This window comes from Plectropomus leopardus, chromosome 23 (assembly GCF_026936395.1).
Source record: "Plectropomus leopardus strain MGB_pleo_1.0 chromosome 23, ASM2693639v1, whole genome shotgun sequence".
In the NCBI taxonomy this organism is placed as follows: domain Eukaryota; kingdom Metazoa; phylum Chordata; class Actinopteri; order Perciformes; family Serranidae; genus Plectropomus; species Plectropomus leopardus.
Genome location: NC_142198.1, coordinates 2,373,114 through 2,605,525, shown reverse-complemented (window position 1 = coordinate 2,605,525; position 232,412 = coordinate 2,373,114). Strand labels below are relative to the sequence as shown.

Below are 232,412 nucleotides of genomic sequence, written 5' to 3'. Positions count from 1 at the left end.
ATTACAAAAATTAAATGTGTTATCTTAGCATCACTACTTTTATCACAAAATGCCAACTCAACCGTCATACTCAATCATATATTTGTATAATAAGAAAAGCATTAAAAATAGAGGAAAATGTCCAGAGGTTATAATTAAAATGATGTACCTATATATTTAAAATTAGGTTACAGAAAAAAGATATCTAACATTATCTTCTTTTTTTTTCCCATTTGGCACTTTTTCCGGGTTAATTCTTGATCCTGATACTTTTCTTTGTAACATTTTGGTAATTTTTCTTTGCTGACTATCTTCTTCCTATGTTTTTTCAAAGATATCAAGCCAATTTTCTCAAGTTAATAGTCAATAGTCAAGGGTTAATAATCTGAGTTGGCCAGTGATGGTAATTTAGGCTACTTGTGCATTGCCTATTAATAAGATTTTTTAGTATGTCACATATTAACATCTTGTTCCGGTTATGTTTTAAAAAGAATAAGTTTTAAAATGATAGCTTTATGTGTTGTTAGACAGTGCATAACAGTGACATGGAAGTCAGACTTCCCTCTCTTGACAGCTAAATGGTTTCCTGAAATCCTTCCTTCCATTGCTCAACGATATCCCCAGTCCGGGTCAGGAGGTGTCCTCCCCTGCTGATCACAGACTGAGACAAGCCCTGCTTTCCCTTCCGGAGACGTCTCACGGTTTGCCAGAACATCCTTGGGGCCAAGTGGTACCTGTCTGCTGCTTCAGGAGACCCCTGGACCAGTAAAGCCCGAAAGACCTCCTTCTTCAGCCTGACAGCCTGTTTCACCGCTGGTGTCCACCAGCAGGTCCTCTGGTTGCCGCCACGACAGGCCCCAAGGACCTTCTGACCACAGCTTCCAGCAGCCGCCTCTGCAATGGAGGTTTTGAACAAGGACCACTGGGATTCCATGTTCCACATTGAGGAACTCCTGAACCCTGCTGTCAGGTCACAAACGCTTGCAATGCAATTAACAGTAACATATATCTCTCTATTACTTAACCAAATGCTTTAGTTTCCTGAATTTAACAATGTAGCCATGTTTTCCAGATATTATCATTATTTGGGGTTTTGCATAGTTGTCCTATATGTGTGTTTTGGGTGGTAGGATTGGATTGAAAGCTCAAAGTAGACCTTGATTTGAGATTATTTGTCACACATACTGATCCCAAGGTGGTACAGCAGATGGCAGCACTGTCACATAACTAATTTATAAGGCGATACCTGTAAGCAGAGGCGTTGAAGAGATAGATACACAGGCAGACAAACAGAAAAGTTGGGACATAAGCATGGTCAACACTGTTTGACTTCTTTTCTTTTAAAAATAATAATTATAATAGATAAGACTTATATAATGCTTTTCTAGGTTCTCAAAGACGCTTTACATAAAATGCAAAAAGAAAAACAAATACAGATGCAAAATAGTGAATATAAAATACATAAACAGGACAGATACAAATGCAATCAGAATACAAAAGCAAAATTTGGAGGATACAGCAGTTTCAGATTTGGGGAGGCAGTGGGATACAGGTATAGTAAGCTTGTTTTTTAGAGGTGGGTTTTGAGTTTCAGTAAGTGTTTGGGGAACTGAGGACAATAATTGTTGAAGATTTGAAAGTGAAGTTCTTCCCCATTTTTGCTTGATTCAGTTGCTGAACAGTCCGGGGTCTTTGTTGTCATATTTTGAACTTCATAATATTCCACAAATGTTCAATAGGAGTCAGGTCTGGAATGCAGCAGGTCAGTCTAGTAGCTGCACTCTTTTGCTACAAAGACATGCTGTTTGAACAGGTGCAGAATCTGTCTCACTAGGCGGGTCAAAATGTTGCACATATTGCAAGAAACAGATTTTTAAAAATATTTTAAAAAATAAATGAATAAAAAAGCTAAGGGAAAAATGTCAAAGGAAAAAGAAAAAAAGCGTGGAAAAACATATTTATGAATACATATTTTGAATTATGTTACAGAATGATTTTATTTCTTTTAGCACTTTTTTCCCTATGTTTTGTTTGCTTTTTTTGGATTATTATGGATCATTATTTTATCAGGTTATTTTCTTGTAATCTTTTAACAAATTTTCCACCAATTTTCTTTTTTATTAATTTCTTGCTAATTTATTGGTCATTTCTTTTCGTTGCTCATTGCCTTCTGGTGTTTTTAAGATAAAGCCAATTTGTTCAGGTTTTAAAGGATTAAAAATGGGCTATTTGTAATTTGTAATTCCTGATTACTCTGATTATAACATGGGCTGGTGTCATTCATAAAAAGGAGAAAATGTCAGGACACCTTGAGTGGGGGAAGGGTGGCAGAGTGAGAAGGAGACTGTCTCGCTCCCTCCCTCCTCCTCCTCCTTCTCCTCCTCCTCTCCCTCTCTCTCTCCAGCATACACACACACACACACACTCCCAGCCTGCTTCACACCATCTCTGGCCATCAGCAGCAACTGACGGCTGCATCCTTTGCTGTAGCAACGAGCCCTCTCCATCCTCCTCTGCGTCGTCTGCATCTGACATCCAGACCGCAGGAGCCTTTTGTGTCTCCAAGGGGGCCATTGTGATCCCTCTCCCTTTTTTTGGAGGAAAAGCAGCACCATGGACATGATGGGCAACAAAGAGCGACGAGGCGTGAATTTCAAAGGCTTACTGAAGAGGAACTGGCTTCTGATTGCCACGGTTTTATCAGTGCTGCTCGGTATGTGGAAGCCGATAAATGTCTGCTCATGTCTGCTGAGAGAATGCTTTCATCCTCATTGCTGTTTCTATGTCCATCCCTCCCTCTGTGTGTTTTAGCATTCAGTCTTGCTCTCAGCTGCTGTCACTGTTGAAATAAATCAAGCTCTTTTGCAGCAGCTGCCCAGTGCCTGACTGAACTGCAACAGTCAACGCCAGATGTGTGTTGAGGATAATCATTCTGTTGAATCATAATTATCTTTCACAAAAGAAGAATGGATGGGTGCTGATCGAGGTGTTGCAGGAGACACAGCCTCTGTCCTCAAGAGGCAGAGAGCAGTGTCTGGACGTGTCTCATTCAAACGTGACCAGACTGAAGTGACAACTGATGCTGGGTCTGTGAGGAGTCCCAGCACCGAGGCAACACAGAGTGTATATTCAGTGCAAGGTGCATGTTCTCTGTCAGACCCCTGCTACGCAGGTAGCAGCATCTGCTCGCATAACAAAACACCTTTTGTTTGTGCGCATATTAGTTTCTATAAAACCTAAGCAAATTGGTTTGATTTCATTCAAAAACATGAAAAGGCAATGAGCAACGAAAAGGGAAAATGACCCCAAAAGTAGCAAAAAAAAGCCCTGTAAAAAGTACAAGAAAATTTACCTAAAAACATGAAAAAAAAGACAAATTTAAAAAAGTAATATAAAAAAATCAAATTGGCTTAATTTCTTTCTTAACATGAAAAGAAGGCAACGAGCTACGTAAAAGTAGCAGAAAATTTGTAAAATGTACAAGAAAATTACTTAAACCCAACATGAATAAAAGAAAAATAAAGTTAAAAAAAAAACATGGCAAACAAGACTTGGTGAAAAGTGCTTAAAAATCATATAATTCTGTAACAAAACTTACATATGAAATTATGATCATTTAAAAAAAATCCCCCCAGCTTTTTTTTCCTCCTATACATTTTTCCTAGTTTTTAAAAATATAATTTTCTTAACTTTCTAATTCCTTGTAGTTTGTGGAATATTAACATGGCTTGATTTCTTTAAAAAATATGGGAAGAAGGCAATTAGTTAATAAAGAAGAAATTACCCAAAAAATAGCAAGAAATTAGTAAAGTACAAGAAAATTACCTGAAAATGTCATAATAAATAAATATAAAAAAGAAAAAGAAAGTAAAAACAAACACACAAACAAACAAACAAACAAGGCAAACAAGACTTGGCGAAAAGTGCTTAAAATCATAGAATTCAACAAGATAAATCTAGATATGTAATAAGATAGATTTTTTTCCCCTAACTTTGTTTCTTTTTCTACCAGACACATTTTCCCTACACAATTTTCCAAAATCTACTAATTTCATGCAGTTTGTGGAACATTTCTTACCAAGTTGCCCATTGTCTTTTTACCATTTTTTGAAAGAAATCACACCAATAAAGGCATCCGAAAGCAGTACAAGAAAAGTGATGATCTAGCATAGCATAGCTTAGCATAAATAGTGAACACACGGGGAAACAGCTAGCCTGGCTCTGTCCAAAGGTCAAAAACATCACCCTTAAAGCTCAATGTTTAACAAACACTTGACTGTTTAGTATGACTTTATAATAGGAGTAGGAATCATATACTAAAGTAATGCTTAACTCATAATGATTTTATCCAGAAATTATTGCCGGAGGGAGCATGAGATCCTGTTGCTCACCAAATGAGTCACTGTGAGATAAGTTCACAACAGATCAGGCATATGGGCGTGAAGTTATGTCATTTTGCATTTTTGTTTGAGAATTGTATTTATAGAGAGATTAGGTGTCTCAGTCAGTGAGCCTAAAAGGTGTTGATAAGTGTATTTTTATCTTCGAACAGTGCCAGGCCAAGTGTTCTCCCCCGCTTACAGTCTTCATGCCAAGCAAAGCTAACCACATCCTTTTTCCAGCTGTGTACTAAGACGTACAGTTGACTGTTATCTCACTCTCAGAGAGTTACTTAAAGGTCCAGTGTGTAAGATTTAGTGGCATCTAGTGGTGAGGTTGCAGAACTGAAACTTGTCAGTGAACTTCTCCCATGTGCTAAGTGTGTAGAGTGAACCTCGGTGGCAACGTGATAACGGCGGTGGCCTTGTCCAGTGCCAGTGCTTGGTTTGTCTGTTCTGGGGCTAATGTCGAACAACATGGTGGACTCAATTAAAAAGGACCTGCATCATGTGTAGATATAAACCAGTCCCTTCTGGATTTTGCAGGCTGGTTTTGTGATTGTTGGAGCCTAAAATGCATGATTTCACAGCAACTTGTCTAAAAAATTGTGATACATGTTGCAAAATTGCAGGGGTAAGTGTCTTGGATTCAGAGCGTATTGTTGGGAAGAAGCCCTGCAGCAGTGGTTAACATCCCACACTGAGCTGTTAATCTCACACTGACATGAAATGGCCCGATTGTCATTAAACATGTAAATTACCGTTAGGTAATGTTAGCCATGTGATGCTAACAGTTAGCCCTGTCACTGTGTGTGTGACTCTTTCCCAGGCACAGAAGTCCAGTCCTGAAGCAGTAGACTCGTGATGAACACAGACAGGGGCTGAGCGAATCAATACCCTGCACACATGCTCCTCAACAAGATTTTACCCATTTTATTTTTTGCAGTATAGCTGCTGTGATTGGACCAAATTGCACGGTCACACAAAATTCACTGGGATTGGCTGAATTATTTTTTTATTGTTGAGAATGCAAAATCTTGGAGGGATTGATAAACGACTCATTCTATGGTAACAAAAACACAACAATTCTTAGTTTCAGGTGATTATAGGCTAAACTTATGAAAACATAGTTATAAATATTATATTACATTTTTGCCTATAGATGCCCCTAAATCCTACATACTGGACCTGTAAATATTCTGTCCAAAGGTAATTAAACACATCACATACTTTTACAATTTCAGTATTTTGCCGTTTGTCTGTGCATTTTCTCAATTTGTGGTTTGTAAAAGTCCTAGTTTCATTTCTAAAAAGCAGTAGCAGTTACTTTTTTTTTATCTCATACTGCAAAAATGTTTGCTCTGTAGATGATCTTTTGTCCTTTTTAAAAAAGGGAGAAATTTGTATTGTTTGGTTTCATAACAGCGCCCCCTTCTGCAACCCATATTAGCTTTCTAACTAACGTCTCCTCCTTCTACAAACACGGACACGTGTCTAACAACTAATGTTAGCAGGGAAAGGTACCCTGCTAACATTAGTTGGCAGGCTATGTAACTAATTCAGTCAGCTGTAGCACATAAAACAGCCTAAAGTATGCTATCGTCAACAACAGTCAGTTTTGATGCTAATGCAGTCTTTTTTCTTCCACTCCTCTAGCGTAGCTTGTAAGATACAATTATCAGTACAGATTTGTTGACATTGTGTCTCTGTGCCCTAGTATTTTGGATATGGGCCCTGATATATTCTCCAAAATATATTAATGATTAATTATAAAATCACACTTCTTGTCTACAAAAGGGAAGATTAATTTCAGCTGGACTTCATATCTGGCTTTCTGAAACCTGCTGGTTCTGTGTTGTATGTGACTTTATGTCAGTTGGTGTGTGGCACAGATGAGTGAGATTAAATACAGTGTGTTTCAATAAAAGCACAACCAGCTATGGTAATGACCTGAGAACACAGTATATGAACAAACCTTCTGGATTAGATGTAACTATTTTGGATGAATATTTTCAACCTTGTTTAAGCATTTGACGGCTCTGTTTCATAAGTTTTGCTTTATACTGGTGTTGGGTGAGTTGATGTTATGTGAAAATAAAAGTATAAAATGAACAGCAGTAGCATGCATCAGCACCAACAGGGGCTGAATTACCAAACAGGCAAAATGGGCAATGATGAGGGATTATCTGTATCTGTAGTCTGACTGTACTCAGAATGGGCTAGTTTTAAACTGGAATTTAGTGGGATCTAACCAGAAGTTGTTATTTTAAACCAGAAATCAAATGAGTTGATCATATCTGCCTCATAAATTAGTTTTTCCTCCATTACTAGTACAGATATTAATACATTTTACTTTATGATATTTGTACTTGTAAAAAGCCTATTATCTGTACTGGATATTCATTTCATCTGAGTATGAAGCTCTGGGCATGCAAATAATTGATTATTTGATTGTTGCAATTTGCACTGCTCAAGTGGAATATATTGCGGCCAAGTGTTTTAGAGGGCCAAACATATATTACCTCAAGACAGCAATAGTTCAATGATATTAAATGGTGCAGGACCAGAAGATAAATAAAGTTTTAGATCCAAAAGTATTACCGTTCTCTGAGGCAGAAACATTTCAAATATGTTTGTTTGTCTTTATCAATTACAATACCAACTTTACAGGCTTCATTTAGTAATGATTCTTCTATTATGAAATTTTGAATTTTGAATTTTCAGAATGTATTTTTCAGGGTATATTTTTGACAAACCAAGTAATAATCCTCATTGAAGTCTGTAGAGTATCAGGCATTTTATAATGGGTCATCACTCTGTATATTGTCAGTAATTCTGTGCCCTTCTTTTTATAGATGTCTTCTTGTTGGTTAGGTGAAGAGCAGTTTTTATTAAGCAGCAGCAATAAAGACTGTTGTCCCTAGCTGTTGTTTTACCTCGATGATCTCATTTTCCAACAAGCCTTCAAGATTGCTAAATGTCACATAATCTGCAGCTCTGCTCTCCTCTCTGCTATGTTCACATTTTGTATTATGTCATTAATACTTTCCTCATTAATGATGTATTATTTCAACCACCCACAACCCATGTGTTGCCCTGTGCACTGCTTCGTGCCAGAGGAAAGGTAGGACCCTAAGAGTCCATAGCTACACCAGCAGCACTGTAAGTGACCCAAGTCAAACAAATGAGAAAGATTAGTTTTGCTTAACAATTTGAAGTATGTATTGTGTTGTACAGTGTGAGATGCCTTTAGTAGAAAGCAAGGCAGACATTTGGACCACAGGGTGCCACTAGAGGAAACATTATAAATACATATTCACCAACAACTAGAACACCTAAGTTCACTGAAATTGAACATCATACAGGACACTGGGTAAGTGGGCTAATTCAATAAAAACACAACTTGGTATGGTAATGATTACCCGTGCATACCAGCGCACCAGGACCTGTGAACGCACAACATCACGGGAACTCTCTGGCTACGAAATACTTTGGATGGCTATTTTCAACTTGCCTCTAATAATTGATTCAGTATTAGAAAGATCTCTTTTTTAATTGATATTTTTCTTCATAGCTTTTGGTTAGCTGATGTTATCTTATGATGTAAATAAAACTAAAAGGATAAAATGGGCACCCCCACACCCCAGGGGGCAGAGAGTCCCAGGTTCAGAGCAAATCAATACTTTTTGGTAATTTGAAGTGGAATATATTGGGGCCATAGTTTCTGAGGGCCAAACATATTTATATTGTATTTATTACAAGGACAGGAGCAGTTTAATGTCTGTTCAAAATGTATATAGCAGTGTCAGTGACACTGTGTGCCTTTCATTTTATCGATGTTGTACTATTCCTTAGATGCAAGGCAGAGGTTATTTCCAGTGGCAATAAAGTCTGTTGTCCCTGGCTGTTCTTTTACCTTGATGACCTCATTTTGGAACTAGCTTTCGAGATTGCTAAATGGCCCATAATCTGGGGGAAAAGTAAGGCACAAAGGGGCAAAGGGTTTGTATTAGTCCCTTAATTACTTAGAGGTGTGTATCTGGTGTAGCAAGAATTCAACAATTTAGAATATTGTCTGTCTATTCCCGTTGAAAGCCCAGTGTGTATGCATCTGTCGCACTACTATATGGCTGTTTGGCGAATTGGACAAGCAAGCAGTTTCTGATGAGTAATACAGTAAGAACAGTGATGTCACTGCAGCAAATATCGTAGCAATATAACTATCTTACTATAGAATATGAATTAACTCTGATCTTGTGTTGTTTCTTTGGTTGCCATGGACACAAAGATACCCATAGCACCGAGTGAAAATAAAAGTTCAACTATTAAGTCAGACAGCAGAGAGCTGTACATAGAGCAGCATTCCCAGCCTATTCTCATTCTGAACTTGTAAAGTACCATTGCTTTGACAGTGCTTTTGGCTCCCCATGCCAAAAGACACCTTTCACGTGCCCTGGACAGCATCAATTGAGAAGAGAGCTGGACACTTTTTTATTATACAGCGTTGGACAGCCGGACAGCCGGATGGCCAGATGGCACCTGCCACGTCAGCCTCATAAGCAAACAGGCAGCATTACTTAAGAATGCAGCCAGACGTAACCTGTCGTGTGCCCATGATACGCCACAGAGCTGCCGGTTATGAGATAATATAAGGCAGCACAAGGATGCCTACAGAACGGGCAGAAGGGGTGATGGATGGCTCCAGCGAGCCCTGGACTTTCATGCAGGAGTCCTGTGTTCATTTCCTATATGAATGTGATATTTATTTTCTACATTTTACCATGTGCCTCCTTCCCCTAATCCTAATGTGCCCTGTTGGTAACTCTTTGGTACCATTTTGGTAACTTTTTAAAAAAAAGTTTTATAATTTACCAAATCTCTCTTCTTGAATATCTTAATTGTGGGTGTTAAAGCAGTGGAATAATCCCACATACAGCGTGAGACACACAAAGTTAGTCATGAAAACTAACCAATAAATGCTAGGTATTTCCCACCTCTAACCAGATCCAACTTTTTCACTGGAACAAAAATGAAAATTCTCAACTCTATGTAAAATAAAAAATGTAAAATCTAATTTGCCTAAGCTGTAGGAACTCTGCTGTAGATGGCAGCAGTAAGATGTCCTCGCTGCAGATCCAAACTGCTGCTGCAGTTGGTGGTGCATGTGGTGGAAACGTTGTGGTGGTGCATGTGGTGAAAATGTTCTTTCAGGCCAGTTATATCAGGTATAGGTCATGTTTTGATAGATCAGTGTAGTCGTGGCATCCCCAAGTTTGCTGTGTCATCGCATTGTTTTACAGGTGTCTTTAATGGCGGTCTGTTAGGTGAGATAACGCAGACGTTGGATTGGAGTGCATTACTAAAATCATTGGACGGAGTACATGACATTTATAGAGTGACAATATAATGTGTGTCGTGCCTCATGAATTTTGTACAGGTGAAATTCACTGACCTGTGAAATAATGTGATCATGACTGTTGCTATTGCAGAGAAAATTCATTTAAGTCACATTCGTGATACCATTTTCAGTGTTCTGTGTATAAAGTTGCATTGTGCTTGTCTGTCCTGCATGAGTCATGTCCTGTAATTATGGTGCCATTTTTGTTGTCTGCGTTTTGATCCAATGTCTCATTTTTTTCTTTGATCTTATTTCATTTTGCTTTGACTAAGAATTCTTTCTGATGATATTCTGTCTTTCTCCTGATCAGGGATCAGTTTGGGCGTGGTGGTCAGAGAGTATGCCTCCCTCTCCCATCTCCACAAGCAGTATTTTGGCTTCCCAGGAGAGATCCTAATGCGAATGCTGAAGCTTGTCATCCTTCCACTCATCATTTCAAGCATGATAACAGGTAACCCCAGCATGATTATTTCTGAATTTTACCCAAAATGCCATAAGTATCTGCGGAAGGTCACTGACAGAGTGACACCATGTCACAAGTTGGGATGGGAACGTGTTGCTCATTCACACACTGGTGGCAGAGGCTACCATACAAGGTGCCACCTGCTACTCAGTAACCATTCATAAACTCTAAAAATAGCCTACACAGACACAGGTGTATTTTCAGAGATTACCATGTAACTTTATAGCTTTGCTCGCTAATCCTTACTTGTCCTTATTTGTTCTGTCTATCTCAACACAGCCTCACATGAAATTCTTGCCCCAGTTGAAAAATTTCAACTCACATGAAGATGCAAAATCTGTGTTTTCACATCAATCCCGTCATGTCCGTTGCACCATCTGGTGTGAATTTGCGTCTGTCTGCATCTTTGCATTGACTTTGAATGTAAACACGCCACATGAACGTACTGTTATAGCTTTAAACCTAATAAACCAACGGACTGTTTTTAATAGGCTTCAGATTGAGTGTATTGTGCATTTTGTTCCGTTGTTTGTCCATGATAGCAGTTCCTGAACTGGTTGTTGATGACATGAGGATTAGTTTTTTCCATCTGCATTTCCCCGGAGTTTTCTACATCCGCACACCTCACTCATAATAAATAAAGGGTGGCCTGTTTTGGTAGTATCAGGCCTGGGGCCCTCTTTTTCCTGCTCAAACAAGTATCTAAAGGTTGTTGCTCTCTCCATTGCAATATGCTGCTCAAGGGTAATGTTGATGGTAGACATTTTTGAGTCTTCAAATGTTACAAACATAAAAAACGGGGAACAGACTAAATTGTCTCAAAATTGCAATCACCTTTATGTTAATTGTATACTCTGCCTGTCGTGGGCCTTTGCTAGCAGAGCCTTCCCTTCTGATAACTACTCCCCAATTTTGCCACCATTGTGTCTTGATCTCTGAACACGCTCTCTGTATCAACCTGTTCCTGACACATCATAGCGTTGAGACTCCTCAACTCCTCTTTCAACGCCATAAGAAGTAGCAGTATTTAAGGACTGATTTCAATTTCATTTTCTTTCTTATACTATGTTTCAGAAAATGATGACAAATAAATCTGTCATCTGATGTTTCTTATCCTCCGCTCACGATAACCTCACCTTAGTGCAGATGCAGATACACATTAACTTGAGTACAGGCTACAAAGGCATACAACATTATTTTTTATCTTTCATCGAGGGTGACAGAAACATATGAATAACAATGAATATGTGTTTCATTAATCAGATTATACTTTTTTTAATACATTCAACAAAGTAAAAAAAAGTAAATATTTTCCACCCTAGTTTACCTAATCCTTTGAAATTGGCTTGATTTCCTTCAAAAACATGGGAAGAAAGCAATAAGCAACAAAAAAGAGGTGACCCAAAAATTTGATAAAATCAGCCAAAAGTACAAGGCAATGACTTGAAATTTGGAGTTATCAATTTAGATTTCAATTACACATTGTGCTTCTGTCGACAGGTGTTGCAGCCCTGGACTCTGAGGTATCAGGAAAGATCGGTCTGCGAGCTGTCATTTATTACTTCTCAACAACTATCATTGCAGTTATTCTCGGTGAGTTGGTTATTTTATTCACTTCTGTAGTTCTCAGTAGTTGGTGGTTGATGTGTAACCTGCTGATGAGTTAAGCAGTCATCACAGCATACTGAGCAGTGTTATCCTCTGCAGGGATTATTTTGGTGATGACTATCAAACCAGGAGTGTCTCAGACAGCTGAGCACATTGACAGAGCCGGGACCACGCCCAATGTCACAACAGTTGACACACTTTTGGACCTCCTAAGGTGACCTCTCAGTCGTGATTCAGTTTCTTCATCACCATAAAGTGTCCACTCATTCACATGTTGAAGTGACAAAGACTCCAACCTTAGGTCTTTCAGTTATAGTTTAAAACTGAAATACTTTACTTGTGGAGATCCATCAATAATCATTTGTCACCTCTGTTCTTCCTTTATGCTTTAAACAAGCTGGTTCGTACAATGTGTCATTCAACCACATCAAAACGGAAAAGTGTTAATACTTGTTCTTAATATCTAAGTTTGGATGAAAAGCCTGCCACTATCACCTCCTCCTGGCTGAATCCCAATGCCTTACCATCTCTCTGTCTTTTGCATGTCCTTGTAGTACCAGAAGTCATGGTGTTATGTTATGTTGTGTTATGTTCCACAAATGGAAAGTTGTCTCATGACTTAAAGAGAGAGCTTCAGTTAGAATTTAGAACCTTTTCCTAACTTTACACCTTAATGCACTCGACCACACACTCTGTAAAAGTGTGTGTGATCATGTCTGTTTCAGAAAGTCATGTAAACTCAAGAAGTTACACCAACTCGTAACAGTAAATGGTCAATGGACCTGCACTCGTGTAGTACTTTTCTAGTTGTTTTCTAGACCACTTAAAGCACTCTCACATTTCACAATTCACATTCACCCATTCACACACACATTAATATACTGATGGCTGAGGCAATTGTCCAAGGTGCCACCTGCCACTCAGTTTTTCAAACACTCACATGTGCTCTCACACTGATTGAACAGCCATGGGTGCAATTTGGGGTTCAGTATCTTGCCCAAAGATACTTCAACATGTGGACTGGAGGAGCCTGGTATCGAACTGTTAACACTACGATTGGTAGACGACCCGCTCTTCCTCCTCAGCCAAAGCTGCCCCTGAGTATTACATCAACTCAGAGAGTAACATCAATTCAAAAAGTTATGTCAACTTAAAAAGCTGCATCAACTTAGAAAATTACATCAACTCAAAAAGTTTCCTCAGCTTGAAGTATGACATCAGCTCATAATGTTACATTAACTCAAAAAGTTACAGCAACTTGAAATGTTAAGTCTACTCATAGGGTGACCTCATGGAGATTTGTTTTAGCTTTAAGAGAGGGACTTTCAGATGCTAGATGATTGATACTATGATTGATACTATGATTGATACTACTGATTGATACTGTTCTCAAAATACTTCAGACTGTAATTCTGTTAGTCACACATCCTACCTTTAGATTCTTGAATTAAAGACTAATGCTTTTGTTTGAGAAAATGTACAACATGTTCTGAAAAAACCAAAGCCCGCACAACTTTTCTGACAGAATCCTGGCACCCCTGAGTAAGGCATGGACAAATATATGTTTTAGCAGTTTAAGTTGGGCGCAGCTTCTTTGTGAATATGAAAATCATTATTTCCGGTATTTTGAATAAAAGTTGGTGCAATGACCCATACGTCAGAGAATGACTGTTGTTAACATTAAGTAACATTTAACATGTTAACAGCAGTTAATATTATGTATTTTACATTCACCCACCATTTTTTCCCCCCAATCAACAGAAACATGTTTCCTGAAAATTTGGTGCAGGCTTGCTTTCAGCAGGTAAGAGACTTTCTTTTTGTGTTTAATGTGCCCTTTGAACGTACATCAAAGTATGGTGAGTTTTTAGTGACCATCTGAACATAACTCTAACGTTGTTAAATGTGACTGATTACCCTTCAGTACAAGACCAAGCGTAAAGAGCTAGAGCCTCCGAAAGTGATATCCAACACCACCACTATTCCACCTCTCTCAACTACCATCATGTCTGTGGTGGAGGTAAGCATGTACATCACTTAGTTCTCTTTCTTTTAAGTACCTTCATGTGTCTTTTGTTGGGAACAACCATTATCACAGCCATTGGGGTTTGAATGTTTACATGACAACAGTGTGTCCTTGTTGCTCCATCTGCTGCACTTGACGTTTCATGTTTCTGCACCTGGCAACCAGTGTCTGATCTAAATGCATCAGAAGACCCAATAATGAGTCATAAGTAGCCATGGGTCACTGGGCTGTGATCCTGTAGAGAACATTTGCACAGCTTATCAATGGGTCTTTAGAGTGAGCTGATGAGGTTGTGAGAGCAGCTTCCTGGCCTGCTCTTGGTTAGCTGGATGAATCACCTCCTTGTTTCCTCTCTCGGCAGAATATAACCAAGGACTATAAAATCGTTGGGACATATTCGGATGGAATAAACGTATTGGGGCTTATAGTTTTTTGTGTTGCTTTTGGCCTGGTCATTGGGAAGATGGGCGAAAAAGGCCGTATCCTCCTGGAATTTTTTGATGCCCTAAATGAAGCAACCATGAAACTGGTCCAGATCATTATGTGGTATGTATGAAAGACTACAATAACATTTTTAAGCTTTATGGTGAACTGTTGATCATGCTTTTAGTTTGTACAACTTGGACATCTATACAAATGCACTTTCTTGACTTTGTAAGAATGAATCTTGAGACTTGACCATGTCCCCTACCTATATTTTAAGAGCAAGTCTGGTTAAACCCGCCTGATGCTGTCATGTTTGCTGCCATGTTTTTCCCAGCCCAGTTACCAGAAGGAAAAGTTGGTATTGTACTTGTATATATATATATATATATATATATATATATATACCATATCAAGGTATCTTAAGCAACGCAGTATGTGAGCTGACTTGCTCTTGGTCTGGAGGTAAAGGTTACCTGTGAACAACAAACATGGTTGGGATTGAGCAGCTCATTGCTGTGTTTTCAGCTTGTTTGATGTGCAATGCCAACATTTATTCTGGCAATTTGCTTGGTTTTTCCTGAGTCAAATATAGAGCGACATCTTCGCTTTAGACTGAGAAAAAAGGCTTGAACGAGTAGTTTAACAAAACAAATCTTATATGTGTGCCCAAAAACCACCAGAACAACGTATCACTCAGCAGCAAGAGAAGAGAGCCGACAGGCACGCTGTACCATAGTGAAACAATGGTTTTGCTGGCGACGCTTATCTAGAGACGCATTTTAGTGTGATCGGCCCTTTAGATGGAGTTATTTGGGTTGGGCTGCAAAGTCCATGTGCTAAACAATAAGTGTTTTTTTTAAAAAAAAGCCGACAGTTTCATCTTGAGTTGAAATATTTTTTGTCAAATAGTGCAGGGCCAAACAGAAAACCTGTTGCATCTGGGGGGTGAGATGAAGACCAGTCAAATACTTAAATAGAATATCTGTTCTTGTAAGTATTATGCTTAATAACAAAGTCAGATCACAGGCTGTCTCTCTTTCCATGGTGCTGTTTCTCATGATTTTTTTCCCTTGACCTGTGTGAGCAAAGCTGGTCTCTTCTCTTGCCTTTTCATGTGTCGTTGTTTCTTAAGTAGCAATGATGTGTAGACGATGAAGAGACCTCCGCTGACACTGACTTGGTTGCATAAGAATCAATTTATTACAACAAAGTTCAGCATCCACCAGGCACCATGGTCTGCCTGGGAGAAGATTCAGGACCAATGTGAATCTCTGTCTTACAACTCATGCATGTGTCTTATATAGGTACAAGCATCTACACATTAAGGGGCCACAGTCCATGTCATTTAAGCCTAGTATCAATATTCTACTCATCTGACTCCGAGACGTAATCATCCCTAGACCTCTGACCTCAAGATAAGACCCATACAAACAAAGCATAATACACCTCACATGCTCACACTCTGCACCTGGCAACAGCTGTCAAGGTGTTGATGTGCAAATTGGAAACTTTTAACATTCTTAGGTTATACCCCATTATATATGACATTCAAGCTAAAGTTTAGTAAAGTTTAGGATGTCTGTGGCTTTAATTCCATGTAAATCTGCCACGTTTGTATTTTGTCAAGTAAATTTTAGTCGTGCTTCCCAGTGACCACTCGCAGGTCTGCAGTATTGCAGAAAAAAAATGCCTTGTAGTCAACTATTAATCCTTCATGGGTTTTTTTATTGAATTTTTGAACCATGGAGGTTTTATATTTGTAAAACTTTTCTTGAGCTGAGAAAAGTGATTTAAAAATCTGTGATGTCATCATGATGAAAAGTCTATGAACCGAGCGTGAACTGGCAGGCAGGGCCAGCAGTAGACACACTACTGCACATATTCTTCGGGTGACATGAAGTAATGTAATGAAACTCTCATTGGACTGAATAGGTGCCATCTAGCGATCTGGTATACAAATCTAACAATACACTCATGAGCTTCTCCGACACTTGCTATTACTAACTGTTAGCGTGTCAGGCTAACAAACATATTGGCACCACTGTCTCTCTTTCTGTCTCATCACTCTGATTTTTGTAGCTACAACTAAAAATTTAGATTTAGCAGATAGCAAATGGAGAAACTTCTCAAAAGATTAGGAATTTAGGCGCAAATTTAAAAAAAAAGAAAAAAAGGCAAATTTCTTTTCTTTTCCTTGATATGGAATGTATGAATACAGCACCAGAATAAACTGATGTTGATCCATGTTTCAAAGGGTTAACCAACCGTTTTAAACCAAAAGATATACATTTAACCGTCATAGAAGACTTACAAAAAAAACAGCCAATAGTCATGTTTGAAAAGCTAGAACCAGTCATATTTTTTTGTATTAAAATGACTTGCACAATTAAGCAATTATTTAAATTGTTGCAGATTATTTTTCTGCTAATTGAATTAATCACTTCAGCAAACATTTCAGCTGTAGTCCAAATGCTCAATATTTGCTATAACCTTCAATTCTGTACCCCAGATGACTCGATCTTGATGTGTTTTTCAGCTACATGCCAGTAGGGATCCTGTTCCTAATTGCTGCTAAGATCATCGAGGTGGAAGACTGGGAGATCTTCAGGAAGATGGGTCTTTATATGGTGACAGTGCTGAGTGGGTAAGCTGTCCCATTACTCTGTATCCGCCTGTTCCAGAATGCTGGGATTTATGGTTGACATTTGGGGCGATTCTCCCTCCAGTGGTACAGTAAAAGCTGAGCTCTGTGTAGGCACTGATAAGGGCCAAGGACATTTAAAACTGCTCAACCTGCAGATGCAGTAATCAAAGCTTCGCCCATGCCACTAAATCTCAGTGACACCATTAAAGAGCGTACAGTAAATCCCATCCAGTTAGGTCACAGGGCTGCTCCAATGCTTCCAGAGTTTCTGTGACGACATGCGGCCGCAATGTTCTCATTCTGTCTGAACGTTCTGAATGCAACTTTTTCATGCATTATTGCTTTACAACTATGAATCACAGTGATTATAGTTAAGAGTTTTTGCCACAATCAACAGCTTTCTAAGTCTCATAGTAATCTTCTCTATTTCATACATTTCATTCACACGATCTTTCCAGTTATGATTATTTAGGACATCAATTTTAACCAGTTTCTTGTTATTTGTTAAATTATTGCTACCCTTATCATTAAAAACAAACGGAAGTATTTCATATCAATTTCTTGTGGTATTTTCTCTTCAAGTAAACTCAGTCACTCACTAATGATTTGCCAAAGTAGTGCAATGTTTAGCTGTAAAATGAAAAAGCTGGTGACCTGGCTATGTTAAATATAGTTAAACTAAGAAACGCTTACCAACTTTTTCATTTTACAGCTAAACAGTACACTGAAATATGTTTATGGAACATTCGAGGAAAGAATCTTGATTCATACTTCATCTGGTTGTTCTTGTTTACATGCAGGAAGTCATTAAAGGATTAATAGATGGTAAATGGACAGCACTTGTAAAGCGCTTTTTGACCTCAAAGATCTTTCACTCTACATGTCACATTCACCCATTCACACACATATTCACACACTGGTAGCCGAGGCTACTGTAGAAGGTGCCACCTGCTACTCAGCACCATTCACACGCACTCCTATGACGCAGCATCAGGAGCAATTAGGGGTTCAGTATCTTGCCCAAGGACACTTCGACATGTTGACTGGAGGAGCCCAGGATCAAACCCGTCTACCTCTGAGCCACAGCCACCCCAATAATATAGTAGACAGAGGAGTATGATTTTTTTCCACAGATTATCTGTCTCATTTAGTACTGACAACTTCCACAAATATGACAAGTTTTTTGTTTTTTTCTTTTAAAAATTGCCATCTACAACTTTAAGTGTTGTTGTTCAGAACAGAACCCAAAAGTATCAAATTTTCCGAAGGTCAAATATTGTGCTCTTAATACAGAATTCATCATATATATTGTATATTATTCTGTAATATTTGTTTTGTCCCTCAGTCTAGCTATCCACGCCACTGTGTGTCTGCCGCTGATTTTCTTTGTCATTGTGAGGAAGAACCCGTACACATTCACACTGGGAATGGCTCAAGCTCTGGTCACAGCACTCATGATCTCCTCCAGGTCAGAATCCACTGAGCTCAGATCGTATTTGGTGTAATTTAACACCAATTCCACTAGTGCAGAAAAGGCCTTAAAGGCAAAATACAGTTATATTTTGTATTTAATGTTAGGGCTGTGGACGATTTACACAACCGCTGCATTGTGTGCTCATCACTTTCTTGTCTCCCAGCTCTGCCACTTTGCCTGTCACCTTCCGATGTGCCGAGGAGAACAATCGCATCGACAAACGGATCACCCGTTTCGTCCTTCCAGTGGGCGCCACCATTAACATGGACGGCACGGCGCTCTACGAGGCAGTGGCCGCCATCTTCATCGCCCAGCTGAATGACTACACTCTGGATGTGGGTCAGATTGTTACTATCAGGTACATCATGGCCAGCTCCTCTAAGTGTAGGCTATAAATGCATTCAAATTACAACTTGTGATACTATAAAATACAACTTAACCAAGGCAGTAATCTCTTACTGGCTCCAAACACACCTAAAAACATTAACATGGAAGAAAAAATACAAACAACAAACATACAAAAATAATAAATGTCTGTAAAATTACCAGCCAAGTGCTGAATCATGAAACCATAAAACTGTAAACTGAAAAAGTGAAATGAAAAAGTGTTCAATTCATAGTAATATTTTGTAAAGCACTGAACCAAACAGAAGTGTTAATTTTAAAGTAAGAATATGTTGAAAAGTTCTGTTAAAAATAACAACATAACAGTGTTAAAATAAGGATTTTGTCAGGTTGGTTTTTTATACAGAAAGAAATTGTATTTCATTTTACAATTTTTTATGTTAAACTTTTCAGATTAATATGTGGCCTACAACTGGATTTTAAAATGGCTTTTATATTATTTGAATGTTCCTTAAAACTTGAACTTTCCTATTGATGATCACTCTAAAAAAATAACTAACAAAATGTTTTTGGCATAAATATTTATCTTTGTGTTTCAGTATAACAGCAACAGTTGCCAGTATCGGAGCAGCAGGAGTCCCTAACGCTGGGCTTGTCACCATGGTGATAGTCTTAACAGCTGTTGGATTACCTGCAAGTGATGTCACTTTGATAGTCGCTGTGGATTGGCTGCTGTGAGTTTACCTGTTGACTTCTTCTATTCTGCCTAATTTCTAACTTAAAGGGAAAATTCAGATTTTTCTAAGTATAAGGCACTTATACATTAGACGGTATATTACATAACGTAGATGTTACTCAGCAGGCCCCCAATTTGGAAAAAGGAGGCTCAAGCTCAAAATTGTAGCTAAGCAGTGTATGTTTTCACCAGTTTTCCCTACTGTCAGACAGTGATTTTCAAGAGGAAAATTAAGTAATTACGCTTTCTTCATAGCCAGACTCCACTGACAAAAACCATTTACCATCACTGGACACAGGAGCTGCTGGTCTACTGCTGCCTCCATCAGTTATTTTGTTTGTGTTAGTGTACAACTATGGCGTTTAACCCTCTGAAATCTGAGCAAATTGGTTTGATTTCTTACGAAAACATTGGGAGAAGGCAATTAGAGACCTAACAAGAAATTAAAATAAAATAGAAAATTAAGATAAAAAAAAATAACAAAGAAATTAGAAAATCACCTGAAAAAGTGCTTGAAAAGTTTAATTCTGTGACATATTTATATATCATTATCATCATTATCATTCTGTATATAGTTTTCCATAACCTTTTTAAAAATTACAATTTTCTAATTCTAGTGATTGCTTGGAATTTGTGTAGGTGTACTATTTCTTATTAAGTTGCTCATTGCCTTTTTTCCACGTTTTTGGAAGAACTCAAACCAATTTGCTCAGGGTTCAAAGATTTGAATACTTATGAAAGGCACCTGAAAGCAGTAAAATAAAAATGAACTCGAACCATGTTTCAAAGGGTTAGTTTTGATTCACCATAATTGCACGATAACACTAACCAAAAACTGAAGGAAGCTGCAGTAGACCAGCAGTAGGAATATAACGGCAGTAAAAAATTGATTAAAGATATGTGAGATTCAAATTAGTGAGATGAAAAATGAACCATGATACTCTTTTTGAACAGCAGAAAATTGTATCCTGAACTCAGTATCGTGAATCGTATCAAATCATGACTTGAGTGAATCATTACATCCCTAATCAGCAGCTTCTGTGTTCAGTGAGCTAAAATTACTGTTTTTGTTAATGGAGTCTGGTGACTTCGCAATGGCATAGACGAGAAACTGAAGTCGTTGACAGTTTCCCTATCAAGGACTGTCTAATGGAAAGGTAAAGCAGTGAAAATACTCTAAATATAAGATACAGTTAAAATTTTAGGTGGCTAAAATACATTTTGTGGCTACCCTTATCCACAGCAGCAGTGGTATTAGGTAATTACAACAGTCCTTATTCCCAAACTAGCTATAGTTAAACTTATCATCACATGATCAAAAAAAGACCTGACACTGGACAATATTATCATACATACTACCAAACAATCATTACTGTGTATGTATATATGACAACAATACCACAGAAAACAACAAATGATTTGATAGTTAAGTAGAAGAAGCATAGAATTATGTTATCGATTGCTACAGACTATTTTACAAAAAAAGGAAAAAAAGAAAAGACAACCATGGCACAGGTGGGCTTTGCCTTTTTGATGACATAAATCACAAGCTTTTCTTTGAACACAGGTACATTTTTGAGGTGGCAATCGGAATCACTCACAAGCATTCCCTTTCCAGCCAACACTTTTTTTGGCCCCCACCTCATGGGCCCCTGTCCAACAGCACTGCCCACACTGTCTATACTTACACCCCTGCACAGCAGTGCCTTTATTAGCTTAGGAGTCAGACTCCAGCCTGCTTCTCCAAACTGAAGATACGCAAACTGACATCTACTGTATGTAATATACTGGCTATGGATAAGTACCTCATATAACCCCACCTAAAAAATGCAAACTATCCCTTTAACAGCAATGTTGTAGATTGACATGAGTGGTGTGTCTTAGGGACCGGTTCCGCACAATGATCAACGTTCTCGGTGATGCTTACGGCGCCGGTATTGTCCAGAAGCTATCCAAAAGGGAACTGGAGAGGATGGATCTGACATCGGACGTGGATGTCGCCAACCCCTTTGCCCTGGAAGCCACTTTAGATGATGAAGAGTGTGAGAAGAAATCCTACGTCAACGGAGGCTTCACCGTCGACAAGACGGATGCAATCTCCTTCACTGAAACCTCTCAGTTTTAGCCTCTGGCTGGCTCATAGGAGCAGAGAAAGTGCCACGCTGCTATGGATGTCAAACGGAAAACCTTCCATCATGTATCAGTGCCATGACGAGAGAGGAAAACTATCCAACCAGACCCATTCGAGCTCAGACATCAGCAATAGCAGCCTCCATTAAGCTTACCCGAGACGATCACCCTCCATGTCGGACATTTACAACCACGACTAGATTAAAGTGCTTCCTTCTTACTCTCAAGTTGTGCCAAGATTTTAAAAGTCAGTTTTCTTTTAAAGAAGAGTGTGTTCTTTCTCGCAAAGACTCACTCGAAAGAAGAGCTTTTTGTGTGTGTGCACGAGGACATTCTTTTTGGATGAATCAGAAGTGTGCGTATGTATTATGCAAAAAAGAAATGATCAATTGTACACAGAAACAAAACAGTAATCTGAATTTGAAATTTATCTCTTCGCTTCTTGGTTAGACAACAATTCTCTAAAATGTCTGAATGACCTTTTTTGTGTGGCTGTCGTTGTATGTCTATGTCCCATAATGCACTGCTTGTATATCTATCTGGATATTTAAACTGTACCAAACATATAAGGAGGTTTTTCATCAAGGTGCATGAAGCAATATGTTAAAGAAATGCTAACCGCGGGCTAATTTTTTACGGAGATTTTGCAGAGACTGTAGATGGTTAACAAAGGCTTATGAAGTCACTGAACACTGTGAAATTTGCAGACATATTTTCAGAACCAAATCACTAACATTCATGGATTTATTGCAAAGTATAATGATCAAATATAATGTCTGTATTAAGGTAACATGGGGAAACATTACAGTACGAGATACCCCAAACTGTTACTTCTCAGACAAGATTATTTTAAGTGTCACCTTATGGATTTATGTGTCAGTGATCAGATAATCAGAATGTCTTTTTAACACAATGTCAGTGCTATATTGTCACTGTGGTATAAGGTCAAAATAGGCTTTTAAAGCAATGCTCTCTTAAGACAAAGGCATAAGGTATGCATGTTGCAGGCATTTTTGTATAAACAAAACATGAAAACCGTTGGGTACAATTGGTCAGTAAGTAAAAAAAACTCCTATGCTTTCTTACTGAGAAATAGATGAAAATGGATACCAACCTTATGTCTGCTGACAGATTTTAAGGCTGTGTCTATATTTATACAGCAACCAGCAACCTCCATGGCTGAGAAATAAAGCCGATGCAAAAGTGCTAAAAGCTGCAGTTCCTCTAATGGCCACTTGAGGCTTCAAAACAGAGTCAATCCCCATTAACCTCCATTGTTATAATGCCCAACTTTACAGCATAAATAAACACTTTTACAGCATGACACGAAAAACAGTTTTAGTCTCTATAGCTAATTTCAACAATCATGACAACAGTACGGGGGATGAGTTTTTTTGTAACTAAAAACTTTATAGTTTATTAAGGCCCAAAGTTAAACATATTTTATCAGCAAGGGCGCTAGAGTGACAGGCTGTCTGTAAGGTGTCGCTTCAGTCTATGATTTAAAAACGAATGGTACAATGCAACCACTGAACGTTTTCTCTACGTTCCAAAGTCAGTTTTCAAGTCAGTTTTATTTATAGAGCCCATTATCACAAAACATGGTTTGCCTCAGAGGGCTTTACAGTGTACGACATCCCTCTGCCCTTAGACCCTCACATCACCCAAGGAAAAACTCCCGAAAAAGAACCCCTGAATGGGGAAAAAAAAAGGAAGAAAGCTCAGTTCCAAGAATGTTCTTCCTAAAATTCAGGCAACATTCTCTATAAATATAATTTTTGGTTAATATATAACATTACATTACATTTTCATCTTAAAAAAGGTCTGTAAATAAGCACTGAGACTCGAGTAAGTGAGATCCCACACATGCGGAAGCAGTGTTGCCAGATTGGAAATATTAGACTATTGTACAAGGGCCTAAACAATGATCGTATTTTGAGATAATTACCATACGCCAGTCACAATCACGAGAACGAGTAGGTTAATTTTCCCAGCATGCTGATTGACGTGATTGGCTGTAAAGAGATCATGTGAGAAGTGATGCCTAAACACAATGAAATAAAACAATGAATTAAAATGAAACATGTAAACTGAACTAAATGCTTACTGTAAGTGTCACAATTGTCAAATTATTGTGCATTATGGCAATTTTGGAATTATTGATCGTACATCGTACAGAGGGCAAAATCATCGTACAAATCTGATAATTATTGTATATTTGCCAACACTACACGGGAGAGATGAGAGACAACAGCAGGAGAAATAAGTGAGTCCCCCAGTTAAATACTAACAAATCGACCTCTGGTTAACACCACAAAATGACCAAACCCTTGACAAAGTTTGCTTGTCTTCGTGCGGATTTAACAACAGAGAGTTGGTCATCAGTACATGTGGTAATCTGCTCACCATCACTGGTGTAACCATTCAGTCTACACATGCTATTTGTGTTACCTTTGCAACTAGCTAGAGAGCAAAAAGCAAAAACTTTGAGAGTTTGACAGCTTGAGATTATCCAATTAGGTGATAGAGATAAAAGTCGTAACACTTGTCCATGGCAGCGTTGACAAGATGGTGTCCAAGTCTAAAAACTGTTGGGAACTGCTGCCACAGGAAATTAAGACAGTAGGAGAACTGCTGTAACAGCTAACTAGCAAAACTATTAAAGTGTCAAGATACTACACTCCTTGTTTTAATGCTTCAGTATGCTTTTGCTACTCCCAGCCTCAACCCAATCTCAGAATAAATGTTGGCATTGTACATTTCTGCAAACCACAGAAATGTAAACTTGTATGTTATCATGTCGCAGATTTGTGACACTGTGGCTATGTTCAGTCACAAAAAACACTTGGTTATGGTTAAGAAAAGATCATGTTTTAGTTTAAAATACCTATTTTTGGTGGCACAATCATGCCTGGAAATGCTGCTCATGTCTCGCTAATGAACAACAAATTTTATTTTTTGTTGGCAGTGGTCAACAAATTACAAGCCTAGATGCCTTGTTAGCTTCTCTCTAGCTAAATGTGGGTGTAGACAGTTGTGGCTAAAAAGCACCACAGATGCTATTCAAAATGTGAACCACCACTGACATCTGTTGGGATTTAAATGTGGTTGTGATTGGCTAGTCAGACCACTAGAACACTTTGGGCTCTGGGAAATTATGATGGGCATGTTATTATTTTCTGATATTACATAGATCCAAGTCAAAAAATTCACTGACAGAAAAAAAAAATCATTAGTTGCAGTCAAAATGCAGTTATGACATTGGCCGAGGTTGGTGCTACAGGAAAGGAAAAGTTTTGCCTACAACAGAAGAGTTCATGTTTTTTTGGATCAACACGCTTAGTTAATTTTACACAAATACAATCATTACATTTTGATGACCAACGGGCCTTGCCTTCCTTACAAAGTCAATGTCAGTTAATGCTTTGACGCATATGCCACTAATGATACAAATGTCTGTACTTACTATGTGCTCCCTGGCTGCACTGTTATTTGTGATGCTGCTCACAGCGTGTAATGCTTGTGGTTAACCCTTTTTTACATGTATGTCCATGTCTGGAACTAAGCACTGTGTATTTGACTCCATACAGCAGCTGCATACCATGATGCCTGCACATGCACATACTGTACAGTACTTATGATCGGAATAAATGGTGTGGGGTTTTTGGTGGAGTCAACTTGACAAAGACATGACATGGGACAACGACAGGATCGCTTAAAGTTTTCTGTTGTGCCAAACTGTGTTGGTCCCCCAATCATGTTCCCAGTGTGGTTATCAATGTCATTGTTTCTAAGCAGTCCTTTTTTGCTTGGTTTCCTTCCACTATGCCCAGAGTCTGAGCCAAACACCTTTCCAATCTCCTGGCAGGACAACACAATAATCTATCCCACTGCAACTCACTGCGTAAGTTTTCCATGCAAAGTTAAGTAGAGCTACAGTTATAGCACGATTAGGCCATTTAATTAGACTACTGTCCTTGTCCTAGTATACAAGCACCAGAGGAGAACTGAGAACTGATTTATTGTAATTCTGACTTGGCCATTGGAGGTGGAGATATGCCCCCTTTCAGCTAGCTGCTATTGGACCTTCTTCCGGTTGACCTATTACGTCACATACTAAACAAGTTAGCAAGCGGCAGACAGGTTGCATGTCAAATGGTGAAAACATGGATAACTTTTCGGCACTGTACATTTCAGACGTACTCTTCGCTTTACTTTTTGCCTTTGTCTTGTTTTCTTCCCTTCTTCTTCGTCATTTGTTTTCCCCGGCTTTCTTTTATGAATTTGTACTGTTCCACTTGTGGGGTTGGAGACGATGGAGCATGCAGAGAATTCCTGAAAGAGTAAATCGATCCCCAACTGCAATATCTAGGTGTTGTTAGTCAGACTTCTAGAAATTCAACTCACATACAATTTCTGTTGACTTACATGTTCACATGTATTTTAAAAGTCCAGTTTTAGTCGGGCTGACTTAATAATTTGACTTTTTCTAGCATCATGTAAACGAACTGACAGACACTCATGTTATCCAGCACATGCTAATCAAGGTATGTATTCTAGAAAGGCAGACACAGCAGATCTACATTTACATTTGACACAAGACAACTAAGCTTCTACTTAGTAATTTATTGCTCAGATTGTGGTAGAATTAAAACTGAGTAGTTTGCAGCGCAACATCATGCTGTACGATGTGTTTCGTCCAAAGCTGGAATTTGGAAAATTCCCCGGTAGTTGCTCATTTAAGTGATCCAGCTTGGATAAAACAACATGAGAAACACCTGGGAGATTTTCTTTATTTTGTGTAAAGTATACTGCTCCCACAACTGCAGCTAATGTGTCAATACTTAACTAATAGCAATGTAGGCGTAGAACTAGGCAACTGTAAATGCTACTCATAGAAATTCCTTGCCAGGTAGACATTCAAATAATCAATGGTCCGGTATGGAAAAATCACATAAGAAACACTTGTGAAATTTTCTCTGCTTGGTGTTAAATACTATTTCCAAAGCAACAACTGATGTGTCAATGCTTTGCAATGATAGCAACTACCTAGCATAGAAAAAAATAGCAACTGCAAAAGCTTTTCTATCTGTCAGCTGTATCCTTAATCAAGTATCATGCCAATGTTTTGATAGAGAACATGGAATGTTGAAATATCAAACTTTTACTATTTTTAGAATAACACAGTTGTTTAGTGCAGTAACTGTGTTTACGGTGTGTTGTCAGGTTTAGAATGATTTCACATGACTACATTCTTGGGGATCTTGCCTAAGTTTCTGACTTTTATGTTGAGGGTCTTTCCATGACTTTTTTCCCCAAGAGGTCAAATTTTCCAAATCCATTGTGTCTGGAGTGCAGTCTAAGTCTCAGTGTCTCGATTTTAGTTGTCCCTACACTGCCAAAAAGGGCCATATTTGAAACAAAACATGGGTGAATGAAGGTGCTTGTTTGTAACTGACCGGAGATGATGTGCAGATGAGCCCTCACAAATCAGGTTGTATTCTACATTTCAAAAGCACACTGGCATCAACCGACCCTTTCTCTGTACAGACAACTACTTGAGTACCTACAGTATGTGAATCAACATGTACGTTATATGTAACTGCAAGCAAATAAAAGAAAGTTGCTCAATTGTTTGTCTGATTGTGTTCTTTTTAATTTAGTAGTTACCACCTATATCTGACATGATAAGGATAATGAGATACTTCACGGTCATTTAACACACATTATCTTCCAAGTATCACGCAGGTATTCGGATAGTTAAGTAAAAGTTGTTAAAACAAGAACTACTCTGCCACTGTAAAGTAGGAATTTACAGCACATTTTCTACTGTTGCACCAGTTTTCCAGAAATTAAGGTCATTGTCTTGGAAAACCACAGAAATAGTTGCACTATTAGAGCATGTAACTTTTGATTCTAGAAGATGGATCCATTGACTGGTTCAAGTATCTTAGTTCTTCTGAATCTATCCGTTGCACCATGAGGACCTTTTGTCTGAGTTGGCTTATCAATAAAGCATGACAGTTCATTTTTGAATTCGGAAAGAGTTTGATATAAAAACTTCACATGAATGTTCTTTGTGAAGACCAACCACACAACAGCCCATTCTCATTCCCAGGTTGTCCAACAGGCTCTAGTCCCAAGTCATCACATATTGTTGCTTTACAATAGACATCTGTGTCTACATATTATGTTCTAGGTATCCATCTGAATTTGTTGTTGATGTTTCAGGATGCTGCTACTGTGATGTCAACACAAGCACATGGTGTGTTTACGGTTCATGTGGTCATGTTTAGGCAACAAAAGCACATGGCAACCAACACCAGGACATCCACAAATGCACACGCTGGCATGGATGGTTAGGATCAGTAAGAGGCACATGGTGAGGTCATAGACTGTATATAAAGATGGACGACCCCCCCCCCCCATGCTGAAGAAAGGTAAAAATATTCGAGATACGAGCCTTGCCATCTTGCGAGGTTGATGTCATTGAGAGCCTGCATCTGCGCAGTAGAGATATACGCGGGAGAGACTTCCCGCCCAAACACCCGTCCAACCAGTCTTGAGCAGCCCCATTGAATATGAGTGCACAGATTGGCTATCACACCTGTCAATCATGGCAGAAAAGCCCCCTTTTTTTATAATTCACTCACTATAATTCACTATAATTCAACTCCCTAAAACCAAACTTATCATGAAAAAAACACTTGAACAAACATCAGGGTGATGAAAACCACATTTTCTTTTTTTTTTTTGCCTTAGTCGATGTGAGGGTCTGAGGGCTGGGATGTCGTATGCTGTAAAGCCCTCTGAGGCAAACTGTGTTATGTCATAATGGGCTTTATCAATAAAATTGAATTGAACTGAATTGAAAGCGTTTTAGGCCTGCCGTCAGTAGGAACTGGCTCCCTACGGCATGATGCAGCAGGAGCTATAAGAAGTGTTATTGCATCGCATAACTCTTCAAAAGTTGAGCCGATCATTGAAAGTTTTGAGTCCACAATTCCTCTGTGAAATCGTGGATTATCACCTCCCAGAAATCCTTCTTTTGTTGCCGCTCCCACATTTAAGGGGCTTGCCTTTCCATTATCGCTTGCATAGCATACCTACGTGGCCTTCGACTGAAAATATAACGGCTAGTGCGGTAGCTGCAAAAGACATAAAGCTGCTAATGTTTTGAACATCCATTGCCATACTTCTTGGAATGTAATCGCCAGAGAAGTCCCATGACTTAACGGAAACGCAGTCATCTCGCAATTGTGTTTTATCGAAAATAGCAATTAAGCTTTGCACAAATCTGTAATGGTAACCTGCCTACTGTGTGTGGGAACAGCAGTATCTAGTAGTGCCAAACTGTCTGTTGTGTACCGCATTATTTAAAGACTTTTGTTAAATCTGCACTGCCACTGAGGCCTATAGATTGTACACGAAAATAGAGATCTGTTTCAGCAGCTATTCTGCACTAGATCTCAATGTTCCTGATATAGCCAATGCTTAATGCCGCAGTCATAGAGAGCAGCTATTATTCTGATATATGGCAGTAGTTCACACAGAGCTGCATTGCCATAGACACAGTTTGCTTTTAATGGCTTCCTTGTGATTTACTTGAGGACTCGACAATGTCAGCTTGATAGATTAACAGAACAGGGATTTGTGACATTAGACTCATACTACTGCCTGCTGGCTGTGTTCTAACTGAGATATAACAATGAGTTTAAATTCTAAAAGCTTTATTTTAACAAAAAAACTGTTAATTTGTCAGTCATTAATACGGGCTGTGTGGGCTTTGTCAAACCACTGCAATGAAATACCTCTGTGCACACACACGGGGAGAGACATCATGGGAGTTCATATCTGAAGTTTTCATTGGCCAGGTGGTTTCTTTTCCTGCACAGGAGGAAAAGAAGTCTTGTTTCTGCACTTAAGAGAAAAAGTTTTAAACTGTAACATTTTTGTGAAATCAAATCCCGGTTTGATATTTTACTGGTTGGCTTTTTTTCTGCAAGATTTTAGTTCATCCTTACCAACTGGTCTTCACTAAGCCCGGTGCGAAGTGCAATGTTGGTCTTTGAGACCAGTCCTCAGAATGGACTTTAGGTTCATTGCACCCACAAAACTTGAGCTCAGTCAAAACTATGCCCGGTTTGGGTGATGGGCATTCATGTGAGTGCCAACGCCACTGTGCTATTGGCTAGCAATGAATGGGCTGTTAGGATACAACATTATGCTGCCTTCATGTGCTCCTCGGAAATATTATACTCACCATATTTGGGAGTTATGAGCACATGAACAGCCCTCCACAGTTGTAATTACCAGTGGGAAGTTGGGAAATTTCGATGATATCTGAGTTGTGACATTTGCATGTCTTTTCAGGGAGGCATAAATGGTGGAAACCATGGAAACAGTGTCAACAATTGACAACAAAAAAATTTATATTTGGTTATTTTGTTCCTACTTTAGTTCCTCCTCCTAATTTACTTCCAGTAGTTGCACATTTTGGTATATGCATCTATTAGCAAACCTTGAACTATAAAACATGTCAGGTGAGTATACTAACATTGACAACAGCGTTAACTAAGCTGTCTGTCAAGAAATCTTTAATGTCTCCCAGGGGGCAATTTATTGTGCAGCCAACAGAAGTACATTAGTGCATACAATAAATACAATAAAACAATGCATTTAAAATCACATTGAATAATTTAAAAAAGCAGCATTGACAATCCCCCACTGTCTAATGTGTAGCTAATCATTTGACTGTAGCTTACAAGTCGTGGTTGTACGGTGTGCTGTTAGCAGTGTTATTAAAGAGTAAAGGACTACAGTAGCATCTGAATAATATGCTCCTGCTTAATGTGCTGCAGCTAACCAGCCATTTAACTAATGTTAGCTATCTAGCCTGATAACTGATGTCAGCAGTGCACTTTTCATTGGTGAACATTTGTTTTTTGATTGCTTGTTCAACAAGCTGAGGTGAAGGACAAGACGTAAGATTTACGCCCGGTTTTAAGAAGAAGACTTAATCCTAGATGATGCAATGGTGAATCTATGACGTCGGACTTATTAGCCAACTTAGACAGACTTAGTGTAAAACCAAGTGTAAACCCTGTTGTTGCAATCGGCCCATTGTATTTCTGAAAAAGTAACTGCTTAAAGAATGTTTGCTGTCCCCAGAGTTTGTAGTGACAAACTGCAATTGCTATTACCACCTTAACAGGTGTTGTTGATCTAACCAGGACTAAAACAGACAGACATAAGATAACTTTTTTTGAATAATAACTTATTCATGTAATAAGTCCATTACATATATTACATCTAAAGAATTGTGACAGATGTGTCTGCAGATTCTGAAATGCATCACGTGTTCCTTTTATTTTTCTCAGTTTTTATAACAAAATTGCTCAATTCATTTGACAAATCTATCTATCTTTTTTTTAATTCTTTTTTTGCCTTTATTGTATATTTGTAGGCATATAGACATTAAGGCTATTATGAGAATCAAGCTGACGTGGCAAACACCTTTTCTGCGATTTCATTAGAATGCTTCAAGGGGACAGTATTTCTAAAGTGAAAAGTAAAACTCATGGAGGCAGAGAGCAGGTTCACTTCACCTTTCTAGAGCCTGAATGGGTCATCATGGTGGACCTGGAGAGATAGATCTCCTGGCTAAAACTTCATCAACCTCAGAGTGTGTGGCCCCCTAAAACACAATAACAGTCACATTCTTTTACATTGTGCTCTCCTTAATTTATCATCAGTATATTCCTAGAGCTATTCATCCAAGTTGCAAACGTGTTAAAACTCCTGGGCACAAGTTTGCCCTAAAAAAACTACATTAGGATAAATTGGAAAATTAGGACGCTTCTTACTAAAATATGACATATATATTTCTGAGATAGGAGAAACTGAAAATAAAATAATAATTGAAATGTAAGCCTTTTTAAAATGAAAGCTGCAGTTAGTGTAAATTTATTTGAGTCTTAAAAACAAGATTAAGTGCTATTATTATATTTTTTTATAATGGATAAAAAAAATTTAAAAAGAAAGCAAAAAACTATTCTTATTCGGATAACCACACACGGCAACAGTCGAGTTAATCGGAGAGTGGCCAGCAAGGGCAAAAGAAGCCCATTTCCTAATAGACTACTATCAATAACTGCATATTGCAGCAAAATTGACTCAAAGACATGTAGTGGGCTGTATAAATGACAACAAGTCTAACACCCTACTCAAACACATACTGATGTTGCGATATCTAACATAAAGCCTGATGATACGTATTACTTACATAGACAAGGCGCCGCACAGCTCTTGGCGTGGTAAGGAGTCCACGAACACGCTCTTGGACCTCTTCCCATTCTCTGTGAGAACTGGAGTGACACCTGAATTTCGTAACAACAGACAGGGAATTTCTGCTTCAGTGACATTTTCATTAGTCATCATTACTTGCTTTAGCAATGAACATTCAAGTGTCATCTGCATAGCTGTCAAACTCAAAGTCAGATGAGAAGCCTGCTCTTATTACAGAGAAAATGTCAGTACATGATGTGTTTAGCACAGCTTAGCACTAAGACTTGGAAGTAAAGGGAAACTGAGAGCTTATCTCCATCGAAAGTTCCAAAAGCCCCAAATGGGCCAGCTGAAAAATTACAAGGATGAATTTTGTTCCCAGTCTTGTGATGTACATGATTAGACTATGAATGTCAATATTTAAAACTAGAAACAGAACCTGCTGTGCCTGGCCTGTTCCCTGTAAGAGCGCCATAGCTCTGAGGGGTCATGACCTTGGTGATAGTCAAGGGGGTCATGTGCTTCTGAAGAGCTGGAGTCTTCTGACATCCCTCCAACCTGTCAATGGAAGCAGAACAGAGTTACTGTGTCTATATATTTAGACAAGTGATTTAAGTTACAGATTTTTCTCAACTGATGTATTTCAAATTATGCCCTGTGTATACAGATGTTACTTATGTAAACTTTGTACAAAAAAACAGTAAGTAGTACATGGATCTAGCTTTTCTGTAGTGTTAGGTAATGCATTTTTATTTTTAATTGTGGATTATTCACGAGTCACAGTTTCTAGTCCTTTATTTGATTCAGACTAGTCTAAAGCATTTGATAAAGTTCACCACTCGTTACTTTTAAAGTAACTCTTCTGAATGGGTTTTGATTCTCTCTGTTTTCTGTGGTTTGAAAACTACCCCTCTGATAGATTACAAGGGGTGATGTCCATTCAGATTTTTCAATTATTAAGGGTGTTCTACAGGGTTCAGTGTTAGTTCCAATATTGTTTTCAATTTACATAAATGATAATGTCCCCAATTCATGATTCTGTAAATTTCATATTTGTGTCAGATGACACAGTTTTATATGGTTCCGCAACATAACATCATGCTTCCACATGATGTTTAAGGTTGTGCAACCATGTGCTTTTGTTGACATCAAGGCGTTTGTTGCGAAACATCAACAGTGTTATATGTAGACGTGGAAGTCCACTGACAAAGTGGCAATATGTGACGACTTCAGATAAGAATGTGTTAGATAAAGCCCATAACTCCCTTTACACAAGGCCAAAGAAAAGGAAAATCGATTTTTCATACCAAACCATTGGATATGGATTTTCTTCTGCCAGGTAGAGAATATCTCACTGAAACAGTAGGAAGAAGCAAAAATGCTTTTGAGTCACAGATTTGCATTTCTTGGCTGATAAAAAACCTGACTGTAAGTAAATTTCCATCATGACAAATACAGCTTGTTACAGTCTGATCAACAGAGCAGTATAACAATATGAGTATATTTAACTACCCCTTATGAAAGTTGTTTGACAATGTAATATATGTTTGGTAGAATCAAAGCAGCTTCATTTGAGGATTTATACCTGATGACGAGCTGGTCATAGGTGAGGAGGAGTTGGTAAACACTGCAGAGCGGTGGGGCGAGGCAGACCGACTGGCTCCAGGCCACGAGGCCAGCAGCTGCACACAAGAGAGGGATGACACAGTGAGTACATCTACAGGATGTACACAACCGGGGCTGCGGCTGACTTGGCACAGAGGCTGGACAGTTTCATTGTGATAAGAAAATAGGACACCTGCCTTGCCTTTGGACAACCCCCTTTCACATATGCATGAGACTGTTATCATCTCTATCAACATCATCATAGAGAGCAATTACTAATTTCACACCTACCATTATTGTAATATGACATGCATCTGTTTCTATTATTCTGTGCCCCCTCCCCCTCTCTCTCCCCCTCTCCCCTCTCTTTCTCTTTCCTTTTTGCCATGATTGTACTTCACTTGCTATTTACGACATCTATTGCTCGTCTGTCCGTCCTGGAAGAGGGATCCCTCACTATCCTCTACCGCTCTTCCTGAGGTTTCTTCCTGTTTTTTTTCCCCGTTACAGGGGTTCTTTTTGGGGAGTTTTTCCTTGGGTGATGTGAGGGTCTAAGGGCAGAGGGATGTCGTACACTGTAAAGCCCTCTGAGGCAAACCATGTTTTGTGATAATGGGCTATATAAATAAAACTGACTTGACTTGACTTGACTTGACTTGACACAACTAGTGGGCGTTCCTGTCAGCAAATATAAAATGTTTCCTGAATTGGGTTATTGACCAGGGTAAGATAATAAATAGCAATGGTGAGAAGCAAAAAAGGAATTTTCTCTCCACAAAACAAAGTTGTGTAATACTATTTTAAATACATACTTCCTGATTTTAGTATCAGTGTACAAAACCAGCCCCTTCTTGCTCTGAACTCATAATTGCTCTGAACACTTTCGCATTTTTAAATGGGATTTCAATTATTGCCAAAAATAAGCTCTGTGATGAAAACAAGTTTATGGCACTTATATATTTTGTTCAGTGTGATAATCTTCACAGATGAACACCACTTATGTGTGTTTTGAAGCATAAATAAAATCACCAAAAGCAAAAAGCTATTGTTAGTTGTTAACAAACCACACTGTGGTCGCCGACTGATTTGTTCAACTTCTGATTTGATTTAGCTTGCTTAATTTTCTGCAAAACTCTCTCCTGTTAGAGTGACCTGATCTAGCTAATGATCATGACTATGTCATACTAGTCTCACTGGTAGTTTCTGTGTCTGGTGTGATGATGTCAAATGTCCCCAACAAACACTGTAGTCAGATTTAGCCACTTGTTCGCAGTCACTTTTTTTAAGACGCATAAAACCTTAAAAATGCAAAAATTAGACGTATTTTATGTTGCAGAACATAATGTATAAATGTCTTTAGCCTGAGTTAACCACAGACCTTATTTAAGGCATTTTACCAAAAATGCAGAGACATTGAGACAAGGGAACCGGAAGTGCAAAAATGCAGATTTTTGCTGGACTTGAGCGTTTTAGGACTCATCACTCTATCACTCTATCTGTATTAGATATATGCTGAAGGGTCCCCTCAGTGCTGTAGAGAAACCTGCTGTGTGGAAACATACCTAACTTAGCTCTTCTCTGCCATCTGCTGGCAGGAAATAATAACCACTTTATAAAATTCTCTTTGTACTTCTGGGAAGAAGTTGTGCTGTGCTGTCCTTACAGGCTGGGAGGTGCCGGTGGTGTTCCAGGGGGCCGGATCTGGAGCTGCAGAGTCTAGACTGAGCCACTGCAGCCGCTGCGCGTCTCCAGCTCTCAGAGGGGACAGGGACCGGGGTCTGGGGGTGTATGATGGTGACCTGGCGCTGCATCCTCTGCCATCTGGTCTCCTTCCAAGGCTGTGAGGCTGTTTCTTCTGAGGAGAGGAGCTCCTGGGTCTGCTGGAGGGCTTCCTGTTCCTCCTCATCGCTGGCCTCTGGAAGCAAGAGAGTGCATGTCTCAAAATGATTGTCACCGTTACATAAGAGCAGGACTTTCTAGCTGGTAAAGCTGCTGCTAGAACTGTGGGCGTTTAATTTTATGTCAAATACTCATTTTGAGTTGCAGGTGGAGGAAACTGTCCAGCCATGCTTTCTGCAGAGAACATTTCCAAAATAAAACAGTTTTGTCCATCAGAGATTTTCTGACTTTTTGTCTTTGCCTCACTTGACTGCATACATATAGAAAAAGGACCACATCACAGCTGTTGTGATGGTATCCTTGCACTGGCTTTCTTTCATTTTTGCAATCAGTTCAGTATGTTTATAAATTACTTTTACAGCTTATTTTTATTGACTTTGAAAGATCTCATAAATTGGTGGCCTGATTGTGGTCTTCGATCAGGGATGTGGACTTCAGTCAACTTATGTGGACTTAGACTCAACTTACTTAAACTCCAGTCACTAGTTCAATTACTTTCAATTCAACAAACTCAAAAAAGACTCACTATTCTACTTGGACTTCAACAACATTGGGCCTCATGCAGCAACATTCTCTTAATTTTCCGGTAAGAGGAAAATTAGTGAGCTGTGCTCAATGATGAATCCCACTGATCATCTATTAGCACAGGCAATGCCCCCCTAAACACCATATAAGGGCAGGTTTTGTGCCGTGTGCAAAGACAATGACACATGAACACCAGAGAGACTCATGAAAAAAGGCTGCAAGAAGAAGAACTTCTGCAGGAGTGAAACTGACGCACTGGTAAATAAACTTAAACAAAGTAAATGTGATTTCAGGTAAATGTATTAAGTATTAAAAGTAAAAGTACACATGCAAAAAGGTTTAAATAAATGAAATAAATTAAAATAATTAAAATAATGAAAGGAAAAGCAGCAAGTCCTCAGACATACAGTTTATATGAGAAGCTGAAAAAATAACTTACAATAACTGTTTCAGCTGCACTTGTATATCTTCAGATTTTTGGTTTGTCGCAAAAATCTTAAATTGTAAAGAAGTTATTTAATCATAGTAGTGGAGTAAAAAGTACAATATTTCCCTCTTAAGTGTAGTGGAGTAAAAGTGCAAAGTGGCATTAGACTGAAATACTAAAGTAATGTAAATGTAACCTCAGATTTGTACTTAAGTACAGTACTTAACTAAATGTACTTAGTTACATTCCAGGTCTGGTCAGCAGAGGGACACACAGTAACTGAAATTACAGTCATTGGGATCAATGCACCAAGTATAGAAGTATTTCTTTAGCCCTGAAATGTAATACTTCCTTTTTTTCCCTTTGTATTGTGTTCTATATACTTCTTGTGTTTTATTGGATTAATGGTAACTGGTTGGTTACTTTTTCTGCTCTTTGTTGTCATTTCACCTTTAACTTTCGTTGTGTTTTTTTGTAAAATGTTAATTTAGGTTTTTGTTTGTTTTTTCTCAGTTTGTGTTTCTGTTTTCAAGTTGAGGGAGGGTCAGTTTGTATAAGCCTCTGGCTTCTTGGTTTTAATTGTATGCAACTAAACTCAACTCAGCTCAACTCAACTCAACTCAACTCAAGTAAACCAAACTAAGTACAAACCTTGTGTTTGGTATAAAATGCTACATAAATAAAGTTATTAATATCATTGCTAAAATGGAGCTGCATTTTGAATTCACGGAGCTTCTAAAAGAGAGTGGAAATGGACTAAAACCATGTGTTGGGGCTGAAGCTGAACCGGTCCAGTTCATGTGGTCACCTCAGATATAGCATGATGCTGTTTGGTTTGTTATACATCTCCATACATTTTGAATCAGAAGTGTTACCATGGGCACATTGGGGTAAATGTTGATATCTGCATCAGCTGGGCACTCCATGATGGTTGTTTTGGTGGAAAACTCCAACCTGGGAGCGATGCCCTGGGAAAAACAGAGGAGAGGAAATATTTGTAATCTAATCACATGAAATGGTTAAGATCAGACTTAAAGTTAGTCAAAACTTATTTTATATTTCCGTGATACTGTGGCCAAGACAATATGATCATATCCTTTGATGCAATCCATTAAAAGTCAGAAGTTGATCGTTCTAAATTGCTATTGCTCTTCTAGTCTGAATGCATCCATGGCCCTCTTCTTAGCTGCTCTAGTAATGCCCAACCGAGTGAGGACTGCAGAGTGAGCATCCTGCAAAGCCTCTGCAGCGGACCTCTACGGGCTCATAGAAGGTTCTCCAGCCTCTGTCTTTGCATTGCTCCACCAGTTGCCGGTACTTGGCGCGTTTCCTCTCATTGGCTTCCTCAATACGCTCTTCCCAGGGCGCTGTAAGTTCCAGCATGATCAGGTGTTTTAAGTTTGAAGTTTGCCTGCATGATGTTTGACCAGGTGATCCTGCGCTGCAGTGTGCTCTCCCACCTTGTCTACACTCCCTGCTGCCGGATTCCTACTGCTCTGCTCACTTGCTCTTCCTCCACGCCGGCTCACACCTCCTCCTGGAGTAGATGGTGTGTCCTCTTGCCCTAAGCCCTGCCGACCTGGATTTTTGGGAAGTAACCCAAACCCGCTCTTCCTGTTGCCAGGGTGCACACCAGTGCCTTCTGCCTCAGGCGTGACTCTGCCACCTCCACTGCCTTCTCTGAACTCCATTTCCTTCCTGTCCTCACCACGATGCCATCGATGACACCTTGCTGTACCTGGAGTCCCTGTTCTTTAGGGCTTCTCATGTACAAGCCACCATGAACTCTTCATTGAGGCCACTGAAGGGTAGCTGCAGGGTGTTGCTTTTCCTGTACAGTGCTGCGCTGGTAAGGCTGTGTAGAAGGCTGAGCCACTTCTGGAGAAAGCCACTGATCTTCCTCTCAAGGGACTCAACTGTTGTCAGTGGGACTGCATAGACCAGCAAAGGCCACAGGACTTTGGGCAGGATGGAATGCTGGTAGATCCAGGCTTTAAATCTACCAAGAAGACCAGACTTGTCGACCTTAGAGAACCAACTTCCAAGCTCTTGGTTGGACTCCTGGATAGCTGCAAAGTCTCTCAGGCTTGAGTCAAAGAGCTTCCCTAAACTCTTGACTGATCGCTCTGTGATGGATGGAATGACAGTTCTTGAGACTGAGAGATGGAATCTGTCAGTCACCTTCCCCCTTTTCAGCACCATGGACTTGGAGGGCTTAAAACTCATCGTTGCCCAGGTGATGAGTCTCACGGGAAGGATCCACCTGCCTCCTGGGCTTGATGTTGTTGTGACAGTGAGGTCGTCCATGTAGGCTCCTATATTTTTTGTGCACATGTATGTATTTTGTATTTTTTACAGAATGTGCTTTCAAAACCAGGCTATAAAAAATATAATATATTTATATGATTTTTTGCTTCCATTGAGTTAATTTTTTAACCAACATAAGCCCTAATCATAATTATCAAATATTCAATAATTTTCATAATTTTAGCCCTTTAAATGCCAGCTTGTTATGTCATGATGCTACTGTGTTTTTAGATGAAAATCAAATGTAAAAATAAATGATTCTCACTAAACTACATGCAAAGTATATTTATTATTATTGTTGTTATTATTATTATTATTATTATTATTATTATTATTATTATTATTATCATCACAGCCTGGGATATTTCAGTTATTAGCAGCATCATTGATTGTGACAGTGCACCTAGTGGAAATAGCATGTTTTTTCTCCATATGCCAAATATGGTAAATAAAAAAATTAAAAAAATGTTTTTTAAAAGATGTGATTCAGTGGAAAATAGTAAAAATGACAAATTCCGTGTCAAACCCAGAATGACAGCCAAAAATAATATAATGCATGTTTTTATGCTTTGATGGCTGTGGGATCAAAAATTGCAGTTTGAATGGGTTTCAATTGAGCATTTTTTGACCTTAACCTTAGTCTTGCTGTAATAATTTAGTTTCCACAGTGTATTTTAGACTTATTGTAGGAGCTGAGCTGATAATTCTCAGATTAAACAAAAATACACAATCTGGACAAAAGGGTTAAAGTAAAAGGGTTAAGTAAAAGTTTCTGAAAAGTATTTTTGCTAACTTCACTGCGTGCCCCATCATTTTACTGTGATGATCTAGCCTAATGTTACTCAGACATAACTTGGGCTGGACTGATCTTGGATGACCCATCCACTGCAATTTTTTCATGTCAGAGTTAGTTCAGAGTAAAATGGACTGCAGCATAAAAAACAATGTGTTAATGATGTATCAGTGTGAACAGGCTACACACCGAAACTTTATGCTGTATGCTGAAAATAGACAACATTGTTGTACTCATTGAGGCAATGTGTTTAAGGGTTGGACCTACTGGGAAGTGAGGAGCTCGGGTCATCAGAACCTCTCGATCCACTCCAGAGAAGGAGGGAACCAGTTTGGGCTCTGGGAATAAGAAGCGTCGAGCGTCTTCTTCAAAGCAGGCCAGAGTGCCCCCCCCTGCAGACACAAGCACACCTCCATCACACTCTGACAGAGGTCACTCTCACTCAATACACATATTGCCAGCAAAGTAGGCTATAAAACAGGTGAGAGTACAGGCAGCCTCCTTAGCATCTGGGGACAGTGGTTGCCAGGGAGCTACCCCCCTCTCGTAAAAATACAACTTCATTCTTGTAATATTACAACTTTTTCTCATAAAATTACGACTTTCTTCTTGTAATATTAAGACTTTATTGTCGTAATGTTATGATTTTATTCCGACAATAGTTTTTTCTCAAAATATTAAGATTTTTTTCCTCATAATGTTACACACACAAACTTTGTTCTGAGAATTTCATGAATTTATTCTTGAAATCTAACCTTATTTTTCTTTTTAATCCTCAGTAAAAAAAAAAAAAAAAAAATGAAAATGAAAAATCTCACCTGGAGGAATCAGCTGCACCAGTTCAACTGTGACTGTCTCATCTGAGGAGAAAAGGTGTCAACATAAGACAGATCCTCGGTATCATGTAGGTGAAAAAGACAGTGTCTCCACAGCTGTAAACTGGCATCTATTCCCTGTTATCTGGACAGCTGTATGACAGGGCACTAACAGCTCCTATAGCCTCATATACTGATAACATATTTTCATTTCATTTAAAACCTCAGCGAACTTGCTGGATTTCTTTAAATAGAATTAAAAACAAAAAAAAACAAAGGAAGAAAACAAGAACGACTAAAGATGACGACAGAAAATACCTAAAAAAGTTATTTAAATAAATAAATAAAAAAAACTGAAAATGAACAAAAAAAGGAAGGAATTAAAGTTACAAAAAAACAAGGATTTTTAAAAAAAAATCTTACAAGTTATAATAATTCTGTAACAGAATTTTAAGTATGTAATCATGATAATTGAAACTATAGTTTTCTGAAACCTCTTTCCCTGGCTCTTTGAAAATAATTCTCGTGAATTTCGTGATATTTTGTTGTCAAGTTGCGCATTGCCTTTTCCTCCATGTTTTTAAAAGAAATTAAACCATTTTGTTTAGGATCCCAAGGTTTTAATACTTGTGAAAAGCGTCTGAGCCGATCCAAGCTTGAGAAAAAGCTTAAAAGAAAAGTAGAAAAGTAGAAAAGTAGATCTTAAGACCCAGAGAAAAAAATAATAAATGTTACCATACAGGAGAGTGGTAACAATCCTTTCATCTAACTCTCAGCAAGAAGGTTAATATGCATAATTTCCAAAATTACAAATTATTTCTTTAATACTTTTAATACTCTTTCACATTTCTGGTATAAACACTTTTTTTAGAACGAGCTGATGTTGTGCTCTGGAAATGTATAACACCAATATATGTTAATTCATTCTTAATAAAGTCCAGAACTTTCCTCTGTTGTGCATCAATGCTCCACACAGTGAAATGGGATGATGCCAGCCTGATGCTTTATTACAGTGTGGAAAAATACTGTGGGAAAGAATTGACCTGCAATTACTTTGACACATTAATATTTTAATGTTAGGTGCAAAAATGTATCCTTTAACCTTGAAAATATGACAAAATAATATTAACTGAAGGTCGATTAGCTTTTTCCATAGCTTTTTTTTTTTTATGGGGGATCTCATAGTTCAAGAAATTCAATTTTATGAACAGTTTATTTTAAAAACTCGGGCTGTCTGCGCTAAGTGCAGTGCAATTAAGGTTCATACATAAAGCTGTTTTTCTTTTTATGGCGTTAATTGACAGCCAACATTCCTGCCTTTAAAAGACTGTACCGGTCTGGGCTGAGTTTTAAGCTACAGTGATGCTACCTGAGGAATCCAGTGGTACCAACCACATCATCCTAGCTTCTTAGGAAGTGTTAGTTAGGTTAAATTTTGGCGATGGAAAAACAGCAGTTCCCTTGACCTCTGACCTCAAAATATCTGAATGAAAATGGGTTCTGTGGGTACCCATGAGTCTCCTCTTTACAGACATGCCCACTTTATGCTTGTCCCATGCAGTTTGTCTGCTGTCAGTTTATTCCTAATCAAGACAATCTGGTAAGAATTGCTTCACCTTGTTAATATGGATTTTAACCCTTTGAAACTTAAGTAATTGTAAAACAAAAAATAAATAAATAAATAAATAAAGACCTTATTTAGCAACAAAAATAAATAAATAAAAATCAAAACAAACAAGAAAAATACTTGAAAAAAATGACGTGAAAAATAATAAGGATTCTGTAATATAATTTTAAATATATATAATTATAATAATTATGAATATAGTCATTGTGAACTTAATTATCCCACAAGGGGAAACGTATGCATTTATACTTGTTTTATTTTAATTTAAATTTCTGGATATTTTCACTAACTTTTTAAAAAATTATTTCCCAAATCTACTAATTCTTGCATTTTGCGGGACATTTCTTGCCAAGTTTCCTACTGCCTTTTGTTAATCAAATGTGAATATCTGTAAACCATTGAGAGTTTATTTTTTACCCATGTTACCAAATGAAATAAAACAAATTGACTCAGGGTTCAAAGGTTTAAATAATTATGAAAGGTGTCTTAACACAGCACAAGCAAATTTATGTTAATCCAGGTTACAAAGGGATAAAAACTGTTTTGAAATGCCAAATATAGAAATGAAAACGTGAATACTGAATGTAATTAGTTGTGATTAAACGTGAAATTCTGTGATTAATTGTGATTTAGAAACTTAATTGTCTGACAAACCTGATGAAAACAAAAGGAGCAAACTACACCTACTTTCAGATATCACTTCATCACTTCTAATGGTCTTCATCAGCATAAGGAGTTTGCTCAGAGTTGGTTTTCATGGAGGTGCAGATGGAAATTCACGTAATGGACTTCCCATACTATGCAGATGAAGACCATGAGACTTGATTGAAAGCTCCAAAAACAGTTTGTGAGTAGATCTTGAGTTACATTTTTGTTGTCAAATGCTCATTCTTAAGGGCTGTTCACACGACAGCTGCTCTTGCATGAAACTTTAAACTTTTGTTGCAGTTTGGCCTTTTGTTCACACAACAATGGCGTTTTGGGGGCCTGAAAACACAAACTTTTGAAAGCGTACAATCTTTTGAAAATGCCATCCCTTCAGTCGTCATGTAAAGTGGCAATGTGTGGATCCTGTAAGAACCGTTATATAACATTTCACTCATTTAACATTTAAAAAGAAAAAATCTTTTGCACTGACTTTTTTTCTTGGATCTATTAAAATCGATTCATATGTCATTATTCTGCATTCAGAGAGTAATTTATGAAGGTCCATGCATATCTGACAAAAATTAAGGATTGAATGGGTGAATGTGTGAGAAAGAAGTAGGAATAGGTGTATGCGACCACATCAGTTTTTTATCTAATACAATGTCTGACACAAACTGTATACAACCAAAGAACTTACACTCAAGCATGACAGCAATGTCTCCAGGGTCAACTGCATACCTGAAAATCTGAACAGAAACAAAGTATTCAAGATTTTGCAAATATGTTACATTTGTGTGTTTCATATGTATCGTATCAGTGTTTCTGAAGTGGCTTAGTATATGAGCTGGCTTCGTCATCAGGAGGTGGAGGGGTTGTAGCTGTGTTCCAAACCACTCACTCACTCACTCACTATTCCCTGCAGTGTGTATTACACTGTGAACTATATAGGGCATACCAAATGAGATTTCGGATTCTATTTTCTCAACGTCATTGCGTCAACTGATGCACAAGATATTCCTGTGACGCAGTGGGCATGCTCAGTACCATATAAACAAGCCGAGCACTCAGGAGGTCAGATGAACTGAGGTTATACACATGTTCCATGTTTTTATATTAAATCCCTCCAAAATAGTTAAAAATTCCAATGAAGTGGAAGTTGGGTTTTGTCAGCTATGATCCTGTGTTCTGATTGTGAACTGTAACAGCCCTCCATCTATTTAGTTCACAAACTACTGAGCTCGCTCAAACAAGCTAAGTAGCTGTAGTTACCTCGCAAACTACTGGCCAACACGCCTTTCTGGAAAAACTGTTGAATTTACGTGGAGAAAATGGTTCCTGTTGTTGTTGTTCAGCTGCTGCTAACACAACTGCTTCCCCTCAGGCACAGATGGAGGCGAAAGCAAACTCACCTTAGGCCTCTAAGGCGTCTTTTGTTGATTCGCCAGTGCCGTCAGCTGGTAAATAGACCAACCAACATAACATGCTAGCTAACAACCTTTCAACCTTTTAACCTCTGAAAATACACAACCACACTGCATTGTGGTATATGGAGTAAACTGTAGGGTACATGGTATGTACCATAGACTGTATATATATATATATATATATATATATATATATATATATGTACATATATAAAGATAGACAACACACCCCCACTTACCCCCACTATGCTGAAGTAAGGTTCAAATATCCAGGATACGCAGCAAATGAATTTAACCACTGAGAATTCAAACACTACTACAAAATGGCAAACACACTATATAGTGCACAATTTCTGTGATAGGGAACGGTTTCCAACACAGCAAGAGTCTCTACTGTGTATAGTTCCTCCAAAAAATGACATTACTGTTTCCTGCTGGGATATAGCCATGAAAAGTGACAACAAACCATCATTGCATTTTCTGCCAGGAAAGTGGCAAAAAAGCAATTGTTTTTTATGGAGAAAGTACTACGATTCCTACTGGAATAAAGTGACAAAATGCAGCAATTTTTTAACAAGCCATTGTTGTGTTGTCTGCCATAATAGTGTCATGAAAAGCAGTTGTCACTGCATTTCCAGGTGGGATTGTCCCCCAAAACTGGATATCTTAACCCCAAACATGATTTTCTTTGTTTTCCTAACCATAACCAAGTGGTTTCAAACCTAACATGTCAACTTAAGTGTTGCTGACATGTTAAATTTCAACAGATCACATTGTAATGAAATGTACTTAAAGATGTCAGCATTTATTCTGGCAAAAGGGTTGTCATTTTTCAGACAATATTAATGTACTGCATCTATGCTAGTTCTTATTGATGAGGGCTGTACAGTCATGTCAAGTGTATTCAATGCATTCAGTACAGGCATGGCTCAGCTAACTTTGTGAAAGATGAGAATAACTTAATCTAACTTATCACACATATAATGAATTACGCTTGATAATGAGTAAAGACCTGCCTTTTCAAAGGTCATCTTCTCATGGAACAGCAGAGGAAACACAGCAGGGAGACACTCAGACTGGCGGTACTGTCCCATGAAGCACATGCTGAGGTAGATGTCATCCTTAGCTGGCAGATGGACTCCAGGACAAGAAACCTGAGAGAAGTGATGGGCCACATTATGTATTAGTGTTATGACATAGAGTTGCGGGTAAAATCTGTACCTAAGAGATTTTACACTTTATGCTCATTTAAAGAACACTGAAGATCACTGTCAATATTTTCTCCTGCTTCTAGTTAATTATTTATTTATATAGTCATTTCCCCTTGAAGTCACCCTAAATTTGAAAAAAAAAAAAAAAAACAACAAAAGAAAACAGTCATAATCATGTGCAGGCACTATACAGGGGAGTCATGGTGGGTGAAAAGTGGGACTAATTACCAAGAACCCGAATAGGAAGGAGCCCTTGCAAAAAAACTAAATGACAAGTTTGATTTTGTTTTCATTTTTCAATTTCTAACTAAACTCTCAGAATAAATTAACTGAAGCTAGGCTTGGGTAGTATCACAGCACCACTGTGTACCAGGGTATTTAAAAATCCCGAAGGTATGTTTTTCAATACCGTCATAAATAAAGGTGCTCCTCTTTCTATCAAACTCATTGTATGTAGTGCACAGCATGCACCAGGAGAGCTCAGTCTCAGGTCTCTACTGGTGAACAGGCAGCTGGTCTGAAAGACACAGTGACACCTAGTGGTGGAGGGTAAAGTTACAGGACTGTAACCAGCCAGCAGGCAGAGAGAGACCATGGAGAATTAAGCCTCATCAGTCTTCAGTAACCAAAAGAAAATTGAATTCAGAAGGCGTACAGTTGTATTTCTCTGTTTAATAAAGAAAACAGCTGTGAGAATATTACTTTTCTTCACATTTTATGGGTTTCTATTATGTAGTTATCGGTCTGAAAAAATTAAAGTAAGTAGTACACTCATCGAGAAAAGGGTGGGGGGGTTGGGGTTAGGTGTGAACATTTGAAACGTTACATACCGTCAAAGCATGGTTGAGAGACTGAACTTTGTATAAAAAACTAGTGGAAGCTAGAGGCACAATATAGTTTACACCCCCTCAAACTGGAATTTCTGAGCACCATCACACACTATCATGTTTTTCAGGGTTCCAAAGAAGAAAAGAACAAATGGACATGGAAAGAAGCCAACTGGCTTAAAAAATAATAATAATCTAAAGATGTTTGAGAAACATGGATCAAGAGATGAAGGGTAGGGGGGCACAGAGACTGCCCAGAGGTCCCAGAATTTGGTGCTACGCCCCTGGCGCTATGCACTGGACAAACTAACCCACATTACAATACAGGAATGATGCTACTTTTGTTTTTGTCTACTGTCTTTATCCCTTTAACATGGTATTGTATCTGCATGGTGGACAATTTTTTTGTGATCAAATTGCTTTACTAAAACATGGTAAAACTCAATTTCATTTCATACAGATGTTTTTATATGACACATTTCAGTATTTTGATTATACTGCAAATCTATTCAATTGTTTGTTTTTTCTTCCATTCATTTTTAACAAATTTTGTTGCTAGATTTATTTGTAATTTTTATACTTATTTTGCTCATTTGCTTATTTTATAAAGTTACTTTTTTCAGATTTTTATAATATAACATTGACAGTTTGTTTTTACCATGTATTGTATGCAGATTTTTTCTTTATTAGATTCATTTTCATTTGTATCTATTTTGTTGTTTGCCTATTTAGGCCTATTTTTATATGTTTAATGTACGAAGTTACTGTCTTTAATATTACAATGACTTTTTTATTGCATTATAAATTTTTATAATGCATTATACAAGAAAAATGTTTTTTTTTCTTAACAAATTGATGCCTTTTGTTAGCAAATTCTGCAGTCTATAATGTTGTATAATTTTTGTAATGGCATTTCTTTTTCAGTGTAAAAGGGTTTTTAACATGGTCATCACCTGGTGAGGATGACAACTTTTAGCCTCAGACATAACGCCACCACTTATCCACCACTGCACACACTATCCAGCTTTTCCGTAGACCCCTTGTGAGTGGTGAGTCAGAGAACAGGTGAACCTAAAAGTTGTATTTGAATTCATTAAACAGATATTTAAAAACTACATGCCGAATTGTAGCCCGACTCTCAATTCCTTATACCACAATGTTAAATCGATGCTAATAAACGTGTTTCTTTGCCGGTATGTAGGAAATAATAACTTAAAAGTTTAAAGTTAAAAGTTTTCTAATGTAGTCTGGTGTTTGATGCACCGTTCTCCACTCGCAGAACCCAGTGTACATGCAGAGGACAGGTGAAGAACGAGTAAAGAAAATGATTAAATCTTACCGCTCTGAACTTTATTTCAACCAATACTTTAAGAGCTTTTCGGGACATTGGAGTTTTTTTTATCAAAGGTGTATTAACCGACGGACGTTAGCTTCAACATAACACGGCAGCGTTCTCTACTCCGGGTTAGCGTAACCTTACCCGTTACCATCGATACTACAACTTCCGGGTTTAGTTGCTACAGCAACAAGGTGTTTCACTGTAAAGTCTTGTTGTTTCCGGACATTATAGTTGTTTTACCCATGGAACTTTCCTCTTTTGCTGTTACCCACCGCCTTTGCTTAATTTATCTGGTCACGTGATTTCGCGAGGTTTAAGCTTTATTGCTTGTCCCTCCAAGCTGTGGCACTGCAGCATCAATACAGTGAAACATTAGCATCGGATAGCCCTAATATCATTTAATTCTAATTTCTATCAATCCCCAAATCTATTATAGTTCAATTTATTTAGATGACCTAATATGGCAGTACATGTCTATGGTGTTAAACGGTAATGGTTTGCTGTGCTTAGTGTGAGCAGGGCCAGATTAAGGCTTTCTGGGGCCCTGGGCCAAAAGAAAAGCCGTGGGCCCCTAATGTTCAACCTTTTCCGCTGTGTATGTGTCGCTTACTAATTATTAATTAGTTTTAGGTAATTATAGACTATAAGCATAATATCAAATAAAAAATAGAAATAGAAAAACCAAACCAATAGAAAACCCCATGAGTCCTAAAACCCAGACATCTGAGATGATCATAGATCATCATAGATGTCTAACCATCATTACGCCAAACCACACTGAACATTATCTGTACCTCCTCAACTTCTTCACAGACTGTAACAAAGTTGTAATTTTTATGTTGTGATTGTACTTTCAAAAACACGGTGATATACCGAAAAACTTCAGGGCCAGTAACAATCATGTTCATTTGTTGACTTTATCTTTGCTCTAACAATTCAGCACCAGTCCTCCAGCTCTAGCTATTGAGCTACAAAAAAAAGGAATTAAAATTCAAGTATAAATCATTTTCTGTAAGAACAACTTTAGTCTGCCAAAAACTGTAGCAAAACTGAAATTTTCATGAGCTGTGTTACTGAATTCTTACCCATTACAGGATTACAGGAGGCACAACGTAAAACTTCCAATAAATAGCTGGTTAAAAAAAAAAAGAAAAGAAAGGCTCCTCAAAATTTCAAAGTAACAGATGCTAAGTGAACAGAAACATGTCTCTATTGAGCACAGCCTGAGCATCAATATATTCAAACTCTCCCATAACAACATCTGAGCTTTGACTGAAGTTGTCCATTTGAACTATGTTGATGCTCTCTTCTCAGTTTGGTCCGGTGTGTCGGGGTCAGAGTCAGAGTCCGAAATGTCCTCCTCTTTTTCCTGAGTACTTTTTCCATCCTTGTCCACAGCCACAGCACCTTTCCTCTGAGGCAGGACGGTGAAGAAGGCATCCTTCCAGCTGCCCTTCTCCAGGTACGCCAGGATGATCTCAAACACTAACCCAGGGATCAGAGCACACTTTAAAAACCAAATAGAAGCAGTAGGAGCAAAAGGGTCGAAACAGGTATTGACTAACCTCTACACGCAACAGCAATAACTAAGAATGGTAGGTTGAACCTTTGCTAAGCACACCACCCTGAGTTACAGCTGCTATACCTGTCAAACGTTTTCATTGTTCCCAGCGGTGCACATATTATGAATGACACAATTTGTCTTAACCTCAGGCCAAAGTGGACAAGAGCAGAGCTTCATATTTTTTAATAGCTGATTGTCAATTTTGCCAATTAAAAAGATGACTGTCATGGGCATATTTTATCAGTTGTAGTTAACTAGCAGAAAAACTGTGAAACTTCATCTCTGGCTGACCTTTTATATCTTCAGCTAACTCATAGGAAAACTAAAACCTGGAAATTGATTTTAAATACATCCGGCAACATACATGAAGACTAACTTGGTGCAGTGTAATGATGTAAACCAGACTGGAGCTAAAACTACAGGGTCCCATGTGAAAAGTTAATATCATGATATGTTTATAATCCACTCAGGCTCTGCTGTATTGCAGGATAAAATTAGTTATACAAAGAGCAAGAACACAATTATTTGTATCTGTTAAACCAAATTATGTGTATCTATTTAACCCACTACATTATCTGTTCGACCAACTAAAGTATGTGTTTAACAAACTACATTATCTGTCCAGTCAACTAATTGTCTGTATCTGTTCAACCAACTCAATTAAACTCAATTACACCATTATAAAATATATACACATATACACCATTATAAAAATATGACTATTTTTTTGTCTCCCTAACATAACCTCATGTAGAGTTTTATTTCAGATATATATTTAAAAAGTTACTTCTAACTTATAACACCACAAAATAATGTTATAACTATAGGTAGTATGCTGGATTTTCAGCTAACATAAAAGAAGCGAAACACAATGCTTTGTCCATACTTTACACTTTGGATGTGTCTTTTTGGTTTCAGAATGGCTAAAAGAAAACATATGGCTTTACAAGGTCTTCATATACAGAGAGAGTATCGTTAATGTAAACGGATAGAAATCTGAAGCTTGAAGACCTGCTGTGCTGTATGGTTTCTCAGCTAAAATCAGACCAAATTGCTCACCAAGTTGCAACTACCACTTATGAGGTAGGTTTAAACTAATAATATCAGTCTCATATTTCGGTCTAACACTAGTCTTTACCGTGGTTGACTGCCAGAACCTTCCGACTGTTCATCTTGACAAAACTGCTCAGAGGAAGCTGAGCATGGTCGATCCCCAGCTCCTTCGCTTTCTCAAAGGTGATCCCCTGCAAACAAAACCCAGACAGAAAACTGACCAAGACAGAAAACGGACCTTGAATTAGCGAACAAGGGTTCAACCAGCAGGGTGCTGCAGCTGTGAAGCCACACAGACCTTATGGTGGTTGTGGTCCACCAGGCCTCCTATCACGTAGGCCTTTTTGGGGTCTAGTTCTTCCAGCACATTGGGAGAGTCCGACGTCAGGTACACCAGCTCCTCCTTCACCACAACCTCACTGTAGTGCTCTGTTTTAATGGTGATGTCCTGCACATGCATAAACACAGTTATGAAACACTGCAGTGGGAGACAGACTGTACTATGATATCAAACACAAGTCAAACTGAGATGGAGAGAACATTTCTACAAAGACATGCAAATATTTGTAATTGCAAGGAACACCACAATCTAAAAAAGTGGTTCTTAAACCTTTACTCTCCCCCCTCCACCAACCCATTTTTTTATCATTCATTATACAGCAAGTAGTTCTAACCAAGCTATCTAATTGGTCCACAAATCTCTAATTTTAATGGTAGGTTTATTTTAACAGTGAGAGTGAATATCAGAAAAAAAAATCCAGAAAAATCACATTATATGAAAGTTATAAATTAATTTGCATTTTATTGAGAGAAATAAATATTTGATCCCCTACCATCCAACAAGACTTCTGGCTCCAACAGACCAGTTATATGCCCATGAGACACACAGGTTAGTCCTCTTGCTTCAAGAAAGCACTCCTAATCTCAACTCGTTACCCAAATAAAGGACACCCGTCCACAAATTCAATCAGTAAATCAGATTCCAACCTCTCCACCATGGGCAAGACCAAAGAGCTGTCTAAGGACTCCAGAGATAAGATTGTGGACCTGCATACATACGACCAAGGCAACAAAGGAGTGGCTCAAGAAGAAACACATTAAGGTCATGGGGTGGCCTAGCCATACTCCAGACCGTAACCCTATAGAAAATTTGTGGAGGGAGCTGAAGCTTTGAGTTGCCAAGGTACAGCCTCATAACCTTGAGGATTTGGAGAGGATCTGCAAAGAGGAATGGACCAAAATCCCTCCCCAGATGTGTGCAAACCTGGTGACCAGCTACAAGAGACGTCTGACCTCTGTGCTTGCCAACGAGGGTTTCTTCACCAAGTACTAGGTCAAGTTTTGCTAGGGGATCAAATACTTATTTCACTCAATCAAATGCAAATCAACCTATAACTTTAATATAATGCAATTTTCTGGATTTTTACATCATAAGTGTAGATCATAGCGTAGATAAATTCTGCCAGCAGTAAAAGCACTTTTGCTTTGCGCCGCTGGTCTTCACAAGTTTGTTTTATGGTCATATGGCCAGATGGAATTAAAAAAGACTATATCTCTGGTTTTAATGGATCAATTTTGATTTGTTGTCTTCTTAACTGTCCACCTTGAGTCAGACAAGGCTAAATAGGAGTGTTCTCATAAATCGGTTTACATGTGTAGGAGCTCTTCAACATTACACATTCAGCGCATGATGGCAGCATGACTGGTGTATGTTCACTTGTGCGTGACAGAATAACCCAAAAACACACACAGCCTGCTTGAAAGTTCTTCTCCCAAACAAAAGCCAGACTGCAAAGAGATGCTCGGCTGTGAAAACTCAAATGTGTGTCCGTGTCACTCAGCGTCGTGCTTACCTTCCAGTTGACCCATCCTTTGTCCTTTTCATCCATGCTCTGTTTCAGCTGTCCACCCAGGCTCGTCAGATAAAACTGGAAAAGGTGAGAGCAGTGTTGAAACATAACAGAGGATTGCTTCTACCGTTCAGTGCCAGTCACTGCTCACTCACCTGCACTGGATGTGAAGCTCGTCTGTTCTCAGCGTAGCACCGCTGGATCTGTTTGTGGAGCTTGCCAACATCCTGAAGGCACGACAACATGATTGGTCAGAAAAGCCACTACAAACAAGCAAGCAAAACTTTACATATTATATTTCATTCCAGCTGGAAGCACAATGTACTGCACAAAGTGCGAGGTACAAGTTACAGGCACAAAACAAAGTCCTCAACTGACCATGTATACAAATCAATCAATTAAAAATAAAAATAAAAATTCATAAAATAATAATTAAGATAAAGAGCGAAGAGATAAAAGATTTGAAGACATGTGAGCCAGTACTGACACATTTTTTAAATTAAAGTTTAATTAAATAATATTACCAAAAGTGGACCATTAAAAGAGATTAATTATTAAAAATAAAGCTAAAAATAGAATAAAATAAGATAAAAAAAACAATAAAAGATGATAATACACAAGAAAAATCCCCCCAAAATAAGTCCAAATAAAAGATAAACCAATAATACAGTAAAAGTAAAAATGTACCTAAGTTAAAAACAAAATGAAACAAGTAAAATAAAACAAAATAAAATAAAGTAACTTATACTTAATATTTAGGGCCCACTTTGATATTACACACATAATGTGCTTTCGAAAATCAAGCTCAAAAGAATATCATACATTACTATAATTTCCTACTTTAATTGAGTTATTTTTTTAACCAACATCAGTCCTAATCATGAATATCAAATATTCATTCATTTTCAGAATATTAACTCTTTGAATGATTGACTGTGACAGTGCACCTGCTGGAAATAGCATATATTTTCAACATATGCTGAATATGATAAAAAGACATAATCAGGTGGAAAATAGTAAAAATGACTAATTCCAAGGCAAAATCCCAGAATGACACCCAAAAATAATACAATGCATGTTTTTATGCTTTGATGGCTGTGGGATCAAAAATGTACGGATTAACGGATTAAACAAAAATACACAATTTCGCCAAAATGTATGCCATGTGCATGAACAGCGAATGTGCGTGTAAAATGCACCAAACAGTCCCTAAAGGTTAAAGTAGTCAAACCAGACCACTGGAATCATTTTTATTTGCATCTATTTATTTTGTTTATTTATTCATTTTAATATGTTTATTGAATGAAGTTACTTTATTCTCAGATTTCTAGTTAGACTTTTGCACTTTTCACAATGCATTATACTAGGAAAATGTTTTTTTTCTTCATAAATTGATGTTTTTTGTTAACATAATCTACAATATGTAATTTTCTATCACTTTTTGCAAAGGTATTTCTTAGTGTGTTTTTTTAAGGGGTTAAAAACTGATACTGTTGTCCTACTCCTAATGTCATCAGGCAACATGTTCCAGTAGCCTGGAGCATAATGACAGTTCATGTCTCAACATACATGTACTGGGTATCCCTCCACTGAGCAGTTTACCTTGATTAGCATGAGGTTATCGAAGCTGCAGTCCACCACCAGCCTCAGTGAGCTGGGCGTCACCTCTCTGCGTGGACGTTTCCGGAAATTCAGAGCCTCTCCTCCCTCCTCCTCCTGGTGATTGTGCCTCTGCAGCCGGCGCTGCTGCTTTCTCTCCTTCCGTCTCTGCCTGCAGCAGAAAGCACACGTCAGATACTGTTCATGTGATCCAGTCATTGTTGGTTTTGCTCAATGCATGAAATTTGTCAAAATCAAATTTGTCATGAAAAGTTTGCTAAAAAAAAAATACAGAATATCACTGAACTTATCCTTTCAATTAATTACTGCTGTATGACTCAAATTTAGGCCACAGCTGCATACTCAGCATCCCTGTCATAATTCACAGCGTGACATCAGCAAAACTGATCAGTTGTATCCATTGATAACAGTACAACTATCAGTGTTAACCCTTTGAAACCTGACCAAATTGACTTGATTTCTTTAACAAACAGGGAAAGAAGCAAATTAACAAAAGGCCCTAATATTACAAAAATGAGTAAAAAAAAAAAAAAAAAGCACAATAAAATTATCTGAAAATAAAGTTTAAAAATGACCATAATAGTGCAAAGACATATTTTTATTATTATGTAATGTAGAAATATAGTTTTCTGGTCATATTTGTCCTTGTTTTTCCCTTTACACGCAATTAAGTCATTTTCTTGCCAACTATATTACTATTTGGATTTTTTTGTGAAATTTGCAATTTCTTTTCCCACGTTTACAAAAGAAATTAAACCAATTTACTAAAAGGATTAAAGCAGCGGACTTACTTCCGGAGCTCCCTCTCTTCTTCCCATTTCTGCTGCTTCAGGAGCTTCTTTCTTTGCCTTTTGGACACAGTTTGCTTCTCTGCTGCAGTTTCCCCATCAGCGCTGCCTGTCTTCTCATTGCTCTTACTATCTCCATTCTCCTCTTCCCTCTGGGCTGAAACTTCGCTCTTCACGCTGTCATCAGCCATGTGTGAGCAGCTCAGAGGACTGCTGTCTGTCTGCTGTTTTCTAGCAGCTAGCTGCTGCTGTTAGCTCGTTAGCTGCTGTCAGCAGAGAGCTGACCGGCAGCATTTAGTATCACACTTCTTCACTTTATAATGTCGCTGACAACGAGCCCCTTCTCAGAGTGACTCCGCATCCGGAAATACAACCACTGACAGTCAAACAAACCGAGAAAAATAAACTCTACAACTAAATAAGCTGATCAAACTAGCCACACACTTTCACATGTATGTTATCAGGTTGTGTTGGCGCATATGTGACGTCATTGTAATGCGCCAGATGCGTTCAAATGCTACCGAAGAGTGTTAGTTAGATGTTGAAAGCGAATTTCAAAAGAGCAAATAAAGCCGCTTGTTTTTAAAGTAAAACAACAAAAATAAATTTCCATTCCTAACATTTTTACCCTTACATTTTAATTTCTTTCTTTAGGAGGACAAACTATACGAATTTCAATGGAGGCAACGTGAAGTGAAGGCAGCATCAAGTGGAGAAACCTTTTCCTTTTTTTTCTTTTTCAATTTAAACAAAATCTCATGTAAAAACATCATGGCTTTAAGATCTATCTTCAATAGATCAAGTGCATATAGAGCAGATAGAAAAAAAAGATCAATCACAACAAGAGTTTGAAGTATTATAGTATAGTATAGTATAGTATAGTATAGTATAGTATAGTATAGTATAGTATAGTATAGTATAGTATAGTATAGTATAGTATAGTATAGTATAGTATAGTATAGTATAGTATAGTACAGTACAGTACAGTGTGATATAGTATAGTATAGTATAGTATAGTATAGTATAGTATAGTATAGTATAGTATAGTATAGTATAGTATAGTATAGTATAGTATAGTATAGTATAGTATAGTATAGTATAGTGTAATGTCGTGTAATATAGCGTGGAATGCATATATATATATATAATTATTACATTATATTATATTTCTGTATTACACAATAGTATCAAGACCACTGGATGACAATTATGGAGGATATTTCTGGCCATAATTCAAATTAAAAGTCCAAATAGAAAATGAAAAGGAATAAGAAATTAAATTAAATTAAATATATGTTCAATTTACCACACTGCTAGGAATTATCAGGCCACTATTAATCCTAAAAAGAAAAAAAGGAAATTAAAAAATCTAATTAAAATGTGAAATGATCATCATAGAAAGGTTCAAAGTGAAAACTTAAATTGTAAAGATGAAACTGAAAGTAACAATAGAAAATAGTTTAAGAGAGAGAGAGAGAGAAAGAGAGAGAGAGAGAGACACATTATGTGCCTGTGTGTGTATACAGTTAGAGCCCTGCAACATGATCCTGCATCCATCCACCTCTATACCCTCCTAAGCCAGAGTCTATATGGGCCCCCAGCCAGCAGAGGAGCCTTTAACACTGACTGTTTATTTAGCACACATTCCAGCATCAACAGTGCTAAGCCAGTTTTTCAGCCTTGCAAACATGCCAATAAATTGTCAGTGCTGAATGGGATTACTAGAAGATAAATTGATAAATGTATTTTACTATTATTTTTTGGTCAAATGTTTGAAAGCGTCAAGCCTCAAGAAAGTGTTTATTTCATTTACAGACCAACAAATAACTGTCTCATCCTCATTGATTTAATTAAAGGAATAGTTCCACATATTGGGAAATACACTTTTAAATAAATACGCTTTTAAACACACTTTATTTCCAAAAGTGACATGAAAAGATTATTATCAATCTTATGTCTGTGCACTACACTGAGATATACTGACAATCAAATGAGTATTTGTTTGTTTTTTCAGCATTTCTTTTCCTTACACAAATCATGACATAGCCTGGCTCATTTTGTGTAAAATAAGTTTTGAGAAAAAAATCTGTGTTACAAAGTGTTACAACAACAAATAAAAATGTATGATTCACACACAGATATGCATTAAAAAACATTAGGGTGAATGTCAAACTGCATTTAATGAACTAAAAGTGAATTATGCCTGTTCAGTAAAAAAACTAGTTAATTACATTTTCACACATTTTACATTAGCGTTCAATAAAACTTCCCTTGCTGTATTCACAGTTTTGAACCAACACTATATATTTGCTAAACATATCAAAATGAGAAAGCTAAACAAGCCTCATTTCAGCATTACTTTCTTTTTGGAGAATTTATTGCTTCATTTCTACATTTGAACCTAGCTTTCCCTGCAGCACATTCACCATTTCATTCTTAATAAAAGTCCCCTCGCTCCAAAAGTCAAAAACATCCTCAATTTTTTTTTGTCCGTAACTCATCGACTTTCAATTACCTTTATAATATTTTCTGTCTGTCAAAAAAGTTCATAGTTTCAAAGCTGCAGGATGGTCTGGCCTCTCACTCCCATCGTATTTAAGCGTCCTTGTGCAAAACTCAGTGAGGCATCAGAACATCAAGCCTTCCTTGCGACCTGTATAAAAAAGTAGTTACACTTACAGTATTTCATTTCTTAACCTGTAATAAAAAGGCTGCCCTTTAAAATGTGATTTGGCATTTTGACAACATTACAAGACTCAAAATAAACAAAGTTCATATTCTTCTGAAATATACGAAAGAAGGTATCTGGATTGGTAACATTTTAAAGTTAATGTTACCACACATGTTTTTTTAACAGCTTCTGTCCTGTAGACAACAGGGTCATTCTGAGACGGAAAACATGCAGTGTTTCACTCCTTATATTTCTGCCTGTCTCAAAATAAAAGGTTGCATCACCTAGCCGACTCACTGTGGAAGCATCACAATGAGAATGAGAATCAGAGCTCAATTCCAATTGAAATTGAAATGCTAAAGTCAGTGTGGTAACATGGTCACAATTACAATGTTAATATGATAATATTATGCAGGTTTAATATTTACCATGTTCACTCTTTGTGTAGCATGTTAGCAGGCAAACAGTTGCTAATTAGGACTAAACACATAGTACAGCTGAGGCTAATCTTGTTAGTAATGCAGGTATGTGTCAAAACACCAAAAAACAACTTCAGTGTGACCTGATGATGGCTCTAGAGGAAAAAACCTTCTCCCTGTAATGTGAAAATGTAGGATCAAATATGAGCTGGGCTGGGAAGGGGGCCTAGGACATGCCCAGTCACCTGATCACACAGCCTCTCAATCCACAGCACCTCCCTGCCTCTTGCACGTACAAAATAAATGGGAACGGTTGGTGAGAAGGCGGAGACAGGGGGCTTAGATATACTACCAGGATCAGCCAATGGCAAAATGCAGTTGCATTAGCAGGTTTCAACCTTTAGAGGGCAGTCACTATGCATATTTATAACACAATAAATAGAATTTTAATACTTTGCACTCAATTGTCGAGAGTTCGACCTAGGGGGCCATGATTGTAAAGTTGTGCACCCTGAAAGTAACAGCAACATTTCTCCACATTACACTCTAAAAGATCATTTAAAAAAGGTATGAATTTTTCGAAGTCACTTTTTAATCACATTTAGAGCAATATTTGTGAACTTTGTCAGATTTATTCTTTCATGAGAAATATGTTCAAGATAATGTCACCACTAAATAAAAACGTTTAAAATTAAATCCATATGTTAAATGTTTTGCCGTAAGGAGAGAAGCCCACAGCTCGGGAGAGGTGGAGACGGCCTCGCTGTATCAGCTGAATTCAACCAGAGCTAACCGGCTAACCCAGAAAGAGCTGTCACAGCAGGCGACAGTGTTGGGTCAAACCCGGAAAGTTGAGGTTTATGCTGCGACTCAACATATCAGATGTCTATATATCAGTCATCTTATTATTATCATCATCTGAATTATCCTAATAACCATGATCTACATCTCCAGCTGTGTAGAGATGTTCACCGTTTGTATCTTCAGAGGAACTGTACTTAGAGTGCTAATGTATGGAAAAAGCTTGTCAGTGAAAGTGTGTTTGAAAGTGTAAATGTGTTTTCCAGTGTATGGATCAGAAAATGACAGCTTTCCTCTTCTCCAGTCCAGACACATTCTGATCCTTTGGAGTGGCCTCGTCACAGAGAGAACCATATCTGTAACTGATGGAGAGTATGCTGTATATTTACCACCCCGGAACCATATTTCCCAGTATCCCCTCAGAATCTCTCCTTTTCTTGGGACAGACTCTGCTGCCACACCCACAGACCAGTCTGTACCAGTTTTAACACACTCAAGTTCAACATCCCAGGTCTGAATCCCTGAGTTAAACCCCTCGGAGCCCAGGACTGTGGTGTAGTGTTCAAATCTTTCTGGATTTTTCGGAAGCTGTTTCTCTCTCTCAGTCTTTACACATCTCACACTGGTCAGATCTTCAGACACGATGAGTTCTGGATGCGCAGTGTTTGGGTCCAGGATCACAGGAGTGTAGGAGACTATGTCCTTCATCTTGTTCCAGATGTTGAAGGTCAGGTTGCCCAGGTGTTTGGCCACATCTATCAGAGCTCCTGGACCCAGCTGTGGCTCCTCCAGCAGGGGGCGCTGCTGGACTCTGTCCACTGCAGCCGTGTAGTTGTGCAGAAATGAGATGTCTTCAGCTCTCAGTTCCTCCTCGGTGGCTTTCACTGTGTCTGAAAGAGCTGCTGTCTCTCTGTTCAGAGCATCCAGCTTGTCCTTTATCATCTCATTCTTCTGCACTCCTTCCTCCCACAGTGCAGTGATCCTGGCCTCCTCTTCCTCCTCTAGAAACTGGTGAAGCCTCTCAAACTGCTCCTTAATCTGCCTCTCAGTCGTTTGGGCCTGAGTTATTAAGTGTTCTGCTGTTTTTTCCCAGACAACTTTAAATTGATTCAGGTGCTCCAGTTTGTCCTGCAAGGGTTTCAGAGTGCTCTTGAGCCATTCCTTGTAATCTTGCGCAATTTCATCGATGGGTCTGAAGCTGTGGTTTGCATGCACTGTTGAGTCTCGGCAGACGATACACACTGGCTGCATATGGTCCAGACAGAAGAGTTTCAGTTTCTCTGAGTGCAGACTACACAGAGACTCAGACCTCTCAGATCTCTCAGTCTCTTCTAGAAACAGCTTCTGAGTGAATGCTTCACACAGGTTCTTTAATGCCAAGTTACATGGTGGGTCACTCTTTGAAGACCTTCTTTTACAAAGTGGACACTCATTATACGGTTTCTCTGACCACCACTTTAGCAGACAGTCTTTGCAGAAGCTGTGGCTACACGACAGCAAAACAGGATTTTTAAAGATTTCTGTACAGATTGGACAAGAAAAATCCATCTCAGCCTGGTTTGCCTGAGCAGCCATTTCTGAGTGAAACTGAAACCAAACCAGATGGAATCTTCAAATGTCGTCTCTCAAGAGTCGTCGCTTCTCTGAAACTCTGTCAGCAACCAGTGGAAGCATTGCGGTAGTTGAAGATGTATTCCAGCATTCTCAGTAACCCTATGAACTTCTTAATGCTTCTCTCTCAGTGGATGTCAAAGGTTTTGTATCCTGTTATCTGTCTGCGTGTGTGTCTCCATCCTCAGTGAACAAACCTAGTTTCTTGGTTTATAGCTTGATAGTCAGGTTGTACCGCCTCCCAGGATGTGTTCCATGAAGGCACATTCTGATGTGGGTGTGTTGCCACTGGTTCAATGTGCAATAGTTAAGATATAAACCAGCAAATCCAGTTTAACAGCTTGTCGAACAACAAAATAGTGCATGGTGGTTTGGACTCTGACTGAACAACTGTTGTCAAGGCAGTCCTAATTTTTTCATCTTTCTGTCAGATTTCAGAAACCAAGCCTCAAGCATCAAATTAAAAACAGAGGTATTATAAAATAAAACAGCTACATGAGAATAGTGCTAGATCTACAACCCCAGTTTAAAAAAAAATTGGGTGTTCGTTTTGTAAAACATAAATATAAGCAGAATGATTGATTTACAAATTTATTTATTCTTTCCTATTCACTTGTCAAAAGTATAAAGACAGGATATTTGATGTCCAAACTAATAAACTTTAATGGAGTTTTTAGTGTAAATATTCACTCATTTTGAATTTGACACCTGTCAAATGTTTCAAAAAAAGTTAGGATGGGGGCAATAGAGGACTGGAAAAGTTGTGGAATTCTCTAAAAACACTAATGACAGTAACAACTTGTAAGCAATGACAGTGTCCTTTGAAAGGGACATCCTCGAAAGACTTGGTTGTTCTCGAGCAAGGACAACTTGAGGTTCACCACTTTGGGAACAGTTTCAGAACATTTCACAATGCACACTTGCAATACATGTAGGATTTAAACAAATTCAATCCATAATATCATGAAAACATGCATACAATCTGAAGAAATCTCTGTAAAGGGCAAAGCTGAAAATTAATACTGAATGCCTTTGACCTTTGATCCTTCATGTGGCATTGCATTTAAAACCAACTTGACTGTATGAAGGATATTACTCCATGGGCTCAGAAAAATTTTGGAAAACCATTGTCAGTGAATACATTCATTGCTGCATCTACAAAGTTCAGACTCTACCATGCACTATAGGTAGACTTACATGTGTATAGATTTCTTAACTAAGTAGAAAATTTCAGTGGAAAATCTGATTAATATCTTAATAATTATGAATAATTACGAATGAACCACTGCTCTTATCTTTGTATAGCATGGAATGAAATACGGCATGTGTAAAGGTCAGTGGAAGACTAATAAAAGTAAAGTTTTACTTACGCTGCATGTGCCTGTGGCTCACAATGTAGGTAGCTCGTGCATTAACAACAATCAACAAGTGAAAAACATTAGAGAAGTCTGCAAAAGGGTTTCATGTTTATTACATTTTCACACATTTTACATTCACGTTTGATGAAACATCCCTTGCGATATTCATGACACAATTTTGAACCGGCACTGTACATTTGCTAAACACATCAAAATGACAAAGCTAAACAGAGCCTCATATCAGCATTACTTTCAACTTTGGAGAAGATATTTCAGCCCTTCATTTCCACATCTAAACCCAGCTTTCCCTGCTGCACGTTCACCATTTCATTCCAAATAAAAGTCCCATTGTTCCAAAGCCAAAAACGTCCTCATTTTTTCTCTCTGTGACATATCAACTTTCATTTACCTTCACAATATTTTCTCTGTCAAGAAAGTTCAAAGTTTCAAAGCAGTAGGATGGTCTGGCTTTAAAAATAGTATTTACACATACACATTTCATTTCTCTAATTTGACTTTCTTTTGTAAATGTACATAATCCTAACAGTGTTTACAAGTTGATAGACTGTAATCGGGTCAGTCATGGACCAACATTTAAAACCAAAACAGTGACTGTGGTATAACATCTAAATTTAACCATTTCAGCAGCTCAGGAGGCAGCAAACTCCCAATTTCAAAGTTAAACACCAATACCACCTTAAGAATTCACATGGCTTATTCATTAGAATATAAAACAATAGCTTTCAACATGAACACCTCTAAGTAAGACATTTTGCATTCACTGTGCTCTTTTTATAAATGGGGTGGCATTCTTTTATAGACAAAACAATCAAGTGTTGGCCTGGATTTTCGAGTGTCGTCGTGTAAACAGTAGCGGAACAAGAAGTTGATTCAAAATGAAAGGATGGACTGGCCAGCAGATCCACAGTCTGAACCATTTTAAGTACAAAACAAGAGGTCAGCATCAAAGTAACCACTTAGAAACAGTGATGCACATAGAAAAACATGATAGATGGGGCAAAAAGTACATCAGTCTGCAGATCACTCAGTAGAGGTATCCTTGAGGTCCCTCTCTGCCTGCTCAGTGCCTACTAGACAGCATTATGTGGCTAAACTGCTCTGCTTGGAAAACTATAACCTTATTCTTTCTATTTCATTCAGCATATTGATGAAGTATTTTTTTCCAGGTACATAAAAACACATGGTGGCAAATGTTGATCTTCATGCATTTTAAAGCAACAATAGCGACACTGCATAAAATCCAACACACAGGTGACCGTAAAAAAATGTTAAGCTGTACAGATATTATGCTAAATACAGTCAGCGTAAAAATGATTATGCAATAATGTGTTGTAAAATGACATAGATTACAAAACCACAAAAAAACGACAATCTGACAATTGCCAGAGTTAAACGCTGTTTTGTCAGACCCATCGGCGTGTAATGTTGACACCAAGGAAATTAGATTGAATTATTATCAAATTAAGTGAATCTTAATACAACTAAGTGTTTAAAACAAGAAATACACATCTCGTACACGTTAGAAAAGGTGGAACAGGATGTCAGTGAGCCCTTTATAGAAGAGCCCCAGATCCATCCTCTCCAGCCAATGTAATAAAACAAATGTAGCAGAATGAAGAAACCCAGAGTAGCCCAGCATCCACTCAGAGCTCAGCCCTGTGGGGAACCAAGAAAACAAAAAAAAACAGTAAGTTTCTATGGACAGAGTAACAACTGAAATCCAAACTCATTTTAGCACCAAAGTTTCTACATGTGAAATGTCACATTAGGGTCACATTGACCCACCAGGAAACCTTGTGTGCTAAGACAACTTATCTGAGGTGTCTGTGGTCACATCACAGTATACATGATATATATCCAATATATATACTCTGTAGAGACCTCTAATCAAACAGCCTAACAGCACTTTGGACCCCCCGGACTCATTTCCAAGACCCTAAACAACAAACAAGATTAGTGCTATACAGAAGTTTATTAATGACAAAATTAATCTAAATAACCCCTGAGATTTATGACTGCTGTGAGCTCAGTTTTTTTTCAGTTTATTATCAACAATCTATAAAGGTGTGTTTATCTAAATCATGCTTGTTGACATTTTAATGGCCTATATTTGTGGCTCTGGCACAGGATGATGCCCCTGTTGTTAACCCTGCATACAACACTCACATTGGCTGGGCTGTTCTTTCAGCTGGGGAGCTAGCTGTCAATTAGTGAAAGTAAATAAAAAGTATAACTTTTATATTTATTACATTTTAATCTAATTGTTATATTGTTATATATTTTTTTCATACTCATATAGCGCTTTTCAGAAGGCAGTGTGGTAAAGCCAGCTCCAAGATGAAAAGGTAATGCTGCCGAGTTTTCGTTGTTAATCTTGTATCAAAGTTTTTAGCAACTTGCAGACAACACCAGAGCTACACTATTTGAACTACTGAAAGAATTGGAGATGTGAGCAGCCCTTAACAGTATAGTACAGAATAATAATGAGAAGGGCAATAAGGCAGGGTTTGCTTCACTGTGTCTTTATTTACATGTATTAACGTGCCTGTTTGGAAAAGGCTGATTGCTTGGCCTCCAGTATTGCTGTTTGCAGCTTTCTCAAGAAGGGCTCATCCAAACAATTTCATACTGGTCACTGTGCTTTCTTGGGTCCACAACAATACAGCTACTATAATAAAGCTGCGCCCATTAGCAATGCTAGAGTATACCCATCCTTTGCTAATAGCTAGCAATTTGAGACCAGGCTTCCAAAAGTTACACTGCGGATGACATGTTTGAGTTTGCTACAGTGTTACATCTCTGGTCTCTCTTTCTCCATCTGTTCTTGAATGTACTGCAGACGGTGATGAAGAGAAAGCTTGCACAGGACTCATCTCTAGAGAAAGCTCATATGAGAAGGATTCACACAGGTTCCTTAAATCCAAGTTACATGATCAAGACAGAGTCAAGTCTCAAGATAAAACTCACGAGTCCCAAGTCCTAAACGTTAGTTTTAAGTCCTACAGTTTTTCTAATGTGCTCCTCACAAAATGTAATGCCATTTCAACAATAAATTAGTAATACGTCAATTTTCCAAAAATGCTTCTTAAAATGTTTCTTTGTTGAAACAAGTTTGTTAAAATAACTGGGACTGAATTTAATCACAAAAAAAGTTCTGAAATTGCACTGTCAAAGCACAATCAACCAGTACCACAACAGAATGAAGTTAGCATGTTTCTGTCGTTTCTTGTTGTATGAAACGCATCTCATACTGGAAAAAGGTTGTAACTTTCTCTTCAAAAAATGCCTTACCTTGCTTTGGGGGACGGTATTAAATATTGGGCTAGCTAGAAAAAAATGCCCAGAGAAATGTACATAAAATTATCATAATTATATATTTGGAATTATTTTAATAGAATTATTATGATTTTAAAGATGTTTTTCAGGTAAATTCCCTTCTTTCTTTGCTTTTTATCCTTCTTTTGTTTAGCTAATTTTCAAGTTATTTTCTTGTACGTTTTTCTAATTTCTTATCAATTTCTGGCTCATTTTTTAAAAAAGTTGCTCAATTCCTTCTTACCTTGTTTATTTTATTGAGAAATCATGCCAGTTTACCCAGATTTAAAAGGGTTAACACAGCTGAGCTCTGCGGTATGTGGGTCTCATTCTCAGATAAGAAGGGGAACTCCAAATGTCCCGCTGCTATGTTGCATGTTGTGTTTATGTAATTGCTGATCAGGGGGCATGTGAACCTGGCTTCTCACTCTCTCTGTCTTTAAATGCCTGTTCCTATAAAAAGCCGGCTGACCCCGCTGCGACTCTGACCTGCCAGGCAGACTCTTGATGTCCGGCAGCAGCTGTTATGTGTACACATAACAAACGCCTGACCTTTCACTCCTGCACACGCTATGTCCACTGTACATATTCAGACACCTAGCTAATAAAGAATCTTTTGCCGATATAATCCTCCGTATCTGGGCAGCGATATCAGAATTCACAGTGCATGAGAGCCAGCACCTGCTGAGGTGCTCATTTGCAAACTTTACAATCACATGGTATCTATTCCTCTTGCGTGCATGATGAATCCTAAGACATGACTGCTTGCATGCTTAATGCCCTTATCCACCTGGCATGACACTAGAAAATTCAGAAATAGACTGAGTTGTTTTAAAGGGTAGAGTTAAATTACCACATGGAGAGTGTGCCACTATTTTACTATGTGCTTAGAGGCTTCTTTGGGGTTAGATGAGGACTCCTATGGAGACACAATGTGGTCAAAATAAATAAGACACTGTAAAATGAGTGATCATATAAAAAAAAAAATTCAGAGATAAGATGAACTTAATCACAATGACACTGAAAAATAATACATTTTTAAATACTATTTTCATCTTTTTTTCCTAGTGATGGAGTTAATTTTTTAAATTAGCACTTTTAATTTGTATCGTTTGCAATGTATTTTAAAACCTTTTAAAACCTTTATGTAACGATGAAAATTAGTCCCAACTGCTCTGTAGACCTGACACATATATATATATATATACATATATACATACACACACAAAATTAAAAAATACACACACACATATATATATATATATATATATATATGTGTGTGTGTGTGTGTATTGTGTGTGTATGTATGTATGTATGTATGTATATATATATATATATAATGTATTTATTCACATTTTCTTTTTCTAAAGATTTTCTTGAGTCTGTTTTTTTGGATAATGCCACTTTTTGTTTTTTGAGTCACAAAGTCTTTAAGTGTCCATCAAGACAAGCAGGGAAGAGCTTAACGGTTATCGTGACATAAATGTATCCTAATAAAATAAAGACTCCAAAAGAAAAAAGTCCTCTCATCATCCTCCCAGTGTGCACATCAGACTCTCTTGAAATTAAATTCCATTTTGAACCTTAAAGGAGCATCAATATTAGTTTCTCTTTCTTTAATTGTTTTATTTGAATTTGTGTGTTCCTTTTTCAACTGTCTTTTTAGTCATGTGTCATTTTTCAGCAAAGCACGTTCTATTGCAAATTTATTTTTTTCATGCACTCGTTAATTCTGAGATTTGGGGCTATTAACGCCAGATTAACTATTGACACCAGATTATGGAGCAGCTTCTCTCCTCAGGCTGTGAGACTCCTCAACCCCTCCTTCAACAACAACAGTTGTAGCAGGATTTAGGGACAAATGTAATTTAATTTTTTCTTAAACTACGTTTTTTTTCTTTTAATGACAAATAAATCTTGTACCTTGTATTTTTGCTTCCATAACATATCTTATTTCAGAAAAGTGGGCAAAAACTTCCAAAGTACACATTCCTTTTTCTTTTTCTTTTTCTGGAAATGTATTCAAAAAGTGCATATTTAACTAGACATAGCCTCATTTGCCTGTTTAAACATAAAATTTCAGAAAACTTGTAATACAAAAAAATATTTTCTTAATATAAGATATAACCTTGGGAAGTTTCATGGTGAATCTATCAATAAAACTGTTTACAGATGAGGAATTTTACAATAATTATCAGTACAGGTCAAATCTCCACCTCAGTAGAAAACTTACATATTGAACTCTCCTGTTTTATTCATATCTATATTCAAAAAGCTTTCGCAGAGAGGTTTGTTCATATAGCTTTTATAGTCGGATTTATATTTTTATTCCTAAAGTCATGGTAAAAATGATGTTTTATGCCTGTCAACAGTATTCTTGGATTTAGTAATAAAATAGATATTCAAAATTACCACTGTAAAAATCTTTGACCAACACTGTTTTTCAGAGAAAAATACATAAGTATAACAACTACTACTTTTGAAATCAGGACTATTCATAGTATTTTTGTTTTAAAAATGGAGTATTACTAGTTTTACTTAACCTTTGAAACCTGGATAATCATCAGTTTTCATGTGCAAGGTTCAGGCCCCCATCACAGACTTTCTGATCATTTGAAATTTGTGCAAATTGGTTTGATTTCTTTCTAAAACATTGGGGAAAAGGCAATGACCAAATTGGCAAAAAATCCCAAAAGTTGCAATAAAAGAATTAAAAGGATACGAGATGATTACCTCACAATTAGTTTTCACAAAAAATGCCCAAAGAACTTTATTTATGATTAGAATAATTTTATATTTACAATTATGTTACAGAAAAAATATATGTTATATAAATTAATACAGCGATTTTTTTCAGCACTTTTTTTGCAGGGGCGGGTTGTACCTCTTTTCATATTTTCAGGTAATTACCTTTTTCATATGTTCATGAAATTTCTTTTTTTTTTCTTTGGGCCATAGCTTGTTAAGTTGATGTTGCCATCTCCCTGTGTTTTCAGAAGAAATCAAACCATTTTACTCAGGCTTCAAATGGTTAAATAACAGAAATTTTTACTTTTTCTACAGGTGATTCCTCATAGTAGCAGGTGGTGAGAATGTTTTTTGACAGTTGTTTCCACGGTTTAGAATGATCTTTCAATCTCAAGCAATAGTGTATTAGAATTAGAAGAAAGAGTAGTACTGTTGTAACACTTTTACACTTGTACTGTCTCCATCTTTGGAACATGTGCAGATATTTGATAACTTCTGCATCATACTTTGATATGTGGAGACAAAAAAAAACCCAAGAGTGTCGCTATTAGAATAAAAGCGAATTTCGTCTGTTTCCTTTGATTATATTCTTAGAAAAGTCCATCTATGCTTTTAAAAGACCTAAAAGTGTCTCATACATCATCGAAATGCACTTTTTAAAAGTTCCAATAACAAACAATAAAGTTTTTCTATACACACATGACACAATGCATCATTCCGATTCACTCAGTTTGTACACAGATGAGATTAACAGTCAGAAGTACTCACCTGTCCGGGTAAGCTGCCCTTCATCTGTGCTCCACCACAAAGCTCATGGTGGTCCCATCAAATGAGGGCGGAGCGATGATCCGGGGCCCCTGCTGGGAGGTGATGCTGATGACCGGCTGCTTGATGCCAGAGAAGCCCTGCAGCGGCCTGTTTGCAGCGACCTGCGGTTGAGCGCCGGAGGCCGCCTGCGGAGACTTTCCAGTGGCCATGTAGAAGGGACTCTCCATGTACATGCTCTCCGCCTGCTGCGACAAGGCTTTCTCTCTGCTCTCCGCCTCCGCCTGCACTGACATCTGCGACTGCACCAGCGTCCGGGCCGGGATCACGGACGGTGTCGGCATGAAGCCTGGGTAGATCATGTAGGTGTGTCCATATGCTCCTGGACTGAGAGCCAAAGGTGAGATCGGCATGGGCACCGGGGTCACAGGAGGTTGCGGCATGGGCACGTCCACGTACTGGCCTGTTTCGGGGTCAAAGAGGCGCTTGGTGGCTGGCTGCATGGGAGTGTCCACCAGGTAGTAGTTTCCAGTGGTGGGATCCAGCAGCATCTTCCTCTGGGTGGCCTGGAAGGGGTCCAGGGTGGGAGCAGGGGTGATTGCCGGCGAGAAGCAGTACACCTGAGGCTGATTGGCGGTCATGCCCAATGGCAATGAGTGGTAAATGGTGGCAGAAGGGATCTCTGGTGAACGGGTTTCCATTACAATACTGGAGCGTTTTGGAGACTGGTTGTGGTCTTCCAAGCTTCTGGCGCTGGACAACAAGTGTGCAGAAGGGGCGGTTGGTTGTGTTGGGGTGTTAAATGTGTACACAGATTTTTTCTCGGCAGATGAGGCTTGTTTGTTGCTGCTGGCATGAGACTTTACCGGAATGGTTAGGTAGTTCTCATTGTCAGCTGAGGCGCTCAGGTGCTCATGCGTGGCCCTTTCTACCTCCTTTAATTCAGCTCCTTCATTTCCACTTAGCTTCGCCTGGCTGATTTTTAAGGACACGGGCAGTTTGGGGGACTTTGGGACAAAGTTCTTGGTGCTGAAAGGTGGCTGTGAGGTGACATTTGGTTGGGGCATCTTTGCCGTTGTGGTGGCCTTCAGGTTGGAGCTGAGGTAGGACATGTTTTTGCTCCCTGTGGTACTGGTGGTTGACATTGACCGAGTAACCAGCCTGTCATCATGGCTGCCAGCAGTCTGTAAGCCCACAGTGGGCTCTCTGTCCTCTCGCCTCAGTAGGTTGTCAGTGCCAGGGGACGCCACTACTGCTGGTGGCGTCTTGTCATTGTTGGGATAGGAGTCTCTTCTGCCTGTCTTGTCCAGGTTGGACCCTCTCACTCTGTCCTCCTCAGGTCCTCCGTGCTCCTCGCTGGCTATCAGTGAAAGCACATGGCTGTCTGTCAGGAGCTGCGGCTCATCCCTCCTTTTCCATTCATTCCTTTCAAACGTGTACAGCTGCTCCATGGTTTTCACAGCCGCCTGCAGTTTCTCCAGCGCCCCTTGGTTCGTCATCTTCGACTCTGCTTTCTTATCTGTGATTTCTAATATTTTCTCCTGCTTTTTCGAAGCTGCTCTGCTTTCAGATCTCAACCCAATGTCTCCATCTGAGTTATTTGAGTTGGGTGCTCTCCCTGCTGCCTTTTGCACTGGAGCACTTTTAGCGCCCTCTGGAGACGATCTGTCCACTTCAAACGATTCCCTTTTAGTTAACTCAGTGAGATTCCCAGCTTGCTTTCCGTTACTGTTTGTATTCACAGACTGACATTTGATCACTATAGGTGACACAGAATGAGGATTTCTATGGGACATTTGCTTCTTTTGCTCTGAGTGGCTGTCAGCGGATAAAAAGTTGGATTTATTTTCGTTGTTATCCAGAGAAACAAAGTGATAGGAACTTTTCACCAATTTACGCACGTCTCTTACTTGGTGTATGGGCGTCTGCAGCTTTCCTTTATTATCTCTGATATCTCTAACCATGAAATGCGGCACTTTGTCTGACGACTCACCCTTCAGAGCTGCAGCCAGCGCCTGGCATTTGAAGTCATCTGTTCGGACGGCTGCGTTACAGCCTATATTAGGAGCGCGCAGCTTGGAGACGCCAAAAGGCTCCGTCTTATTGTCTCTCGCGTTCCTTAAATTGATTTTAATTTCCGGAGATTTGGATGTAGCCACGCTCCTGGAGTCTGCAATGTATAAGGTGTCAGAGCGCAGTTGAATCCCTCCTCCGTCGCCATGTGCAGAATAATTGCTCTTCTGCAGCTGCTCTCCGGCTTCGCCGTCACTGGGCAGCAGTTGGATACTTGGCACAAACAAATGTGACATTTTAGTGGGTTTGCCGCTGCCCGCTGACTGCTGATCCCCCTCTCCCTCTTTGTCGTTAGCTGAAGGCGACTTCTCTGGAGTTTTATCGTTTTTATGATCCTTTTGAAACTCTAGCTCCTCGTCCTTCCAGCATCTGAACGCGCTATTTTGGCTCCGAAGCAGTGTGCTTTTAGACGCTTCCAATGCGCCTTTTTTAGTATCGATTCCAGCTTCAATCGCAGGTTCCAAATTAGTTCCTGGTGCGGGAGCGGCTGCGTCTTGTCTCCGTAAATCGCTCTTGCTATCACATGAGCCGCTGTCCACGATGTCCCCTAATTCATCCACGCACATTATAACGAAGTCAGAGCTGCTCTCAGAAAACTTGGAGCTCTGTCTCTGCACCTGCTTGATGCCCTTCTCCCTGTGGCTGTCGCTGTCCTGGTGCGCGGCGCACAGGGAAGGCGGCTCACTTATCTCCCCTCTTTCCATCTTGCGCTCCTGCTCGAACTGCATCTTCTTCGAAATGACATTTTTGATGAGGCTCGAGGCGAATATGGCTTTCTTGTGTGTGTCTTCCATGGTTTTGCAGGGCAGCTTGCTGGCCCCACTCCTCTGGGCGCCTGGCAAACTGTCGGTAACCTCATCTGTGGAACGTGATCCTGCCGCGTTTTGTGCAAAGTTAGTGTGCCTTTCTCCCCCAGACATTCCTGATTTGACATTGCAACGAAAATTCAGTGTCTCTGTGAGTCGGATCACACCGCTGTGGCCCTGACTGAATTTCCCCATCAGCTCTATTTGCTGTGCGCTGTGGGGGGTGCCGTTCAGAGTGAAGATCTTGCTGGTGGGCGGTTTGATGCTTGCCAGTGCAATTCCTTTATAACCTCTATTGTCTATATTTTTGGCAAATGAGTTTTGGTGTGAGACGACACTTTGGTCCAGTCCCTGGGACACATTCATGTTGCCATATTTCAGGTCGACAAACGTGGACCACCTGTTGATCCCCTTTCCATGCTCTGACGCAGAGGACTCACTGGAGGTGCTGAAATTAATTGCATCAAAATAAGGATAAGCCAAACTCTTGAATGCTTTGGCTGTCAGGTTGCGCACCTCCTTGTCAGCGTCGTCCAGGTCGCTGACAGCGCTGGACGCACCGCTGGAATACTCGGTGACCTCTTTTCCCCTCAATTTGTGGCCAAAGTGTAAGCGTCCGGGCGCAGCTATGAAACACTTCGCCCTGTCACACAACGTCTCTGCCTTCCCATCAACTCCCCTAAACACATAGCGGCTCATGTCCCCGGAGCGCCTGGCATGATAAAGGATATTCCCCTGTTCTTGGATGCTGCCAGGGTCATTTATAGCTCGAGAAGTGGTTCTGATTGACAGGTGGATCTGTCCCCCACTGTTGCCACTGCGCTGCTGCTGCTGCTGTTGCTGCTGGGGCTTTGACACACTCTCATCTGAGCTGGTGAACTTGGCCGCATCGCACAGATCACTTTCAAGCAGAGTGCTGACTGCTGCTGCGCCCTGCGCGCGAGGCTCGCGGCCGCCGCCCCCCCTCTGCCCCACCGCTCCATCAGCGTCAAAAGACGCGTAATCGACAAATGAATAAACCCTGTTGTCATCCTCAATGTCCCAGCTGGTGGAGGAGCCCACCCCAAGGTCGTAGTCCTCCCCGTGATCCGACAGCTCCGAGATCTGGATCTCGTGCGTGGTAATGTAATGGGACTCGTCCTCCGTTACGCACGGGATGCAGTCGTCGGAAAGCACCAAACTAACATCATCATCATCCTCATAATTATCCGACTCACTTCTCCCGCTCAGATAATTATCACTGCAGTGTAATTCATCTTCTCTTGGTGCGTTTTCTTCTTTGGACACCTCGGCGCGCGTCATGGCGCGCTCGCTTTTGTCTCCCGCTTTGGGGCAATCCTCTGATTTTGCGTTAAGATCTGATGAGGAGGGATCAGAGGGACCCTCCTTGACAACCTCTGTACATTTCACATCTCTTGGCTCCTCTTTCTTCTCAGCTTCCATGTTGCTTTTAATCGCCGGCTCATGGTTTGGTTCCGTTGGGCGCAGATTTCCGGCGCCGCTGTTGCTAATGAGGACAGACATTTGGTTTCTTTCACCAAAGGGACAGCCTTTCTCCGGGTTTACTCCGCTCGTGCTCACATCAACTATCCCCAAATCAACGTAATTGCTTTCGTCTTGCTTCCCCGGGGCATCCTCCTCTCCGCGCGCCGGTTTACGGAGCAGATCTTTGACCCCCCGGAGAGGCGCCGGTGTCTCCACACAGCTTTGCCCTGTCTTCATAGCTGAACCGGCAGGTTTAAGTTTACATCTGGTGTGTGAGAGAAACGGCAGAGAGAAGGAGCCTCCCAGGATTCCTCAGTGCTCCGGGCAGAGACGGCGCTCCGTGTCCGGTTGGACAGACAGTCTGATGACAGCGGAGCGCTCCACACATTCCACCTCACCGCGATATGAAGCCTAAAGCCCACAATCTAAAAAGGACCAGAGACATTACCAACTACTGTCTAGGCCACAGGCTTCTCAAGTTGGGGTCCACGGACCAACAGGGGCCGTTGAGAGGACTCATCTGTAAAAGAAATTAATTTATTTAATATGATTATTAATACCCATTCTTAATGACTGCCCCCAAATAAACAACTAATTAATTATACTAATGTGTGTGTGTGTGTGTGTGTGTGTGTGTGTGTGTGTGTGTTAAGTTTACACTTTAAAGTCTAATTAAATCAGTCTGTCTAAGTTTTTAGCAACTTCAGTAAATCAAGTTTACTGAGCTATATATCAGAATTCTGCTGGGTGCAAACTAGTCAGTTATATTTGTATTTTTCTAAACATGTTAACAAAATAGATTTCCTCTAACTTCATCACTGGCTAAATTCTCTTTGTGATGATCAAGTTCAGTCAGACTAACTTGGTTTGCTGAAGTTGTTGACAGTTAAGAACTTTTCTTAACTTGTCATTTTTAAGTTGCAACAACTTCAAATTTTGAGTGAATTTAGCAATTAGACAAAAAGTGAACATAAATTAAGATTAATAATTATATTTACTTTCCTTTCAAGGCAATCGGTTTCCAAGATTAGTTTTAATAAAATCAACTTGTCAGATTTTACAGTATATGTGAAATAATTATAGTAGCCTAATCCACATTTGCCTCATTATAAATTGATTATTACCAAATTATGTCATAAGTCATAACTAATGAGGTACATAAATCAACTTATTTTACTTACGTATAGGTAATATCTTATCATTAAATAAAAACAGTTTTTTTTTATTTCTTACTATAATTAAAAGGGAAACACTTTATACAAGTACCATTAATAACTGCTAAATTGATTATTAATTCATAAATACTATGTGGTGCAGAGGCATAGTAGCTTAGTGATAACCGTATGGTTTTTTTTTTTATTATTGTTAGTTTGTTTTTTAATAAACAAGCACCATTTTTTTGTATGCACCCTGCAGCCAAAAACTTTTTTCTTTCCAGAAAAATTATGAATTTGGATGTAAAAAAAAAGTTATTTATTGGTAATCATTGTAACCAGTGTTTCTGCTTTGACTACAGTGCAAGTTAAGTTGTTTGGTTTTTTTTGTACAAAATGTAATCACACTCTTGAAACATCTTTTTAAAAGTCCATTATGCAATTATCCAAACCTGTTTTCTTTTCAAATCAGCTTGTTTCAAGTTCCTAAAATAAAGTTTAATTTTTTTCTTGATTTGTAGTGCAACAACTTAATTTGTATTTCCTGTTTTTAAGGACGCAGGAACACATTTTAAGTTGAAATATTTTGATAAAAAATAAGAGATGAGTCTGAAAGAAGCCTGTCTCTACCTGTTGCACCAGCAGACGTCCACTCCATGCAGACAGACGGCTCACTGGCTGTTTTTTAAAAACACATACCAGGTTCAAATATAGGCACGGAGGCAAAATGTGCAAAGTGCAGCTATGTTAGACGGGAAGGAATGTTTGCAAGGTTTTGAGACACCTCACATGAAGGCTGCCTGGCAGATAAACACCCAAGTGACAACAACTCAGCAACAACACACCCCTATGAGGAGAGAGCCAGCGAGCACGTCTGACTGCTGGAGCTCTCAGGGGGTTAGTCTGTGTCAGTGGGGGGCAGTCTGGGGGCCAGGGACCTCCAGGGGCCTTTCAAAGATGCCAGGGTGTCCAAAGCAAAAGTAGGTCAAATCATTTTCCCGTCATATTTATTGTGAAAGGAATATTTACTAACAGTGTGTTTGGTTCAAATGAATTTTGACATGTTACATTTGTACATTTGATATTCAGTATATATGTTCAAACTAGGGCTGTCAACATTTTTCAATAATGAATCATTGCAGAATTTCAATAGTTAATCACAATTAATTGTTTTTTAAATAAAGTAAAGAAAGAAAAGAAAGGTGAAGCAGATTGTCTTGAGTAGAAATCAAATGACAGCAGACAAGTTGCATGGGACTAGCATAAAGAGGGTGTGCTTCTGTAAAGGAGAGACTCGTGGTGACTCACAGAACCAGTTTTCATACACATATCCTGAGGTCAGAGGTCAAGGGACCCCTCTGAAATGCCCATGCAGTTTTTTCTTGCCAAAATTTTGCCTAAATTTGTATCATTATTTACCCCGCTTCCTGAGAAGCTAGCATGATATTAGTTGTTATCACTGGATTCCTCAGGTTTTCTAGTTCCAGGACGTAGTGATTCAAAAAATGTAATCAGGATTAAAATTATTTGGGAATCCAACATTTTGCTATCCAGGATCAACCAGTCTCTCTTCTTACTTTAGAACCAGCTTTACATTGCAGCACTGGATCAGATCATCAGATACTAACATTTCAAGAAATCTGGATCACCAGTTCTCCAAATGTGAATTCATTTAACAGTGTGGGCTACTGGTTTAGTAAAGAACAGGTAGAACAGCCAGCGTGAGGCGACTGTAAGTGTTTCCTTAGAAGAGACAGAAAACAGGAGGGGAGGCGGGGGGCACTGTTAGAAACTACTTTAAATTAAACCAGTGACCACATCTGGAAGATTTTCATTTACATTAATGTCTGTCAGGTCATTATCTATCACTAATGAGGTTAACACAATGCTGACTGAGCCTGTGGCCCTCTGATGAAAGCCCGAGTATTCACAGTATTAGGAACTGGATGTCTGATATACCAGGAAATAAATTTACCAGCCTGGTTTCAGCACTCAGTCTGCCAGTACACACACTGCAAGTACTGCTTATTGCCACGGGAGTCACCAAAGAAAACCAAACAGAGATCTTTGTTACTGTAAGTTTAAATCCTTTTTGTTTAAAATTGACAACTATATGTGGCCTTACAGAACAGCTGAGGTGACACAGAAACAAAACAATGCGCTAAAAGAGGCTAAAAAGCTCTGCAGAGCTACATAATTGGTGATATTTCTCTTTGGCTGTTCTATGATACAGTCATATGAGCCACAGTTATATAAAATAATAAAAATGAGTGAGTGTCAGTGTCAGTGGGATGAGATATTTCAGTGTGTGGAAGCCCCCCAGCAGCTCTCAGTCCTGCAGCGTCAGGGAGTCCAGTGTAATTGGAATGAATAACAGGGAGTGCTGCTGGCTGGCAGGCAGGGAGCCTGAACTCAGCACCGGGCTATGAGAGGAGTACTGATGTCTTCTGTTGGTGGGCAACAAACTCTCCCCGTCACCTCCTGCCAGCAGTGTCATACAGTCGGCACAGAGATGGAAACAGGAGAGCGGTCTGAGCTTTGCTGGCTGTAACTCTGCTCTGCTTGTGTCAAACACTGGGATACAACTATCCAACGCATATCCTATAGCAACATGAGCTGATAGTAATACTAAGAGGAATCATGCACAGAATGTGTAGGTCATCTGAGAATTTCTATCTGCAGCTCTCCTGTGCTCCAGCATAGTGTGAGTCTGACTGTGGTCTAGCTGTCTCCATTTTCAAATTATTATCAGCTGGACAATTAAAATGAGAAAAAGGTTAAAAGTGAAAGAAAATCTAATCTAGACACACATCTGAAGACAAATGTGTGAATTAACACATTTTATATATATGTATTTATAAAAACACAGCCTTCAGGTTTTTGCACTCAAAGCCAAAGCAAATGTTTGCATTCTAGATTTACACCATGTATCTTCATAGTTCACAAGGCAAAGGAAAAAATGTGATTAACCCTTTGAAACTTGAGCAAATGGGCTTGATTTCTTTTGAAACAAAACGGCCCCAAAATTAGTAAGAAATTAGGTAAAAGTTACAAGAAAATTATAAATTACCTGAACACAAAAGGAGAAAAAAAGACACACAAAAAGAAAGTGCCAAAAATACATTTTCTTTGTCTGTGACACATTTTTAATATGTAAGAATAAGAATACAAATAGTTTTCTACATTTTTTATGGCATTTTTCCCTTTTTTTTACTCCACCCACAATTAATTATTATTATTATTTTCATGACACATTTTATTTTATTTGTTTATTATTGCAGTTTGACAGATATTTGAGACAGTGCTGATCGCCTTTTCCCCATGTTTGTAAAAGAAATCAAACCAGTTTACTCAGCACATCAAAGCTGATGTCCATCCAGGGTCTACATGGTTAAAGCATCTTTTTGTTGCTTAAACTGACGATAAAAGCTGTATTATGTGTGAGAGAATAAAACCAGAAATGGGACAGTCAGCTGCTCTGTTAATATAGACTTTTGATTTGTTTGGGACTAATTCATGTCCAGAGTTGTCACTTTGGACAAGTTTTTGGTCACAGGTTTGCTGAAATTCCAACTGTCTGTTGGCCTAAATCATTGGAGAACCTCAGTTGTTGCTCCAAACATTGCCTGGAGCCGAATTACTGAAAACCCAGCCGCACAAACAGGATATATTTAGCGGACTATTTTAGAGCGAGGGCTGGTGACTGCAGGTCTTGAGGAGATACAGTTACTTCTGGAGTCCACATTAAAAGAGCAGGTGGTGGTTAATTAGTCAAGACGGATTAAGAAGGCGACATAAGTGGTTAATAAGGAGAATGCACTGATAAATAGCCAACAGCCAACACATCTACTACTGTAATGAGTTCAGCCTGTGTGACAGTCCACAGTATCTCCATAGCAGCAAAGACGATTTAGTAATAAGGCTTAGGTCATATAGTGTGTAATACAGTATTTGGAGCTCTGAGTAGTCATGAAATATCTTGTAAAAGTGATCTGTGTCTCACAGCACAGAGAGATGTCTTCTTCAGCAGCTCAAACAGACTCATCAGACAGTGTTATGTAACGCCGTAAGTCATAATTAAAGGCGCGCTCCTCTAATTTTACACATCAAGATCAGTTTACTCATCACAAGGAGTACTACTAAATAGTTGCATAATGTCTTCAGAGGACATTACCCAAAAATGAGCAAGAAATCATTAAAATGTACAAGAAAATTATTAAAAAATTTAAATAAGTGATTATGATCATTTTTCCCTAGCTCTGTCTTTTTTCCCTAGACATTTTTCCCTAGCTTTTTTAACAGACATTTTTCCCTAGCTTTTTTAACAGACATTTTTCCCTAGCTTTTTTCTTTTTTTCCCTGAGACATTTTCTCTAGCTTTTTTCCCTTGAAATGTTTCCCTAGCTTTTTAAAGATAATTTTCTACATGTACTAATTTCTTGCGATTTGTCAAACATTTCTCACTAAGTTGCTCATTGCCTTTTTTCCCACTTTTTTTTTAACAAAATTGCATCAATTTGCTCTGGATTCAAAGGTTTAACCTCAACTTATTACAAAGACTTGTGCTTGCTGTCATGGACCTCTGTCAGCGTTGTGACTCGGCAGCAGTTACAGAGAGGTCACAGCACACAGCCTGCACCCTCCTGTGAGGTTCTTGAGTGCAGCGAAGCATTTGATACAGAAAATGAGGTGTAATTTCAGAGAGGATATGATGCTAACAACCAGCCGAGGCTTGTGAGAGCTCAGAGCCACACTTATCTGTTCTCCACCTGTCACTGGCCTGTCATCAGCACGCAGATAATAAAAGCTAAGACGTGTTCATATTCATTATGTGCTCCTCACTCTAAACTCCACTCTAAGCTGCCATTATCAAGGTCTGTCTGTGTAAACCCTGTGAAGCACTAGACGCTGCCTATTCATCACTCCTGCCTTTCTCTTAACCCTTTGAGCCTGGACTGACATCAGATTTCCTGTGCTGCATTCAGATGCCTTTCACAAGAATTTTCGGAAATTCTGCTTTTGAAATGTGAGCAAACTGGTTTGATTTCTTTCAAAAACATTAGAAAAAGGCAATAAGCAACTGGGCATGAAATGTCTAAAAACTGGAAAATAAAAGAGAGAGAGAGACAGAGAATCAATACAAACGTATCAGATAAATAGGGAAAAATATCAAGAAATCCATATTTATAATGATTTATTTAAATTAGGAAAAAAACAGAAAAAAAATTAATCCTTTGAAGACACTTTTGAAGACACAGACACTGTTCAGATCCCTTCATGAGTATTTTAACTTTGAACCCGGAGCAAATTGGATTGCTTTCATTTGAAAACATGGGAAAACAACTTAGCAATAACGGTTCTACAAATGGACAGAAACTAGTAGCTGGGGTGAAATTTCCAAAAAACTAAATTTATAATAATTAAAATTATATATTTAAAAATATGTCACCAAATGTTAATTATTTAGCCACTTTTTTTTTTCTTTTTTTTTTTTTTTTCTTTTTTTTAATTTACTTTATTCTTTCGTTTTGGTGTGAGGGGGTTGCTAATTTTTTTGGAACCTGCCTGGTGCTCCTCTTTTTACACGTTTTGCTCAGTTTTGGGACATTTCTTCTCAAGTTGTTCACTGCACCCTTCTCATGTTTTGAAAAGAAATAAAGCCAATCTGCTTAGGTTTCCAAGGTTTAAAATTATTTATATATGTATATATTTCATTGATTATTGCTTTTTCTCATGTTTTTACAGAAGCCTAGCAGATTTTGCTCTGGTTTGAAAGGGTTAATCTATCATCTGTACAGTTAACCAGGGGTCTCTCTCTGCCCTGACCCTCCATGCCCTTTGACCCTGGAAATGTTTCCTGCTGCCCAAACCGAGAGATGACTCAGAATACACACAAGCATGTTCCGTGTTGTGAGCGATTCTAACCGTGTTTGCGGAGCAGCCTGAGGTCGGCTGTCGTGTGACGTCTCTTCTAAACACAGAGAAGCTGCAGGAGAGGCAGAGAAAAACTGTTTGCAAATCTAAACTGTCAGAGTTTTATGACCTGTTTGACCTTTATTCTGATTTCTGCAGCTCGAGTTTCAGCTTTTACCACTAGAGGGCAGTGTATGCTGCTTCAATGAGCATCACCTGTGACTAAATGTGTATGCAAATCCTTAAAAGAATAGTTTGAGAAATATGCAAGCTTTATAGTTTCTAATTTTTAAAATCATAAAGCACATCATAAGAACAAAAGTATGATACAGACACTAGAAAAAGTAAATAGAATGAAGACCTGCACAGTTACAAGAATTACAACATAAATCTCCAAAACTCTCCAGAAAGCTAGAACAGCCTGCAGGGGGATCTTAGAGGAGCTCAAAATATTGATACTTTTAAACAGGGATTAAAAACCTATCTTTTTATCCTGGCTTTTATGTAGTGTCTTACTATTTTATGTTTTTATTTTGTTTTTTTTTTAGATATTTTTTTGGGGTGTTTTCTGCCTTATTTGATAGGAAAGCTTAGAATGAGAGTGGGAGAGAGAAAGAGCGGAGGTGACACGCAGCAAGGCGCCGAGGCCAGAATTGAACCTGCAGCCGCTGCAGCAAGGACACAGCCTCTGTACACGGGGTGCTTGCTATCCACCCAAACACTTTATATTATTATTTTAATGGTTTTTTACTTGTTCTTTTTTGAAGATCCAATTTTGCTTGTTTTATATGTTGTTCTTGTTTTTGTTTTGTTTTGTTTTGTTTTTCAATCAAACTATAAAGCACTTTGAATTGCATTCGATTTGTTTAAAAGGTGCTATATTAATAAAGTTTGATTGATTGATACTCACACGGCACAAAACCTGTCCATAAATAGTGTTTAGGGGGTGTTACCTGTGCTAACAGGTGACTTATGATCAGTGGGATCACTGAGCACACCTGGTCAGAGCAGATTTGATTGGTTCAGAGCATTTGGTGCATCTGGAGTTGACATCCTTATTTATTTTGTCTTATCCAAAAATGAAGAGAAATTTAAGGGAATGTTGCTCCATTGTCTTTAAAGTCAGTAACATGTAAGTATTCAACTGCATTGCATTAAGAATCTACACGTTCACCATAAAGTTCAGTCTGAGGTTATGTGACTGGCTGTTTGACTCGCTCCTGCTGCTAACATGAACACTCCCCACCTGCACTGTGTGTCTCATTGTTCTCTCACACTCAGCTCACAGTCTTCTGTTTTTTGGGGGGCTGGGACTCCTTGACGTCATACTCACACGTGGAATGTTCACTTCCTCCGGACTGTAAAGTCATGAGTGCAACAGTCAGCCTGAGGAAGCTCTACAAACACACATGTTGCAGCATTTCTCTGCTCTTGTCTTGCAGCAGCATGAAGTAAGAGGCTGGTCTGTGTTCACAGGAGCCACAAACAAAATGATTCTCTTCAAACTCACACTGGGACTATGAGCAGCGCCGCTTACCTGCAACAACCTAAAGGAGAAAGAGAATGTGAGTATTGTGGGAGTTTCGAGTAGTGTGTGAGGCTCGCTGTGGGAGGAATGTTCTCTCTCTGCAGGGCGTGTTAAGGAATGTCAGGCTCATCATGTACAAAGCTTCACTTCTGAGCATTAACAGCTAAATACTATAAAGTAGGCTTAGAGGCAAAATGTATCTGACAGATTAGTGCTTATTTTGCAACTTTATATCCAAGATGAACTCACAGAAGACATGCACTGAGTTTATAACTACCCAGGATTACACACTGAGCTGCTTTTTTGTTTTTTAATCTGCTGTAATACAAGAAAATCAGCATTTTTGTAAGTTAAATCTTTATTTTCACGCGTGTGCAATGAAATCATATTATTATGCTCCGCTATAGAGTCTGAATTACAAGCAACAGCATAGATTAACCCTTTAAAGCCCTTTAAAACCTTTGAAATATGGGAAGAATGCAGTCAGCAACTTGAGAGGAAATGACCCAGAATTTAGCAAAACATTTGTAAAAAGAAAAAGGGCAGAAGAAAATGCACTAAAAATATTTGTATACACACCTATCCAACTATCTCTCTCTCTCTCTCTCTCTCTCTCTCTCTATATATATATATATATATATATATATATATATATATATATATATACATATAACATGATATTTATGTTTATAAAGAGCTGAACTTAACAACTGACTTTGACACGTGGTGGATGTTGAATGGTGGATGATAGATGATGGATGTTTGATGGTGGATGTTGGATCGTGGATGATAGATGGTCGATGGTGGATGTTGGATGTTGGATTGTGGATGGTAGATCATGGATGGTGGATGTTGGATGATGGATGGTGGATGGTAGATGATGGATGGTAGATGTTTGATGGTGGATGTTTGATGGTAAATGATGGATGGGGGATGTTGGATGATGGATGTTGAATATTGGATGTGTGATGTTGGATGCCAAGATGCCTGCCAAGCTGTAGACTACTCTTCATCACCGACAAACAGCTAAGCTGTTTGTTTTTAGTGAGTCATTGCTGTGTTTCCAGCAGCTTTCTAGTCACCTAATGTGGGTGTATTTTAGTGGTCTGAGGCTGTGTTTCCACCAGGGGTAGTACCACAAAACTGGTCATTTGAATGTGGCAGGTATACTTTTTTTATATAGTCCAAACACTTTTTGGCTGATAGGTGAGTATACTATAAATGCCCAGAAAAAGAGGTGGGTACACTGACCTGCATACGTCTGTCTACTACACCACTAATGCTCCAAAAACCAGGTGGTTGTTGTTGTTGTTGTTTTTTTAAACTGTTTTGTTTTTTTGAGCCTGAACAAAACACATGTTAACCACAGCGATGTTAAAACATAAAGTTTCAATGGTTCTGCTATATGATAACATGTAAATGTGATAAATCTGTGGTCTGCAGAAACGCATCTTGCCAAAAACTTCCCTGGCAATTAGCAAGCAAAGTTGTAATCTATTAGAACAATCCAGCAAATGTGCTTTCCATCTGTGTTCCCTGTAATTTAATTTACTTAAAATAGTTCCAGTTTGTTGACTGAGGAGAATATAATAATCAAATGGCATCAGCATCAGCAGTTGGACAGTAAACAGATCCTCTTGACACTCTGGGCACAGGTGGAACTAATGACATTAACGACAGCTCTGTTCCACTTCCTGTCAGTGTGCCGGCCGATCAGGATGCCTGTGATGATCACTGCTTACAGCTGTGTGAGGCAGATGTCCAGACTGTGGCAGGCTGAGAATGTTTTTTTTCTCCTTCAGGTTCAGCTTCAGGCTCGCCTACATTTTCTCGTATAACCTGTTCCAGTTCTGTGGACACACATGGATCCTGGCTAACACCATAGCCAGGTTTCTCACATTTGGGAAAGGTAAGCTTCATCACAGATTTAGTTAAGAAAAAGGCTGCAAAGTTTTGCAACATCGATTCGAATGTTGAGCTTTCTGGGTTCTTTGTGAAATACTGGATCTCAAAGTCATTGTTGGTATTAATTCAGGAGAGAAGAACTAAGAGACAAAACATTGTGTTTTCAGTAAAGTTTATTGCTACCTTTGAAATCTGAAAAGTTGGCTTGATTTCTTTTAAAAAACATGGGAAAAGGGCAATGAGAAATGTAAGAAGAAACGACCCAAAAAAAGTAACAAGTACAAAAAACACCTAACACCAAACACCATGGACTATCACCTCCCAGAAATCCCTCATACGTGTCCGCTCCCACGTATAAGGGGCTCATCTTTCCATTATGGGTCCATAACACGCCTACGTGGTCTTGGATTGGAAATAATGACGGCTAGTGTGGTGACTGCAATAGATATAAAGCTGCTAATGTTTTGAACATCCATCGCGATGGTTACTGGGATGTTATCATCAGAGGAGATGTCACAGAACATCACTCAGTGGAATCGCTCAAATTTTGTGCAAATCTTTAGTGGAATGGGCAAAGGACGTCATTCCCAGTAGAACATTACACTTTAACAAGCAGATGATCAGAGTTATTCCTTTCACCCATCAGTGGTTTTAATGTTTTGGCTAATTGGTGTAAGTTGGTGTAATAAATTTAGGTTTGTGCTCTTACAGATGCCCTGGCAGACACATTTTACTCCGTTGGCTTTGTGATGAGTCTGTGCCAGCTGCTGTCCATCCTGGAACTCTTCCACATCGCAGATGGGATTGAGAAAGCTCGACTCCTCCCTCGCTTCGTCCAAGTATGAATCACTCTCATTATTAATCCTGCAGATGCTGTAAAATGCTCAAATGTGTATTTTCATCCTTCTGAAGCAGTGGTAGATTGTGCAAGCGGACTGTTTTTCAGGTGATGGAGAAGAACCTCCTGCTGATCATGGTCATCATGCTGGAGGAGATCCAGAGCAAACCAGTGGTGTGTGCACAGTTCTTCTTGTGGAACATTCTGGACCTCCTGCGGTGTGTACATGACAGCTTGTCTCTTTATTTCACTTGGTGAACTATCCTTTTGCAATTTTACAGGAGCACCATCTTCATTTCTGTCAGTTTTTTATGTGATGTTCACAAATAAACATAAAATGTTTGTTTTTGCCAAAGCGGGCATGGTGCCTGATGATGATCATGTAGTGATAGTGCTGGACAAAGTACACAACTTAAGTACTTGAGTCACAGTATAGATACTCCTGGTCAGATATTATTCCAATATAAGTCAAAGTTGCTGAGTCAAATTATTAGTACTTGGAGTACTTGCTTTTAAAGATACAGGACATGCTGTAATATTACACATACTCACATCACTGCACACAAAATGCACTTCAAAAAAATATTATACATTATATTATTTCCCACTTTCATTAAGTTTATGTTTTAACCACCATCACCCCTAATCACAGATATCAAATATTAATTAAATATTATCATTATTATTACTATTTTAGAATTTTAAGCCTTTAAATGCCATGTTTTGTGTCATGATGCCACCACATTTTTTAGATCTTAAAAAAAGTATTATTTTCAATATACTACATGCAAAATAGATTTTTTGTTGACAGTCTGGGATATGTCAATGATTACACCTAGTGGAAATAGCATGTATTTTCTCCATATGCCAAATATGGTAAAAATTAGGTCATCTGGTGAAAAATAGTCAAAATGACAAATTCCAAGTCAAAACCCAGAATGACACCCAGAAATAATACAATATATGTTTTTATGCTTTGATGGCTGTGGGATCAGAAATGTCAGTTTGAATGGGTTTCAGTGGAGCATTTTTTACACTTTGCATTTCCGAATGTAACAATTTAGTTTACTGTGTATTTTAGACTTATTGTAGGAGCTGAGCTGGGAATTCTAAAATCAAACAAAAATACACAATCCAATCTTGCAACAATTGATGCCATATGCATGAACATAAGCCAAAATTATCACACAAAAAAAACCCCAAAAAATTGAAAGTGCGTAAAATGCACCAAACACTTCCTATGGGTATCTTCATTGTTGTTGTTTTCTTACTTTTACATATGTACAATGTTAATATCATCACTTAGAAACTTTGTAACAGGCATGTATATATAGTGGTGCAGTGGTATCATAGATTAAAAGTAAATATCAGCCAAGATACAGAGAGAGCTGCCAAGTGTAATGATGCACTGAGTCATGTCCTTCTATGATTAATGGAAGCTTTTCCTGCTGATTCAGCCAGCTGTCAGTTATGCCATTATGCCCTCAGCTAACATGTTGATGTGTGGTGTTTGATGACAGGTACCCACATGAGCTGCTGTGTGTTCTGGACACGCCGTCCATCGCTATGCTGTGGACTCGCTACACACTCTGGATCCCCTTATACATCCTGTCAGCAGCCACTGAAGGTGACCTCATCCCTGACTCACTCCATCTTTACTATGATGAAAAATCTTTTTTTAAAAAACCTATAAAGAACAAAGCAGCTGCAAAAAATCAAAATCACTCAGAATAAATTAAAATGACTTAGATGTTTACCAAAAATAGTTAACAATTAATTTTCTGTTAATCAGCTAATTGTTTCAGATGCGCTTGTATAAACTGTTGGGTAATCTAATTTACAACAAAACATCATATTTGAAAAACTTTTCTCGTGCTTTTTATGCAAAAGTATTCATTTGCTGAGAAACCAGTGACAAATTTCCACTGATGTGGACATTAAAGTCAGTCTAATCTAATCTACACTAATCTAATCTATTTAAGGCTTTCTGATAAATGTAGTGCTGTAGAAGTGTTGCATGGCATGAAAAAAACAAACTCAAGTAAAGTACAACAACCTCAAGTCTGTACTAAAGTACAGCACTTAAGTAATTATACTTACTCATAACATTTTACCACTGAAAAACCCTTAAAGGCTGCTGGAAACACAGCAATGACTCACATCAGCACAGGCAGTTTTGTTGTTTGTTGGTGTTGAACAGAGTTCTGCAGCTTGGCATGTGTCTATAGATTTAGACGAGAGTGGCCCTACTAAAAACACAAAAGTCTTTCCTTTGCATTTTCAAAAAAATCTGTTATGATATGATAACATTGTGGAAACGATCCTCATGTCAAAGGATCCACAAATACAACCGAAAATGCTGTAGTATGCATGCCCAGCCAGTAGTTGGCGGTGTAACTTTGTAATGAGACACCATAGAAAACACCACACGCCTGCATGAAGCGTGGCCGTGATGTCACCGTACTTACATGATCCGTGCATCGCCAGTTTAGACAGCGACACAAGGGGTGGCGTTTTCAAATGATTACACTCTGGAACCAGGTTTAGATGGTTTGCATTTTCAGGCCCCCACAATACTGTTGTGCCAAACCCCAACAAAAGTTTAACGTTTTATGTAAGTTGCCGTGTAAACCTTAGGAGAAGATTATGATTCGTATGAAATGCACAAATGTAACACATTTGTGGTTTGCAGAAACACACTAACACACATCTGGCAGCTGGACTGGCTTGCATCAGTCTGCAGCAGCCTACATTTAGGCTCCTGGATGGGCAGTTACAGTAGCTGACCTGACACAGGCTGAACAATAGGAGCTGCTGTAATGTGTCAGAGACTGGTACTGTAGAAGGGAAGTCACGCAAGCACACAGGAAATGAGTTTGCAAAGCAGAGGTGATGATAAAATGTCAGGAAGTCTGTGAGAAAAGAACATTCTAGCTTCTGCTCTGTGTGTGTGTGTGTGTGTGTGTGTGTTGGATATATCAGTAACACACAGGCAGTGCAGTCTGATAGTTTCTCACCACATGCCCAGTGTGTCCTGATCCAGTGTGACTGTTCTTTATTGGACTGCAGCTGAATATTTGATCATGATTTCAAGAATCCTTTGAAAAATGAGCATGTTGCATGTGTTGATTTTTTTTTCCTCAGGTGTCACCATATACCAGGCCCTGCCGTATGTTAAGCCAGCAGCAGCAAACTCATCCTCTCTCAACTCCACGGTGTCCACACACGTTCACCTGCCTTTAATGCTGATGCTCTCGCTTCCGATTCTGGCTCTCGGTAAGATCACTTAGTCAGTGTTAACACCAAATGCAAACACAGATGGATACCAAGAGCGTAATATGTAGACGCTGAAGTCCACTGCAAAACGGCAACATGTGACAACTTGGGATGAAAACGCGTTGGTTCAACGCAGCCACAGCTGCTGCTCTTTAGTTCATTAAGCTGAATATCCGACAAACTCGGATCCAGCTGCGCCTCATCCGATGTTGGCGGCTGAGGCTCATGTGGACCTTCTATTGTAGTATGAATGGAACCACGTATGCGTCCATGTGACCGCTACAAGTCCTCAGCTGTCCGCAAAAGTTCAGTGTGGACAGTAGTGATGTAACGATGCATCGCGAGGCAGTTAAAAATTGATAAAACGTGAGATTCAAGTCGTCAAGATGAAAACTGAACTGCGATACTTTGTTTGAACAGCAGAGGGCGTAATCTGCTTCTGATTTCGCTAGCCTGACGTGCAAAGTCACTACACGTTCAACGTCCTAAGTCATTGTCAGAGACTAGAGACAGCTCGCCATCGTAAATAAGACAATAAGACGAAGCAAAGTTTCTACGTCAGGCGATATTGAAGAAGATGTGCCCTCCAGTTTTAAATCGGAAGTGCAGTGGCATTTGAGCTTCCATAAAGTCAGAAAGTAATAAAAAGGTGAGAAGATAACAGAAAAGCCAAAAACAGTCTGCAAATATTGTAAGAGGGTGTTGAAATACACAAATAGTACAACTAACATGATGCAGCATGTGAGCCAGTATCATGGTGAGGAGCTCCAGTCCGCCCCGCCTACACACGTTACTCCTTAACCACAACTACACGGCCAAAGTACAAGAGCCAAAGAGAGAGCCCAGCTTATCATCCATGAGTCGGAAACGACCAACTTAGTTCTACAAACTCGCCCTCTCCGCTTTCCCCTTTTAGTAGAAGCAAACCTCAGCAGCCACCTCTGTCCCAGTGAAAGTGTTTTTTTTAACAGCAGGGGACACAGGGGAATGTCCAGAAATGCATTCATTGCATAGCCTGTGTTTTGCTTTTATACCCTACCTCAGAAATAAAAAGGGGAGAACAGAAAGACGCAGTATTTTGTATAACTTTTGTGTAAAATAATACAATATTTTTCAGTCATAATTTTTCTGTAATCTCATTTTGTATTTAAAAAAAAAAAAAATGTGAGAAAATCGTATCGTGAACTCAGTATCGTGAATCGCCTTGAATCGTGAGTTGAGTAAATCGTTACATCCTGAGTGGACAGTATGTCTGAGCTTTAGCAGTAATATTGGGATTAACAGCTGAATTTAAGATGTAAAAAGTGTCTATCCGGACTTGACTAAGACTTCACTGGTAAATGACAGAGGTTACTGGTTAGTCAGACTGGAGTCAGACACAGCCAGAAATCTGCTGGGTTTTTCAACCGAGTCAGAGCTTGTCATGCCTCAACACGTAGCAACTCCAAACAAAGAGCCGACAGGCTGTTCACTACCACCCACACATGGAAGTGCACTATTCAATTTTTACCTGGTGAACTACACGTACAGCAGGTAGTATTCTGTAATGGCCATCCTTTTGCAGCTCTTAGATTTGTGCTAAATACAACCCCAATTCCAAAAAAAGGTTGGGACCCTGTACAGAGCATAAATAAAAACACAAAGCAGTGATTTCCAAAACCTTTTTGGTCTATATCCCAGTGAAGACAGAAAAAAGACAAGATATTTAATGTTCAAACTGGTAAACCTTATCTTTTTCATATTCACTCTTTTTAAATATGATACATGCAAAACATTCCACAATGTTGGGACAGGGGCATGATTACCTGTTCCCCTTTCCCAACTTATTTGGAACGTGTTAACAGGCATTAAATTCAGAATAAGTGTATATTGTATATATATATTGTAAATTACACATTTACAAGTATTTAGACCTTTGAACACTGCAAATTGGTGCAATTTCTTCCAAAACCATAATAAAAAAGGTAAGTAACCTATATATTTATAACTAATTATCATAAATACATATTCAAAATACATAATTACTACAATATTTCTTTTTTATTTACTTTTTTTTAAAAGTAATTCTCTTTTACCTTTAAGTAATTTATTGATAATTTTGGGGTCATTTATTCTTTTGCTGGTCATTACCTTCTTTCCATGTTTTTGAAAGAAATCAAGCAAATGAGCTCAGGTTTCAAAGGGTTAAATATCTTGTCTTTGTACCTCATTCAAGTCAATGTTGGTCAAAAAGGATTTGCAAATGATTGCATTCTGTTATTACTTACGTTTATACAAAGTCACACTTTTTTGGAATTGTGGCTGTACAAAAAATGATTGTACAAAAACAGTGCACAAACTGTTGTGAGTTTTCTGACTAACTGTCTAACAGAGTTGTGTTTGTTATAGGGGCCTCTGTGACTGTGTGGCAACTGCTGAAGGAGAGACAACACCACCTGGACAAATGGAACAAGAAGATGAAGAGGAAATGACACTTGACAACTGAATGATGGGAGGGTTCTTCTTTCAGGAGCTCTGAAGTCATTTTTTTTGTCGAAAGGAAATGGGGATTCTTTCTTTTTTATTTTAGGGAGTTAGATGTCATCAGGATGTGGGATCATTGTAAAAAAAAAAAAAAAGCCAGAAAATTAAATTCAACAACATTATGTATTTCCTGTGTTTGATGAAGTTTGAATGGGAACACTGATAGCCATCACTGAGTCATGTCCAGTGGTCAGAGGCCGCACACACGCAGCTTGACTGTGTTAAAGCTTCAGTCATGTTTTTGCAGAAAACCTCTGTGTTTGTTGCCACAGTAACAGTCTGTTGTGGCTCCTCTGGGCTACCATCCATATGCTCGGGTCCACACAGCTTTCTTCTTGAACTCAGCGGAGGACTTCAGGGCCAACAGGGCAGCTGGAACAACAAGCATGGGATAAACCAATCAGAACAATCAAACAACAAGTTTCACTTCTGCCAAGAATGCTGTTTTCTCCTGTGAGTGTGTGACACAGATGGAGAGACAAGCACTGCTTTAAGGCTCTCTGCTAACAACTGCCAATACTCATGTTTACATGTTCAGATTTTATTATGTCGCCATAACAATACCAACATCAGTGTTCCCTCGCCTGTGGAGTTTTGGAGTTTTTTTTTTTTTTAAACCAGATCTATTTACATCCAGTTTGTCACCAAAACACATTTACTGCCTCCAGAATCACATACTGTGTCCAACGTGCCCAACTTGTGAAGTATATTCTTCACATTTTTTGTGTGAATAAATAGTAGAATGTATCTTTTCAGTAGCACTGAGCTGTAATTACAACATCACTTCCTTAGGAGTAACCATGATAACCTGAGCCAACCTCATCTGTATCAGCATCTGCAAAACCTGAGATGAACCCTCTGGAGTTTTTACTTCTTCCTTGTGTGTAGGAGAAATGTTACTGTCACTAAAATATGAATTTCAGGCAAACTTGTGCAGGCATCTTTGTTGCTACATATTGCTTCAATTACTGGAAAAGATAGGCACCGTAGGCGCTTTAAATAACTGAACGATATATATGTACCAACAATAATCTTAAGCTCCAAAAGGACCAAAAGGTCCAGCTCCAAAAACAGAAAACCTAGTTGTGACAGTAGATGTTTTAATTGTGGCAGGCTGCCACAAATGAATTAATGTGTGGAGAATCCTGCAAAACACAAATTTATTTAAAAAGCCAACTTTGTGACGGATAAAGAACTGATCTGATCAGACCCGATCGATTGATGAGAGGAGCAGCTGCTTTAAGTGAATGCAAACTTTTAAACCCAGCAGAATCAACGGGTACATTTCAACAAAGGTCTCCTTTCAACAGTTGTACAGATTTCTCTTTTACAATGATGGTCTATGGGGAAACACGAGGTGTAAAACTACAGCTGGAAACTGGGACAAATAGGCCCCTTTACAGTTTAATGATATACAGTATGTATGGGTGCACACCATAGACTGTATAGAAAGATGGACGACGTGATTGCTTCCTCAAATTGGGGCTTTAATAGAGTGTATGCACGTGATGTCACAGCACACGGAAGTCACTGCGGGTACGCCAACTGAGTGGCAGCGTTAGCTTTAATGACGTGAAAAGACGAAAATCACACCTAAAGGTGGAAGAGCTGGTGTGCGATTGACTGTACAAATAGATTCAACAAGCAGTCGGAACAATCTTTTAACAGACAAAAAGAGAAGCAAATGGATCACTGCGATTCACAGTAACAATTAGAATCCAGGCGCCAAAACAACGGCTTTGTGGGCCCATTTCATATTATCTGTACTAAGTATCAAAAGTAATTTTCTGGCAATAAATGTACTTAAGTATCAAAAGTACAAGTAAATTATACATATATTTTCATGTGTCAATACACTGTATACTGTAAATTGACTTAACAGCTGGTTATTTTATTTGATATTTCGCATTTTTCTGCTTATCAGTTTTGCTTTGTTTTTAAATCTTGTGGCTGATTATATAAATTCTTTTTAAAATATGTGCGTGTCAAGGCTTTTGTGTGCCTTCAGGTTTTGCACTGTGTTTTTTCCTGGTGTTGAAATCAGGTAAATATAGATGTCAGGATACCTGATCCCTAACCACATGTCAATGTCCGTGGATGACTGGTTCTACGGTAAGTCGCAAGGGTCATTGTCGAGTTCAGCTGTTCTTAATTTGAGCAGAAAATAGTTTTACTCCCAGTTTTGTTGTTTTCACTGCTAAACTCTAACAGGTGTTTTTGCCACTCAGTCTGACTGAGGGGGGCGTGTTCTGAGGGGGAAATGACGTCAACACATACCCTCTATATCTTGATCATACTATATCCACCGCTCTTAGTACATCCATAGTCTTAATCCACAGCCCTGTGTAAAGCTTCACAGACTGTAACTGAGGTCAATCTCAACATCACTGTTAGTCTCTGAGTGCGGGAGAGAGAAAAGACTTCAAACACTGTCTGAGTATGGGAACAGCACTTAATGACATCACGTTACCTGGACAGACTTTTATGAGGATAGAGAAGCGTGAGGTAAAATTTTATCCTGAGTCATTTCTTTACCTTTGGCTGTGCTCATGGTCGAGGCTGACAGACTCTGCTTAGGACCCTCTGTGATGCTGAAAAGCCAGTCTATGAACTGACACACACACACACACACACACACACACACACACACACACACACACACACACACACACACACACACACACACACACACAGAGGTTGTCATCATCTTGTTCCTCTCTAAACCAAACTCAACAGTTATTTCTAAAAGTAAACGTGAGTCTGTGAGCCACACTGACCTTGTCTCTTTGGCTGCTCCATGGTTGTTTGTCCAGCAGCAGGCTCAGGCTGTGGGGCATTCCCAGCAGGCACTGCGGCAGGGCACGCTCAGTGAATGACTCCTCTCCATACAGACTGTGTCGCAGAGTTTGGGGCTTGGAGTCAGGTTGCCATGGGAACCACTGGGTTCTGATGCCAAGGAGGAGCGGCATGAAGTGGTCGCCCCAGGAAACTACAGCAGCAGCAAACACCTGGAACAGGAAGTCTGTGGCCTGCACACAAAATAAAGCAAATCTGTGTCAGAATATTAAATACTGTGTGTGGAGTTTCACCAGGTTTCAAGAACTTTACACACTCAACACTTAACTGTGATAAACGTTCATTTATCATCACAACATTTATTATAACTTAAAAGTAGTAAAGTTGGCACATGTGAGGAAGAGTCAGCATGGTTAGTTACACATCAGTATCCATCTACAGCTCCACTTTACCAACAAACAACTTCAGTTTTTCATTTTTAATGAAAACGAAGTAATAAAAATTAGGCAGCTAGTGCTGGGTGCTGATTCAATATACCGGTAATCATTTTCAAGCTTCAACATAATATGGTGATATATTGAAATCTACCCATCTCTCTGTCTTTGTCTCTCTCTATATATACATATATCTGTATCTATATATACTGTATATATACATATATGTAATGTGATACACTGAACAAGGTTTATATTTAAGATAAAGATCTCAGATGTTTTTATGCACTGAATAGATGGAATTTTCTCATATTTAATGCATCAAACTGAACATTAAAGAGTGCTTTTATTGTAACCATCCCAGGTCACCTTTGTAGTAATGATGCTGTTTAATCAGCCACGCCTGTCAGGTGGATGGACTATCCTAGAAAAGGAAAGGCGCTCACTAACATGGATTAAACAAATCTGCATTCAAAATTTGTAAGAAATATAGAGTTAGTGTAGTTAGAGTTAGTAGTGTATATGAAAAGTACTAGATATTTAACTTAACCTTTTAAAAATGGGAGCCAAACAAAAGTGTTGTGCTTAAATTTTTTATCAGTATATAAATGACAGAAAAAAAGGAATAGAATTATAGGTCCCCTTTAAGTGTAAAACCTGTTTGCACACATCCAACTAATTTCGGTGGACACGCCCAGCAAGCCTGGAGCTGCGTTCCAAAGCAGCTCTGAAATGACAGCTATTCTAAACTCTCACCTCATCTGTGGCATGTGACAACAAAACACTGACGGCTCCACAAATACAGCGCAGTTTGCCAGTGGCCAGAAACCTACCAGTCTAGTGTCTCCACATGAGACGGAAGTTGCTCCATAGGCAACATTTCGGATGTGTCCCATCAGCTCCAGGAGCCACTCCATTCGTTTCAAAACACCTAGGACAAAAACAACCCATCTCAACACGTGGACTCACTCACACTTAAATCAGCAGACTGTGACACACATGGAATGTACTGCATGCGAGGGAAAAACACAAAGAAGCATTAACATGAGGCAAACTACAGTATATGTTAACTTGCCAATAAACGGATCATTAAAACCATTCTGTGTGGAATTTGGAAATACACTTTGGTGACACAAGTAGCTGCAGTGGAATAAGCCAAAGTTTTTATTTATGATAGCTTAAAGCAGGGATACTCAACTTACTTTGCTTGGGGGGGCACTTTTGCAAAATGACAGGAGACCAGGGGCCAGTCACAGCAACCCTAATACATGTTTTTAGGATTTGGGGACATTTCTAGGATTTTAGAATGTTTTGGGGGATTTTAAGACATTTCTAGCAATTTTAGAACATTTCAAGGATTTTAGCATGTTTTTAAAATTTTAGGAAATTTCTAAGATTTTGAGATGTTTCTAGGATTTGGAGAAATATCTAGATGTGTACGACAATTCAAGGATTTCAGCTCCTTTGTAGGATTTTAGGAAATTTCTATGATTTTGGGACATGTTTATAATTTTAGGATATTATCAGGATTTTAAGACATTTTCAGGGATTTATGACTTTATATTTTTGGGACATACTAGAATTTTAGGATAATAGGATAATTTTAGGATTTTAGGATGTTTAATTTTTATATTCATTGTCTTTCGGGGGGTGCAGGGGATCCTCTACTAGCACTTTTTTGATAAATAAGCTTTTCATGCAATTTTATGCACTCTGGCCTCCTACACCTCATGTATACTAAAAGTACAAAAACAATTCCCCATGTTCATTTTTATTGTTAATTAGAAAATGGTTGGGGGGCACCTGCCACCCTGTCAAGGGCCAGATTTGGCCCATGGGTCGGCGGTTGAGGATCACTGGCTTAAAGGATAGTTTTTTTCTTGCACAGAATTTATTTGCAACTAGATTTTCATCAGTGCATCATCACTTTTCCTTTAATTATGTAAATGCAGCAGAAAAGGCTTTCTCGCTTCAATAGCTGGCTCGCTTGTGGCCTGACCTGTGTTGGGGTTGGTGACCAGGCGACACTGGTAAAAAGACTGCAGGAGGAGCCAGCCGACTCTGCGGCTCTGCCAACCACGAAGTACACCAGCGATGATGTCATTGAGACCCAGGAGGGGAACTCTGCCCTGGGAGGTCAAGTAAGCCAGGGCAAAGCAGGTCTTCTCCATCTGAGTCTAAACAGTACAGAGTACACAGCTTTACTTACTTTACCTGTAGCTGTTTAAAACCACTATGTGTAGAATTAATTTTGATTAAAATTAATTTTGTACCTCTGTGACTCGTGCGATCCGGTCAATCTCTGCGTCAGACATCTCAGACAGACACTTGATGATTCCCACATACAAATCCACCTCATTATCCTGAAACAAATTAATTTCTCATCAGCAGGAAACCATTATGGTGACAGGAGGATACTGTTGGTGAATGACCTGGTACATTGGTTCCCAACTGGTTCATTAACAAGGTCCAGAATCCTTCTCAGTTATCGGTTTAAGGTCCACCCATTACAAATGACCACATATTTAATTATATTTCATAAAAAGTAAAGGTGTTTGCTTACAACTTAAAGATATAAAAAATACTGCAAGAATAAACAGAAACGTAATTTCAGAACTCTGTGTGGTAAATTCACTGTACTTCCCGATAAAGTGAATGTTTTTTGTTAAAAAACTTGACACGTTCTCAAGTTACTTCCAGTATATTCAGAGAAGACCTTCAACCCAATTTTGGACCATGATCCACCAGTTGAAAACCACTGGTTTAGTACAACTGCAGCTCATTACCATTACTAAAACAAACCATGTTTATAATTTTAAAATGTTAACTGCATGTGAGGTGTTGTACAGCAGTTGCATTTTAAAGCAGTTAAAGTGTCTGTTGAAGTATAACAAGCTTAAAGAAGTTGAAATGTTCTCACGTTAAGACCTGTAGGCAGTTAAATAGCTCCTCAGCAAACACTGAACTTAGTCAAAATGTCAAAAGGTAAAAGCTGAAGGCAGAAAAACTATCGACCGAAGAGTTAAAGCCGCTGGAATGTCAGCAAATATCTGGGCTAAAGAAGTTGAAATATCTGTTGACAGGTAAATACTATCTTCATTAAAAATGAATGCCTTTGGTGAATGTAGTTCAGCTGTCAGTTAAGGTTTAGGAGATGAAAGCAGGTGAAGCTGTAGTGCCAGATAATTGCATAAGCATTGTAAGAAGTTAAAGTGTTACAGTATCAGCAGTTGAAATGTCAGTTTCAGTGTTCAAACGGTCAGTTGAAGAGAAACTAACTTGTGTCAGTGAATGTGTAGAAGCTCAACAATGGGACTTGCCAACTGTTGAAGCAAAAGTACTAGACGTAGTTGAGGGGTGAACATTGTTAGTATGTAAACAGTGATAGTACATCCTTGCAAGACTAACAGTGTTTTCACACTGAAAGCAAAGTGAGCTTCTCACACGCTGCATTTACATACAAAGTCAATGGAAAGATGCGAATAGACACAAATGCATGTGATGTTAGACGTATGATGCAGACACGTGAAATTTGTGCAATCTGTGCAATTTTCAGAAATGTTTAAAGATTTCAACTTGGCAAGAAATTTGTGTGGTACTGTGTCGCGAAAGCCTATCAGCATTGAGATTTGGTTGAGATTTTCTTGAGGTAACGGAGAATCTGAAATGCCTGTTGCCACCAAAATCTCTACCACTCAACATCAGTAGGGAGGGATGGATGGACAGATGGATGGACGGATGGATGGGTGGATAGATTGATGAATGGACGGAAGGCCAACGGATGGGAGGATGGAAAGATGGATGGGTTGAAGAACAAACAGATGAAGGGATGAACAGACAGATGGTAGATGGACGGATGTATTTAAGAGTGGAATGACAGATGGACGGACAGACGATGGTTGGGTGGGTGGATGGGAAGATGGATGGTTAGAAGGGTTGAACGACAGACGGATGGATGGAGCCATCTGGTGAAAGATACAGAAGTATCCGCTGCTGTACCACCAGACTACAGAGCAGTTTCGGCCCCAGGCTAAGAAACTCCTCAACTCCTCCTTCAACTCCAAAAGATTTAGAAAGACCAAAGAGAAATGACTAATACATCTACCTTGAACCTTGTATGGAAGGATTGTAGGGTGAAAGGACAGACAGAGGGACATATGGATGGATGGATGGAACGGTGGATGGATGGATGGACAACAGATGAACACATGGATGGGTAGATGGATGGATGGAAGAGTTGAAGGACAGAGGGACAGACGCACGGACAGACAGTTAGATGGATGGGCGGATGGATTGTTAGAACACTGAAAGGACACACAGATGGACAGACGGATGGATGAATAAACGATCTGAGGAAAGATACAGAAGTATCTGCTGCCGTACCACCAGACTACAGAGCAGCTGCGTTCTCCAGGCTGAGACTCCTCAACTCCTCCTTCAACTCCACAAGATTTAGAAGGACCAAGGAGACATGACTAATACATCTACCTTGTACCTTGTATGGAGAAATGGAAGGATGAAAGAATGGACTGAGGAACGGACAGAGGGATGGAGGGTGAGAGGACAAACAGTCGGACAGAGGGAGGGAGGGAGGAATGGATGGATAGAGTGATGGATGGATGGACAAATGAACGGAGGAAGGTATGGATGGATGGATGGATGGACAGACGGATGGATGGACGGATGGATAAACATGCTTAACTGATCCCAAGCTGGTTAAGTCTTTTGTTAGAGCAGCAGGTTATTAAGACACTGCACAGAAGCAGTAAAAACACAGTGACACATGTATCACATATCACACTAGAAGAGGCTTAAGGCTTGAGACATGAATTAGCTATTTTGTTGACTTGCTTATTAGTAAAATGTTCTGAGTACTTTAAGTTTGTCTTTAACGTGGAAGGTAAACAGGAGGAGTGAGGTGGCTCTTGTGAAGACAATCAGGACTGATGTTGTGCTGGTTCAAACTAGTTCAGAACACACAGCCTCCAAGTTTTCCATTTTCAAATCACTTCACTCCAGCTATCAGCTGTACCTTACTGCAAACTGACCTGCTTGTTAGTCTTTCCACAGTTAGTTAGCACAACTGTAATTACAGTTGATAAGAATGAATATTCACCAGCTGTGAAAAACTTTAAAATAGACTCCAGTGGCCAAACCCACACGACTAACATGAGGCAAAAAATCCTTCTCATTAGGTTTGAAAACAGCATGAGATGAGAATATCAGTAGATCTGTAAAGCTTGAAGCGATTTCAGTTGAAGCTAAAAGGTAGTTGAAGTGTCAGCTGGTGTGTGAACAGTGACGGCAGTTCAAATGTCAGCTATAGAACAGAAGTGGAATGTGGTGTCAGTGAGTGGTTTCTGGGAGTACCTGGATGTGGTTGGGCAGCAGGGTGAAGATCTTGTCGGTGGTGGAGCAGAGGATGCTCCAGCAGTTGTTGGGGGGGTTTGGCAGAGCCATGGCCTGAGCGAGGCCCTGCAGCAGAGAGCGGCACAGGGACAGACGCTGGGGTCGCAGCTCTTCCTGGAACTGCTGCAGGCCCAGACTTTCCATGTACACCTGGAGCTTGTCCTCGGCGACATGTTTCATCCACAGGCCCAGGCTCTCATACAGGTGAGCCCGAGTCTGGAGCTGGAAGACAAATACTCCGCTCATTTTTCACTGTATTACAACCTGAGTACTTTAACTACTGACTTACTTGTATTTGTAGAGCTGGGTAAAAAAACTATCCAAAACTGAGGTCAAACATCTTGTTTTCTTGGCTTTGTTGTACATTGACCGATGTACCACAAAGAAGGGAAAAAAGGAAAAAAGAAAGAATAATAAAAACTAAAATAAAATAATAATAATAATAATAATAATGAAGGAAGGTACATACCAGAATAATTAGAAGACAACAAATGGAGAAGGTTCAAATATATTCAAAAGCAACACACTCTAAATACCTATTAAGACAATGATCAAGAAAGATAAATGCTAACAGAGAATAATGATGTCAACACTGAAAAAATCTGAAAATATAGACACACGTATACCTAAAGAAAGGGGACCATGTGTATAAAATTATTTAGGTCAGGAAACACCATAGCCTTTTATTGTGTTCCATCATAAACAAGCCTTTATAATAAAGCTTTAAAAGAAGAGTGCCTTGGTTTAGTCCCCCTTTTTTTCATTTATCTTCATTTTTTCACCAAAGAGCACCTTCTTATTGCTTTAATGCTTCACCTGCCTATACAACGACAAAGCCCTCCTACTTTGTCTCCATCTTGTTTTCTTATTTTTTTCTTAAATTAAAATTTGTATATTATAGGGCTGAGTCCCTGCAGCAGCCGGGGTTCCATTCGGATCGGCAGCCCTTTGCTGCGTGTCCCCCTCCCCTTCTGTCTCCCAACCTTCCCATCTAATACAGACAACATGTACTGTACGCGCAGCAAATGTCACAAAAGCATATGTCATTAGAGTTATGAATTTGAAGCCTAAAATATATTTACAATGTATACATAAATATATTATTGATATTTATTCAAGTTGGGTTGTATTTATAGAGGGATCAGCACTTTTAAATTTTCAAACATCTATTTATCAATTTTATAGAACAGTATGAGAATTAAAAAAAAAAATGGCAACAGTAAATGCACAAACAACAAAAAAATAGCCAAAAAACAAGAACTGCTTGAGCAGAGAAAGACAAATCAAACAGAAAAAGAGAAAAAACAAGACATTGGTGGTAAAACAGAGCAGAAATAAAAAGATACATATGTTATCATAGGAGGTTATTGGCATAGGACAAACTGACACAGTTTACCTGTTCAACCATTAAATATTCAATTCAGTTTTCCAGTTATATACATGGTGAAAGCAGAGTTTTGCTCTCATGCAGCACAAACCTGGAATAACCTCCCAGATGATGTTCAACAGCCCTGACTCTGACCACTTTTAGGTCAAAGCTAAAAACATTCCTTTTTTCACACTTCCTACTCCACCACCCACTAATGACTACAAACTTATTTTAAACTTGATTTTAAATCATTTATATTATCTTTTTATCTTTGCACCTCTCGTCTGCACTTAAACTATTTTTTTGGTGTTTATTTAAATTTAAAAAAAATAATTTTACCTTTTATATCTTATCTCTTTACTCTTTTATTGTAAATCTTTATCGTTTGTTTTTATATGTAATTGCTCTGTAAAGCACTTTTGCTTGTATAAAATATGCTATAAAATGTGAATAGACTGTACAGTGCTTTGGCATTCACACACTGGTGGCCGAAGCTACCTCAAATTGTGCCACCTGCTATTCAGTAACCATTAACAGGCACTCACACTCCGACTACGCAGCATCAGAGCAATTTGGGGTTCAGTATCTTGCCCAAGGATACTTTGACATGTTGGCTGGAGGAGCTGGGGATCAGACCGCTGACCCTCTGATTAATGGACGAGCCGCTCTACCTCTGAGCCACAGCTGCCTATACTAACAAAGCTGCCTTGCCTTGATTTTTAATGCTGTGGACACATTTTGTTAACTACTCAGAAAGCATCGATACAGCCCCAAACCTTACATGAGAGGAACTTACACTGAGACTGTGCACAAGTGGCGGTGACATCCAGGAGCCCAAGAAGAGAGAGGCGCTCTGAGAGGACTGAGCCTGACTCGCTGCCAGCACCACACACTGATGCTGCACATCCTCCCCTGTTAGAGAGACAAGCTGTTGAACTTGATGCTGGGACTCTGCAAGCCTCCAGGTACAAAGACACAAATGTGGGAGGTCCTTACCAAAGCTGAGCCTCATCAGAGGAGACAAGACAGCGCTCCAGTTGATGGGAGGGTACTGGAAACTCGCTCCCACTGATGCCAGTGGGGTCAGAGCGGTCTTTACCAGGGCTGGAGGAGCAAATTCTGGACCTGGATCCACAGGGAGAGAATAATCCCAAAGCAAAAGTGCCTTTATGTTCCTATTTGAGGTATATTACTGAAAATAAAGTTCTAAACTGTGCCTCATCAGATGAATTAAAGGCAAGATGAGATATAAAAACTGATCTGGGCTTTAACTAAAACAGTAACACACACCTTTTTTTCCAGCCTCTGTGATGAAGTCAACAATGGATCTGATGACGCTTTTGTCTGACAGGTAACTGAAATCCTGAGGAACTGAGGAGAGGACATGGAGAGAAATGAACAGACAGACGGATTATGCCAAACAGCATGTCACTAGGTGGGTTTCCATTACAGATTTGCACAAAACTTAAGTGATATTTTCAAAATGTCGATAAAACACAATTGCGAGATGACTGTGTTAGCACTGAGTGATGTTCTGCGTCTTCCTCTGGTGATAACATTCCAGTGTGGCTCAGTGGGAGCTGCTGCTCCTACCTGCTGTGTGACTGTGACTGGTGGACATGTGGGCCAAATGTAGATGACCAATCAGACAAGCACTGTTGGACTGCAGACCAATGGCTCCTGAGAATGTAATGATCTGCAAAAAAAACATAAATAAAGCGTGTGTACACTGCGAAGGACAGATCAGTGTAAATAGAACTATTAAAACAGTCTCAAATGTACTCTGCAAATGTCATGTTTGCTGTGTTCATGTGATGTCAGAGGGTCGTACTTTCCGAGTTGGGAAGTTTTTCTTTCAACTTGGTTGTATTTATGAGCTTTGAGGTGATAAAGTGAGAACATGGAAGCTACGAAGAAGACGGGTTACAATTTAATGCTAAGAGCATTTAAACAAGAGGCTGATAGCTTCCACTTTATTTACATTTTTATATATTACATTTTTTATATATATTTGATTTTTATACTTAATTTATGTCACACTACATGGACAGCAGTTAACATTTATACCATATTACATATTGAATATGTTAACTAACAATAAAAAAAAAGGTCACCTATTAACAGGCATGCAGGGTATAAGACTGTGATCTACCTCCCAGCAGGTGTTAAGATGTCATATTTAACCCTGATGGGAGAGACTGCAGAACACACTGACAGAGAGTGACGGACAGCTGATCAGCTGTGTCTGACCACCGTTACATTCACAGACGCTCACTAATGGTATGTGTGGCTTTAATATGTGCATAGAAACAGCTTCTTTCTCCATGATGCACCTCTGAGCAAACACATTTCCTTATATGGTGAAATGGGAGTGTGGCAGTGTGCTGATCGCAGACAGAGGGCACCAACATAATGCACCAGGACAGAACAATGTCAGCCGGTGTGAATGGGTCAGAAATCCAATGATGATTTTGCGAGTGCACTTATTTTATGCTGAGAGTAAGAACATTGTTACAACACAGTAAATGAGGCCCAATGACTTTTGCTCGCCATGTTTATGCATTTATGACGTCAAGTTGTCAACTTACAAAATAATGTTGTTATCAGTGTTGGTATACTCACACGCTTTATAATTCAAAGTTTGCTTGCAACAGCTAACAGATGCAGATACTAAAATGTGCAACTACTACCAGTAAATGATAGTTACTAGGAACAAAATAACTAAATATACATTTTTTTCCCATCAATTCTTGACACTGTTCCCATGATTTCCACCATTTCTGCTGCCCTGTAACATCACGGAAATGTCACAACTCGGCAACTCAGGTATCATCAAAATTTCCCAATTTCCTACTAGTAATTTTAAAAAAACTTTATTTCTGAGGAGGATGTGAAGGCAGCATTAGTATATTACAATATCTTAACAGCAAGCAAAGATGCTTCATTTAGTAAAACAATACTCAGCATACCTGTGTGATGGCTCTGATGACCTCATTGAGCCTGCTCTGCTGCTGCGAGGAGAGCTCCACCTCTCTGGTTTGCTGTATCACAAGACAAAAAACTCAGTGAGACTTACTATGACATCACAACACTTATGGCTTCATCAAAGAAAAAAAAGCATTACTGGAAATAGAAAAACTTCCCTTCGACATTTGAAATTTGGCAACGTTCACATAACAAGCACAATAACCTACTACCAGGAAATACTTAAAAATTGTTCAACGATGGAGTGGAGGCTTATAATTTAAGGGAAAAAATATTATTAACATTATTTCAGAACTTACATATATTGGTGCAGTTTGAATGTGGAGCACAGTTCTCCCAGCTCAAAACACTTATCAAAATCCACCTGTTCCAAACTGCTTTAATGTCCAGTTAGAGATGTATAAACTGTAATGTTGTGTGAATTTTATTATGTAGTTTATTTTTTGATCTTTCTTAACTTTTGTAAAGTGTCTGGGTTTCCTGAAAAGCACTCTGTAAATAAAATTTATTCACATTATTATGAAAATAAAGTCTAAAAACATGATTTTCATGAGGTACAGGGATGAAGAAGGGGTTTGACGATCACCAACTGTTTAAAGAGGTTACTATTTATTTATTTGGTTGCTAAATATTTAATTTTTCCTAGTTTATCTTCCTCCTTTTTCAATAAATAATAATGAAAAATTAAAGATTGTAAAATTAGAAATATGAAAATGAAACATTTTTGTCATATTTGCAAAAAAACTACTGACTGAAGCTTTCATAATATAAATGGGCATGTTTTTGTTTTATGATACATTCTTCAAATGGACTTTTTTTTATTGTGGAACATTTCTATATGGTTCTTTCTCTGTGACTGTTTTGGACTAAAGAGCATTCAGTAACTCTTTGGCCGAGCCTCTGTGGACATTCTGTACTGTTTACCTCAGAAACCGAAACAAACATTTCAGTGATTCCAGCAGATAAACTGGTTCCTTACTTGAAAGAGGTAACTCTCAGATCCGACTAAAGCCACCAGACCGTTTGCAGCAGCCAGCCGCTGCATGGTGGGACAACCCTGAAACACACAGACAGATCCTCTACTCAACATTTACCAGACTGGAAAAAAACGCATTTTACAGCAGCCTGGTATCACCACAATTTAACTCTTTGAAACCTGGATCAACATTACTTTTCTTGTGCTTTGCTTGGTTAGACACCCTTCACAATTATTTTAACATTTGAACAACTCTAACCATTGATTTCTTCTTAAAACACATGGCAAGAAATATCCTGCAAATTACAAGATTTACAGTATCATTATTCATTTTTTTAAGATTTAAGATTTTGTTTCAGGTCATATCAATGTTTGTATTTTCTTTTAAATAAATAATTTATTTAATGCAAATAATGTATTTATTTAAAATTTTGTTACACACACACACACACACACACACACACACACACACACACACACACACACACACACACACACATACGCGTCACTCTCTCTACAGGAAAGGTTATCAGCATTGGCCTTTCACACTATGTAACAATTGGCGTACTAGTCTGTATTTACAAAACATTGCAATCAACCTTTTGGCGTGCAGGGAACACATATGTATCTATTATTTGTTCACTCTTGTGGTCTTTTGGAAACAGTCCTACAATTTAAAAAAAAAAGCTCATTGGAATGTTTTTGGAGATAGTCTTAGCTTTAGCTTTTTACAATTTTCTTGCTAATTTTTCGGGTCTTCTTAAGCTGCTAGTTCTGTCTTAACATGCTTTTTTGTTTTTTAAAAAAACATCAAGCCAATTTGCTTGAGTTTCAAAAGGTTAAGCTCGTACATTATTCAATATCTGTTCTTCTTGTGAATTCTGTGAAATGTTTTATAAAAACAGTATGTAACACAGCTGTAAATAGGAACATGTGGATGAAGTACCTCGGCCAGTAAAATTTTGATCCAAGCTGCCAGCAGACGAGGATGGATGTCCTCCGCTTTACCGTGGCCGGACATGGACAGGCCATGGACCACCAACCCTAGAGCCAGGGAGAAACCTGGAGTCTGCCAGAAACATTACAGAAGCAAAGAAAACTGGAGTTAGACTACAGTACAATTTAGAATTATGCTGGCCCCAAATATTTACTTACAAAATACATCAGTAGCTGTCTAGAGCAACATGTGACCCCAACCAGGAAAGGCTTGGCCCTGTTTAAACCTGGTATAAACCCTCTGAAACCAGGATTGACGTCAGATTTCCTGTGATATGTTCAGATGCCTTTACACACTATTTGATGCTTTAAAACATCAGCAACTTGGTTTTACTTTTCTCAGTATTATGTTGAAAAAAGGCAATGACCAACTTGGCAAGAAATGTCCCACAAATTGCAAAGAAATTAGCAAAATGTAACAAGAAAATTACCTACAAAAATAATATCTTTAAAAAAGGGGAGAGGATTATTAGAAAATCACCCAAAAAATAGGAATCAATATCCTGAAAACAATATATTTTAATAATTTTATATTTAAAATAATCTTAAAGAAAAAACAAAACTAAAACATTTTTAAAGTTTCAGCACTATTTCAGTTTTTTGTTATTTTTATTTATTTATTTATTTTTTCAGGTAATTTTCTTGTAATCTTTTTTGCTAACCTCTGGGCCATGTTTAACGAAGTTCATTGTTGTCTTCTCATCATGTTTTTGAAAGCAATTACACCATTTTGTTCAGGTTTTTAAAGGTTAATATGTGTCTCAGGGATCCAATCAAAAGTTGACAAATCCAAATACAAGTGTAAACAACCACCAAGACACACTGTGATCGATCACTCAGTGCAAACTGTTAATATGTCCTGATGTGTCCCCGACAGGGTTTGTGAAATCAATATAGAATGTGGTGCTTGTCTAGGCGACAGCGCACTACTTGCCCTTTTTATGTGGAGTTGATCAAAGTGTTGCGTGACCGTCCATCATTTGGAGACGTGTTGAATTCAGCTGACTGCAGTGACATTTCCAGTTGTACAAACACAACTGCTGAAGGGACTAGGAAGCGCTTGGCGTACAGTATGTAATTCAAATCTCTAAGAAGCCTAATTCTTTATGTAAGTCATGAGAGATTTTCTGAGAAGTTGGTATGGCGACATCATTATCACTATGCATGAAGCGGCTGAAACCATCTCACTGACAAAGGAGTCTTTGCTGCTGACCTGTTGGCTCTCCTCAGTCATTGAGCGCAGACTGCTCATCACCTCCTCAGCCTTGGCAGCATCTATGAGACCTCCGCTGAAGGCTGACACGCCCACACACGCCACAGAGTACGCCAACACCTGCATAGGTAGACATAACAAGACAGAAACATTCCTTTAAATACCATTCCACTATTACAAATCAATTTCTAAAAGAGGTTCAGTTTATTTGATCCATGCTATTTAGCCTCACCCTGTATGCTTTACATTTATTATCTACAGTCACTAGGTTTTAGTTACAGATTTGTGCAAAACGTATGCAATATCATTATTTCCAATCCAAGGCCACGTAGGCGCGTTATGGAGCCATAATGGAAAGGAAAGCCCCTCATATGTGGGAGCGGCCATGTGTGAGGGATTTCTGGGAGGTGACAGTCCATTCTAGTTTCCATTAATCCTGCAAAAAACTGCAAAATTTAAATCGCGAATATGAAATATGCCTAATGGAAACACTAAAAAAAAACAATTAAAAATTAAAAAAAAACAATTGCAAATGCAAAAAAAGTTTTCATGCTCGCATGAGGTGGTATTTCAGGTGATTTGAAAAAGCCATATATCACAAAACTGCAATGGAAACCCTAAATTATGTTTTATCGACATTTAAAAAATATTACTTTAGTTTTGTGCTAATCTGTAATGGAAACCCACCTACTGACATGTTTCCATTAGCAGCATTTTACATCAGCAATTTCAATTTGCATAATTCGAGGGTTAATGGAAACCTGCCTACAGTCAGTTCAGAAACCACATTTTCTGCATGTTTTAGAATAGATGTTGACTACTGTTGCCTCATTATAGCTGTAGAAACATTATGAGACACTAACATCAAAATCTCATATTTAGTGATGAGCAAGCATCCTATGCTATTACATTTCAGTGTAGCTCTGATATACTCTAAATGGCATTTTTTAATATTCAAGTAGTTATTAGGGCTTCAAAAAATATATATAATGAAATAGCAAAATTTAACCCAAAATGAAAAATATATTCCCCAGAACTGAGAGAAGGGACACTGCAAACTCTGTTCCTGTCAGTAACAGGTATACAGTATGAATGAACAGATTCCCCCAAAGAATGTCTGTAATATTTGTGAGAGCTCTGAATTTGTATCATGTTGTGTATGGCTATGTACCTCCTGCTGCATGCGTCCCAGCCCACTGCTGTCCTGCAGATTGGACAGCAGCTTGTCTAGTGTTTGGGTGACGTGGACATGTTGGTGTGTCTGTCCGCTGCTGCAGAGAGCTGCGAGCACAAGACCCAGACCCAATACACAGCCGGTGCTGAGAGAGAGAGCACAGAGGAGAGGTTCATGAGACCATGAGCTGGCATCAGTCAGCTCACTGCACTGTAAAGATGCACATTGTAGATTCTATTTTAGCAGGAAATTATATTTCAAAATAAGAGGGCATTGAAAATTCACTGCATTTAAAACTATTCTGACAATACTGACTCATGCTCACAAGCACTAATTGGAAACCATTAATATAAACCATACAGCATATTGTTATTCCACACTGGTTAGTACTTAACATGTCTAAGGACTCAGCACTGACTTGTATTCCAGGTCTGGATTGAAGGAGCAGCTTTGGAGAGCCTCCAGAGAACTGAGGAGGACATCTGTGTCCTTCTCAACAGAGACATCACTGGAGAACAGAGACAGACACACATGTGGATCAGCTCAACACTATAAGATGGCTTACAGCAGTGAAACTCAACTTATGGCCCAAGGGCCAAATCTGGCCCCTGATAGGGTGCCAGGTGGTCCCCCAACCATTTTATAATTAACAATAAAAATAAAATGATTCACACTGGGAATAGTTTTTGTACTTTTAGTATCCATAAGGTGCCAGAGTTATAAAACAGCATCAAAATAGAGCTTGTTGATCAAAAAAAGTGCCAGTGGAGGATCCCCCACACCCCCTGACAGAGGTCCTCACTAAGACCCTATTGTCCTGAAATCCCCAAAACATTCTCAAATCCAAAAAACACCCTAAAATCCTACAAGCATCCTAAATTTCCAGAGATGTCCAAAACTCCGAGCAATGTCCTAAAATCCTATATATTCCAGAAATGTCTTAAAAACATATAAACTTCCTGTAATCCTAAAAACGTCGTTGAAATGTCCTTAATACAAGAAAGGTCCTAAAATTCTATAAATGTCCTAAATTATTAGAGACATCCAATAATCATGGAGACATCCAGAAATCATAGAAATGTCCTAAAATCCTCAAAATGTCAAAAAATCTGAGAAATGCCCAAAAATCCCCAAATTATCCCAAAATCTTTGCAACATCGTAAAATTTCAGAAATTTCCTTGAATCCTAGAAATGTCCTAAAACCCTACAGACATCCAAAAATCTGAGCCTAAAAAAATTACTTAAAATCCAAACAACATACTAAAAGTCCAAGACATCCTAATATCCAAAAAACATCTTAAAATCCTAGAAATGTCCTGAAAACCTAGAATTTTTCCAGAAATCCTAAAAGTCCTAAAATCCTACACACATCCTAAAATGCCCTTAAATAAAACAAACATCCTAAAAACCTAGAAATTTCCTGAAATGTCCTGAAATCCTTGAAATGTTCTAAAATCCAAAAGATGCCCCAAAATCCAACAAATGTTCTAAAATGTTTGGAATTTCATAAAATTCTAATAACGTCCTAAAAATCTCAGAAATGTCCTAAAATCCTACGACTGTTCTAAAGTTGTACAAATGTCCTGAAAACCTAGAAATTTCCTGAAATAATGGAAATGTCCTAAAATCCAAAAGCTGTCCTAAAATGTAACGAATGTCCTAAAATCCAAAAGCTGTCCTAAAATGTAACGAATGTCCTAAAATCCTAGAAACATGTATGGGGCCTTTGCAACTGGCCCCTGGCCTCCTGTCCTTTTACAAAAGTGGCCCCTAGTTGAGCATCACTGGCTGACATCATATTGGGTCATTGCTGCAGACATAGAGACTGTACCTGAGGCGTTGGTGGTGCAGGCTGGACAGCACCATACCCAGCGCTAGGCCTGAGTGGAACTGGACAGCCTGGGAGTCGTCAGCGGTGGGGGAGCCCGGCAGGCTGGCCTGCAGCACTGACAGGACCTGAACCACACCGTCCCTCTGCCACACCACCAGCACCGGGACCAGCAGGGACAGGGCCACGCTGGCACAGGAGCGAGCTATGGCACTGGCTGTGTTCTCACCAGAGTAGGAACGCTGTGAGGAGGAGGAGGAGGAGGAGGAGGAGGTGGAGGAGGAGAGGGAGGGGGTCAGGTGTGTTTGATGTGTTCTCTAGCTGAAAATGTGTGCAGACTGACGGCAGCCAGATACACACACAGCAGGGGACTGATGACATTATGCATGAGTGAGGAGAAGGTGCTGCTGTGCTGTGTTTGAACGGTGTGATGGTATTCTCAGCACAGCAGTTAGAAAACAGCAGAGAAACAAGGACACCTGCAGGAGCTGAAAGCTCAGTGCACGACTTCACAGTTTTCTGGCGGCTGTTACTGTAGATTAAGACACAAAAACAGAAAGCAGAAACCTGGTATGAAACGTACATGTAGGAACCATGGGAAGACTTGTCCTCTGGCCTTGTAGCTGCTGCTGCTGATGCTGAGCAGGGTGTTGAGGACCATGGCCAACCAGCTGGCTGTGGGCACAAACTCTGGACCCGCCTACAGGGACAGGTCACCAAGGAAGACTTTACAGAGCTTTGTCATTCATACATCAACTTAACTCTTGTATGAGCAACTTTATTTTTTTAATCATTTTGGCTGTGTTCATGCATACTGCATACATTTTGGCCAGATTGTGTATTTTTGTTTAATCTGTGAATTTCTGTGAATTTTTTCAGCACCTACAATACGTCTAAAATACACTGTAGAAACTAAATTGTTACATTCAGACTGTTAAGGTCAAAAAATGCCCCATTGAAACTCATTTAAACTGACATTTTTGATTTCACAGCCATCAAAACATAAATACATGCACTGTATTATTTCTGGATGTCATTCTGGGCTTTTGACTTGGAATTTGTCTTTTTTACTATTCTCTACCTGATGACATCATTTTTACCATATTTGGCATATGGAGAAAATACATGCTATTTCCACTAGTGCAGTGTCACCATCAATGTTGCTCCTAATCACTGACATGTCCCAAACAGATTTTCTTTTTAATCCAAAAACACTGGCATCATGACAAAAACCTGACATTCAAAGGATTAAAATTCTGAAAAATTAATTAAGATTCGATATTTCTGATTACGACTGATGTTGGTGAAAAAATAAATTAACTCAATGAAAGTAGAACATCATATAAATATATAAATATTTTTTATAGCCTGATTTTAAAAAGCACATTTTGTGTGCAGAGCAGTGTGAGTGTGAATATTTGACACTGCAAAAAAACAATAATGTATAAAAATCAATGTTGATGCTAATCATTAACACATCCTAGGCTGTGATAATAATTTTTTTTGATGTTTTACAACACAATGTCAGAAATACACAATTCATAAAAACCTACTTTACATATCTGATCATTTCAAAGACTTTTTAAAGATTGATTTAAGACAATTTAATACCAATTAGGGTATTAAATTATTTTTAGATAAATGTATTAAATTAGGGATTGACAGGAAGCCTGATTTTTACAAATCAATATAAATTCGAAAGAAATAAGCTTAATAAAAATACCACATACTGTAACTTTTATAAGGAGCAGCCCCACACAGTCATAAAGTAACATGTAACACAGAAACATGTTGAATTACCGTGAGGCTGCCGTCGCTGTCAGCAGGCAGGTTGCTCTCATATTTGGCCAGGACAGCAGCCAGGCCGCTCAGAGCCAGGATGGAGTTCCCCTGAACAACAGGACTGTCCCTGAAACACACGAACGACACGCTGCTGTCACGACTGACATCTCTAAGTGGACCCACTACATGAAGTTGAGACCACGCTTTTGCCATCAGGATCCCTCGACTCTGTGCAGAATCAGCAACTTCTTTTAAATCACTTCTTAAAACTCACTTTTACAGACTTGCTTTTATGTTTTTCATATTTATTTACTTATTTATTTTTTCAGTTTTATCTCTTACTCTATTTATTTTGCTGCTCTTACTCTATTCATCTGCACCCCATCCTTCTTATGTCCTGCTCTTACCATCTTTTCAAGTTTAAATTTATTTACTTTCATCTTTCTCTTATTCATCTGTTTTCAACATCTTATCTTAGTTTTTTTCCCCACTGAAATGATATGTCTGGCTATATAACTTATTATTTTTATTGCCTTTTATGCATTTATTCTTATGTTTTTCAAAACCTTTTTTAAAATTTCATACTTTAACTGCCTTTTTGTGATCTGCCTGTTTTAGTCCTTTAATTTGCTTTATTCTTGTTAACTTTTGAATGTGCAGTTTGTGCTTGTCCTTTTGACTGTAGAGCTTTCTCTGATTGTTGTTTATTTTTATTATTCCCCTTCCTGTTCCTGCCTTTGTAAACAATTGTTTTTAAAAGGTTCTATATAAATAAAGTAAGTATTATTATTATTATGACAGATCTCTTCGACAGCTGTGTTTTCTATGAAACCACATGCAGTGAAGCTGGAGACTCACTTTGTGGCAGCTTTGATGACATCTGTCAGCTGATCTCGGGCCCTGAGAGGGATAACAGGAGAGAGATGGAGAGGTGAGGAAGAAAGGATGAAAGAAAAAGAGAGAAACAAGAGTATAAAAGGAAGAGCCTTCTTCTGATAATGTAGTGATGTATGAACAACAGCATGTATTCACACACACACACACAAACACTTTAAAACCTGGTTTCTTGTGCTGCGTTCAGATGCCTCTCACAAGCTATTTAACCCATTGAAACCTAAGCAAATTCGTTTGATTTCTTCCAAAAACATGGAAAAAAGGCAATGTGAAACTTGGCAAAAAATGTCCCACAAATGGCAGAACATTAAATTAAAAGGTGTCAAAGAAACAACCTGAAAATTAATTTTAAATTGAGGAAAGAATTATTCGAAAATTACCAAAAGCAGGAGGAAAACATCTTGAAAAACAGATTTATAATCATCATAGTTGTTTATATAAAATTATCTTACAGAAAAAAAACCCAACATTTTTTAAATTTACTGTAATTTTTGGTTCATTTTTTGTGTGTTTTGTTTTAAACTTTTGTTTTTGTTGTCGCTTATTTTCAGGTAATTTTTTGTACCTTTTTACTAATTTTTTGTAATTTTTTAGCCCATGTGTAGCAAAGAAGCCCATTGCCTTATCCCAATGTTTCTGAAAGAAACAATTTTGCTCAAGTTTCAAAGGGTTAATGCCAACTGTGGATTGCTGATTGCTGATATTCAGATCAAGGTGTTCGATGTGCGTGAAGCAGCATTCAGACACCACTCCTACTTTACATCTATATTCATAAGTATAACCGGCATGTTGGGCACAGAAGAAGTTGTAGGGTACGGGACCGAGGTACAGGGGGTGTAAGTGACTCTCACCACAGCCAGGCACAGTGCTGTTTGTACTGGAGCTCCTCTGGGTTCTCTTTGCCTTGTTTCTGCTGCATCTGCAAATCAGCACGGCGACCCTGAACACACACACACACACACACACACACACACACACACACACACACACACACACACACACACACACACACACACAAAACAACACACATTTAATTTTACAATGCAGGACATCTGATTCATGCTGTCAAAGTCAAGGAAAGACTGCTACAGATTCTCTTCCTTATTGCCAAAAACATGATAACTGTGAACTGGAAGGCTATAAAACCACCAATGAGACAATGAAGGCAGAGACTCAGGCAGGTCTACATGATGGGACACATGACTGCTGGTCTACAAATAAAAATGGACATTTTTGCTCAAAGGTGGAGCTGTGTTATAATATATCCAGGTGATTAAGAGATATAGGTTGTTGTAAAAGAACAAAAAAATGTCTCATTATAATTGATCCTGCTTTGTAATAATTATTATCATGGAATTATCATGTATGTATTATTATTATTCTTATTATATATAAAGTCCTACATCAGGGAATGTTCCTTTTTGTTAAAATTGAAAGTAAAAAGTCAAAGAAAGACATGATGTTGCTTCATAAGGACAAATTTTTCAAGGTCAATATGATGGCAAAATGCTGAAATTACAGTAAAAAATGGGACTAAACTATTTGGAATAGATGTAATGGAAAGTTGCTGCATTAGAATTATTGTTATTGCTTACTTATTTTCACCAGAAATTATAATGTAATGATTCGTTGTTATGTAGTAAGGTTATATGGTATTTTGACATGCAAACAACTTGATTCATGATTACATTTTTTCAGACATTACTCAGAAGAACAAGACTGCTATTCCAGAGACATTTGAATTCCAGACATGCCAACATTAGTATAAAATCATTTAAATCAAATTGAAAAGCTTTTTTCTACATCTGTGTGTACTGCCTACTGCAGTCATTTGACCCTGGTTTGAATGTTGATCATACGCATTGTTACTGTATTAAAAAGACAGATGTTAGTAGATGTTAGCGGGGTTTTTGTGCAGTGGGAATGAGGCTTAAGTCTCTAGTTCGCTCATTCTATGGTCCAAATGGATGAGGAAGCAGCGCAGACCATCCAGGCTCCAAGTGCCACTAAGCAATTTTCATAGAAATGGACAGGGTTGCACCTTCAATGCTGTTTCTAATCCTCTTAATACATCACGTTTACTTCTAGTGGACTTTCTGTTATGAGGACAGGTGTTCAGTCTGTTTGTCATTCCCTCTGTCCTGATAAGACTGAAACCAGTCTGCTTTTCAAAATGTGTCCCCCGCATCTTAACAATGCCTGATGAATGTTTCCTCTCTACAACGACATGTACCACTGTTTAATAATTCAATTAATATGTCATCAATCTATCAGTTCCCAGAAGCACAAACCTGTAGGGTGGCGTGGAAAGCTCGGCTCATGAAACCTCTCCAGGCCTGAGGCAGGAGGAGCGCACGGTGCCACTCAGACGGCTGGATGTTCACCTGCACATCAAAAACAGCAGGCAGGGAATATTTGGGAGCTGTTTGAAATGATTAAATACCAGAGAGTAGCACGAGAGGCAGAGGAAGGACAGGTTAGGATGTACCTCGTGAATGAGGGCTGCCAGGGTCTGCTGGTAGCTGCGACTGCGGCTGATGAGGAAGCGATCAATTGGTCTGCCTTCACGATCTGTCTGCACGGGCAGCTCATAACACAGGAGCAGTCCAGCTACAACACACACACACATACAGAGAGAGAACGAGCTACAACAGCATTGTGGTTGCAAACACACTGATTATGTGCAAATAGTACAGCAGGTACTTTGACAATTTAAAACTTTTGCTTTTAATTTGATTATATGGCCAGTTGGGACCAAAGGCATACTACAACACAACATATGACATATTATAAATTAATGAAGTTGCTAACATAACATGTTAGCAAACAAGCACCTGTTTATACATCCAGCAGACACATTAGCATTTATTGCGAATCATTTTTGTGTCCACCTGATGAATGTCAGAGTAAATATATTCACACTTTTAAGCTCTGTTTTGGTCTCCACCAACTCGAAAAAATAAAAAATAAAATCTGTCTGTTTAGCTGCTAAATGCTCTAATGAAAAAAACTGCTGCTGTAGCTGGAAACCAGGTTGATGAGACTGTGATTCCTGACATCATTTCTTTGTCAAATATGTAAGGAGCTGGTAGCTACGGATGGAAACAACATGACACCAGTGACCGGTTGAATTAAGTATTTTAATTCAAAATTTACCCTAAAAAATGCCCTTAAGGTTTCCTTAAAAAAATATGTTGTCAGAAACTGGCTCAGTGAATGTGACAAGGAGGGAGTCCATACAAGAGATTTAGTAAAAACAATTCTAATATATTATACTTAGACATACAAAAACAGACAACCAAACCAAAACCAACAGTGCAGGGTGGATGTCTGCTGGAGGAAAAGAGAGTGAGGCAGCACCTGGGCCAGCTTTTATAGCTGGGAATGCCCAGGTTAGCTTAATCATCCTAACGACCCCCCAATGTTGGTAAGCTGCCTAACGCGGCCATGACAGCCTCCAAGACAGTGAGAGGGGCATAACACCCCCACCTCTCACAATCAAGGTCCCACCTTGATATCTAAAGAACAAATTAGAGTCCAGAATAACACAGTTCAAAATAACATTGGCCCACATCTAATTTCTCATTGTAAAAATTACTTCCTGAGCATTGACACACACATGCACCACAGTGTTTCCTCTTCCATTATTTGGAGGGGCGCCCCACCCCCCCAACAGGTCCCCTGCCCCCCTGAAAAGTCCAATCTATTTTATTTTTATATTTATTAACTTTATTTTATCTTATGTATAGCACCAATTCATCACAGAAGTCAATCACGGTTGCTTTTCATATAGAAGAGGTCTAGACCTTGCTTTGTTATTTATTTATTTATTTATTTTTGGTAAAAAAGATTATTTTAAGAGCTTTTATTTGAAAGGACAGATATTTAAAAGTGGGAGAGAGAGGGGATTACATGCAGCAAAGGTCAATTCACAGATGCACACAGCTTCTGTGTTCAGTTACACAATTACACATTATAGTGGTGTAATATAACATAAAAGGAAACAAAAAAGACAGCTGAACTGTGTTGCTGTGAACTCACCTGTGATCATTATGTTGTAGGTCAAAACGCACAAACTGACTTTGTCTAATTTTAAGTGTAAAGCATTTTGTAATGTTGGTTTTGATAAGTGTTATATAAATAAACCTTATCATTATTACTTATTAAACCATCTCCATAACTACTTATCCTTGCCAGAAAAATGTTTACTGTGTTTTCCAACACTCATTTCCGAAAAGCAAGGAAACACAATGTTTGGGGGGTTGGATGTGCTCACCTGCCAGTCCTGGCTTCAGCCCAGGCTGCTTGTTGTTCTCATAGGTCTTCAGAGTGAATAAAGGGATTCCTGCCACGGTCTTCCCCTGGTCCGATCGCAGGTTCCCCCCCCTCAGAGCAGAGAAGTACACCCCCCGGGGCATCTGGCTCATCTCCTGCTTCACCAGAGAGGTCAGGAGGAGCTGGAAGGCTGATAGGAAAGAGACAAAATAAAAGTCCATCTAGCATGATCCCTCTCTGGCTTCCCAACACAAACAGTGGCTGGGTTTCAGTTTTGCGCAAAACTTAAGTGATATTTTCAAAATTTCAACAAAACTCTCACTAATCCGGTACTGTTACACTCAAGGGATGTTTGGATCAAAGTGCATAAAATGTTCAGATTTAGACATAGTTTACAAAGATAGTCATCACTGTGGCACAACCCTGAGCTATGTATCGGGGAAAAATCTGTGTACTGGAAACAGTGGCATTCCAGAGGTTTAAGTGTTATAGGTGATTTATTTGAAAATGATGTGTTTTTATCTTGCGATAACCTTAAGGAAAGATTCAAACTGGTGGGAAAGGATAATTTCTGGAAATATTTGCAACGGAGGAGTTGCATTACATCTAAACCATACAGTGTTGCTGACAATATGCAAAGGAAAATGCAAAGCCTCCCAATTCTATAAGATTGCCATCTCCTCTACTTGTCATGACTCCGATCAAATTAAAATAATCTGGCAGAGGGACTTTGGAATTGAGATTGAATATGATAAGTGGAAAAAACTGTGGCTGATTGTGGAAAATATGTGAGAGAGGCTAGAGGGAAACTTATTCAATACAAGATATTTCATAGCTATTACTATACACCCTCTAAACTTTATGGAATGAAATTGTTGAATGATAATCTGAGTTGGAAATGTAAAACTGCAGCAGGAACTTTTCTTCACTGCATTTGGGAATGTGTTTTGGTCAGACCCCTCTGGACTCAGATTATAAATATTTTAAGCAACTGGTTTGGATCAGAAATCCCTTGAGCCCAGAGCTCTGTGTATTGGGAATCAAATCTCAAATACCTGACTTCTCCAACGGTAAGTTTTCTGTAATCACTGTATGCAACAGCCCGTCGAATCATTCTGAGACACTGGAAAACCCCACAGACTCCACAGGTGAAAGACTGGGTCGATGCTATGATTTAAACTGCGTGTGAATGTATGCTTAGCAGATTATATGGCAATTAGGGGAGGGGAGGGGGCACCATGGGACAGGTTTTGGGGACACTTAAAGCTAGTAAATAATCCTAACTACAATATTGGTTGCCATCTGAATGGGTTTCTGTAATGGCTGAACATTTCTGTAACATTTTATCATGGCTTTCTGTATTGCTGATTCAGTCTTTACTGCCCCATCTGTTTATGTTCACTGGACTTGCAATGTGAGGTCTGCCTCTATGTACGATCTCGGTCCCTTCCTCCGTCCACACATACTGAGCCATGTTTTGCAGAAAGTCATGTGACTTTGTTATACTTCTTCTTCTTCTTTTGGTTTAGTGGGGGTTGGCATCCATAAAGTCACATTAATGCCACTGGGCTTTACACATCATATGAGCTATAAAAGCAAAAGAAGGTGTTTTCATTGCTTTTTTGCGAAATATGGCTTTTTTGAATAAGCCTGAAATACCACCTTACTCGAGCATAAATACTTTTTTGCACTAAAAGGGAGGGTTTCTTTTTAGACTGATGTGTTTCCATTAGGCGTATTTGTATTCCCAGTTTCCATTTGCGTAATTTGAGGGTTAATGGAAACCTGCCCACTGCCTGTTGTGTGTGATGGGGTGGAGTGTCTGACTCGGCAGGGAGTGAGTGTGCGTTACCTGGTAGAACAGAGCCAGGGGTGAGAGCCATCAGCTTCACATAAGATGACCCTGGGATGGACAGATCCTTCTCCTCTTCATTCTCCTTCTCTTCTTCATCCTGCTCATCTGTGGGGGGGCTTATTGCTGGTCTAGCCTGCAGAGATGTGAGACTTGTTGGCACCTTTAGGGTGAAAAGGTTGTGGCTAAGAGCTGTGGACAAACTAACTAAATTGACCATAAATCTATGGCCCATCATATCATAATCTATTATTTCAGTGACAATTTCATAAGCAGTTAATTGATTAGATCAGGTGATTTATATCTAAACAAATCTTTTTATTAAGTTAATTTTAGATTTTAAATTGATTTGACTTGTACTCACAGATTATTCTGAGGTTTTCTTTATTGATAAATCATATGTTGAACTGTTAGACTGTATAAGAAAGATGGATGAAACGACAGCTCCCTAAAAGTGAAGCCAAAAATCTCCATCGCCCCCTGGTGGCTGGCTGCAGTATATGTCATAAAGCCCACCCTTGAATGTTAGTGAAAGGGACATAGGCCCAACTAAAAACTCTAAATACACGTCAAATAAAACTTTCCCAAAGATGGTGTCTGCATGGAGGATTATTCAGAGCAGTGTGGTTAATTAAAATCTTTAAAAGTTTTATCTATTCTAATTTTCTATTTGGACTTTTAATTTGAATTATGACCAAAAATATCCTCCATATGTCTTTAATTTTAGTGAGTTGGCTTCGAAGGATGTCACCAGCAAGATGGCAGCGGCCACATCTGGGATATTTTGGTGTCATGTTTTTAGCCATGTTGTAGCCTGTAGCTTCTAGTGTATAGCGTCATGCTAACCAGCTAGCAGATAACAAAAGCTTTCGATACCTTAACGCAGCTCACACACAAGGAGCTACAGGCTACAACATGGCTAAAAACATGATACTGGTGATGTTTTTTTAAAACAACTTGGCTTGTTGGGGCTTCAGGACACTTAGATTACTTCGGAGGAGCATTATGAAGACAGTTTGTGGATTTATTATGTATTTTTTAATGTTTGAATCTGTCACCATTTGCTTTAGTTGTCTGGGAGATGACTGCAATGCCTTTTCCCTGTGATAGATAGAAAATGACTACATTTTCATTTTTGGGTGAACCATCCTTTTAAACTTTTTTAAAAATTCCTTAAAACCTTATGTTTTTGTGAAAAAACTTTTTACTGTGATACTTCATTCAGATGTTAAGCTTTCCACATCATATACATTTTCCACATAATAATCTGCATTAACTTATCTATTCAATGTGTAATGTAAAGCTATAGAGCTGAGAGCATTAGGAGAGTGGAGCAGGACTCTTACCGCCTCAGGAAGATGATTGATCGTGTGGACTGTTTCAGGAAAATCCGCCAACGCCTTGTAGCCACAGCTGGCCACCTCTGGATCCTGTTACAGCACACGCGCGCACCCACACACAAACACAAACACAAACACACACACACACACACACACACACACACACACACACACACACACACACACACACACACAGAGTTCTTACAGTGTTGTACATGCACAGATGCCTCACCATTTGAAATATGAGCTCACTGTAGGGGATGTAGACACTAGTGTTATATAGATGACTATTTCATTGAGGTTTAAAGCTAACTTTTGGGTCCACAAAAGCAGAAACCTAAAAAATGCTACAAAGCTACATAAAGCTGAATAATTAATAATTCTGCAAGTGACCCATTTGATGTTATACATCATGAATTTAATCCATTGGTAACATGAAAATAAAAATATAATAATAATAATAGAGCAGCTTAACCCTTTAAGTCCTCTCCAAGATAAAAACAATGGAAAAAAAATCCATTTGTGACATACCTACCAATTTTTTTTTCACCATATATTTAGTGGATAACATTAAATGTATCGTTTTACAATAATGAATGATAGTGATGATTTTTTTATTTCTACGCAAACAGTCAGTTTTAATTTCATTAGCTTAGTTTCTCTGTCTTTACCATAGAAGGCCAAATCGACAGTTTTGTGGAGCATGTTTTTAGGAAATTATTTGACCCTTATTAGACTTTTATTTTTTGTATAAAGTTACACAACTGTTCATTAAAACCTCTGACTTTATGACATTTCAAATAAATATGTCTTCCTATGAAAGTCCAACCACACAAAGCCCCCATGTTTGGGGGATTTTTTTCTATTACTAAGTTTCTGTTGGAGGTGGACTGAAAACACAGACTGTTTAAAGTCACAGCGACATCCAGTGGATGCTATATGCATAACACACCCAAACTGACTGGAGATAGCTCAGTAAGGTTGAGTTGAATTCAACACGTTTTTCATTAAGATATTGTGACTTAAAATGTGCTCTACCAAACGGTTCGGCGGGATATTAAAGGGTTAAGAGTGCATGAGGTGTTCAGTTGAGCAGCTGCTGTCCCCAAACGTGCAGCTCATTTACGAACATTGACTCAGTCAGTCTGTTTTATTCTGAAAGGAACGACTTTAAATTATTCATCAAACTGTCACAATTCTGTAAATGATGGCAAAAATAAGATAAGATATGTTGAGTACACAGACCTTGCTCACAGCATAGTTCCAGAGAAAGCTGACCACCTCCTCATTCAGTTTCTGGAAAAACACAGATAAAAAAATAAGCTGCAAATAGTGGAAAGTCTGTTACTACATTAATAAAAACGTATTGTTTTATTTTTTTAAAAAAAGAGAGAGATAGAGAGAGAGAGAGAGAGAGATTTAAGGCTCACAAAGGTTAAGCTGTAATTTCTGTGGTCCTCATTGTTAGCTGAAGGATTAATAACTTATTTCCTTCTTTTTTATTGTTATTATCATAATACTCCTTTTGGATCCTTGAAGGAACATTCATCCCTGATTATTTCTCATACAATATTTGTGTTCAGATTTACAGCACCAAAGCACTGCAGCATTGTATGGTGACACCATCACTGAGAGATGCACTCACTGGTTACAGCACACGACAGCAGGGGTGGAAAGTAACTAAGTACATTTACTCAAGTGCTGTTGTTAAATACAAATATGAGATAACTGAGCTAAGTATTTTCTTTTTGTGCAACTTTATAACCAAAAGTATGAAGTTGCACGAAAAGAAAACATTACACTACATTTCAGAGGTAAATATGGTACTTTTAACTTCACTACATTTACCTGAAAACTTTGGTCACTAAACAAATAAGATTAGATTTTTTGCTTACAAAATTAACAAGAGTTTGAAAATATACTCTTTTGTAAAAAAAAAAATAAAACCTGGATTGCTAAATCAGTTTATACAAGTACAGCTGCAACAATTAGTTTAGTAATTAACCCAGATTTCTTTTACTCTTCTTTTTTAAATGATGAAACATTTGTTTGTTTTTTCCTTTATAATTGTTCACTTTATAATTTATAAATTTATTTATAATTTCGGGGTGTTTTCAATTTTTAAAGTAATTTTGAGGTTTTGGGGGATTTCTTTTTTATTCCTTTTGTTTTAAGAATGTTGAGTTTTGGTGGCATATTTTGTTTTGCTTTTTAATAATTTCAGGCTTTGTTGTTTTTTTTTTTTTTGACCTCAGCCTTGGCCCTTTGCTGCATGGCATCCCCTCTCCCTTCCACACTTGGTCTGTCCTATCCATTAAAGGCTCCTTTGAGTTTTTTTTTTTTTATTCATTTTGAGTTTTGGGGTGTTTTTTTCTGACAAGTTTGAGGGTTCTTTTTTTGGGGGGGGGATTTAACTTATAAAAATACATTTGTAGTTTTTTTTCCTCTTTCTCTACTTACTCTACTTTAAGTAACATTTCATTCACTAACATGCACTTGCAGCCAAAACAAAGAACAGAGAAGCTTAGATAAACACACACACACACACACACACACACACACACACACACACACACACACACACACACACACACACACACACACACACACACACACAGAGCTTCATCCTCTGCTCAGGACTCCATTGTTTGTTGAATTTGTGCACAAACGGAAGTGCTCAACAATGGTTTGTGGGAGTTGCGTGCTGGAACTACATAGCTTCATTTCGGGGATACCACCTTCTGGACAACCACAGAGACAGATAGACAGAAAACCCCCAGAGCTAAGCTCAGAAGCTTTATGAAGGCGATCAGATACCTCGTAGTCCTCTGACTTGACCTTGAGCTGAGGAACCAGAGCCAGGAGGTCAGCTATGACTCTGACCATCAGAGGACGAGAGTCACAGCTCAGCTCAGGCCCCAGATTCTTCCATGTGGACACAATGTCCACTACCTGCAAAACGAGACTCAGGATACTCAGTGGTCACGTTTGCTATACATACAGAAAACACTGTCTGTGTGTGTGTGTGTGTTTGTGTGACCTCTGCGCGGCACAGCTCCTGTAGTCCCTGCAGGGCGAGAGCAGCAGGGGTCGCCATGTCTGGTCTGCTGCACTGGTTCAGGGTGAGTGTGATGGCAGCCAGCATGTCCCCTCCATGCTGGTAAGGCCTGATACACACACACAAACACAAACAAACAAACAAACAAACAAACAAACAAACACACACACACACACACACACACACACACACACACACACGGGAATTCTGGGATACATGTTGGATGACAATCTTCTATATTACAACATTACAACACAACATCTGGGTAGCTGGGATAGAAGATGTAGCAGATGAAGCAGAGAGTACAGTACGCGTACGTTTAGCTGTAACTGTATTACTTTTAACTATAATTCTTTTATGTTTAACTGTAACTGCAATTTTATTAATTTTAACTATCTTTTTACTTTTAACTGTAATTTTATTACTTTATATTTTCACTTTTAACTGTAATTTTATTACTTTAACTATATTTTTATCTGCTCACTATAATTTCATTAATTTAACTGTATTTCTTTATTTTAACTAATTTTTCTTACATTTTTTCCACTTTAACTGTAATTTAATAATTTATTCAAATTTACTGTAATTTTATTACTTTCATTTAGTATTTACCTACTTGTCATACTTTTTCTATTCTTCTGTTTGCATGCTGGTATGTTTACACCAGGGATTTGCGATGAATGGCATTTTTATCCTTTCTATGTGCTGAACATTTAGTGTAATTGACAATAAAGTTGACTTTGACTTTATATTGATTTTTCCATTATTTGTCTCACAGATCACCCGCATCTGGATGAGACAGAATAGTCTTGCCCAGCTCTATCCAGAATTTGACCCAACATGTCAATGGTGCAGCTGAAACCCAGCAGCTCGTATTCATTCATTTGGAGCACGCCCAAATGTGAGGCTATTGTGTGAAGACAGAGGTCTTTCAAACACCCGTACATGTGTGACAAGACCAGAGAGCCAGAGCCAAGTCTAGCAGAGTTTGGCGCTGCTCAGAGAGATTGAGTCTTTCTTAAACTCAGGCCCACGCTGTTGCTTTCTTGTCACTTTTAACAAGACGTCCCATTTTGTATAACTGGAAAGCTATGCACAGCAGCTGGTTTGAGGAGATAATGGCTCATCTGAAGATGGAAAAATCTCAGATATATCATTCATTATTTCCAAAAAGTATGGCAACCGTTTCTGGATTATTATAACAATGTCCATACCACAAGAAATAGAACTTGAAAAAGTGTGTCACTGTAGGAAAGATGGTCCTTTTAGAATGTCCCTGCAGTAAAAAGATGCATTTTTTTAAGAATTGGTGCACATGACAAGAGAAAACAGATTTATTTAGCATGTGAGTTTGCTTTTTTGCTTCATTTATTATTATCTATGATTTTTAGTATTTGATTTTATTTTTATTTTCTTTATTGTGATAATTTTCTTGTTGGCATACTGTATGTATATATACTAATGTTTGAAAAACCAAATAAAAATATCTGTATGGAGACACTGGGCCTTATGCAAGAAACTATATACATGAACAAAATTTCTCTTAATTTTGCTAGTATCCACAATTTGTTCATGTTTTGTTAGTACCCATTTTTGCTAGGTGAGATGAAATTCTACGAGTGCTGTGTCCAGTGCACTCGTACCACAATAAGAGAGTATAATTCAATCAAATTTAGATGATGTTTTAGAGCAATTATTATGACTGGGTTATTACATTTCAGGGCTATTATTATGAGATAACTACTTTACAAATTAAGATTTTTTCACACAAACCAAAAATATGAAAATATACTAGTACAGCTGAAAAAATTAGTCAATTAATTAGGATATTTAAAGGCAACTATATCTTTCATTGTGTAAGACATTTTTAATGCAAAAAACATTGAATGGTTCCAGCTTCTCAAATAAACTGTATGTTTATATGAGATGATCAACTCTATTAAACTCTATTACAGAATTGCTGTCTTTTCTTTTAATTTTAATTACTTTGATTTATTACATTTATTTAAACCTTATGCATGTGTGATTTTACTTTTATTACTTCCTGAAATTATATTAACTTAAAGTTTATTTAACAATAGGCCTACATCAGTTTCACTCCTGCAGAAATTCTTTTTCTTTCAGGCTTTTTTGATGTCATGTCTTTGCACACAGCACAAAACCTGCCCTTATATGGTGTTTAGGGGGCGTTACCTGTGCTCACAGGTGACTTAGGATTAGTGGGATTCATTGTTCAGCACAGTTAGTCAGAGCAGATTTGGATGGTTAAGAACATTTGGTGCATCTGCGGTTGACTTGTGTTATATTTTCTGTTACCAGAAAATTTAAGGAAAATATAATAGAAATTTAAGAGAATGTTGCTGCATGAGGCCCAATGTCCTTCCTTCAAGACTGAAGGTGATATCATCTCCACTACTAGTATTTGTGAATTGCTTATTTGTCAAGGCAGTGAGCTTGTAAATAAAAGGTGCCACATTTTAATTTGTATTAAATGTAATGCAAATGACCAAAGACTTCCCTTAACTCTTCCCTGCTGTATTCAGGCCACTCTCACATCACAGCCTGTACTCTATGTGTGTGTGTGTGTGTGTGTGTGTGTGTGTGTGTGTGTGTTGTATTTGTTGTTGGGTTAGTGTTAGGGTTAGGGTTTTTTGGTGTGTGTGTGTTGTGTTGTATTTGTTGTTGGGTTAGTGTTATGGTTAGGGTTTTTTGGTGTGTGTGTGTGTGTGTGTGTGTGTGTGTGTGTGTGTGTGTGTGTGTGTGTGTGTGTGTGTGTGTGTGTGTGTGTGTGTGTGTGTGTGTGTGTGTGTGTGTGTGTGTGTGTGTGTGTGTGTGTGTGCGATGGTCTGACCTCTCCCTGCAGATGTCCCTGAGGCAGGCAGCCCGGGCCAGGATCTGCTCCCACTGGGCATCTCTCCCCACCACCACCCTGCTGTCCTGCTGGCCCAGCAGACGCTGCAGCTCCGGGAAGATTCGGTCCTGAAGGAAGGAAACAGTCTTTAGTAAGAAGCCGACAAGAAGACAATGCAGGAAATAAAACAAGGAAGGTCTGAATAGATTTCTTATCAGAGACCTGTTTCCTCCAGAGAACAGTCATGAGGCGCATTGCCACCGCTCTCAGCTTGGGGGCGCTGGCCAGCATGTGCAGAGTCTGCAGCACTGTGGGGACACAGAGCTGGGACAGTAAAGCACAAGGGGTGAGTTAACCCTTTGAAGCCTGGAACAACATTAGTTTTTATGTGCTGCATTCACACACCTTTAGCATGTATTTAGACCTTAGAAAACTGAGCCAACTGATCTGGCATCTTTTGAGAACATGGCTAAAAAGGCACTAAGCAGCTTGGTAAGAGATGTCCTGCAAACTGCAAGAAAATTGGGAAAAGTTGAAAATAACTAAAAATGAGTTGTTTTTTTTCAAAAACAAAAAGAGCAAAAGGGAGGAATAAGGAGAGAAGTTAATATTTGTTTTAAAATAGGGTAAAAAATGTCCAGAAAACTATATTCATAATCATTATTATAAAAATTATATATATATATAACATAAATATTTTTGCTTTACTTTGTTTGTTTTTTAAACCTTTATTCTTTTCTTTTTTTGGTACTTAATTTCAGGGTATTTTCTTGTAACTCATGCATTCTTCCCATGTTTTTTGAAAGAAATCAAGCCAGTTTGCTCAGATTTTTTAATATTCAGAATATGGAATGACTCTCTAATAAGAATGGTCCTCAAAAATAATGAAGTGACATAATGGAGGTATACATAGCAGAGGTTTATATTTCATGATGTGTACAGCAGGACAGAGGAGGCCTGAGGTGTTCAGTACCTTGTGAGTGCCGAGGTTCGGCAGGCAGTTGAGCAGAGCGTGAGTCACGCCTGGATTCTTTTCCCTCCCCAGTTTAAACATCAGAACAGGAAAAAGGGAAGGAACCTGCATACACACGTGAGTTTGGATAAAGGAAACAGCCCAGTCAAACACTGGGCCTCATGCAGCAACGTTCTTTAAAATCTCTCTTATATTTTCCCTAAATCTTCTGATAAGAGAAAATATAAGAGAAGTCAACTCCAAATGCACCAAGCGCTCTTAACCATCCAAATCTGCTCTGACCAGCTGTGCTCAGTGAAGTCCCACTGATCATAAGTCACCTGTTAGCACAGGTAACAGGTTTGGTGATGTGTGCAAAGAGTCTGGCACATGAACAAGTCAGGAGACATGATATCAAAAAAGGCTGTAAGAACAAGAACTTCTGCCATACTGTTAAAAAAACTTAAAATAATATGATTTCAGCGAAATGTATTGAAGACTTAAAAGTAAAAGTACACATGCAAAAAGGTTTAAATAAATCTAATAAATAAAAACAATTAAAATAATGAAAAGAAAATGCGGCACATCCTCAGACATACAGTTTATATGAGAAGCTGCAGCCATTCATTTTTATTTTTATTTTTATTTTTATTTTTTTGCATTAAAAATGACTTACACAAAGAAAGAAGTAGTTGCCAATTAATCTTCCAATCAATCGACTGACTGTTTCAGCTGCACTTGTATATCTTCATATTTTTGGTTTGTGTGAAAAAATCTTAATTTGTAAAGAAGTTTATTTAATAATAGTGGAGTAAAAAGTACAATATTTCCCTCTGAAGTGTAGTGGAGTAGAAGTGAAAAGTGGCATGAGATTAAAATTCTCAAGTAACATCAAAGTAACCTCAGATTTTTATGTACGTACAGTACTGAGTAAATGTACTTGATTACATTCCAGCTCTGGTCAGCAGAGGGACACACAGGAACTGAAATTACAGTATTTGGGATAAATTCACAAAGTGCAGTAGAATCTCTTTGTGACACCGGAGCCATGAAATTTAATAATCTAGCCTGGTCAAATCTAGTCAAATACTATAAAACATCATCTAAATTTCCTTAAATTATATTCATGCATTTTTTAAATGTTCCTCAAATGTAAAGCTTATTTTCCTTGTGCTGGACAACAATTTACGGACTATTAAAGCAACTTATTTTTCTCTAATCTCGGTACGAGTGCTCTGGACCACTCGCAAAAATTTTCTCTTAACTCAGAGAAAAGCAAAAATAAGAAAACATTGGTGAATCCCCAAAATCAATCGGAACTAAAAAAATAAGATAAACTTTGTTTGTGTATGGTTTCTTCCATGAGACCCAAAGAAAACTCTCAGACTGACGCATTTTGGATCCTATGAGCATGAGCATGAGCACATGTTGTTAAAAAAAAAACAAATTCAGGTTATTACCAGAAAGTTACCCTTTTTTTGGCTTGGCAGCTGTGTGTTCCTGTAAAAGAATATCAAACTCCTTTTAAAGGGTTAAAAGAACCTGGATCACCATCACTTATTTAGTGCTGCAATCAGACAGTTCTCACAAGATAACTGACCTTTTATTAACTGAGCAAATTGGTTTGACTTCCTGGAAAAAAAGGAAATAACCATCTTGGTAAGAAATGTCCCACGAGCTGCAAGAAACTTTACCTAAAATTTGATTTAAAAAAGGGGGAGACACACACACACAAAAAGACTGTATTTGTGTAACATCATTTTTTACCATAATGAAGAAAAATTTAAATATTTTCTGAACTAACCCCCCCACTCTTTTTTTTTTTGCAGGTTGGGGGACTTGCCAAGTTGCTCATTATGTTATTTTTCTATGATTTTCAAAGAAATCAAACCAGTTTTCTCGAGTTTTGTAGGTTTAAATGGTAGTAAAGCCGTCTAAATGCAGCACAAGAACACAGATGGCGGCGCACACGGACGCAGCGGCTCACGGCTCTCCCCTTCGGTGCTCTTTTTTGTACTTTATTCTGGTATTCTCCAATCTCGTTATACACTGTATAATGACAACAAAGAGCATTCTGATTCTGATTCTGATGTCACTCCACATGTTAAAGGGTTAACTTAGGAAATCCCTTATCTTTGGTCTGATATTGAGGAGAGGTGTCTAAGGTGTTTGGTGACAGCTTCCACAAGAGTGGAGAATATTGGGGAATGACTGATGAAGAAAAAGCTTTTAAAAAAACAAACAATATTTGGGAGAGACTGGGAATGTGGGATGCAGAGAAGAATATGTGATGTCCCTGCAGAATGTCATCACCATGCTCACGGACATCTGAGTCCCAGCTCATTTCCATCAGATAAAGCCTGATGGACACACAGTTAAAGAGTGGACTGAAGGACAGCGCAGGGTTAACTGTTGATCATTCCCTTTAGTGCTGAGGTCACAAAAAGGGACTGGCACGGTCCTTGGATGCTTGTAGTCAACAGCTCTGCAGTGTAACACCCTGTCATTTACATAAAACACTCACTGCTGCCCTGCACCTTGGCCGTTGCTTAGCAACCCCTTCACCTGCCTGAGAGGAGGAGGTAGAGGCAGAGAGGAAATGGAGATTTTCGTTCAAGTTTCATCCCTGAAAGCTATGGTGTTGACCTTAAACCCCAAACTCCTTCTAACAAATTATTATTATAATAAATTTTGATGGATAAATCCATACAAAGCTGCATTTTCTCATCACTCATCTTTTGAATCAAAGCTGCAAGATCTTCGGAGTGTTTTTTGATACTGCGGGGATGGAAATCCAACTGATTCAAATAGGCCAATAACATTCTAACAGTGCATCAAACGACTGGAGCAAGTGGCACTCTGGGAGTAATTAGAGCAGCGGGGGGACGCTTGCAGCGTCTAACGAGCACCAGTAATGAGGAGCCGATAACACCATGTGATATTTCACACCATCTTCTGGAGCTGGTGACTCCATTTACAGTCCCAGAGGGTCAGAGGAGGTGTGTTACTTTAAAGCTCTCTCTGCATACAGCTGCAGGAGAGCCAGCAGCCGGAGGCACCCACTGACAATGACTGTCAGAGTCCAAAAGATCTAAAAACATCAGCATATTTTAGATGAAATCATAAAAAAGGCAATAAAAATTCAAGGATGTAATCCATACACACTACCAGAGGCAAGTCATCTTTACTACGCTGCTTTCACTACTCACTGATGATCATTTTCACAACCGCTCGCACTGCTGCACTCTAAAATCTGTTAAGCTGATCTAACTAAAAAAAAACCTAAAAAAAAACCCCATTACTGTTATGATTAAGTTATGTTTACTTTATTAGAAAACATAACTATACAGTATGATTTACTTACAAATAAAAAAGTTAATTCTTACATGCAACTGTAACAAAAACTGATAAGTATAGTTAAGTTTAACTTAGTTTAATTTAGTTTCATTGCCAACCCTAAACACATCCATGAATAATTACATGATCAGGCTCCTCAGGTGCTCAGTGACCTGGTGGTTCGTCCCAGAGTCTCAGGCTCAGTAACACGCGGAGCATCCAGAGGGAATTGTAAGGGGCGTTTTACAGAAATCCTCACTTGGACAATCAGCTTTCTCAGTTCAGGTAATCAACGTGTGGAATTCTTCACCTGCTAATTACAAACTAGATCATTTTAAACTCAACCTGAAACAGGAATCAGTCGTCTGGTCATGAATGAGCTGGTGATTTGTGTTTATGATGTTTATTGTTTTGTATTACGGTTGGTGTTTTAAAAATTGTGTCAAATCATGTTTGTACAGTACTTTATGAGTTGTTGAGTCTTATGCAAAATACATAAAGACCATCTAGAGATGGGCATTGCAAATTAGCTTATGCTATAAATGCTGTGGTATGTGGCATCTGTTTAATGCTATATACTTGTCCCTATATAACAAAAAATGAACTAAATTAAGAAATACATTTATTCATTTTATTTAATTTTATTTTATTTTAGTCTAGTTTAGTTCAGTTTAGTTTAGTTTTATTAGATTTAATTTAGTTTGATTTAGTTTAGCTTAGCTTCATTAGGTTTAGTTTAGTTTAGCTTTCTTTGGTTAGGTTTGGTTTAGTTTAGTTTAGCTTTCTTTGGTTTGGTTCAGCTTCATTAGATTTATTTTAGTTTCATTTAGTTTAGTATAGCTTCATTAGGTTTAGTTTAGTTTAGTTTATTTAGTTTAGTTTAATAAATTCAAATACATAAGAAAAATAATTATAAGAATAATAACTTTTTGAAATACAGTAGTGACAAACCAAAGCAAGTTTTGCTGACAGAAAAGGTTTAGGCTGAAGCCTCAACTTTTTGTACCGACCCTGATATGCATATTCTATGTATAAAGAAGACCAGTTAAATATATATATACACACTAGCTTTCATAACTCGTTTTTAAATGTGCTAGTCAACTTATTTTTTATTTTATTTTAATAAGTCTTTTATGTGTTTTACACATTTTCATTTCCTTTTCAAACCTGGTCGACAAATTAACTCTTTTTTTTTTGTTATAGGTCTGCACTCGTTCTAATCTTTTTTTGTAAACGTACAAGTTCCTCCAGTCTGAAGAAGTTCTGGTTACAGTCTGGAACGCAACTTATTTTCAACTTTATACATCGATTGTGCCATTTTGGAGTCCACCAAATGTCTAAATTTGACAGCATGTGAGTTTATCAATTATTTGTCGGCTGGTTCTTGATAAATAGCTCTATTTAGGTAATGCAGGTAATGTATGAAACTATAAAATAATGATACAATAAATGCAAATAATTTCGATTGAGGGTGTCTTTTGTTTTGTGCAATACTGCCATAGACTTTCACGTTTTTGTCCTTGCATGATTTATGTGTTACAAATTTGTGTTCTCACTCACACTCTGGGGGGAAATCATTGCGTTGCCAGGGGAGTTTTTATCAGAACAAAAGGCAGGAGTAGCAGTCCTTGTTCAGCCTTGAGATGAAATGTGAATATTTTGGTTTAAAAAAGCACTTAATTAAAAATATTCCAATGCTTTATGAGAAGCTGGAGAGAAAGAGCTTTTGCGGAGAGCATGGTGATCTAAGCCATGTGGATTATCTACCTGGCAGGGGTCGGCTGCAGCGATGGCCTGGCTGGCGTTCAGAGCCAGCTGGCAGACGTCTTCCTGACCCGTGATGATGAGATGGGTCACAATGAGGGCGAGGGAGCAGAGCCTGCTCTGGCTGGATGACAGGGCCAAGCCGACCGACATCAGCCAATCAGCCGCCGCCGCCGCATCATCTGCCACTTTACGCAGCGTGGAGAGAGCCACGCTGAGCTCGTTGTACCAGGAGCTGAGAGGAAGGGCCAGCGATGGAGCAGGCTGAGCAGAGGAGAGAGTTACAGACAGGAAATCAGTTTATCTGTCAAAGGCTAAAATCTGTGATTCAAGTGTGGACGCTGTCACAGTTTTTTATTTAAAGCTGCCCTCTGTTAGAAGCAGCCTCTCTGCTACCTGTTGGGGTTTGTCTGTCTCCCTGCTGATGCGGCGAAGCAGGCTGTGGGCTAAGTCCTGGTTGAGACTGTGTGTCCTCCGCTCAGCCAGCGGCTCAGTGAGGCTGGAGCAGGATAGCAGCTGCAGCACAGGAAGAAGCAGGACTGGACTCAACCAGGGGGACAGCTCAGGCTGCTCAGGGACTAAAGCCAGCGCTGTGGCAATGACACAGAGAGAGAGAGAGAGAGAGAGCGAGAAAACTAAATCCATGAAGGCTAAAGAATCCACAGAACAAATGAGGCTGTAAAGTGAGATAAAGGAGACAAGGACAAAGAATGAAATAATCAACAGAACAGCAGAGAGGGACTTAAACATACCACCACTGGAAATTATGTAGTAAGGATGGATTTTGGTAGCTTTAGCTACGCTGAAAAAAGTGAATTGTTAACCCTTTGAAACCTAAGTAAATATGTTTAATTGCTTCCAAAAACATGATGAGAAGGCAGTGAGAAATTTAACAAGACATGGCCAGAAAAATAGCAAAACATCGATAAAAATAGAAGTTACAGGAAACTGACCTGAAAATAAGCACAAAAAAGGAAAAAAAAAAAAAAAAGGAAAAAAAGAAAATGATAAAATGAATTTTTACCTATTGTTTTGATAATTTTCTAATAATCCTCCCGGTTTTAAAAACATATTTTACAAATGAGGCATTGAAACAAAATTTTGTGTTGCAATTTGTTATATTCCAAATTCTAAATCTTGACAGAAATGTCTTCGTTGTTGTTGTAAATGCATATCCGTTCCAAATATCAGTTATCGGTCTTATTAAGTACTAATAACTAGTATTGATATCAGCCCTGACAACCAAATATCAGTCAACTCTTAATTATTATATCTGTCTCATTGCATTCATGGAATGTGATAGATTTTCAAAACAGCAGCAAAATGCGCCTGACCACACCTCATTTTAACACCCACATACCCATGGGCACACAGATGGGTGCGAGGACATCTGTTGTGCACTGTGTGCCACTTTGCGCTGGGTGTAAGATGAGGTCCCTTAGACTGTGCTGAGTACTGGGTGTCTCACAATGCTGCCCAAGAGATTACAATAGAGTGATTTCAGATGGTTTTACCCAGAGTGAGCAGGCTGCTCTGCTGAACTGCAGGGACCTCCAGCAGCAGCAGGGCCACGCCCAGCAGCAGCTCATCCAATGGCAGCTCCTTTAGACAGAAATAATACAGGGTTAGAAACAGCACAAATAATGCTGATACACACACTATGATGTCTTTTGGTGTGTCAGATACTGATGACCCTGTCCAAAGTAATCCAGTTTAAAGGAAATCATGATACAAAGTTTGACTGGAGGATGAAGGCAGCAGTAAAACCCAGCTAGTTTCACCTGTTGACAGGCAGGCAGGAGCTGCTGCATTAAGCCCAGCAGAGGTCTGCAGTCTCCATTCAACCTAAGGCAGCGCTGGCAGGCACAAAGCAGCTGCAGGAGCAACACAACTCTCTCAGATCTCCAGCGCTCCTCACAGGCTGGGACCAGACCCCGAAGCAGAGCGTCGATAAATCCACACAGCTCCAGCACCGCCTCCACACTGTCCACCTGCCATCATAGAGACAGCATCTCCTTATACACTTATTTTTTAACTGAACATGTAGTAGACCACATTTCTCTCATAACATGGGTGGGTGCCAACCCACTTGTGTAGGCTCACTATTGGAATAGCGCTGTGTTACTGTGTTGTCAAAATGGTGCTGTAGGAAAATACTGCACCATTGTGACTTTAGACCAGTGGTTCCCAACAGGGTCCAGATTTCTCCTTCATCATAAGTTCAAGGTCCACATATTTTAAATAACCACAGATTCAATTTTATTTATTTTTTTTAAATGTAAACAACATATTGGCTTAACCCTTTGGCCTGTTTTCTTTCAAAAACACAGGAAGAAGACAATAAGCATGGCATAAGAAATTACCCCAAAATGGAAATAAGCAAAATGTAAAGAAAATGACCTCATTTTTTTTTTAGAAAAGATTTTTTGAAAAAAAAGGCAAACAAGATTTTTTGAAAAGTGCTTAAGAATGATCATAATTCTGTAACATAATTTTAAATATGTAATTATTATAATAATAATAACAATAAATACAGTTCTTACCCAGCTTTTCTAATACATTTCCCTAGCTCTCTAAATCTACTCATTTCTGGGTGTGTGCCATTTACTGACTAAAACCAGTGTGTCACCTGCATGTGTGGCACCAGCTGACAGAGGCAGTGCAGCAGGCTGTCAGACACTGACGAGGTCTGCGTCTGGTCCTTGTTTTGGAGGGCTGACCCAGCTCCTGGATGTTCAGGCAGCAGCACCCTGAGGAGACTGTGGCGCAGGAGGGCGTGCTGGGGTAGCCTCTGAGGTTCACAGTACAGGTAGCGCAGGAATGGGGCCAGCATGGTGATGTAGGACGGTTCATTTCTGCAGTATAAACAGTGTTTAGTCAGTTAATGAGCACACTAAACTTTTCAAAAATACAATCCAGAGACACCACATAGTGTTGCTACTTCTCAGATCGATCTCAGTTAGTTCATCATTATGGTGAATCCTCCATGCATGCTAACGTTTGTTACAGAGTTCCACAAGGTTCTGTGTTTGGACCAATTCTATTCACTTTATGTATGCTTCCCTTAGGCAACATAAGTAGAAATCACTCCAAAAACGTCTGTTGTTATGCAGATGATACACAATTATATCTATCAGTCAAGCCAGAGGAAACGAATCAAATAACTAACTTACACACGTATCAACCCTTTCAAACCTGGTTTGATTTCTTTCAAAAAGATGGAAAGTCAAAATAATATTTTGAATATTTATTTTTTCAATTAAATGCTGAAACATACGGATGGAAGGAGTGGGTTATTGTTACTTTTGCTTTTGTTGTGTCATAGGGACTTCTCTTTGTTTCCAGGCTTGATTTTCGTTATTGTTATGAACATTGCAGAGATGATGCAGTGCTTTTGTCAAGTCTGTGCTGAATGTGTTTTTTGTGGATTTATTTTCTCTCATCTATTTGTGCTAATGTCCTTAAAATGAGAAAAACTTTAATAACAAAAAACATAACAAGAAATTACCCAAAAATAAGCAAATAAGTTCCCTGAAGTAGAAAAAAAAGTAAAAAAAAAAAAAAACAAAAACAAAAACAAATACAACGAAAGGATCTGAAACAGTGCTAAAAATTAAAAAGAAAAAAATTGTATTATTATTTTGAATATTTTTCTAACAATTATGTCTTTGTGCTATGCTAAGTTGCTCATTGCCTTTTTTCCCATGATTCTGATGAAATTAAACCAGTTTGCTAAGGTTGAAAAGATTAAAATGCTTTAAATGCTGACAAGCATGTCTTAACCCTTTGAAACCTGGCTTGATTTTTTTCAAAAACATGGAAAGACAGCAATGAGAATATTGACAACAAATCACCCAAAAATTAGCAAATGAGTTACCAAAAGCAGAGAAAAAGAAAATAAAATAAATACAAACAAGCAAATTATCTGAAAAAATACTTGGGAAAAAGTAATAGCATTTTAAATATAAAGTTATAATAGCTATAAATATAGTGTCCTGGACATTTCTCTAGTTTTGTGATAATTTTGTTATAATTAAATCTCATATTTTTTAAGCAAGTGTTCTTTTTCTCAATATTTTTTTTCAATATTCTTTTGATAATTTCCTGCTATCTGCGGTACATTTCTGGCCAAGTTGCTCACTCCTTTTTTTGAAAGAAATCAAACCAATCTGATATGATTTGAAAGACTTAAATGCATGTGAAGGTGTCTAAACACAGCACAAAAAAAGTGATTAAAAACCTGGATGAGCCCAGTTTTCTGACATTTAGTCTGGAAACCTGGAGCAACATCATTTTTCTTGTGCTGCTTTCAGACGCCTTTCACAAGTATATACACCTTTGAATCCAAAGCAGATCGGTGCTATTTATTTCAATAACTTGGAGAAAAAGGCAATAAGCAACTTTGTAAGAAATGTTGGAAAGAAACTGGAACAACTTAGGAATTCTATTATTTTATTCTTTAAAAATCTGGAGCAAAATGTCTTGAGAGATAAAAGCTAGGGGAAAACTACTATATTTAATGCTATTTTATTTTATTCTAATTTTTATTTTATGTATTTATTTTAATATTAATGATTAGCCTGCATATTTAAAATTATGTTATTATAATTTCTAAGCACATTTTCCATATAATTTCCTTCTCATTTTTTTTCTTTTTCTTTCTTTGTCTTTTTTTCCCCTTTCTTTTTTTTTTTTTATAATTTTCAGGTAATTTTCTTGTACTTTTTACTAATTTCTTGCTGATTTTGGGCTCATTTCTTCTTTTGTTGCTCATTGGCTTCTTTCCATGTTTTTTTTTAAAGAAAGCCAATTTGCAGATAGGACTGAAGTTATTGTACTCTGCTCCAAACACTTCAGAAACTCTCTATCTAAAGATATAGTTTCTGTAGATGGCATTGCCCTGGGCCCCAGCACAACCGTAACATTTAATCAAGATTTGTCCGATAACTCCCATATAAGACAAACTTCAAGGACCGTGTTCTTTCACCTGTTTTAACCTGATTCACCTGATTTAAAGCCTGTGAAGATGATAACACTGTTTGTGCCATGGTGTGTGTCTGTATGTATTTGTCATTACTGCATGATAACAGCTGACAGTGGTGTGATGAGTTATTTGGGTGTGCACCACAGATGGCTTTAAAATTCATTTAGTGACAGAAGGAGCGATTGGATGGAGGGTTCAAGGCCTCTGAAGCAGCCATGCTAACCTGTCAGCAGCCTGCCAGATGAAGTCATCAATCTCCAGCAGCAGAGCCGGCCAGCAGTCCACTCGGTTCTCCAGCGCAGTGATGTATGGGTGGGGGCTGCTCCTGCAAAACAACAGCACAGAGCAAAGGCCACGTTCACATCACAGAGCACACATGTGACACAGATGGTAGCAGATTTGCTGGATGAAAAGTTGAGGAATGACCAAGGTAATCACAATGCATCCTGTGGGGGGCTGAATCTCTGGACCAAAATGAATGGCAATCCAACCAAGAATTGTGGAGAGATTTCACAGCTTGGCGCCAATCCATCTAGTAGCTGTTGACATACTGTAGAAGATCCAGCATAGTGGTTATTAAAGTAAAACAGGGCAACCAGTGTCAAAACCAGTGCCATAGTGACTATTGAGGTTCCTGAGGTCTGGACTTCTGCAACTTCTCCCGCTCATTTATTGGTTGACTTTTTTTAATTGAAGTTATTTTTGTAGTTTAAGGAACTTCTCTTAAGTGCCTATGTGAAATCAAGTAATGGGACAGCTGCAAAATAAAAGTGATTCAGTCAAAATCTAACCTGATCTCCCAGTAAGGATGCACAGTGTGCGTCTGCAAGAATGGTAAGTGACACAAGAGGGTTGAAACAAATAATGTTAATATGAGTGAGTAACATCAAGCATTTATATGAAAGATGTGCTGTTAATTGAGGCCTGCATAGTGTAGCTACATAAAACCAAGTTCCCAAAAAGCTGGGATGTTGTGTAAAACAGGAAAATAAACAAAATGCAATGATGTGCAAATCTTTATTACCTATATGCAATTGAATACAGTCCAAAGACAAGATAATTTATATTCAAACTGATAAACTTTATTATTATTTTTGTAAATATACACTCATTCTGAATTTGATGCGTGAAACACATTCTAAAAAAGTTGGGACAGAGTCTATTTACTACTGTGTGACATCACCCTTCAACAACACTCAGTAAGTGTAGAATTGGCTGTTCAATACAAGTAATGAAATGTTTTGTTTTCCATACAAACTTTAAGTGTGAAAGGGCTCCGCGGGATACTGAGCATGACAGTGGCATTCACTTAGGCTAATATGGTAAAACAACAATGGGTCGTAAATCTGCAATATTTTTTGCTGACACTATATATCAAGCAAAAGCCAGAGACTATATTGTATTAAATTGCTGCAAGCTGTAAATTAACCATTTCTTAGCAGAGGGTTTCTCCTCTCTCCATCTCTGTGCCGCTGCCTGCATGTCCGCAGCTCTCTGTACTACAGAGTAGCATGAAAGTCAAGAGCACTTACTCTTAAGCAAAATCTGGGGACCAAAACATAAATGGTAAATAGACTGCATAGCGCTTTTCTAGTCTTTTGACTACTCAAAGCACTTTCACACTACATGTCACGTTCATCCATTAACACACACATTCACACACCGGTGGCCGAGGCTACCGTACATGGTGCCACCGGCTACTTAGTAACTATCCACACACACATAGACTTCAACATGTTGACTGGAGGAGTTGGGGATCAAATCGTTGATCTTCTGATTAGAGGACAACCCGCTCTATCTCTGAGCCACAGCTGTCCCCAGAAGGACACTGCACAGCACACAAACAAGCAAAAATGAAAATAAAAAAACCCCTGCTCAACTTGAAGCAATCTCAGTCACCTAAGGGATCTCTGACTGATGATTCCAATCTTCCCCTTTCAAGGCACAGCCCTACATTCAATGCCCTATCCAGTTCTCTTTATTCATCCATGAGTTCAACTTCTGCCCAGTGAGCACAAGCTAATACACCCACAGTGGCTAACATCCAACACCAAGCCGTTAAACAGCCCCAACAAACTCGCACTGACACAGAAACGGCTCAATCCTGTCATTAAACCTGTTAATAGCCGAAAGGAAACATTAGCAAGTTTACTGTGCTGAGATGCTACCAAAATGTTCGAAAATATTGCTCTGCTACATGTCCCTCCATTCACATTATGGGTATTAAATGTCATACTCTGTTGGTATTGGTATCACTTTAAGGATAATGGTTTTGGCACTTGTATGGTAATTCTTGAAATGCTACCAATGCTTTGTATTAATCAAAGTTACACTATTATAGTGTGGCAACAATGGAAGAAAAGAAAGATGTGATACTATCGATAGCTGATATGATCCATTAAATATGCCTAAAATCAGCCCGATACGATCCTTAGGCATAGGGGCATCTCTAATATTTACATTATATTGTCATGATGTTTATGATTGTTTGCAGTGAAATAGTTAAAACTCAGAAGTTTGCCAAGTTGTGCCATTCTCTACCCGCCATTACAATGCCATTACTCTTGAATTTGGGAATCCATTAAGTCTAGACAAAACATTGGGGTAAAATCCAAGGTGAAGTGTGTGTATTGTTAGGACTCCAGCCACAGACAGAGCAGAGGTTAACACAACAGGGTCTGTGTGCATGTGGGGGGCACCACTATCAGGTCCACTTAACCAACACCTTCCATCAATCAGCACATATCTAAGTGTGGGAAGGAAGTTCACTTGTCTGTGCGTGTGACAGCCTGCAAGGTGGACCACTCAGCGGCTGAATGCTCCTCCACCTCCTCCTTCCCACTCCTCACATATCGTAATCTGTCTGAACATCTCTGTCCCCCCTCCTCAGGTTCCCTGTGGCTGTCTCCGCACCCTCAGCTTCAATACAGCCCCCATACATCAGTCTCACGACACTCTCTACCTTTCAGCTGCCACACAAAGGAGGAGGCAGGAAGCGAAGGCAGAGACCTTCCTCCTCTAAGTTCAACTCCAAGTTCCCGGCTGAATCAGATTGCTGGCAGACTAATGGGCCAGGTAAGATCTGTCTGCTGGAACGTTCTGCTTCCTGAGGATCTCTGTTGAGCCCTGGGTTTGAGACCTGATTTACTACCTGAAAGCACCACATAACGTCACTAAAACATGACCTGCCACGAATCTCTGACAACAATCTTTAATCTTTAAGCAGTCTTGAACAAGTAATATATGACAACTTTCTTACAAATTACATCTCAACAGTTTGCTATCTGGCAAAAGTCCAAACAGCTACAGATCATCAGAAAGTGTAGCCCTCTATAGAGCGTTAGAGGAATTAGTCCTACAACGTTAAAAACTAGGTAGCATTTCAGGACTCCTAGTTCCATCGTCTCAGCATCATTGGGTTTTTTGAATGGGTTTTTGGTAAGATGCCTATAAACCTTTGTTTGCCACAGAGATCATTTTCTGCAGTTATCCCAAATCCAATGAAAAAAAAACCCATACGTTTCGTTAGCCAACTAATCAATTAATCGGTCGATAGAAAAATAATCAGCAATTATTTTGAGGCTTCGAGTTCTGCATTTTGGCCGGGATTTTTGGAGGTAGAAGTGACCATATGTTGAAGGAGAGCATGGAGGGCTAAATTTGCCAACAAAGAATGCATTTAAACAAAATGTACTTGCCAGGAAAACTGAATACCCAACTTCATTAGAAGGTCTTTTAGTAAAACCAAACAATGAACAAGAATTTTTTAGGCATACGCTGTTGAATGAGTCTTTTAACCCTTAGGACCCGCTTTAATATTACATACATTCCTATCACTCTGAGCACAAAATGCACTTTTCAAAATCAAGCTTTAAAAAATATTATAAATTAATATGATTCTCTATTTTTATGAAGTTATTTTTTTTAATAAGCATCAGTCCTAATCATAAATATAAAATATTCATTGACTTTAACCCATCAAATGCCAGGTTTTTACACAAAAATTAATAATTTCAATACATTATATGCTAAGTAGATTATTTTTGCTGATGACAGTCTGGCATATGTTAATGATTAACAGCAACATTGATTGTCACACTGCACCTAGTGGAAATAGCATGTAATTTCTCCATATGCTAAATATGGTAAAAATGAAATCATCAGATGGAAAATGGTAAAAGTGACAAATACCATGGCAAAATTCCAGAATGACACCCAGAAATAATACAATGCATGTTTTTATGCTTTGACGTCTGTGGGATCATACATTGCTGTTTGAATGGAGCATTTTTTGTATGAATGTTCCAATTTAGTTTTCACAGTGTGTTTTAGACGTATTGTAGGAGCTGAGCTGGAAAATTCATGATTAAACAAAAATACACAGTCTTGCCAAAAGGTATGCCATATGCATGAGCACGGCCAAAATTATCAAAAAATAAAGAATGAAAAGCGCCTAAAATGCACCAAACAGTCCCTAAGCTTAAACGATCAAAATCACTATCCTTCTCAAAAATCCAATATCAGTCAGGCTGCTGCAATGTCTTTATCCTCTTTTGACAAATTGAGCTTGTGTTAGTGGCCTTTTCTCTGTCTGTTTAGCTATGAAATCCACTGCTGCTTGTGCATACTGCCCAGATTTATTGTAAGGAAACAAAAGACAGGTGCTTGGACATGCAGAAGGGCACCGTAAAAGGCCTGTAGGCTGAATAACTATTGCATTATCAGTCCACAGTGTAACTGTAATTCAGACTCATGCTACAATCTAAATGCGCTTCCTATGCTGTCCCCTGTACCTGAGCAGGCAGAGCAGATACATTGAGTATGTGGGAAAGCCCGCAGGGGACAGAAGACAGTCAGGACAGACCGCAGCACTACAGCCAGACTACCGTCACATGAGAAATGAGCTGGAGGCCTGAATCTTCCCTGATCCTGCTGGGGGCTGCAGTGGCTCAGAGTCTCTGTGGCAGATTGCACGGGGCAGCGGCGAGCAGACGGTCAACAATGGGCACCAGTGTGCATCCTCCATTAATCCTGCAGCATTTACAGTTACCCAGCAGTGCCAGGCCCAGCGACCAATGGAGGGCCAGACTGCCAGGCCAACGGCGCCACCCTGCTGCCCTCTACACATTCATCTTCCCACCAGGGAGGTGCAGGCTGCCAGACAGACGAAGACGGACACAGACAGCAGTGACAGCGATGAAGACAGAATGAGAAAGAAAAGGACAATGGGAAGGAGGAGAAGACTGTCGGAGAGAGAGAAAGAAGGGATAGAGATGTGGCGAAAGAGGGGTTAAGAGGGAGCTAAGATAAAAAAAGGAGGAGGTGTGGAGGTAGAGAGAAAAAATATAGAGTAGGAGGGAGGAAGGGAAACATGGAGAAAAAGAAAAAAGGACAAAGCAGCACAGTCTTTTTATCACCCGCTGTAACTGATTAAGGAGGCCCCAGGATCCTGGCAGAGGTGCAGATGGAAGGAGGGAGAGAAGGAGAAGGAGAAGGAGGAGGAGGAGGAGGAGGAGGAGGAGAAGCCCTTCTTTATGTCTGACTTCTGATATTCAAGCAGTTAGACTGACTTGTACCACAGAGAACTAATCCTTATCTGAATAGTCATTGTTTCTTCAGCAAATTGGTTTGATTTCTGTGAAAAACATGGGAGGAAGGCAATGAGCAACAAAAGAAGAAATGACCCAGAAATTAGTGAGAAATTAATACAAAAGCGCACGCACACACACACACACACACACACACACACACACACACACACACACACACACACACACACACACACACACACGACAAGGAAATTATTTGGAAAAAGTGCTCAAAAAAATGTAATAATTTTGTCCCAGTAAGAATGATAATTATACATATAGTTCTTCCTTTTTTTTTTTTTTTTTACAAAAAACATTTTCCCTCAGCGTTTTGAAAATGGGCATTTTTTTACCACGTTGCTAAATGCCTTTTTCACATTTTGAAAAAAAAAAATGCATCAGTTGGTTTAAATATTCATAAAAGGAGTCTGAAAGCAGCACAAGGAAAGTGATGTGGCACTGGGTTTCAAAGGGTTAACAAAAGCCCCTAAGTCAGTTTGACTTTCATTTCCATTTGGTTAAAATATTGGTCCAAGTAACTACTGTGTTTTTGTAAAGTGGTGACATTGAAAAAAAAAAAAAAGAAGAAACATAAGCAGTCTCTCTTTTTCTAAAATTTGTTTCATTTTTTTTGAGTGTGTCCCTTTAAATAATTCTGTGTCCCCTCTCTAAATTAAAATGTTTTTGCGAGTCTGTGAACGGAGTGCAGGCAGACCTTTTCTCTTTTTTGTCAGCCATTCAGTGTTGTGAACTCATAAACCTCCTTAAATGTTTTTTTTTTAATTATGTTTATAAATTTAAAAAAAAATACACACAAAATTCTCCATATTACTGACACATCACAAACCATTAATACAGGTGCGCATGCACCAATGTGCATGCAGCCTGTTGCCGTCGCCCACAATTTCTCCCCAGGATCAATAAAGTATTTCTTATTCTGATTGATGAAAATGCCACAAACAGATGCCACAAAACAAGTAAAAAAAAAACGAAAAAATAAACAGCACAACAAAACAAACAGAAAACAGAAACAAAGACACTATTACTAAAGAACATAAACAAAAACAGTCAACATGATTATCAGTCTTCCAAACATGGCCTTGATATAGTCCATAGAGGGTGGACCTCTTAATAAGATCTTTTTTCCTCAACAGCAGTTTGTGAAGAGGCAGGATTGATAACTGATTTGGTGATCCGGTCAGAGCTGATCAGATCAGATCAATAAATGAGAGAAGCAGATAGCCATCTGCCATGATTAAAACATCTGCTGCCACAAACAAATTTTCTATTTTTGGGGCTGGACTGTTCATTAGGAGCGACTTGGAATATATATACCATCTGGTCATGTATTGCACCACACTGTTGGAGCACAAAGTGTGCTCTGGGCACAGATGGAGCAGAAGAAAGTGAAACTTAAGTGTTCATTGCACTGGCTTGGAAAGTTTACATTCACCTCCAGCAGCTGCTCTTCTGATTCATCAGTGTGATCTGATCGTCTCTGAACAAATCGACAGTTTAATTATTCACCACAACGAAAAAAAACTGCTGCTGAGAAAAAAAAATCAATCTGTATCAATGAATCAGTGAATCAGTTTCACTACAAATCCAATCTCCAGGTGTGAGAGCACTAGGGGGACCAGGTGTCCTGCTTCCTGCTCAGCAATTTTATCCATTGTTCCACGTCCCACTTATTGAGACAATGTCCTGCATTTTGACTGACTGGTTTTGAAAAGTCAAACCACTGCAGGACAGAAGCTTTTCTAAAACTTGGCTTTTCTTCAGCAGATGCTGTGAAGAAGCAGGGGGGCCTGTCACCACAGAGCTGTTTGATGTCAATCAAACTGCGCGTATGTGGGTCAAGTGCTGCTGAGCCCGTCATTGTCTTGGCCCAACAGAGAAAACAGCAAATCAACACAGCGTCAAAAGCGATGCAGATTTTGGTGAAATATGATGGAAACTAGCACTAAGACAATGACATGCAGCTAAAACAAAGATGGGGAAACTACCTCACACTGGGTGAAGCCAGCTTAACGCAATTCTCAGACACTTTTTTGCCAAATTTGAGTTATTTTTCCAATGTCTGAGCATTGGTGACATGTCCTACACTGTCCCATACTAAGCTGGTTTCCATTAACTCTCAGATTGTAATTGCAAATATAAAATTGGCTAATGGAAACATGTCAATTTTGAAAAAACTTGCATTCATCTCAAAAAAAGTTTTTTCATTCCAATGAGGTGGTATTTCAAGCGATTCAAAACAGCCACATTTTGCAAAACTGCAATGGCAACACTTCTGTCTTTTCTAGGTCACATGATGCTATGGCTATGTGCTTGTCAGTAGGAACTTGCTTCCTCATGATGCAGCAGGAGCTGCAAGAGGTGTTATTGCATCACATAACTCTTCAAAAGTTTAGCAGATCATCCAGAAAACACAGCCATCTCACAACTGTGTTTTATCGACATTTCGAAAGTATCACTTCAGTGTTGTGCAAATCTGTAATGGAAACCCACATACTGTCCCACATTTGTTCTGTGGGGATCTGGTCACCTTCATCTATATGTTGGACTTTGTAAGGCGTGAGCAGGACTGATCACCCGTCTCAAATCTGAGAAAATACATACCCCTGATGATGTCATCATAGCTACCTGTGTTGTTTGATTATACAACTCAGCAGTTACAAACACTGATAGAGATGTTCATTTATTTCAGGTACTGTGTATGACAGAGACTGACCTGATGGAATAAGGACAGGTGAAGTGTGTGTCTCTGTCTCTCTGGTCTGCCTGCATCTGAAGGAGCCGTCCAATCACCTTTATCAGCCCCTGGACGTTTCTGTTCACAGTGCAAGCCGGAAAACAAGACACAGAGGGAATTTCAAGAAAAGGCTCAAAACACAATGACAGAAGATCCTTTTTTAAAGAAAATAAGCTTGGTTGCTTTCTTACTGAGAGTGAGAGGATGAGATCACTATTGACTGAGCTGTGTGTTAATTGCAGAGCTGCTGTCAGTGAAAATAACACTTAAAAGGTAAAATAACTGCCGTAAATGAGGTAAAAGCTGAAGCTAAATCACTTTCTCTATCCTCTTATTCAGTTCATCCCATTTACTGTTTCCATCCTGCAAGACCTTTATTTTGAAGCCTTCTCGGCATAAACAGGATACGATGGCACAAATGTTTGAGGATACTGGAGGGAAAGTTCCCAAATGTTTGTACTCAAATGTCAAACTATTTCTTGCTAAATTAACACTTTAACAGGAATTGTAACTGCAGGGTTGATATTTTTTGCCCAGTTTGATTTCGCATTGATGTTTTATCTGATGCATTTCAGTATTTAGATTATACTCTTATTGTTTTCAATTCAATATAATTATGTTACACTGACTATTCATTTCCTTGCCATCCGTTTTGTACAGATTTTGTTTCTAGATGTTTCTTAATTACTTTAGTTTTCTTTATTTTCTTTTTTTAATTATTTTTTATTGTTTGAAGGTACATTTATTTCAGATTTCTATAATATAGCATTGGCCATTGCACTTTGCACAATGTTATATACTGGGATTTCCTATAATGTCTCCCTCTCTCTTCTTCTCTTCTCCTCTCTCTTTCTCTTTCCTCTTTGTCATTATTGTAATTCATGTGTTATTTACAACATCTATTGCACATCTGTCCATCCAGGAAGAGAGATGTCATATGCTGTAAAGCCCTCTGAGGCAAGCCGTGTTTTGTGATAATGGGCTTTATAAATAAAATTGGCTTTACTTATTATTTGAAATCAAACTTGGGTTTCACAAATAAAAAAAGTCCATTGATGCCTAATACATATTAGTTAATGCTAGAAATTGACTTGCATATTTACTTCCTTTATGGGCTATCTGAAAAGACAAAAAAGCCTGAAAAGTTGAGGTCAGGAGCCAGAAAGACATGTTTAACAAAACAATATTTAAAGATCTGCAGGAACCCCGGCGACAAGAGGCTAAAGCTCTGTAGAGCTGAGGGGAAATGTAGACTTTGGGATGAATCTTGTGTGGATTTGTCACTAGGAGACTCTTTCATATTACACATAAAATATTGATAAGTTCAGATATACATTCATTATTTGTCATGTAAAAAGGCACGTGTGTGTCCCAACAACCATTGGCAAAAAGGTCATTTGAAATGCTGATTCAACATTTTCCATATGAGACGAGTCACATTATGTTATTTAGAAAAGGTCACTTTGCAGTTAGACTCTGATGGTGGGGACATTAAAAAAAATTAATGGATCTCAGTGAGCAGCGGGGACACGGACAATGTGCCAGCGTCCTGTTACTGAAGGTGAATTATGCTTCTGCACAGAGGTGCTGTGTTACCTAAAGAACATGCTCCGTGTAAAGTTCAAGTACACCATGTACTGTGTGGTGGTTTGCGCTCTTCATTCTGTTGGCTATTGTTTCATTTACCCCTAAAAAAGCCATATGATTAATATTTAGTCAACTTCCTTCTTCTTATTTCAATCATTTTTTAGTTTTTTTTATTCCATTTTAGTGAGCTCTCATTTTGTCATTAATATTATTCAGAGACTTAGGCCTCATTTAGACAAGAATGGCCTTACTAAAAACAGAAAAGTCTTTCCTTTGCGTTTTAAAAAAAATCTGCATTCATGTTGTAACATTGTGAAAACGATCTTTGTGTATTATGCATGCAAGGCCATTAGTTGGTGGTGTAAATTTGTAATGACCAATGATCATAGAAGAACACTACACGCCTGCACATGAAGAAGTTCTTCTGCAGAGCACACAAGATGATGCTGAGCGCACGTATGAGAACCAACAGCGTTAATAAACTAAACTGTAGAATCAGCAGCACAAATGCAGCTGGGTAGTCCGCCATTGGTATTATTGTCCTCATACTCGCACATGGCTATTTGTCTGAAACGTGATGTGTGAAGTGCGGCCGTGACATCACCGTTCTCACAGGATCCATGCACTGGATCAACAAATCACACTCTCAACCTGGTTTCAAAAGCTTGTGTTTTCAGGCCCCAAAATTCTGTTGTTGTGTGAACGAAAGGCCAAACTGCAACAAAAGTTAAGTTAAGTTTCATGCGTAATCGTTGCCGTGGAAACAGCCCCTTACTCACAGATGTTGTTTCATAAGGTCTGGTTTAAGGTGTCTTGATAATTATCTTTGCAGAAAGGTTCGAGAATAAACAAATACAAATATGTTCAATCAAACACTATAATGTTGGATTCAGAAAAGTTGTACTTTAACCCTTGTAGTTGTCTTTAGAACACTCAGGGCTCTGCTGATGAATCCAGCACATTGAGTTTGCCTGTAGGCACGATGCTGCCACTCAGACCAGGTCAGTATTTTCATACGTACCTGGCAGAGGGCAGGAGGTTGAGGACACTGTTGAGGACGTGTTGCAGGTCCGCGTGGCCTTGATCCACCAACAGCACCACGGCATCGCAGCAGGCTGAACGCACCTGAGCACAGTCACTGCAGCACTGCTGCCACAGAGCCTCCAACGCTGGACCCTGACACACAACAACACACAAACAAGGTCACATTAAATACGACTTTACTGTCCAAAAGCAGAAAAAGGGCCCTCACCTGGTGGACTTCTTCAGAGTTGTTGATAAAGAATTTGCAGTCCTTCATACTTTATAGTCCATATTCAAAGCAGGAAACATTAAATTTCAATCGACTGGGTTCTCATTACAAATACGTGACTGACGCAAAACATTGTGGTGTCAAAGGCCCAGTGACATTGGGACTTTAACCATTTGAAAGCTGGAGCGACATCACTTTTTTTATGCTGCATTCAGATACCTTTCACAAGTAATTCAATCTTTAAACCATAAGCACATTGGCTGATTTCTTCCTCGAAAACATGAAAAAATGGTAAGAAGGAGCTTGGTAAGAAATGTTCCGCATATTGCAAGATTTAGTAGATTTACAGAAATCATTTTTAAAAAAGCTAAGGGAAAAAAAATCCAGAAAACTATGTTTATAATCATTATAGCATAATATCTTAAATTATGTTTCAGAAACACTATTATGTTTTAGCAAATTTTCCCAGTCATTTCCTTGTTTGTGTGTGTATAGAACATGGAGTTTTAATTGTCATACTGACTTTACACCTCCTTTTACTACAGTTTCAATTTCTCTGTCACGGACATGAGGAAATGCAAATATATCTGTTTTACTCAACTTTTCCTTTTTTTGTTTCAAAATAAAAGCCCTCTGACAACACTGCTGCTTTATAGTGTACCGCACCACCGGCCCATCCTCTGAATTTCTATCTGAATTCTCTGAGCTTATATCAAGTTTAATGCTTATATCAGACAAAATTAATATCGTAGGGGATTTTAACATTCACATGGATATTATACTTTTGCTTTCTCCACGCTTTTGGATTCAATTGGCTTCAGTCAGTGTGTACATAAACCCACCCATTGCAACAACCACACCCTCGATCTAGTCCTTGCATACGGCATCGATATTGAAGATTTATTAGTCTTTCCTGAGAATCCTGCTTTGTCAGACCATTATTGAATAACTTTCAATTTTTTATTACTCGACTACAAGCCTCTCAGTAAGAGTTACCACTCTAGATGTCTATCTGATTCAGCAGTGGCTAAATTTAAGAAACTAATTCCTTCTGCACTGACATCATTACTATGTCTTACAGAGACTGAGAATACTCTTACTAACTTAAGTCATTCTCAAATTGACTGTCTCATCGATAATGCTACTGGCTCACTGCGATCAGCTCTCGACTCTGTTGCACCCATCAAGAAGAAAATAATGAAACAAAGAAAATTAGCTCCATGGTTTAAACTCAAGATACGCAAATCGAAACAAACATTGTGAAAATTTGAAAGACACTGGTGTTCAACTAACTTGGAATAGTCCCGTTTAGTCTGGCTAGACAGTTTTAAAGTCTATAAGAAGGCCCTCCACCATGCCAGGGCAAACTATTACTCATCATTAATTGAGGAAAACAAAAACAATCCCAGGTTTCTTTTCAACACTGTAGCCAGGCTGACTCAGAGTCACAGCTCCATAGAGCCTTGTATTCCTTTGGCCCTAAGCAGTGATGACTTTATGACTTTCTTTATTAATAAAATTATAACTATTCGAGATAAAATCCATCACCTCTTGCCCTTACCTGACCCGACCCCGGACACAGATAGCCTGGATATGGCAGCAAGGCCTGAAATTTATTTGGACCGTTTCTCCCCCATTGACCTTCATCGACTCTACACTTGGATTTCTGCATCTAAGCCATCAACATGCCTGCTAGACCCCAACTAAGCTCCTTAAGGAAGTTTTGCCCTTATTAGACAACTCTTTATTAGATATAATCCATGCGTTCTTGCCCCCAGACACCTCTGAAGCTCCTTTTCAAATGATGTAATTTCTCTAGATGGCATTACCTTGGCCTCTAGCACAACTGTAAGGAGCCTCAGAGTTTTATTTATCTTTTGCCTCCAATATAAAACAAACTTCAAGAACTGCTTTCTTTCACTTGCGTAACATCGCAAAAATTAGACATATCCTCTCCCAAACAGATGCTGAAAAATTAGTACATGCATTTGTCACCTCTAGGCTGGATTACTGTAAATCCCTATTATTTGGTTGCCCCAACAAATCTCTTAGGTCTCTCCAACTGGTGCAGAACGCTGCTGCTTGTGTTCTAACGGGAACCAAAAAAAGGGATCATATTTCTCCTGTTTTAGCTTCTCTGCACTGGCTCCCTGTGAAATCCAGGATTGAATTTGAAATCCTCCTCCTTACTTACAAAGCTCTAAATGGTCAGGCTCCATCCTATATGTCGCAGCTCATAGTTCCTTACCATCCCTCAAGATCACTGCGCTCTGAAAATGCAGGGTTACTTGTGGTTCCCAAAGTTTCCAAAAGTAGGATAGGAACCAGAGCCTTCAGCTACCACGCTCCTCTTCCAGTTTCGGTCAGGGAGGCAGACACTGTTTCAACTTTTAAGGGTAGACTTAAGACCTTCCTCTTTGATAAAGCTCATAATTAGGGCTGGCTCAGGTTGCCTGGACCAGCCCATAGTTAGGCTGACATAGGTTTAACCTGCCAGGGACTTCCTATGATATGCTGAGCTCCTTCTCCTTCTCTTACTCCCGCCATCTGAAAATCATGCATGTCTGTTTACTGCATTACCCTTACTGCTAAGCTTAGCCTTATACACACGTGGACAAAATTGTTGGTACCCTTTGGTTAATGAAAGAAAAACTCACAATGGTCACAGAAATAACTTGAATCTGACAAAAGTAATAATAAATAAAAATTCTATGAAATTTAACCAATCAAAGTCAGACATTACTTTTCAACCATGCTTCAACAGAATTATTTAAAAAAATAAACTCATGAAACAGGCCTGGACAAAAATGATGGTACCCCTAGAAAAGACTGAAAATAATGTGACCAAAGGGACATGTTAATCCAAGGTGTGTCCACTAATTAGCATCACAGGTGTCTACAATCTTGTAATCAGTCAGTGGGCCTATATATAGGGCTACAGGTAGTCACTGTGCTGTTTGGTGACATGTTGTGTACCACAATCAACATGGACCAGAGGAAGCAAAGGAAAGAGTTGTCTCAGGAGATTAGAAAGAAAATTATAGACAAGCATGTTAAAGGTAAAGGCTATAAGACCATCTCCAAGCAGCTTAATGTTCCTGTGACTACAGTTGCACATATTATTCAGAAATTTAAGATCCATGGGACTGTAGCCAACCTCCCTGGACGTGGCCGCAGGAGGAAAATTGATGACAAATCAAAGAGACGGATAATAAGAATGGTAACAAAAGAGCTCAGAAAAACTTCTAAAGAGATTAAAGGTGAACTTCAAGCTCAAGGAACATCAGTGTCAGATCGCACCATCCGTCGTTGTTTGAGCCAAAGTGGACTTAATGGGAGACGACCAAGGAGGACACCATTGTTGAAAACAAATCATAAAAAAGCCAGACTGGAATTTGCCAAACTACATGTTGACAAGCCACAAAGCTTCTGTGAGAATATCCTATGGACAGATGAGACAAAAATGGAACTTTTTGCCAAGGCACATCAGCTCTATGTTCACAGACGCAAAAATGAAGCATATCAAGAAAAGAACACTGTCCCTACTGTGAAACATGGAGGAGGCCCTGTTATGTTCTGGGGCTGCTTTGCTGCATCTGGCAAAGAGTGTCTTGAATCTGTGCAGGGTACAATGAAATCTCAAAACTATCAAGGGATTCTAGAGAGAAATGTGCTGGCCAGTGTCAGAAAGCTTGGTCTCAGTCGCAGGTCATGGGTCTTGTAACAGGACAATGACCCAAAACACACAACACACAGCTAAAAACACCCAAGAATGGCTAAGAGGAAAACATTGGACTATTCTATAGTGGCCTTCTATGAGCCCTGACCTAAATCCTATTGAGCATCTTTGGAAAGGGCTGAAACATGCCGTCTGGAAAAGGCACCCTTCAAACCTGAGACAACTGGAGCAGTTTGCTCATGAGGAGTGGACCAAAATACCTGCTGAGAGGTGCAGAAGTCTCATTGACAGTTACAGGAATCGTTTGATTGCAGTGATTGCCTCAAAAGGTTGTGCAACAAAATATTAAGTTAAGGGTACCATCATTTTTGTCCAGGCCTGTTTCATGATTTTATTTTTTTAAATAATTCTGTTGAAGCATGGTTGAAAAGCAATGTCTGACTTTAATTGGTTAAATTTCATAGAATTCTTATTTATTATAACTTTTGTCAGATTCAAGTTATTTCTGTGACCATTGTGAGTTTTTCTTTCATTAACCGAAGGGTACCAACAATTTTGTCCACGTGTGTATCTGTGACAGCCGTTTGCAAGCTTAGCTTAGCCTCGGTTGCGCCGATGCCGTGATCTTGCCTTTGGACACCTCCCTATCAATATATGCATCATCACCCTCAATATCATCACATTATAGCAGCATTCAGCTCTGCAGCAGCATCGCACCACCGCTGCCAGTGTTCACACCAAAAACATGCAAGGCGCAGCAGTTCTGCAAGGTTGCTGATGCGCTGCTCACACATGCAGTGTGTTCTAGGCGTGACAAAGAACCCGTCAGTTGCTAAAAGCAGTTTGCAGTTGCTCCTACTGAAATTATTTTCATAGCACCCCCATGTATTGGTCTAGCCCCTCCTTAGGACCGGTAGAAAATAAATAAATAAATAATAAAAAATCCTGGCGCCATGCCTGGTTTGACACATCCCAAAATGTATTGAAGGGTCCCTCCTTTAAATGACTAATGTGTAGTCAGTTAAAACTTTTGAATGAACTCTAACTGTGTTTGGTCTGCCCAAATAACATGCTATAACATGTTATATGTGTTAAAACAGGACATTTTTCACATTGAGGAGAACAGAAGTAATTCCTTCAGCTACCAAAAAAAACCATTGTGCTGATAAGTAACTCACCTGGGTGGAGGACTGTGTGATTTGTCCATTTGGCCCTTTCTCCTTTAGCACAGCAGCAACAAGGTTTCTCACTGCCTGGAAGACAAAAAGCAGGGCATCACTTTAACTTTTAGTAAGGAACTAACTATCAAACACTGCCCTTCTGATGGTAAACCACTGGGAGCACTTATGGTTTTATTGTATAAAGCATTTTGTGCTACAGTTTTGCTAGTATGAATAGTGCTGTACAAATAAAATCTGATTGATTAATTGATTGATAAAAGGTTTTAATGAGTGAGAGCCGGGCTTGCTGGTCCCTCCCTGCTTTCAGTCTTAATGCTAAGCTAGGCTCGAGTCTTCTTAAGTCCTTTTCGAAACTCGAATCCTTTTGAGCCTGTTTTTGAAGATTTTTGTCGGAACTAAAAACCTAAACAAGGCAGGGATTAAAAACAACAGAAATCACAAGAGTGGCAATGGGAATGAGAAAAAAAACCTTACAGTTGACCACAGAGGACGGGGAGACATTTTTCACTCCCACATACCTGTGCTGTCTGACAGTGAGTGAGCAGCTTACCTGGGCTTGTATGACGGGGCTGGGGAAATCAAAGCGGATCTTCAGACTCTCCGTCATCTCTACTGCTCATGCCTGAGAGCAGGAGAAAAAATTACAATGAGTTCACTAAACTTCATGACAAAACACAGTGTAATCGTTTCTGTTCTTTCATTTCCAAGAATTCTATCAGAGCTACCCTTTTACTTCACCCGAGATATCACATATCAGTGGTGTTGAGGTCTGCCTTTCAAACAAAAGCTAAGGGATGCAGCCACCTGTTGCTTCACACATTCCAGGGAGGAGCAGCGAACCTTTGAAAGCTGATGCCCGCTGTGTGTTATCAAATTATTGGCCTGCAGCCATGACATAATTCTGCATTCAATTATTCACAAGACATTAGTACAATGACCCACTCACTCTATGAGTCTGTGACTTTGTTATTAATTTAAGAATAGAGTACTCATTAAAACCGGGAACTGAGGAAACACTACCATAAGTGAGGAAACACCAGAGGCAGGATAAAAGCTACAGATTAAAATAAATAAATAAAATATTAATAACAAGTAAATAAGTAAATTAATTGGCTAAATGAATAAATAAAATACTCTAAATAGTAGATAAAAGGTAAATGAAAGGCAACACAAATACTAATAGATAAAAATGTTTTAAAAAAATAAAATAAAACGATATACCATCTCAAAAAACAATAAAACACACTAAAATGTATAACTAAATAGTCAATAAATAAATAGTTAAAGTTTAATTAAAAGCTAAACTAAACAAGTAGGTCTTGAGTTTGCTTTAAAAAAAAAAATCAAAATTAAAAAAAAACTTGTTTCTCAATTTCTTTTTTGTCTTTTGTACTTAGTGAAAAAATGTTGAATGTATGCCCCAATATTTCACTCACTCACTCGTTGCTGAACAGAGGAGTGGCCCTTCTCAGGTTGTCTCATTGGGTCTGACATTATGTGGTCCAGGTGCTGACCACCAGCTGTCTGAGGCCTCACACCACAGCTGCTCACCAGCACACAGCAGCTCACGCTTCACACACCAACACTGAATAAAGCCTGTAGAGTTTGAATAGGGCGGATACAGAAATGCAAACTGGCGGTAACATGTCTGCTGCTGAGTATAAAGAGGTAAAAAAAAAGTTGCACTAATTATTCTGTATGGTCAGGTTGTGATCTGGTTCACTTATTTTATCAGGCCGCTTCTAGTTTTATTTCCTCATGGAGAGACAACTCCCTATAAAAATAAGTTAAACTAGTTAACTTTATTAGTTTATTTAGGCAAAGCATTTAAAACGTGAGAATTTTTACTTCTTTTGTTAATTGAAAAAGAAAATCTTAATTATTACACCTGCACTCAAGTAGTTCAAATACTCAAAGCACTTTCACACTATGAGTCACATTCAATTTAAACAATTCTAGCATGTCATCTCCGCATTTGGGAAATTTTCAGAATTGTTAACCATTTATGGAATTCCGTAGACCTGGATAACCTGGACCTGGATCGTAGATGCTGGATAAAATTAACCCCCAAAACAACACTACTGTACAATAACTTCTCTGGATGGAAAGCAATGACCCAAAAAAACAACTGAATACAAACACCTGTTTGAGTTTAAGAAACAGATCAGATCAAATCTTGGAAATCACACGGTATTTGACTTAGACTGGGGTACTGGAGCTGAATTGTCATCAACAGTGACAAAAAAGCACATAATAATAATAATATAATAAACATGATTTTTGCATCATGCGGATGTGCTTTTTTCACTCTTGAGCTTAACAAACAAAAGAAAAGTGGACTGACTGATCACTGACTGGCCATTATCTTAAAATAAATAAAGAAATATCAGCAAATGAAGATAATAATTTCATTTAAAAACAACAAGAGCCTGAAGGGGTTTTTTTCTGCCCTAACTGTGAACATTTTTATCCGTTCATTAAATTCTGTAAACTGATACATATTGGTTTAACACTGCTGTCAACACAGTGAATATGAGCCTCATGTAGCCTAACCCCTGCAACACCCCTCCCCAAAATACAGACACCCAACCCACCCACCCCCCTGCTGTTATCTAAGTGATAAGCGGGGCTGCTGTGCTGTACTGTCCACCACCCTGCTGCTGCACGCTCTGCACCAGCTCCCACTGCCAGTCAGCTTCAGGGCCACACTAACAGGTAGGTCAGCAGCTCCTGCTACTATTCTGAAACACTGCAAACGGACTCTGTCGAGGGCTTATTGACTGCTAATCATGAAATATCTACATGACACCACATGTGTGCTTTATACTTAAGCTTTATAGTCTTCAAAATTAGTTTGGGGAGTATGATAGGGATGTGGAGGGTAGAAGTTAACTTATCGTTCAAACTGAAAATAACATTATGTGACAGCTTTACTTTCAATGCAGGTGGCTTCTTCTTTAATTTAAAGACCATTAATGATCAGTTAAAATAAGTTTGTGTGCACGAAACGGTTCTAGTGTTTTCTGCAGCATCCGAACCTTACAGCTAAACAATATAGGCTGGCCCGTACTGCTAGGTCTGCAGTAGCAATAGAAGGGAGGACAATGCATGAAGAGCGTTGAGCCAACAGTGCTTTAGAAATGACACCGCTGAGGCTTTACTGCGTGACACTCGCTGCTGCAAACTGCACATGCTGGACAGGCACGTGGGATTTCTGGTGTCCTTTCAGGTGGTACATCACACACCCTTTCACAGGTTGGGAGGCCTGATATCACACAGCATAGTGCAAACACAGTTAAGGCATTCTTTATCAAAGGTCTCTATAGTTTCAGTTTTGATTAATACATAAAGGGCAGTGTAATTTTAAATAATTGTTTAGCCATGAAACAGTATAAATATTGATATAAAGAAAATTTGACCAACAAGAATTACTGTAATCTATGAATTATTGATGTCATTAACTAAGTAAGGGGGGAAAATACATTCTCCGGTTGTAGCTTTTGAAATTGCTGCTTTTCTAAGTATTTATTTTAAGGTAAATTAACTATTTGGGGGTTTTCAACACTTTACTGTGCAAAACAATTAATTTAAAGATGCTAATGTGGGCTTAATGGTGGGCTGGTGATTTTTCACAAATTTGAAATTTTTACAAACTTGGCAATGCTAGCTAGTTTGCTGAAAGCTACTGTATATACCCCCAATATGTAAATAAGAGTAATATTCTCATACATGTTTTCCTTATTTAATAGAGAAATACAGCTGCACAAGTTTTGAATTCAATTTCCTTTCAGTCAAAGAAAAATGACATTAACTCATCATGAAACACTTCATTCAGACTTGACACAAAGTAAAACTCGCCCAAATTGTCTTTTTTACTTTTGTTAGTAAAAGTAAGTTTGTTCCAACAATCACCAGCTCTGGCTTGGTCCAAATAAATCCTTAATTCACCAAGTTAGATGTAATAAAACATGCTGTTATTCCCCACAGTCTCTGGCTGCTGGCCGGCGGCTGTTTACAGTCCTGTAACTTCTCCCTCCACCACTAGGTATCACTGTATCTTTCAGCTCAGCTGCCTGTTCCACCAGTAGAGACTGCAGACTGAGCTCTGTTGGTGCCTGCTGTGCACTACATACAATGAGTTTGATAGAACTACCCTGGTGTACTGTGATACCATGACACTGCCCAAGCCTAATGCTTATATCATGATACAATATTATTGCAATTTCAAATATTTTCAATATGCTGAGTACCGTGATAACATTTATTGCAAATATCTTGATTTATTACTGTATATTATATATTACAGTTTATTACTATAATTAATTTAATTATAATTTAATAATAATTAATAAATTAATTTATTAATTCTTTAATAAACAAAGCCGTTTGGTTGATTATATTGATGCCGAATAATGTGGTGCAATCTGCTCCGTCAGAAAAAGCCGTCAGTAGCGTTTTGCTCATTAATATAATTTGCTAGTGAGTTAGTGAAAATAAAGTTAGCAGATTTTCTAAAGGGGTTTAGTGTCGCGCGCTCTGTCATGCTAGTCGCGGTCGTTTTGCTAGCTTTTTGTCGTACATACAAAACCTGTCGCGTAATAAATTTAACACAAATCTTTGTATGACAAGAAGCTACTTATTAGGCTAATTGTAATAAAGTTTAGTACAACACACAAGGTAGTAAATTAAGTTATACCTAGCTTCGCCGGCTAGTATCAGCTAGCCTACATGAAGTTATCAACATACGGGCTAAAGCTATTCATCTCACTGTGCATTCGTAATAATAAAGCCGATGGACTGTATTCCCTCCAGAAGTAGACATACTTAAAACAGACAACATAAAAAAAGCAAATAAAGTTAAACATTGCTCTGCCCAAAGTTTACCTCATTCATCCAGCCTTCCTGCAGACTTGCATGTAAGTACGGCGTGTAACGAGGACCAAAATTGACAGCGACCGAGCTTTCACACATCACAACCTTGCTCTAAATTTCACTACAAATGGTGATGTGTGACCTCAGAACCACCGAGACGATAACTGAAACTGAATAAGAAAACTTTTACTGGCTTAATAATTCCGTCATGTAATAAACCCCATTGCATTAAGCAGGGTGGCACGTGGAGAAATGATCATTATTTCATCTAACCAGGCAAGTCACACCAAGACTGTGTTACCATTCCTGCAAACAGTTATTTAAATCTAAATATAATTAGTTGCAATATGAGGTAATTATTATTTGGGTATGATTTGGTAGATTTTAATATTTGCAATAATTTTTCAAACATATACAAATACAGATGAACATTGTATTTAATTAGATTTATTTTTTTTTTTTAACAAATTGAGAGTTGTCCATTTGTGTATACATATGGGAAATAAGGCATTAATACTACTGAATAATTTCCTTTAAATACTAAAACAAAAAAGGTCTACAGGTTGCAAAATTCAGTATACATAGAATATGAGATATGTTATTTTTTTCTCAAAATATTGCAGTAATAGAGCCTATTATTTTATGATCATTTATACTGCTGTAAATTGTTCATAGTTTTTGTTGTTGGGTTAAGATGCAAAATATATTTCAAAAAGCATCAAAATACATTGAAATGAATGGGACTTTGGATAAAAGTTGTTTGTTTGTTTTTTAAAGCTTCATATTGTTACTTTTTGTCTGGTCTTTTCCCAAATTAAAAGGTTTAGTTTGAACTAACTAACTATAATAATGATAATAATGATAATAATAATTAAACAAATGCACATTTTTACATATAATGAACATTTGATTTCTACTTGGGATAATCTCTTTGCTTTACATCAACTTATATTTTTAACCTGTCTTGAGCCAAAATCTTACACAAATGCATTGTACAAATACAATGCATTTTTTGCTTTTGAAAAAACATTAATGACGTTGCATCAGCTTTATTACAAGTAATTGAGTTACTTCACTACAGTTAAAAAATCAAGTTGAGTGAATGTAGATAAAAACACACACACAAAGTAAAATTACAACGATTTATTCTTGAATGTTCTTTTTTTTTTTTTTACAAGCTGTCCATTTTCAGTGTTTGAGGTAAAGATTTAAAGTGCACAGACAGCAGTTCCAAATAGATTCAATTGTGACAATCTATTATGTTGTTAGTGTTGTCAAACTGCATCTTATTTCATTTATTTATTTTTGGCATATGTATGTGTTGAACTAAAGGTGCATGAGCTAGCAGATGCCAGCAGATGTTAAATTGATTTTTTAAAAAAATGAAAAAGCTTGTTCACCTTTATTTATTGAATGTCAGGCGTGGGAGATGTATTGTTATCACATTACACATTTTAATCATATTAACCATACATGAGTGTTGGCGTTTGACTTTTGTAAACGGATTTTAACAACTCATAAGAAACTGTTAAACTTGCTTGATTCGCCGGTTTTCTCCTGGGACCTGAAGGCAACATAATTACAGGACGCCTGCTACCCCTTGATTGGAGGCCCGTGTGTCTGCTGTTCTCTCATTGGCTCGTTCCTTCTCGTGCTTTGCTTGCGGCCCCAGCGGGTACACCGAGCTGCGCGTGCGCCTTACCCCTCAATATCGTTAAGTGTGTCGAATTGAGGCGAAGAAATAACGGAAATGAGAGAATTTTACTTTCAAAATAAAAGAAGGGAAAATAATAATGTTAAGAATACATTCATCTTTAATACTGAAAGTAAAGTAGAAATTATCCTTAAACCATACCAGCAACCAGGGGCCCAGCATACCATACTGCATGCCATACACAATATTTGAAAAAAATGACAATGAATTCACAGACAAATTTTGATTTTTTGATTCTGAGAGAACTCTTTTTTTTATGCTGCAACTCAATGTATAAAGTAATATATAAAGTTAGATATTAAAATAGGCCTATGTATGATATTACAGTGTACAGCACAATATATACATAATTAGGAATAAGAATATATACAACACGTGCAAATTAACGGTAATATTGTATTTCTGTAATAATGTTTAGATTGTTAAGAATGCATGTATATGTTTGAACCCTAAGTAATTGGTGCAATCCCCCCCCCAAACAATGTCAATAAACAGCTTGACAGAAATGTCCCAAAAATTGCTAGGAATTAGTAGTTTAAGAATATGTTTTTTTATAATTATATTTATTTTTTAAGCTAGTGAAAAATGTCTAGGGGAAAAAGAGAGGAAAAGGAGAAGGAAAAAATATGGTACATTATTATTATTTTATTTTATTTTATTTCCTATTTTTTAAATTTTTTTTTTTTTTTTACAAATTTCTCGCTAATTTGGGGCGATTTCCTTTCAAGTTGCTCATTGCCCTCTTCCCATGTTTCTGAAAGAAATCAAGTCAATATGCTCAGGTTTGAAATGTTTAACTGAATTATGAAAAAATACGGGACAAGAAATATTCAAATAACTAAAAAAATGTTAGACTTTTTTGTATTTCCTAGGAACAGGGCTTGGAATCATGACCTCAGTATAAAACCCTGTAATGCAAATAAGCTATCATTTGAACGCGAAAAGGCAAAGCATCGCTGTAGCATTATTCTGCAGTTCAGGGACGTACCCTGGGAAGGGCCGCACTGCAGGGGTTTTATTTTAAAAGATGGCAGCGGAAGCTCTGTGGGTTATCGCGGGGTTTTGACAGCCGGCGAGGCTTTCAAGTGTAGAGTGTGACTTGAGTCCAGGAGAGACCATGTCCGCCGTCATAGGCAAACTGTACTCATCTCTACTCTCAGCTAAAACTCATTCTCCATGAAATAACAGTAACGCGGGGCCTCAAGGATGGCCAACTCGGTGAGTAGCCAGCCGGAATATTTACTAGCCATTCCGGTCTAATGGAATATATTTCTGGACATTTTGCCGTTGTGTCGCACTGGAGGAGTCGGTGGTTTTTACTCCGTAACGAGGATTTTCAAGCAGCACAGCTAGCTAGAGCCGAGACGTGCCGCTGTGCTCCGAATGAACACTAATGTAAAGCTCAGAAACCTGCAGCTTTAATATTTTTCAGCTTACCGCCAAAATAGGCCTTTCATGCGCAAATTAATGGTTTTTCAAATAATGGCAAATGTCCGCCCTTTAATTCGGCACAGTGTTACAGAGCTTAAAGTAGCATGTAAATCGGCTAAAATGTCAACTTTCTCGAGGGTTTTTGCTATTTTCATTACAATATATTTTACTGCCATGCAACGGTAACTCAACCTCATGAAAGAGAGCAGTGGGAGCAAAATTCAGTAAAGTTTGTTGAAATGTTCAGTGCCTTAAGAAATGTACTATATTATGAATTTAACTGTATAAGTTTGCTTTAGTTAATGATAAAAAGTCGCAGGCAAAGTAAGGCTTGCGCAGGTGTGTTGATTTGCCGCAAATAAAGGTTGCATTAAATTAGCAGATTTTTGAATGAAGTTTTGCATGGTGTTCTCCATGCTGGAGATATGCACACGTAATGGTCAGCTTTGCGTTAAAAATATGTGAAAGCAGCATATTTAAGTCATAGATGAGTCTATTTAACGTCTGAGGTTTAGTTTTTTTATTGTGAAGCATAAAACATATTAGGCTAGAAATTCTTATTGTTCGTACACTGTTAAACACGTGTCTGTGTTTTCTTTTTTTTTTAATTTTAGTTAGGTGTAGGTTTTTTCTTTTGACTTTTATGTATTTTTTTCATTTTATAAAGAGTAAGTTTGTTTTTTGATAATTTCTTTAATGTACTTAAAAAACATGTAAATTATTGCTTTAAAAAACATTTTTTCTTAAATGTATATTATTGATTTGAAAAAACTTTTCTGAAATGGAAAGGGTTTTTTGCTTTTCTGTAATGTGATTTATACATTACCCTTCTTAAATGTAAAGGTTGCTTTTTACTTCTATAAAATGTGATATTTATTTTGTACATTTTGTAACTGTTTCTGAAATGTGATTTATTTTCTTTTATTTTTCTTTACTTTTTGTAAATGTAAAGTTTTATTTATTTATTTATATATTTTTTTATCCTTAAATGTAAATACTAACCCACCATCCCTTTATTTCCCAGGGTGCTGTCCAGGTGAAACTAGAGCTTGGTCATCGTGCCCAGGTCAGAAAGAAACCCACGGTGGAAGGCTTCACCCACGACTGGATGGTGTTTGTCCGAGGACCAGAGCACAGCAACATTCAGCACTTTGTGGAGAAAGTAGTTTTTCACCTGCACGAAAGCTTCCCTAAACCAAAAAGAGGTAAGAGCCTCAGTATTTCTGCTTTATCCTGGCAAATTGTTGCATGTTTTCTTTTGCATTAGTGCATGGAGTCTCCTGTGATGTTGAGGAGGGGGGCAGGGTTTAAAACTTAAATCAGCATCAAGTGTCAGCAGTGATCATGTGTCCTTGATTGAACCAAGAGTCCCTGACTCTGACATCTTTGGGGAGCAGCAGAAAGAAAGTGAATTTTCTTGTTTTGAAGTTTCTGTGGGCTGTTGGAATACATTGCTCAAATCTGTATCTTGGACAAAGGGCAGTGGTTTTGATGTGAGAAGAAAGATTGTGCATTTTATGTCCTGTTGCAAAGTGTTTGTACTATAGAGGTAAATGAAACAAGTTAGGTGTGTCTCAGAAGACAGAATGGAAATAATGTTTAATGATGCAAAGTGCATTTTATGGTTTGTTGATGGCTGTTTGGAGCATTTTTATGTTTCCTTTAAATGTCGCTCCATGCACATGTTTAAAGCATCATACCTGATGTTGCTTTTTGGATATGAAACAGGTGAACCATGTATGGAAGAGCTGCATGGTGTGGGTGCTGTGAAGGTAAAGCAGTGGCAGGTGTGATTGGTGGTGGTTTTTGTTGGTTGCAGTGTAGAGGAAGTCTTTAAAGTCAAGGTTGATGATTGCAATTCATCATGAACTTGTGCAGTCTTCCCATTACAAGTGAATGTGCACACATACTCTGCATATGTACACGTGCTGTGAGCTAATTGGATACTGTGAGATAACAGCAATTTTAGAGGTTCATTGCAAGTCAAACTATGCAAGATTATGTTCTCAATAAATCCTTTTTGTTCATAGAATGAGAAAAGAGTAAAAAAAAGCCCAATATAATTTCCTAAAGTCCAAGGTGATGTTTCATTCACCCAACAAACAATATTTCCAAATATAACAAAGACAAGAGTCCAGCTTTATCATCTGACAAGCTGGAAGCAGTAATGGTTTGGTATTTTTGCTTGAAAAAATTATAAAAATGATTGATGGATTATGAAAATGGTTGCCAATTAATTTTCTTATGATTGATTAATTGAATAATTGACAAATCGTTGCAGCTCTAGATGGGTCTCATAAAATCTTGGTTGCAATCTGGGTCAGACAATAGGATGAAAAAAGGTTTCCAATACATTGGTTTATTTGTGGTGGCCCGCCACAATTAAAACATGTGCTGCCACAGATAGATCTCTATTGCTGGACTGTTCATTAGGAGCATTGTTGAAATATCTATATCCTTCACTTATCCTTTGTACAACACTCTTGACACAAAGTGTGGACTCTGGGCACAGATGGAGCAGCAGAACTTTAGCTGCGTTGAAAGTGAAAGTTAACTGTTCATTCTGTTGGGTCTAAGGCCAAGTTTACATGAGAATCACCGTACTAAAACCTGAAAAGTCTTTTTCTGCAACCTAAAAACAAAAATCCAGGTTCATATGATAGCACTGTGAAAACGATCCTTGTGTATACAAATCTGCAAAAACAACAGAAAAAGCTGCAGTACGCATACCAGGCCAATAGTGCGCGGTGTAACTTTGTAATTAACCACCACAGATGAACACCTGCGCATAAAGCCATTAGTCTACAGAGTGGTGAGCTTTAACAAACAAGAAGACGACGTGGAACACAAGAACCAACAGTGTTAATAACCTCAGTAGAGTCAGCAGCACAAACACAGCTCAGTAGTCCACCATTGTTGTCCTCCTACTCACGCATGGCTATTTGTCTGAAACATCATGTGCATGTGCGAAGTGCGCTCATGATGTCACCATTCTCACAGGATCCGCGCATTAACAGTTTACATGGCGACAGAAGGGGTGGCGATCTCAGAAGGTTCTTCTTTTCCTTGATTAATAACGAAGCTCCTGAGATCAGAAAATGGCATTCGGGACAAACCTGGTATTTGGTCAACAACATTGAGATATTTGATTTTCTGTATACCGCCCAGCCCTAGGTTAGGCTTTTTGTTGCATATAAAAGTATGATTTTAAAACTCCTCCTACTCAATAATATTATGGTAGATGTAGATGTTAGATGTTTGTATATATATATATATATATATACATATATATACTGTATGTATCTGGGGTTGCAACTAACACTTATCTTCATTACCAATTAATCTGCCTCTAAATTTCTCTAAAAAAGGTAATGGTATAATCATGTTCACTCCAGATGTCTCCCTGAGTTTGTTCTATCATCTAATAAGCATCCTGCTGCAGAGTCATCAGCCTAGCTTCAGTGGAAAATTTTGTTGTGTCATGGTTCTTATGCTGACTCATGGGCTTTTCCACTGTGCCATGTTGAAATTAGGAAAAACCTTATCACAATATTTAATTGTTTGCAAATGGAACTGGTGTAACATGTGGGTTACTGGTGACAACTGACTAAAATTATCTCTATAGCCAAAGATGAGTCTTAAGATTCTCCCCTCACTTTGCACTGCATGTGATGAACCTCACGCCGTCCTCTGGAAGTGTTATATAGCAGCACAGGATGATGTCATCTCATTCTCTGACACTGAAGCTGCCCTCTGATTAACACCACTATCACTTCTTGTTGACAGACTGAATAGTTTGGTTTTCGCAGCTGCGCTTAATAGTTGATGCATAAATCAGTCAATTGACAGAAAATTAAGTGACTGTTTTGACATATAATATTTTAAGTCATTTTGCAAGAAAAATAGCAGAAATGTCCAGTTTCATCTTATATAATCTAACACACCAATATTTAAAAATGTCATGGACACTCTGAAAAGCTGTGAGCGTCTTTTTTTTTTTATAATTACTGCTTTCTGATATTTTAGAAACAAAACTCATCAGGAGTGAATGTAATTGATTTAGCCCCAGTTTCAGGTTGGAACAGATAGAAAGAACAAGATGTTTGTTTGGGTTCAAACTTGAATAAGTTGGAGGTGGTTTAGCAGCTGGAGACCTGACCATAATAATGACACTAGTCCTTAAAATACTTTTGTATTACAGACTGTATTACCCACAATCCTGTTTTCCTTTTATGAAAACAAAATTGGCCTCTGTGAGTCTCAAAGATGCACAGGACACTAAATTACAGTCTGAATTCTTTGCTACCCATCATTAAGATGTTTTAGGGCTGTTTTAATCACCAATAGTTGCTGAATTTCTGTAGTTAATTGCATGTTTACTCGCATGTTTAAAAATCCATTATTTTGCATTTCAAAATAGTTTTGAAATCCATGCTAACAATGTAAAGTAGTTCCTAGCAAAGTGACTTGATTGGGAATCAAATAAATGCAAAGAAATGTACGTAACAATCTTATGTCTTTCTTTCAAATCAGTGCGTCACACTTACAGACAGTGTGTGTGTGAAAAAACTGCCCCACACCTTTAAGACTTCAGTCAACTGAAATTGTTTTTTGTTTTCCCGTCAACCCGACACAGTTCAGTCCCAGGTCAGTTTTAACCACTAAAAGAAAATATAACATATAATAATATATAATAATAATATAAGTCCGCCCGGGGTTCTGCTGCAGATAGCTACTAACAAATCACGAAATCAAAATACAAAATAATGTCTGAATCTCTGTTAATACATCATAGTATAGTGACAGGAAATTATATACACCTGGTAGATAAAAATAAAAAATATCCAGAAACAGCATTTCAAACTGACTTCACAGCGCTCTGATGCTGACAGTAAGACTGGCTCTCCTTCACAGACCAACACCAGCAACATCTCTGATAGTTTAAACTGTCAAAGCATAGAACTTTTGGATCATCAGCTGTGTTGTCTGAGAGTTTTCGAAGTAAGATGAGCCATTTAGAAGCGCAGTAGTGTCATTACTTCCATCTCTGTGGCAGCAGGGGGACAAAAGCATGCCGTTTATGTGATTTAAAAAAAAAAAAGTATGTTATGGTCGGACCTTAATCTGATCACGATTAACGCATTAATGCTGACAGACCTAAAATATACACTTTAATATGAAAAGATTGAAGCTCTGCTATGACGGATATGGGCAGAACAAAGCCCTTTTTGCGTGAAAGAATCACTGGAATCATCTTTTTTTTTCTTTTGGCCTGAATTGTTTGTTTTTCACTCTTCCAATCTTGTAAAATAGAAATTTGGATTGAACAGCATTAAGAGAACTCACCAGAGTGCTTGCTCAGCAACAGGCCAACAACACAAACCTTTCTGTTTATAAAATACATCCTCTAAAATTGTTTTAATGCCAAGGCACAGAGGCTCAGCAACTTCTTGAGCTTGCAACCACTAGAATTACATATTAAACAATCTAAGAAACTCTGAGTAACTCAAACACTAGACGTGTTTCCATCCGACACTTTTAACTCCCTTGGAGGGGGTGGAAAACTTGGTGTATTGATGAAGGTGAATGCGACTTGTGCACTGGGAACAGATTGAGGGAATAAATGATGACGTATAGTCATGACGTGCTGTCATTGCATCAGTCAATTCAAGCTCTCTTTGTCGTCTCTGGAGACTTTCAGCGGCATCTGTCTGCACACAGCGCTGTTAACACAGCCCTTCCAAGGTAACACAGCTGTAATATTCAGGGTTCCCAGGGTCATTAAAAACCTGGAAAAGTCATGGAATTTCACAATCTTATTTTACAGGTCTGGAAAAGTCACCTAATTATTAAAAATCATTGAAAGTTTTGTGTAGGTCTTGAAATTTTGTTATTTGTAATGAAATACATTTTTACGGTAATCATTTGGTGTTACTTAGTATTGTTTTCCCATTGACTTCCATCTGGAAAGAGACGTCTGTAAACCAGTGGATAATTTTTGTGAGCGTTGAAACCCCCCGAAACGACTCATTTCACTATCCAGATTTAAGTCATCCAGTTTTGATAACATTAAGAAATTCTAAAAGAGTTGCAAGATTAAACTTTTCTGACCGACATTCAGGCTAGTGAAGCGCTTAACTGGAAATATTGCTCCGCCAGCAGAAGTTACCCAATCAGGCGCTCTCAGCTGCACTCTGCCGCTGTAAGTCTCGAGTGCGCAAACTTCATTAGCGTGGTAATGCAGAAGATCCAGGTGCTTTCATATTGTGGAAATAGAGCTTTTCTTGCTTCATGCGCTGCTGAGCATCTCTCTGAGGAATGAACAGGGCCTCGCCTCATTGCTCTATCCAAATCTTAATACATCCATGGTTTAGACTTGGTGGAAACATAAAAAGAAATGAGCTGCAGGAACATTTTAGGACCTGTAACAGTTCTCAGACTACTTGGTGGAGAGTGTCGATCACTTTATGCCTCGTCTGTTTTGTTCAAAATGCTCAAAGTAATGTAGGTCTGATATTTCTGAGCTGTTGGAACACCCGAATAGTCAGATATGACAAGTACATTTATCAACTTGATTAGTCAGCAGCTTAGAAATTGATGGACTTTAAATCTGTCCAAAGTTTTGAAAGAAGATGTGTTCTGAGACAGCCCAGAAATGGTACACCGTCTTCATTTACCCCCGAGCCTCCAGCAGCCCATAAATCAAATACCTCTCTGCTGATATGGAAGCTTCAAAGTTTAAAGTTTCTCCTAAAAGCCCTTTGATTACAGGAGAGCAAATGAGCTTTGGCTTGTGCTCACAGCATCCTCGTGCACACACGGTCTGTGCTGCAGCCTGAACTGATAGATGGGATATGTGGCTGAAGACCTAAAGCCCAGCAGGAGAATACTTAACCTCCAATATGTCTCCCGCCATGACACATGCCAGGAGATGTTTCCAGTGTCTGTGAAGTCTTCGGGGCCCGTGTGTTTTTACATGGTGACAAATAGGGAGCCAGAGTGTGTCCTGAGCTGTTGGCTCCTAACATGCTCCTGAGTGTTTCTAGTTGAAACAAAGCCCAAGTGTAATAGATCAGAGAGAATGAGTGTACTGTTTCATTTGTAAGAACCGCTCAGGAGGATGGAGCATTTAGTTACAGTGCAACTAATGTCACCCGCAAATCCACTCTTTCTCCACTACACGGAGAATACATGATCTAAAGGCTCAGATATATCTCTGTGTACTCTTACATGGCATCATATATATTTAGTTCACAGTAAGGGAGTTATTTTCTGTATGGAGTATAATCATTAACTGTTTTTCATAGCATACACTTCACATTTAGAGAGTTTTGGTCAACTCTAGACTGGGTGCTCTCTGCTGAACAAATACAGGAGAGAAGAGTCTTTTTTTTTTGCATTTGCAAAAAAGGAAAGCCAATAAGATGAAATATGATGATTCACTGGCAGAGATTTAATACCACGTGCTTGATAAAACTTAAGGTCTAGTGCCATTTTGTTTCACTATGGAATATAACAGACAAAATGATGCTTGATTTGTTAAAGTTAAGAAATGAAAATTGTTAGATAGAAAAGAGCAACTATTCCATCATCATTTAATCAATTTTTAAAGCATAAGTGCCCACTTAAAGCTTGTTAACTGAACTTATTTTCATGAATGAACAAGGCATTAAAGCATTTGTCAGACAAAAAGAGACCTAAAGAGTCACCATGGACTTAAGAACTGCTCTGACATTTATACATCTGCAACAATTTTTGGATTAATTCTTTGAGAACATTCCATCAGCAATATTTTGATAAACAGTTTATCTTCTTAGTCATTTATCGAAAAGAAAAAAGCCAAACATTCTCCAGTTTAATCTCATTAAATTAGAGGATTTGCTTCTTCTCTTTGTCATATATGAAAAAAATGGAATGTCATGGGGTTTGAGACTTGGTTGGACAATAAAAGTGAATTGATGACTTCACTGTGGGCTCTAAGAAATTGCAAATAGCATCTTTTTCACTGTGTAATATTTTGTGGATTAAACAATGGAGAAATTTGATTAATCAGTAATCAAAACAGCCTTTGGATGCAACCCTAATGTGAGTACAGCTGGCTTTAGGCTGTTTTAGCAGAGCCAAACCTCTCACTTCTTCTAGCTTTGCTTCATTTTCATTATGTCATTGTCACTGCAAACATGAGAGTAGCTAGCTCCAACTATCATTGTAATTCTCAACTTGTTTTTCTTTTTTCAAGCAAGTGGCAGATTGATGTTTCTGCAAACCACAGATACGTTGTATTTGTTTACTATGTAGCAAATATGTTAAAACTGTAGTTCAGTAGCGCTGTGGTTAATGTGTGGTTAGTTTTAAGCATAACAACCACTTGGTTATGGCTGGGAAAAATCATGTTCTTTCTCAAAATACCCACTTTTTGTGCCAGTTATCCCTGGTGGACAGAGATGGGTCGCTTAAAAACAGTTTTGTTGTTAGTTGGTGTGAGCAGCGGTCTGCAGCTTGGCAGGAGTCTCCGGTGTCACGTCATTCACCTTCCCTCCACCTTCAGATGACAAAGCCTGCTCATATACTACTTTAGAAATGTTGATATGAAATGTACATATGTAACATATCCAGAATTGGCAGAAATGAGAATGCCAACATTTTTTTGTGGCATATGGGATGTGCAAATAGCGTATTTATTATTATTATTAGTTGTAGTAGTAATAGTATTATTGTTATCTATTAAATCTGACAATTTTCAGTTAATTGGTGGGTCTGTAGAAAAGTTGGAGGATGGTGAACAGTGCTTATCACATTTTCACAGAGCATAGCGTGACCTCTTCAGTGTATTGTTCCACCGACAGGCTAACAACCAAAGAATTTCAGTTAACACATAAAGCAGAGAGAAGCAGGGAACCCTGACATCTGACAAGCTGGAATCAGAGAGGGTTTGACATTTTTTGTATGCTGAATTGCTTGAATGATCAATCAAACTCAAATTAAACAAATCGAACTGATCTCAGCCAAATCATACAATTCACATATTGTTTGTGATTAATTTTCTGTCAGAAATTAACTAATATTTACAGCACCAACTGAGTTATTGATCAGACAGAACTTACAGGAACAATGGATAATGATATAAATGTGGCTTTATACAAAGACGATTTAACACTAAGGGCCAGCTTTAATATTACACACATTCATATTGCTCTGGACACAAAATGTGCCTTTTAAAAATTAAGCTTTAAAAAATATTTTACATTAATATGATTTTCTACTTCAGAATTTTAACCCGCTGCGGTGAGGACTCAGCCTCTGTACACGGGGCGCCCGCACTATCCACTATGCTGCCGACACCCCGCCACTATTTTCAGATGAAAAGAAAAAATCACAAAAAAACTGTTATTTTCAATATACTACAATACAAGGTAGAATTCTTTTTATTATTGCAATCTGGGATATGTCATTGATTAGCAGCAACATCGATTGTAACAGTGCACCCAGTGGAAATAGCATGTATTTTCTCCATATGCCAAATAGGGTAAAAAAAAAAAAAAAAAAAAGACGTCATCAGGTGGAAAATAGTAAAAATGTTCCAAGGCAAAAGCCCAGAATGTCGTGTGTCAATGATTTATTCATTGATGGCTGTGGGATCAAAAAATGCAGTCTGAATGGGTTATTCCATACGCGTAAACATAGCCAAAATGATCAACAAATGAAGAATGAAAAGTGAGTAAAATACCCCAAACACTACAGTGATGGTGTTAAACAGTCTGGCTACACAGACACGCTGACAGTCTCACCGAGTGGTCCAGCAGGGCTGCAGCTGGCTGCACACATGCAGGTAGTTTTTGGGTCAGCACCAAGGATCCTCACTCTCTTTTCTTTTCTCTTTCTGGCCACACTGTTTAATTTCCTCCATGCTGCAGCTGTTGAAGATTACTCTCCTCACTATAGAAGGAAACTTGTTACTCACCTGCATTTCTCACATGGTGGCTCACCATCCACTCTAAAATCAAACAGGAGCCATTTAAACACGTCGTAAGCACAGAGTAAATCTGTCAGAAGGAACTGAGTGCTAATGTTCTGTTTTTATACCTACAGTCTGCGCTGTGTTTGGAGTCTATGAGAAATTAGTTTTCCCAGCAATATAAAACATATTAAAGAGATGGAATTATGTCCTGTTAACATCCTATCATGAGCTCTAATCATCTTATAATACATCATGAAAACTGCTGATTTTTTCAAAGTAAATATTTAAATTAAAATACAATAATTTATTTCCTTATCACTAAAAACATGACTGAAACTGACAGTTAAATATGTAAAAAACATATTGTTGCCTCACCTTTTCTTCAAATAATAGAAAATTATAGTGGTAATAGCGGTATCAATAAGGACTTGGATCGTTAAGGAGTCTCGATAATGGTACCGATATCAATAAAAATGAACAATCCCCATCCTTACTCATTACCATTTCCCCAGTTTGCTGAGGTTTCAAAGGGTTAAAGTAAGAAACAAACAAAACGGAATCCTTTTAAACTCTGAGTACAATCTGTGTGTGCTGGGACACCTCCACCTGGATGTTGGCTTGCATAACTGACAGCAGTGTTTGATGAATGGGAGTTAGCAGTGTGAGCTCAGCTTCAGGAATCTGTGGAGAGGATGGCAGCAGGAAAGCGTTTGTTATGTGGACCAGGGATCCCCAATGGCCTGTCAGGATTTCAAAGAGGGGGCGAGTGAGAACAGGGAGCTGTAATCATATTTCAAATTCCCCCGTACACATTTAAACACGCAGTGAAATCTGTCATTGCCACTTGACTCTTGTGCAGGTTTAATTTAAGAGTGCTCCATTGTTTAGTGCCAGCCACGCTGTGTTTGCTTTTGTAAAGATGCTGACGACAAGTAGGCTCACATAGCACGCTGATAGCATTTCAAGCTTTTCCACATCAGTTGTTTCCTTTTTTGTGCTTATCAACATGTCACACAAGGTGCAGCCGTGAAAACATAGAAAGCAGTTAGAAAGAGAAAGTGATAAGAGGCGGCGAGCGTAACTTCCTCCCGCCGTTCCTCCCACACTCTCAGTGATTTGTCGTGCAGCTCAGAGAAGCTGCCAGACACACATTAAGATTAATGACGAATCAGTCAGTAAAGCTGCCACTGCGCTTCATTATTGCCATGCGGTTAACGGGCCAGCGTTGAGGCGTCGTCATGGAGACGGCCTAATGGCAATGCCGTTTGAACAAATGGAGGTAAAGAAGCTCTTTGGAACCAGTGAAGGGGGTGCTATTTTGGCAATAGGCGGCAGCGGCTCATGCTGCTTAAGCACCTCATTTGGAGCCCGGGCTGCCATTTAATCTACTTTGGAGATGGCATCTCTTCAGAGGTGTTTGTGATATTTCACAGGATTGTCACTTTTATGGAAAGATGTTAGACGGTGTAATGGGAAAGAAATGGGCAGGCTCGGTGAAAAGAGTTTCAGATTTGCGGTGTGTGCAGCACAGGAAAGACACACAGGAGCTGAGCTTCTTTTTGTGTTTTCTCAGACCAACGTGCTCTTTGTTACACGGAGGAAAAACATTTGAAAGCAAGATTTCTGCTGATGAAAAAGAGGGTGTGGTGGTGTTTCAGGCTGCCTGGCCGGGCTCTGTCATCAAGGACAGTTTAAACAACGGGAATTGTAATATTCCAGCATCAGGGCTGGCATATATGAAATTATTGTGCTTGTTTAAATCGTTTTCAGCATTATAAATGAGGGCTGCTATGGTACACAAAATCCACAGTTCAGTGTACTGCAAGTTTGGATTTGGTTTGTTTTTTGGTACATAAAAATGACAAAAGGCAGAAAAAAACATTTCTCTCCCTTTTTTTTGTCTTTTTAAAAAAATAAAACATTAAAACATCAATCCATTGGTGTGAGAACAACTGCTGGGGCTGTGGGTAATTCCTGTTCAAATGCAGGCTGGCCTCATGTTTGAAAGGCAGTGTGGACAACAACAGCTTTTGTTTATTTATACAAGGTAGTAGATAACTCCTGGGTGACTGCAACTGGTGCGGAGGTAAAGAGAGCCATGGATAAATCCTGGAAAACTGCAGCCTGTGTTCAGCGATGATTCCAGAATGACTGCTTTTACAAATATATTCTAGGCAGTGGATAATTCCTGGAAGACCATAGCCTCTACTGATTTATAAAAGGTAGTGAATGTTTCCTAGGCGACTGCAACTTGCACTCAGTTAAACAGGGCCATGAATAAATCCTGGAAAACTGCAGCCTGTGTTTATATATGCAGGGCAGTAGAGAAATCCTTGACAGTGGGTAATTCCTGGATGAGTGCAGCCTGTGTTCAGTGATACTTCCTGAATGACAGCTTATACAAATTCATACAAGACAGTGGATAATTCCTGGATGACTGCAGCTTGCACTCAAAAATAGAAAATCTTTTTGTAGCTGTTGATGTTTAAATCATGGTGTGCTGCCACAAAGACAGGAATGTGTAGGAAACCCTGAATATTGCACCCCAAATATTGGATAACTAAACATAAATATGCCATCACAGGCTTCAACCAAATTAAAAATGGCTATTATTGGACACAAATCATGAGACTAATAACCAGTGAACTGGGATTTGAGTTAGCCAGTCTTGTAGAGCTGGATGGATACGTATGCACCGCTGTGTTTTATTTCTTATATTTTACAGCGGTCACAGAACCATGATGCACTGTACAGTGTCACAGTTATGCATGCCTGAGGTGATGCTGGACAAGGACTGGGATTCAGTGAAGAAACGTTAGTGATGTTATTCTTCTTGGGCTTCACACGTTCATCATTTTTTCAGGTGGTATGATAAGCTTTGGGGAGCAGACACATGTCTTATGCACTTTGTATATAATATTTCTCTCTCTAAATCCAAAATACTTCCAAACAACAAATGATGATGCTTGATAAACTGATCATTTTGGTTTTGCCTGTCTGCAGATGCAACATTCAGGAAAGATTTTCACAGGCTGGGTGGATGTGTGGCATTACAGCTCTTCAAAAGCAGAGGCTTACTGTTAATTGAGGAAGCACTGAGCGGTGGAGTTTTCTTTGAGTGGAGCATACATTTTTAACATAAATATCGCCAACTATCATGTTCATTTAATTATGAGAAGCCTAAACCATGATCTTGATTAATTTTTAATAAATTCATCAGCCCTATAGGGCAGTGGATAATTCTTGGACAATAGCAGGATGTGTTGGTTTATGCAAGGCAGTGGATAATTCCTGGACACAGGCAACATGTCCCTGTAACTTACTGGAAAAGCATAACAACAGAGGCCCTTCCAGCTTCAGTTTTTGACATTGTTATATGAGCTGTACATGGTTTGGCTGATGGATCACAACTGTCCCACTGCCAAAGCTGTCCTGGTGGAGCTCGCTCCTCACAATTTATGCTCCACAAGTGCCAAGTTATAGACCTCATTACAGTGCATGAGGCTAATTCTGCAGTAAATATTTGGCTCTGTACAAAAACAAACTGAACCTTCTGTACTGAACAGTTGAGGATGAATACACACACTGTAGCAGCCATATTTGAAATGTATTCTCCTTCCTCTTTCGTTGTGTGTCGAGGATGAGCTCAGGCACACCTATTGAACAGCAGTAAATCATCACCTCATGTGCTCTCAATAGTGGAGTTTGTAAGTGGCTCTGATCTGTTTATGTGATCCCATGAAAATGATTGTAATGGTCCTTACAGTTTAATGTATCCCTTATTTTATGACAGGACCTGTCCGTCCGGTATGCTTCTATTGAGAAATGTTTGGAAGAGCTGTGTGCTGCTTTTCTGAAAGTGAAACAGAGGTAATATTTGATATGATAGGTTAGTCTACATCAGTGATACTTACCTTCGGGCCCACGGGCCAAATCTGGCCCCCGATAGGGTGCTGGTGGCCCCCCAGCCATTTTCTAATTCCCAATAAAAATGAAGTGATTGACACTGGGAATTGTTTTTGTACTTTTAGCATACATAAGGTGCCAGAGTGCACAAAACAGCATCAAAATAGAGCTTGCTTATTAAAAAAGTGCCAGTGGAGGATCCCCTGCATCCCCTAAAAGAGGTCCTAGCTAAGACCCTAATGTCCTGAAATCCTAGAAACGTTTTGAAGTCCTAGAAATATCCTAAAATCCTAGAAACATCCTAAAAACGTCCTAAATTCTTAGAAATGTCGTAAATTCCAGAAACGTCTAAAAGTCCTAGAAATTGCCTAAAAACAAACATCCTAAAATCCAAGAAATGTCCTCAAATCCTCGAAATGTAACTTAAATCCTAGAAATGTCCTAAAATCCTAGAAATGCCCTCAAATCCTACAAACATCCTCAAATCCTCCAAATCGGAGAAATACCCTTGAATCCTAGAAACGTCCTAAATAAAACGTTTATGGGCCTGCTGCGGCTGGCCCCTGGTCATTTTGCAAAACTGCTGCAAAAGAAGTTTAGTATTCCTGGTCTACATCCTGGACAGAACCTGTGTGAGGTTTGTCCAACTTTGTTTTCAAGTGTGTTATTTGTTATTTGCCACATAACTGTTATGGGCTCATTACAGCTCCCATGACTTCTAACTTCAGAAACTGTGAGTTTCATCAACATTTCCACTTGGAAGCTATCTGCAGCTTCAAGTTTACACCTCCTGCCCTCTCCGGGACGCAGAAAATCACTGACTTACACTCACACTTACTCAGAGTATCTCCTTTCCTTAAATAAAGAGTGCTCTGTTCTGTTAGCCAGAATGGCGACAGCATAAGCCCCTCACAGTGCGCACACATACACACAGACACACATACACACATACACAGACAGATTGATGCCTGAATGATTGGGCCAACATGTTAGCCTCTGGCCATCTCCAGGGCTCTGTGAAAACGTTCGCATGAAACCTTTTAACTCCCCTCATCCTCCGCTCAGGCTTAATTTGTGGCTTGTGTGTGCACATACCACATAAGTCAAGTCACTGCAGTGACCTATACATAAGATAGAGATCCTCAGGCTGAAATATGTCTCAGAAGCTGCGCTGCATTCCTTCTTTCTTTGCTGTGGCTTTGCTAATGTGATCTCCCTGAGCTCTGATGATAGCACCAGTGATACCCTGCAGGGGATGAGAAGTGCTTTCCTGTACATGTGTTCATATGTGGTTTCTTTTGTCTTGTGTCTGTGTGAGTAAAGCTTCAAAAAGCAAACAATAGTGACATCATCGTGGAGTGCATGAAAGATGCACTGTTCTGGTACTGTTCTAAATGTCATCACATCCCTGAAGTACTGTTTAAATACATGAATTAAGAAGAAGGCATAAATCACACGCAGAAGTGCACTGTACTTGTATTAAAAGGCAGCCTAGGGTCGGGCTGCAGGATTATGGCCAAAACGATAATCGCGATTATTTAATTTTGTTGATCTTTGAGTTTCAAGATCACAATTATTTGTGATTAAAATTAATTGTTTTAGCTGACAAAGTACCAGGGTTGGAAATTACACCCATCACCAGCCCAATGCTGGAAAAATATGTAAGTGGCTGCTAGGTTGCTTCAGTCACTAGCCATAAAACCCCCCCAAAACCAATAGATTTTGGAATCTACCAGCCACAGTGGCAGGTGGACAAAAACGTTAATTTCCAACCTTGGCTGTATCTTAAACATTGTGCTACAATTCCACTAGGATGCTTAAAAATGAAATTTTCCTTCCACTAAATTCAGTGCATCTCCTGTGGATACATTGCACGGTAACGGCACTGTAACGTAAGCACCATTATTCTTCATTATCTTTATGCATTCACAATACTGCCGTTTGTGTTTTTTAGGGTGGTTTAAAAAGTTTGTTGTGTTGCTTTGCTGCACAGACACAAGTCTCATGCAGTCTTTCCATATGATCTGTCCTTTGCTATGTCCTCACAGCTGATGAGTTTTGTTTTGCCTGGTTGTGCTGCAGGGTGCATAGCATCATGACAGCTCTTCAGTATTGGAGGCTGGCAGTTAGTTTAGGGAGCACTTAATTTAATATGCTGCAGTCTTCCATGAGTGGAGCATGAATTTTAAATGTTCATATCACAGTCAGTCATGGCCATTTAATTGTGGGTAGCCAAAATCGTGATTGTGTTTAGTATGCCATTATTGTGCAGCCCTAGCCAAATGTAATATTTCATAAAAATCTAACAATTTGTAAATATGCTCTCTGGTTCAAATGAAGCAGGAAACAGGGCTTTCACCCATACAGGTTTTTAAAAGACAAATATTCTAACAGTGTGGCAGCCAATAGCAAAGTGAACTCATATTTGTCATGTTGTCAGGAACACAGCTTTTATGACAATGTATCTCTGTGACTGCTCGATGTGTAAAGAATAGAGGTGTAACACAGAAGTCACAGTGAAAATCATACCATTACATTATGAGTTGCTGGAAGATCTCAGTATCTTGGACAAATGTGAGGATTTCTGCTCAAATATCATCTGTGAATAGAGACAGGTGCATAATCACACTCAGTGTTCAAAATAAACTTTGTGACTAACAGGCCAAGGGGACTGATAGATTTAAAAAAAATTAAACGGCCGAGCATTCTCTCTACCAGCCAAAACAACAGCAGAGAGCAGCAGACTGGCAGCAAGTAATAATTCAGTTTATTTTAAATTGCATATTTTTAAAGACAAAATATATATACGTATTGGGTATGACTTTCATATTTAATGATTTAAAAATGCTGTATTCAGACAACTTGAAAACGATCACAGACCTGTTGAAGAAGAATGTTATGATGTTTGCTTATGACTATTTGATTTTAAAAGGATTTAACTCAATGTAGAGTTTACGTGATGCATCTGAATTATGATTTATCCTCACATAATTTTACTGATCATCAAGTCTCTTCTGTAGAGGAATTAACATCATATTCTGCATACTCTTATCATGATGGCCCACCAGCAGATGAAGACATGAAATGTAATGCTTTTTCATGCATCTAATATTCATTCATTGTGCAAAATAAGAAAAGAAAAAAACAATTCAACTTAGGGTTGATGTTTAGTACATGTTCACTTTGTCAATTAAAAAGAAAGATTATCACTGTGTTATATTGGCAGAAGTCAAATCTAATCAACACGTTGGCCGATTCCAATATTTTATTTCATAACCTGAATGCAACATGAAGTCCCTGTTGCTGTGAACGTCAAACTCGTCTCTGACACAGACAGGCAACAGAGGACAGAAGCAGTGTGACTAAAAGCAACTCCAAAACGCGGCTCTTTTTTTTTTTTTTTTTTGTTTATCACTTAACTCCGGTACAAACATTTACCAGCCAGGAGGTGTTAATTTTAATCCTGATCACACTGTTTGAAGGGGCAACACGTCAACACAAAGAATTTCCTTCAGCTGCCCATGTCATATCTGAATGTGACGCGAGTAAACGATAAAATCAAGACATCATAAAACATCCATATGTTCTCCCCTCTAAATGGATAGTGCTTTGAAATGCATCACTAAAGCTCAATGAGTAAGTGGATCACCGGACTAAAGGAAACTGTTTTATACGTCACGTCTCAAAAATAAACCGGTCAGTTACCAGTTAATGAGTGATGGCCAAAATCGAGCGAAACTGACATCCCTAGTTGCAGCGCTGCTCTTAATGGGCTCTACAGTGCAGCATTTGGCTCAACGTCAGTGTGTGAATGCAGATGCTCTCATGCACACTGGCGCGAGTTTTGACATCAGGATTCCCAGAATAATGTTACACATGTCCGGGGCTGAGACTCTTAATCTCAGAAAAATGCTAATATGACAGAAAACCAGCTGACAGTTTAAATCTCATGGCGGTATGATTTGGAGCGGTGGTTAAAAAGGGGAGTTGGAGCCCTGCGAGCCCTGTGTCTGTCAGTTATTAATATTATTGATTAATCTGCGGATGAGTACTGAGGTTTCTTTTCTGCATGTAAACATTTTAAGTTATCATTATCATTGTAAGTATTATTGAATGCTTTACCATGAGAAAGGACCGGTGTGTTGGTAGGAATGTGAGGTGCTGTCCTGTTCCTGCTATACGCCGTTCAGAGACAGCTGAATTTGGACCTGAGCTTGATTTGGCTTGAATTGGCTTGATTTCTTAAAAAAAAAAAAAAAAAAAAAAAACTTGGAAAGAAAGCAACAAGCAGCAAAAGAAGAAATTACCCAAAAATTAGCAAGAAATAAGCAGAGTCAGACTTTAATCATCAGTTGGAGACTCTCAAACAGTTGAGGCTGCTTTAAGTGGAGCAGTTGTTTTTTTCTGTGCAGTGTACTTTTAGGGAAGATTTGGTCCCCAGATTTCCTGCAGAGTGAGCGCTCTGGACTTACACGCTGCTCTTTGCAGCTGCAGACATGCAGGCAGGTGAAGAAGTGGTGAATTAACAGCTCACGGCAACTTAATACGATACAGTGTCTGGCTTTTGTTGATATCTAGAGTCAAAAAAAAAAATTGTTGCACATTTGTGATCTGTCATTAGCACCATTAGCTTGTTTACCATATGAAGTGAATGCTGCTGTCACACTGAGCATCCTGCTGAGCCCCTGAGAGAAACATTGTATGGAAAACAAAACAAATCATTGAATATTAAAATTGAACGGCCAATCTGATTTGACCAGCATAATTCTGAGTAGGGTACAGCACTAAAACCAGCCAAAATTACAAAGAAATCCCTGACAATTATTTAAAAAGAAAAGAAAAAAAGTAAAAAAAAAAAAAAAAAACAACAACGAGGAAATTACCTGGAAAATGTATAATAATTCTGTAACATAAATTTGAACATGTGATTATGATACATAGAAATATAGATTTTCCCAAGGTTTTTCTTTTTTCCCTAAACATTTTTCCTTAGCTTTTTTAAAAATCGTTTTCTAAATCTACAATTTTTTTGCAGTTTGTGGAACATTTCTTACCAAGTTGCTCCCTGCCTTTTGTCCCATGTGTATTTTTTAAAGAAAGTGCATTTATCTGCAGAGGGTTCAAAGGTTTGAATACTTGTGTAAGGCGTCTGAAAGAAGCACACAAAATGCGATGATGCTACATGTTTCAAAGCTTTAAAGCTTCGAGGAGGACAATTTAAATGAATTATTTGTTTATCAAGACCTCATCAGATAGTTGAGTGTTCTTTCTGAAAAGAAAACACAGTTTTGTCATTCCCAAGTCTAAGCTACAGAGTTTGCACACAAAGTAAAGTTTGTCCACAGTCGACACACGTCTGACTGCACTCTGAGATCATTTACTGTATGACTTGCGGCAGTTTGTGACTTGGTGTGTACATTAGGGGCTGAACATGAGGTTGTGTGTGCAGCGTTTTTGGATGAAAACACCCTGCTCTGTGTGTAAAGACCCCTTCCCCACCCCCCCCCCCTCCTTCAGTGTCTGGCAGAAATCAAAGAGCTGCAGGAATTTGCCAGTAATTGTTTTACGATTCCTCAGAAATCATACCTACTTGTATAGACGGAGCACAAAGAAAGCAAGAGGCATGAAAGCTGCAGGCTGGCTGCTGCTGCTGGCATGAAAGGACAGGGAAGGGGAGGAGGTGCAGATAGACAGGGCAGCCACCACCAAATAACAGGAACTGAGCTGTAAATGCCGGCTCTCCTCGCTTCAGTCAATGAAAGGAGGGTGGAGGAAGTGGTTTATTGAAGCATGCTTTATATGGGCTGTCTGTTGGCAGCTCTTTCACCCTTGCTCACTCGGCCCTGCCATAAAACATTTGTCTTTTATTTACAGCACCTCCATGCACCAAAGCTGCAAGATTTGAGTCAGGAATCACTGAAGGAGCCATGAGCTCCCTTTGCATCAGTGCAAGCAACTTTAGCTGTTACTACACCATTTTTTTTTATAGTGCTTTAGTTTAATCTATTAGTCCATCAGCAGAAAATAAATCAAATTTAGTCACTGAAGCAGTCATTTGTCAGACAAATGCCAAACATTCATTGGTTGTAGCTAGGGATGTCCCGATCAAGTTTTTTTGCCCTGGATCTTGATCTGAGTAATTTGATAGAGTATTTGCTGATACTAATACTTGTATTTACCTGCATAATACCAGTGCACACTTCAAGTACTTTAAAGTTATTAAAATCAGGTCAGTGTAAATGCCTTACAGTGTAATAGCTCTGCAATACAATGCAAGGAAAAAAATGCCTGCATTCATACAGTTCCTTTAGGTTTTTTCTTTTGCTTTTACAAAATAACAAAGTCAACAAGCTTAAAGAAAAAAACATTTATAGGACTCTTACTACAATTCCACTTAGTGCAGCATTTGTTTTCAGTAAGACAACAAAGTAAACAGGCTAATTTTTTAAAATATAACTTCTATTACAATTTCACTGGATGCAGCATTTTTTTAAACAAAATAATAAAGTCAACAAACTAAAAATATATATGACCCTTCTCATAATTTCTCTTAGTGCAGCTTTTTTCCACAAAATAATAAAGTCAACAAACAAAAAAATATATGTGGGGGAAAAGGTTAGAAGCAACTTCATATGAAATGTCTCGCTAATTGCGAAAAAATTGTAAAAGGTGAGAAGAAAATTACCTTAAAAATTGGCTAAACAAAGAGAGAGAATCTTATCAAAATTTTTTAAACAACTAAAGGAAAATACCAAAAAACTATAAAATTATATTTAGATTTATTATAAATAGCCAGAAGGCTATTTTTAATCTGTAGTCCCTTGGCCAAGGTATTACACAAAGATTTAAAAACCAACAAAGCAAAAGAACAAAGAAAAAACGGCATACAATTTAAAATACTTTATTTTATTTTAGCACTTTTTTTGGGTCATTTCCTGTTTTGTTTTTTTCTTTTCTTTCTTTTATTTAATTTAATTTCTGTTAATTTTCTTGTAACTTTTATGAATTCTTGCAATTTTTTTGCTCTTTCTTTTTTTTAAGTTACCCATTGCCTGCTTTCCATGTTTTTGAAAGAAATAATGTCAAATTCAGGTTGCAAGGGGTTAATGAACCCTAAATATCAAGTCCTTATGGTGAGATTGCCTTCTGTGCTACTGAGTGTGTATGATCTGCTCCCCAGACGATGATGAGTACAGTCTATGAGTTTCCTTTTGCACCGTCCTCAGGCTAAAATATAGGCTATGCATGCAGGATATCTCCTAATCTACTGCAAGTTTACTGTGAACATTTCCCCAGCTTCCTGATCAGATGACCCCTTTTGATTTTAATGATGCCATAACCTGTCTGTAAGCGCCCTCTAAGGATCTAAAGGCTGTTGGTGAAATCAGCAGTAGATTTAGCACAGCAGCATGTTCTCCAGCATGTCTGTACATGTGAGGTGGAAGGGAGGCCCAGCTATACACTCTGAGGCTGCATAGCAGCCCTCATGCATATATGGATCTAGAGTTACATTCAAAAAATCAATGAAGCTGTTACTGTAATCTTGTGTGGATAACCTTCTACAAAATGTTACATTGAGGCAAATGTAATTTCTGTAGCTGTCATAGCTCTAACATGTGTTGATGGTTTGTTTACCATCACGTACATTTCTTCATTTTCTCCACACTCCTTTCCTTCATGTTAGACAGCTACCTGAAATTATGTTTCAGAAGAGTTTAAATCTCATATCACTTTTCAAGATACAGCTTTAAAAATAATTATACATTAATGTTATTTTATATTTTCATTGAGCTAATTTTTTAACCAATATTAGTCCTAATAATAAATATCAAATGTTCATTAATTTTCAAAAATTTAACACTTTAGATGTCAGGTATTTGTCACAATGCCTCAATGTTTTTAAACAAAAACAAATCACAAAAATTAATTATTTCAATATACTACATGCAAAGTAGAATTTTTTTAGAATCACACCCTGGTATATGTCAATGATTAGTAGCAACATTAATTGTGACAATGCACCCATTGGAAATAGCATGTATTTTCTCGATAGGCTAAATATGATAAAAAAAGACATTGGAAATCAGTAAAAATGACAAATTCCATGCCAAAAGCCCAGAGTGACACCCAGAAATAATATAATGCTTTTTTTCAGTTTGAATCGGTGTCAATGGAGCATTTTTTGCGCTGAACAGTATTAGGGCAAACATTTTGTTTTCACAGTGTATTTTAGACTTATTGTAGCTGGGAATTCCAAGATTACACAAAAATACAGTCTTGCCATAATTTATGCTATATGCATGAAAACAGCCAAAATGATCAAAAGAAGAGAACAACGCAAAGAGCGGAAAATGTGCCCAAATATAAAGTCACATTTACCATACTGTAGGTCTTTGAGCATATTGTGTATTCCTATACCAATCATTATCAGCTGCACAGTGCACAGACACATCTTGTAAACTGGGCGACTCTCTGAAAGACCCTTGAGAAGATCAAATATCAGAACATACACACATAATGGTTCTCAAGGGAGGTCTGGGAGTCTGTTGGCAGCACCTTATCCCACCGTGTGTGATTTTTGGCTGTGACTTATCAGGAGCACTCCCATGAGCATCCACTGCACCCCCATTTCTCAGTTTTTGGTCCCTTGAGGTAGGTGTGACATGTGCTTTTATTATAGGATGTGCATGGTGTTGTGCTGTTGGTGGGGTGGGAGGAGGATTCTGTCCATAATCTGGATTATTTCAAATCAGTTCCAGTTAAACAGAATGCTGATGAGAAGTAAAAGTATATGCAATTTTCAACCCCTGTTCAACTTTTAACCTGCCACCTGTGGGGCCACTTATCTACTAGTTGGCTTCCCACACAAATTTGGATGTTCCTTGTGTTCTCCTCTTTAAACTCTGCAGATTAATCTGGAGCCCGTTTGTGTTCTGGGGTCTTGCTGTTAGCTGATTAGTGTGAGGTCGTCTGGTTCAGCAGAGCTCCTGCAGGACTGTTCAGAAGAGTCTAGTGTGACGTTGTTTTTAAGGGACTGTGCTCAGTCAACCAGAGACCCCATAGTTACTGAGCTGCTAATCACCCCCCTCCTGTGTTGGAGGTTTCTATCATGGCTACTCAGTGTTTTTAGGCTGCTACACTGTCATATGACTGTGGTTTGTTCCAGGGAGTGATTAGTACTCTGCTCCAAGTGTTAGGTTGTGTTCCAAAGACTTTTTCATGAGATTGATGCTTGAAATGTTTATTTCTTTTTGTTTATCTCTTTGGTGTACAAAGTAGACAACTACAGCATAGACGACGAGCGATTTCTCTTTCACAGGGCCAGGTGATTGTGAATACCAGCTAAGTTTGTCTTTTTCTTTGTGCTGCTTCTTTGAGGTTGGCTTGGTTTGTTAGGACTCTTGCTGGGTATCGTTTAAAAACGGAGGATACCAGTACCGATTAGTAGGGATTGATGGATAATCGGCCTGGCCGAGTATCGGGGCCAATATTTGGCATTTTGCAGATTGTCTGTATTGGCATTTTATTTTAACACTCATCAATATAAAATGAATTAGTTAAAAGTGCACTACTTTGGCTCCGCTGCAGCTGTGTATCTGCCTCTGGCCTGTCTTCACCAAAGACTGTATATAAAGATGGACGACGGCGCGCACACGCTTATCCCGCAATGCTAAAGAAAGGATTCAGAAGAGCATTATGGGAGTATTACACTCAACCAACAGCAGGGAAGACAGTCTGCAATACATGCAGAGAAAGTGTGAGCATAGGAGGAACTTCACTTTGTAAAACCTTAGGGAGCTTTATAAAAAAAAGTTGTTGGGAACATGCTGTATGTGATGTTGAAAGTTTCAGTTTTGATTAAATGTTTGCTTAAGGCTTTTAAGCAAAGTTTTGTGTACGAGTTTAATATATTGTATATTACAAATTCGAAATATTGTATAGGTTCTTTCCGCTTTTTCGAAACCCAAAAATCAACGGTTGAGCTTATCGATACTGCTGTCGAGTCCCGTGGGTCCTACAAGATAACATTACATCTCGAGTCAAGTCACGTCATTTAATTCAATTTTATTCAATCACTGGTTTGCAAACAATTGTCCAATAACGTTTTTGGATGCAACTGAATTTTGCCAGCCAACAGGTATTAAACCACGCCAAAAAGAAATCAGGTGGTCAGATGCTTGTGATGATGTCTGAATGTGTGAAGAGGTCTAAAGTTTTGCCAAAGCAAAAGATATGGAGGAAGAGAAATGCAATTCATGTTGCAAAATAATTTCTTCTAAATGGGGGGGACACAACCTCCACGGCGGAGCACATCAACATTGTGCATCAGATTAAACCTAAATGCAGAACCTTCCACTGTCTTCAGGCTGAAAAAAACTCCTTTAACTCCATCAGCTGCTGCTGCTCAGTCTTCATCATCATCCTCTCAGAGCAGCAGTGAAACACACCCAAACTTTGCAGCAAGTCCCATCAGTTAAAAATATAAATCCAGAGTTGAAATCTGAGTTAAATTCAGCAGGATAAGAGCCAGTTAGCTAAATAAACGAGGTTCCAAAAGGTTTCACTGTGATATGTTCAAGGTTGGCACAGTAAAATGACTATTAGGCAAAGGTAAATAAAAAGTCATAATGATTTGTTCAAAAGTTACATCAAGAAAAAGAAAATGTAGTTTTTGGTGAGAAACTTGAATAATACAGTTTTTTGGGTGAGAAATTAGTTTTCCCAGCAATATAAAACAGATATTAGAGATGGAATTACAACCTGTTTAACATCCTGTTATGAGGTCTAATCATCTTAATTAGAACTACTGATGCCAAGATTTATCAAAGTATTTAAATTAAAATATTAAAATTCAAAAAAAAAATTACGCCTTGTCTTTCCACCAAATAATAGAAAAGTATGGATAGTGGCGTCGATAAAGACTGATCATTAAGGAGTCTGGATAATGTTATTAATATCAATAAAATTAACGATCCCCATCCCTAATTATTGGAAGGAGTTTTATAAGGAAAATGTGGTAATGAAAGCATTGTAACCAAGAATAGTGATAAACTAAAGCTGTGATTTTAGTATAAACTCGTCAGCATTGTGTGCTTGATGTAAACAACCATGCTTTTTCTGTCTCGCCAATTTGCTGAATAACTGATGCTGATGTGACCGGCTCCATTAGGAAGAGCAGGGATTAATAGTAAATCAGCGAGTCACTAAAGAATTTCTTATTTCTAGTCTTTTGTTTTATGGTGAGGCCTGCCGTCTAGGCCGGCCTCATTACAAAGCAGTCTGTGGAGAAAGGGCAAATACATAGTGACTGGCATTGTTCTGTGATTGGCATCTTGGTTTAAACCAAGGCCATGTTAATAAACCACATGGCCCTGTCTCTCTTTGAAAGCCTCTGCGACCACTGGCAAGTTTTCCGTTACAGGTCAGTGGTCGCTTTGTGCATCTCTGCCTCTCAGACGCTCCTCCAGATAACGGTAACCTTTTCAACCTGAACCGCTGAACCCCGGCCAAGACGCTGGCCTGACTTCTCCTGCACATTAGCTGCCTTTCCTCTTGTGTCTTCATACAGCTTCAGGGCTTTTCTCTCATTGTAAACACAACTTGAGTTATCCATGGATTTTAAGTTACAGCACCAGTACAGTTTGTACAGTATTCAGTGTTCAGTGTTACTATTGCTAAAATGTATTATCGTTTTTAATTCCCAATAAAAGGCAGGTCAGGGAGGTGCCATCTTCAAAACATGAAACACATGCAGGCTGCTGAAGCCACATATTGTCTCAAAATCAATTTAGTTTCATATCTAATAATGCCTCAATAATGACTAAGCTCATTAAATATATTCATTTTGCTGTGTGAAATACAACCTTTGTGCCTTTTCCTGGAAAGCTGATGTTTTATTGTATAGAAATATAATTTTTAGGGTTGCGACAAGCTGAGTTTTTCTTTCTGTAAATCATTGTTTGGTCTATAAAACTTAAAAAATTAAAAATGCCCATAAAAATCCCCGGAGTTCAAATACACTCAGTTTACAGTGATATAAAATGGAGACAGCAGGGTGCCAATTAATTGGCAGTTATAAATAAATCGAACATGTGAAATGTTGATCAATCGATAGATGATGAAATGCTGTCGAAGTTCATGCAATATGTTGCTGTGAGCTTTGATTGAGGAAAAACACATTTGGTATTGTTTGAAATAAGCAAAGTTTTGTGTTTTTTCAAATAGCAATTGATCTATTAATGAGCCATTTATTTTAAAAATAATCAATGAATAAAGGTACATACAATTTGCAAACCTAAAGTGCACCCTTTCAAAGAACAGTGAACTTTTAATTTTCGGGAACACTAAGACATTTGAATTGGAATATGAAAATAAAATATCTAATTTATTTAATAAAAAAGCAATTAACAGCTGTTAATATGTACAGTAAAGTATATGTAAATGACAGTACCCATATAGGAGTAGCCCAAAACAACTAAGTTTGAGACTTAACCCTTTAAAACCTGGATCAGCATCCCTCTTCGTTTGCTGCTTTCAGACGTCTTTCACCAGCATTTTAACCTTTGAACCCCGATCACATTGGTTTGTCAGTCAGAAATATGGGAACAAAAACAATCTGCAATATGGCAAGATATGTCCTGCAACTGTCAAGAAATTTAGTTTATTTCATGTTTTTTTTTGTTTGTTTGTTTTTTAAAGCTAGGGGAAAATGTCCAGAGAACTATATATCTATAATAAGCATAATCATATATTTTGAATTATTTTACAGAATTACTATAATTTGCGAGAGATCTCATTAACTGACATTTTTTTTTCCATTTTTTTTAATTTTTGCACATTTTTAAGGGAATTTGATTTTGCTATTTATTAATTTCTGGGTGATGCCTCTTACATGGGTCAATGTTTTCTTCCCATGTTTTTGAAAGAAATCAAAGAAATTTGCCCAGGTTTCAGAGGGTTTAGATACAAAAAAAAAAAAAAAAGAATCTGCATTGTAGCGATGATTCAGTTGTTGAAAAAGCTGTTTTCATGACTGTTTAATTCTGTCATTGACTGCTGACATCTCACTCCTCTGATCTGGCTGGCAGTGCCACAAGGTCTGCAGACATCAGCTCGACTTAAACAACAAGCCTTTACGTCTGTTTCAGGACACATTTCGGTGTTTGTCTTAGCTCATAAACTGACATCCATTGAAAAGTCTCATTTTGTACACGAGCGTTTTCACATTAATTCAATAACTATCATGTTACGATCCACTAAAGGTAAGCACGATGTCACATAAATAAATCACCATTATCCTTTTGTTGACTTTGAGGGAGCTGGGAGGGACAGTCTGGCAAAGGTCTGGCCTGAGTTTTGGTCCGTCTTCTGCAAAGCGTCATACCACACGACGCGCATTTCAAAAGCGGAGCATTTTACCTTCCTGATTTAGTTGATATGGACATTTTTTCCGCGATATTCTGTACTTCAATCATAAGTTCATGAGAAGGCTGCATGGTAATTTTTGTATTTTGTCTGTTTTAATCTTGTTTATTGTTGTCATATCCTACTTAGTTGTGCTGACTCTTCTGAGGGTGCACAGAAGAGTGCAGATATATTTGTTTAGGTTGTGCTTTCTTGTTTTAAAAGGAGAATCCACATTGTAGTGAAACCCGTCACCATCCATTGTCTATGTGTATGTTTTGATCCAATTCCCTTGTCTACAGAATGTATTTTTTTGTCTGTCTCTTGATTTCTAATTTCTACCCTTATTTTTTTATGTTTGTATCTATTTAATTTGTCCTCTTTTTTTCTTTTTTCACACCTATTTAATCTATCATTTTTATTTTTATCTTTTATTCATCTTTTTATTATTTATTTATTTTCCCTTTTTACAACATTGAAAGGTCTTTATGTTCATTTGGTTGTGTATTCTGTTTTTGTATCTTCACATAAACTAATGAAAAGAGAATTACAAAAAAAATTGAAAGGAAAATCCTGCATAGGTCTGATTTTAATTTGGAGTTGTGCAAGTATACTGTAGCTTCACTGAACATATCTCAGCATGACATCACATGTACCCAGTTATCCATGCAAATAAGAAAAATATACCAGCACATGTACAGAGTTTATGTGCTTGAGTGTGATTTTTCTTTCCATTATGGGGTGGTTGGGCTCATCTCCCTCTCCACCGCGGTTTATATAAAGGTGTGGGAGTGAATGGGCTCTTTTAGCTGGCTGTAATTGAACCTGACCCACTTGCACAATTAACTCTAACCCATAATATTTGCTCAGTGGTATTGGGTTTTGGATGGCTTGGCCCCAGCAGTGAGGTCGAATCCGTGTAGTCAGCTGAGCCATCAATCACTGCTGCTCCCTGAAGGGGCGGGGCTCCAAAATGAAACAAGAGAGCACAGCGATGATTAGATTGGTGCCAAAGAGTGGTCAGTGCTGAGGATGACTCAAGATGTTTCCAAGCTCTCCTTCATTATTGAAAGTTAGCTTATAAACTCATAACATTGTTCCTTTGAGACTTCCATTGACATTCCATCATTCTACTCCAGCAGCACACTGTGTCCACTGTAGCACTGAGCAGCGCACTTCCCTCTGTTTTTCTTGTGTGTGTGTGTGTCGGGGAGGTAACTGATCATTTGATCTGGTCAGTGCTGATCAGTTCGATGGATGAGAGGAGCCGCTGCTAGACAATGAGTCAAAGTAAAATTTTAGACCCAGCAAAATAAACCATTAAGGTTCACTTTCACTACACCTGATGTTCCGCTGCTCTTTCTGTGACAACAGTATGCTCTGCACTCCAACAGTGCAATGCTATAAATAACTGAATGCTTTATGTATTTTAACAGTGTTCCCAATGAACAGTCCAGCTCCAAAAGTAGAAAATCTAATTGTGACAGATGTTTTGATCTTTTCTTCACTTGAAAGAACTGGTCAAGTCAGCCTGAGTAATTTTCACTCTGGTTGCTACAGACATGTGCATCCTTCAATATCCTCCATTCATGCCTTGCATCCCAATGCACAAAAAAACGCAGCTAACAACCTTTTTTTTAAGGATCATTTTTAGGGCTTTTTCTCTTTATTTTCATGGGACAGCATAAGTTTGACAGCAGGAGAGAGAGGGGTTGACATGCAGCAAAGGGCCGAGGCTGGAATCAAACCTGTAACCACTGTGGCACGGAGGTAGCCTCTGTACATGGGTTACCCACTCTACTGGGCGTCATGACATCTGGCTTTTTAATGCAGTGGGAATGCGTACGATCAGCATTCACACACGGGTCAAATGACTTTGCAGTGGACACGGGTTTTTATTGCCTCCAGCTCTGATCGGCATTTATGGGAACACAACACCCAGGTGGATGCGGTAATCTCAGCTCCTTAACTGGCGAGATGCAATGACCCACTGTCACTAATTACAGTCCAACATTTTGCTAAAACATCATTGCAAATTAGTCTGCATCGAATTTGGAAGAGACTGAATATTTAGGACACACACACACACACACAAAAGCTGACAGAAAGGCAGACTTGTGTGTTGCAGTGTGTGTGTTCGCTGGCAGTAGGAAAGTAGTCTATTCCAGATATTGAGTGGGTTTACCCGTGTTTGAAAAACCTGCCTGCATGCACTAATTTCAGACATTAAGTTATTTCTAGTTTTATTTATTTATTTGTTTAGTAACACTATTACTTATCTTGCGCTGCTGGACCTGAGCCACAAGTTTCGTTCTTTTCATGTGTCAACATGTAGGACATGGCAGTAAATTGAACCTTGAACCTTGGAAAGGGGTAAGAGTGAGATGATCTAAAAATGAACAAAAGCCACAACCTGTTTTATCTGTTCCTCCAGTATTAACAGCCCAGGTCTCCGCACACAGGGACTTAATTGGTACCCTTCTGAGTCCACTGGGAGAGAGGCTGACAAACACACACCTCTGGGAGAGAACACCTGAGCTCCAGCAGAGTTTGTTTGTCTTAAAAGTACCTTGGGGATAAGGGGGAAGTCTTCTCTTGTCATGAGCAGGGTGAATTCTCAAGCTTGAAAGGCCCTGCTTCTAATTTGCACCTCAGTTTTTGCACGATATCAGTGCAGACAATGGAAATGGCAGTTAATGAGACCTCATGAGGATGCAGATGCAGCTTAGTGCTCAGTTCATTGGGTGAGAAGACTTTCAGGAGCAAAGGCAACAATTACATGTATTAGTAATATTTCTGTGTCCAGAATAGTGAGAGAACGTGATAATTGTAATAATGGTACGGACTGTAGGAGTTCGTCAGAGCGCCTGTCCCCCAGCAACACATACACACACACACACACACACACACACACACACACAGTGCTGCTGTGCACTGAGGCATCTGCTTTACATTTTCTGCAACTAAATGAATTTAAAGCGGTCTCTGCATTTTGTTGGTCCCCTTGTGTTGAAGGTCAACGGCCTCTCTTTAATGGCAAATTTCTCTTTCATTTCAGTGTGCAAGGATCCACCATACAAAGTGGAAGAGTCTGGATACGCAGGCTTCATCTTGCCTATTGAAGTTTACTTCAAAAATAAGGTACATTGAGCTATTTATTAAATTTATTCTGAGTCTCTTTCAGTGTCTTCATGTGCATGTTCTACTAGTTTTATTGTGGTTGTCTGACAGTATGAGAATCTTTCAATAAGGTTTTTTACTTTGGGGTTTATATTATATTGACATACATCTGTAGAGTTTTTACCCATACTCCATTTTGATTATTTTGATTATTTTATAGTGGATAGCTGAGGGGTGACATGAAATTAGCCACTGGCCGATCTCAAACCAGGAACATTTATCTAAATATAAGGCATTAACTGATATTGACATGTTTTTAATCAATCTTTAAACTATCTTATAAATGCTAAGACAAGGAGAGGAGAATTTTCATGGGTTTTTACCGATTGTAAAAACAATGAAATCACTAATGGGAACCCAAAGGATAGAATGTCAGAATTGACTTGAGTTTCAGTATCTGCATTAACCCTCTGAAACCTGAGCAAATTGACTTGATTTCTTGCAAAAACATAGAGAGAAGACAATGAGCACCTTGAAAAAAAAACAAAAGTTTGCCAAATATTTGCAAAAAAAATGTTAAAGAAAGTTACCTGAAAATATGCAAAAAAAACTTGAAAAAAGAAAATTACCTGAAAAAATGTGCTTAAAGCTTTTTTGAAACCTGAGCAAATTGACTTGATTTCTTGCAAAAGCATGGGCAGAAGGCAAATGGCAACTTTCTACCTCAAAATTATGACTTTTTGTGTCATAATTTCAACTTTTCATTTCATAATTTTGACTTTTTATCTCATATTTTTGACTTTTTATCTCATATTTTTGACTTGGTTTCATAATTTGTTTTTTCTATCATAATTATGACCTTGTTATCATTTTGACTTTTCATCTCATAATTTTGACTTTGATCCCCTTTTATTATCAAGGCTGAGTTTTGCTCTTGTTTTTTTCTTTCACTGGTGGAGATGGGTCCGGCAGAAACACGTTTGTGTTTGGATGTGGCTGCAGTGTTGAGGTGATGCAGCGTGGTGTTGTTGTTAATGTTCAGTCCTGATAGACTGACAGTGACTGTTCTCCTTTTCTCCCTCTCTGGGTGAATCTCCACTTCTCCTCAGGAAGAACCCAAGAAAGTTCGCTTTGATTATGACCTGTTCCTCCACCTGGAGGGCCACCCACCTGTCAATCATCTCCGCTGTGAGAAGCTCACCTTCAACAACCCAACGGAGGAGTTTCGGAGGAAGCTATTGAAAGCCGGAGGGGTAGGAGTGGGAGGAGGGGGCAGGGCCTTGACTGACAATTCCTATTGCAGTACACCAACCTCTGCTGCAGCCTGCCCAGAAGGAAAAACTCTCATCTTTATTTTTATTGGGAAAGTTGATGGGAGTTCAGTGTGTGTGTTCAGAAACACTCCTGTACGCATAGATACAGTTCTATACAATCAGCCTGCTGTTTTCAGCTGAGAACATTAAATTATTGAGTCAAGCCACTCATTATTACACAGACTAAGATTCCTGGTCCAGATAAGAGACAAATAATACTGTCACCATTTCCCATCAAAAAACTTGGCACTCAGATATTCTTTTTTTTTTTTGCAAAGGGTGAATGCCATTTAAGTGTTTGTGATCCTGCTACTGTGCCTGTCACACACACAGTGACAGGAATGATCATTTTACCCAACAATTATTATATATACAGGTTTATTAACTGATTGGAGACATTTCAGCTCACCCTGAGTGGAGCACTGTCCTGCAGCACAGAGCAGGTGAATTTCAATATCTTCCAGTAATGAGGACACGTATGCTTTCAGATGCACAGCAAAATTTAACAGACTAATTAAGAACACCGGACATCAACTGTTGCAGTTTTTTAACTTCACAAACTATACAGTGTCACCACTGCCGACAAGCAGTCGAAGCCTCACCACGCTCTTTCTCACCGAACACTGAAGCACTGTAATTGCATCTCTCTCTCTCCCTCTCTCTCTGTCTCTCTCTCCTGAAATGCTGAAATCTGTTGGGGGTTGGGATCCAATCTCTTCCTCACTTCCCTCATCTGTGAAGTGCACGGTCACTCCCCACAGTGAAGCTGTGAAGCGCACAACTTTATTCTCGTGATATTAGGAGTTTATTCTGAAAAATTGCATCTTTTTTTCTTGTAAAATTTCGGCCTTATTCTCATAGTATCATGATGTTTATTCTCGAAATTATGACTTCATTCTCAAAATTGAACATGTTTTCTTCTTTAACATGGCCCTAATCCTTCGTTGTACTTTTAGACACTGAGTGTAAAACAATTTTTAGATTATACAGTGGCTCAGTTTTGCTGAGAATATAATCAATGTGAAGTTTAAAGAAAAGTTGAGAATCAGGCCTTTGAGGAAGCCTAATGTTTCAGCTAGAAACATCTAAACAACATCTAAAGTTGCAGCTTGGGAGATCCTAATCATGTTTTTTTTTCCTTGGTCCTGATCCGAGTCCTTGGGATTTGCCAATACAAAATGTTATCTGGGACTTGTATTTACCTAAATGTGAATTAAATATGCATCTAACACATTGAAATAAGAGCTGTAGCTATTAAACTCAGATCACATTTCTTTCCACAAGCTGTTTGATCTAAATATTGAAGGTCCTGAAGCACACCGAGCCGGCTGTAGCCAAGCTTTAGTTTGGACTTACGTTGAGTCACTCAGAGAAGGATCATATGAGCTGCAGCTAAAGCCGCCTGCCACATGTGACGTTTGTCATTTTAACCAGTGAGAGGAAAGTGTGCGCTGGCTGAATGAGAAGCTGCTCTCTCAGGGTTGTGTTGATTGCTCTTGGCTATTATGAGAGGACAAATAGCAGCTTTGTTCCAGTCGGAGCTGAGTAAATGTGTCTGTTTATCCACCCTGAGTGTCACTATGTTACTTTGATTTAGCTGACGCTGTTATCCAAAACCACAACCCAAAAATCACGACAACCACACAAGGTGATCAGCTTCAGCATAAATAACAAAATACACCAGAACACAGTATGGAATTATGATGGGCTCTATTTTAGCCAACTCTGAACGATTAACCCTTTGAAATCTGGAGTGACATCACTTTCTTTGTGTTGCTTTCAGATGCCTTTCAAAAGTATTTAAACTTTAAAACCTTGGACAAATTGATGTAATTTCTTTCAAAAACATGGTAAAAAGGCAATAACCAACTTCATAAAGATTTTTTTCCACAAATTGAAAGAAATTAGTAGATTTAGAAAATAATTTTATAAAAGGCAAAAAAAATGTCTATGGAGAAAAGAACAAAAAACTCGGGAAAAGCTACATTTGTTATTGTCACAATTACATAATTAAAATTATGTTTTAAAGTTATTAGGATTTTTAGGTACTTTTTAATGGTCATTTCTGTGTTTGTTTTTTTTTTTTTAATTTTTCTAATACTTATCTTCAGGTATTTTCTTTTTCCCAATTTCTTGCTCATTTTTGGGTAATTTCTTCAACTTCTTGATGACTTCTTCCCAGTTTTTGAAAGAAAGTAAATTTGCTCAGATTTTAAAGGGTTAAAGTTAGGGGTCCACAGGTTATCAGCCTGGCTGAGTGTCAAGGCTTGTATTTGTCATTTATTTAAAAAAAATAGATGCAGGGAACTTGCTGTACATGATGTTGAAAGTTTCAGTTTTTATTAAACATTTGCCAAAGGGATTTAAACAAAGTTTTGTGTTGGAGTTTGTTACATTCCAAATTCTAAATTAATTAAAGTATTTCAATTTTTTTGTAAGTGCATATCAGTTTTCAAATATCGGTTATCGGTCTCACAAAGTACTAATGATCAATATCAGCCCTGAAAAAACAATATTGGTTGGCCCGTAGTTCACCTGGAGCAAACCTTACACCGTCTTTGGGATCTGCTTGGCATATCCCAGGTTGCTTTGCGATTGTGGGGTGCAGTCAGTCTGTAGCTCCCCTGTCAGAGGAGCCCTGCAGTCTGCAGGTTTTATGACTGAAGCTAAGTGCTCTCTATTTACTTAACTCTGCAGCCTCCTCTCAGCCTCTAAAAGGGCTCTAATCCTGACAGAGACCATGTCAAAGCTCACAGTCTCTACTGTCAGGACCAGAGGCTCACCGCTCAAACACCTGATTACATTCTTCTGCACAGTTTCATTCAATACAAAGTTACAAGTTTGGATGTTAATAATGTAAGGAGCATTTGGCTAAGCTATAATTCTTTGTTTGTTTGTTTTTTTAATGTAATGAGTCTCTAGATATTGATTCATCTCTTTTGTTTTCTCTTTAACAGCAACGGGATCCTCACAAACGAAGTTCAGAAGACTCAAAAGTAAGATTTTCAACATGTTCTGGGGGTCGTGGGTGAAACTGGCGTGTTCAGAAGACTAACGATTTAGGCGCATTTATAAAGTGGCTTCACATTGCTTTTTGTGAAATGATACCAGCACTTTTTTTTGTCCTGGCTGGGAGAGTTACTGTTTTGTGCTTCAGCACTCCAACACAGACACACTGAAGCAGCTGTGTTGTCTTTACTTGCATATTCTGGCCATGGCTCTAACCCTGTAATGACTGCAAAATATTCCAGCAAGAACAGGCAGCTTTACATGTATGAATGTGTGCTGTGTAGACACTAGGGATGGCAGTGTCTTCATTTTCTCTCTAAAGTCTAATAAAGGCCTTGTTTAGTTCATACTTTAAACAATTCCAGACTGATTGCATTAATCCTCATTTGTCTGATAAATGTGAGGTCTCGTTGTTATTTAACAAATACACAAATGAGGAGCAAATATTCAAATATAATATACACTTGAATGATTTTTTATGGTGGCTAAAATATGTTTTGTTGCGTCCCCGTCCAGAGCAGGACATCACTTAGCTTCTGTCAGTGTTGTGGGACTCTACTTTGTTTATCAGAGGGGGGTGGCTGAATTGTAACTTTTTTGTTTAAAATAAATATAAGATACTACCTTTTCAAGTAGTAGTGCCCCTTACCGAAGCCAAAATTAAACACACAAGTCCCTCCTCAGTCTTGACATTTTTTTAATGCCCCCCCCTGTTTTGCAGCACCCCTTCCCCCCTCAAAAGTAACTAACAGTCCCTGTCCCTAACGACAGAGGGAGGCCGGCACAGCAACGAAGAGCTGAACAGAACGCTGAGTCCAGTTAAAGTCAGACTGAGGTCACATTATCTAGGTGTGGTCATCCGACAATTGACAAATTCGATTTAGTCCGATTTCAGTCAGACTAAAATGTTAACATGGATCTTAAAAGTCCACTTTAAGTAGGTCTAACAAAATAGTTCGACCTTTTCTAACATCATGCACTGAGTGAAAATATTGCTGAGCATTCAAAGCCAGCTCTTTGTACTCAAAGGTTTTCCATCCTGATGGTTGTGATGTGTCACTGTTCCTCCGGCAGGTGATGGTAATGCAGGAGGGCTCCACCTCCCTTTTCGGTCAGCACCTGAAGCTGCCCACACTTCCCAACAGCTCGTTGACTTCCACCTTCTCTGACCCAAAGAAGAGCAAAAGCTTCCACGGGTCAAAGGTCAGTGCTGTTTCCAGGTATTCCCCTGGAGCAAGACAACCTACTCTTCTGCCTCCAGTCCCAGTCCCACCCAACTCTGAAACTTTTTACCTCCTCTAAGTATCCAGGCCCTAATCCCCTGCATATTTGGCAGCTTCAAAGACCTCCACCAGATTTAAACTCTGGGATTTCAAAGACATCCAACTTTGGCTTAAGCAAACTATATCTTGGCTGCTGCTTAGCCATGAGCATTTACTCCACTGACTCAGAGACATGCTGTAAATCTTTGACAACCTGTGGCTTTGACGGGGCCCAAATTTTGCCGTGATGTCTATTTGAAAACAAACTTATGCATATACGTTTTAGATGATAATATGAAATAATTACTAAAAAGATTTAGAGATGGATGTGGGGACAACAGGAGGCATAAATGGTGTGCGCAGAAGCTCCATGTGAGATTTAAAACATTATCTGGTGAAGCATTAAATCATGTATGTCAATAAGCTGGCATGTTGTTTCCATTATGTCTTATTTTTAGTCCCTTTAAATAGTGTCATTTAAGAGCAGGTTAGGAGAGGCCCATTTCACATGGAAACAGTTTCCAGTCTAAACACAGTGTGCGTGATGAATTACTTGTGGAGCAGGAGGTCACACACACACACGCACACTTACACACGCACACTTACACACTTACTCTGTACTCCCACCTCTCTGGCTCCATCACATGTTGAGAATTATTGCACTGGTATTAAAGCACATCAAACATTTTTATAATAAATCAAAACTATTTGACAAAAGGTCATGCATACTGCTTGTCCCACATTATTTATTAAAACCCTGTTATTACACTACTGCACCTGAAATATTTCAAACCAAAACAGTGAATTTAAGATACGTTTAGATCAGACTTCATTGGGGGAAATTTACGTGTTACAGCTGCACAAAAGGCATAGAGAAAAAAAAAAGAAATATCTGAAGTATATAAATAATTGTGTAAATGTGAATAAGCAAAAGTATTTAGCCCAGTAGAACAACTCTGCAACCCTTTTTTGAGGTAGTATATTCTATTATTACAGGTAAGTATAATTAATGAATATAATAAATGTGAAAATAAAACAAAAATGAAAGTATATAGCAGTTATGTGATACATTTACATAGAGCCTGACAGATATTTGATATTTGGGGTTGATGCCAATACTGGGGACTAAAACATTTCAACGTTAATATATCTGCCAATATTATAGTTTTTACAGTTTAACAATAAACTTTAATGTGAAAAATTGACATCAGTGCACCAATATCAGACAATAAAATTGCCTGTTCAGTACTATGTATTGAATATTTATTCACAATATATGTAATATATACACCATTCAACGTAAATGTCTAGAGAGATACACTATTCTCTTTATAAGTGTGGTATATAAAGTATATAATATAGAATTTGATATAAGTGATTTGATATATGCAGGTCTCAAAGACATGAACTAACCTAAAAAATGATGAGTTTTTAAAGGCTAATCTATTCATCCGTTTTATGCCCCTTACCTGTCCCAGGTCACATTTATTTATTAATTATATCATGATGAATTATTGTTATATACTGTGGAGAGTACTTACACAATGTGATTTAATAACAAATATTTTTTAGGTTCTATTGTAAATACTGGTACACTATGATACATACTTTCATACTTAAGCTTGTATGATTGTGTTACATCTGCATTCTATGTGGTAAAAAAAGGTCTTAAAAAATCTTAAATTCAGGTGAACCCTGCAGTAACCCTGAATATAATGCAATATAATATAATAATATGTAACTAGTATGCCAAACAGTTATAATATATATACATACTATATACATGAGGATATATAAAAGAATAATGAACATTGTGTGCACATAAATTAAGTAATATATTGTAATATATTGGAGTGTTAAATGTTGTAACTCCTTTTAGTGAAATCATAATAAAATATGTGAGAATAACTTAACTTAGACCTTTTGTTCACTTTAAAGAATGAATCCATAGACAGTAAAAAAAAAAAATAATCAGCATCTGTTTGTAATGATGATGCAGTTTTACTTTCACTCTGACAGTATTATCATTTTCAGCTCTTGAGTGATTTACATGAACTTTGGTCACCTGCTAACCTGCCAATGTCACGGTGCTGAAAGGTTTGTTAAAAAGTGCCACTTTCGTGATCTCCTCAATGGTGATGGCACCGGAGGTGCTGTGCCCCCACCTCCCCCTCCAGGAGCACTAAAGCAGTTTTATGTTGAGCTGCTTTGGGAGGGCACGCTGGAGTTTAGAATGAGCCGGCAGCTTTACATCCTGAGGTCCCGGGGTCACCAGCAGATAGACAAAATGAAAGGTTTTAGAGGTGGTTTGGCGAAGTTGTACCACACCCCGTCGTCTAGACTGCTTTAATGGGTTTACTACATTGATGAAATATTGACAAGGGGGCTGGAGGTGAGACCCAGGGACAAATGGCCCCCGTCGTTAGAGGGAATGCATTTCCTCCTTTCTCCACGTTGCCCTTCGCTCCACTTTTAAGGTTGCGCATGTGTGGCTGTTGAAAAGGCCCCCTCACACCACGGAACAGCACTGTTCAAAAGAAGTCCTGAGTTTGCTCTTTAAGCCCATAGATGAGGACTAAGAAGAGCCTTTTGATTTTCTTTTAAGAATAGACTTCTTTTCACAGATGGTAATGCCAAACTGCAGGGTGGCATGCATGTTTTCTCTTGTGTAAAAGGCAGAGGATTAATCTTCATTTGACCTAGCTGTCTGGATTTTGCTCACTTTGTTGTTTTTTTTTTTTGTATGAAACATTGTAGAAGTACTACATGTAGTCTAACTTGCAGTCCAAAGTCGACTTAACATGAACAGTAAGAGGACAAGAAACTCACAGGAGACGTTTTTCTCTGCTGTAGAGTAGGGTTTGAATGTTGCTTGAAAAAGATATATTACATTTTTTTGGGTAATTGAGTTATTTTCAGTGGCACTTAGATTAGTTATGATCCTAGCACTACAAGCCCATACCATCCTCAAACTACGGTCTTTCTCAGGGGCTAATTATGCCCTTGCCCTATTATGTTTGCCGGCTGACCTAAAGTGGGATTTCCCTCCACTGTGCTCCATAATCCTTTGAGCTGAAGTTTACTCTTCCGTAGATTAAATTATTCTGTGTAATTCTGCTCTAACACCTTAAATGTTGGTTCAAACTTCTTGGTGTTTTTTATTTCACACATGACGTAACATGCCATTATGCAGTCTATACATAATAATTTAGACTGCCAATAATTTCGTACATACTCTTCGCTGTAATTGGTACCTTCATTTTGTTTTGATTTCTTGTCTTCTTTTGTTTTCCCTGAGTTTTTTCCAATGAATTTATAAAATTTGACTTTTGGGTCAAATCCCGACGCAGGGACTATGGAGCATATACCTAGACCAGTTCAGGTCCGGTTGAGGCGTATAAGTGAAAGAGTAAATTAATCCCCAGCCGCATTAGCCAAGTGTGTTAATCCAATTTAAAGAAATTAGACATAGTATGATTTCAATCTGACTTTAATGTTTACATATGTATTTTAAAAGTCCAGATTTAGCTGAACTAAGACAACAATTCAACTTTCTCTAAAATCATGTGGACATACTGTAGGATCTTTCTCATTTGTTAGTTTTGTTTCACAGGATGGCTCCAAAGGAAGCAGCACCACCCTCCTCACCACCGCCACGACCACCAGCACCAACAGCAGCAGCTTCTCCAAACTCCACAAACCCTCCAAGGACCACAAAGACAAGCCTCCAAAAGACTTGAAAGAGCCCAAAAGTGCCTTCAGAGACTCTGGCTGGGAACCCAGCAAAGCCCCCAAAGAACCTTCCAGGAAACCCAAAGAGAACCAGCCACTTAGAGATACAAATCCCAAGATGGGCTTCAAGGAACCCAAGTCCTTGTCTAAGGAGCATCGGACTGAGGTGATGACCCATGGGTCAGGGCTAAACAAGCGTCTGTCCACCCCTGATGGTGACGATCACATCACCAAAAAACGTAAAAAGGGATGTGTGGATGTATCAGGGAAGCAGACTTCAGGGTCAGACGCTCTACATTTGGATAAGAAACTGTTGAAGGATAGATCGCAGCTGCGTACGAGTAAAGTGCGACCGGAAGGCGATGAGGCAGAGCGCAGGAAGGTGCAGACACTTCCTCCATTCCAGGAACTGGTGGATCCCAATGACTCAGACATGGAGGACCAGTCCAACAAATCGGATGTAAGTAGAACTTGTTTTTGGACTTTAAGTTGTTATCATAATCAAGAGTTTTAAGGAGTTCTTGGACTGTTGTCGCTGATTTAATAGATTTATACACTTATTACAAGGACACTCATTTCCTTTTTATCATCATGGGGGTTTAAGGAGCAGCTGTCTCACCTTTGTACGATTCCAGCACACTGGACTCACCGATTTGAGCTTTCAGGTCACTTTACTGGAAGAAGGGAGGGGTTGTGGAAAGCTATCTAATTCTTCCAAGGTTTTAAAGGGGAGGATTTGTTGGTGGTCAGTCCTTCCTTGGCGTTGAAGGGCTATAAAAAGAAATGACCAACAGAGAGAATCGTCTTTAATGGTGGTCTGGTGGACTCAAAGGGGCTGGGCAGGGGGATTGGAAGAAGGGGTGGGCACCATTAACTAGTGGGAGTTCAGCTGCGTTCATCTGGGTGGCCAAACAGGAAGTGGACAAAACTGGACTCTCTTTTGTTGCCCTGTTAACAGCAATTGACCAAATTTGCCTGCTTAAAATGTGCTTGTGTTGGAAGTAACATGGATATAGAATGCTCTAATATGTATTCCTCTTTGCTTCCACATCAACAGCAGGATTAGAAAAACTTTATGTCTACAGTGGCTCCTTTCATGAATAGGTTGACGTTTGACTGGGTTGCCTGGTCCACGCACATTTGGTGGGGAACCTTCCCATAAAGAAGGGCTGTTTTAAAGCCAAATAGTAGACAAGAAAGATTTATGGTTTTACAACACCTGAGGAGAAAGGGGAGACGAGGCAGTGAATAGCAGAGAGTTCCCCTTTAATCCTTTTAGCTTTTGAAAGAAGAAAGTGGGTGAGCATTTGTGGAAGAAAGGTCCCCGTGCTTTGAGCAGTTTTCTTTTATGCAATGTTGTTTTCATTTCTATTCTCCAAAGCTTGTATAAAGCGTGGGTCTTTATGTATCTTTCTCTGTAGGGGCAGCTTGTTTAGCCAGGGGAGTTATGGCTCAACACTAGCAGGACCGGTGTTTTTCTCTGCGCTGGATGGAAATGCCTTTTAAGTTTCCCCACACAGGGACTGGGGGTCGCGTTTGGTTGTAAAGGGGATGTGGGGTGACAAATGCCAGGTGTTTGATTCTCTCCAGGCTAGCAACTCTGGTGGCCAGCGCTGGGCCGACACAGAGCGCCGCTCTCATTTCTCATGTGACCGCTTGTTTGATCTCAGTGTTTTTCTGTGAGCAGCGGGCCAGAAACAGCAGAGAGGAGGAAATGTGGAGTAGGTGATGACATGAAGGGAAAGCAGGCTGGTGTGTTCGCATGAGAAACTTGTTTTTAGCACGCTGAATGTGGGCACAGAGTGATTTGTCACCTGCACAGGTTTGTGTAAACTTCAGCCCAAATATATTAAAATTCACATCATCACAGAGACATGCATTAAGGATGGCCTACAGTATTTTTTAGGTGACTCATAGTATGTGATATTTGAATGATGAATTATAAATATTGTCAACATTATAGCAAGAGTTTGGTGGGCAAGTTTAATATATGACTCAGTTTGAGAAACAACTTAACCCCTCAACTGGTCTCATCCAGTGAAAATAATTTCTTAGATTGTGATTTCACAAATCACATTTCATAAAACACAACATTTTAACAAACACAACATTTTACAAAACACATTTTACAGGTCACTACATTTTACAAACCCTTTTTACATAACATTTTGTAAGATATTTCACAAAGTACAATTCCCATTACATATGTTTTTAAAAAACATATATGGCATTACACATTTTAGGAAACACTTTCATGCAGCATTCAGGAAACATCACACAAAACATTACAACATTTCACAAAACACAAAGGCGTTAGGGGAGACTTAGCCAGGAATGGGAAGGTACATTTAGACAATGATTTGTCACAACTGATTGGATGCACCGTCCCTCATTATGTGATGCACTGCAATGCTTCCACTGCCTCTGTTTTATGAAATGTTGTGTTTTGTAAAACATGTTTTGTGAAATATTGTTGTGATTTCTGAAATGTCTTCATTGAATGTCATGTTTTGACTCTCAGGGCCACTGTACTTTGTACAGTATCAACTTAAAAAGTTCATTAGATTTGAGCTTGTTTTGGGATTTTTATTACTAAACCAGCAAACTGGAGGGTGGGTGTGCACATTATTTTATTCTGACACATAAAAACAAATTCGATTACTTTTGAAAACCTCATATCATACATCAGGAGTGAGTTTTTTCTTTGACTGATTTTCTGGAGGGAAACCACCAGAAAAGGTCTGGTTTGAAAATTCTGTTTTTTGGGTGTGGGGCCAACAAGAGTGCTAGAAATTACTCAGTCAGGCTACATCGTTTCAGTCAGATATTACAGCTACCATACAGCTGAGAAACCCATTAAAGGGTTAACGGCAGCAGAGTGAAAATGAGCTGATACTTTTATGTTGCAAACCACAACATCTCATTATAATGAGTTGGCTGTGTTCGAATGAATCTACAGCGTCAGACTGGAAGGCTTCTTAATTCACATTAAAACAGTTGTGTTTGGACAGCCCCTGCTGAATTAGACAAGCACACTAAATGCTCGTGGTCACTTTGGTCTTGTTTGCTGGCATTTCTTTTTGGCCGTCCTAACTGTGCCAAGAGTTAAGAGAAGAAGCCAGATTAATGCCGGCGGACTCTGACTGAAGCCTATTTATTGTCTTTGAAGAGGGCAGCTTTGGTGGCTTTGAGGAAAGCAGGACAAAAAGCCCTTAAAAGGAGTGGTGCGAAGATTTATGACACTCTGAAGAAGCTGTCCCATAAACCAACAGACCAGCTGTGTGTTGTTTGTTGGCAGGAGGTGACAGCCATTGAAGTGGCTCTGCCTTTTGTCCTCTCTTCTCTCTTCTTCTCTCATGTTTCTTCTGGAGGTTGCTTCTCGCCCACTTTGTTTTCTTGGCCAGCTCTAGTTTGCAGCAGCAGCCTAGTCTTTGATTTTTGGTTTATATACTAACCTCCACAGTTGCTCCTCCACTGCGACTATTTAGTCTACTAAAATGGTCATGAGAAGGAGGGCGAAGTATTTCTTTGTATGTATTCTTTGGATGTAATAATGAAAATAATAGTCTTATTAGAAAGTAAACTTGTTTTAAAAAGACATCTTTATGAAAGCACCTCTAGGGACAGTGGACTGATACATGGCAGTCTTAATGTAAACAAAGCATTTAGATGAAAGGGTTAGGGTTAACCACAACCCAGAGCACTGCCGTGGTGTATGTTTTATGTCACACTAGAGGCCTGTTGACTCTGTTGAGTTACATGCCTCTATTGATTCTGCCTTCCCGGCATGCTGTCTGTAATCACACACTGATGCGGCATGATTCCTCCGTTGTTTAGTTGCATGTAAAAATGCAGAGAAGGCATGATAAAGGGACTTTCTCGCAGCTCTATAGCAGCATGATATCTGTGTAGCTGTGGCACTGCACTGCTGCTCCCCATATACAATTAACTCCCCACCTCGACTGCACCTCGCATATGGCACAGCACTCCTGCCTTCATTCGCGGTTTCATTTCAGTGTGCCACTAGGGAGCGCCTTTTTTCCAGTCCAATAGAAGCAGAGAGACCACAGCAGGACCAGAGGAGCAGGCCCTACTTCTGACCAGCTCCAGATACTCCGCATTTTAAGTGACTGGCAGAGAGCAAACTCCCTGTGTCAACGTTCTTCCTCACAAATGAGCTTCAGCTCTGGTCCTGATATATTTGTTAGTGATATAATGGAGGTGGTGTGCAGACAGGCGGGTGGTGTTACATACCTGTAGGAGACCAACATAACTGTGCCACAGTCCATCACCATTATGTTTCAGTGTTCCACCTTTTACCTGATAATGCCCTCTGAGGCTAATTTTAATTTTTGATTTTGGACTTTATAGATAAAATTGAAATTATTATGATAAAATTTTTTGTCCACCTGCCACTGTGGCTGGTGGATGCCAAAATCTACCAGCCACTCATGAGATTACTATTGTTTTTATGGCTGGTGAGTTCAGCAAATTTATCAGCAACCCACATATTTTACCAGCATTTGCTGTGTCCCTCTGCTGACCAGAGCTGAAGTGTTACTAAGTACATTTACTCAAGTACTGCACTGAAGTACAAATCTGAGGTTACTTTGACATTACTTGAGTATTTTAATCTCAGTCCACTTTCCACCTATGCCCCACTACACTTCAGAGGGAAATATTGTGCTTAAGATTTCTTTTCCACACAAACCCAAAGTATAAAAGTATACAAGTGCGGCTGAAATAATTAGTCGATTGATTAGAAAACCAATTGGGAACTATTTCTTTCATTGTGTAAGCCATTTTTAATGGAAAAAACATTTATTGGTTTTAAATCTCATATATACTGTATGTATAAGGAATTGCTTCTTTTTCTATTAATTATTTTCCTTATTTTGGATTTATTAGATTTATTTAAACCTTTTTGCATGTGTACTTTTACTTTTAATACATCTTCCTGAAATCACATTTTCTTTGTTTAAGTTTGTTTAGCAGTAGGCCTATCTCAGTTTCAATGTTTCGGCGCTGTTGCTACCTCCAGTGGCAGCTTTAAGGTGAGATAATTCTGTGCCCAAAAGGTGAAACAATGCATCCATTGTAGCGATGCGTGATTGCTATTTGTGATCATACCACATCGATAGGCAAGTCCTCCTCAAGTGTGACTTTTTTTTCTAATTTTTAAGGCATAAATCTGTTGTATCTAAGAAGTGTTTCACTCGCATTTGGAACTAAAAACAGATGTGTGGGAATTGTAAAATGTATTTAGGAGCACTGGCCTCATATATATGTCACTATTGACATATATATGTCTAAACATGTCTAAACATGTTTGAGATTCAGGTATTGTCAGGAATTTGTCATGTTTAACCTATAGGGAGTGTTTGGCATGTTTTACATGCTTTTCTTTATTTTCTTTATTCGTTTATTGATCATTTTGGCTGTGCTCATGCATATGGCATAAATTTTTTCAAGATTGTGTATTTAATTTTAAAATACACTGTGGAAACTAAATTGTTACATTCAGACTATTAAGGTCAAAAAATGCTCTACTGAAACCCATTCAAACAGCAAATTTTGATCTGATAACCATTAAAAAACAAAAACATGCATTGTATTATTTCTGGATGTCATCCTTGGAATTTGTCATTTTGACTATTTTCCACCTGATTACGTTATTTTTGCCATATTTGGCATATGGAGAAAATACATGCTATTTCCACTAGGTGCACTGTCACAGTTAATGCTGTTGCTAATCACTGAAATATCCCAGACTATCATCAGAAAAAAGAAAAAAAAAATCTACTTAGCATGTAGTATATTAAAAATATATTTTTCGTTTTTTTTTCATCTAAAAACATAGTGGCATCATAACAAAAGCCTTACAGGGTTAAAATTCTGAAATTCTGAAACATTTGATATGTATGATTAGGAGTTATGTTGGTTAAAAAAATAACTTGATGAAAGTAAAAAAAGCACGAGTGTAAAATATTTGTTAAAGCTTGATTCTGAAAAATACATTTTGTGTGCAGAGCGATACGGGTGTGTGTAATATTAAAGCGGGCCCCAGGGGTTAAATAATAATAATAAAAGTGATTCTGATTAACCTTAATGGCTACTTAAAATTGGCATTTGTGACCGTCTTTAGATTGAATTGACTAAACGTGTATCCTTCTCCCTGATCTTTAACATCATGAGAACCTCAGTGTAGCCTGAAGAAGTAAAATAAAAGGTACAGTGGGTACAAATGAATATTTAAATTCTTTTTGGCAGTACTGTTATGTGTATTTACAACATTGTGTTAAAGTTACTCATGAGGACAAAGTCAGGTATCCAGAGGCATCACAGTATGAGGCATGATGGTCCTCTGATGATTGCGTGTCCATATGGTTTGTTGGAATCTTAACACAAGGAAGACTGCCCGAACAAATCAAATATTTTCACCATATTGGCAACACTACCTTGAACCTTGGCTGTGGTTCAGAACTCACTCTCTGTGTCAGTGGCATTCTCCCATCTCTTCTCTTAAAGTCTCCAAACACAGTCAGCAGGCAGCATGTGTGACTCAGCCAAACACACGTACAAATGTCAGGAATGTGGAGAAAAGACTCAGCAGAGCACTTGGAGCTCTGCCCAATCTCACACCTTGGCACACCTGGGATCACTGCACAGAGCACACATGCTTGATGTATTGGTGACATCTAAAGGTTCCAAAAAGTATATGATGTGGACTCCTATGTGTGTGAACGTCTGAAAGGAGCTTTTTACTAGGGCTGGGTATTGTCAAGTACCTCACCATCAAATTCAATTTCAATTCTTTGGGTCATGATTCGATTCGATTCGATTTCGATTTCGATTCGATGTTGATCCAGTTGCTTTGATATCGATTCAGTTATGTGTGTTGATGTCAGAAATACCCAGATAATTCATTAGAATACCTTCTGATATGTGTTCAATAAAGCATGCATTATCTGTATGGATTTAGAACAAACTGACACCAAAACTTATTGTACCATTACATTACTCTTTATTAGATAAAAAATAAAACTAAAATACATTTGAAAACTCTTATATATTTTTGGGCATTTTTGCCTTTAATTGATAGGACAGCACAAGTGTGAAAGGGGGAGAGAGAGGGGGCAACATGAGGCAAAGGGCCGAGATTGGAATCGAACCAGCGGCTGCTGCGGGGAGGACATAGCCTCTATACATGGGGCGCCCACTCTATCCACCGAGCCACGAGGCGCTCCACTAAAATAAATTTAAAGTACAGCAAATTGCACATTTTTGCTTGAGTAGAAATTAACAAAAGTATTAAACACATATGCAGGATCTGTCAACCTGCATTTGTGTGTGATCCACAGCTTTAGCGTTAGCAACAGGTTGCAAAACATCTGACTGGTCAGCTCAAATGGTTACGTAGGTTCGTCGTATTGTTGCAGTGTTTTCACACTGACTCACGAGACTCACACACAACGTAACTACTATCGACTTCGTGTATCCAAACATCGGCTTTTAATGTTGTCGGCGCTGATTTTAACAAACTGCTACCTCGCACCACTGTTGCCACTTTGATCAATAAGCAACAGATGTTGTTTGGGGGTCAAGTGGGGCCTCTGAACAACATCAATCACACTCCAGCGGCACTCATACTGCCTGCACGAGAGCGGGGCCTCATTACAATGGAAATAATCAATTTCAGGATTTCATGAATCGATATTGAATTGGCAAAAAACATATTGCAATGCACTGATGAATCAATTTTTTTACCCAGCCCTACTTTTCACCATGTTCAGACTGTCTGTCTGTCTGTTGAGACTGTTTAACCCTTTGAAACCTGGATGGATATCAGTTTTTCCTGTTCTGCATTCAGATACATTTCACAAGTATTTAAACCTTGAAAACCTACACAGAAAAGTTTCGTTCTCTTCAAAAAACATGGAAAAAGGCAATGAGCAAATTGCAAAAAAATTGAAAGGGCCAAATAAACAACCTGAAAATTAAATGAATGTTTTAAAAAACAGAGAGAGAGAGAGAGAGAGAGATTAGAATATTATCAGAAAAATATCAAATAAAATCTAAAAACTTATTTAATTTATTTTTCATTTTTAGCACTTTATTTAAAGGTCATTTTCTTGTTTATTTTTGTGTTTTACTTTTGTTTTCTGTTTTTTTACATGCAATTTTCTTGCACATTTTTACCATTTTTTGGGCCATTTCTTGTTTAGTTCATATCATATCATATACTCATATGGTTATAATGGCAACATAATGACATCATACTCCTCTTTTTTTCACAGCAATACCTAGTATGGCTAGTAGTAGTAATAGCTAAAGTGGAGTAGCGTCAGTGGTGTGGGATCAGTGGCGTTGTTAGAGTTTGGTGTTAATATTGTAATATGCATCGTCCCAGACTTTTCACTCTTTTGGGGAAGTATGACGTTGAATTAAATGAAGTTGCGTGAAATTTAAAGTAGCAGAAATGCAAACACTTAAATAAAGTGCCAAAAATTTTACTGGAGTACTGTACTTGAATAAATGTACTTTGCTACTATACTCCATCACTGGATTTTGCTTATTCATAAGTTGGACCCTGCGTGTCCCAGCGCTGTAGATTTTCTATCTATGTCTGTACTCTCATGTCTGCTCTATTGGCCATTCATTATTTTATGTTTTTAATCACTTGCTCAATTATCAGTCATGAAAACTTCTGCTGTACAGAATGTGAAAACCATTTTAACTCTTTTTTAAGCCTTGGGTTGTGTTGATGTTGGTGAAAAACTATTGATCAAACTTCAGTCTGCTTCATGTATATTTTATTTTTCACAGTCTGTTTTCTCTTCTCCCTCCCAGTCCGAACAGCCCAGTCCAGCCAGTTCCAGTTCCAGTTCAGGCTTTGCTCCCACACACCACAAACGACAAGGTAATTATCTGGAACATGCATTCATTTCACCTGATCTCATTTTGTTTTTCTCAGTTAGAATTGATCAGTGTAATGGTCCCATGTAGCTAATAGGGGTGTAAATCACTGGTTTCATCATGATACAATATTATATCGATACTTTGGACAACAATACGATATTTGCCGGCATAACAAAGTCTACCACGATACCACGCCTGCAATCAATATGGGCTGATGTTATCTGCTCATTTAACACAGTCAGTTACAGAAGAAACTGCCACCCCTTTCTTTGCATTTGGCCAGAAAAGATGAAAACAACATATACATAATTGGAAATTATTAAAACCTGTTCATTCTGTTTGAAAATGCTTTCTGAAAAAAATGTTTTAATTTTAATTCAAACCATGATCTTTTTTCCTAAAACAAGATCTTTTCACTAAAGTACAAAACTCAATAATAACTATCAAGGGTCATAGACAAAACAACTGTCTTTTGTAGGTCGCATTTCCCCCACATACACAACATGCTAACTTTGTTAGCATAAGCCTATGGCATTTTACATTGCAAAAATTAGCTTAGTGGCTAGCAGACTTTTCCTTTACTCATAACCTAACCAGTTTAATATTATTTATGCTTTCTTTTACTCACCACTGGTTTAAGTCCCTGCATCTCCTGACAGAGCAGCACAGATGATTTTCAGTCAACATTGTTGAACAGAGCAGCTAACGTAACGTAAGAAAGAAGTCAGTCAAGTGGCCCGGCAGGTATGTCATGAATCCTTAGTGCGGCTTTTGTTTACATATGACGTGCGCCATCTGTTGACTCGCAGTTTCTCTGAAAACAAAACATTTCCACAGCGATGATTTTTTCCAGTGTAAACAGCGTTATCCTCATCATCTTTCTCTTGGCTGCTCCCCATCATCTGCCTGATGCTGTGTGACGGTGACACAGACTTTCAAAACAAGGGCGCACCTGAAAGAGGATGATATGGATCGGTTTACACTTTGCAACGATGTTACGTGATCGTTGCTCATTTAATCTTTTTATTGATGCAGATCGATGCATCGTTACACCCCTAGTAACTAACATGGAGCTGCTGGTAGTTTTGGTATATTTTAGTTTGCAGAATTGAAAGAAGCTCAGTGTTAGAGACTGAATTTATAGTGCAGCGGCACTGATTTCCTTTCTACCTAAACAGAACAGAGCTTTGTTATCTAACCCGTTAACTCTCAGATCTAAGACAGTTTTATTTAAGATAGGAAACTATGGAACACCTGCTCACTTTATGCCTTCTGGATCATTCATTGACTTGAAAGTGCAGAAGTATCTTTATTTAACCCTTTGAAATCTGCTTTCTGACGTCTTTCACAAGTATTTAAACATCTGAACTTGCAGCATATTGGTACTATTTCTTTTAAAAACATGGGGGAAAACGATATAACAAGCTTGGTAGGAAATGTTCCACAAATTGCAAGCAATTAGTAGAAAAATTCTTATAATTTTTAAGCATTTTTTCCCAAGTCTTGTTTGCTTTGTTTATTTTTTTTCTTTTCTTTTTTTGTACTAATTTAAGGTTGTTCTAACAAGCTAGGGTGCTATATATTTAAAGCTGATTATTACTGTTACATAAATACAAAATTATGTTCCAGAACTGTTATAATTTTTCAGCACTTTTTCCAAGTCCTGTTTACTTAAGTTTTTCCCTTTCTTTTATTTTTTTAGTACTAATTTAAGACAATTTTCTTTGCTAGGGGAAAAAAAGAATAAAGCTAAAAAAAAAAACGTTTTGGCTTATTATTCCAATTACATATTTAAAACACTGTTACAGAATTATTATAATTTTTAAGCACTTTTTCTCTTGATTGATTTGTCTTTTTTTTCTTTCTTTGTTTTCTTGTTTTTGTCGTAATTTTAGGTAGTTTTCTGAAAAGCTATGGGAAATTGACTCGATAAAAATAATGAAATGAAATGAATTATGATGATTATCATAATTACATATTTTAAATTATGTTACAGAATTATAATAATTTTTAAGCACTTTTCCAGGTTATGTTTTTTCTTTTTCCGTTTTTAAACTCCTTCCATGTGATTTTCTTGTAGTTATTTCTAATTCCTGCTATTTTTTCTGTCATTCCTTCTTTTGCTGCTCATTGCCTTCGTCCCATGTTTTTGAAAGAAATCAAGCCAAATGTTTAAAATCTGTTTGACTTTGTAATCTGTAGCTGCTGCATCCCCTAGATCTGAGAATATATAGAATGAATGTTAATCATAACTGATAAGAATGATGTCCAAACAGTTAAAGAAACAGCAGCTTAAAATGTAGCAGAAGTCATCTAGGCCTGAACATAGTGTAAGGGGGTGACCTCTGCTTGTGTGTTTGTAATTTTCTCTGGATGCAGTGGTGGACTTCATCATCAGGAAAAGGGTGGCTCTTCCTGCCACCACCCACACAGGTAACAGCTCCTGTGAGGCCGCCACACCCTTTACACATCTGCATGGACAGTATTGTTCCAGCTTGTCTTTATGCATGAAACTCATGCATCTCTCTACAGTCATGTTAGAAGGGTCTTTTATTATTCTATCATGCACAGGATGCAACCCTGCAGACACCCATCCCCGCTGATCCAGCAACGTGTAACAAGTACCCACAGTATGTCCTCCTGTCGTGTCTCAGTGTGGGAACAGACTGTGTAACCTCCACTGTTCACCTGTTGAACACATGACTGACCCACTCTGTTGCACGGGGTGACATGTTCCTTCATTACCATAAACACACACACTACAGTTTATTTTGACCCAGTCAAACATACGCCATGCTGCTGCCACAAACACTCACTGGAGCACCAAATGTGAAATCAACCTCAATCAATATCTTTTTTTTTTTCTGCATTCGGATTCCTTTCGCAAGCTATTTGACCCTTTGAAACCTGAGAAAATTGGTTTGATTTCTTTTGAAAACATTGGGGAAAAGGCGATGACCATCTTGACAAGATATGTCCTACAAATTGCAAGAAATTTGACTTAAAAACAATTTTTTTAAAAGAGGGGAGGGTTTTTAGAACATTTTCTGAAAAATAGGAAAAATGTCTAGAGACTATATTTATAATTACAGTAATTTTATATTTCTATGCGACACAAAAATAAACAAGATATATAGAATAAATTCATATATATAATAGTACTTTTTCTAGGTCCTTTTCTTGTTGGTTTGTCTTTTTTTACTTTTTTGTGCTTATTTTCAGGTAATTTCTAGTAACTTTTTTATTTATTTATTCATTTTTTATTAGTTAAGTTGCTTGTTGCCTTTTCCCTTTATTAAGAAATCAAACCAATTTGCTCCAGTTTCAAAGGATTAAAATAAAGTTAAAATGCAAAGTCACCAATAATTTTCTTCCCGTTTGAGTAAGGTTTGTCAAAAACTACAGTGAGCAGCTGTTTTTTTACGAAGTCTTTTTTTCCAATGAAACGATACATTTGTGGTCTATTTTTTTGAAAGATGTCCACCTTCAGTAGGAACCAGAGGGCTTTGGGCTCGTGGCCCTGACAGTGTAGGAGAGTCAGAGATGGACTGACACGTTGATGGTTTGGATCTTTTTGTGGAGTTTGTTTACAATAAGTAAAACATAGAAAAACGAAAGCCTTATCCTTTCATCGTTTTCCACATAATTATATTTTCTCAAAGGGTAGATAATTCATCAAACTTTTACACCCAGTGACATGAGCAGTTAAGTTCTGCTGCTCCATCTGTGCCCACAGTACACTCTTGTGCTCCAATAGTGTGGTGCAGTAAATAACTGAAAAGTATTTATTTTCCAACAGTGGACCTAATGAACAGTCCAGCTCAAAAAATAGAAAATTATTGCATGGTGGCAGATATTTTTATCTTGGTAGGCCGCCACAACTAAATGAATGTGTGGGAAACCCTGTGCTTTAACCCTTTGAAACCTGGATCGACATTAATTTTCATGTGCTGCATTCAGGCACCTTTCCCAAGCAATAAAACCTTTGAACACCGAGTAAATTGGTTTGATTTCCCTCAAAAACAGGGGAAAAAAGGCAGTCTGAAACTTTGACATGAAATATATAGCAAATTGCAAAAAGTTACCAAAAGGTGTCAAAAAAAAAGACCTGACAATTAACTAAAAAGAGGAGAGAGAATCACCAGAAGAATATTTAATAACTAGGGTAAATTTTAAAGAACAAATTATATTGATAATTATAGTAATTATCAGAAATTATTATTCTTATTTATTATTTTATTTTATTTGAGCACTTTTCTGTTCTTTTATTTTTCTCTTTTTTTGTTTGGCTAATTTCAGTTAATTTTCTTTTTAGAAATGTTATGCTCTTTTTTTTAGCCCTTTCATTTTTTTCCCAAATTTTTTTTCCTTAAGTGATATTTAATATCTTTTAAATAACATGGAAACATACAGCACAAAACATACGTGACAAAGTGCAATACAAGTGACCAATATGAAAACAGCAAGGAGCAAGTAGGGGAACAATGGTAACATTAGACAGACAGTTAAGTTTGTTTGTAATATCACATTTCTTTTCCTTTGAGCTTGCCAATTGCCTGCTTTCCATGTTTGGCAAAGAAATCAAACCAAATTTCTCACGTTTCAAAGTGTAAATCAGGATCAAACTGCAAAGGATGTGCAGGTCACAAGCTCCACCAGACCATCCCTCCACCTCACAGCATGACCCGCTGCTTACTGCATGTTTTGAGCTGATTTCAAGACCTCAGTGCCAACGTCATGGTGTTCTCTGTCGCTCACACAGTGCTGGGCCCGCTGCAGTCCGTCATGCAGGATCTGCACTCAGATGACAACGACGAAGATTCAGAGGATGACGATGACAACGACATGGACTCTGATGTGGAGCGACCAGCACACACACATCTCACACACCACCAACGCAGGTCAGTACATGGTTACAACAAGCTGCCAGCTTGTTGATCGGCCTCTGCGTCTCACATGTGTTTCATGACACGTCAGCCATTTTACCTAGACTGTTGCGGTTGTGTGAGCTGTTAGGAGGGAGTTTTGGGATTTTCTGTGTAACCTTGATGGAGTGGATTGTGGCAAGTTTTCACAAGAAGAATAATGGAGTTTCAGTCAAAAACAAGTTTTGCAAAGGGCTTCGATTGGAACGTCAAAGTGAAAGTCAGCTTTATTATCAGTTCTGCCATCTTTGTTAGACATAAAGGAATTGAAAGTGAGTTACTATCCATGCCCACAGTGCAAAGAAGTACAAAGAGAAAGTAAAGAATAACAAGTCAAAAAAAAAAAACATAATGTATGTTCATACATAAATACACTATATTTATATATCCACATTTGTGCAATGTGGTGGGTACAAAAGGCAGGAGATTTGTATTGTACGAGGCAATATATACAAGTAGCAGCAGAATCAGAGTTTCTGATTTTCTGATCATTGTGCAAAAGACTCCAGTCAGGAACCTACAAATGGAGCGTCTGTGGCTCAGGAGGTCGAGCAGGTTGTCCCTACAACCCTATGTATCATTTAGTGATATGCTACTGTAATTTTATTGTTCTTCACAACATCTACTGCACGTCTGTCCAAGGAAAGAAAAAGAGAGAGGGGGGAGAGAGTGGGGGCACAGCGACAATAACAGTAACAATAACATAACATATAACAATAGTTATTGACATAAAAATGAATAAATGTAACTTATGATAGCATGTAACACTACATGCAAATATTGTAGTTTATATATGACAGTAACAGTCATATGTGTATAATTATAGTGGAGGTATGACTAGTAATAAAGGCAGTAGTAGTTGGCTTTGAGTAGGTTCACAACATTAGTGCAACCAAAACCCACAAACCACAGTTATAGTTACAGACTCTCTCTCCACCTACCAACACGGAGTACTTGAGTGTAATTCATTCATCAAAATGAGACAAAATGTGCAACAAACAAAGTTAAAGATGACGAATAGCATAATTTTTTTACTTTTTAAAAAATTATTATTTTCAAATTTTATAGAGATCACAGGCATTTTTTTTCATCCTCTGGCACAATAATGGTGCAGTGAAAATCTGACAATGTGCTAGCTTTACTTTAGGGCTGTAATGGTTACCGGTTATCATGATAATCGCAGTAAAATTCATGTGTGATTATCATGCTTTGAAATCATGGTAAATACTGTCAGTGGGGTAGACAAAAAATACCCACCAAACGCCAAATGCAAGTAAATCTTTGGAATTTATCTGCCACACTGGGGGGTAAATGTGCCAAAATAGTCACGTATTAACGTCTGCTGAGTCTCTACCATGTTTTGCTGTCATTTTGGAGTGCTGCTCTCTGCTCTCTGCTCCTGTGCTGTCTCTGTGTCACACACCAGCGAAGTGCGGTGAAACCTGACAGTCTTAAGCGCTGCTAGTTGTGCGACACTGTTTACTGTATGAGACATCACCTGATCCACTAAACTATCACCAGCTGCCAGTCTGCTGCTCACTAACACTGTGTGCATCCTTATTAAGGTTATGAGATTTTAAGACGGAGGCCCGTCGGAGGGAACTCATTCACACACAGAGGCTGTGGTGATGAGCTGCTCAATATATTTAATACTTTGACTTCAGATTTTGCTAGATTTTGCTAGATTTTGCTAGATTTTGCTCTCTGAGTTTGCATTCATTATTATCTCAATTATCGAAATTAAAACTGAAACAAATGTGTTTAAAATAACAAAAATATTTCTACAAACATATTGTATAAACATATTTCTAACAGTATAAACTGACAACATTTTATATCTAAAAGGTCAAAGGTCAGCTTCACTGTGACTCTCAGGAACCGAAGAGGAGACATTCGGTCAGATGCTGAATTGGTGACATTGATCTGTAAACTGTGCTGATTGTAGAGCGCTTCTGTGCTGCAGGGGGGAAAATGTTTGTGAAGCATTCATGTTTTCACTGACACTAATGTAAACTGTAACTGCAGCTTGACTGGTGCGCTGAGGCATTACAGCTGCAAGGCAGTAATTCTGGTTATGTATAAATGGTTTCCAGAAAGTGAACTCTATCATAATATAAAGTTGCAAGTACAGCTTTGATCATTTATGGAGGTGGTGATTTTTTTGAACCATGGCAGCCTCACTGAAGGAGTCAAATGCATTTTGATGTAGTGAAGCTTTTGTTCTTTGTCTTTTGTCTTGTGATGAACTACCCAGGGTGAGTTTGAGTGATGGCAGTGAGAGTGACAGCTCCTCGCCCTCTCCCCCATCCCGTAATGAAGCCCCGCCCCTACTAAAGACTACTAATAACCAGGTATGTATCATGTATTTTGTTAATTCACCAAAAGGTAAGCAAGGTGTTAACATATTTAGCTCCAAGTCACTAGAGGCACTTTGACTCCTTGTGTTTACTCTGTCCTCTGTCAGATACTGGAAGTGAAGAGTCCCACCAAGCAGAGCAAGCAGGACAAGAGCAGAAACATAGATTGTGACAAGGTACACAAGGCTTTTCTCTTTAGTTTCTCACTATAAACCCGCACACCAACAACAGATGAGGAAATATTGCCAGTAACATATGTCATCCAGCCTGACCAGAGTATGACACGGCTTTGATGCTGCTTGGCTTTTATGCAACACCCGGAGATTGATTTTGGCAGCAACTCCTCATGCTGTTTTCAACTGGAGTTCCCCAACTTTCCAAAGTCAGCAGAGTCTTGGGTTTGAACATGTCACTCAGTGTAAACATATTATGGCTTCAATAAGCTGCCAAAGAACATATTCTGGATGTATATATGTGGTGTGCTGAGCAGTCAGATGTTGCAATAGCTCATTTCCAGATAAACATGGATTTTTGTCAACATTGCAATTTTTGCTCATTTTGGGGTTTTGTTTGATTTGAAATGAAGTCTTGGCTTTCAGAGTATTGAACCTCTTCCTGCCAAATTTAGACAATAAAGTTTAAAACTGGTAAAGCAATGATGACAAGCTCACAGCGAGCACTTGTCGGACGCTCTCCTGTCCTACTCAGAGCTACAGGCAACCTAACACTAGTTCCAAGCAGGTTAGCACTGCAGGGCAAATAGAAATGTTAAAAGATTAACTTTGGTTAGCATGATTAGTTGTTAGCTCTGTTAGATTCTTCACAATTCAATGGCTCAGTTACAGAAATCATGAGCACCAAAGTATAGTTGTATAATCTAGTGGCATGGTACCATTGAACAAGAGAGAAGAAAAAGAAAAGTTGACCCTCTACAAGTCTTGGACAGTGTCATGGTATGAAAGCATACCAGCGTATTTCGAATCAATGTTGGTGGGTGTAATGCTTTACTTTGTACTGTAATCACATTACAATTGTTCTAAAGTCAGTAATCACATTACAGTTACTAATCAAGCAAAAGTGTTACTTTTGTTACATGATTCTAAAAAGATGCGTATTATGAACGGATACAAAAAATAAGAATCAAACATGCCGACAACAGCAACAGCGTCCAGTGTGCCCGTGGAGCGGCTTTTCTGTCTGCGCTGACTCCGAGGAGAATCAGATTATCATGAGGTGTAACTGCAGCTTTACTGATAAACACATCAGATAAGCTGGACTAGTCTGTTATACCCCTTTACCACCAAAATAGGCGCATGCACGTGGGTTTGTCAAACATGGGTCAACCCACTAAATGTGGGCAATAGACTTCTTTCCTACTGCCAGTGAACGCACCGCTGCAGCACATAAGTCTGCCTTTCTGTCGTGTGTGTGCGCGCGTGTGCGTGCGCTCATGTGTGCGAGCGTGTGTGAGGAGAGAGAGAGATAGACATGCTGCAGCCTGGGATGACTCTACCACCAACAGGTGAAATGTAGGTTGGGAGTGTGTGTTTGTGCGTGGGCTGGTTTCTGGGTAAAGCGTCATATGAAGCTGTCGAGCTAACAGCATGCTGCTGTGTGTTTCCAGGCTTACCTGGACGAGCTGGTGGAGCTGCACAAAAGACTGATGACACTAAGAGAAGGTCACATCCTGCAGCAGGTGTGTATGTCTATGTGACGATGATCTATGATGTATCGTCAGTGCGGAACACCTTGAACTGAAGGTGTTACTTGGTGATAATTGGCATTTCCTTTATGATGAACCTTTTTCACTCAGCCTTCCTCATTCAGCTACACATTTTCAGCCTTTAGTGTTGCACTGTAACATGCTGAACTCACAGTGGGGAGATTTAAAAACAAAAAAAAAAGATCTAAATCACAGAGCAAAGAGATATTGTTCTTTTTGTTTCACACTTTCTTCATCCTTGTCAAAATTTGGTAGACATTACCCACAATGCAATTAATCCTTTAAAACCAGAGCAAACTGGCATGGTTTATTTCTAAAACATGAAAAGAGGGCAACAAGCTACTAGTAATTTGAAAGAAAAAAAATGACATCAAGATATTGCTTTCAAAAAATGAAATATGTTCTCATTTTGAATATATAGTTATAAGAATTACAAATGTCATTTTCTGGACCTTTTTTTAGACATCTAATAATCCACTGATAGTCGCCTTTTACTATTTCTTTTTAAGTTTGCAGGACATTTCTTGCCTCGTCACTCATTAGGTTTTTCCCCGTGTTTTTAAAAGCAATCCAACCAATTTTTTTCACAGGTTTCAGATGTTTAGTCAAAGGTGTGGGAATACAGCAGTAGAAAATTGATGTCCATCCAGATGTTAAAGGGTTGAGTGCTAGAAGTTTGGTTGGAGGATCAGGTGTGTTCTGCTCGTAGCAGCTAATGTATCCTAAAGCCTGCAGCAGAGATAAGGAGCTTCAGAGTTCAGGTGCACTCACTTTCGTGGTTGTTTTTTACTATTTAAACTTGTCGTCTTTGGTGACATCACGCCGAGACTTTTATCAGCCTTCGCACAGTTCACTGTGGAAATGCTGCTGCAAGGCTATACCTGCTGTAGTGTCCCTTGTGCAGAAAATGACGTAATCACCCCTTTCAAGTCAAACACAAAAGCTCTAAAGGTTGTCATGGTGCTTGGTCGTGCACCTCTTAATTTTTACAACTAGGCACCCACTGCATGCACCACGCTTTTCAGCTCTACACGGCCGTGCTTCAGAGGCTTTTTGCCACAAGCTGTGGAAGAACACTAGAGACGGCTGTTAGAGCTGAAGAAACGGCCTCACAGACAGATTGAGACCTGAAGATACATGAAGTGGTGTGAAATAGTGTTGACTTTGAGAGATGCAACAGTTATAATTCCAGTACACGAGTGTGATGTTTTACAGTGCATCATTGTATATTACTGTTTCCAGGCATATATTACTTTTCCCATAGCCCTCATTTGCTTCACTGACTTGCTTTTCTAAATAATATTTTCTTAGCAAATTACCTTGCATTTTAGGGGAATATTGCAACAAGCATGTTTAGCATATATTACTTTGTGCATGCTTGTAGCTCACATGCCAAAAGCATTAGGTTTTAAATGACTTTTTTGACATCTGCAGTAGCACTTTGATAAGAAACATTAGTGGAGCTCTCCTTCAAGTATGCCATTAATGTAGCTTTTTTGATTTTGATTTTCTATAAACATGAACTTTGGGCCTTAGCACTGTGGCGCTAATCTCTGTCCTCAGTCCTAATTCCATAATATACAAGGTTGCAGTTTGCAGGCCGGGTGTTTGTCTAACATGTATTTTTAGCATCCTATGTGTATTTTTGTTTTATTTTATATGCACTCCTGATGCTGCACAATTTGTTTTTTTTGTGTGTGTGTCCTAGTCAGTGTGCTGTGCAGTGTGCTTCTTGGGTTGTTTTGAGTAAGTGAGTAAGTGCTCTTGACTTTAGCAATAGTATTTGACACAAGCTACAGCTGAGGTGCTGCAGCGGCACAGAGAGGAAGAGACGCTCTGCACTGTGAGGCCTTGAGACAACATTATCTTCTCTGTTCTGTGTGGTGAATTTACTGACTGAATACAATACAGTCTCTGGCTTTTGTTTGACACCTAGTCTGTTGCGCATTTGTGACCTGTCATTAGCACCATTAGCTTGTTTTCTGTGTCCTACGTGAATGCTGCTGTCACAGAGAATGTCCAGCTGAGTCTACTTAACATGTTAAAAAAACATATTAATATTAATATTGTCTAATATTCATACTGAACGGCCAAATCAGATTCAACTTGCAAAATAGACAAAACAAACAGTTACAGTCCTGAAGTCCGATGATCCTCCAATTTTAGACTTTGGTTTTGGCATTCTTGACTTACGTCTCTTATTTTTTTCTTCATCTTCAGTAGGGCTGGGTGATACGGCTTTAATGCATGATTTATATTTTGATATTTTTAAATGTCCTTTAATCTAATGTTAACTACTAAAATACAAAATTACTGAATGAACTGCAGTTACAATGAAGTTAAAGTAGCTACAGTAAATATAGTAAAGTAAAATACACTACTGTTATAATAACATTTAATAAAATACAGTTATACGGAAGTTAAGTAAAGTACTTTTAGATTAAACTTTAAAAAGTATTGTTATGATTAAATAAATCAAAGTGGTACCCATGGTGCTTTTCTTTTGAAGGACCCGGCTCTCTCAGGCTGGAACATAGACTGTATATAAAGATAGACAACATGACAGCTCCCCCAAAATGAGTTTATTCAATCTAGATCGCCCCCTGGTGTCTGACTGCAGTACAGGTCTTAAGACCCGCCTCTCCATGTTAGTGAATGGTCATAGGCTGAACTAAAAAGCCAAAGCACATGCCAAATACATTTTTCCCAAAGATAGTTTCTGTCACTGAAAGTAGTTCTCATCTCCCTGGTGTTTGTTCAAGTGTTTGTTTTCATGATAAGTTAGGTTTTATTGAGTTATTAAGTTATAAAAAAAACAGGGCTTTTCCGCCATGATTGACAGCGTTGACAGCCAATCTGTGCACTCGCATTCAAGGCAGCTGCTCGCAATTGGTCAGACAGGTGTTTCAGTGGGAACTCCCCCACCGCAGAAATCGCTACTGCACAGATTGTGGGCTCCCAATGACATCGCACTCGCAAGATGGCAACGTTCGTATCCAGAATATTTTAACCTCACTTCAGCATAGCAGGGTTAAGTGGAGGCTTGTCGTCCATCTTTATTTACAGTCCATGGGCTGGAAGTGTTGATGTTTTTGCACAATCAGAGTTCTGCAAATACAAACAGACGCCTCACCTGCTCACACTATGCCACTAGTCAAAGTCTGGAGCTCTGCAAAAGCCCTGCTTTGTGTGTGTGTCTGTGAGAGGCAGAGAGCTGCAGCAGAGAGCGAGAGAACAAAAGCACCTGTGGTTTTATAAAAACCCTGTGACAATTTTCACTTGATGTTCACGCGATAGTTATTTTATATATCACGTGGAACAAGCCGCAGTTCCTTGAGAATATTCAATATAACATACAACCCTAATCTTTAGTTTCTTATTGTGCACAGGGCCCTGCAGTCTCTTGCTCTTGTATAGGGGTTTTCGGGGCATTACCTATGCTAATTAGGGTCAACTTACAAGGACGGTGGGTTTTATGATAAGAACTCGGGTGGGAACAATGGACATGTCATGAATCAGACACTGACTTTTCTTAAGGACAAATTTAAGAAAAAACATTTAGTTTATGTTTGGCCAGTAACCAATGAAAGAAAATAACCTGACCAAAACTTTTTCAGATGCCATTTAAAAGTGTCTTTAGGGTGGACATTTCCTTAAGTGAATGTAACATATAGTCTGTACATAATGACACTCCCCATCTTTAATATCAAGCTACCCTGGCAATAAGAAAACACTGATAGCAGTCGAAGTTTGGACTTTGATATTATCAGTTTCATTCCTGCTTTGTTGGTTTCCATGAAAAAGTTCGAGTGAACTGCCAAGCTCCAGTGAAAATAACAAAAAAGTGTATTGGGTGGCTTCCACAGTTTTCACTGATGTCAGCAGAATATCAGCACATGCCGGTGCTGTTAGTCAGCTACATTGTTGTGTTAGATTAGAGGAGGAGCTGTGATCTGTTACAGATCCTCTGTAATCTGCTGCTTCATCTGGAAGCAATAAATTATTTGGTTAACCTCTCTCCACCTAAGAGATTGCATGTTTCTTACTTATATTCTGGAGGCCTATCATATGACCAGACTGGTGGATCTTCCCACCAGCAGTTGCCAAGTTCTGCCTCGCTCTCCTAACGAGGCGTCTGGCTCCGAGGGAACATGAAATCCCATCCAAAACAGCACCACCCGTGCACAGCTTTAACTCGCACAGTAATCAAGTTAATCTAACCAAGTTCACCAACTGGCTCCACTTCCTGCTCCAAGAGATGGAAATGATTAAGTCGCAGCCTCTCCTGCACACTGCGGGGACCACATATTGTATCACAGAGAACACTGTAATGCACATGGCATGTCTTTAGACAGCAGCACAACATGAGTGTGGTAGCTGTTTCCAGTAGAAATGAATCCTAAACAGCAATGAAAGGGAGCTAACGGGCCAAAATGCCACCCAGAGTGTAATGAGAGAGGTGTGTCTGACTAATATCTGCTCTGTCATTAAAACTGTCATTTTCCCACAGTTTAACCTACACTAACATATATATGAGAAATACTCATTCAGCCATTGGTTACAAAGTCTGAAGTCAATAATACCTCCCCCATGTTACTTTTAAAGGCTGGATTGCACCCACAAGTATTACCTTTTAACCCTTTGAAACATGGAGCGTCATCACTTTTGTTTTGCTGCTTTCAGACGTCTTTCACAAGTATTTGACCCTTTGAACCTGGAGCATATTGGTGAGATTATTTTCAAAATCAATGGGAAAAAGACAATGAGCAACTTGGTAAGAACTGCTCCACAAATTGCAAGAAATTAGTAGATTTGGAAAATTATTTCTAAAAAGTCTAGAGAAAATGTCTAGGGAAAAAAGAAAAAAACTATTGAAAAACTATTTATATTTATCATTATTACATATTTAGAATTATGTTATACAATTATTATCATTTGTAAAGCTCTCTTTCCAATTCCTGTTGTTTGTTTTTTCTGTCTTTTTCTTTTCTTTTTTTTCCCTAATTCTTACTTTATTTTCTTGTACTTTTCACCAATTTCTCTCAAATTTTTAGGTAATTTCTTCTTCTGTTGCTCATTGCTTTCTTCCCTAGTTTTAAAAGAAATCAAGCAGAGTTTCTTAGGTCTTAAAGGGTTTAACCTGAATAAATCATGGGAAATCAAGTTCAAATCCTGTTGCACCAAACATAAAAAGTAGCATGAAATCAAAAAAGATTCCATTTAAACCAGGGCTGTCAAACAAATAATTCTTTTTAACCGCAATTAATCACAGAATATCGACAGTTAATCAGGTATATTCCCATTTTTTAATCACATTTTTTAATTCCATTGTCTTACATTTCAGACCATTATGAAGTTCATATTAACAAGGTAAAGCTATTCTTATCAGATTGTCTTGATTAGGAATTAAATGACAGCAAAAAAACTGCATGGGGCTAGCATATAGTCAGCATGTGTGTAAAGGGGAGACTCATGGGTACCACAGAACCCATTTTTGGCCAGATATCTGGAGGTCAGAGTCAAGGGACCCCTGGGAAATGACCGTGCCATTTATCCATCACCAAAATTGAGCCTAACTTTGGAGCATTATTTAGCCCCCACTGGTACCACTGAATTCTTCAGGTCTTGTAGTTTCACATGACACCAGCATCATCACTGTAGCTTTAAAACTCAGCCCGGTACGGGCTCTTAAAGACAGGAATGTCAGCTGAAGATCAACACAATTTTAAAAAATTTAAATGATAATTGCATTCTTAAATCGCATCGTGATTATTACGTTAACGCTGACAGTCCTAATTTAAAACTCTCTTTTAATCTCAGTTTAGTAACTTGTGTTCCCCTTTTGCCCACAAAGTTGCTCTGATTCTCGGTGTCAACATTGTGATTACATCCTGTCCTTCCATCACATCCTGATTCCCTGTGGCAGTTTGATGTAAAAGCCCCCCGCTGCCTTCACATTTACACTTTCTGCTCATGTACTTTTATGTAAAGCTCAGTACATGATGAAATGAGATGTTAATGTGGGTACTTACTGCAGTGAAAGAGCTTCCCCATGCACTGATGTGATTTCATTTTCTGTCTTTGGTTTCATGTTTAATGAACTATCACATGCGAGGCCGGTTCTAGGCATGGGCATGGGGGGGCCCCCCTAACACTCCACCTGTCCCGCTAACGCCAAACAAAGGCATTCTGAGCCACGAAAAATCCTCACTTTGAGTGGTTATTGTCACTTAAGCAAGGATACTCAACTTGCCAATACATGTTTCTAGGATTTAAGGACATTTCTAGGATTTTAGGAAGATTCTTGGATTTTTGGACATTTCTAGCATCTGAGGACAATTCTAGGATTCTAGGACATTGGGGTCTTAGCTAGGACTTCTGTCGGAGGTTATGGGGGATCCTCCACTGGCAACAAGCTCTATTTTTATGCTATTTTATTCACTATGACACCTTATGTATCCTTAAAAAAAAACAATTTCCAGTGTGAATCACTTAATGATTAGTGAATTAGTTTGAGTAGATATCTGACTTACACGTGCACGCCTCAGCACAGAGTCCTGATTACATAAGGCTGTGGAAATAAAAAACCTATTGTCGTGTCTGTTTGCCAGATTGTGAACCTGATTGAAGAGACGGGACACTTCCACATCACAAACACTACATTTGACTTCGACCTTTGCTCCTTGGACAGAAGTACAGTGAGAAAACTCCAGAGTTACCTGGAAACCTCGGGACTGTCCTGAGGCTCTGAGCAGCTGGCTGCTGGATCTCTTTCCCCGCATACATGTCTGATTTTTCTTGAATGAACTTTGGATGCAATGCACAAGCCCCACTGTGGCTGGGTCCAGTTGCTGTGTGTCCAGCCTGCTGGTTGGACTGGGCTCTCTGAATGAAGAGGCGGTCCCACTGCACAGACCGGAGCTGAGTGTTTTGGGGATGAGCCCTGTCGATCAGGAGATCACCCAGAAAGCCTTCAACACGTCACTTGATTTCTAAAAAACAAAGTGGGGAGTGGCGACCTTGTTGCTCTTAATGAATGTGCATATTGTTACCATGTATGTTCTTTGATTCGTTGTTCATTGTGACAAATGCATGGTCAGCATTGCCTTACAACATTGTAAGTCTTATTTATTGAATTTCATTTGCAGGTGTGTGTGTGCGTGTGTGTGTGTGTGTGTGTGTGTGTGTGTGTGTGTGTGTGTATTTGAAATGGCAACAAAAAAAGAAAGTAAAATGGCAAAATGAGACTTTGTTGAAGCACTTCACAACAGGCATATCTTTAAATCTGTGTGAGCATTACTGAAGACACTCGATTGTCTCTGACTTGAATTGAAATGTCGTACTGAATAATTTCAGTGGGAACAAAAAACTGCCACAGGAGGTGTGAAGGTGATACATTTATATTCCAGTCCATAAAACAATAGCCCTGCAGAAGCACTCCAAAGTCTTGTGAGAATCCAGTCAGAGGTCTGGAGGGGATGGGTTTGGAAAATAATAAGCATTTTTCAAAAAAAAAAAAAAAGTGGCTGCAACTAGGGCATGTTAAAACCCATCCAGTCATAGCCCCATTTTTTTTTAAACAATCGTTTTGGGTTCTGACCAGTTGAGCTCTTATTTAGTTTCTTGCTAACAAATATATTACTTTGAAAATATACCAGACACATGCAAATACCAATAGAAGGCGGTCATTCTATGCCCCCTCTCTAAATTTTGAGTTTTTCATTTTTAAGTTCCTCTGTGAATGCAGAGCTCTCCATGAGGTTTTTTTTCCCCAGCAGCAGTTTGTGAATAACTGAGGTGGATAACTGATCTGTGGATCCTTGCAGCAGCTGATCAGATTAATGGGTGAGAGAAGCAGCTGCTGCAAGTGAAAGCAAACATTTTCAACACAGCAGAATGAACAGTTCAGTTTCACTTTTACTGTGCCTGGCATTCTGCTGCTTCGTCTGTTCCCAGAGTACACTCTGCACTCCAGGAGTGTGGAACGGTATATATGTATTTCAACAGTACTCCTAATAAATTGTCCAGCTCCAAAAATATAAAACCCATTTGTGGTGGCAGATGTTTTAATTGTGGCAGGCTGCCACCCATAACTGAATGTGTGGGGAAACCCTGCACGTAGGTTCCATTCTGTTGGAAAAATGGCAGCACACTTTCTACTACTGCTACACACTTTCCATCTATTTAAAGGGCTAACTTTCTGGCACATAAAAATCTAATTGGAATCTAAATTTGCCTGGTGTGGTGGTAACAGTCGCAGTTGCCAGAATAAATGTTGGCATTGTACGGTTTTGCAAACCACGAATGAGTTACATTTGTTATTTTGTAGCAGATACATTGAAACTTTACATGTCTTTACATTTCAGCAAGGCTGTGGTGAATGCATGGTTAAGTTTAAGCTCAGAAAACAAATGGATATGGTAAAAAAAAATCACGTTTTAGCTTGAAATACGTGCTTTTTGTGGAACTATGCCAGCAGGAACGCAACAATATCTACGTAAACAAACAACCACTTTTCATGGTAGTATCCCTGCAGGAGAGACAGCAACAGTGGATTTAAAACAACCTACATTTGGTAGCTAGAAAGTCACTGGAAGATGCACTAATGACTCGTTAAAAAACAACCAATTGTGTTGTTTGTAGGTCTGGAACTGTGGTCTGCAGCTCAGCAGCCGTCTCACTAGGTGTCACACCATCCACCAACCTCTCCACCTCCAGATGATTAAGTCGAAATGCACAAAAGTAACGTGTCCGTGCTTTGCAGAATTGTACAAAACTAACATTTTCCAGGCAACTGGGCTGGTATAACAACATATACTTCTAAGTATTTCTTCTCTAAGATGTTCATGTTGTTGCTCTTTGACAGCAGCGGCACACACATGGCCTTGCTGCATGCAGTGGCTGTGATTGTCAAGTGTCTGTTTCAGAGAGAGGGTGATTTAGAATGTTCAACCAGCACGTTGATTGAAGTATACTGAGACCAAAACCATAACAGACCCTAGCAAAAGACAATTTTTATCTCCCTCCGCCTCGTGATTCTCACCAACTGAAACAATTTTCACTGGAAACATCTCTTTCCTCAAACAAACCTTGTCATGACTGTATCATGACATACAAATTCTACATTATAGGCGGGTTTCCGTTAACCCTAAAATTGAGTAAATTGAAATTGCAAATATAAAATACGCCTAATGGAAACGGGTCTATTTTGAAAAAAAAAAAGTGTTATTTTGCAAAACTATCACTGTAAAATGCTTTTACAGGTCACATGATAAAGGAACTGGCTCCCTTACGATGCAGCAGGAACTACAAGAGCTATTGAATCACATAACTCAAAAGATGAGTGGATCATCTGGATGTTTTGAATCCACAATTCCTCTATGAAATCGTGGACTATCACTTTACAGAAATCCCTCATTCGAACATCCATCACCATGCTTATTGGAATATTATCGTCAGAAGAGAAGTAGCAGAACATCACTCAGTGGAAACGCAGTCATCTCGACATTGTTTAAAATATCGCTTAAGTTGTGCGCAAATCTTAAATGGAAACCCGCCTATTGGCTTCAAATCCCCACATTTTGGTTTTGTCCTCTCACAGAAAGCTTATGTTTAAAAAAAAATACTTCTAATACTGAATTTATGTTTAACATGACTCCCAAACCCAAATGCATAAATATGTATGCACAGTGTCTCCGTATAAAATCAGCTTTGGAGCTGTAAGAACTGGAGCTCATCATTTCATCTGTGTGTAACATCACCTGGCAGTTTTTTCCTCCCATATTCTGACACTGTATAAAGGAAGAGTTGAGTGGCTGCTGGAGTGAGCTGAGCACAAATCAATAAGGTCAAAGTTCTCATGACACAATGGAAAAATACATTTTTACCAAATCCAGGAATAATGTGCTGCAGCGGGTCCTGCCACCTGCTCACAGCTGCAACGTACAGAAAGCTTTGTTGTGTTGACTCACTCTCTGCTGCAGGGCCAACGCAAGCTGCCAAAAGCATCCGCAATAGATCCAGCAGCTTTAGGATACTACTACTGTTTGTCCACAGCATAAGGTTGGAATGGAATCAGAGGAAATTAATTTGTAGGACAGACCTGTAAGATGACAGGGAGAGCAAAATTTCTCTCTGAGAAGAAAATGAGATAGCTCCTGTGCTCTGCTTCTCTGAAATGTGTGAAATATTTGGGATAAATTTAACACAAAAAAGGCAGCCAATGGGAATGTTGGCTGACAGGTACTGTTACGGGTGTTAGAAAAAAAATCTTTTATTTATTTTGTGGGTGTTTGAGTTGTTAAATCAAAGCTCAGCATTAATTTTCCAAGCAGGATGCCTTTGTTTGATTTGTAACAGAGGACACTTTAGCCAGTAAAGAGCCGGGCCCTTTCCAAATGACCTTAAAGGGTTTTTCTTACCCTGTGTTCTGTCTTATGGTTTCTTGTGTATTTTGAGGACATACAATAAATATTCTGTATGATGTACAGATGCGTTATTAACTTGTGGATAAGCATAGATTTTATTTCTGCTTTTTCCTTTTCTTCATTTTTGAAGTGGATGATATATATTTTATCATGGTACACAAATTCAGTTTTTAAAATCCTAAAATATATTGTTGCTAAAAGATACTTTAGAATGTCTTTATAATTTCATACTAGCTGGAGGCATTATGTTTCAGGTTGTCCATCAATTCTATTCTCAAGTACATCTTGAGGGAATTTCTTCAAATTTGGCACAAACGTCTTCTTGGACTCAACGATGAAAGGATTAGATTTGGTGATCAAAGTTCAAGGTCAGTGTTGCATTTTCTGTCTCATTCTTGTTAACCTGATATCTCAACAACACGTCACGGGCATTTTTTAAAATTTGGCACAAACGTCCACTTGGACCTGAATTTGATGGTTTAAAGGTCAAGGTCATCGTGACCTGGTATGTCTCATTACTGTGAACGTGATATCTCAAGAACACCTCTGGGGAATTTCTTCAAATTTGGCACAAACGTTCACTTGGACTCAACAATGAACTGATTCAATTTTTTTTGTAGACACAGGTCAAGCTTCAAGGTCACTGTGACTTTTCTGTCTTATTCTTGTGAGCATGATATATCTTTCCGTTGCAGTTTTGCAAAACATGATGTGTTCCATTACGCGTTTTGTATATTAGCAATTTTAATTTTTCGCAATTTGAGGCTTAATGGAAACCCGCCTAGTGTGTGTATTAGTGAAACTGATGTGTGAGTGGTGCTGGTGGGAGACCTTATCAGAAACACACAGTGCTGCTGGACAGTGAGGACCGCCTCCTACTGGAGACACCTCAATGGGATAAATCTGCACTGCAAGTTGTCACTTAAAACCCCTAAATACAATGATGGAGGATGTTTATTTGTCAGTGCTGAGTTAACTTGTTAGCAGAATCAAAGTATGATGGGCTAAAGGTTCAGTGACAGAATTAATGTTTGGTCTCTGGGATCCAAATGTTGATCTCCTGCCTCTAGTGGAGGACAAAAACTGTGCCATGTGTGTTCTTTTATGTCGGCCTAAGTGGGTGGTCTGATAGAAGAAAAGTTGGAACTCATCCAGTTTCCCCATTTCTAGTGGGCGAGGAAGAATCGCTCCTGCTCTCGTCCGTCTCCACGTCACACTTGTGAGCAGGCTTGTGCTGGAACAGGCTGCTTCTGCTGGATACATGTTAAATTTGACTCTGTGGAGGAGTTAGTAGGTGTTCTGCTATATTTAGTGGTGGTGCAAAGCTGTACTGTTCAGTCCATTTTCATCCTGTGGATTTTTGTCAGTTTTTGTCCGACAAGGTGAACATTTGCACATGTGCACAGCAAACATTAACATCTATGCCTCTTTATACTTTTACTCCACTACAACTCACAGGAATATATTATACTTTTTACTTCACCACAGTCATCTGAATGCTTTAGTTACTAGTTGATTTATGGTTTAATTTGCATTAAAAAAGAAACAGAGTTTATAAAATACTTTGTTTTGTTATAAACTAAACTACCTAAACGTTTATGCTGGTACATCTATAATAGTTGATTAATCAATCAGTTGTCTGATGAAAAACTGATTGACAAACATTTTAACATTCTTCCTCTCCTTGGTGTTTTATAGACATGTATGTCCTTTATTTGGTGTTTTAAATATATGTGTGTGTGTGTGTGTGTGTGTGTGTGTGTGTGTATATATATATATATATATATATATATATGTTGTTTTTTGGGGGTTGTAATTTTTAGGTTTTTGTGATTTTCTTTTCTTTTTTAAAAAAAATTGAGGTTTTTAGATGGGGTTTTCTCTTTTTAGTTTTGGGGGCATTTTGTTTGGTTGGTTGTTGTTTTTTTATGCATTTAGTACTTTGAGTACTTTTTCTTGATCATACTTGCTTGATTATACTCATACTGTCAATGCAGGACTTCAACTTGGAACAGAGTGTTTTTATAGTCTGGTATGAGTACTTTTATTCACGAAAAGAATCTGAATACTTCTTCCACTTCTGGGATTTACTTTGCATTTTCACTGTGTGAAGGTGTCAGCATGCTTTGCATGCTTGTGTCAACTTTTAACCACACTGAAGGGTTAAGAGTGTGGACACCTGTTTCAGAGGGCTGCACTGGAAGGTGAGTTGAAAAGCTTTCCATAAGTACTCTGCTTCCTTCATTTCTCTCCAAACTGTCTGTGTTCTGTATTTCTTTGCAGTGACAAAATGTCAGAATCTTATTGAAGTGCCTTCACGGTGTTGTTTTCAGCTGTACAGAGAGGAAAGAAGTCAAAAACTTCTCACCTCAACACACCTGATCATTCAGACAGTGGCTAGAACTGGCGTGTTGTTTGTAGTATTCACAAAGTGCTCTCTGCAGAAATTAGCTTTGAATTGAGAGAGGATTTTTGAAAAAGTTTTATTGAAGTTATCCAACTGATTGAGTTGGTAGGAAAACTCTTGGACACAGTACTGTGGTTCTTAAAATGAAGATCTGAAGGAGAGAATGAGCTGTCGCTGCTTCACCAAAGTGCTTCAGCACAAGGTCTTCATCAAGGTGTTTTACACAACAGATAAAAGCGCAGCCTAACAATTTAGTCAGGTCAATAGAATCCAATGAGACACATGAAAAGCAAAGAGTAAAAAAACAGTATTTAAGACCAAAGTGAATTTTAAAATCATGATCATTCTGTGCAAAAACTTTCAGTTGAGTTAGTTTGATAACAATATGTGCTACAGAATGGTCGGGGTTGGAAAAGCTACAACAAAAACCTGAGATTTTGATAACAGCTTTACTCACTTGTACCTTTCAGTTGGGTGAACATGAAGGTAAACTGAAAACCACGTAGCATCTTTTCAACACTGTACAGATTCCACAGATCTAAACCCTGCTGTGACATTAAGATCCTGCTGCATCAGGCTACTGGTCAAGAAATAATTCCCAAAATGTTGAACCAGAGCAACTTCTCTATCATAACTTTTCTATCCAAGTAAGCTTTAGAAAAAGAAGAGTTTTTTATTGTCACATGTACAGTGTACAGCGGAATTGTTCTCTGCATTTAACCCATTCTATCAGAGTAGTGACCAATGTCAGATCCTCTGCCAGCACCCTGGTCAGGAGCGCTGCCAGCTGTATCAACCTAATGTATATGTTTTTCAACTGCCTCCAAATGAAACTATGACATTAGTGTAAGAACAGTTTTGGGGAGTAACTAGTTGCCTGCAAGCGGCAACCTCAAAGGCTAAAAAATGAAGCTGACGCTAAAGTGCCAAAAACTGCAGTTCTTCTAATGTCTACTTGAGGCTGCCTCCAAAACAGAGTCAAACCCCATTAGACTCCCATGTTAAAATGCACAACTTTATAGCAGAAATGAACATGTTTACACAAAAACGCCTTTGGTAATTTCAAAATTAGTGACAACTGTATGGGGGGTGAATTTCTTTATAATTAAGCTCCAGTCCTTCGTCCAAATGCGGTCACTTCTGGCTCCAAAAGGCTATGGCCACATCTAGACAAGAGCAGCTCTACCAAAAATAGAAAAGTCTTTCCTTTGCGTTTTAAAAAAAAATCCACGTTCATATGATAACTTAGTGAAAACGACCCTAGTGTACACTGATCTGCAAAAACAACCAAAAACACTGTAGTATGCATACCAGGTCAGTAGTTGGCAGTGTAACTTTGTAATGACACACCATAGAAGACCAACAGGTGCCTGCGTATGATAAATAACCTCAGTGGAGTCAGCAGAATAAACGCAGCTCAGTAGTCTGTCATCGTTGTTATTGTTCACCTCATACTCACGCATTGCTATTTGTCCGAAATTGTGACATCACAGTTCTCACTGGATCTGCACATTGCCAGTTTACACGGTGACAGGAGAGGTGGCGTTTTCAATGGCACTCTGAAAACCAGTTTCAAAAGTTTGAATTCTAAGGCCCCTGAAACACCACTGTCATGCGAATGAAAGGCCAAACCACAACAAAAGTTTGAAGTATGAAGCATCTCAGACACTGTTTTTCCATGATGTCATTTTCAGGTTGTTTTTTTTGAAACAACAGAACAAATGATTCAACATCATTTTCAGGTTTTGGTTGGCAAACAACAACATGCTTCACCAAAACCTGGTAATTAGAGGAGTTGAATCAGATCATTGGCCATCAGGGTGAAGTTTCAGTTTGAGTTTTCAAATGCGCCTCACAGTTTTGATTTTTGTAAACATCAGACTGCTGCTTTCAAATTCATCTCGTCAGAGTACTGTAAAAGTTCAGTTTTGGAAAATATTTTGGTAAAAGTCTATCTGCACCTTTAAATAGAGCCATAATTATTAGTTCATATAGCGTCATCTCCTGTATGCAGCAGGCATGTAAAGGCTTTGGCGGTAGCAGGAGAGTTTGGTTTTACTGTATTTCCAAATGGAGACGAGAAACAGCAAAAGTGGTGACTGAGACTCCTGGAATAATTCAAGATATTTTCCTCTGAGAGAATGGAGCTGAGAGGTGGAGGGTGAAGGGTGGGGGGTGTAGAGGAAGAATAGAGC

General features: G+C 38.6%; 8 protein-coding genes across 13 annotated transcripts; 3 read left to right on the top strand and 5 right to left on the bottom strand.

The window, feature by feature from the left end:
• Positions 1–2,364: 2,364 nt before the first annotated feature.
• slc1a1 (solute carrier family 1 member 1) lies at positions 2,365–27,239 on the top strand. Its single transcript, XM_042512646.2, has 12 exons — positions 2,365–2,692; positions 10,067–10,207; positions 11,720–11,812; positions 11,927–12,041; positions 13,589–13,631; positions 13,752–13,847; positions 14,215–14,399; positions 16,816–16,923; positions 18,269–18,391; positions 18,561–18,755; positions 19,342–19,476; positions 21,363–27,239. Exons 1-12 carry the CDS (start codon positions 2,593–2,595, stop codon positions 21,601–21,603), a joined length of 1,575 nt encoding a protein of 524 aa, XP_042368580.1. The 5' UTR covers positions 2,365–2,592; the 3' UTR covers positions 21,604–27,239.
• A 3,879-nt stretch (positions 27,240–31,118) lies between these two features.
• On the bottom strand, positions 31,119–47,466 carry spata6l (spermatogenesis associated 6-like). Its single transcript, XM_088073897.1, has 12 exons — positions 47,343–47,466; positions 44,982–45,119; positions 43,239–43,287; positions 40,270–40,311; positions 39,719–39,843; positions 37,227–37,319; positions 35,164–35,415; positions 33,481–33,577; positions 33,203–33,249; positions 32,335–32,453; positions 31,894–31,987; positions 31,119–31,305 (listed from the first exon to the last, which is right to left on the bottom strand). Exons 1-12 carry the CDS (start codon positions 47,388–47,390, stop codon positions 31,240–31,242), a joined length of 1,170 nt encoding a protein of 389 aa, XP_087930023.1. The 5' UTR covers positions 47,391–47,466; the 3' UTR covers positions 31,119–31,239.
• Positions 47,467–48,240: 774 nt separating this feature from the next.
• On the bottom strand, positions 48,241–54,721 carry trmt10a (tRNA methyltransferase 10A). The gene is made up of 7 exons (XM_042512377.2): positions 54,221–54,721; positions 53,412–53,580; positions 51,965–52,036; positions 51,813–51,887; positions 50,258–50,407; positions 50,045–50,150; positions 48,241–48,827 (listed from the first exon to the last, which is right to left on the bottom strand). Exons 1-7 carry the CDS (start codon positions 54,406–54,408, stop codon positions 48,634–48,636), a joined length of 954 nt encoding a protein of 317 aa, XP_042368311.1. The 5' UTR covers positions 54,409–54,721; the 3' UTR covers positions 48,241–48,633.
• A 1,391-nt stretch (positions 54,722–56,112) lies between these two features.
• On the bottom strand, positions 56,113–59,889 carry LOC121962034 (nuclear factor 7, ovary-like). The gene has a single exon (XM_042512216.2). It carries the CDS (start codon positions 59,681–59,683, stop codon positions 58,250–58,252), a length of 1,434 nt encoding a protein of 477 aa, XP_042368150.2. The 5' UTR covers positions 59,684–59,889; the 3' UTR covers positions 56,113–58,249.
• Positions 59,890–61,162: 1,273 nt separating this feature from the next.
• c23h4orf54 (chromosome 23 C4orf54 homolog) lies at positions 61,163–72,797 on the bottom strand. The gene is made up of 2 exons (XM_042512563.2): positions 67,930–72,797; positions 61,163–62,754 (listed from the first exon to the last, which is right to left on the bottom strand). Exon 1 carries the CDS (start codon positions 72,525–72,527, stop codon positions 67,950–67,952), a length of 4,578 nt encoding a protein of 1,525 aa, XP_042368497.2. The 5' UTR covers positions 72,528–72,797; the 3' UTR covers positions 61,163–62,754; positions 67,930–67,949.
• A 7,557-nt stretch (positions 72,798–80,354) lies between these two features.
• Positions 80,355–91,404, top strand: hacd4 (3-hydroxyacyl-CoA dehydratase 4). Of its 3 annotated transcripts, XM_042512146.2 has the most exons (8): positions 80,355–80,489; positions 80,800–80,922; positions 82,688–82,794; positions 83,502–83,629; positions 83,737–83,846; positions 85,149–85,255; positions 86,773–86,904; positions 89,293–91,404. In XM_042512146.2, coding segments are annotated over exons 2-8 (669 nt in total). In that variant the 5' UTR covers positions 80,355–80,489; positions 80,800–80,920; the 3' UTR covers positions 89,376–91,404. The 3 variants fall into 3 exon arrangements, with proteins under 3 accessions (XP_042368080.1, XP_042368079.1, XP_042368078.1); XM_042512145.2 differs by lacking the exon at positions 80,355–80,489 and having other exon boundaries at positions 80,708–80,922; XM_042512144.2 differs by lacking the exons at positions 80,355–80,489; positions 80,800–80,922 and having other exon boundaries at positions 82,573–82,794.
• Positions 89,532–156,726, bottom strand: focad (focadhesin). 2 transcript variants are annotated; one of them, XM_088074005.1, is made up of 44 exons: positions 156,623–156,726; positions 152,289–152,360; positions 151,736–151,810; positions 146,648–146,802; positions 144,019–144,117; positions 135,920–136,021; positions 133,342–133,567; positions 132,494–132,703; positions 132,227–132,314; positions 131,109–131,302; positions 130,716–130,976; positions 125,634–125,738; positions 124,883–124,984; positions 124,661–124,788; positions 121,792–121,918; positions 121,569–121,703; positions 119,997–120,047; positions 118,758–118,841; positions 117,412–117,547; positions 115,561–115,749; positions 113,773–113,894; positions 113,576–113,668; positions 112,136–112,224; positions 111,249–111,290; positions 110,409–110,517; positions 109,192–109,308; positions 108,612–108,850; positions 107,198–107,287; positions 106,777–106,924; positions 105,606–105,725; positions 104,343–104,465; positions 103,400–103,477; positions 102,405–102,476; positions 101,029–101,131; positions 100,726–100,806; positions 100,432–100,560; positions 100,232–100,347; positions 98,028–98,288; positions 94,931–95,020; positions 94,657–94,834; positions 93,491–93,588; positions 92,205–92,456; positions 91,963–92,038; positions 89,532–89,799 (listed from the first exon to the last, which is right to left on the bottom strand). In XM_088074005.1, exons 2-44 carry the CDS (start codon positions 152,343–152,345, stop codon positions 89,726–89,728), a joined length of 5,424 nt encoding a protein of 1,807 aa, XP_087930131.1. In that variant the 5' UTR covers positions 152,346–152,360; positions 156,623–156,726; the 3' UTR covers positions 89,532–89,725. The 2 variants fall into 2 exon arrangements, with proteins under 2 accessions (XP_087930131.1, XP_087930132.1); XM_088074006.1 differs by lacking the exon at positions 156,623–156,726 and adding an exon at positions 153,179–153,233.
• Positions 156,727–159,388: 2,662 nt separating this feature from the next.
• On the top strand, positions 159,389–227,870 carry mllt3 (MLLT3 super elongation complex subunit). 3 transcript variants are annotated; one of them, XM_042512542.2, is made up of 14 exons: positions 159,389–159,542; positions 160,780–160,960; positions 190,082–190,164; positions 191,253–191,396; positions 194,414–194,452; positions 195,540–195,668; positions 199,341–199,919; positions 208,310–208,379; positions 210,758–210,811; positions 213,141–213,279; positions 215,558–215,654; positions 215,768–215,836; positions 217,285–217,356; positions 223,995–227,870. In XM_042512542.2, exons 1-14 carry the CDS (start codon positions 159,531–159,533, stop codon positions 224,124–224,126), a joined length of 1,800 nt encoding a protein of 599 aa, XP_042368476.1. In that variant the 5' UTR covers positions 159,389–159,530; the 3' UTR covers positions 224,127–227,870. The 3 variants fall into 3 exon arrangements, with proteins under 3 accessions (XP_042368476.1, XP_042368477.1, XP_087930133.1); XM_088074007.1 differs by lacking the exon at positions 159,389–159,542 and adding an exon at positions 160,238–160,423; XM_042512543.2 differs by lacking the exon at positions 210,758–210,811.
• Positions 227,871–232,412: the final 4,542 nt, after the last annotated feature.

Excerpts from the sequence above, each read along its gene's own strand:
- LOC121962034 (XM_042512216.2), bottom strand. The coding sequence starts at position 59,683 with ATGGCTGCTCAGGCAAACCAGGCTGAGATGGATTTTTCTTGTCCAATC.
- hacd4 (XM_042512144.2), top strand. The coding sequence starts at position 82,668 with ATGTTTTTTTTCTCCTTCAGGTTCAGCTTCAGGCTCGCCTACATTTTC. Across the intron at positions 85,256-86,772 it reads CCTGTCAGCAGCCACTGAAG|GTGTCACCATATACCAGGCC; the intron begins GTGACCTCATCC and ends TTTTTTCCTCAG. Across the intron at positions 86,905-89,292 it reads GCTTCCGATTCTGGCTCTCG|GGGCCTCTGTGACTGTGTGG; the intron begins GTAAGATCACTT and ends TGTTTGTTATAG.
- c23h4orf54 (XM_042512563.2), bottom strand. The coding sequence starts at position 72,527 with ATGAAGACAGGGCAAAGCTGTGTGGAGACACCGGCGCCTCTCCGGGGG.
- focad (XM_088074005.1), bottom strand. The coding sequence starts at position 152,345 with ATGACGGAGAGTCTGAAGATCCGCTTTGATTTCCCCAGCCCCGTCATA. Across the intron at positions 146,803-151,735 it reads TCACACAGTCCTCCACCCAG|GGTCCAGCGTTGGAGGCTCT; the intron begins GTGAGTTACTTA and ends GTTGTGTGTCAG. Across the intron at positions 125,739-130,715 it reads CTGCAGCCGACCCCTGCCAG|GTTCCTTCCCTTTTTCCTGT; the intron begins GTAGATAATCCA and ends GTGTGTATGCAG.
- trmt10a (XM_042512377.2), bottom strand. The coding sequence starts at position 54,408 with ATGGCTGATGACAGCGTGAAGAGCGAAGTTTCAGCCCAGAGGGAAGAG. Across the intron at positions 53,581-54,220 it reads GAAGAGAGGGAGCTCCGGAA|GCAGAGACGGAAGGAGAGAA; the intron begins GTAAGTCCGCTG and ends TTTCTGCTGCAG. Across the intron at positions 50,151-50,257 it reads TGGACCACAACCACCATAAG|GGGATCACCTTTGAGAAAGC; the intron begins GTCTGTGTGGCT and ends TTTTGTTTGCAG.
- spata6l (XM_088073897.1), bottom strand. The coding sequence starts at position 47,390 with ATGTCCCGAAAAGCTCTTAAAGTATTGGTTGAAATAAAGTTCAGAGCG. Across the intron at positions 40,312-43,238 it reads CATTGCTGTCATGCTTGAGT|ATGAGACAGTCACAGTTGAA; the intron begins GTAAGTTCTTTG and ends TTTTCTCCTCAG. Across the intron at positions 31,988-32,334 it reads GAACAGGCCAGGCACAGCAG|GTGTCACTCCAGTTCTCACA; the intron begins GTTCTGTTTCTA and ends TACGAAATTCAG.
- mllt3 (XM_042512542.2), top strand. Across the intron at positions 190,165-191,252 it reads AAGTTTACTTCAAAAATAAG|GAAGAACCCAAGAAAGTTCG; the intron begins GTACATTGAGCT and ends ACTTCTCCTCAG. Across the intron at positions 215,655-215,767 it reads TAAAGACTACTAATAACCAG|ATACTGGAAGTGAAGAGTCC; the intron begins GTATGTATCATG and ends GTCCTCTGTCAG.
- slc1a1 (XM_042512646.2), top strand. The coding sequence starts at position 2,593 with ATGGACATGATGGGCAACAAAGAGCGACGAGGCGTGAATTTCAAAGGC. Across the intron at positions 12,042-13,588 it reads ACACTTTTGGACCTCCTAAG|AAACATGTTTCCTGAAAATT; the intron begins GTGACCTCTCAG and ends CCCAATCAACAG. Across the intron at positions 18,756-19,341 it reads GGTCAGATTGTTACTATCAG|TATAACAGCAACAGTTGCCA; the intron begins GTACATCATGGC and ends TTTGTGTTTCAG.